Raw genomic sequence first — 229818 nt, forward strand, 5'->3', positions numbered from 1 at the left:
GGCGTTGTAATTTTTTACAAATTTTATTTTAGCGTCCGAGGTAATGTGTATTAAAATACTAGATAATGCCCGAAAAATTGATAGAAATAGTTAGAAAATACCCATGCTTACACAATGCCACATCTGAATCACTCGACATCTTAATACTTTTAAATTTTCACACTGCTATCGATAGGCACTATGTTTTTTTTTTTTATTGCTTAGATGGATGGACGAGCTCACAGCCCACCTGGTGTTAAGTGGTTACTGGAGCCCATAGACATCTACAACGTAAATGCGCCACCCACCTCGAGATATAAGTTCTAAGATCTCAATATAGTTACAACGGCTACTCCACCCTTCGAACCGAAACGCATTAGTGCTTCACGGCGGAAATAGGCGGGGTGGTGGTACCTACCCGTGCGGACTCCCAAGAGGTCCTACCACCAGTGATTTGGCGAATGCGTTGCGTCAAGGAGCGTTGGACTCATCTAGTCAATTTGTGTGACATGAAAAGAGCGCGACGTTAAGTACGCGGCGCTAAGTACGCGTTCTGTTTGACGAAGCCTTTATAGTAGCTCCACCGATATTCTCAAATACGCACGTCAAATACTTAATTTTGAGAATAATTTAATAAATTAACCCACTATTTGAAGTTTTAATTTTCATATGAACACATAAATTTATATGTGCAAACAACTTTGTTTCATTATAATAAAATTCTTACACTAGGTACTAATAATTAAAAATGTATGCAATGTAATATTTATATGTATGTGTAAGATAAATCTTTTTTAATGCTGAGATGGAGGATGAGTTCACGACCAACCTGATTTTAAGTGGTCACCGGAGCTCATAGACCTTAACAACGTAAATGCACCTTGAAACATGAGTTATAAGTATCAGTTTGACAACACAACGGCTGACCTGCGCTTCAATCTGAAACACATTATTGCTTCACGGCAGAAATACGCAGGGTGATGGTACCTACCGGTGCGTAGGTACTTACAAGACGTCCCTTTTTTTCTTTTCTTTTTTTTTCTTTTTCCTACTAATGCTGATAGCCTTGAGAGGCTATTTCAGCTTTGCCCTAACATGTAAATGGGGCTCAAACCGGAGTGTTGCCAACACTGACCCTAGCAAGAGCAGTGCTTCGCAAAATCTACCACCGGATCGGTAACGCCACCTACTGAGAAGATCCGACGAGAAACTCAGTGGGCTGTGTCTGTGGATTAATTCGCTCGTCGAGCCCTTCGTCGCAAGCAACGGGTTCGACGAGGGCGGTGACCGGTGCTTGAGGTACCTAAAAGCACCGTTAATGGATCGGGAGGATCCGTAATAACGTGTTTTGGGCGACGAAGACGTCCTACCACCAGTATTTACGCAAATTATGATTTTGCGGGTTTGATTTCTAATAAACAATGTTATTCCTTCAACGCTGAATTCAGTTGTGAACATTTATACCTAGTATTTTGAATTATCGCATTCCCGCAGTGGTTCTAAAAAAATGCGCTTCTGAATTAATACCTCTTCTAACGCGTTTGTATCAATTTTCGTACAGCACCAACAGAGGTAGTCTTCGTGGAAGTAAACGTGGATTTTTTAACGATAAGGCGATGAGTGAAATGTATGTAATTGTTTTATTTTGTTATTTTAGAACTTCTTCAAGTTCAAATGTGTAACGGCAGTGCGGGAAAATAATATAAACACGCTCGACGCAGCTTCGCGGGTTCGCCGAGAATATCTATTCCGTAAATTTCCATGATTTTAGGAAGAGGTCATCTCGTTTCATTAAGTCAATTTATTTTGTTTCTCACTAGCGGACTATCTTTTTGCACATCGCACTATTTATTTTATTTATTTACTAGCGACCCGCCCTCGCTTCGCTTCGGAAACATTAAAACACACATGAAAACAAAAAAAAAAATATTTTTTTTTTAAAAAGTAGCCTATGTTCATCAGCGACAATGTCGGCTTCTTATGTAAAAAAAAATTTTTCAAATCGGTCCAGTAGTTTCGGAGCCTATTCGAAACAAACAAACAAACAAATCTTACCTCTTTATAATATTAGTATAGATAAATAATAAATAAATAAATAAATAAATATTTACTAACAATCACGCCACGTTAACTGGTCCCGTGATAAGTTCGTAAAGAACTTGTGTTACAGGTACCATATAACGGATATAAATGTAAGATTTTTATTATACACATACATATATTTAATATACATCCATAACCCTGGAAAAGACATTTATATTTATCATACAAATATCTTCCCTTGGCGGGATTCAAACCCGCGACCCCCTTGTGTAGTGACCATGTCACTTACCACTACACCAGACGGCCGTTAGATATAGATATAGATGTAGATTTATTTATGTACACACAGAAAAGAAGACATAATACAGAGTAATAGGAAAATTATGTATAAAGGCTTCTTTAAGAAATCTCTTCCAGCAGACCTGCGAGAGGATAATGAGAATAATAATAAAAAGTGATGAGTGTGTGTAGAACAAATAACACATAACTAAAATAACAAATACAACATATTACAACATAATAACGAATTATAGTAATGTAACACATAGCAAATATTGTTAAACTTGAATACAAAATATTATAAGTAACACAGTAACACTCGTATATACGAAGAGTATAGAACCATGATCATTCGGTTGATGAGAGATAAAATAGTTTGACCTTGTATTTAAAAACAGAAACATACTTGCAAACTCGGATGTCAGCCGCACTACTTTTTTTGCACTATCTTTAATTATATAATTTCTTTGTAGTCGTTTTATCGAGAGATGAAAGGCTAATTGGTTCAAGCGAAATTTGGCTTATTACGACATTTATCTTTGTAATTAAAAGTCCGTTTTATTCGGTCATCAACATTTCCATGTTTTTTTTAATTGAACTTCAATTATTTTTATTCCATCCAAATAGCTTTTTTGTTATGATATATTTAAAATACAAATTTTAAATTTTAGATGGCGCTCCCGTAAACTTGCAAAAATGTCCCTTATACCAAACAGCCTCTCACCCCTCGATAATACTCGTATACGGTTTCTAATCTTAACCAATCTGAATAATGAAAAATCCTTAAAAAGCTGACTAAAGATTTTCGCGTGATTGACCATGTACTGTACTGACACAAGAATCAGAGCATTGCTGGCAGGTACATACACAAAATCTAAATATAATTCAGGTCGACTTCTTCAACAATCTTTAGTTGTTAACACCCAATGACAGTACGAATTTGTCGTGTCCATTATTTAATTACTCATCCAATCAATTGGATTTGAAAAACTTATAAATAAATAAAATTGTCCTGTGTGAAAGTACTGAATGAAAATATTTAAGAGGTCCATTTTGTAGATTTTAGTAAGATTGTTATCTTTGCTTCGAACGGGGAATAATGGAAAACCAAGGTTTTTTTATTGTTAGTAACTCTGAATGTTTCCAGTAAAATAATAAAATTAACGACGACACGACAGTTCAGTAATTGATGTGATTTTTCGCTCCTTTCAAGATTATATGGCCTGTTAACTGTGTGTATTCTGTTTTAGTATGAAAAAAGCTATGAAGCGAAATGAGATGAAGTTGAGTAATTTGTAATTATATCAATTGGGATGAAATGAAATGAAATGGGATGAAATAAAGTCTCATTAAGATGGTGCACAAATGTGGGAAAATGAATCAAAGCTACTAGATGTAGTTTCTCAGGATCTTTCAAAAAGTCCACTGAAAAAGACTCAATAAATAATCATCATTTTACTAATAATACATTTCATAATATATCATATCGTTTCATTTAATTTCATCCCAATTATTGTCTCAAATTAATCAACTTCATTTCATTTCACTCCAGATCTTTTCATAAAACAGAAAATACAAAAGATTTGGCTGTATGGTATGATACTTTCGCTTTCCCGTTGAAAAAATGCAATTACTTTGCTTGCTACAAAACGTCATTCTCGTGACATCAAGCGATAACTTTCCTGCTTTCAAAGGCGTATAGAATTGTTTATCTCATAAAACGATATTGTAAAACTATGATATATTCATGACGCAAACATTCTTGTGTATGAAATTGAGTAACCCGTTATTACACACTATACACGCGAGAAAATGGCGAACAACAGAATCCCTTCAGGACCTAACACTCCTGGCAGTCAGCAGACTCCCACACAGCAGGGAATCAAAATATTCATACAAAGAGACTATTCTGAAGGCACTGCAGTTAAATTCCAGACTAGATTCCCGCCTGAGCTTGAAGAAAGGGTGAGTGATGTATGATGTTGATCTACAAATCTAGAATAAAGATTGATCTGTGAATGTAAAGCTGATTGTTGACTTCTAAGGCAAATGAGATTACGGCCAAGCAGATCGTAACTGGAGACAGTCGATCGACCAAAAAATTAATATACATAAATACATAAACATAGACTCGGGCAAGCCACTATCCACTGAAAAGACCATTCAGCATATCAGATTATTCAAAGCCCAAAGACGCGAGGTCGAAGCTCCTTAACTTAAGTGTCATGTTTAATAACTTAATTAAAATGAAAAGTAGTTTATGATTACAATATAAAAAACTTAATCAAAGTTTCTACTATTCTACTACAGATAGACAGACAAACCTTTGAACATACAATAGAGAGACTGAATGAGCACTTTGAAATGGCAGAGACAGCAGACTGCAGTACATATTGTGAGGGATGCCTTGCCTGTCTGACTGCCTACTTCATTTATATCTGTACAGAGACACATTATGAAAAGGTAAATAAAGTTTATTAAGTCAGATTTTCTGCCAAAATTGTTAAATTCATAGTTTATAATTTAAGTGCCAGGTTTAATTTTAGTTAATCTTATTAAATCAAGTAGCACATGTTATTGAAGTTGGACTTCTCTAAATATTCAATTACTTGATTTTGTTTTCCTCTAAAACCCTATTTGATTTTTTTCTAATAAACCTATAAAGCATCAGATCAACTACAGAGCCATATCAAAGCTTAATTTTTTTACATAGAATATGTTAAAGTTTAAATCTAAACAGACATGATATATTTATCAGTCGGAAAAATAAAATTTTATCTACAAAACTTTTCCTTTTAAATTAAAATAAAAATAGCAGTATTACAATCTGTAGGTGAAATCGGAATATATTTATAAAAAATTAAATATAAATTTCATTATTAACCATAAAGATAATCAGCACTTCTGAAACTCTTAGGAACATCTAAATTAAATTTCATTTAGTATTTTCTTTAGTTTTTGCAAGTCGCACAGATTATTAAAACTACTTTCATATTTTAATTTTGTATTTTTATTGTCATTGTATTATTTTTGACGTTATGAATAGATAACAGATTTCACAGTAAAAGATGATGAAGGTGGTATACATCGACATATGAACATTGAGCTAACTTTCATCAATAGATGATAAATATCCACTTAAACATAATTTGTGGACTTTTAAATTTCATTTCACACAAAATGAGCTAAAAATATCTTAAGATTTGGTATGCAAGCTTTAATTCTCTCCATTCATTGTTCAACGTTGCTACCTCGGTATCTGTTGGCAGTCCAAACATAGTAATAACAGTGAGAGATGGCATCTAAAAATTTGAGTTATTTCACACCTAAAATCAGTAAAAAATCATGTTTTATTTATTTATTTATTTTTATTACTTAGATGTGTGGACGAGCTCACAGCCCACGTGGTGTTAAGTGGTTACTGGAGCCCATAGACATCTACAACGTAAATGCGCCACACACCTTGAGATATAGTTCTAAGGTCTCAGTATAGTCACAACGGCTGCCCCACCCTTCAAACCGAAACGCATTACTGCTTCACGTCGTCACCCGTGTGGACTCACAAGAAGACCTACCACCAGTAATTACGCCAATTATAATTTTGCGGGTTTGATTTTTATTGCATGTGTAAAGAATTAAAACCAAAACACCACTAATCAGTGAAATATATAATGTTTATTTATTTATTTCAGCATTTAAGGAAAGTCTCAAAATTCATAGCAACACAAAACGAAAGGGTATACAACCCCCGAGGTGTTCATATAACTGATCCCATTCTTCGCGGACTACGAGTCATTGAAATCACGATGATAGACGTACCCAACTGCCAGAGCCCGACAGGGAATAACACATCGATCCGACATACTTGACCACCACACGACAGCAGGGAGTTTTTCATGTAACGTTTCTGGTTTTAAAGGATTTTTGTGAAACTTGGTACTGGAAATCGGCAATGAAGCTAGTTTTATTTTTAAATTAATTATAAATACAATACATAATAACAACAATAGTTACAGAGTAATATTAAAGACGGCAATGTCAAATTCTAGATCGGGACAACAACGGCAACATCTTGTTTTTAGTATTTCTGTTATAACAAACTGTGTGAGCAATGCGGCATGCGTCCTTTGTGAGTAGTATAGACAGCAAGTCCGCCGGGATGCCTGTATGTGTGCTACTTCTTCAGTTTTCTGTTCTCATTAGTCAGAATTGAGACTTTTGATTATCTGCGCCACATTGGTCTGTATTCTCTGTGTGAGTCACCACACTATATGAGATAACAGAGATAAGATTTTTAATCCCACATTAAGTTAATTTTATACAAGTGGCAATGTGATTTATAAAAGTGACAACTTTTGGAAATATATTGAGAATCCATAAGGAGCCTTGGAGTGCTGAGCCCAAATACTTAATGTTTTTAAATGTACTTTTTATTAGAAGCAGCAAGCTTTTGAAATCTTGACAAAAATATTGCAATTGTTCGATGCATAATCTATATACTTAATCTTTTTTTGTTTTGTCACAAACATTTTGTGGAAAAATCAGTCAAGACTGAAGCTAAATTGCAATTTAATAACAAGAAGATGCCTGTTACAAAACCAATACTTAATTGAAAATATTCAGTGACCGGTTCGATCGTCCAGTGCCGCCTTGCACCTAATCGTATTTACCTTTTTTGCCTGTGCTAGGCTACTGGCACGAGGCTTTATACAAGCTTTACCGGACGGGTAGGTGATCTCACGGGCTCAATGCGAATATGCTAACGGTAGCCCTAGCAAGTGAAGTGCTTCACAAAATCTACTACCGGTTCGAAATCGTGTTCCACTGATAAGGTCCTTAGAGAAACTGAGTTGGCTGTGTCTGTGAGTTAAGTTACTCGCCGAACCCTTCGTCGCTTTCGACGAGACCAATGACAGGTGCTTGGAATGCCTAAAAATTCCGATATTGGATCTAGAGGATCCGTGGCGTGCTTCTGACGACGGTGACTGGTTACCGTTCGGTCCACACGTCTGGGTGCTACACGCTGACTATATATATTAACTGATGGACGTCTTTACCAGTACTAAATGCATCGGGACAAGCACGATTGTGACAACTGGTCCATCGTCTATATTTGAAACAGTAAGCTTGCTCCATCACTTTCAAACCAAAATAGGTACCAAGTTTCAAAAATTCTTTACTTTACACTAAACGGTTTTTAAATATAATTATATTATCAATTCGTAATTAGTTTTTATACAAATTAGTGATTTGAATGTCATGTAATCAATTTAGCTGTAAACATTTTTTCTTTAAGACAATTGAATATAAAGTGAACTAAACACTGTCGTAAGCAAAATTGGCATAAATTTACGTACATACTACCCAACATTTCGACCAAGTAATAACTAAGGCACTTGGGGGCTGCTCGTTGTGGGGGCTCCCAAGGAGCCGCCGGAAGGTAACCGCTGGTAGTAACCGTTGGGCCAGCGGTCGACAGAGTGATAAGATAATAATAACACTGACAGTTCGAAACTAAAAACGCTAGTCGACAGTTGGGTACACCGATAAATGATTACTGGTACTTGCCGAACTAGGTGCTCCGTGGAGTGGAGCTATATCCATTGTACACGTTCTGGTGTGGTATCCAAAAATAATATTAAATGTTTCAATTATTATTTTATTTTAATGTTTTTAAAGTGAATTTTTTATTTTATATAGTTTCGCAGTTAGAACTCCCTCGCCTTAACGTTCTTCCATTTATTTAAATGTTATAGAATAGATTTTGACTATGTAATTGTATTTTGAAATAATAAATAATCTCTTGCGAAAACATTGCGACCCGCGGTCTAGGGTCGGAGGACCGCGGCGGGCTCCCAGCCGCTGCTTCTATGATATCTTCGAAACTATTCGTACGTGATTATTTAATATTGCGAATATCATTAAGATATTTAGATAGATTTAAATTGAATATTCATGTCACTGAATGTATAGATGTAAGTTAAGTTGTATTGGGATAGTTGCATCAAATGCTCATTTTGACTTTAGAATGGGAGGGCAGACAGACCTCCCGGCTCGTGAGGCGGTCGTGAGGGAAGGGGGCTGTGTCGGAGTGCCCAAGCGGGACACGTAGATGATGAAGGGTTGGAATCTGTCTATAAGCACCAGTCCAGAACAGATTCCGCCGCCGCTGGTGCAGTATGTGGCGGACCGCGCGGGCCCCCACAACGCGCCTCCGGTGGATTATGTAACATAGTGTAATTAAAGGCAAATACAAAACTTGTAAATTTGCATACTTACTGCGAAGCATATCGACTGTGACCTACTATCAAGCTACCGATGATCTTATCTTTCATGTGCCGCTGCCCCCTGTCAGCTGACTTGTCACTAGATACTCGTGCTTTTATTCATAATATTCTATATTTGCCTTACATACCTTCAATACTGAAAACCGTCGAGATCTTAACTCTGCGACGACGTTTATATCCGTCACCTGTCAATATAAACGGGTTCAGTTCCCAGCGAAGGCGTATTATTTTATGTGATTTTCGCGCACCGTGATACGACTTTATTAAATTATTAAAATATTGTTTTCTAGCATTTATTTCCACCACGTACGTATTGTTGTTAGCCAACAAACCGGTCGTGGTGTTATTTAACGAACCGAAATTGGTGTACAGCGACTTTTTTCACCGGTCGGCTGGGCACCCCCCACTCGATCGCGTGTAGGGTCTGGTGGAATTATTCGCGCGCCATTACGTTGTTGATGCTGTGACTAAACCTTTATATGTGCCAAGAATAACTGATTAGTAAACCGCGTAAACTGTGCTAACAAACCTACACCATCGAACTCCTCATTTTGATCGGTGTACTTCGTGCGAGTTTTTTAACGTTCTCGATAGCGAAAAAGTTAACTCATATTTGCATGAAATGGGATCGTTTGCGTACGTTTGCCGCTAGGGGCGCTGTTCCAACTGCATACGAAATTGGGTTAACTTTTACGTGATCGGTAACGTTAAGAAACTCGCACTAAGCACACGGATCGTTTAGAATCCGAAATGAGATGATACATTTAAGAGTATTAGTTTGTTTGTTATTGCTGTCAAATTGCCGTGCGTCTTTATTGCTGCTCATCTCCAGACTGGTTTTGCTGCATTCTTTATTTCAGCTTGCCACATTGCATGTTGTTCTCCACAGCTTCTTTATCCGTCAGCTGGACTCCTTTGGACCGGGCCCTGACCTGGCACCTTTACTGGTGGTAGGACCTCTTGTGACTCCGCGCGGGTAGGTACCACCACCCTGCTTATTTCTACCGTGAAGCAGTGATGCGTTTCGGTTTGAAGGGTGGGGCAGAGCCGTTGTAACCACATTTACATTGTAGATGTCTATGAGCTCCAGTAACCACTTAACACCGGGTGGGCTGTGAGCTCGTCCACCCATCTAAGCAATACGCTCTGACCTACTCCGTGTTTGTTAGTTTTGACGTCGAATAGTATATCTCAACGTTTGTAAACCCCACAACATAGAATGAATGAACCAGCGGCCATTGCACCAACTGCGTCTGTCCCCTTCACGGCTTGTGGTACGATACGATAGTAAATGTTTTCCGATTAGTTTTAATTAATTATCATTTTATAATCACAAATTTATAAAACTTTTGTAATATAAAGATACATATTAATATTATAATTGTGAAAATGTGAGTGGATTAGTTGAATGTGGAAATTATATTATTAAATAAATAAAATATCGATATTATTATTATATTTTTGTTTTTAAACGGTTTTATTTAGCTCGACCTGTACGGAATTTGTTTTTTATTTATTTGGGTCAAAATTAGAAATTGAAATTTAAGCACCTTCCCGTTGTCAGATTGATCTGAAATTTGGTACACACATTTAATTTAGATGACAATACAATATAATAAAATCAATGACATTATAAATCTAAGATGGCCGCCGATACAAAATGGCGGATTACATATTTTTCCTTAAACCCCTCAATATGGGTATCAAATGAAAGGGCTACACTAGTAAAACACGATGATTATGTCAAAATTTAAAATTCAAGATGGACGCCGTTCCAATATGGCGGACTAGGTACATATTTTTCCACAACCACCACAATATGGGTATCAAATAATAGGACTACACTAGCAGAATACTGTCATTATGTCAAAATTTCGTATTAGGTGTTACAAGTTACAAAATGGCGTATTAGGTGGGGGCATGATTAGTCGTGTCGAGAACAGTTGCGTCCAAGATTGTGTGACGTAGTGTGTGTGTGTAGAGGGACAGATAAAAAAAAATTGGTAATTAGATACCTCGTTAGTAAGCGGTAGCTATACCACCTAAGTTAAGGTAATAGGTTAAAACGTGCCGAGGACTGTATGGCATTAGGGTGGGTAAAAATGTAATGTCGTCAGCGCTTCCCCCTCAAGATTGGGCGCATCTTGTATATTAAGCCTTGCCCCTTTGCTGGACTTCTGGCGGGGTTGACCGTCAAAATGCCCCTTAGTCGTGGGAACAACATGGTAACAATAAATAAAAAAGCAAACAAAAATAAAAACGAAACTGCTACACAACGAAAAAGAAGGCTCGAAAAGGCAAAAGAAAAGTATAGAACGAAACGTGCAAAGGAAAGTGAAAATGAAACCCACAGTTGACTACAGAAACGAAGAGAACGGTTAGCAACAGAAACACCTGAGCAACATGATACCAGGTTAATAGCACAACGTGAGAGACAAAGGCAGCTGGTAGAGTCAGAAACACCTGAGCGTCATGAGTGCAGGCTAGCATCACAACGTGACAGACGAAGAGAGCTAATAGCGTCAGAAACACCCGAGCGTCATGAGTCCAGGCTAGCATCACAACGTGACAGACAAAGAGAGTTGTTAGCATCAGAAACATCTGAGCGTCATGAGTCTAGGCTAGCATCACAACGTGACAGACGAAGAGAGCTAATAGCGTCAGAAACACTTGAGCGTCATGAGTCCAGGCTAAGATTACAACGTAACAGACAAATAGAGCTATTAGCGTCAGAAACACCTGAGCAACATGAGGCCAGGTTAACAGGACGGCGTGAGAGACGAAAGGAGTTAGAAGCTTCAGAAACACCTGAGCAACGCCACGACAGGTTAAATAACCAACGTGAGCGTGCACAGCAACGCAGAGCTGAAAATCATGTACAAGCGTTTGAAAATGCCATTAACACATCCTGTATACACGTTTGTGACATTTGCACGAAGCATTGATATCCTAACCAAATTCATACTGTACGTTACAACACAGCTGTATTAGGATATCTACCTGCAGAACTGTCTTCAAAAACAACATTACTTCTATGTTCGCGCTGCCAAACACATGTGACCAGTAATAAAACAATAGCACCATCAAAGGCGTACTGGAATAATCTGGATCCAGGTTCAATACCAGATGAGATTCAAGCGCTGACGCAAGCAGAGCAGCGATTGCTGTGTAGAATCATTCCGCTTGTTAAAATCGTAAAATTTACTGGGCTATACGGGCAGTACGGTTTCCGCGGACAAGATATCTTTGAGGTCAGTGAAAGATTACCTAATATGCTTCCAAGATCTTCCAGCCAGGTGGGTATCGTTGTAGTTACAGAATGTTTGGAGAATTTGAACATCACAAGAGAGTTCACAATATCTCGCGAAAAATTCTACAGCGCTTTAAGATGGTTAACTAGAAATAACCCACTTTATAGAGATGTACGCATTGACGAAAATGTCCAGATTAGTGAACAAGACTTAATACGACTTAGTGTGCCAGATATACCTGAAAACGGTGAACCTGAAAGAATTGAAATTCCAAATGTATTCATTAGTATTAATGACGTTGCTAGAATTATTCGGGCTTCATGGCATCAAGGTGACCACAGCGTTTTCACTTCGGGATTTGCCGGCGTACAATGTAACGGCATGCACGCTATTTACCCTAAAGCCATACAGTTTCCAGCAAAATTCAATTATGGTACGGCTGAAAGAAGGATGTTGCCCTTAGTTTTGTCATGGGCATCCACCGTCCATAAAATGCAGGGCAGCACCGTCGACCATGCAGTAGTATATTTGGGCTCAAAATTGTTTGAGGAAGGACAAGCATACGTGGCTCTAAGTCGAGTTAAGTCTCTGGAAGGGCTATCTATGTATTGAGGAATAAGATTGTACTAAATTATCAGGTAAGAAACCATGTAATAATGATGCACTGAATGAATTAAATAGAATGAGGAATATTCGGTAGACAATTTCACTAAATACTAAAAACAAGAAAATAAAAATCGGTAAAAAACTTTTAAGTTAAACGGTTTTATTTTATGTGCACTGAAAACTACAAAATAAATAAATAGTTACTTACCTATCAACCTACGTAGGTCATCTCGGTCATTAATATCTCTGATGGTAGTGGTTGTCATAACATGAACCATGTCAGTGGCCGAAAGGCAGTTCATGAAAGAACACTAACACCAGGGTTTGCTTGGTAGGTAAACTAAGCACACACTATAACAAGTAGGTATTTTGACCTTCTAGTTCAGATATATTTTAGTACTAGGCAGAATAGCTTTTAGGCATATTAGACTAAAATAAAAACGTGGGGCCCCTCTGAAATCATACCTATGGTAGAGCATGTCTTATACTTTGGTAGATCATGAGCTCGGCGTTCGCTGGTGAAGCCGCCACGGCTGGTTATTGATGGTCAAAACCTCCAGTTACGATTATAGTAAGTCGATTCAGCGGACCCTGGACTCCGGAGCTATGAGGTTTCGGATGCGACCGGGATAAGCCGCTAGGATGATGATGATGACGATTATAATAAGTCGATACAATCCACACTTAGTATAGTAGAAAGTAATACAGAAATAATAATGGGCCCCACGTTTTTATTTTAGTCTAATATGCCTAAAAGCTATTCTGCCTAGTACTAAAATATATCTGAACTAGAAGGTCAAAATACCTACTTGTTATAGTGTGTGCTTAGTTTACCTACCAAGCAAACCCTGGTGTTAGTGTTCTTTCATGAACTGCCTTTCGGCCACTGACATGGTTCATGTTATGACAACCACTACCATCAGAGATATTAATGACCGAGATGACCTACGTAGGTTGATAGGTAAGTAACTATTTATTTATTTTGTAGTTTTCAGTGCACATAAAATAAAACCGTTTAACTTAAAAGTTTTTTACCGATTTTTATTTATTTATTTTGAGTGATACCTTCTGAGACCTGAGGGCCCATGGGCATTGACCATGCCAGTGCCAAAACTATTTCATTGTTTATCTAATGACGTTAATGAGATCTTTAAAGCCGAATCAAGAGATATCGAGTGGTGAAAGGCTATTTGGCTTAAGCGACGTTTCGGTTAAAACGCAACATTGATCGTTGTAAATAAAGGTGCGTTTTATTGTTTTATTTGGTATTAGCATTAATAGCTCGATCTTTTTAATTGAACTTCAATTAAGTTTGCTCCATTCAAATAACTAGTTTTTGTTGATATTTTTTCCAAATTTTAAACTTTAATTGGGTCTTGTAAAGTTGCACTGTCGATCTCCACATGCACATAAACTGGGTTATCCGGTTTCTGCAGGACAGCCGTCGGGCTTTCCAGGATATAACAAGTAGAGGCAGTATAAAGTTTCCCAATTAAAAGCAAAGAAATTAGTGGGTCGTATCGAGAAGACAATGAGTGTGACGCGTTTACGATTCTCGTATTTGATATAAGGGCGTAATTCTCGAAAAGCTCGTAAACGTGAGCTTTTATAGCTTCTAATTACACGAGGCTATTGCAGGCAACGAGAGATACTGCTTCAACAAACACAAATAATTTCATTCTGTTGATTTAGCCAATCAATAATTGCTAGTATGATGAGTATAGGTACATACATCCGGCGCACCTGGTCATAAGCCATAATCAGAATCCAAAAACATGAAAACCCAAATTTGAAGTCTCAATTTGTATCAGTACAGGAGCTGTAATGTTTCGCGGCAGAAATAGGCAGGATCATGGTACCCTTCCGTGTGACTTTTTACCATACTACAAATACAAAAAATATCGAACCAAAGTTTAATTAACTTTTTTATAACAAATTTTGACGTGACAATATCTTATAATTCGATGGAGCAGGCTGCACGCACGAAAAAACATGACTCATGCGGCGTTACCTCGCTCTGAGGCGTTCCATTTAAGGCTTGACGTGCAAGCGAGAGCGCACAACGAGCGACAAAGAGGCACAATCGGCCTCCGCATTCGACATCTGTCTCTCTCCTACTTGAGTGAGCGATGCATCCGCGTGGACAGCTGCTATACAATAATACATTTACATGTTTTCGTCAAGTACGAAGTTCAGTGAAAAGTGAATTTGGTGTCAATTGTTTATAGCAACGATAATTGCGATAATTGAAAAATGAAATTGATATTTTCTTATGACGTCACGTTCAACTATCGTCAGTAAACCGACTTTACAGACAACTGATTTTTGACTTATTGCCCGACAAAAAAGCATCGTTATATAAGCTCACGAGTTTTCTAAAAGTGCTCAAAGCCCCATCGTCTACCTCACGACGCAAAATTAATAAAAAACTGTTACATAACGAACAAGACACATACACTCGAACCACCAAAATAACACGACCTGCCCAAAGATACACTTTCGTACTAAGTCTTATACAAAACTGAAACGTGATAGGTCAACTCATATTGAATACACTGTATACTGTTAGAAGGCATAAAGTTTGGGATTCCTTTAATAAGAAAAGTTTCGAATCTCGTTACGTCAGATGTTAGTTAAGGCATTCTCATTCATTTTAATTTATCTGTGTAAATATCTCGATATATGTACATATATGTAGATACACGCTGCAATAGGTCAGGGAGCTAGAAGAGATTTATTTATTTTATTATTTATTTATTATTTTTGCAACTAGCACTAAAAAGTGATCAACAATAAAAACATTGACAAATTTACAATAAGTACATGATTGATATCACATCAATTATTGGTACAATCGACAGTGCATCAGTTGACAATCTCAAATATTATTGACGATATCTTGAAATTAGAAAAGTAAGATCAATTGAATGAAAATACAATGAATAATTTTAAGAAATATGAAATCCAGAGTAATGCTTTTTCAAGACTTCCTGAGACTTAGGTTGTCAGCGGCTTGGCTCTGCCCCTGCAATTGCTGAAGTCCATGAGCGACGGTAACCACTCACCATCAGGTGGGCTGTCCCGCTATTTCTGCCACGAAACAATCATGTCTTAAGGGGGCGGTGAACTCACATTGTTTTATTTATGGGCCCTGGTCATTAAACGACAGGTGAGCCGCGAGCTCCACTACCCAGTCAGCTCAATAATATATATAGTACCACACGATTTCAATTCCCACCAAAACTTTAAACACGTTTAAATATCAGAACCTGGCTATTTCTACACAAGACTTATTATATTTATTGACATTTTTATTCAGTTTTATCGACAAGACTTTAGGAAACTAATTAGAGAAAGCGAGAGAATATATTTTATTGCACACCACCACACACCAAAACACAAATTTTTTTTTTTTTTAAACAGTCAACAAACAGATCAGAGCATTTGTACAATAGGCGGTCTTATCACTAAAAGCGATCTCTTCATCTCTACTCTAATTAATACTACGACATCGTCTAATAGCCCTCAAACAAATAGCGGATAATTTATGAGCAAAGGAAACATCCAAACAGAAGGATAAATTAGTTTGCTCCCAACGAATACGATCTAGTTACCAAACTACGGCCGGTATCGATTTTTTGGGAATGCCCGTGATAAATTGGCGATATACAGGTTATGTCATGATCTACCGATGGCGCTATAGATACTGGAGGCAGACAGACAGCTGCCACGGGGCATTTACCACCGGAACTTATAGACATCGCGGTATGGACGTCATTGCTCGCCGCGGAACATGACTGGACTTATACCACCTACGAACCGTAAGTTTACCAAGACAATTATTAGCTGCTTACAACATTTGAACCCTGGCATGGTCATACCTTTGATTCTAGTACACCGGGCGTCTTATTTATTAGACTACGGATGCAGTAAATCACATAGGTAGAAGTATTATCGTTCACACAAGCTATGTAGGCCTGTTGCCGTGTGCCAAAATACCTACTCCTAATATTAAATTCACTCATTCCTACTCCTAATATTAAATTCACTCATTCCTAAATAATAATTTGCGTAATTACTGGTAGTGCGTCTTGTGAGTCCGCATGGGTAGGTATCACCACCCTGCCTACTTCTGCCGTGAGGTAGTAGTGCGTTTCTGTTTGAAAAGTGCGGCAGCCGTTGTAGATACGGAAATAACTGAGATTTAGAATTTATGCCTCAAGATTAACCGCAGCATAAACGTGATTGATGTCTATGGGCTCCGGAAACCCCTTAACACCAGGTGGGCCGTGCGCTCGTGCACCTAACTAAGCAACACAAAAAAACATTCGGTTCGTAATATATCTAAGGTCATTTTTTGTTACACGCTGACACCCATTATTCCCATCATAAAATGACTACATCTAAAAGAACTGAAATTAAAAGTCACTCTGTGTTACAGGAAGGCCGGCTCCCTCGTCCTGGAAAAGTCTACGGAATTGCAAATACCTCATTATCTGCTCTTTGTAATTACGGTTATAATGGTCCTTTACATTTAGTTTATTATTAACATTAAATTAGCAAGAAATGGCAAAAAGGTATTTGTCTCTGTACAGTGAACGCGGCACTACTGTGTTAGTACATATACAACGCAGCTTCAAATTATATACGAGTACATAATATAACCGAGACTATAACCGAGACAAACATTTGCACCTACGTGTGCGTGTGTTTGGCCGGTGAATTTACCATCAATTTAAATTTGAATACTAATATAGCATTGGCATATTTCACACAAAATCTCTATATATAAAAATGAATTGCTGTTCGTTAGTCTCGTTAAAACCGTTTTATTTATCGATTGAGGCACTACGAAGTCTGCCGGGTCAGCTAGTTTCATTTCGATGTATAATGCAATCATTACTTGCTAGAACCACATCCTCGTACTTATATTTTCTTTTTACGTAATTATTTGCAGACTACCATACAGCCCATTCGAGGTGAATGGTTACCGTCGCTCAAGGACGTCAGCACTTGTGGGTAAGGTGTACAAGAAGATCGTCAGTAGAGCGACTGTAACAGAAACCGTACTGTCATTCACTGATCAGCTGGCCATTCTGAAGACACCCAAGGAGGTGGGTGTTTATTATTCGCTCCATCCAGGAAAGTAAATAAGTTATGGCGATAGACTTAGGTGTCGGCCGGTCACCAAAATTTGTTAAACATTCACAAATTTTGGCCATAAAAATTGTAAAAGGTTGTAATAAAATGAAGTAAACTCCCTTCAAGTGTTCACGTTATTTAATAAATATAAATTGAAACGACTGTAGTCTGCGGGACAAAATTACACTTTTTTTATTGCTTATTTATTGATGGGTGGACGAGCTCACAGCCCACCTGGTGTTAAGTGGTTACTGGAGCCCATAGACATCTACGACGTAAATGCGCCACCCACCTTAAGACAAAGCTAAAATATCATTACGTCAAAGCCACCGCATTATTTAATTTCGAGGATTATGCAAAAACTTCCTTACAACAGATAGAAACATAAAACAGTCAGTCTCCTTGTTTGAGTCGGTAACTAAATAAGGCTGAACTGAACAAACGCGAAGTTTCACAAAGCTTCGATATTCAGTTGTTTTAAACTTTCGTAATGGCTATTTGCGTTCGGGGAAGACTTGTTGTTTGAGCTTTAGGTTTTTAAACCTTGCCTATTTATTGTGAAGACAAAAGACTCTGTTGTTTTGTGCGCAGGTACGTTTTTTTTCTGTTTTGGGAACTTTCTATAAAAACGCAATCCTTGCGATTATGTTTTGTGACAACATCTAAAAAGTGGTTTGTACTTGTCCATAACTTAATGAAAATGTCACCCATCACCCGGGTATTCCGGGCTGGAGAGCAGGAACGAAGGAGCCCACAACCGATCCCCAATCCTATCAAAAATTCATTCGTTTCAATTCTCAAAATTTATGTTTACCACCATTTTTACCTTTTTTCTGAACTTACCTTCTGACCAGAGATTTCGTTGACATGTTCTAATCGTATTATTGTTAGTTCAATTACTTTTTTTTTTTTTTTTTTTTTTTATTGCTTAGATGGGTGGACGAGCTCACAGCCCACCTGGTGTTAAGTGGTTACTGGAGCCCATAGACATCTACAACGTAAATGCGCCACCCACCTCGAGATATAAGTTCTAAGATCTCAGTATAGTTACAACGGCTACCCCACCCTTCGAACCGAAACGCATTACTGCTTCACGGCGGAAATAGGCGGGGTGGTGGTACCTACCCGTGCGGACTCCCAAGAGGTCCTACCACCAGTGAAAAACTTGGTTCGTTTATCAAAATCAGTGTCTCCTGAAAACTCCAAATACCAAAATTAGGCCAGTGGCCATTCACAAGTTCACTACCGTAGTCGGTAGTATGGGACGCGCGGCGTCTAGCATCAAGCTATAAAAGCGCCATAAACCCTAATAAACAAACAGCTAAACGCTGGGCTTTGAGTGAGAAACTTCATTTTACTGCGTTTTCATTAGCTGGCTTTCTTATGTGTCTGTTCGTGTGGAAATTTGATTTACAACTAGCTTTGTAATGAGCCACAGGTTTGAAATACTGAACATGGCTCTGAATCGGATAACAATATGTAACCTCTATAAGAATGACATTAATTTTAAAAGAGGTTAATCTATATCTATACTAATATAATAAAGAGGAAAAATTTGTTTGTTTGTTTGTATTGAATAGGCTCCGAAACTACTGAACGGATTTGAAAAATTCTTTCACTGTTTGGAAGCTACACTATTTCCGAGTTACATAGGCTATAATCTTTTTTGAAAAAAATTAGGGATCCTTCTATATGTTATAAAGGTGACTTAAATGGTAATTTGAATATTGAAACATTAGAAGAAGGAATAATAAAAGTATTAAAACATACTTGAATATTGAAATATAAAAAAACGTAAAAAGTGGTGAAGCAATAGCTTTAAATGTTGTTTCTCTTTATACAGCAACTCAGTTTGTGCTATAGTTTTACTGGGCTAAACTTTACTTTGATGTGAATAAAATAACACATCTATACTAATATATAAATCTACAGTGGTTTTTACGGATGTTCCGTTATAACTACTGAACCATGCATCCGATTGACTTGAAACTTGGTATCCATGTAGAAAATACATACCTATACTTAATGGATAGGCTAATATTTATATGAGTGTTTGGACTCCCTAATAATAATGACAATAAATAATAATGTTAATTTTAAGTCCCCAGCGAAGCGGGCGAATACGGCTAGTCTATCTATAAAAACACAACAGGAATGACATATTTACATAATTTTCTATTGTTCTATTACTGTGATTTCATATGATGATACATGAATTATTTCTTAAATGGAATGTTGGAATAATTCTCATAAACCACAAGTACCTAATTATCCTTTTTTTTATTGCTTAGATGGGTGGATGAGCTCACAGCCCACCTAGTGTTAAGTGGTTACTGGAGCCCATAGACATCCACAACGTAAATGCGCCACCCACCTTGAGATATAAGTTCTAAGGTCTCAGTATAGTTACAACGGCTGCCCGACCCTTCAAACCGAAACGCATTACTGCTTTACGGCAGAAATAGGCAGGGTGGTGGTACCTACCCGCGCAGACTCTCAAGAGGTCCTACCACCAGTAAATTACCACCAGTATTATACTTTTAATTATTAAATTAATTTCTCCCGTTTGTGACATTGAACGACCCACCTGATATTAATGGGTCGCCGGTATCCATGAGCACTAAATTGCGAGAACAGCTATCCAAATTGAAATATTCAGTAAAAGTTGAGTTGATAGGCGAACATTACAGCTTCTATGGTTTTCTAGGACCATTTACTATTATTATGTACTAGCTGACCCGGCAGACTTCGTAGTGCTTCAATCGAGAAATAAAAGACCTAAACTTTTGTATAAAATAAACTTGAAACAAACAAAAGGAATCTGTTTGACGGGGGACGTATCAAAGGAAAAACAAAATTGTTATTTTTATTTAATTGCGAGCATTTTCATATTTATCTACCTTTTAAACCTTCTCTGGACTTCCACAAATAATTCAAGAACAAAATTAGCCAAATCGGTTCAGCCGTTCTCGAGTTTTAGCGAGACTAACGAACAGCAACTTTTGAAGTCGTCGTGGCCTAAAGGATAAGACGTCCGGTGCACTCGTGTTGAGCGATGCATGGGTGTTCAAATCCCGCAGGCGGGTACCAATTTTTCTAATGAAATACGTACTTAACAAATGTTCACGATTGACTTCCACGGTGAAGGAATAACATCGTGCAATAAAAATCAAACCCGCAAAATTATAATTTGCGTAATTACTGGTGGTAGGACCTCTTGTGAGTCCGCGCGGGTAGGTACCACCGCCCCGCCTATTTCTGCTGTGAAGCAGTAATGCGTTTCGGTTTGAAGGATGGGGCAGCCGTTGTGAGACCTCAGAACTATATCTCATGGTTTGTGGCGCATTTACGTTGTAGATATCTATGGGCTCCAGTAACCACTTAACACCAGGTGGGCTGTGAGCTCGTTCACACATCTAAGCAATAAAAAAAAAAACCGCAATTCATTTTTATATATATAGATAGATAGATATGATTAACACTTTCATTGGTTACCTACTCGTCCATTAAACTAAGTAATAAATATCATAAGTTGTTTAATTAATGAACTAATCACGAGTCAAATCCGACAAACTTTCAGTTATGTTCATTTTTACGTAACATCTTTTCAAAACGATGGAATGTTTCGAGCGAATTTTCATCAATTTCTGACGGTTGTATCGTCATCACATATGTATTTGCCGGAATATATGCGTATTTATGATGAAATAATAGTAACATAATATGGTAATAACGGATTCAATGATGTACCTGGAAAATAGGCATTACACTGTAGGGTTTCCCACTTCACACAAAAACTAGTACACACAAATAAGACTAGAAATACCTATACATTTTTTTTATTGCCCTTGTAGGCAGACGAGCATACCCACCTGGTGGTGAGTGGTTACCGTCGCCCATGGACTTCAGCAATGCCAGGGGCAGAGCCAAGCCGCTGCCTACGGCTAAAATATGTAGTACATAGTATGTTCTTCGGGTTTTCGCCAGTCGCAGACATAATTACAACTACTTGTACGATTTAATCCCGTTCGATTACTTTACAGTTGCCATGATCACAGACAATCGTCCGTAAAAATAATTTTAATTATATACCAGTAACACACACACGCGCACACAGTAACGGTAACTGCGCCGTATAACAAACTAGTTAAGACCAACACGTCGACACTTTATAGAGGCATAAAACCCTTCTCAAACGTAATCGCTTTCAGTAAAAGTTCAAAGTTCGGAAGCGGCTAAAGTTTCGTAAACTGAAGCACAGAGATATATCACAAAATAATATTTCAAGGGTTTAAGGTGTAGATGGTCAAGATGATCCGGAATATTGTGAGCGCGCACCACAAGGTGGTTTCTGGCTGAGCCTTTGCTCGCCCACCTGTCCTGGTGAAACTGGAAAGGCCTCCGGGCCACCAGTAGATCTTCAATCATAAAAAAAACCACAGGGTGGACACCATCATGCGTATTATTGCGTATGGCTGCCGAAAATCAGTCATGCGTTTTGCGTCGAGAACTTGTTCAGCTGCTATGAGGCATTGCAATTGATACCTGGACCACGAGCCTCAAGGCGACAGTATTCCTGTTGCGATGTCTGGGCCCCCGCCTAGACTCCTATAGCTATTTAGATCCGTATATTCACCGAAAAACACCAATATTTATTTATTTACCGAAAGACACTAATAGAAGATTTTTCACTTTCCGAAATTAAATTTTGACATTATATTTGTCGGTAAACAGACCTATTTTAAACTACGAGTAATTGCAAAGTAAGTATATTATAGAATAGTCAGTAACAACTTCGGCTACTCTTCTATTAAAGTACAAAGTCAAACATATATTTTTCCTTAAAAATTGTGGTTACATACAAACATTGTTAAAATTGATAATGATAGGAAAAATACGTAGTATAATATAAAACCACAAATTTTAATTGTTATCAAATAACGGAGACCGTGACCTAGTTGCGTCAGGTGCATGTAGTGTTGGTAGGGGCAGACTGCGTCTCACGATGTCCCGCCATCTCTCCCTGCTCGAGGCCATTCTACTGCACTCATTTAGGGGACCTCCCACTGCAGTTTTAATTTGGACGGTCCATCGCATTGGTGTCCCCCCGCGCGGTCTTGTACCATCAAACCTTCCCTGTACAACGAGGCGTTCTATGGACCGGCCATCTCGTCGCGAAACGTGTCCGAAGAAATCCACCATTCGAGACTGTACTATAGTAAATAGACGCTGCTTGATTCCGAGTTCCTGAAGTATCGAGACATTTGTACGAAAGTCGGTCCACGAAACTCCAAGCATTCATATCCAGCACCACATTTCCAGAGCGTCTATTTTCCTTCTTTCCGCGTCTCGCACGGTTCACGTCTCAGCAGCGTATAGAAATATAAAGAATATTAGTGTTCTAACGAGCCTGATCTTTGTGGTTTTGGTTATGTTTCTATTTCTCCATACTTTCCTCAGCCCGTCCATCACCGTCCTCGTGACAGCCATGCGCCTTTTGATTTCGTCCACGCATCCGCCATTATTTGAGATTAAAGCCCCAAGGTATATGTATGACTGAACCACGTCGCAACCCGCTATTTGAGTCACGTCCGGCGAGTTATTCTTAGCGCGATCGACAATCATCACTTTGGTCTTACTGCGGTTAATCCTCAATCCAAACTCAAGGCTCACATGTTCCATCCTCGACAGCAACTTTCCCAAGCATTGCGCATTAGTTGCAAACAAAGTGGTATCATCCGCATATCGCAAGTTTGTAATCCTATACCCCCAATTGCTACACCATCTGTCCAGTCCTCCAAAGTCTGCACATTACAGTGCTGCAATTTGTTTTGTTTTTTTGTTTGTGTGTATTTGATTATACTTTTCATGTATTTTTTAGTGTTTTAGTTACTTATACTGGTGTTCGCAACAATGATTGAGGTTCGACCACAATCACTGATACCTCAAAGTTTAGCTTCATTTCCCATTTTTTATTGTAAAAAATGACGCTTAGCTATTGAATAAAATAAATAAAACCACAGTAAAAAACAAAAAACAGTTTTTAACAGCAAGTCAAACTAAACCTTACGTTGTTTATAAATTAAAAAAGGTCCTCAAAAAACTTAATGTTTTCACCCTCTTATTGTCGTGAGAACAGAGTACGCTTCATCGACAGATGCTGCAGACGATGGACCCTGCAACAACGGTGCTGAACTTATCCTAATTACTAGGCAATTATAATGTCACAGTCCTCGCGCCCAATCATCCTCTCACATGCCCTTTGCAGAGTGTGCCTAGCGACCGTTTTCTATTGTACCCAACAACGCCAACAAAACAATCGCTATAACCATTACGTCGAGTCTTGACGGAAACTTAGAACCCTCATCAGTCAGATATAATCGCCTCATGTACAAAATCCACTTTATTACTAGTTCAAAGTTCGTAAGCGGTTATAAACTTACGTTAAAGGGAAGCAGAGAAATGTGCTTAATACTGGTAGGGGCGCTATATGGGGCGGGATTACTGTCGCGCGCATTGTTCCTGCGAAGCAACCAAGCCTGGAGGGTTAGGGTAGCAATTTTTGACTACAATTGAGACTAGGACAGCATCTGTCGAGATGAGCTTCGACTTCATCGTTTTTGTGTTAGGTATCTCATCAGTGTCTGTAGTATGCCGTGGCATTGACGTTATGTTATTTATTAAAGTAAGCTTATCTAATCATCTGTCTCAACAAAACAGACTCTGCTACAAGTGTACGTGGCAAGAGTAAGAGAAAGAGTCTGCCCATCTACGACAGTCAAAATCTTGACCATTTTCTACCAAAAGCCAGCAACAGCTTGATGGATGGGTCAGTTTATATTTGCATGGGTCCTTTACCTATGAAATACCCATTTTACAATACTGGTAATTCGAAACGTAATTTATGTATGGCCGGCGATAAAGTATAAAATCAAATAAAATTTATTTTAAAAAAATTGTAGGTACCTAATGCTGTTTTTAAATAAGGATATTTGTATATTGATTATTTTTTCTTTTTTTCACTACATTTGCATCTTCTTCATCAATGCGGGCACGTTACAATTACGAATATCACATGGGTACATATTTCGATTGATAGAAATCAAATATATTGATAAAAAAATGACTGATTTTCTGTATACTTGATTTAAGTGCTGTATTGGGCATTCTGACGTTATCAATATTAAGTTACGGTACAAGGCGACAGTTTATATTAAGTATGTAACTTGGGCACTTGAGGCTTGACGGATCATGCGCTAATGGAATTTATTGAACCGCACTGGAGAATGATTGTATTTATTCATTATTTTATATATTTGTTATTTATGCTGTAGACGAGTGAACAAGCTCGCAGCCCAATTGGTATTAAATGGTTACTGGAGTCCGCAGGCTTCGAGGTTGACGGTGTTCAGGGGTCCTAGATACTTTTTTTTTTTTTTTTTTTTCTCCGGGCCGAGGGCCGAACCTCCTACGAGATTTTTCTTTAGACCTTTTTGCTGGCACTGTTGACAGTTTTAGACGTGACCTCTGCGACCTTAGCCTTACTTGATAAGCTTATTTTTTATGTGTAATAATGTAGGTATGTAGTAGTGTATATAATAAATATCAAATATGATCTATGTTTTTATATAATTTTTTTTATTGCCCTTGTAGGCAGACGAGCATAGGGCCCACCTGATGGTGAGTGGTTACCGTCGCCCAAGGACTTCAGCAATGCAACAAACCGCTGCCTACCGCTTAATACTCTCCACAAGCCTCGTTTGAAGAAGGACATGTGTGCGCTCGGGAAACACCGTGGAGGGGAGCTCATTTCATTCATTTTCGGAACCAAAAAATGAACCGCTTGTTTCCTGGTGTTAATTGTTTACCAGAGCCCATAGACATCCGCAACCTGAATGGCGTCACCCATCTTGAAACGACCACGACTTCAGATTATGTCGAGCGGGGAGCCCTGTGGGAGGCCATTAGCTGATCTACCCAGCTACCTAAGCTGTTATATTATATTATATGATAACTGGTAATGATAGCAGAATATAGCTTCCAAAAGCTACAGCTCGTCGATCGTTTTGGCAGACCTCCAAGCGCAGCGTAGTGCATCGGCCGAGTAGTATCAGGCTCGCTGACTGACTCCAATTCCACAAGCGCTGGAATATGCTTGATCACTACATAGTATAAAACAAAGTTGCTTTCTCTATCCCTATATCTGTCCCTATGTATGCTTAAATCTTTAAAACTATGCAACGGATCTTGATGCGGTTTTTTTAATAAATTGAAGAGGAAGGTTTATATTTTTTTTATTTTTTTTTATTGCTTAGATGGGTGGACGAGCTCACAGCCCACTTGGTGATAAGTGGTTACTGGAGCCCATAGACATCTAGAACGTAAATGCGCCACCCACCTTGAGATATAAGTTCTAAGGTCTCAAGTATAGTTACAACGGCTGCTCCACCCTTCAAACCGAAACAAACGCATTACTGCTTCACGGCAGAAATAGGCAGGGTGGTGATACCTACCGGCGCGGACTCACAAGAGGTCCTATGTATTATTATACATCCATTAAATAGTGGAAAAATCAATAATAAATTACAGTTTCCGAAGCCAAACGAGGGCGGGTGGCTAGTTATTTCATAATTGCTACATTGGTTACTCTTAATACTTAAAGGATGACATGTCCTTCTTCAAACGAGGCTTGTGGAGAGTATTAAGCGGTAGGCAGCGGTTTGCCTCTGCTCCTGGCATTGCTGGTCCAATCCATGGGCGACGGTAACCACTCACCATCAGATAGGCCGTATGCTCGTCTGCCCACAAGGGCAATAAAAAAAAGGTGGTAATTCTCATTTGTTTGTTCGAGGTAACATACGTAAGTCCCTGATCGATTTAAAAATACTAATGTCGACCTTACAGAACGTAATTGTATTTCTCTGATAAAGAGTGAGATTTAAAAAGGATGGCGGAGTTCTTGGAGACGGTCTGACGTCCGCCCGGGGTTTAAATGCTCGTCCGTAAATTCATGTGCATTATTAACAATGAGACTTTTCCCAGCAAAATGAAACAAGCAATTTAATGATTGTAGCCATGACGTAACAAATGAACGAACATACCTCCATGCAACAACTTGCCTTGCGACACAAGGTAAAAATACGCAGCCTAAATATATGGACGTCATTTCGGAGCCTCCCGATCCACTAACGGTGCTTTTAGGTACTCCAAGCACCGGTCATCGCTCTCGTCGAACCCGTCGCTTGCGACGAAGGGCTCGGTGAGTAAATTAACCCACAGACACAGCCCACTGAGTTTGTCGCCGGATCTTCTCAGTGGGTCGCGTTTCCGATCCGGTGGTAGATTCTGCGAAGCACGGCTCTTGCTAGGGTTCGTGTTAGCAACAACTTCAGGTTTGAGCCCCGCGATCTCACCTACTAGTTCAATGAATCTAGAATAACCCCTCGAGGTCACTAGAATACGTAGAAAAAAATATCCAAATGAAACACTACCCTACAATAATTGTATAAAACCGCCGCGCCGTAGCCGCGTAGACTCGCCGCGACTACACAATATGTACAAACATACGTTGGGATGATACACAGAACTAAAGCGATGCGATAAAAGCCTTTGAAAACGCGAGCATAAAGCTAATTGTTTCATGAATGAAACATTCTTTCGGCTTTGCTCGAAAACAGTGGCTGCTGGTAGACGGACAAAGATTATGTTGTGTTACGTAGAAGGATTTATACTTCTTGTGCGACAAATGTCAAATCAAATGGACTATGCTTCGATTAAACAACTATTTGCTGTTATTATGTGATTTTTGGGCTGATTATAATTATTGAGATCATTTAAAAATCGTCTGGACGCGCATTGAAAGATCATATCCTAATGGTATTTTTTTACCGGGATCCGGTATTGTCTGAGACAGATGTGTATTATAATATGATCTATATTATACCAATATTTTTTGACTGCAAGGCAGATGTAAACAAGTGTACATTAAATATTAGTTGTTTAATCGGTTTTTCCTCACAGGACGGTTGAGGGGAATAAATTTTGTATTTAAATTTTGCTGACGAGTCCGGAGCAACCAATATTTCCCACGTTGGATATCGATAAGAAGAAAATTGTTTCGCATTTTAACTTAGATGTCTTTATTTATTGACTCCTAGACAATAAATCTGAAATGTAGAAGTTTCCAAGGTAAGACATCAGTTGGTTTTTTTCGTGTAATAAAAATCAAACGCGCAAAATTACAATTTGCGTAATTACTGGTGGTAGGACCTCTTGAGTGTCTGCACGGGTAGGTACTACCGCCCCGCCCATTTCTGCCGTGAAGTAGTAATGGGCTCCAGTAACCACTTAACACTAGGTGGGCTGTGGGCTCGTCCACTCATCTAAGCAATAAAAAAATATATGTGTCGATGCCTTAACTAAGTCGCCATAGAAAACATCTTAATTTGACAATAAATCGTATCTTATCTTTTATCTATCTTTAACTGTTCTATGTCGCATGTTCGACGTGCCTGGGCGGGCGGCGGGGCGAGGAGGGAGGTCGGCCCGGCTCACCTCAATCAAGCCTTCAGTTCGCGTCTGAATGTTCGGAGGAGTGTACGTCTTGTCGCCCGCGTGGGACCCTAAACCGCGAGTTGCTAAAATTATAATTATTAAATTAAAAGATAAGTGAATGTCGCTGTGTTTATTTATTACTGTGTAATTAAGTAACGTTGATAAACCACGGCTTCGAAGGATTTATCCAACGTGAGTACTCGTCAACGTTTATAACAAGAAATCGTTTTAGTCCAAATCCATTACCTACTTATGACCAGTGCTTATAAACGATCAAATGAAACTAAAATAAATATAATTCGAGCAAGAATTTTCGTTATATGACATTTTCCCCTCTACCATACTCTAGCGGAGATTTCTATAGCACCAATTTGTCCTGAAATCCTACATAATAATATGATTTAAACAAAACGCAAGCACGAATGCGAAAAGTTCTAACTCTACGAATACTGCGACATCACTACTATAATAAACAAGAGAAATTACGCTTTTTCGAGAATAATCTTGACCGTTTAGCGGAATATTTAATTATTCAATCAACGCAATAATTTTTTTACTCCAGTTTTTGTTCTTAATTATACTGTTACATAAACTTTAATATTCTCAGCATCGGCTGACTACACTTAAGTAGGTATGTACATTTTAGGAATCTAGACACCATTTTTTTTTTGAGAAAGATAGAGTAAGCCAGCATATCATTTTTTCAAAACATATAAAACGATTTTTCTAATAAAAGTTTGCTTTGTCCACGTACCTCAATTAAAATTTAAAACTGCGTGTACGAAAAATCTAATTGTAACTTGTAAGATACCCATTTCCACAGAACATACAACGATACACCTCAGGCCTAGAGCACCGGCGAAGCCGGCTTTGGCCTATCAAAACAAATTTTCCTAATACCCCTCTGTAACACTCTGTATCGAATGATAAAATATTCTTTCTTAGCTCTTTATGTATTGTTGATTCAATCGAATCCATGCTTAAATACACAATTAACGATAGTTATTACAACACAATAACCGGAAAACAGTAAACTGTTCGAAACTTGTAAAAATTGTATAATTAAGACATAAACACAAGATTAACGTTGGATTGTCTGTCTTGTGGCAACGAAAGAATAAAATTTTGAGATTTGAAGATTCGTCGGTGAAGTAGTGACGGAGGCCGTGGAGCTAAAAACGTGAATGCACCGCCCAACGTGAAACATGAGGTCAAAGTCTCAAATATACTGTATAACATCAAACTAGTGCGAGGTCATTCTACCCCAGGTATATTGTGAGGTCGTGCGGGTAGTTTAACATACCGCCTGCTTCTGTCTTGAAGCAGTCGTACTTCCAATCTTTTCCTATTCTAGTAACCTCGAGGGGTTATTCTAGATTCACCGAGCTAATAGGTGAGCTCACATGGCTCAAACCGGAAGTGTTGCTAACACTGGTCCTAGCAAGAGCAGTGCTTCGCAGAATCTACAACCGGATCGGAAACGCGACCCACTGAGAAGATCCGGCGAGAAACTCAGTGGGCTGTGTCTATGGGTTAATTTACTCGTCGAGCGACGGGTTCGACGAGGACGATGACCGGTGCTTGTGGTACCTAAAAGCACCGTTAATGAATCAGGAGGATCCGTAATGACGTGTTTAGGGCAACGACGACTGTTTTCTATTCGGTCCACAGGACCTGTCCTACTTCCAGTTCCACTTTAAAACCATATTACCATATAATTGTCGCTATGACCTCATATCTCAAGGTGCGTGGCGCCACTTACGTTGTCATGTCTGTGGACTCCAGTAACCACTTACATCACTCCCAACAGATTGCATAGTTGAAGTCCACGGACCGCGACGACCAGCTGTGCTTGCGACTGTTGATAATAAAAAGGCAAAGAAGGTGTCATTTACAGACTGAATCAAATTTAATTTGTGCCATTGTTGGTCGTAATCGTATGTAGGTACATTCATAACCACTCGTGTGATGACCAGATAGGTAATTGGATTTTAATAACAAGCGGCTTTTGACGGAAAAATTCAAGATAACCAACTTTATTGAAACTCATTATAAAGAGGCTATTAAGAAGAGGCATTAAAACAACTCATGTCTAAGTGAAAATAAATTGGTAATGTAATAATAGGGTTGTAATGACAACACATTATTACGTTTGACGAATCACGCTGGCCCGTCCTACTTCGCGTGGTCAATCTTGGTCGATGACATTGTCATTCGTAACGTCTCTGTCAACCGAGAATCTTGACCAGGATGAGTACACTGAAGTTCGTTTCGACTCTCCACCCTTATAAGAAATACACAACGCCAACAATATTAAAAATGATAAAACGTAATACATAAAATGAATAAGTCTCGGGAGTATCTCTTGGTGGAACTACTGAGTAACTAGACGAACTCTGCTTTTTTATTATTAATATTGTATTTAGATAGCTGTACGAGCTCGCCTGATGATAAGTGGTTACTGAGGTTCCTAGACATCAGAATCACTTCTAAGTTTGCCTTTACAAGCATCCGTGTCTGATCCGATAAAATCAACCTAAAAAGGACTAAGAATGGAAGAATTAAAACCAGAATGGCCCACGAATGACTTCTATAATTTCATTATACTAATCGTGTCATTGGTCTAATACCACCACGACCAGTCGAAACCGGGAAGACTGAACTAAAGCACAAATTACATGTCAAAAATGAATGAAACAGTAAATGAGCCGCGTTCAGTTGGCTATCATAATCTTGCCGATTCCGTTTTATCGAAACATTGATAAGGTTTGATTTGATTACAAATTGACAGAACTGCGTCTCTTTTATAGACAACGGCTGAGTTAAAGGCTCATCTGGCGCACGGCGGTCCCGATATCATTGTGAGGTCCACCATCGCCCGCTTCGCAGTCACGTAACAAATAGTTGCTATACGATACTTCATGTCTCAAGGTAGTCTTCTTTAACATCATGTGGACGGCGAACTCGTTGAGCCATCTAGAGCAACAGGTTAATTATGGGAAGATGGTCCCTATCAGCTGTTATCGTCCATAGAAGAATTTAGAATTGTACAATCTCCCAAAGATTCGGAACGGTCTGTGCCACGTTGATTATTATCGATATTTCAAACTTTATGACAGCTATAAAAATTGTAGCACACAAGATCGTCTGATAAACACTAGAACATTACCGAAAACATGAATTTAGGTAGCGTCGTAGTTATGTAAGTGTCCCAAGGTAGGTAGGTAGGTGCAAGGCCGGATCGATGCCTCGAACCGTGTTTGCGTGGAGGGGCGACTCTTAGCACTTGTACTAATTAACTCTATATTAAGAACCTGATCGTTGGCGAGACCGAACGATTGGCGGGCCACATTGGTGACACTATCCACCCCATTTCAGTCAGAAAAGCAACAGTCTGATTTGACTGTTACCTATGACCGATAATTGAACTTCATTTTAGAGCTCCGTCGCAAAGTCGCAAATGTGGAGACCATTATAATTTGGTACAATTCGTATGTTTGTACGCGTGTACCTACACCACATCCATTTAAGGACAGGTGTGTCCGAAACCGTGGCGCTGCGGCACGAGCGAGTGGGACAAACACGATTTTAGCCCGACTTTTACTGAATTCGTCATGGCCTAAGGGTTAAGACGCTCGGTACATTCGTATTGAGGGATATAATTGTGCCGGTGTTCGAATCTCGCATTTAGGCGCCGATTTCTCTAATTAAATACATAATTAAGTAATGTTTACGATTGTCTTCCAAGGAATATTATCTTCTATCCTCTTCTTCTATATATATAAAAATTAATTGCTGTTCGTTAGTCTCGCTAAAACTCGAGAACGGCTGGACCGATTTGGCTAATTTTGGTCTTGAACTAGTTGTGAAAGTCCAGAGAAGGTTTTAAAGGTAGATAAATATGAAAATGCTCGGAATTAAATAAAAATGACAATTTTGCTTTCCCTTTGATGTGTCCCCCGTCGGATGGATTCCTTTTGTTTGTTTTAAGTTTATTTTATACAAAAGTTTAGGTCTTTTATTTATTGATTGAGGCACTACGAAGTCTGCCGGGTCAGCTAGTCGTGTAATAAAAATCAATACCGAAAAAGTTTTAATTTTTGTAATTAATAGTGGTAGGACGTCTTATCAGTCCGCGCGGGTAGCTACCACAACCCTGCCTGTTTCCGCCGTGAAGCAGTAATACGTTTCAGTGTGAAGGGTGGGGCAGCCGTTATATTGTAAACACTGAGACTTTAGGACCGATATTTCAAGATGGCTAGCGGCATTAACGTTGTTGATGTCTATGGGCTACGATAACCACTTAACACCAAGTGGGCCGTGATCTCGTCCATCCATCTAAGCCATTTTTCCTTTAAAAAGCTTGATAAATGTATGTTTCATAATGACTGTCTAGATAAAAGTGGATGAAATATATTTTCTGATAGTTCACACATCACAACTAGAAATTTGGTTATCATTCTTGTGACATAAGATCGAAATTCTAATTAAACAACCGGCATCATTAATGCAGTGGAAATAGACAGGGTAGTGGTAACATGGTGTTAAATATGGAACACACCGCTCTTGCTACGCAATTAAAAAAAAAAGTTGGGAACTAATGTCATTATCACGTCCTGTTATTATTGCATCGTAGAATTAGTTCGTCAATAATTGTTAAGCTTATGTAAGTGCTTACTCGGGAGCTTCCGGAGGATTTGAACCCATTTGAACTTATAACTGCTATGCTTATAACGCGATACAGTCGGGTACAGCGGCGTTGCTTGGGTCAGGTCATTTCCTGTGGTAAAGGTACGTTTGTAGGTATTGCATATGTTACTCCAGGTAGTAAACTATTTTTAATACGCTTTTATTAGCTTCAGACGTATGTATGTTAGTATGTAACGGAATCTTTGAACATGATTTTGGCCCCCTTCAAAACGTCGGACTAACTCGAAATGACTATTTTCTTCGATCAACAATAGTTACAATTGTTGATCGAAGATAATTTTACACTAAAAAAATAATTGAAAAAAAAATTAAAAAAACTGAAAAAATATAAATTCAACTAAAAAATGAAAAATAAATAATAGTTTAAAAAAACGAACAAAATACGCTTTTATAGAAATACCAACTAAAAAATAGAAAATAAATTTTAATAAATTTGAATTAAAAATGGTGTAAGAAAAAATTATTTTATTGTAATAAAAGCTAAGTACAGATGATGATATTATTAAGTATGGGACGATTTTAAACGAATTTAATTATTCAGTGATGGAGGAAACAAAACCGCAAAATTTATCAATCAGTACCGAAAGATCGTAATTCCATTATTGATCAAATAAAAACGAGTTTTATGTGCACGGTTAATAAGTCGATTCTGGCTTGCATAGAAAGTATCTTCGTCTACCCTACAATTGTGTTGAATTGTTTTCCTCAATAGCTCGTTAGTCGTGGTCTCAGTCCCATTCACAATCATATAAAATTAACATACAATACACAGTTTGAAGCTTATTAAGAGACTGATGCGATTAATTAATGGAGTCGCAAGTAGATACTCTCTGCCGCAGAGAGCTGCGGTTATGACGTTCCTGTGAACTCGATCGATCGATGTTGGTTCGGAACCAATTTTATATTCCATTTCAAACTAACGTTCTCATGAGCCTCAAAGAAATTTTGGAAATGCAATTCTCATATTGTATTTGTTTTTTTGGCTGTTCTACACACACTCATCACTTTTTATTATTATTCTCATAATCCTCTCGCAGGTCTGCTGGAAGAGATTTCTTAAAGAAATAAGCAGTGCCTTTGTACATAATTTTCCTATTACTCTGTACTATGTCTTTTTTTTTTTGTGTGTACATAAATAAATAAATAAATTAAAAAAATGTAGTGTCTTTTTTATTATTTACTAGCGACACGCCCTCGTTTCGCTTAGCGAACGGTAATTTATTATTGATCTTATTGAATTTTCCCTTATACAAATCTGGTTCTGACAGTAACCAATACAATAAAAAAATAACGTAAAAAAACAAAAGATCTAATCTTTCCTCTTCTTACTTTCATGGTTCACTATTTTGGGGATAATTGCTTACACATAAAAGATATAAATACGCTGTGTGGGCTTTTTTGTAGACTATTTTACATAAACATTACCACTTTACATATAAAAACGTATAACTCCAAAGATTCTCGCGGCGTACGCTAGTATACTTCGCGGATGGCAGATTTTTTTCCTACTTACTTGATATTTATCGTTTTATTTTGGGTAATTCACTCGATATCTTTATAAATTATAGCATATACGATATTCTAATGCGTAAGCTGTATTGTTGTAAAGTTTCATCAAAATCCATTCAGTACTTTAGCGTGAAAGAGTTTTTTTTTTTTTGCTTAGATGTGTGGATGAGCTCACAGCCCACCTGGTGTTAAGTAGTTACTGGAGCCCATAGACATCTACAACGTAAATGCGCCACACACCTTGAGATATAGTTCTAAGGTCTCAGTATAGTCACAACGGCTGCCCCACCCTTCAAACCGAAACGCATTATTGCTTCACGGCAGAAATAGGCGGGACGGTGGTACCTACCCGTGCGGACTCACAAGAGGTCCTACCACCAGTAAATAAACATACATACATTCTTACAAACTTTCGCGTTTATAATATTAGTATAGGATTGATGATTATTGTTATCGCATTCGGAAAAAAAATAATCAAATGATTACTTTGCATACTTTGTTATTAAATTGTAATGAACTGTTCAAATTACTTCAAGTTTCAGTAGAATTGATACAACGATTCTCTTTCTATTCGGAACACCAAACTAAAGTCCGCTAGCAACATGACGCAGAATCAGTGTGGCAAATAAATAAATAAAACGGATGGATATTCATAATACGGCAACATTACGTTTACGACATATGACAATGTTTACGATAGTAACACAAGAAGTGCTCGTAACTTGTATATGCGCGGAATGCGGATTAACTTAATATATTTATGGTTTTTTTTGTGTCGCCTTATAAAACTTGGCATACGTGATGTGATCACATCGCTAATCCAAACATAGGGTTGTTTTAGATGCGTACATAAAATGACAGCTTCAGTATAACTTCCCAGACATTCTTTCTCACGTCGTTCGGTCGATGAATGAATATTTAAAAAAAAAAGACATGCCCGCTGAATTTCTTGCCAATTCTTCACAGGACGGAGGCTAGTTTTTGTGAACTGGCGGTAGTTCTTTTAACGTTCAACAAGTATGTACCTTCATTTATGTTGAATATTTTTTTTTGATTTTATTTGATGAGCACACAGCGGTCCCGTGGCTAAGCGACTGTTTGCACCAACAACCAGAACGCGCAGTGTACTACACACAAACTGAAGCATCTCATTGCGTCACAAATAGACAGAGGAATTTTATTAACCAGTGCGGACGACAATACGCAAAAGGTTCCCAGACTAACAGATCAACTTCAAAGGAAAACTCACGAGACTTTTCCTAGACAATTTCCCGCTAAATGTAACGAGATTAGCTTGGGCGTGACGTCATCACAACGCCACAGCCTAGGTGATTTTACGACATTTTACTGTCTTAGGTAAGGGTTTGTTTGTCTGTCTACCTTTTATAGAGTTAACTTTAGTTATGACGCCACATTAAGCTATTACTTCGGTTGTGTCGGATTTAATGTGCGAAATAATCTAAACAGCCCGACAAAGACTATGCAACTTATATATGCTGGTCTTGTAATGGCATATATCTATACTAATATTATAAAGCTGAAGATTTTGTTTGAACGCGCTAATCTCAGGAACTACTGCTCCGATTTGAAATCGAAAAAAAATCTTTCAGTGTTAGATAGCCCATTTATTGAGGAAGGCTATAGGCTATATAACATCACGGTAAGACCAATATAAATGGAGCACCAATAAATAATGTTTCAAAATAGGGGTTTTAAAATAATACTTGACAATAAGACTTGAATAATACAAAATAGCGGTCTTAAATAGCTCCTTAACATTCTATAATTCAAAAATATTTTCACTTTCTACATAAATGAAGTGAGGGGTAAAATTTAGCGTTATGCCAAAGTACCTATATTACCTATATTAATTATGAATTCCGGTTTGAATCTCCCCAAGAACTGTTTAGTGTAGTAGATGAGTAGATTAGCTAACGGTTGACCTAGTATTACTAATTGGTCATCGGGTCATACACATAAGAACCACCGACCTGTTTGAGATCTGAGATTGAAGCCTCAATGAAATTGTATAACTTCATGATATTGGGCAGAAATAGGCAAGTAACTGGCGGGACAATCGGGCAAATAAATTGGTTTCTGCCCACAAAACTGCAACATGGCTCCATCGCTCGATACGAATGTAGCGCCGCGGACGATTCTAAATGTCATCCCTAGCGTGTAGTCCGCGACTAGCGAGCCTGTCTTCGGAATGTCAGAATTTGTGGACAGAAGCACGCAATACAACTTTTCCGCCCTCCCCTTTCTTTACGTCACTCTCAAATTGTCAGATTAGTGGAATATACACTTTTTAGGACGTAAATAACTCACCCTACCTTAATCTGACGCGCTCGAGATTTTCTGATGATCGATTTTTTTTTACTAATCTGATCCTTTATCCCTGACGCGCGGCCTTATATATGGGGCTCATATTTGGTGGAGGTACTCAAACGGGTACAAGGTATCCTCCTGTATATTATGTATGTATGTATATATGTATGTATATGTATATGTGATTTTGTATATATGCTTTATACTTTATTTTATATACTTTTTTTTGTATGTATTCCTAACCTAATATAAATTTCATTGCACCTACCACTATTTACTCTGCACTACCTTTGGTTGACTGGTAGAGAATGCCTTAGGCATTAAGTCCGCCAATGTAAATTTTACATGAAGTGTAATAAATAAAAATAAATAAAAATTAATCTGCCGCGCTTTAGTAAATCCCGAAATCCCCGCTTGGTCTCCCCTACTACAACACACTATATCAAACGAGATACTCTGTTGGCACAAGATTACTCACGTTTACGACTTCTCATGACTGCATCGTAACACCACATTTTGCATCTTTTTCTCTCAGATCTTAGGACATCAAACAAGTACAGCTTGTTTAATCTTATCTTTGAGTATAAACCTTTGAAACACGAATAAACAAACTATTAATTAACACATTATTTGCATTTGACGTCAGAAACTCTGACGCCGAAATGTGACGCCTATGCAATAAAAACATGGGTAAAAAAATTCGAAATCTTTAAAGTCGAAAGGCCCACCTTTAGGCAAAAACCAGTCACAAAATGGAGGTCGAAATAAAAACAGATAGATTATCGAACGAAGGATAAATGTGACAAGTAGCGTCACACGTGATTAACGTCAGAATAGAAAGTTGCGTTGAGCGAAGTGAATATACCAATCACTGCGGCCCTCAACATTCCCAATGCGCCATCGTCAAAGGAGGATCCGAATAATGTTATTTTTTGAAGTTTTACTTTCGTTATCAAAGATAGAAACAGGATGGTTTTATCAACGTAAATTATCTTCGTGATTATAGAGGAGGAGGCCGCATTGATAACGAGATGTTCATACATAATACCTACTCATTGATTTCGCAATGCTACAGATAAATATCTACAGAACATTTAAATTACAGTATTGTTAACGTTTTTAAAGTACTAGTACATTGTGCCTTAGCCGTTAATTTTTTTTTTATTGCTCAGGTGGTTGGACGATCTCACAGCCCACCTGGTTTTAAGTGGTTACTGGAGCCCATAGACATCCACAACGTAAAAGCGCCACCTACCTTGAGATATAAGTTCTAAGGTGGTCAACCGGTGGTAGAGTTAAGATTGTTATTTACGCTATGACATTCAACAAGTGTGTTATACTGACATCTAAGTTGAAATAAATGATTTTGAATTTGAATTTGAATTCAAGTATAGTTACAACGGCGGCCCCACCCTTCAAACCGTAACGCATTATTGCTTCACGGCATATAAGCGGGGCGGTGGTACCTGCACGCGCGGACTCACAAGAGGTCCTACCACCAGTAATTACGCAAATTATAATTTTGCGGGTTTCATTTACATACTACATATATTTACATTTACATACTAGGAATTCGATCAATCCGTCAAATCACAGATGTGTTAGAAAATAAAAGTCTTACCGATCACAACGACGTAATTAGAACTTAAATAAGATAAGAAGCACAATTATGTAAATTACAAGGTGCGTTTCTGATAGTGATACGTCTGCGTTAATTGAATCGAAATTATCATTAATTCAATCTTCTGTATGTAGCATAATTCCAATTATTTTTAATAACAGGCTATTTCATTCATAATTTGATATAGATAATAATAACATGTTGCAAAATTAATTGTATATACGAAATTTATTATCTACTAATTATAAGGAGCAAAGTGTATTGTGAGTCCACGGAGGTTGCTGCTTCGTGTAACACCAATTTTATTTTTGCCGCGAAGTAAATCACACATTCCGGTTTGTAGGGTGTGTCAAAGACGAAATATACAATTGAGACTTGGAAGTCATGTCTCCAGGACTGAATTTAATGAGATGAATGGCTCATACCATCATCAGACAGTAGATTAGTAGACAATAGGAAACCGGTGTGATGGTGAGGCTTACCCACGTTAACAACGCGTCTGCTGACCGGTGAATAATATTATTTAACTTGTAGAAGCATTTTTTTTGTTGCTTAGATGGGTGGACGAGCTCACCGCCCACCTGGTGTTAAGTGGTTACTGGAGCCCATAGACATCTACAACGTAAATGCGCCACACACCTTGAGATATAAGTTCTAAGGTCTCAAGTATAGTTACAACGGCTGCCCCACCCTTCAAACCGAAACGCATTACTGCTTCACGGCAGAAATAGGCAGGGCGGTGGTACCCACCCGCGCGGACTCACAAGAGGTCCTACCACCAGTAATTACGCAAATTATAATTTTGCGGGTTTGATTTTTATTACACGATGTTATTCCTTCACCGCGGAAGTCAATTGTGTACATTTGTTGAGTACGTATTTCATAAGAAAAATTTGTACCCGCCTGAGATTCGAACACCGGTGCATCGTTTGACACGAATGCACCGGACGTCTTATCCTTTAGGCCACGACGACTTCAATGTATGTTAATAAAGCGATGTATCACGGAGTAACATTACGGAATTTCGTGAGCATGTGGTACATACAGCTTACGTACTTGTAAACTATTAATGAAAAGAATTACCTGCAAACTAATCTATATATGCTTAGTGCGAATTTTGTAAACGTTATCGATAGCGTAAAAGTTAACTCAAATTTGTATGCAGTTGGAACAGCGCCCCTAGCGGCAAACGTAGGGAAACGTTCCAACTCCATACAAATTTAACTTTTACGCTATCGACAACGTTAAAGAACACGCACTAAGCACACTGATCTCCCGCTGTGAGCGGATCGCTATACTTGTTGTAGTACCACGTTGCCCGACATGTGAGTATCAGTCACACGCTTATCATCACAAAATCTCAATGCTATCAAACTCTTGAGAGATAAAGTAAAGCATTCACACTTTGTCGGAGAAGAACAAAACTCGTTTGATCTTGAGACGAATCGCGATATGACGCCGACTTATTGGAGATGCTGGAGACAGATGGGCATACAATCGACCTGAATCTTCACTTTTTTTCCCCCTACCTATGCTGATATGCCTTGAGAGACTATTTCAGCTTCTCCTTGACGTGTAGGTGAGCTAACCGGGCATTTTGCTAATATTGGCCCTAGCAAGAGCAGTGCTTTGCAGAATCTACCACCGGATCGGAAACGCGACTCACTGAGAAGATCCGGCGAGAAACTCAGTGGGCTGTATCTATGGGCTAGTTCATTCGTCGAGCCCTTCGTCGCAAGCGACGGGTTCGACGAGGACGGTGAAGAATCTTCACCTGTCTTCGTTACCAATTACTACAAAGAAAATTTATGAAGTTATTGGACGGCGACAAAGTGAAGCGAACCCCCGCGCACCACCTGTCGGATGTTGATAGTACAATGTCTAAAACAGCCTGTGCATTGTTAACGGCGGCAATTTCATCTCACCGGCGTGCCTGAGATTATCAATCTCAGATCAGAATCTATATTTTTATTAATAAATCGATATTGTTAATTTTTTTTTTTATTTTTATGAGTACTTGATGGACCAAGACTCTACAGGTAGTTGAGTTGTTTCTTGATCTTGAGATGAGGCGGGAGATCGTGTGGCCAGTTACACTAAGAACAAGAATTGTCATTGATATAAGATGGATGTCCCAAAAAAGAGTGTAAAAATTAACTTAGTAATTATAGAACGAATGTGAAGCTGGCAAGCCGCGTTATAATGCTAAAAACATATTGAAGGCTTCAAGTGATCATGTACACACTTGGAGACTGATCGACTGATCGATACGCAGGCGGACGGGAATCTAATTTGTTTCAGATGCGTGCACAGATTGTATTGCTAAGCCATAATATGTGAAGAAGTATTTAATTACGAAATATGAAAAAAGTAGTTCCGCGCTGGGATGTCGGCTGAAGGCAAACTCAGGAAAACAATCATCGTTCTATGTTGACGAAGAATTTACTTGGAAAAAATTTCCTTTGACCCTCCCGCGACACTATTTGACTTCCGGCGGACCGACGAGGTCAAGATCAAGCTGGTCTTACACGGTCACGAGTCCATGGACACCAAACGTGATCGCTTCCATTCACTTGAAAATAATGTAATGTGCCTGTACTACCCCACGGACAATGATGATGAAACTGCTAGTTTAAAAGTTAAAAAGACCTGCTAAAATGAATGTGAACATATTATAGAAAGGTTGTTCACAACTACTCACAGGTTGCAGCCGTAGGTGAGGTTTAGTTAGAAGCTAGTGAGTCAGTCATCATCATCATCATCATCATCAGCCTTTATCTGCCCACTGCTGGACATAGGCCTTCCCCAATCCCTTCCACATAATGCGGTCCTCCGCCTTCCGCTTCCAACGACTTACCGCCGTGCGCACTAAGTCGTCAGTCCACCTGGTTGGAGGACGCCCCACGCTCCTGGTACCCATCCGTGGCCTCCATTCGAGGAATTTCCTCCCCCACCTGGCGTCGCTGGCTCGACAGATGTGACAGGCCCATTGCCACTTCAGCCTGTCAGTGAGCTTTGGCAATTAGTACGGGACTCTGCGTAAGCAATACAAATCATTGACAGTTTAAATTGAATATGATATTTAAATATATCTCATCTCCATAATTTCGGCCACCCCTCGGCACTCCTCCCCGAGCCCCCGCGGGTGAATGAACTATCTCGTGAATAAGCGTTCCTCTGCAGGTGCATAATTATATTTATTCAAATTCACTGGGTATTATCAAAACCCTTAACTAAGTTTTAATGTCACATATTATTTTATTCGGTCTATAATTTCCAACTCTTCGATTATTATACAGTTATCATGACAACGGATAACTTGCTTAGCCTTGAAGGGTAGACGGCTGGTTGGAAGGGTAGAGGTCGCGGACCACCTGATGTTGTATTTGATACTTCAGAGGGCATGCTGCCACTAGGACATTTGTTCAGTCGGCTTTCGCCCTTTAGACCGGAACATGTGCTTGCTTCGCTGCAGAACTTGGCAAGACGATTATACCTACTCGTGTGAGCCAATACGCCCTACCTGTGATACTCAAGACTAGTCAACATATAAAGATTCTATCTATATATAAGAATACAGGTATGATGAAATGGCGAGGAAATCAAAGAGGGCTAAGGTCTTTTGGATAAAATCTAGCCAGATTATCATCATAAAAATCTAAGAAAACTTTGCCATAACGACAGCAAGGTTATATTTTTTAAAGGTGTCGTGGCCTAAAGGTGCATTCGTATGTGGCGATGCACCGGTGATCGAATCCCGCAGACGGGTACCAATTTTTCCAATGAAATATGTACTTAAAAATGTTCGCGACTGATTTCCACTGAAAAGAATAACCACAACTTCCAAGGAATAACATCTTGTAATAACATCAAACCCGCAAAATTATAATTTGCATAATCACTGGTGGTAGGACGGCTTGTGAGTACGCATGGGTAGGTACCACCACCCTACCTATTTTTGCCGTGAAGCAGTAATGCGTTTCGGTTTAAAGGGCGGAGCATCCGTAGTTATAAATGAGACCTTAGAACTCATGTCTTAAGATGGTTGGCGGCATTTACGTTGTGGATGTCTATGGGCTACAGTAACCGCTTAACATCAGGTGGGCCGTGAGCTCGTCCACCCATATCAGCAATAAAAAAATTATTACGCACATAAGGAACATGGCAGTTCGATAGGCTTAAGAATAGTCTTTGTAGTGGTATGATCTCTGGGGATTGCAGAAACGCTAGATCGCCTTCTTTATTGTCATAGAAGGCTGATGAGATAAAAACAATTAGAATGTGATTTCAAAATTCACTCGCCTGACGTGAAACTACTGTTAGATCAATAGCTAAGAGTCCTCAACACCGTGATGATTAATCCTTAAACCTTTGTGCTAGGGCTTTGTCCTCACAAATGTACTTCAGTCAGCTCAAAATGTCACAATGGACATTGATTTTCTGGAAATTAACAAATTTCCTCGAGAAATCTCCGTTAAACCCGTCTTCCCTTATTTCGTACTGTAATTGTAAAAGCCTTTTGATGTTATGTTAAATAACTTAGACAAAGACATTCTGAAGATGAAACACAAGTACTTCCCAGACGAAATATAATTGCTTTTTGTCTTTTTTTATTTTTGTGACAGTAATACGGTCGCAAATTTATATTAGGTGTATTAAAATCGGATGTTATTATTAAGAAAAACTCGCGATACGTTTTACGGCCTGGCCACGGGGATCGGCGGTGCGAACAGCGAAGCGGTGGACGAGGCGACCATTCGCGCAGCACCGTTTGCAGGCCACGGGTACTCACGTTCGCCGCCGCGACTAGTAAGGAAGTCCGACAGCGAAATGTCTATATCGAAATTATCTCGATATTGCTTACAAATTAATAGTTTTTTGGTTCAGGACATTTGGAAATGATTGTGAAGTACATGATTTGAATAAGAATCGGAGTATACCTATAGATGGAAAATTCCACAAGAAGTACGAGAAATACTTTGGGTGGCTAGACTTCCAAATAGCTGGTCTAGCTAGTATTTCAGCTATTTTTTTATTTATTGCTTAGATGGGTGGACGAGCTCACAACCCACCTTGTGTTACTGGAGCCCATAGACATCCACAACGTAAATGCGCCACCCACCTTGAGATATAAGTTCTAAGGTCTCAAGTATAGTTATAATGGCTGCCTCACCCTTCAAACCGAAACGCATTACTACTTCACGGCAGAAATAGGCAGGGTGGTAGTACCCACCCGTGTGGACTCACAAGAGGTCCTACCACCAGTAATAACACAAATTATAATTTTGAGGATTTCATTTTTATTACACGATGTTATTCCTTCACCGTTGAAATCAATCGTGAACATTTATTTTGTTGAGTACGTATTTCATTACAAAAATTGGTACCCGCCTGATATTCGAACACCGGTGCATCGCTCAACACGATTGCACCGGACGTCCGTTAGGCCACGACGACTTTAAAAATATAAAATAAAAAATAAATAAAAAATATAAAAATTTCGGCGTAAATTTTTCGCGGCGAAAACAACTAAACTCATTTAATCACTGTACTATTCGCCGCGACTACCGCTCGACTCCGTGGCTCGCGCCGTCCGTATTCATGCATTTGTTTGGCTCGCCCGCCGCATCGCGCGATTCGCTCGGTACATTTCGCCGGTCGCTTCGCCGGTCGCCGGTGCGCGTGGCTTGTTAGGTACATTTCTATGCGCTTATTTTAGTCGCTAGACGCTTCGCCGTTCGCACCGCGCGAATATTCGTATCGGCGAATGTCCCGTGGCCAGGCCGTTAGAAGCGTCACAAGCTCATGACCCGTGTCGCGTTAAGCGGATGTTCAAGCTTACTAACAACCCGTCGTGAATACAGCCACCCACGAGACAAGAGCCTCGAGACAAGAGCTCGGAATCTCAGTTAGAATATACTGGTGACATTTGACACATGTGTTTGCGGCAATAAGATGTAGACCGCGGGCTCGCCCTCCCCCTTAATTAAGCAAACTGTTTAATGAATAAAAACTGCGAAACAAATATGAAACTAAATTTCCGTTTTCTAATTTTCAATTAATTAATATCACTGATCTGTTGCATTCCGTCTATTCAACCTGCGCTACCCCAACTTCAGGGCGAGGGAACAAGTCTATTGCGCGAACTTCGGCCCTTAATCGCGTTTTTATTATATTCATCTCTCATTTTCAACGTTACGAATGTAATAACATGCATTTAGGTCAGAGGGTCTTAATGATCATATCTTCGGCATCTCGGCGGCTCGACCGACCGCTCCTGCAACGCGAGACCAGTCCAAGCAGCCGCGGTGTCGGAGGCCCGCGCTCATGTGCCGATATTATTGTTACGCGCTGGGGTTCGGGATAAATAAAATTCTACCGAAGTACAAATAACAAAACTGTATTCAACACTTAGAACACTTAAAACATTTCACAAACACTTTAGAATTCTCAATTCGCTTCTTCCGCTTCGCTTCAGGTGATCCGTTTGCTGTTTCGCTTCTAGTAGTTTTGATTACTAACTGACTGCGTGCCATCTCTGCAACGCTTTTATAGCCACATCCCCAGAATTATCGAGAATATTCCACACATCTCTAGTATTGTGTTTCCGACTATCTGACAATAGATGGCGTTGTACTTCTCGAGCGTTCTAGGTGCTACTAGATCCTTCTATATTCGTTAGACTATTCGGCGATAGATGGCGTTACTCTTACCGGCGTAACATTATGTTTATTAAGACAATTCCCAAGAATGTAACTGTGCCAATTGATTTTTTTCACTTTAATATTGAGAGAACGAGCAGTTAATTAAAATCGAACAGTTGATTTAAAGCTTCTATTTCAAGGGACGGGGAACACAGATGTTGGAGCTCACGAGCCTTCCAAGTTATAGCCAGTTTTTTTTTAATTTTAGCCCGTCAAATGGGACCACCATGGTTGCCATGGTGACCACGTAACAAGCCACGGGCGGACACCACTTCTTTACTTCTACGAGAACTCTTCCAATACAAATAGAGTTCATAATGTTAAAGCCCTAGATCCTTGGCATTCAAATTATCATGGAGGCTTCGGGAGACACTTTACATCGTATGGTACGGAGCCCGTTTGTCTTACTAAAATACAATTTTATGGCAGTTAGTTTTTAAATTTGGATTTAAAATCACCATCTTACAAATATTTTTTTCTTAATTTATTACAATTTTTTTTTTATTGTTCCTCACATAACAACATTACAAAGTTTCACTTCAAGATCCATACTTACTCCATTATTGTGAATACGATTATAATAACATGAATGAAACAAAACTGCAAATCAAAAGGATCACGTTAGCCTGACCTCTATTTAGGTCAAGACTGGCAAGTATATCTCGAATATTATAAGACCTGTCAATATACGTAATCTCATTACAAATACAGACCCACACTAATTGGACGAAGCAACAAATTTGCAATGACCTGTGTATTTATAAATTCCTATAAAATAAACGGGTCTTTAATTTTGGGTTGCAAATCCAATTATAGATGACCCCTTGTTAATATTGATCCAAGCACTTGGAAAAGCTCTGCGATAATTGGAAATTGGCTAGTGTGACTTGATCTTGAATATAGAAGGACTTGATTCTGTAGGGAGCTCTATTATGATTGGCCAAGACAGGGTTGACTGAATGCTTGAAATAATAAATTTAGTTTTGTTTATTGGGTTCATGTTTGTTTAAGTCAGAACGGTTTAATATAGATGTTGTGTGAGATAATATTATCTTCAATTAATTGATATATTATTGCGATAACAATAACAACGCGGTGGCACTCTCGTCCTGAAGTCTATGGGCTACCGTCATCACTTTAAACTAGGTGGGCCGTAAGCTCTCATCCATCAAGGCGATTAAAAGGAGCTTTTCTCGAACTTACTATATTTTTTCCAAGCCGCGTCTAAAATATATCTAACTCTGTATGAGGCTCTGACATCACGACGGCCGTGGGGACACGCACTGGATAAATTGAATCCATACAAGCGTGCCGCAGGTACCGGGCCGTGTTGATATATTTGTCGAATGGTTTTCATTTGGTTCAGGCAAAGCCATTAGCCATAACCTATACACGCCTCGCCTATCGACTGACATTAGTCACCAGCCATATCTACTGACGCGTCTCGGGAACAAATAGCTAAGTGAGAATGATTGATCTGGCTTAACGGAGGGGATGTAACGTGAATAGTTTGTCCGGGTATCAATCAGAAGACTCGGACGTATATAGGAGCGCTATACACTGTACATATCCCTGTGTTCTTACCTAACCAGAGAGCATCCGAGACGGACTATGGGCCCACGCGGACCACCACCGCCTATTTTATATGTGTGTTTTTATTGCTTAGATGGGTGGTCGAGCTCACAGCCCACCTGGTTCAGTGGTTACTGGAGCCCATAGACATCTACAACGTAAACGCGCCACCCACCTTGAAATATAAGTTCTAAGGTCTAAGTATAACTTCAACAGCTGCCCCATCCTTTAGACCGAAACGCATTACTGCTTCACGGCAGAAATAGGCAGGGTGTGCGGACTCACAAGAGGTCCTACCACCAGTTCTCGTAGGTGAGCTCACGGGGCTCAAACCTGACGACGTTGCTAACACAAACCCTAGCAAGAGCCGTGCTTCACCACCGGATCGGAAACGCGATCCACTGAGAAGATCCGGCGAGAAACTCAGTGGGCTGTGTCTGAAGGTTAATTTACTCGTCGAGCCCTTCGTCGCAAGCGACGGGTTCGACGAGAACGATGACTGGTGCTTGAGGTACCTAAAAGCACCGTTAGTGGATCGGGAGGATCCGAAATGACGTGTTTGGGGCGACGTCGACTGCTTTCCATTCTGTCCGCAGGATCGGGAATTAACACCAGTAAAGAAAGCCATCCCGTTTGTTGCCGCGATTCACGCGCTCTATCCGGCTTCAAGAGCTGGATCACAGCTATCATATTGCAACTGAGCCATTTTAAGCTCTTTATAGTATTACCAATATCAATGGCAGATTAGTAGTAAATTTATGGTAAAAGATATTATTAGCCGTAAAAAAATCTAGCGTCTAAAACTTGTCCAGTATGCTCTCCCGCTGTTCCGTGGAAAATGAACATCGAATCTTCATAACACTGTAAATAAATATCTGTGTTTACTATAAAGATATTTAGAAGCAATAAATCATTAATAAAAAATGAAAACACAAGTAAATCGTATTGAAAAACGAAAGACGACCGCGCAGACGTACTGCGACGTATTGGGGGAGTCAGGCTGAAATAGTCTTCATTTAGTGACTGCGAGTGTGTGAGGTTTCTTATCAACGCTCTTCTGCTTTATCAATGCTTTTTATCCTCGAACTATTCACGAGTATTACCGGTCTTTTGCTTCGTGCACAGTTTAATTGTGTTAGAGAAATACCTTTGGAATATGTGTCTAATTCATGTTTTACGTAAAACTGTTACTGTTATTTGTTACTAGCAGCCCGCTCCGGCTCCGCTCGGGTCTTTAACAAAAATGTCGACAATATTTGACGCTGTTTTATTTTTTTTAATAAAAGAACACTTATTTCGGCATAAATATAATGGATTAGACCTATTATGCTGTCGCGACACTTTTTGTGAATAAGTTCTACAAGTTGTTCTACAAAGTATTTTATTCTATCATCAATAGTCTTCGCAGGACACGCGATGTAGAGAATATTTTAGGTAATTTTTTTACACTTTTTGATCCCTGATTTTTGCAAAAAAGATTTATAGCCTGTGTCACTCGGGAATAGTGTAGCTTCCAAACAGTGAAAGAATATCTCAAATCGGTTCAGTAGTTTCGGAGCCTATCCAATACAAACAAACAAACAAATCTTTCCTCTTTATAATATTATAAGTATATGTATAAAAGTATAGATATAGATTCCCCGTAACATCGCGACTGACACCCCAAACCTGAATACGAAGTTCTCATTTCTACACTCAGATTTTACTTCGGAGGTTTCATAATGCACCTGATCACTTCCGAGCGTGTTCTCCTACTTTTATTTTTTCCTTACGCTGTGTTATTCCGCGGAAGTCATTATAACGTGTTTCATTAGAAAAATTAGTACCTGTGTACGGATTTCAAACTTATGTAGGCCAAGTCGCATCGCTCCACACGAATGCAAATCAGTTTACCGAGAATCGCTGTCAGGAACACGAAGACAGGAATATGAAAAGTCCTTCAGGAAATCCTGCAGGCATGTAACAAATGACACCGAAGTTATTTTTATGACATCCCATACCGACTATCGTTGCGTTTCACTTACGGTGATACTCTCGGATTATAGAAAAGAGTCTGGTCTGCCAGTGACTCAATCGTTCTTTTAATTAGGTTAATCATCGTTCGATGACGCGCCAACCGCAATGAGGACGAGGAAATACGCGGTGTCAATGTTAGCGACCTTGCTTGTTTGCTTTCTTATAAAGCCAATTTAAGCATAAACATCAAACTGATCGTCGTTTAAAAATTAAAAAAAAACGAATCCTCATGTACTCGGCGGACATGGTGGTCGGACCTCTTGTGAGTCCGCGCGGGTAGGTACCACCGCCTTGTCTATTTCTGCCGTGAAGAAGTAATGCGTTTTGGTTTGAAGGGTGGGGCAGCCGTTGTAACTTTACTTGACACCTTAGAACTTATATTTCAAGGTGGGTGGCGCATTTACGTTGTAGATGTCTATGAGCTCCAGCAACCACTTAACATCAGGTGGGCTGTGAACTCGTCCACCCATCTAAGCAATAGAAAAAAAAACCTCGCTCTATAACTATATTTTAGCTAAACATTTTCGCCGTTATCTTCGATCATACTGATCAGTAATTTTTAATCAGAGCCCATGTTTTACAATAAATAACAATTAAAATTTTAGATTCAAAGACACGACAAGTAGTTTAGAGGCGTAATCAATCTACAATCATAAATGCTTGAGGTGTGCGGTAAGATAAAAAAGGTGACTGCGGAGGTTTCGCCCCCGACGCAGTCCTTCCGATAACATTATATGATTACGAGTATATGTTTGAATGAACAAATGTAATCCTGTTGTGGAAAACTCAGTGATGAATATAAATGATAGATGTAATACTGGTACTGGTACTGGACATCACCACATCGACACTGACTGCGTTAAATGTGAATTAGGTTTTATATTATTGATGATCGGCGACGACATACTTTTAACGTTGCGTTTTGACGATTAGGAAAAAATAAAAGAAATCGCTACCACTCACACCCCACCCTACACTTTAATATTTAACTTGCAAATTACATTTTGTAAACAATAATTATACAATGAATCCAATGATTTTCCGTCTTCACTTTTTTCTGTGAGTCAGTAAACTCGTACCGGTCATCGTTCTCGTCGAACCCGTCGCTTGCGACGAAGGGCTCGACGAGTAAATTAACCCTCAGACACAGCCCACTGAGTTTCTCGCCGGATCTTCTCAGTGGGTCGCGTTTCCGATCCGGTGGTAGATTCTGCGAAGCACGGCTCTTTTTAGGGTTCGTGTTAGCAACGTCGTCAGGTTTGAGCCCCGTGAGCTCACCTACTAGTTAAGGTTACGCTGGAATAGCCTTTCAAGGCTACCAGTTTAGGTAGGAAAAAAATTTGCATAAATGGGTGGGCGGGTTCACGGCCCACCTGGTGTTAAGTTACCGGAGCCCATGGACATCTACAACGTAAATGCCGCTACCCACCTTGAGATATAAAGGATAGATACAATACGGCTGCCCCACCCTTCAAACCGAAACGCATTACTGCTTCACGGCAGAAATAGTGGTGGTACCTACCCGCGTGGACTCACAAGAGGTCCTAACACAAGTAATTACGCAAATTATAAGTTTGCGGGTTTCATTTTTATTACACGATGTTATTCCTTCACCGTGGAAGTCAATCGTGAACATTTGTTATATGGACGTACGTGAACGTATTTCATAAGAAAAATGTATGCCTTGCCGACGCATCGCTCAACACGAGTGCACCGAAAGTCTTATCCTTTAGGCCACGACGACTGGATGGATTGGATGTAACCTATTGAAGGCAGATCTCAGTATCTGTCATATGGTCTTCTCTCAAGGCTAGTAACCTCGAAGAGTTGTGCTTGCTTCACCGAGCTAGTAGGCGAGCTCACGGGGCTCAGCCTGGCGAATTCGCTAACACTGGTCCTAACAAGGCCAGTATTTCGCTGAATCGACCGGTCATCGTTCTCATCGAACCCGCCGCTTGCGACGAAGGGCTGGACGAGTAAATTAACCCACAGACACAGCCCACTGAGTTTCTCGCCGGATCTTCTCAGTGGATCGCGTTTCCGATCCGGTGGTAGATTCTGCAAAGCATGGCTCTTGCTAGGGTTCGTGTTAGCAACGTCGTCAGGTTTGAACCCCGTGAGCTCACCTACTAGTTAAGGTTACGCTGATATAGCCTCTCAAGGCTATCAGCTTAGGTAGGAAAAAAAACGAAGGTGAATCGGAACAGAAGATCTGGCAGAGAAATTCCGTGTGTGGCACTCCTTAGCTTGAAACATGAGATCGTACTTTCCATGTGAATGATGGACACCCATCCCTAATTGGAACTCCTTGCTTCGCGGGAAACTACTTCTTGGATACTAATCCAGCGCATAGGACACGGAGTCGACAGCGAACATCATTAATAATAACAACAGCCGGGTAAACACATTCACCAGCCGCGAGGTAGGATGTTCTCGTGTTGTCTCTCATTACACTCACATACTGCCGAATACCAAATATCTTCTATCGAACTCTGACCCGGCGATGCACTAGTCAGTGACACTAACCACTCGACCAACGAAGCATTATCATTATCCTCTGCTTATCGATGAACTACTCATAAAGAGTTAGTGAAACTTTCACAGTCATATTATTCTATGAAAAACTGCAACATAATTTATTCAACGCAATTCAGTTTAATATTGCCCCAGCAAGGAATCCTGTAGAACGTTAATCAGAAACATCGCGGTCAACAGTCTAGGTCGGCCGCATGCTTCTACACACTGCGTTACTCGACAAATTGCTTTTATAATATTCTGTTTTATGAGAACCTTTAAGAGGCGGTATTCCGAACACGCAGGATGCAATACAGTTCATATTTACTGTGGTTGTGAATCATAGATATGATTAAAACCGATTTAAGTAAGGGTTTTAACGGTTCCACTCGCGTTCATGTTAAGATCATATAAATGTGCTTGAAATTGAACGATGTTTAATGCTTTGGTCGCACTTCCTTATAATAAATGCAGTTTTATTGTTAGACTAGCTGCCCGCTCCGGCTCCGCTCGGGTCTTTACCAAAAATTTCAACGATATTTGACGTTGTTTTATTTTTTTAAATAAAAGAACACTTATTGCGGCATAACTATAATATTTAGACATATGCTGTCGCGACACTTTTTGTAAATAATAATGTGTTCTACAAAAATCGTGGTACATATTTTATTCTATCATCAATGGTTTTCGCAGGGCACGCGATGTAAAGAATATTTTAGATGATTTTTTTACACCTCGGGTTACATTATTGGAGTTTTAGTAAGGATCCCTAATTTTTTGCAAAAAAGATTATAGCCTATGTCACTTGGGACTAGTGTAGCTTCCAAACAGTGAAAGAATTTTTCAAATTGGTTCAGTAGTTTCGGAGCCTGTTCAATACAAACAAACAAATAAATCTTTCCTCTTTATAATATTATTACTAGCGACCCGCCCTCGCTTCGCTTCGGAAACATTAAAACACACATGAAACCAAAAAAATAAAATAAAAAATAAATAAAAAAAGTAGCCTATGTTCATCAGGGACAATGTTGGCTTCTAATGGAAAAAGAATTTTTCAAATCGGTCCTATAGTTTCGGAGCCTATTCGAAACAAACAAACAAACAAATCTTTCCTCTTTATAATATTAGTATAGATTAGTATATTAGTATTAGTATAGAAGTATAGATATACCCGGTCACAGACAAACTTTCAAACATGAAAAATAAATTAAAATGAGTTGAATGGTTTCTGAATGATGTCCGCCCGTCACCGCGTGCAGTGTTGCATCTATTTCTATCCATTTCTAGTAAACTAGGTACTAAACTGTATGCGCGTTCAGCTATTTCAGACAAGTCTTTTCCAAATTGTTGCTCGGAACAAGTAAGTATAGAAGTAAAGACATTTTCTTTGAAATTATCATTAGTGCGATTCAGAATTTTTCCGGATTTTATAGAGTTTATAATTAATTTGAAGTCGTCGTGGCCTAAAGGGTAAGACGTTTGGTGCATTCGTATGTAGCGTTGCACCGGTGTTCGAATCCCGCAGGCGGGTACCAATTTTTCTAATGAAATACGTACTCAGCAAATGTTCACGATTGACTTCCACGGTGAAGGAATAACATCGTGTAATAAAAATCGAACCCGCAAAGTTGTCATTTGCGTAATCACTGGTGGTAGGACCTTATGTGAGTCCGCACGGGTAGGTACCACCACCCCGCCTATTTCCGCCGTGAAGCAGTAATGCGTTTCGGTTCGAAGGGTGGGGTAGCCGTTGTAACTATACTGAGACCTTAGAACTTATATCTCGAGGTGGGTGGCGCATTTACGTTGTAGATGTCTATGGGCTCCAGTAACCACTTAACACCAGGTGGGCTGTGAGCTCGTCCATCCATCTAAGCAATAAAAAAAATAAAAACAAAATAGGAAAATTTATCAACATGTGCGGGTCGGCTCGGTACATCCCTAAATAGGCTACCCCACCGAGCGAACTATTTGAATTGTCCTGTAATCATTTGGAAAAATACCTAAAACATGTTTTTTTATTAATTGAAAAAAAAATGTTAAAGCAATTCTCAAAAAAAAAATATTCTTACTAGCACTGATCAGTTGACGACAATGTATGATGTGTAAAAATATAAGAAAGTATTTGTTTGTTTAAAACACAACATATTTCGAATGCAGTGAAATAACAATTCCCTTTAACCTAACGATAAACGCGTTCGCAATCCTTTTAACTGGCTACTTTCGCAGTTCTGTATATGTAAAGGGCGAGCTGTGAACCGAAACCCTTTGAAGGACCGCTTGTTGTTACATTCCTACCTGTAAGGGTCGTTTGAATCCAAATAACACACCGATTAGATCGGTCCTGGAGGGTAAATAAGCCCTATCGCACTTGACTCCTACTATGGCCGGGGGGGGTAAGCGCTACGACTATAGTTTTTTTTACTCTATTCGCTGGTAGCTTGAGGGGGCTATTCCAAATACGTCTAGACGAGTAACTCTATACATTTTAACAATTTCAATGCCCATTCGAGTAAGTACCTCCTTGCATAGTTTTTATCTTTAATGCGAAAAGTTTCATTGCTCGCTGTTTCTTGGCGATGCCTGAACTCTTGATTGTGGTGTTATGCCATGATTCGTTTCTCTGATACCAGTTTTGAATGAATAAATACTTAACACCAGGTGGGCTGTGACCTCATCCACCCATCTAAGCAATAAAAAAAATGTCTCTTATCATCAGAGGAGCGGCACCTAATTTTCTTACACACACACACACACGCAAACGAATAAGGAAATTATTATCCACGATTTGTTTTTAATCTTTGGCAATCATGTAAAACCCGTCCACGTCACACACACGAGTTTCCAAATTGTAAGATGAACCGATTGTGCCGCGGCGCCGTATCATCGCTGATAATCTTGACACAACACTTAAGTACATGCTGAATGAACACACGAATACAGTACATAACGAATTACTGATACACTGCTCATAAAAAAAAAAGTGCGTGCGTACAAAGTACACATGTCAGAAGTGAAACTTTTTTGGCGAACTAATTTATAAGTCTTGCTTATGCCTCAAAGCAGCGCAGATTTATGAATTAAATGTTTAAATGTTTTAATTGCTAATTTTAATTTTAATTTTAATTTTACTAACATAGTTCTAAGTATTATTCAACTTACAACATATGGACTTAAGAGGGTCTGAATTAAATGAATTTTATTTTATTTTATTTTATTTTATATTTATACAAATCTAAAACTTTAGATTTCCGAGACTTAGAGGAAGGGAAAAAGGAAGATATGTTTCCGCCAAGTCTGTCAAATGTCAATCTCAAACCTCAGTGTTGACAGACACATTATGTTTAGATTTCTAAATTGTAAATGACTAATATTTTGCCAATTGAATTGACTAATTTAATTTCATTCTAATGTTCCAAATTCTTTTCATTTCATTTCAATTCCTATTAACATTTTTCACAAAAAAATTATAAAATATTAGACTGTATGGTATGATACATTTGCCTTTCCAGTTGGAAAAATACAACAACTACTACTACTACTGACATTTGACAAGTACTTAATTTCAATAGTAGTTTGATGTCACTTCCGTTGCATACCTGCGTGACGTTCTGTAAAAATTTTACCCTCATGCGCCTAAAGAAGTTTCACTTCAAAAAATTTATACCTCTCTATTCTAGTGACCTCGAGGGGTCATACTAGATTCACCGCGCGAGTAGGTGAGCTCATAGGGCTTTAACCTTGCGACCTTGCTAACACTAGCCCTAGCAAGAGCAGTGCTTGGCAAAATCTACCGCGACCCACTGAGAATATTCGGCGAGAAAATCAGTGGGCCGTGTCTGTGGCTTAATTTACTCGCCTGCAGGATCGGGTATGTAGTTACCGGCGGCAACGACAAGAGGGTTGTCGTGTGGTGCCGCTTTCTCGAAACCTCTGTTCATATGACGTCTGTATGATAGGTCAGTTTTATTGAATTTTAATGTTTTTAACTAATACAGATTTACCGCCAAATGCTAATGATTTCACGACTGACTTTTTTCCAAACGTTGCACACACTGCGGCAACGCGTGGCGCTAGTGTCGCGCTCAGTTGGTTGCGCGGGTAACTAGGCGGGAGTTTTTAAAATTCAAACCCCAGAATCGAACAACATCAACTAGTATTTTGGTATGTGTAATTAGATGAACAGCTTGAAGTCGTCGTGGCCTAAAGGATAAGACGTTAGGTGCATTCGTATGTAGCGATGCACCGGTGTTCGAATCCCGCAGGCGAGTACCAACTTTTTCAATGAAATACGTACTTAACTAATGTTCACTATTGACTTCCACGGTGAAGGAATAACATCGTGTAATAAAATACAAACCCGCAAAATTATAATTTGTGTAATTATTAGCGGTAGGACCTCTTGTGAGTCCGCACGGGTAGGTACCATCACCCTACCTATTTCTGCCGTGAAGCAGTAATGCGTTTCGGTTTGAAGGGTAGGGCAGCCGTTGTAACTATACTGAGACTTTAAAACTTATATCTCAAGGCTGAAACAATCGAAACAAACAACACTGAATGTTCGCTCACAGTAACTCTCCGTGTAAAATGTACTATTGCTTATTTTGGCAAGGAGGAAATTCTTCTAAGTTGCCCTGTAACCGTTGTCTGATGGTGAAGATGCCACGTGTACTCACTCGTATTCAGGGATGCCTTCATAAGATAGTGTCACACATATTTACAAACGACGTTCACGGTGAAGGAATAACATCGTTATAAAAATCAATTAATTTAAGGTGATTATTACGTTACTACTGTAATGTTATGATAAGGAACAGGGTAGCGCAGTAGTAAGCACCTGACTGTTGCGTGTAGGGGCGTGGGTTCGATTCCCACATGGGGCAAACATTGTTTGCTGTTTGTCTGGGTGTTTATTAGCTATTATTAGCTATATGTATATATTTAAACGTATATCATAGGGAATTCTAAATTTGTATCCATTTATTAGCTATAATAACTCATGGGAGGTCGTTTTATCAGACAACACGGTTAACTGCTAGCATCCTACAATTATTAATATTCAATTTAGATTACGACTTCAGGACTAAAATTGCTTCGAAATAGAAATGAGCAGGGCGGCGGCACCAACCCCTGCAGGCCTATATTACGCGAGGCTCGACGACCACAAAGACACTTAGCGAATGATAATATTCCTAAAAATAACGCGTTGTAAACAAAATACGTTTGCCTGCCCCAGAAAAGCTCAGTTTGCCAAGCGAAAAATATAATTTTCGGAATTGACAACCTGTTTTCGGAGGAAAGTCAACAAGCGTAGCACGAGGCAGCCCTGACCCGCAATACGTCGCCGCGTCCCCACAGCCCGACCCGTGGCGGGACTAGCCGCGCCGCTCCATCAATGGTCTACGTCACCACCAGCCCTGAACGGAACAACAAATATTGTCTCTTACACAAACTACATAATTGAAGCTTCTAAAACGGCCATTAGGACATTAATGTGGACGTGCCAAATGTAATCAGACACAAATAGATTGGGCAAATACAATAACGTTTTTACATTTTAGCTACAAACTAAAAGCAAACTGAGATACAGGATCGCTTCATTTATTTTGTGGTTTGCATTTCGAGTGTTTAGAGTTTAGATGGACTGGTGTCGCCTGCCCAGTAATAGAAATTTCACTACCATAACTGACGTCTCAAGATTTGAATTATTTGTTAAGCTATTGCGTAGCTTCTATCGCGGGCCTTGAGCGCGGCGACTGAATCAAGAAATTCTGTAACGAAAATAACCTGACACCCCCACTACGCCTACTATGTAGCTCGCGTTCAACACGTTCCGCTGGTGCAGTGTTTGTGAATAAGCGCGCGGCGTGACGTCGCACTGCAAGAGCATCATGAAAAGTCTGCTCATCTCTCTCTCACGCGGTCTAGCTTATGAGTGTGAAGGGGACAGTTAATGTTTTGCTTTTGTTAATGTTTATAAATATAGCGTGGTCTTATTTTTATTATTGTTTTAATATTAAATTAATTATTGTCTAATTTTAATTGCATAAGTTGATAAAAAATGCTTTGCAATAGCTTTACCGCGGCAGTTCCCGAGGGCCACACGTCCTTTCTTGTTTAATTATTCATTTTCTAATTTTGATTGTTATTTCAATGTCTAACAGTTGTTTTTATAACGACTTACCTGGTATTAAGGGAATGATGATCTTCCGACTTCTATACATTTTAAATCAATATAGCATTAAAGTTAAAAATGCTAACTCAAAACGTATAGGGAAGTGTTAATTTTTTTATTATGTTCATAATTGTATTTTCCTTTGTGTGTCTTAAGTCCCTTCTCTGGTTTTGAATAAATATTTTGGAATTGAATACGATATTAAATTTCAAAACATCTGAAACATATGAACTAATTATGCAAACACAAATTTACCCACATCAATTTCAATCCTGATATTAAAAGGAAATGCGCGCAACGTATTGTCCATACAAACCTTTCCTCCTTGGATACAGGCACTAGAGCGCACTTTTCTACTGCATGATTTACATATACCATTGCCCACTAATATTTTTTTATTATAAACTATCTGAACCGGCATACTTCGTAGTGCCTCAATCGATAAATAAAAAATCTAAACTTTTGTATAAAAGAAACTTAAAACAAACAAAAGGAATCCGTCCGACGGGGGACACATCAAAGGAAAAACAAAATTGTTAATTTTATTTAATTCCCAGCATTTTCATATTTACCTACCTTTTAAACCTTCTCTGGACTCCCACAAATAATTCAAGACTAAAATTAGCCAAATCAGTCCAGCCATTCTCGAGTTTTAGCGAGACTAACGAACAGCAATACATTTTTATATATGTATATAGATTATTCATTAAAAAACCGCCGCTTTAAGACATCCAAACTGAAGGTAAATCGAATCTTCGTCACACTGAGTTACCATTCAATTCGTTTTCTTTCTATAAAGCGGGTGATTCCTTGCAGAACAAGAAAGGGATTTTAGAAATTTAAATTTCATCTTTTCACATAACATTGTTTATTATATAAGTATTACACAATTCGGAAGTTATGAGGAGGAAGTAAGCGATAGATATAAACACTTTTCTTCATGCTACTCTAAACTAACTTCTGGTGTCGTCGGCACATCACGTTTTCTATTCCCTACATAGTTTTATTTTGATTTTGCACGCAATAAACCTTTCAGTCTCTATTCAGCCCAAACTCATGTTATCTTTAAATTAAATTTCAATGCCGAAAGTAGTTGATTTTGTTTAATCTATACTAATATATAATTCTAGAGTGGTTTTTACGGATGTTCCGTTATAACTACTGAACCATGCATCTGATTGACTTGAAACTTGGTATCCACGGAATAGATAAATAAGGTTGGAAAGGCCTTTGCTCTAATTTTGTATTAGAACCAATGTCGCCGCTTCATCCCCACTATTTTAATTTCTACACATACACACACTGTGATTACAAGTATTTCGCACACAACAAAAACACCCACACATAAATCTCAGGACAGATATTCGTTCGCAAACTAGCACAAAACACCCGTAGGCATACACACTCACACACGCAAAAGGCAATAAAAATGTTCATACACGCTAGTGCTTGATAAAATCGATATTCTTTATCGATAAATTATCTGATGAATGAATGGAGAAAATGAAACATGCAATAAATATTGAAAAAAAAAACTATTTTACTTTTATTAATTACAAATAGTCACTGTCGCTGAAATAAAACGTATTTGTTAAGCAGTTGGCGCTTGCTATTAATTGCGAATGAATGTGTATCCTGATTTTTTTTATGGTAAAATAATTTTCAGTAAAATGTTTAGAGCAAATAGTACTCGTCTTTGTCTCCAGTTTCCTCTACCTGTCACGTCAATCCATTGTTCCCTGGCGTTAGGTCCTTTAGGAAACCAAAATTTTTTAATTTACTGCTTTAAGTCAAATAGCATTTTACTTAGATTTTAATACGTCTTAGACAATATAGTAAATACCCGTAAATGAGAGGTCTACATGTCCCTTTATATTATACCTTCACTTTAATTCAATGATAATAATTCAATAATAATAATACATATTTATTTTGCTCAAAATACGTCTCACTAAGAATATACTAGGTATCATTAATTAAATATAAAATAATCCAAAAATTATCCATGTCAAATGTAAATATAGTCGAGAATTCTGTCGATGATTTTATTTTACCACATGGTCACCTCACTATCGACAAACTGCACCACGGCCAATCAGGGCAAAGGCCGAAATTTCAAAGATTGAAGTGTAGAGAACGCAATGCATGTAGTACATTGGAAGCGGACTTGGTCATTGCGTTCATTGGGCGAGTACACATCGCGCAATGTATGCTATTTATAACTTGCTGCAATAATATTGTTAATGTTTGGAATTTCATAATGCTCAGTATGCTTTTATGTTTTAGACAAATAATATTGTAATTAAATGGTAATTTCGACTTACCGATCGAAAGATATACCTCCTCGCTCTATACTTGAGGTCTGACTTTTTGTTTTACAAGTTATAATTGCACAACACGGCATTATAAAGCGGAGATCTGTTCGCCAAAGTAGTCCGAAGCGCACTAAACGCGGTGAATGAAAGAATCGGTCGAGTTATGTTTGTAAAATCATAACTGTGGCACGCTTGCCCCGCCTACATTACCATTCCAACCTTATTTATCTATTCCGTGTTGGTATCCATGTAGAAAATATATGTACTTAATGGATAGGCTAATATTTATACGAGTGTTGGACTCCCTACACCAGTTGCGGGGGCGTTAACGATGAGAGTCTTTGTGGGGGTGAGAAATAATAATGTTAATTTTAAATGGCCAGCGAAGCGGACGGGTACAGCTAGTCGTATTATATAAATGATTATATCGAACTAATAACCCTCCGTACATGTTACAACGTCACCTGGGTCGTTAAGGAAACATTTCTTGATTGTGGCGGCCTAATGTCTGTAGGTACTAATGTGGATGCGCATTAAACAAATGACAAGTAGTTGGTAGATCGGGTCGTGTGATATCAGGTACGTAATGAGTCCTGTCGCCAGTATCCATTGACATGTAACGACCGCCTCTGTTTTACTTTACTAATGTCTATGCGATCAATTCCAAACGGTTAAGGATTGCAAATATAACAATCTATATTCGATTATTTTTTATTGCTTAGATGAGTAGACGAGCTCACAGCTCACCTGGTGTTCAGTGGTTACCGGAGCTCATAGACATTAACAACGTAATTGCCGCCTTGAGATATCAGTTCTAAGGTCTCAGTTTTTACAGTACAACGGCTGCCCCACCCTTCAAACTGAAACGCATTACTGCTTCAAAAATATGGTGGTGGTACCTACCCGCACGGACTCACAAGACTTCCATTAGTAAATCTAGCACTGAATTGACAATTATTTTAAAAACCGCTGTATTGTATATTAATGTCGCTACAGAGGCGATGTGCATCCCAGCTGGATGGGAAAAAACAATATGAAGATACTGATTATTTTTTTAATGCAACACAGCACAAACAAACAACAGCCCAGCCGCTGCCTAACGCTGAAGCTTCTTCTCAAAATACCTTTAAATAGCCCAACCGGCAAACGAATCCAGAAATTACACATAGTAGTCAGGGTCCCTGATCATCAGACCAACGGGGCGATCATTTTATTAGATTCAACTTTGCTCTATGGTTGGCTACATTTACAAAGTCTACGAAATCCACTAGCCATTTAACGCTGGGTGGGTCGTGTGTTTGTCTGTCCCTCCACATAAATGAGAAAATAAACCAGGAGCAGTACGCAGTGGCCAAAGTCTCACTCTCCATCTTCCTTATTTCTTGATTAATACTCGACAGATTCATGTTGTACGATCCACTACAAAAATAGCTAATAAAATTCGTGATCCACCTATAAATTGTCCGCTCCTCGTGATTTATCTTAACCTCAATGGATTGAAAAGGTTCATAAAGACGTTTCCCGTGTCTTCCTCGCCACCTGCTCGTAAATCAGACAGAACCCAGTTCTGGTGGCGTTGCCAAGTAACCGAGACACATTTCCTGTCATTTATTGTCGTCTTAACGTACAGCCTTGTATTATTGGACGGTATTCTAACAAAGTAAAGATTTACGCCTACTTGCGAACTACCCTACAGAAAGCCAAATAAGGATTATGACGAGTAGACGACACATTATTATCAGAGCCTATAGATGACATAACGTGATTGTCACCTTGCACAATCTCTTAACGTCTTAAGCGGACTACCAAAGCACTGCCTGTGAACTGAACATCCTGTGTTTCAAAATATATATTTATCTAGATTAATACGTGAAGCAAAAACTTTGGACCCCTTTTTACAAAAATTGCGCGGACGGAGTATTAAATTTTCCACACTAATCTATACTTCTATACTAATATTATAAAGAGGAAAGATTTCTTTTTTTTTGTATTGAATAGGCTCCGAAACTATATTACTAAACCGATTTCAAAAATTCTTTCACTGTTTGGAAGCTACACTATTTCCAAGTGACATGGGCTTTTTTGAAAAAAATAGCGATCCTTACTAAAATTCCAATAATGTAACCCAAGGTGTAAAAAATTTTCTAAAATATTCTTCACATCGCGTGCTTTTATTAAAAAAATTAAATACCCGAGCGAAGCCGAAGCGGTCCGCTAGTAAAGAATATAGAGAAGGAGTGCAGATAGTAATTTTTTTTAATATTGCATAAAAAATAAATTCAATCAGTAAAAAAACATAACACACACTACCATGTATTTGACACAACACATACATATAAATATACTCTTTGTTTATTGTCAATTGTCAAACTTTTGTTATTGTTTAATGTCTGTGGTCACATTGAGAATAAATTAATATTAGGACTTTTTGGCGGGAACGCGAGGAGTGAAGTTGTGTGATTTGTTTTATTTTGTCTATTTAGTGTTTCTTCAGGTTTAAATGTGTAATAATGGTGGTTTATTAACTGTTTAATATCTGTGAAAGTGCACAAATGTGGGAAAATGAAATAAAGCCGCTGGACGTAACTTCTCGGGATCCTCCAAAAAGTCCACTGAAAAAATCTTAGTAAATGACTACCATTTTACTGAGATTATACTTCATCCCGTATCATCTCATTTAATTTCATCCCAGTTGATTAATATCTCAAATTAATCATCTTCATTTCATTTCACTCCATAATATCATTTTTCTTAAAAATAATAATATAAATTAAAATAAGATTTGACTTAAAGGTCTCAGTTACCAAGTCATAAAATCCCTTAAAAAAAAAGATTAATATTATTCATCTATAGTGTAGTTTTGGCGAAATCTGTGATTATATTATAGAAGTAGAACAGTGTTTGACAATAGAACTATATTATTGTTCAAACTTAGAATTTCAATTAAATATAGTCGAATTTCGACTAGTAGGGGACCACTAGCTATAATAAAAAATAAATACATAGTACACCTGACTTTAACAACTTTGTACAATCGAATAGTTTCTGTTTCTGTTCATAGAGCGTCAGGTGAATTAATATATTTTTATAACGTCATTCGTTTTCTGGCGTCAAATTTAAACGGGTATAATCGAAAATTTATTATTTTTCGTTTGCATGTGACCTTAAAAACATTAGGTAATGTTAGAAAATTACTGTCTAACGTTTAAACAATTAATTTATCAACTTCTTATCGATATAAAAAGCACAAAGTCTGTTAGTTTTCTCCAAATCATTGTTTTCATTTGATCGTGTGAGAAGTTGTATGACAGTACGTAGCGGTCACTGGTATCACTTTCCCTATTAGCTCCTGGTTGGATTACGCAACGACCCGCTCGCCACAATTGCTTTATTGCCCACTATAGTATTACGCACTGACACACTGCTATCTAAATATTATTAGCACGCTGGCCAACACAACTAGTCATTTACAAACTTCACCTAATTTTTAAACCATGACATTCCCGCAATTATTAGCTACGTATATTCTATTTCCCGATCGGGAAAAATGGATAAAGCATACAAACATACAAAATTTGGCTCACGAGACCGAGCTTCGACTAAAATACGTAAAACAGCATGATGCGGTATTTGAGAATCACACATGATTTCGAAAAAATTAGTCGCATCTGCATGTTCATTTATTCATTAAAATTCATAAACGGTATTATAACCAAGAAAGGTGAATACGTAATCCCCTTCGCGAAGCACTTCCTCTAAAAATACAAGATAAACTGCGTAAATACAATCTCCGAACAACCTGATGAAGGCCCGTTGATCTACAGAGCAATAACAGCCGCTCAGAGGAAGACACTCCCTCATTTCCTATACTTTGAATTTAGAATATAGCTAGACATGATTACATAACGATTTTACATAAATAATAATAATATTTAATGATAATCGTAAAATGTAAGGCCGTCTGATTGATTGTCCGAACTCCACAGCCGTGTGTAGCGTAAGCGGACAATACACGATCGATGGCAGACGTGAATATTTTAAGCTCAATCTGTTTGGCAGTGGCCCGCTCCTGCTCAAGGATTCATGGCGCGTCTCACTACTTTGTCGGGCAAATTGATCACTCCACTTACTACATATCGGGTTCTCCATATCGGCGAAGTTCCGCGAACTAGACTATGTAGCTTATTTAGTTAAACCGTATGCTTAATCGCTTCGTTGTCGCCACGGCTGAACCAACTGACACACGCATATTAATTAAATAAACTCGCGCGCCCTCTGTTATAAGTTTTACTGCTGGTAGAACCTGTTGTGAGTCCGCACGGGTAGGTACCACCACCCCGCCTATTTCAGCCGTGAAGCAGTAATGCGTTTCGGTTTGAAGGGCGGGCAGCCGTTGTAACTGTACTGAGACTTTAGAACTTATATCTTAAGGTGGATAGCGGCATTTACGTTGTCTATGAGCTCCAGTAACCACTTAACACCAAGTGAGCTGTGAGCTCGTCCACCCATCTAAGCAATAAATAAAAAAGTCGATCACTAATTATAAAGTTTCAACGTAACGAGAAAGACGGTGTAAAAAATAAGACGAACAAATGAAGTTCAGGCTCATCATTCTCTTCTCTTAATCACTCACTTAGTATTTAGTCGTGGCGTAAGACATTCAGTATACTCGTCTAGCACGGAGCGATCCCATAGGCGGCTACACACTGTTCTGATAAAATACTTACTTAACCCATGTTCACGACGGACTGAATTACTTCCACATTGAAGGAATAACATCATGTGATAAAAACCAAACTCGTAAAAAAATTAATTTGCGTAATTACTGATGGTAGGAGCTCGGAGGTCGTATGGGTCCGCGCGAGGAGGTCTCACACAACCTTGCTTGTTTCTACCGTGATGCAGTAGTGCATCTCGGTTCGAAGGTTGGGACACCAGGACACACAATTCCAATTGAGAGAACTCATGTTTAAAGGTGGATGTCCACTTAGCATCAAGTAGGCCGCGAAATCGTCCACTGAGCAAGCGGCACTTAAGATCTTAATAACATGAGCCCACCTGATATTAAGATCTTAAATGCCGCAGTCCTAGAGGAATAAGCTCGAAAACTCTGCTATGTCAGCATGATGACCATCCCGCCGTCCAGACTGGAGTGGAGGAGTGGTTCGCGACTGGTAGACAAGGCGACAGCATAGACCGGCACCTACGGCGGCGGCCGCGTCCAATGTAAGCTGCTCCTAACATTGGAATAAAAGTCGAAAATAATTCTCGGAACACTTAGACTGAACGATTTATATATAGTAGGACTAAATTTTAATTTATTCCAGAACCTTCCTTGGTTAATGAGAACTCCGCAACGTAACATTAAATTCGTCAAATTTACATGATTCCGACGAAACTGCAAATTGCTTTGCAAATTGTATCCATTTTCTTTGAACTATGTCGCATCAAAGTTACATTCCGAAGGAAATAACGGAATAATTTGTAGTCATGGAAGTGAGCGCTTTTCAGAGCCCCTACCATTGTACGCACGATGTCGCTTCCACGTCTCGTAGTTAACTGTCGCACGGTGACTTCGTGATCAGATACAGAGATTATCATAACAATTATAGTCTCCTTTAAGACTGTTAGTCGTGACATTAGCAGCGAAAGCACTTCGAGTGCTCAACAGAAAAATGTCCGTGTGTCTCGCGACAATTGCATATAATGGCGCGAATTACAAATAAATAATTGTAAATAGACATGCTTTAACAAAAACCGACTTCAAGTAGAGAAAAAAAAAGATATTCACAAACAAATTAATATACACTAAAAACAATAATCATTGAAATCGGTTGGCGTGACTTTGAATTATTCATCTATTTGTTGCGCACGTACTTAATGCAAATTTAAGACTTATATGGTTTTCTCATGGATACCATTATCAGAACTGGACTAAATTGAAATGAGACCACACGGGAAGCGTCAGCTTTCTAATAAAAAAGAATCATCAAAATCGATTCACCCAGTCAAAAGTTATGTGGTAACAAACATACATTCGAATTGAGAACCTCCGAATTGAGAAGCCTTCTTTTTTGAAGTTGGTTAAAAATGCTGCATTTTGGCAATGCGTCGATTCGTGCGTCACAGTCCTCATACTTTTTACAAATTGTTTTTCTGTCATCGATGTTGACAAGTGGACAAAGATGACTACTGCTTCAGTGGTAACATTATAAAATAATTTATTAGTAGCGTTGATGAGCAAATATGTCGGTCTGATGTCCAACGGACTACTAACTAACCCATAGGACCAACAAAGTGAGTTCTACCGCTTCGAGACTTCGAGATACTGTTTCGCTGGCTCCAATAACTGGTTATCGCTAGGCGCGCCGTGAATTCGCTCTACTCGTCTATAAAAATTAAATAAATGAATCAGCTAAAAAACCACAATTGCATTGAGCTGTGGAGGATCACTAAGCAAGTAAGGATCTCTTTCTCTATTGGTGTCTACCAATGGAGAAAGAGATCCTTACGCGGAAGTGGATTGGTCACATTTTGAGAAAGCCCGATACCCACCTATCAAAGAGAGCACTGACCTTGGAAACGTCTGGCAAAAGGAAGAGAGGCCGCCCCAGAACAACCTGGCGTCGCTCGGTGGAGCAGGAGCTGAGCGTCTTGGGACTGACGTAAGAGGAGCTAGAACAGACAGCCCAAGACCGATGTAAATGGAAGGATTTGATGCGATCCGTACACCCCAGCAGAGGGTAATAGGAAAGAATGATAATGATGACATTGTACGGCGTCTTCTTGATTCTTATGTGCCCCTAGTCTGAGAACTTGATAGCATATTACAGACACTATGAGATCTTTTTCATGAATAAATAGTCCTGAGAGTTCTGTAGTAATGGTCCTCCAGTACCGGCGACTCGTTTAGCATTCATTAAGGGCATTCACGCTCCCCGATCCACTGATGACACTTTAATATCACTAAATTAGAATGGACACCAGTTTTTTTTTTTTGTAATTACAGTGAATCATTATTACTATCCGCAAATTAACTAAACATTTACTTAACTTTGAACGTCGTGGCCTAACGGATAAGACGTCCGGTGCGTTCGTGTTGAAGCGATGCAACGGTGTTCGAATCCCTCAGGCGGGTACCAATTTTTCTAATGAAATACGTACTCAACAAATGTTCACGATTGACTTCTACGGTGAAGGAATAACATCGTGCAATAAAAATTAAATCCGCAAAATTATAATTTGCGTAATTACTGATAGTAGGACCTCTTGTGAGTCGGCGCGGGTGGATACCATCACCATGCCTATTTCTGCCGTGAAGCAGTAATGCGTTTCGGTTTGAAAGGTGGGGCAGCTGTTGTAACTATACTTGAGACCTTAGAACTTGTATCTCAAGGTGGGTGGCGCATTTACGTTGTGCATTAGTTGAATCTCTGATCAAGGTTTGATATTACACACGAAGGGCACCGTGGACCCTAGCCGCCTCCACGTCGTTCCATCTTCCTGGTGCTAGCCGCTAGATAGGCGGATATAGTGATCTTCACCGGGAGGAGGCTGCCTTTTAACAGTGGCTGGGAATGGACGAACGCCCGCCCCAACCCAAGCTAGGCAGCTGCAGCTCGGTGCCGAGAGCAAAAAGCTCTCCCATACCGGCACCTTCTTTTGCGAGATCGTGGACTCGCAGAATTCCAGCATTGCCTGTTAGAACTCTTCACTGCCGAGCATTGTAGCCGTGGCGGTAGGCAGTGACAAGTCCAGTCTTATCTGCGCGATCAGCAAACCGCAGAATCTAGCTCCATGTCTAGTTATCGAATAAATATCAAAGAGAAATAGTTTAATAATTGCCTAAATTTAAAAACAGACGTAGGAACTGTTTGCCAAAGCTCTGCCCTGGGACCTCCAAGTGAGACTTTGACCTCATCTTTCTAGTTTAGTCTGTGGCGTTAACGATATCGGGTCTCTGTGCTACCGCTCCTCATCAATCAACATCAGATGGCGCACGGGCTCGCCTCTTCATCTATGATAGAAACCAAAGAAACTCTTCTTCACAAAGAAGTACAGTATATTTTGATCATTTTACGGAGCCTACACATTCTTAAACCATGTACTTTATTATACAGGTCCGATATAACAAGGGTAAATTGATTGTACAGGCCGGTCGCTCGGTTGTGAAGATAACGGTTATTCAGTAAGCGATAGGCGACAGAGCACCCGAAAGAAACTGGGGCGTTTGTGTGTAGTGGCGCCAGTGTAACCATGATTATTGTTTGAAATAACAGAAATATACTTTTATTTATTTACTAGCTGACCCGGTAGACTTCGTAGTGCCTTATCGATAAATAAAAGACTTAAATTTTTGTATCAATTAAACTTAAAACAAACAAAAGGAATCTGTCCGTCGGGGGACGCATCAAAGGAAAAACAAAATTGTTATTTTTATTGAATTTAGAGCATTTTCATAATTATTTACCTTTTAAACCTTCTATGGACTTCCACAAATAATTCAAACCAAAATTAGCCAAATCGGTCCAGCCGTTCTCGAGTTTTAGCGAGACTAACGAACAGCAATTCATTTTTATATATATAGAAGATTTTATTTATTGGGTACCAACATGTTATACATCAGCACAGAACATTACAGCTAACATATACATTTATTTCACACTAAATGCTAACACAATTACCGGCACCGACTGCATGCATTGATTGATCACCATCTACAGTTTGACCACTATCGCCGGTTTATAGTGAAGAAGCTAAGAAGCACTAACAAAAATGATCAGTCAAATATCAAATCAAACTTAAGTTTCCAACTAATTTAACCGACTATTAAGTTAGTTTGATAAATATATACGATAAATATTGGTATTTTGTTACCACAAGACTGTCGCATATCTCTTATTCCCCAAAATAAATAAAATGAACACGACTTTGAACCACAAATCTCTTTAATTCATTTAATCGTATCTATGTTGTCTAACAAGACTGGTAAATAATTTGTTACACTAGTTGGATTAGCGACACTATGTACCTACATATGTATATATAAAATACACCCATTTTTTTGTAAAGACTCGCGCTTTATTTTATACTGTTGTTGGATTACTGAAGCTGCTATCTCAGAAGCTTTAACGCAAGTGAAAGATGAAATTTTCAAGGTATTAACTTAATCGGATGAACAATGCTGAACTGTATCAGATGAACTGTATAAAAAGAGAAAAACACACATAATTTTACTAATCGAAATTAAACCTCGTCACGCCTCGAAAGCGACAGATTGGTGGTAGGTGGTGGTAGTGCAGGTAGGGCTGATGATTTCTCACAAGAAGATCATAAAGTTGCTATCGATAAAGTATTTTCTCGGACGTCTGTTCTTTACAGTGTCTTTCACTTGTTCAAACATTTCATCCGCCACCTTTTTTACGTCTGTAGTACTTTTTATTTTTTATTTATTGCTTAGATGTGTGGACGAGCTCCTAGCCCATCTGGTGTTAAGTGGTTACTGGAGCCCATAGACATCTACAACGTAAATGCGCCACACACTTTTTCTTAGACAATCTATACTATCTATACTAATATTATAAAGAGGAAAGATTTGTTTGTTTGTTAGTTTTGAATAGGCTCCGAAACTACTGAACCGATTTGAAAATTTTTTTCACTGTTTGGAAACTACACTATTCCCAAGTGACATAGGCAATCATTTTATTTGAAAATTTAAGGATCCTTACTAAAACTCCAACTCCAATGTAACGAAAGTGTAAAAAATTACCTAAAATACTTCTTCTTTACATCGCGTGTCCTGCGAAAACTATTGATGATAGAATAAAATAATGTAAGTACTACGACTTTGTACAACACATTATTATTTACAAAAAGTTTCGCGACTGCATAATAATATGTCTAACTATTATAGTTATGCTGCAATAAGTGTAAGTTTATTTAAAAAAATAATATATAGCGTCCAATATCTTTGAAATTTTTGTTAAAGACCCGAGCTGAGCCGGAGCGGGCCGCTATTTATAATTATTTTTGCACACTAAATAATTTATCAAAATTATCCTGTGAACTCACATTGCATGATCACCCTATACCGGCAGTACCAAATAAACTGCGGCATAAGGCAACCTCCTGAATAACTTTTTGGCGGACTAGCGCCGGCCTCCGGACGGTTAGCTGATTTGGACCTTTATCTGTGGCGCTTTTTAAATGCTACAGATAATTTTTTCTTTCGTTAACATTTAATTTGTTACGTGTCAGCTTTCGTTTTGAACTATGCTCTTAATTTAATAGAATTACAGTACAATATGACATAATATATTAAAATATATATACACATTAAATAAATAATAATACATATTTACTAACAATCACGCCACGTTAACTGGTCTCGTGCTAAGTTCGTAAATAACTTGTGTTACAGGTACCAGATAACGGAAATAAATGTAAGATTTTTATTATACACATACATATATTTAATATACATCCATAACCCTGGAAACGACATTTATATTTACCATACAAATATCTTCCCTTGGCGGAATTCGAACCCGCGACCCCCTTGTGTAGTGACCATGTCACTTACCACTACACCAGACAGCCGTTCATTATGTAAACCAGACATTATGCCGACCAGACATTATGTAAAAATTATATGAATGTATGCATGTAATAAATGTATTATAATTATAATGAATCAATATAATATGTAGTGTATGTATTTATTATATGAACAAATTCTCTTAAGATCTTATTCTATAGAATTTTATCAAGTTGCATGTTCTAAAGAGTCACTTATGTAATTTTAGCACTATGCTAAGCTGTTGAGAGCAAAACGTTGACTTTTCTTATGCAGTATACAACAAGCAGTAGTACAATTCCACATGCAAACAAATCAAACTCGCTCCGGGCCTTAGGTGTAATATTTCACATTTGTTGACATTTGCGCTGAGCAAATACTACCTTTTAGATTTTTAACCATATCTGTACAATTTGTTCCAGCCGAACCTGAAGCAATGTGGAGTACTAAAGGACATCGGCCGTGAAGAGAAACCGTCCACCATGACTTCAGAGGAACCGATAGACGTTGTAAAAAAACCAGATGACAAAAAAACTGACGAATGCGCGAATATTGCGCAGGAAATAAACGAGGGCTCACAAACCGATAAAGAAACGGGGCAGAAAAGATCACTAGAGCTCATGAGGCTTGTCTACGAACTGCCCGAAGACATCAAAGAGATAATGCATACTGAAAACCCGACTATAGAAGTAACCGAACAAAAGAGTTGTGACGTACAGTGCGAGGAATATTATGGCTTAAGTCCCGAATCGGAAAGAAAACTATATGAAGCACAATCGGTGCATAAAAGTGAACAATCTAGTGATCAAAACAAGGAAGTGATAGATAGGATATCTCCCGAGTGCAGCGACGAGGACGTTCAGGAACTAAAAAAGTTTTTAGAGGGAAAACCTAAATTATTGGAGAGGTATTTAAAGGAATGCGCGAGTGCTGATGAGGTGAACAGGATACACAGTGTGACATCCAGCGCTCCTCTCTCTCCGAGGCCCCACCACGAGGCGAGGAGTACTTCGGTCACCTCAGACCTGTTCCAACTATGGCTGTCATCGTCTCCCGTTAAGGTGAGTGGTAAATGTTGCGTGAACGTGCTAAGAACAATAATGGGACGACGCTGTCGATGTTAATTTAGTGCGGTTCATTGTCAAGGCTACTTTTATATTTTTGCGAATCGTTTTGGAGTGTTGAATAATTCTAAATAGAATGACCAAAACTAGATGGAGCGCTATTAGTCACAGAGGCACTTATGTGTCTTTTTTAAAAACACAGTTAACCTAATAAGAGCCCTTAAATAAATCCGGTTTTCGAAAGTCCTTTATATAGGCCTTTTTTTTTTTTTTTTTTTTTTTTTTTAACGCTGGGGAATCCATTTACGGATACCCGGTCGAGGGGGGTAACGGACCGGGTTATGTCGGACTCCGGCGCCTCCTGAGAGGAAGAAGGGGAGAAGAGAAGAGCCGAGGTCCTTCACCTCCCCCAATTTCTCACAGGAGACTACGCCTTGAAAAAGGCGCGCGAAGCACTTGCCCCGCAGAACGACTACCGACTAAACCCCATCGAGCCCCACCACTCCGACTTCACGAAACCCACGGTACCGCACAGTGCGCGCCGAAGGCTCGCCGTCGCCGGTACCCATCCTGTTAATAGGACGGCACTCCATCCCCGGGAAAATCCCGCAGGACGTCGTCTCGGAGACACACCGTGAGCGGTGCACAGGAGCCACCTTGCGCCGCCTCACCACCGGACCAACAGCCGAGTACCGGGCACCCCCGCATCCGGCACCCGACAGCCCCTACGGGAGATGAACGGGAGCTTCGCGCCCGTGCCGCCCACTCCGCCTTCTTCGCTGTGAAGCCGAAGAGGGATCCCACTCCCTTTCGCGCTCCTCAGCCTCACGGAACGCCATGACCAGGTCGCAAAACCTGGTCATGGCCTCCCAAGAATTCTGGTCCTCTAGCATGCGGGCGATGACAGCCCGCAAGGAGAGGTCTCCCCCCAGCACCGCGATGAGGTCTCGCCGCGAGCGCTCCCAACGCGGGCACGCTTCGAGTGCGTGCTGAGCGTCATCGTCCGGATGCCCGCACTGGTGGCAACCCGGATGTGGCTCTCTCCTGCAGACCTTCCACAGGTACCTCCCGAAGCAGCCATGCCCCGAGAGGACCTGCGTTAAGTGGTAGGAGAGCACGCCGTGTCGTCTATCTGACCATGCCTCCAGCACGGGCACCAGGGCCTCGAGGGTGCGTCGGCGAGTGACTGACGTTTGGCCAAGCTCCTCCAGCAACCGCTCCCTCCACTTGGCGTACGCCAGATGACGCGCAGCACGCCTCCACCGACCGACAGCCGACGGGCCGGGCGTCCGTCCCCGACTCAGGGACTGTGTTCTGCGCCGGTATACCGCAGCTGCTACCTCAGCCTCGAGATCCCAAGGAAGGGAACCGGCGAGGGCGCAGGCGACCTCCCGGGAGATCGTACGGTACCCCCTGATGACTCTCACCGCGAGCACCCGCTGCGCTCGTAGCAGCAAAGCTGCATTGCGCGCAGAGAGTGCGGGCGACCACACGGGAGCGCCGTACAAAGCCATACTGCGCACGACCCCCAGGTACAGACGCCGGACGCCGGCGCTGCAACCACCGACGTTGGGGAGAAGACGGGCTAGTGCGCCCGCCATCCCCAGCAGCTTCGGGACTAACTCACCAAAGTGGTGGTCGAAGCGCCATCGACTGTCCAGCACAAGGCCCAAATATTTGAGCTTCGGCTGGACAGCGATCGATACTCCGCCGACTATGAGACTCGCTCCCGGAGGAGGTCCCCTCCGGACTGGGTGAAAGCACACCGCTTCGGACTTGCGGAGGGCCACCTCAAGACCTAATCTCCGAATGCGACTAACGACGGTGGAGACCGCCGCCGTCGCAAGGATCGCTGCGGCTCTGTAGTCGGCTCCGCGGGCCGTCACCAGCGTGTCGTCGGCATAGCACACTACGTCGACGCCACGCAGGCTAGCACCGCGCAGGACCCAGTCGAAACCGATGTCCCACAGGAGTGGTCCCAGTACCGACCCCTGCGGGACCCCGCACGACACCGCTTTCCGTCCCCACCCCCTCCTCTCGGGGAAGACTACATTTCGCCCTGAGAGGTAATCCTCTATCAGGGTCCGGAGACTAGGGGGGACGCGGTGAAACCGGAGCGATTCCACGATCGTGCTCCAAGGGATCGTGTTGAAGGCGTTGGCGATATCAATCGACACAGCCAACAACACGCCCCCCTCGGAGCACGCACGATCGGAGAGGTGGCGGACGCGCAAGACCGCGTCCATGGTGGAGCGACCTCTCCGGAAACCATATTGGTTAGGAGCCAGGTCAGGCCCAACGCTTTCGAGGTGCTGGACGAGGCGACTGGCGACGATGCGCTCGAGGAGCTTACCAGCCTCGTCCAGCACGACGATTGGACGGTACCCGCTTGGCTCGTCACGTGGCCGGCCTTCCTTAGGAATAAGGACAAGCCGACCAGTCTTCCATGGCTCTGGGAACCTGCCCTCACGGAGGGCCAAGCCGTCACCTGTCAAGGCGAGCGCCCACGCTTGGGACGAGATCCCATCGGGACCGGGTGCCGTGCGCTTAGCCCGCATCCTCTGCACAGCCAAATCGAACTCCACCTGGGAGACGTCCTCAAGCTCTTCGCTATCAGCAATCCGCGCCATTGTCATCACAGGGGGGACGAAGGCCGTCCCGGATAAATCGGGAAACAGACCCCCGACTACCCGCTGCAATGTTTCCGGCGGCAGGGTGCTGGTTGCGGGAGGAGCCCAACGGCGAAGCGCATTACGCGCCAGCCTGTAGGGCCGCCCCCACGGGTCACGGTCCAGCGAGGCCAGTAGGTCGTTCCAGGCGGCCTCCTTCGCCTCCCCGATAGCCAAGCGCAGGGTTCTTATCGCCATCCTGTACACTTCGTACAGGCGGTCCTCCTCGTTGGGGTCCCGGCGCGTTCTTCGTCGTCGATATCGCTGGTATGTGCGACGACTAATATCGCATAGCCGGCGCTGGCTGGCGATCTCCTCGGTCCACCAATGAACTTGGCGCTTAGGAGCGAGAGCTCTCACGCGAGGCATAGCAGCGTCACACACCCGTGACATTGCCTCGCGCAGACGCTCCACCCCCTCGCACACGTCTGCTGGCTCGCCAAGCGAGTCAAGACGCCACGCCTGCACTATGGCCGCCTCACGCAACCGCTCGATGTTGAGGCGCTTCTGGGCCCAACGAGGACCCCTAGCGCTGCCACTGATGGGCAAGGAAAAGCCCCGAACAGAACCCACCGGGGTCGCGGCGACACTGAATCGGATGTAACGGTGGTCGGAGAGGGTCTCCTCGCCAACCATCACCGCCCAACCGCGTACGCGATATGCGACGTCAGGCGTGGCGAATGTAACGTCCACCACGGACCCGCCCAAACGTCGCACGCATGTGAGTTCCGTACCGCGATTGAGGATGAGGAGACCGCTTCCGACCAGCCACTCCTCCACCGCTCTACCTCTGGGGCACGTCCTAGAGGAACCCCAAGACAATGACTTGGCATTTAGGTCACCCAGAACGAGAATCCGTCGGAAGTGCGACCTTCCAACGACGCGGCTGAGCTCGCTGAGGAAAACCTCAAACTCGGCGAGCGTCCTGTTTGGGGAAAAGTACACTCCCAACACGAATATCTCGGCCCAGAGGACGGCAACGAAGCCGCGACCTCTTTCAACAACGGCAAACGTAGGCGGAGCACCCACACAACAACGCCGGATGATTGCCACTCGGCCCTCCAAATCGGCCGCCCAATCGGGGCTCGAAGGGACCCGATACGGCTCGGCGACCACCGCAAGATGGGTCAACCCCTCCGCCATGCTCTGGAACAAAAGGTCCTGAGCTCTGGCGCAATGGTTGAGATTCCCCTGCAGGAATCGAAGGACACCTGTCATAGCAGGACGCCATTCGATGTCTCCATAGCCGTACCGGGCTGCCTCCGTGCATTTTCAAGTGCAGCGGAAGTTCCTCTTCTAAGTCTCGGTCTCGGGGACTTGGCACAAGCCTTGCTCCCGGAGACATGGTCCGCCGGTCTGCCGGCAGCGGTACATACAGCGCAGTGTGGTGCAAGGGAGCAGCCGGCCGCTACGTGGCCGGTCTGGCCGCACCGATAACAATCCCGGCTGCGGTCGACCGACGAAGGACATCGGGCGCTCACGTGCCCTAGCTCATGGCATCGGAAGCACTGTAGCTTCTTAGCCTCTAACAAACAAGCGCGGAGCACGCTCCAACCAACCCTCAGTTTTGGAACGGCGAGAACCTTCATCGTGGCAACGACGGGCAACCGGACCAATACTTGACCCATCCCGCCTGGGCCATACTTGATGTCTCCGATCTTCACCGCATCAGGAGCGCATTCGCCAATCCGGGCAAGCTCCGCGGTAAGTTCCTCTGGCATCAGGGAGTCGTCCAGTCCGCTGATGCGGATGGCTGCAGTCGTTACTGGCCTGGTCACTATTACCCCTTCTGCGGGCAGAACCTCACGAAGCTTTTGGGCCAGGAGATCGGCCTTGGCGCTCTGGTCTGCACCTTCCACTACCAGCACCTTAGACCCAGTCACTGCAGACCGGATGCGCTGGATGGGTATTCCAAGTGCCCCAGGATCTACCTTGGCCCTCGCTTCGGCGAGTACAGTGCGGTACGTGAGTCCTCTTTCCACGGCCTCTGGTTGCAGTTTGAGGACAACGGCCTGAGTGCGTGGAGGGCGCAGCTTCTTCTCTTTCCTCTTTACAGAAGACCGGTCTTTCCTTTCCGCTTCAGCGATAGCTGCCGCTGGAACCGTCCTCACTGCTTCCTCCCTCGGTCGAGCACCCCTACGGGTGACCGTTGACCAGCTCTCGATCATGGAAGCTGGAGCCGGGAGGACGGTGTGCGTTTCGGATGAAGCCGCTTGCGCGGTGACACGTCTCTTGGGGCCACGCATCCTCTTTTTCGCCAATGTCATCGGTGGCACTGATGACGGTGCCGCATCCGGTGCAGCGTCAACGACGACAGGGGGATTAGACGATTCTTCCCGGCTCCTCTGCTTGTCCGCCGCTAGCGGTGGTCGCATTCGGGGCTCCGGTAGAAGCCGTGCCTCCAGCCCTTCAAAGCGAGCGTCGAGCATAGTGCCGACAGCTCGCATAATGCGCTGTAGGCGCAACTCCTCCTCTTCCTCCTTGGGGTTCGGGGCCGGGGTCGCAGTCGATGTGGGCAACGCTAGCACCTGCGAAACCCTCGCCAACTCCCTTCTAACTTCATCGAGCTCCTTACGCAGTTGCAGGATCTCCTGCTCCTGCTTGACGTTGACCGCTCGCAGTCTCTTAGCCTCTTCGGCTGCGGTGTAGCCCACAAGGTCCTCCGTGGCCTCCTTGACAGTGACTGCCAACTCCTTCAGTGCACGCACGTACGTGCCCTTCGGGCTGCTGGATTTGGCGGCGACCATCAGGGCCACCTCTGCACTTTGATGGAGCCTACGCTCGGCATCGGGCTTAGGGACAGACCCTTCAGCCGCTCTCCTCTTGTGGCGTGTGGTGCGCGCACTCTCAGTGAGCTCCTTCTCCTCTTTTTGTGCCTTGAGGTACGCTTGCCTGGCAGCGGCCATGCCAACGTACTGCCCTGTGGTCGCAGGGCGTCCCCGTCCACGCTTTGACGGCGTGACTGCTCTGGGCTTCACACCTGTCGGATCCTGAGCCTCCGAGCCGGAGCTGCTACTCAGCCCGTCCGAGCTTATATTGAGCACCCTTTTCCGCCGTCGTCGTGTCGGCGACGAATGGGTCGACGACTGGGCCGAACCAACTGTGGCCATATCGTTGTCCGACACGACATCGGCTCTTAAGGAGCTTACTTCAGGGTCCTTCTCGGACATAATTTTCTTCTTTTGAACTCCGTCCTTCCCGGACCTGACGTCTAGGCAGTTTTTGCCCCCCCCAGAGTACGCGGGGCAGCGTGCGTCCGACGAGTCGGCCACACGGAGGGATTCTCCTCCCGCTGAGCGGGAGGTACCCTCCTGGGGTAATAACTTTTTTAAACTGGCCATTACATAAATTTTTATTTATTTTTTTAACCCGGGGTACGGTTCCCTGGGACACCCTAACGACTGGTTCCCCACCAGCCATTCATTCTCTCGCCGGGTGTCAGAGCTTAGAATTGGGTATGAGAGGGAAAGAAGATGAAAATAAAACCAAATAAAACAAAATAAAACCACAGGCGAAGAAGAATAGAAAAGCGTGTAAAATAAAACAATGAACGGAAACAAAAGAAGAGAAAGAGACAGGGTAAAACTTAAGATAAATAAAAATAACCAAGGGACAGTAAAAACAAAGAAAAAAAAAAAAAAAAAAAAAAAAAAAAAAAAAAAAAAAAAAAAAAAAAAAAAAAAAAAAAAAAAAAAGTGGAGGCCCACGCATCTCCAGAAGAACCACCCTTCAGCAGGTGAAGGGGGAGGAGAGCGTGTAGCCCTCGGTGCTGGTTTTGGTCCGCGTCGCTCAATCTCTCCCGCCGTAACACAACGGGAGAGAAGGAGCGATGCCCCTGTGACTATTGCCCAGAGGCCCGTGATCCGCCACCTACGGACGCGCCCGGTCGAAGTCCAGCAACTCCCCCGCAGACGAGACCCACAGCACGCAGAGTGCGCACCGCAAGCCCGTCCACGACCGGGCCTTTATATAGGCCTACAGTACCTGTGTAACAATAATAATATTTACTGGGCTATAAGGATGAATTCTGTTCAAGTGAAGGTGGCTACAACATAGAAACTAGATAAATAAATTGAGGCTTCTAATAACTTGTGTTGATTGTGTATGTGTGATCATAATCCATCCAAGATTTCCGTTTGGCCCCTTTAGAAGTGAGTCCCACGTGTGGCCCACGTGTGGCCCACGCTTTCTCGCACGAGCATTTCGTAGAAAAGATTCCTTACCCAAAAAGAAATAGGTCGCCATAGTCACAGAAAATCATTTCGCCAGTCGCTTTTCAGTAGCAAAAAAAAACGTAACTTACTCGTATTCTGTCTCAATACATAAACATTAAATTTCCGAAACACTAAATTGCCCACCGTATGTTTCTAAACACGTGCTTACGTCCTATCAGCACATCCAATAAGGGTTGTTTCCGTTCGTAACATAATACTATAATTGTTTCCCTCCCCGATAACACGGCCGACAATAAAATGATTGACATCACTCGACCCAGACCGGCGCGGCGGCGCGGCGTATACACTCGCACTTTGTAATTTTACAAAACGTTTGTGTTGCTCAGTAATTTGGTAAGACGCATATCATTCGCCATGCGTTCATTCGGAGGTTAATACTCTTCTGAAATATATATTAATTTACCCAATGAATGGTTTTATATCATAGTGAGACAAACAATCTTGCAGCTATCCTGGAGTTCCGTGCTTACAGGGGCTAATGGACATGACATCAAGGATACCATCCAGCCCCTTTCGTAACTTGAACACCAACAGCATCAGTGACTAACTGCCGGAATAAACAACGTGTTTTTTTTTAAATCCTGAAATAAATTAGAAAATATGGACTTTTATGCCGATGTTAACATATTTTGTGGAGAGGCTTTTATAATAATCTCGTTGAAGTGGACTTCGTTATCACTGTGATATCGCCTGTTACGGATACGGATAAAACTATTTATCATCCATGTACATGGACATCACTCGAGTGCTTGTTACTTGACGCCTCGCCCGTATCTTCACGGCGCCTTCATAGTCGCGCTATGGTGTGCAGAGGTATATCAATTGACAATCCGCTTTCATTCTGAAAACCCCTTGATTTTCCGCAGTCATAAAAAATGTATTAACTATTCCAAACGTCGATCTGGAGGTAACGACAAAGGGAAGACTTTCCACCGAGCGGGTGATATTGCTTGGTAGACCGACGCGACGGTCCAAGTGTTGTTGCTCGGAACTTTTATACATGGTAGCTTATCTTGAAATTGTCATTAGCAAGATTCAGGCATCTGTCAAATATCTTATGTTCTATGATGGCTATGGCCACATTACTCCCTTCCGAGACTGGAGATCGTGCCAGTTAGCGTTGTCCGTGCTAGCTTGCATGTGCCAGTGCTGCTCGAAGTTTGCGGTGAGCCGAGATTGAGCTTAAATGGTGAATGCGTCAATACTGTGAGCAGTCCGTGTAGTACACAGCGGCGTAATGAGGCAGTGAAGATGCGTGCCGAAGGGCCAGGAAGTGCGCAGAATCGGTTGCGATGGTCCTGTTGAGGCTGCGATGATGGCTTGCTGTGGTACGACATTTGATGGCTTATTTTTAACTGAGAGAGCTGCGAGAACTGTGGTAGTCGACGTTCTTGACGCACTGATGATGAAATGTGAAGGCTTCAATTGATCCGTCGCCCAGTTTGAGAATTACGACGAAGAGAAGATTTGCCAGCGAGCGCGTGAAATTCTTAGGTCCTAACGTTATTGTTCAGTACTTGTTTGTATGGTATGCAAGCTTATCATGAAAGTGTCGTAATCGAGATTCAGGCGTCTGTCAAATATCTTGAGTTCTGTGATAGCTATCACCATATCGACACTTATGATTTACTTGAACCGTTCCAAAGGACACGAGACAGACGTAGCTTGACGACGAAATGGTATCCGTGAGATTCGGCTACCGCATACCTTTAGGTGGGTCGTGAGCTCATTTACGATCTAACAAAATAGGAGATTAAGGCTGTTTGTTTGTTAGGCCCTAGAGCTAGCCCTTATTTGCGATACCATTGCTCGAGAAATAAATGGAAAAAGCATTTACTTTCAACTGTAACCCCTCGCTGCCTGTCTACATAATCAAACCTAACCACATATATACGTCGACACAGTGCCACGTCGCGTTGTATCCGGCGCAGCCCGGTCATAAATAGTTATTGATGTTTCGTTATCGGCTGTAACCCGTATTGACTATCGTCCGCTAGTTTCCTCAAATCCAGCTTCTTCAAATTACTCCAGTACTGGGTATATATTGGTAAGTTAACACACTATTCATTCGGGTGTTTCTGTACATCCGATGAAAAAAAGAAATGCGGAATTATTTTTGCGTGTAGTTTACATTCCTCTTAGATATTTTGCTCTTTCCGAAACTGTAGTGGACACAATTAAGATTTTTAAGCGCTGGTGCTTTTTTCGGATAGAGGGATTGCTGTCGGTGCAGAAGCCTTCGCAGCTTTACTCGGGGGGGGGTGGCCGACAACTTTTTTTATTTATTTTTTATTACTTAGCTGGGTGTACGAGCTCACAACTCACCTGGTGTTAAGTGGTTACTGGAGCCCATAGACATCTACGACGTAAATGCGCGACCCACTTTGAGATATAAGTTCTAAGGTCTCAGTATAGTTACAACGGCTGCCCCACCCTTCAAACCGAAACGCATTACTGCTTCACGGCAGTAATAGGCAGGGTGGTGGTACCTACCCGTGCGGACTCAAGAGGTCCTACCACCAATAAATATCGCAGTATTGGGATCGCGACAAGGTTCAGCAACTCAGCGGCTTTATCTACTGCGCAACGAACACCGTTCGAAATTAAGGTTAGGGGCCGTGAAGTGGACAGAGGAGTAGCTATATAGCTTACATTACTTTAGTTAAAAATTCAGCAGCGCATACTAAGTACGTACATACGCATAAGGTTATAAGTATATATAAGCAATGAAGTAAAGAAAATTTGTGAAAATTTGAGTATGTATTTTACTTTTTTTATTGCTTTCCGAGGCAAGCGAGCACATAAGTCCGATGAGTATTATTAAGTTTTAAAGTGTAAGTTAATGCACATATGTGCGTATTGTGTTCCTTTGGGGTTTTTGTTTCTGTGTAAACTTAAATATCTAAAATTCTTTTTTTTCTTTTGTTCACTTTCTACTTATATGTGATTTTGATGGTGGAAACTTGTTTGGTTATTGTTTTCGCTATTTTTTTAAATATTACATGTAATAATAAATAACTAAATATTACCATATGCATACCACTACAGCTTTAGCATATCTTTGGCTTTATACCGGCTTAATATTTAAAAATTAATCGTTTTTTTTTTTAAATAAAGACGACAATCTCATAAAACATAGTTGTGAAAAGCTCTTCACCTCTTCACGAAGAAAATTTATTTTAGGAGTTTTTTAAACAATTAACCGATTTGAAAGGTTCTCGAGTACTTAAAAACAAATTATAAATAATAATTCCCTTTGTGTAAAAATAAAAAGTTTTTCTGTAGATTTATTTCCAAAAATGTTTAGAATGTGCTTTTATTCAAAATTCAAAAAGCCGGTTCTAAATCTGTACAGCGACCACACGAGCGTTGCTATATCCAATATTAAATAAAATATATTAATAACAGAGCTAAAGATTGGAGACTCAACATTAATTTCATAATTCCCTTCTTCTTGAGAATCTTTCTTTAATTTTTCTATAGTTAGTATCGAGTAATATTTAATAACTAAACACCAAAAATTTATATGAATAACTTTGAAATAAAATTGTTTATGCGAGTGCGGGTTTGAGACTATGAGTACGATGGGCACTTATTTCGATGCTCTCCAGCGAACACTCGTTGATACAACAACACAAAGAAAGGCAACCACAATACACATTATCATGAGGAAATACTTTTCCTCAAAATTTGCGATTTATTGACATTTTGGCGATTTTGAAACGGGACATTATAATGAATTGGTAACAGAGTTGATTGGAAAAGGTGTAATGACCAGTGATAGATTATTCACGTCAAACTAGACGAGTGGGATGAGTATACGACTGTATAACCCTCAGTCTTGGAGTAAGGCAATGTTATGGAAAAGGAGACAAAAATAGATAACGATGTGCCAAAATGGCAAAATGTGTGCCAAAGAAATAATAATGTGAGGTAATTTGTAGACCGGGCGTGATGGGGACGCGGCGACCTATGTGTTAACAAATTGCAAAGTTATTGTTCCTATTATGAAATTGTTGACACAGCATAACACTTAGTACAGAAGTCATAAATTAAATGTAAAAATGTACCGTCGAATGTTACGCATTAGTTGGACGCAGAGGGTTGGGAACGAAACCGTGCTTCAGCGCGTTCATGTGTCCCGGAAAATGTTGCCTTCTATCAAAAAGCGCAAGATAGAATATCTCGGCCACGTGCTCAGGAAAGATCGATACATGCTGCACAGTTGATAATGATGGGCAAAGTGGACGGAAAGAGACGTGCTGGGCGAAGAAAAAAGTCATAGCTCCGGAATATCCGGGAGTGGACCGGTGTTGCCTCCGTCGAACAGCTGTTCCGGCTGGCTGCTGATAGAAATGAATACAGGAAGCTAACGGCCAACCTCCAGGATTGAAGAGGCACTGGAAGAAGAAGAAAACTGTAGTTCGTGCATCCATAGTTCATCCATACACACATAACACTTCAAGGACTCATTTTTGGCTCGTACTATCCGGCTCTGGATTGAAGCCCGATCATGATGCTCCCGACGGCTATGACGTCTCCTGTTGTGAACGAAGATTCAAAATGTTTTCGGGTAAAATTGACTAGGCTTAAGCGACAAGTCCCCTTACCACTCACCATCAGGTGGGCAATGCAGAAAGTATATGCGTATATATAAATGCTATGTACAAATTTTAAAATTCATATTTGTGGTTAATAGGCAAATCATAATAGAACATTTGATTCCTAAAGTTTAGACGAGACGAAATCTCTTGTACCACTTATTTGTATCCCAAGCTCCAAAAATACCCCGTCGAGATTTAACCGCTAAATGTTTTAATGACAAAAGTATTATTACAACAAAATAATACTTAAATTTTTGGAGAGGTTTTCGAGGCTGCGGTCGCATTACATTTTAATTCATCTGTAGCCGTCATACGCTGTGCCAGTGACGTATGCAGTGGGTGTTGTAGGTTGGGGGGTGGATACGTGCGACCGAGGTGTGGGAGACGAAAGGGTAGTGAATATAAAATTGATGGCTCTCGTCGCGTGTCCCGCATTGGATACAACGATCGCGTTACAACTCTCAAGTATTGTGACTCTACCAGATTAGCTTTGTTATCAATTTGATTACCATCTCGTGGCTTTGTGGTTAAGATGCGCGCTTTCTGGTCGCCAGCTCGAGACTGTCTGTCATTGATGTCAGTTGCTTGCGTGCTGCGCGACTGTAGATTATTGTCTGTAATACGGTGAACCGTAAAATACAGGTCGGGTCGTCGTCACTTTCAATTCGAACCCAAGATGTGTTTTGTAGTAACATATTGCACATTGAATATGAAATCAAATAATTTACACTACATTTATGCAAAGCAACAGAATCATATTTAACATATCATAGCTTCATTTTTTTTTCCTACCTATGCTGATAGACTTGAGGTTATTTCAGCTTCACCCTAGCGTGTGGGTGAGCTGTCGGGGCTCAAATCAGAGGTGTTGCTAACACTAACCCTAGCAAGAGCCGTGCTTCGCAGTATACTTCGCGTCACGAGCCGTCACCTCGTATCGCACTGAGATTTCCGCCAAACGATTTATTTATGTATAAATTATTGTAAATTTTTTGTAGGTTAACTTCTAGTATTGTTTTCTTACAGTAAATTTTGATTACGCAATAACCTAAGGTTGATGGAACCTGAATTTAGTTCATAGACTACACCGAAGTACGCATAAAAATCAACTTGCAAGAAATTCATCCGCAGCGCGTGCTTGTTCAATTTTGTACGTAATGGTAGATCACTGGTGGTAGGACCTCTTGGGAGGCCGCACGGGTAGGTACCACCACCCCGCCTCTTTCCGCCGTAAAGCAGTAATGCGTTTCGGTTCGAAGTGTGAGGCAGCCGTTGTAACTATACTGAGATCTTAGAACTTATATCCCGAGGTGGGTGGCGCATTTACGTTGTAGATGTCTATGGGCTCCAGTAACCACTTAACACCAGGTGGGCTGTTAGCTCGTCCATCCATCTAAGCAATAAAAAAAAGTAATGCTGTGAGGACAAAGTTCGCGCTAATTTTTTGCCCAAGCAAATTACGTCACTAAATTAGTTGAATAATTCCTTAAATGCTTTTCTTAATTTAACTTCCGTGCAACATCCCCTAACACGCTCCGCCCCCTTCTACTTGAATAGAAAGCTCACGTTCGTTTTTAATTTATAATTACAACATCCCAAGGTTCTGTGACAGACTGTCCAGGCTCCAGTTTCTACCTTTAGGACGTAAAGGGATTAAATAGATTCTACTTATTATTATGTTGTGGTTTGGTAACACTGTTTTGCATATTTCTGACGCGAAGCAATCGTCGTGTCGTTTTTAGGTGGCCGTCTACATTCATATTCATATGTCGCGATGTCCTTGATCTCCAGTAACCGCTTAGTAACAGGCGGACCGTAGGCTCGGTTCCCATCGGCGCTGATAATAAAATCGTATTTAATTTAAATGATGGAAATAATAATGTACATAAATCAGCGCCCCACAATGAGGGCTGCTCGATTATCCCACTCACGTACCGCTCGAGCGAAATTCCTCGGAAAAGGAATTCAATCTGGGCTGAAACTAATTTAGGCGTTACGGAGTCGAAGTATGAATATTTTTATGTTCATACATATGTATATGTGTACGCACGTGTGTATGTATGCATATGTTCATACGGTAAGCGGCGGAGCTTGCTTGATCTCACATTTTGCCGACGATACGCAGCGCTATTCTTTTCTCTTGGAGATTGGTAACAATCCTCTCTGATTTATGTATAAAGTCATTTTTGTTTAATGTATTCTGAAGCAAAAAATTTTTGAAGGCTCTAGTGAAATTCTTTAACTTTTATAAAGTTTTCATTGATAATTAGTTTGAAGTTACAGCGAAACTCTTAAGGGATTCTTTCGGAGGGAGATGATAATAAAAAACATTTTATATCGTAGCCAGAATGCCGCCAACTCGAGACACGACTTTAACTTTCACTGATGGCAGGACCTCTTGTGAGTCCGCGCGGGTAGATACCACCACGCGTTTCGGTTTGAATGGTTGGGTAACCGTTGTAACTATACTGAGATCTTAGAACTTATATCTCAAAGTGGGTGGCGCATTTACGTTGTATATGTCTATGGGCTCCAGTAACCACTTAACACCAGGTGGGCTGTGAGCTCGTCCACCCATCTAAGCAGTAAAAATTTAAAAAAAACTCGACTGAACTGGGAAACCAATGTGACGCTTAAATCGAAAAATGTTATTGCTAAAACTAGCGGCCTCACATCAGTACACAAGGAGTTAAGTTAAGGGTAGTTTAATAGGAAAATGAGTTGCAGGTCACGCAAAGAGCCATGGAACGGGCTATGTTAGGCGTTTCTCTACGGGATAAAATGCGCAACACCGAAATTCGCAGAAGAACTGGTTTGACTGACAATAGCCAAAGTGATTGCTCGGAAATAGTGGAAGTGGGCCGGCTACATATGCCGCCGCACTGACAATCGGTGGCGCACAAAATTACTGGAGTTGAGACCTCGTACTGGACGTCGTAACGTAGGCAGACAGCCAACGAAGTGGTCCGATGACCTGGTCAAAGTAGTTGGTAGAGACTGGATGCGAAAGGCAAGAGATCGAAGAGAATGGGGTGCATTCGAGGAGACCTACGCTCAACATTGGGTGGACACGGGTTGAAGAAGAGAGAGGAAAATAAGCTGAAGGTAACCCCTGGATGCGTGATCGGGAGGTCTGCAGCAGCAGGAGGGAGCCCGGGCGCAGAGCCACGTCTTCCAGCTATGACATAAATTAAATAGTTCTCTGATACGCTGTTTGTTACAACAGCATTGTTATTATTTAAAAACCAGCGGCTCGCTCCGGCTCCGCTCGGGTCTAACAAAAAATTAAATAATAATGTGTTCTACAAAGTCGTAGTACATTATTTTATTCTGTCATCAATAGTTTTCGCAGGACACGCGATGTAAAGAATATTTTAGGTAATTTTTTTACACCTTGGGTTACATTATTGGAGTTTTAGTAAGGACCCCAAATTTTTTTCAAAAAAGATTACAGCCTTTGTCACTTGGAAATAGTGTAGCTTCCAAACAGTGAAAAAAATTTTCAATTCGGTTCAGTAGTTTCGGAGCCTATTCTATCAATACAAACAAACAAACAAATCTTTCCTCTTTATAATATTAGTATAGAAGTATAGACAAACTATTATAATTGGATCGATTGATTAGTAACCAAAGCTTCCGGCTACATCCAGTTCATGCGTAGTTGTATTTAAAGTCAGAGACAAGAAAAAGAAAGAAAATTATAAATGATTTCACAAAAAGCCGTTAATTTTAATTAAAGTAATAAATACACTCTTCTCTTAAAGCCCCCTACTCCAATTAAGATTCGAAAGGCTAAATTGAATTGTAGCGACAAAAACTCGAGTCCTCATTTTTCGTCAGAAGGTCTCCGCCGCCGCGCCGTGTCCTGGGACGCTCTTTGTAAATTATATTTCTCCCTACTGAATATTGTAATAATAATGAAAAGCGTAGATGATGAATATACTAGTTTTCCGTAGATTTGTTTAGTACCAGTTAGTCCAGGTTGAAGGGTGGGGCAGCCGGTGTAACTAAACTTGAGACCTTAGAACTTATATCTCAAGGTATTTACGCGCAAGGCGCATTTACGTTGTAGATGTCAATGGGCTCCAGTAACCACTTAACACAGGGTGGGCTGTGAGCTCGTCCACTCATCAAATTTTTTTTTATTGCTTAGATGGGTGGACGAGCTCACAGCCCACCTGGTGTTAAGTGGTTACTGGAGCCCATAGACATCTAAGCAATAAAAAAATAAAAAGTATCTCTATTAAAGACGACTTTTGCATTTCGTAACTGTTCTTACCTGGTATTATATGTTCCCGGTGCTCATTACACAGTATTAAATCATGTGCTCCCACCACGACGCCTGTCTGGTAACGAAACCCCTACTAGAACAGGGATGCCACCTCCAGACACGTGGACCACGTCTCAATGGTACAGTACAACGGCGGACCCACCCGCCGAACGGGACACATTTTTTTTTATTGCTTAGATGGATGGATAGGCTCATAGCCCACCTGGTCTTAAGTGGTTACTGCAGTTCATAGACATCATCATACCATCATCTCATCATCATCTACAACCCAAATGCCGCCACCCACCTTGAGATGTGAGTTCTAAAGTCTCAGTATGGTTACAGTGGCTGCCCCACCCTTCAAACCGAAATGCATTACTGCTTCGCTACAGAAATATTCACGCAGTGCTTCCTACTCATTGTGTCTAAAACGCCCTTCCACCAGCAAATCGTTGAGCTAAAAAGTCGTTTACAAATTTAGCTACAAATATTGAATGCACAAACAGAATACGGATTTGTATAAAAGTTTACGACGCTCGAGTGATAATTACTTTGCGGGAAAACTTGCAACTAGGAAACTTCTCTGCTTCTACTTTTAATTAAACACTTAAATAAAATTGTTTTGACTCGGCGCGGCGGTGGTACTATAGGTGGTATTATCGGACGGTCGTACATTCGAAATGTGGTCTACCAATACTAATGTAACGCGCTGGGGCTCGGTATAAATAAACTTCTCACCGAAGAAAAAATTAAAACTCTAATAAACACTTAAAATACCGAAAACTACAAATCGTAATTCACTTCTTCCGCTTCGCTTCAGGAGATCCAATCGCTGTTTCGCTTCGAGTAGAACCGATTACTAACTGCCTTCATGTCATCTCTGCAACACTTTTATAGTCGACCCGACGAGTCTACAATTATCGAGAACATTCCCGGTAGGACCAGTCATTTCGATATGTGTTTACGCTATTTGATAATAGATGGCGTTACACATCTCGAGCGTTCTCGATATTACTAGTTCTTTTGATATTCGTCTTTGCTATTTGATGACAGAAGGCGTTATTCTTACCGGCGTAACACATGAGACGCTCGTGGTACCGACGTGGTCCACCACTAGGTGCCATTTTACCAAAATAATAATACATGTAATATATGCTTGAATTACTTCGACCATGAAGGGTACCACCGGTACGACCACACGGTCACACGGTGACATCCCATACTGTGTTAAGCGGTAACCAATTAGGCCCTCATTAGGGGACCTCAAAACATCGGCCATCCTATCTGCACCAACTCAAAACCGGCTCTGCCACCTTCGTCTAGTCTAGGAGTTGTGGGTAGTAATTGGGTAAAACAAAGTATGAATAGTAGTACCAGGCCCGTATGATATGAAAGTCTTTCTTCAAACGAGGCTTGTGGAGAGTGCTTAATGGTAAGCAGCGGCTTGGCTCTGCCGCTAACATTTCTAAAGTCCATGGGCGACGGTAACCACTCACCATCAGGTGGGCCGTAAGTTCGTCTGCCTACAAGGGCTATAAATAAATAAATAAAAATGCACTGCGGTTGAAGGAAGCCTTGGGCACATACTCGTATCTTTTATTTAATTCCTGGATCATCATGAAGCAGTCATGCGGCTCAGTTCATAGACTCTGAGAACCTCTTAGTACCGGGCTGGGGTCATGAGTCATCAAATACTTTGGAATATCGTTATGTGTTAATTTACGGTTTTATACTTAGAGGTCGCGGTCGCCGAGCAGCTCGGCGCAGAGGCAGCTGGATGAGGCGGATCTATTCATGGACCTCATCAAGGACGTCGCCAACGAACTGGATATAGATGTCTTGTGTCACAAGGTAAGACGTGTTATATAATCGCATGACAATAGTGGGCAGGACGGCGGTACCAACTGGTTTTTTATTTATTGCTTTTTGGGTGGACGAGCTCGTGAGCCCTGGTGTTAAGTGGTCACTGGAGCCCATAGACATTTACAACGTAAATGCGCCACCCACCTTGAGATACAAGTTCTAAGGTCTCAGTATAGTTACAACGGTTGCCCCACCCTTCAAACCGAAACGCATTACTGCTTCACGGCAGAAATAGGCAGGGTGGTGGTACCTACCCGTGCGTACTCACAAGAAGTCCTACTACCAGTAAACTCGTGCGGATTCCCAACGCGTCCTAAATCTCTTATTTTGTAATTGAGGAACAGACCGGTCGAATCACCCCAATCTTCAACCCTTAAAGCCCTGTTGTGTCAGCCAGTTTCCACAAATAAAGTTTGTTATCTTCTGACCACAACGGTAACTCAGTGGTCAATACTGTCAAATGGTACAAGTTCAATTCTCGTTCAATGTTGTCAAATTTTTTTTTTTTTAGAGATTTTATGACCTGGTAACTAAGACCCTTTAAGTCATGTCTTATTTTACTTTATATTCTTAATTTTATGAAAAATGATATTATGGAGTGAAATGAAATGAAGATGATTAATTTGAGACATTAATCAACTGGGATGAAATTTAATGAAATGAGATGATATGGAATGAAGTATAATCGCAGTAAAATGGTGGTCATTTACTGAGATTTTTTCAGTGGACTTTTTGGAGGAACCCGAGAAGTTACGTCCAGCAGCTTTGTTTCATTTTCCCACATTTGTGCACTTTCACAGATATTAAACAGTTAATAAACCACCGTTATTACACATTTAAACCCGAAGAAACGCTAAATAGACAAAATAAAACAAATCACACAACTTCACTCCTCGCGTTCCCGCCAAAAAGTCCAATGTTGTCAAAGGTATTTATAAATGGAGCTGCCTACATTTCGGATACCTTTTACAGATCAAACGTCACTCAAAATACCAGACTTTTCGAAACTTTCATGTTCATTTTGTTTCAAAATACTTACCCAATTAAAATGATTCGGTATTACTTTTAAGCTTTCGAAGCTCCTCGGGGCTTCCGAGGGCTTTTTGTTTGCGTAATACTTTGAATAACGTAGGATTATCAAGGAAACTCAACAAGTAGTAAATGCCTTTAAGCCCCCGAATCGTCCCTACGACCCACGCGCTCACAAGACTTCTGAAGTGTAGTCTTATAGTTGAGTTTCATTCTGTTTACTCGTTGGTTCTCCTCGAGTGAAATAATTATTCTCGACACAAATATCACTGACTTTACTAAAAAACTTCTGAGGCCTCGCTCACACAGACTGATTATATTTTTAATAGACTATTTTTTACCATTTTGTTATTTAAAAAATCTTCACTATGTTAGAGGCGATCTGTTCTTTGGAGTGTTGTTTATTCAATTAGGTTGAATCTTTGTGCAGTTGTTGTTGCTGTTGTTAGTGGAACTCCTGAGAAGTTTCTCGCATTTTCGTATCTATTGCATGCATGGCTGGACGAGCCCACGATCTGAACTTTAATTAGATCATTTTCTGATCCATTAACGGTGCTTTTAGGCACCACAAGCACCGGTCACCGTCCTCGTCGAACCCGTCGCTTGCGACGAAGGGCTCGACGAGTGAATTAACCCACAGACAGCGCCTACTGAGTTTCTCGCCGGATCTTCTCAGTGGGTCGCGTTTCCGATCCGGTGGTAGATTCTGCGAAGCACTGCTCTTGCTAGAGTCAATGTTAGCAACTCTCCGGTTGAGCCCCGTGAGCTCACCTACAAACGTTAGGGTGAAGCTGAAATAGCCTCTCAAGGCTATCAGCATAGATAGGAATTAAAAAGAACGTATTATTGTATTCTTTACAAAGTCTATTATATCAAAGTTTATTTATGAAATAAAACAAAGGCGACGCCCTGTCGATGAACTGAATGATTCGAGATCATCAGAGGAACCCCTCACAACCCCTACCCGCCACACACACACACGTGGAGCACACGTTATTAATCACATTAGTCACACTAATAATCACCATCTCAACCTACACATTCAAATGTGCTTTTCTTCTTTCAGATCCTGGTAAACGTGTGTTTGCTGACGTCAGCAGACCGAGGAAGTCTATTCCTAGCGAAGGGCGTGCCTCCAAACCGGTACCTACAGGCGAAACTCTTCGATGTCACACGAGATACAGGTAGAGAGACCAGCATCTTGAACATACAAGGAAAGGGAAATTTAGATTTACATTTAAAAAATGAAATGTGATTTCACGTCTGATTCAGTCGCGGCGTCAACTTAACTCAAGTAAATAACTTACAAATAAACCACAACAATACCGACGCCGCGGCGGTTCAATGTGACAACATAAAACTGCTTGGCTGGGCCCACGCCGCCTTATTCGGGTACCATGTGGGCACCACCGTCCTGCTTGTGGCTACCACGAAGCAACAACAATCAATATACGTTATCTATACTAATATTATAAAGCTGAAGAGTTTGTTTGTTTGAACGTGTTAATCTCAGGAACTACTGGTCCGATTTGAAAAATTCATTATTCACAACAATTCACACACAATTTCAGTGTTAGATAACCCATTTATCGAGGAAGGCTATATATAGGCTATATAACATCACACTAAGACTAATGCAAGCGGAGCGCCAATAAAGAATGTTTTAAATTCGGGGTTTTCTTCCCTTCAGTTTCCATTGCGGGCGCTGCGGAAATGGTTAAAGTTTCGCTAAAGTGATGTATGACAAAATTGTTCCCCTTTACAAGTTTAAAAAAAAGTTCGAGACAGCATATTTGGCTCACTTTAACGTTTTTTATGCTAACCAAATTTGTTCTAAAATAAAGCATTATTTGTGAAGATGTTTTTATAAAGATGATATTAATCCCTATGCAAATAAATACGTTATTCATTATAACATTGAAACACCCAAATCGCTTCAAGAGAGGCGTTGAAAATTATAGATTTTTCTGGATTTCTCCAGGATCCCATCATCTTGATGATTACAGGACCATTCGATCAGAATCGGTTCAAGCTTTCTCGAGAAATCGGTGAACTATCTATGTATAGATAATAAGTTGTGGTCGAATTGATAACTTCCTCTTTTTAAGTTCGTTAAAAAGCGTGATTTTGGTACCTTAAATAGCTCCCTAACATTCTATTATTCAAAAATATTTTCACTTTCTACATAAATAAAGAGGCGGGTAAAATTTTGCGTTATGCCAAATTATTCCACGCGGACGAAGTCGCGGGCAAAAGCTTTTTTTTATAAAAACGATATTTTAATCGTCAATGATATCGCAAAAATAATCTCAATACACGTCAACGTAGTCGTAAGGCTTTACGTACGTAGTATTAACTAAGAAAAGCGCTGTCCCTTTCGTTCTCCCGGCCTCAAACGAGATCCGGCGATCGAAAGAGATAGCCTAAAGAATCATTTTCAGCCCTTTTATATTAATAACAGGCACAATGTTTAATATTAGTTTACGAAGCACAATACCACCAATGATAGACACAAAAACAGCACGGCTAAAATCCTAGGCCAGCGGGTGGTCCACACAATAGGGTCACGTATATCTTCATGTAACGTGTACTTGAGAGCACATTGTCTTCATCCAATATTGACACTGAACAATATTTGCATATTTATTACTTAAAGTGCACGTACGAATAACATTATGGGTAACGCCGAGTGTACACATTGCGTAATCGTCGTAGTCAATGTTTTATTGTTTACTAGCTGACCCGGCAGACTTCCTAGTTCCTAGTGCCTCAATTGATTTTATATAAAATAAACTTAAAAAAAACAAAAGGAATCCGTCCGAAAGGGGACACATCAAAGAAAAAACAAAATTGTTTATTTTTATTTAATTCCGAGCATTTTCATATTCATCTACCTTTTAAACCTTCTCTGAACCTACACAAATAATTCAAGACCAGAATTGGTCAAATCGGTCCAGCCGTTCTCGAGTTTTAGCGAGACTAACGAACAGCAATTCATTTTTATATATATAGATATACTAGCTGACCCGGCAGATTTCGTAATGCCTAAATCGATAAATAAAAGATCTAAACTTTGGTATAAAATAAACTTAAAACAAACAAAATAAATCCGTCCGACGCGACACGGGGGGACACATCAGAGGAAAAACAAAATTGTTATTTTTATTTAATTCCGAGCATTTTCATATTTATCTACCTTTTAAACCTTCTCTGAACTTCCACAAATAAATCAAGACCAGAATTGGTCAAATCGGTCCAGCCGTTTTCGAGTTTTAGCGAGACTAACGAATAGCAATTCGTTTATATGTATATAGATAGACTAGCTTTTGCCCGCGACGCCGTTCACGTGGAATAGTTACTTTGGCATAACGCTAAATTTTGCCCCCACTTCATTTACGTAGAAAGTGAAAATATTTTTGAATTATATAATGTTAAAGAGCTATTTAAACCCCTATTTTGAAACATTCTTTATTGGTGCTCCACTTGTATGGGCCTTACCATGATGCTATATATGCCTTCCTCAATAAATTCTAACCCTGAAATAATTTTTCAAATCGAACCAGTAGTTCCTGAGATTAGCGCGTTCAAACAAACAAACTCTTCAGCTTTATAATATTAGTATAGATATAGATACATCTACATCCGAATCACTTTAGGTCGCTTCTGAACCCCATTACACGGATGAGATAGATCTGCTCCTTATTAAGATTCTGAAATAAATAACATCCTTAAACTACTCCACCATCAAATATCTGAAAAAATATAGCACGACAATAATTCCAAGCCCGTGAAATCACAATTCCTTCACGTACGCGATAAAATATGAGCATGTGTGAGCTAAAACTCGTAAATCAGTTTCACGCTAACAAACCCCGCCGACACGTGAGCACGGCCGCCGCACAACCTCGCATATATTCACGTTATTGACATAGTATTTTGACACTCGTCAATATATTAGCTCTCTGTTTAGTTTTGTGCAATGTGCCAACTTACATTACAAATATTTTCTATGATTAGTGCACCATTTTCACAAAGACATATTTTATACATAAATAGTTAGCATGTAGTAAAGACCGAGTTCTTATGGAATTCGACACTCAAACTAAAATTAAATGCAACAGCGTGCGAAGCTTTAATGTAATTAATATGCTTTTATTAGCTTCAGACGTACGTATGTTTGTAACGGAATCTTTGAACATGATTTTGACCCCCTTCAAAACGTCGGATTAACTCGAAATTTGGTATACTTATTAAGAATCGATGACAATTCAACATTTAAAAAAATATTGAAAAAATTGAAATTTAACTAAAAAATTAAAAGTATATATAAAAAAACTAACAAAATACGCTTTTATACAAAATCCAACTAAAAAATAGAAAATAAATTTTAATAAATTTGAATTAAAAATAGTGTAAGAAAAAATGATTTTATTGTAAAAAAATAGTGGGGTGCTTTTCAGGACATTATGAAAATAACCCTTCTACTCATCGCTCGAGAAACTCAGCGGGCTGCGTCTATGGGTCAGTTCGGTCGTCGAAATCGACGTGTTCGACGAGAAAGGTGACCGGTGATTGAGAGGCCTAAAAGCACCGACAGTGAATCCTCATGATCCGATATCACATGTTTTAGGAGACGGCTGCTTTGCTTTGCCCCGTCACCTGGGTCGGATATGTAGTTAACGGTGGCCATAATAAGAGGGTTATTGTGTCGCGCCGATTTTTCCAAGTACCGTTCTGACGCTTCCCTGCTTCCGTATCGATTCTAGATTTAGGTCCTCGTGTAGATCTACATTCCTCACATACCACGCAATCGTGCTGCGTTTCGTTTAACTATTAAACTAATGACCGTCTCCGACATATAAATATAATCATAAAGAGCCATCGGCTATACAAAGTCAGCGTACTTCTCTTTTCGCGTTCTTATATCTATTCTCTTCCCTTTCAGAACTGAACGATGCGCTTCGGACGGCCAGGACACAAGAGATCAAAATCCGGTTCGGTGTGGGAGTGGCGGGACTCGCAGCTCAGACCAAAAACCATATCAACATCAGGAATGCATACGCCGATCCCAGGCAAGATCCCACATAAGCTCACAGCGATCAAATATATCACGATACAGTGAACGCTTGAACAGCCAATGTGATGCGGTACGTCCGCGGGCGCCAAGTCGTAGCGCAACTCATTTATATACACATATACTCATTTATTTTAAGGTTGGCCAATGCAGCTTTCTTGTGTCCTCATTTTCGGATTACCTTTAAATTAATTTTATTTGTATGGACTCCAAACCACATAATTCTTGACATAAACGTAACGAATTGCAGATGAAAAATTAGTATCGATTCCAACTTTTTTCCCCCTACCTATTCGTTGGTAGCCTAAGCGGCTATTCTAGCTACGCGCGGACCGGTAGTTGAGCTCACGGGCTTAACTGGAGAGTGAGTCTAACATCACAACCTCTATGGACGTTGATTGTTGTTATTTTATGCTGAGAGACCAGCAAAACCAGATTATATATATATATATATATATATATATATATATATATATATATATATATAATAACATATAACATAGGGACAGACAGATATAGGGACAGAGAAAGCGACTTTGTTTTATACTATGTAGTGATGTCATATGTTAAGGTGAGCAAAGGGAAACGAGTTGTCGTAACTATTGGATCCGAACATCACATAATATTGATATCATCTGCTCGTGTCGGCTAAACTATCTAATGATTAAAAAAAACCGTTTAAATTGTTTATTATTTTACTTTATATTTTTCATGTAATAAAAAACTTGTAGATTCGTTCATAATGTCATCTAGGTGGAGGGTCCACATACGGTCCTGGCTATTTTGACCAAACGGGTGTTGTTTCATGTATTTAGCAACAGTCAGTAGAGTGTGTCCGTGTTTTACCAATCTATATATAAGCCAATGACCCATGGAACGAGACGAGCATTGTTCTGACGGGCATCGGTCGGTCGGTCCAGGTTCAACAGCGAGATCGACGCTCGGACTGGCTACAAGACGGAGCTCATCCTGTGCATGCCGATCTGCAACTACGAGGGCGACGTGGTCGGCGTCGCACAGATCATCAACAAGACTGATGGTGAGCACACGACCGAGAGCACGTTGGACCACAATTACGAACCACGACCGGTACATAAATATTAAAAAAATGGTACACGTGCAACTTGGTGCATGTGAAAGACGTGAAACTTCTTTTGCGGTGTGTAGTATTGTTGTTTTCACCATTTTTAATCCTTAAATCAAATTTCTCTTGTAAAAGGGAATGCTGTGTGTGGCGGGTAGTTATCATATAACGCAAGATATTTGACAGATGCCTGAATCTCGCTTACGACATTTTAGCTTTCCCAAACTATTCCCGAACTGTGTATAAGAGAAACGACCTCTTCACCATTTATATATATATATATTTTTTATAATTCTTCATTAAAAATAATATATAACATAGTTGATATGTTACTGCCATCTACAGGAGCAATGAGAAACTAATAACAAGCCATCTAGTGGCCGATACCAGTAAACAGAATGTGTATAAAAGAAACGACCCAGCTCGCTTTCTCTGTCTTTCCAAGGTTGAGTGGTTCGCGAATCGCTCCGTCTATTTTCTCACTCTCGCTCTTCCTAAATTGTATCTTTTCTCTCTAGCCGTAACGAATCTATCGTGAGTTAAATTTTACTCTCAACGCGCCCAAAGAAGTTTCACTTCAACAACAAATAATCAGGGACAAATCACACGCGGTCCCGTGGCCTCGCACTGGTATTCCTTGTACTACTTCGGGAACCAGAGACTGTACACATATTTACGAAGAAAGCTTTCTCATTCAGGCTCGAAAGAATTCTCGTCCAGAGACGTCGAAGTGTTCAGGCGATACCTCACATTCTGCGGTATAGGCATCCAGAACGCTCAGCTCTTTGAGTCCTCGGTACTCGAATACAAGAGGAACCAGATCCTCCTTGCTCTGGCGCGGAGCATCTTCGAAGAGCAGAGCAATTTGGAGTGCTTGGTTACCAAGATCATGACAGAAGCCAGGGATCTGCTCAAGTGCGAGCGATGTGCTGTCTTCATACTCGACACCGACCATTGTGAATCTGTAAGTTGATCTCTTGTGATACACTTGTGCTCTTCAGATACCTTTGAAGATTTATTTTTGTATTTTGATTACTTGAAGCTACGGGAAAAGGATAAAAGACATCCTCAAAATATAAAAACAACAAAAATTGCTGATTATTAAATACGTAAAATGTCACAGTTTCCGTTCCATGCTTGACAACCGCTTGCTGTTTATTACCTTTGTGCGCTGAAGTTGGAGCTCAACTGGACGTGAGCTCTCTTCCGAAGCCTTCCTATATGTGATGAGGAACTACGATTAGTTTTGTTATGATTAGCTTAGCTTGATTAGATTAGCTAGCCAGTAATACCATCTGTATTCCAACTCGTGCGCACTTATCCATTCTATTTAGTACTCAAATTAGGACTACAAAAGGGGGTGGGTGGGTACAGTGGGTAGAACATGGGCATGTGTTGCAGAGTCACCTGGAGCGCATCGTGCAGCGGCCGGGCGGCGCGGCGGGGGGCGGGGCGCGGCGCGGGGGGCTGGCGGCCCTGCCCCCGCCGGCGCCCACCCGCTTCCACACGGTGTTCGAGCTGGGCGCGCCGCGGCGCCCGCACGACGCGCTGCCCGCCATCGCACTCGCGGTCAGTGCCCCCACAAAATCATATTATACTGTCGTATTATAAAATAAAATCATTCACTTTTAAACAAAGTGAGACGAAAACTTTTTTTTTTCTAATTAAGCTGATAGTCTAGAGAGACCATATCAGCGTAACCTTAGCTAATAGGTGAGCTCACGGGGCTGAAACCTGACGATGTTGCTAACACGAACCCTAGCAAGAGCAGTTCTTCGCAGAATCTACCACCGGATCGGAAACGCGACCCACTGAGGAGATCCGGTGAGAAACTCAGTGGGCTGACGAAAACATAATACACAACACAAACACGCAAAACTACTTAATTTTGTTATACTTTTTGTTTGGTTTGAACTGGACTTTAAATTGCCCGCAACGTAACCTAAAACTCTTGGAGTCGTCGTCTAAGTCAGAGCACGTTGCGAACCACTACAACAGTCTTGTGTAAATTCTTGGACAGAACTGACCAATCCATTGGTATACTGACGCGATCAACGTGATGTGACAGCTTGGGCCATTTTGACTTTAACTGAGAATTTAAATACATGTGCCTGCCAGCTTTGTCCAAATTACCTCTTTTTATACCAGTCTCCACCACCTTTGTTTTTATTCCAGTCTCTTGCCAGTACTAAATTTGCATTATTTGAAAAAATATTCTATTTAAATTTCGTGCAAGATTCTATTATGGATCCGGTGTATGGAGTAGTTCATTTCTACAAGACATCACTATATAGTAGTGATCTACTGATTGAGAGAGCAATAAATAGACAAACTAATTTAATAATACATAGGTTTAAGAAAACTGTTAAAGAACATCTGTGCAGTAAAGCTTACTATAAAGTCAATGATTATCTAGAAGATTGCACAAAGTGGGAATGAGTTGCTCGCTCCGGGCATTTCAATATTGCAATAATTGTTGCGTTATATACTAATTGTAAAAATGAATATTTAAAAAAATATAAAATATAAAAAAAAAGGCATGTCTGCTGAGTTGCTTGCCAGTTCTTCTCAAGACGGAGGCTAGTTTTTGTGAATTGGCGGTAGTTCTTTTTGACGTTCAACAAGTATGTACTTTCATTTATGTAGAATAAAAAAATTTGATTTGATTTGATTTGAAATACAATTAAGTAACCTTAAGAAGATGTACATTTGTGTATTTTAATGAAAATAAATGATCCAAAAAACCTTTCCTACCGTCATCAAAACTGGTGTTAATTACCCCAACCTTGGTAACTGTTTCCAGGTGGCCCGCTCAAACAAATCACTAAACATATCAGACGTGGAGCAATGGTTGCGCGACAATAACATGTCCGCCGGGGAGAACTCGGCCGGCGTGCGGACCCTGCTGTGCATGCCCATCGTCAATGCCAATAAAGATGTCATCGGAGTGGCGCAACTCATCAACAAGGTAAGCATCGCCGGCCGCGAGCTCACGACACTGACACGCGGCAGAAATTGGCAACATCGTGGTGGTAGGACCTCTTGTGAGTCCGCGCTGGTGGGTACCACTACCCTGCCTATTTCTGCCGTGAAGCAGTAATGCGTTTCGGTTTGAAGGATGGGGCAGCCGTTGTAACTATACTTGAGACCTTAGAACTTATATCTCAAGGTGGGTGGCGCATTTACGTTGTAGATGTCTATGGGCTCCAGTAACCACTTAACACCAGGTGGGCTGTGAGCTCGTCTATATAAGCAATAAAACCTATCTATTCCGATACAAAATACCCGACCACCAAAAATTAAGTAAATTTATTTTTTATTACTAGACACTACATTCGCGGACCTTGGACGTGGTTTTTCCATACGTCTCACAGTGTGCGGTGACCCGGCCCGCCGCCCCCCGCCCCTCCACCCCTCTCGGGCCCGCCGTCAGCTGAAGGTCTCGACGACTCTATTCAGTTGATGTTCGTTATTTTCAGGAAAACGGTTCGCAGTTCACGGAGGGCGACGTGTCGATATTCGAAGCGTTCGCTATATTCTGTGGACTTGGCATACACAACACGCAGATGTATGAGAACGCCTGCAAGCTGATGGCCAAACAAAAGGTAAGTTGTGACAGAAACCCGCCGATGCAAGAACACGCTGAAGGCCGATTATATCGGGACGTAGAAATGTGCGCGTCTCAGGAGTCAACTACCATGCTCTTAGTGGGTAGACGAGCGCGCAGCTGCTGCGATGGAACGTCTCATACTTTCTGGGTGAGGATGAAATCGTTGGACCTCGCAATACCTGTTCATTTCTACCTCAAAGTCATTCGTTCCGGTTTGAATGTTAGTCGCCCTGCACTACAATTGGTACTTCGATCTCATGTCTTAAAGTAGGGCGGCTGCACACACTTCCTGATATGTGTTTGATCCCGTAACTCACCAGCAGATGGACTCACCCATTAAATAAATAAATAAAATGTCGAATTGGGACAAGGAATGTGTCCCTGGCTGCCTCCGCTGCCTCGCTCGCTAACCATCAGACGGTGGCGCTAATTTGTATTCCACCGGGACCCCTCGCTGGGACAGAACATTCGAGAATTAAAGCATGAAATCATCTGATACCCGGCTGGTCGTCGCAAGACGTGTTTAGAAGAGCATACGGAAGGAATTCCCGGTACTTAGGGGGACAGCATTCGGACCTTGTGTCGACCTTCAGCTCGATGGCGACGCATTGGTCGGAGGGAAATAAGCGCTTACTCGCACTCCCCACCGCTTTTGCAAAATAGTGCACCCATCTCCAGGACTTGTCGCGCACGGTAGCCACGACCATCGGCAGTTGTAAGTTTCTACCGATTGGTGCGAGAGGGTACGGAACCTATAAGGTTATAGGCTAGATGTAAATCGGTGCGTGAGTGCGGGTCGCGTTGTCGGCAGGTGGCGCTGGAGTGCCTGTCGTACCACGCGACGGCGTCGGCCGAGGACACCAGCAAGCTGTGCCAGGACGAGATCCCCTCCGCAGAGACCTACAACTTGTACAGCTTCCAGTTTCACGGTGAGTTTTCTGTGGCCTTCAAGTTTTGTAGGCAGACGAGCATACAGCTCACCTGATGGTGAGTTGTTACCGTTGCTCATGGACGTCAGCACAGTGCCAGGGGCAGAGCTAAGCCGCTGCCGACCATTTAATACTCTCTACAAATCCAGGATACGTGATTACCGTACCGGATTGTGTACGTTGTCATGCCGGCGTGTGATATACTCTACCACTGGTGGAACAGCTCGCATACCACTTGATCTAAAGTGTTCGTTGTGGCGAGATCGTGATTGATCTTGCCGTCGTTCGTTTCCAGACTTCGACCTGACCGACGAGGACACGTGCCGCGCGACGCTGCGCATGTTCCTGCAGTGCGAGCTGGTGGAGAAGTTCCACATCCCGTACGACGTGAGTATGCGCCGCCGCCCGCGAGCCCGCGCCTCCGATCGATGCGACACGCGATGACACACGTGCTATATGTATACGGCAGGTCCTCTGCCGCTGGATACTAAGCGTCAAGAAGAATTACAGACCTGTGAAGTACCACAACTGGCGACACGCCCTCAACGTCGCACAGACTATGTTCGCGATGCTCAAGACGGGCAAGATGGAGCGCTTCATGTCCGACCTGGAGATCCTGGGGCTGCTGGTCGCCTGTCTGTGCCACGACCTGGACCACAGGGGCACCAACAACGCCTTCCAGACCAAGACGGAGAGCCCCCTGGCCATCCTGTACTCCACCTCCACCATGGAGCACCACCACTTTGACCAATGCGTCATGATACTGAACAGCGAAAGTAATAACATATTTCAGGTGAGCTTTTAAGTTTTTGGGGTTGACTTTCGAAGAGTCGATTACATTTGAAATTCGGGCTCCCAGTTTTTGAAGATAAGCCATGTAAATGAGCGTAACGTTTGTCATTTAAATATAAATATATATTCGATATGGTAACGTTGAGCACTGAGCAATGAGTGTGTGTCGCGGGTGGAGCTTGACGAGGTGGCGTGCTGGTGCAGGCGCTGTCCCCGCGCGACTACAAGGACGTGATGCACGTGGTGGAGACGGCCATCCTGTCCACCGACCTGGCCATGTACTTCAAGAAGAAGTCCAAGTTCCTGGAGCTGGTCGACAACGGGGAGTTCGACTGGCAAGCGCAGGAGAAGAAGGAGTGTAAGCTCAAGTCCACAGGCTCACTCGGCCACTTCAGTCTCAATTACGACTTTACTTTAATTGCATAAAATGGACGTCTCCATTCGATGCTAAGTTCGTTACCGCCGCCTCCAAACACGGCGATGCCTGTCATTAAACGACATCCATTGAATTATGAAATTGCCTCTAATTTTGTCGAAGTGTTTATGCTGTGTCCGTACGGACAAACAAACAACGTCTCAAACCGAGAACATCCTACTTTTGTGATTCAAAGTTTTCCGTAAAGTCACTGAGACAGAGGGAGTCTAGTTCGACGCGTGACGTGACGTGACGCGTGACGTGACGTGGCGTAACGCGCGGTGTGACGTGTGCAGTGCTGTGCGGCATGATGATGACGGCGTGCGACGTGTCGGCCATCGCCAAGCCGTGGGAGGTGCAGCATCGCATCGCCAAGCTCGTCGCCGACGAGTTCTTCGACCAGGGAGACCTCGAGAAGCTGCAGCTCAACCAGCAACCCATCGCCATGATGGACAGGTTGTCTTAAACTTCCAACAACAAACTTTTAAATTATTTGTCCAAATCCTGATAACATTTATATTCCATCGGTCACAAATAGTTGGGCTAAGACGTAGGAAAATGTAAAAGTGAGGAGAAGCGCGCGAGGGATGCCAGCTGGTGGAGGGCGAGGGCCGCCGGAGCCCCCGCTGTGCGAGATAAACCTGCAGGTCTGAAGTGGGTGGCCTTGGCTGGTGGTACAGTGCCACCAGCGCAGGCTATTAATAATAGAAATTGTATTTTGTAAACACACAACAAACAGTCGGTTTAAAATAGTACATGAACAAGTAAGACGAGGTCTTTTTTTTTATTGCCCTTGTAAGCAGACGAGCATACAGCCCACCTGATGGTGAGTGCTTACCGTCACCCATGGACTTCAGCAATGCCAGGGGCAGAACCAAGCCGCTGCCTAAGTCCAGCCAGGGCCAGTCCCGGCCCGGCGGGTTGTGCCGTGCCCGAAGTTATCAACAACGTAAATGTCGCCGCCTAACATGAGACGAGAATTCTAAATCTCAGTTCTACAACAGAGCGGCTGTGCTCGCCTTCAAACCGGAATATGTGTGTAGAGCGTGGACTGTAATTTGTACTGGTCGCTTCAATAATTAGATATATTCAGAGAGAAGATTATTTTTACTTTAATATAGTTACAACACGTGCACGTACGACCTGAATTTTTGATTGACTTACAATGACTGTCTTGTCGAAATTATTATTCTGTATCAAAATTCAAAAAACAGTCATACATACTTCATGTATAGAATTGCTCTAAACAACATCCTCTCGGCAGAGAGAAGAAGGACGAGCTGCCGCAGATGCAGGTGGGCTTCATCGACACGATCTGCCTGCCGCTGTACAAGGTGCTCTCCGACACCTTCCCCTGGATGACGCCGCTGCGCACCGGCACGGCTGACAACCGCCGCCGCTGGCAGGACCTCGCCGAGAAGGTGGACATGGGGCTCACCTGGATCGACCACGACACCATCGACAAGCCCGTCGAGGAGTTCACCGGTACTGTCGCCGTCTCGCTCCCCCCCGCCCCCCGCAGCTAGCGCGTGCTCACTCCCACACCTGTGTCCGCAGCACTGAACGAGCCGCTCGCGGACGTGGAGCTGACGGTGACGACGCTGAACTGCGCGGCCGGCCCCCCCGCCAAGCCGCTCAAGACTCCCTTCCACTCGCTGCGGAGGGGGAGGGCGCCCCCCGCGCCCCGCCCCGCGCGCACCAAGCTCACCAGGTAGCCCCTCCCCCACCCACACACCCCACTTGTACTCCGCTCTTCACTCGTTCAATCGGAGAGGTATTTCAAGTATTAGCCAATTAGTCAAATTAATCTTAATTTAAACATATTATGGAATTATATTTTCAAATAAGGTCGTTAATTCTTTATTAGCTATATTCTATAACTTCGAAAATGTTATAATTTATGGTAATTGATACTTTTTAGATAGTTTTGTGTCATTTTTAATGTAAAAGATAAATTGTTGTGTTTATTCAATACTTTCATTTAACTTTTTTTTTAAATTTAAACAGTACTGCTGTAATAAATAGGCCAAAGAGAACTCTGACCGAGCCGGTAGCGCGGGCGGGAACTAACGCCTCAAACTTGAAAAGATTTTAGATCTTAATTTTTCCCTTTTTTTTAATGAAATTATTGTTTTCAAAACAAAATTAAGCTTCAGACAAGTAATAGTAACAGTAATACAAATAGACAAGCCACAGAGCTAATAGAGCCGTCGGCAGAGGCTAGCTGCTCGGATAAAGTTTAATTACGTTTGATTTGGTTTTATTATAAAATTTATTTTGTCAATTTTTATTTTTTATTTTCTCATAAACAATCACCGACGGAAGCTTGTTTCAGGTCGCTCTACTCCGCTCCAAGCTCCCATCGAGAAGACAGAGACAGAGAGAGGGAGAAGGAGAGGGAAGTAGAGAGAGAGGAGAAGGTGGTGCAGAAGGCGACGGTGGTGTGGGACGGGCGGAGCACGGCGCTGGCCCCGCCGGGACCGCACGCGCGGGCGCGGCCGCGGCGGCTGTGCCACGTGTTGTGACGACTGAGTCTTAACTGGTCAGTAGCCGCACAGCACCCGGCACCACCAGCCCTCGCTGATATTCTCCTAAAGCAAATTCAAGGGCATTCTGCTATTTACACTTTTGATTGGAAAATTCATTACGTAATTATTTTCTATATTTTGTATCGCATGTCTCTCGGCGCGAACTCCCCCGCGGCACCCCACGTGGCTCCGCACGGGGGAGGCACCCCTACTTACAATTATTGCTAATACACTACTTACAATTAGCGTAATTACCGATAGTAAAGCGTCTTGTGAGTCCGCGTGGGTAGGTACCACCACCCTGCCTATTTCTGCCGTGAAGCAGTAATGCGTTTCGGTTTGGAGGGTGCACCCCACTTATTGTACTGTAAAACTAAGACTCAAAACTCAGGTCCCAAAGTGGTAGCAGCACTTAACTCCAAATTGACTGTGAGTTGGTCCAACCATCTCAGCAGTACCACTTCACCCCACGGCAATATAGCTAGCCCCCTTGTTGGTGCAGGGGCAGCAGCGGCGGTGCGCGGCCCGCGGGCAGCGACGGGCTGAAGACTTCGAAGTCCATCGACTAGTGCGACCCCCGGCTTTGTCTGCTCCGGCGCGCTCTCCTCCACAAATATACTCACTTCTCTAATATAATCTTAATTTTAATCGGACATTTTTGCAGTAAAAAGACGAACGAAATTATGGATTTCCTGAAGAATTTGCATTATCGTTGCGTCCCCGGGGGTGGGTCTGTCCCCCCCCCCGCGGACGCAACGATAATTCCGCTAGAGTCCGCGGCGACTCTGTGTTAACTAATTGAAATAAAATAATTTAAGTAAAATACTGCAGTCCACAAAACGATACTGAGTATTTAAATCTTAACTTAAATATGTAGTAGATACACATTATACCTACTTTCTTCACTGGACTGAAACAGTGCGCCGGTAAACGGCTAATACTAAACTCCGGCTCTGGCCTGTAAATTTGTTTTAGAAAAACTTTAGGTAGACGACTAGTGCTCACGAACACAACCGACGCCCCCCTCCCCTCCCCCCGGCAGCGACGGAGCTAGTTCGTGAGCACTAACTATTAGATGAGGATATGTAATGAGTAGCGTAGCGGTGGTCTGCGTCTGTTTGACGTCACTTTCTGTGAGATAGCGTATGTATTACGTATAAATTATATACATAGACTGTGATCTAGTGTTACTTCGCGAAGGTTCTATTTTAAAACTATTCTATGTATATCTCTTCGGGACTCTATTCCCTGACGATAAGATATAATTTCGAGAAGCACTTGTTGTTGTTATTTTAATGTAACGAAATTTAAAACGTTTCACGTTTTAACTGTATGTGTGTACTCTGCATCTGTTTTTTACTGATTTTTTCTCAGATATGATACTTCTTTATTTTTTCAATACGTGTGTAGTTAATTTTAAAATAGAATTGTCGTTCTCGGCCTGTAAGAAACTAAATAAGTGTGATTAAAAACAATATTTCCGTTCCGCTCACACCTACTGTTTTAACTGTACGTGTGAGAGGGACAGCAGAACTTATAAGTATTATGATGCTAGTCGTTATAGGTGTACAAAAAATGAATATTTATTGACGTTACTATCACTTGTAGAACCGCGGCGTCCATTGTGCTCGCGGAGTAATGTTTACACGGAGCAGTGAGGGCCCGCGCGAAGTGAAACCTCTATGCGGTCTGACGTCACCACGACACGTGGGCTGGCGCTGACGTCATCACAATTAATCGTCACCACCACCTACTGAGGATTTTAGTCAGGCTCCACGGGGACAGCCCGTCAGTACTCATTATCCACATTCAGTCACATTTATCCCTACTTATTAGCTGGTAGCATATGGGGCTATTCCTGCTACGGCCGGACAGGTAGGTGAGCTCGCGGGCTTAACCTGAGAGAATTTGCTAACACTATCCCTAGTAAGAGCAGTGCTTCGCAGAATCTATCACCGGATCGGAATCGCGTCCCACTGAGTAGAACTGGCGAGGAACTCAACGGGCTGTGTCTGTGGGGTAGTACGACGAGGACGGTGACCGGTGTTTCAAGGGCCTAAGCGCCCCGAAAGTAGATCGGGGGATTCGACATGTTTAGGGCGACGGCGGTTCTGCGTTGCTCCCTCACCTGAGACGATAACATTACGTCGCACATGTCTTGACTCCCGACGAACCACCGTCGAACCAATAGAAGTTTCACTTCACTAGTTCGGGAACCTTAATTTTACAGAACAAATAAGATTTTAATTTAGCAACAAGAAGACGTTGCCTTTCAGCAAGTTTATTGTGATAAATACAATCGATTCTAATACTCTATAAATACGTTTCAAATTCCTATGAAACTTTTGAATAATTATAAATCTGTTTAAATTTTAGATGAAATTACTGACCGTCTTACTATAAAATAGTTGCAAGTGTTGTGATTAATAGTATAATTAAATATCGATATAATCTAGAATACTATATTATATTTTCAAACTAAGTGTTAAAACATTTTATTTCGTATATAAAACGCCTGGTTTTTCTGATGATGATTTGTAAGTTTGATTGACCTACATGGTCCGGTTTCTATCAAAACGTGAACGTCGTGAGACGAAACGTCATTACTCGCTATAGTGCGCTCTCTCTCTCTCTCCTAGGCTGGAGCAGCGACGCCGCGACGGAGTGACAGAGACAGCGAAAATAGCAAGACCTTATTCGTAGGCAACTGACATTAACATCTGGACTGAGTGAGCGCCGCCATTTTAAAAAAGTATCCACAAAATGGCGTTTAATTTTTAACTAAAATACTAGGCGTTTTAGAGATAACACGTGTGATCTTTATTCCCTTGTCAATAAACATTAATAATACCAAAAATTCAAGCAGTATATGTTTGATAATAAGTTGAATGTTGTTATTATGTTTAAACACGTCTTGGTTGTTGGTCCGTAGTGGTTCTCTCTCGTTTGCTGCTGGTTGTTGGGTTAGTAATACATAAAACTGTTACAATCATATTTTCTTGCGACAAAAATGTTAGTTTAAGAGATTCGTCTTCGGTTTTCCGACAATTTTGTCATTATTAAGTGATGTAATGTTAAAAACATACTTGTTTTTCTTTGTTATAACTTTTAAATGTTGAATTCAAGATTAATAAGTTATAACTACATTAGTAAATGCTTATACTACAATTATTACAGAAATATTTGAATTTAAATATTACGGTAGGCAGCGGCTTGGCTCTGCCTCTGACATTGCAGACGTCTATCTACGACGGTAACCACTCACCATCAGGGCCGTAAGCTCATCTGCCTACAAGGGCGAATAAAAATACTTACTACCCCGGTGGTCTCGGACACTTGCGTCGCTGCTTTGAAACCGGGTATGTACTACGGTTTCAGTTTATTTTTCTTTCAGGCTACAAGCGTTCGTCATGACGCTTCTATACCCTGACTCGTCCTCTATAGACATTTATTATTTTGTAAAGTTAGCTGCTGTGATTGTCAATTATTGTATTCGACGCATGTAGGTGCATGGAGTCTGTGGGCAGCAAACGCAAGAGCGAACGGGTCTCGCTCGGAACCTGTTGTGTTGTATTCAATAAAATATCAGACTTGTGAATTCATTGATTTCAATACAGTTTTATATCTCTCTTTGTATTTATTTATTTCTACCTAACATTGGATGAGTGCTAAATGAAATAGTACTTAGTGTATCTCAAGGCCGCATTGGTCACATACTTGTCAGCAGCAGAAGGAGCGTGTGGAGACCGCTTCCGGCAAAATAAAAAGCCACATCCACATAATTTTATTCTTTACAAATAAACGGAAACAAGCGGTACACATGTGCTTGTCCACCACTGGTTCGTGAGGAATATCGACACTACGACGTGAGTCCCGAATCGATCCGGAAACTCACGAATAAGCGTCGGAACGGTACTTCGATAAGTTAGGCGTCACGATAATCGCTTTATCTTTGCCGCTGCTAATTACACTCCGAATCCTGATCACGCAGGAGACAGTCACAGTCGACGTCCTTGACACATCTTTACGGGTCCATCAGATCCAATAACGTTTGCATTAGATGCCTTTGACTCTAACACTAGGAGTAGGCTTAGGACCTCGGTAACCATACACGAACTCGATAAAGTGTTCGATGTGCAACCTGACCCATGCATCAGCCCTCTGAGTTTTTTGCCGGTTCTTCTCAGCGGGTTGCGATTCCGATCCGGTAGTAGATTCATTCGCGAAGCAGCTGCTCTTGAGTTTTTAGGTCTGCTTCGGAAACGCTCGGGCAGCTGTTAGCAAATCCCACTCCTCCTGACTGAGCCCTTGCTCGCCCACCTGTCCTGGTGAAACTGGAAAGGCCTCCAGGCCACCAGTACTCCTTGCTTCATAAAAAAAAAATGCCATCTCGTGTCCCTCGCCGCCGCGCCCACTATATTGGGAGAGGAGAGAGGGAGGCAGCTGCGACTGAACAATGCACATGACTTCAGGACCAGAGTGTGACACTGCAGTCTCAAATTGATATATTCAAAATCATTGATTAAGGAATATGACTACGAATATTGTTTAATTCAATACGTTTCTGCTCCCTCATAATGAAACAATTTTCTTGAATATTATCTATTACCAAAGTAAAAAATGCAGTAAACGTTAACACATTATCGTTTTTTTTTTTAAAATAGGTGACTTTATCCCTTAAAATAGTCTTTGCCAGGCTACTGTATTGCGCTGCGTCCCCGACGTCCCTGCCATCCCCGCTCGTGTGCAGTCGGCATTATCAGAGCCGGGTGCAAGGCGAATACGAAGGTTTTAGTTTCAATTAAGTCACTTTTATATTTAGAAGCATAAATTTTATTTTCGGATCTCTATTTCAATAAATATAATATGTCAATGTGAAAATTTAACTCAGCACAGTAAAAATTGATAACCACGGATCAATCATTCTGCCTTAATTTTAGTTTAAAGTGGCCACCAGAAACGGCAAGTTCGCACTGTCCTCCCCCCGCGCGCCCCGCCCCCCGCGCGCCCCGCCCCCCGCGCGCCCCGCCCCCCGCGCGCCCCGCCCCCCGCGCGCCCCGCCCCCGCGTCACACGTACTGCAGGGCGAGGTGCGCGGCGTGCGCGCGGACGGCGTGCGCGGCGGCCCGCACGGCCAGCAGCCCCCCCGCGCGCCGCGCCCACCGCCCCGCCGCCGCCCCCGCCGCGCCCCGCACCCCGCGCACGCAGCGCACCGCGCGCTCGCACGACCCGTGCTCCAGCCAGAACCTGTGCGTCACGACACCTTGTAGTCTTCATCACTATAGTATAACTAACTTTCGTATTCGTAGTTTGGGAGGTTTTTTCGTTTATATAAGTAGACGAGCTCACGGCCCTCATAGTGTTAAGTGGTTACCGGAACCCATAGACATCAACAACGTAAATGCCTCCACCCACCTTGAGACATGAATTCTAAGTCAGTTTTATAGTACAATGGCTGCCCCATCCGCTAACGGAACCGCATCACTGCTTAACGGCACAAATATGCAGGATGGTGGAGCCTGCCCGGACGCCCTGCCATTAACTATTAGGACAGCAATTTAATAGAAATACTATTCTTATCATGATATTTAATATTCGTTAGCTCCCAATACTTCAATGTCGCAGGCGCGAAGAAGACAATGCTCTCTGTCCGTGTACGGGTGCTACCAGGAGACCTCGAGGAGTTGCGCCGCTGGCACCGGATGGTCCGAGATCAGGGTGGCTTATGGACAAATTAAACAAGAGCATCTAACCGCGCCCTCTGCAGTAAATCGAATGTGTCCAAATCTTCGGGCAGCACATCGGTGGAGCTCTCGTACTCCGCCTGCGGGATCCCGGATATCTAATCGAATAATACTAAACTTTAACACAAATGATTTATTCTTCATTGTTATAGACTCGGTTTACGTCCCAGTGTTGGATAGAATCATAACTATGAGAATCAATGCGAAACCCAATGTGCTCAATATTGTCAAATATACGTGCCAACTGAAAGAGCGCCAGACGAGGAGATAGCTGGTTTTTACGATGTGCTAACTTCCACGTTGAACAAGATCCCAAAGAGAGAAATAATTATCATACTCGGCGACTGAAATCCTAAAGTCGGAGATATGATCAATGATGACCGTATTCGCAACATTGTGGGAAGGTTTGGTGTGGGTTCTAAGAGCAATCGTGGCCAACGACTTGTGGAGTATCGCATCGAGAGGAATCTTTGCATAACAAACACGCAATTCCAACATCACCCAAGACGTTTATACACATGGACTTTCCCTGGAGCGCGGTATAGCAATCAGATCGATCACATACTCGTGAACACGCGTTGGAAGTCGTCCGTCGTAAATGTGAAGACATGCTTTTTTAATTTGCGCTCAGGCTAAGGGCTCCTAGAAAACCAACAAAACAAAAGCTCAGAATACCAGACAATCCTCCTGAAAGAGCTCATTTTCAGTCTGTCCTTGGGATGAAACTCACGGAATCCCCGAGCCCAATTAAAGATAATGCAATTTTTTCCTGGAATCGTCTGAAAACCCAAATAAATGCTACGATAGACACAATCAGGACGACCGGAAGGGACAATAATACGTCGAGTAAGACAAATCGTGGATAGCCGACGATAACTAATCCGTAACTGCAAGAAGCAAAGAATGAAAGGTCCACAATGTCCTGGCGTCAGGAAGAAATACTCCGAACTGTGGAAAGAAAATGATTTCTTGAAATTTCAGACTTCAGACTTATTCAAGAAGGTTCGCCTTTTATCCAGGCACTTGAAATAAAAAACATGGGTGATCAATGACGAGGATGGCAATGCAATTCACGACGTTGACGCAATAAGTGAGAGGTGACATGGATACTATGAAAGGCTTTATGACCATCAACTGGATGCTTCGTTGGTATGGTGTCCAAACTGCAACAGCCTAGAACCGGAACCTCAATGCTGAGTTCTGATATAGTAGCATTGAAATGCAAGAAAGCTCCAGGATCCTCTCTCACAGTAGCAAAATCCTTCTACATATCATTAATAACCACTTAAGATACTTCCTCGATTGGCAGATCCTCCAAGAGAAGAAGAAGGCGGAATGGTATGGCAAGGAGAGCTATGTCCCAAATGGACCGTGTATGGGCGGACAGAAACATTTCGAGGAATGCCAAGAAGCAGCTCATAGCCTCCCTCGTCTTCTCCATTTTTCTCTACAGCGCAGAGACTTGGACCCTCAAGAAAGCCGACCGCCAACGCAACGACGCTTTTGAGATGTGGTGCTGGAGGAAAATGCTCGGGGTTCATTGGACAGAACACAGAATCAATGAATCCATTCTTACCGAGCTCAAGATTCCGATGCGCCTCAGCAATATATGGGCGTGAAGGGGATTCGAGTTCTTTGGACATATTGCCAGAAAGAGAAGGGACAAGTTAGAGAAGCTACTGGTAACAGGCAAGGTATGCGGAAGAAGGCCCAGAGGCAGAAGTCATTCTCACAGGCACTCTCAACACTACAGTCCACGTTGCTATCCACACAGCCGAGGATAGGCAGGAATGAGGCAGGAGAAAGTTCTTAGAGGAGGCCACGAACCTCAGCATTGAGGATTATCGTAAGGAGGAGGTTGTAGACTAGATAATTTTTCAATTTACATGACTTTATTGAAGGGACTTCAACACGCCGTCGAAAGCCTTCCATAGCTATTGAGTATTAAGAAGTATAATAGCTACCCAATGTGTTGTATAAAAACACATCTCCGAAGTACTAGAAACTTTTTATACAGTTGTATTTTGGTTTTAACTAATCTCAATATTCACGGGCCATAAAGAAATTAAAATAAAAGATCGTTCGCATTTTAAACCTGAGAGCTATGTACCTTGACGAATAGTAACATGTACTGCAGCCACGACAGGAAGTACACGAACAGCGGGGCCCCGTCTTCTTCCACTAGCGCCACTTTTAAGGCCACCTTCTCCATCTGCAGCAGTTGCAACGAGCTCATGAGGAACTGTATCCCCCCACCCCGCCCCGCCGCGCCACCGTACTGGAGATGAGCCGCATACGGATCACTACGCCGTCAGACGAGCTCCTTCAGTCTATTCGTCGGTACTCGTCGAGATGACTGGGAGGGCTCACCACATCGCCTTCCTGGATCGATCGAGTCTAAGAGAACCCACTACATGTAGGGCGCGCGCGACGGTGCCGTTGTGCACCTCAGCGCCCCGGGCTCATAACTATGTAATTAATTAATTTTGGTTGAAGGGATACAATGTTTCCTCCACTACGTGTGTAGACGCCAACCATGTCTCTAGTCACTGAGTCTGGCCCAGATAAGGTCTGTCGAGGGACAGGAGGTCATCAACCAATCTGATCTTATCTGAAGCTCTATCACTATCAAGTTTGATTCGCCTCCTTCATAAAATGACACCCCAACGTCCTGCGCCATCAGCCGCTGCCCCACAGCTGGACCTGGACAAGGGTGCGTTGAACTCGCCTCATAATATTTCTTTCTGAGAACAGACTCCAGTTCTATCCCCTCGTCCCGCACGTAGTCCGGTATTGACTTCAGAACTGTGCGGACAAACTCGTCGTCTTCCCCTATCAAATTTATAAGAGAGAGTGAGTAGGATTAGTGCCAATATGAATATGACGAATTGATATTGGGAGCATGCTAAATGTAACACAGACACACACACACCTTTCTCCCTTATTGTCAGTTACCCAAATGCCACATTAACATGTAGTGAACTAACAGATAGTACAGGCTCGAACGAAAGCGCTATCTTGTGCTGTCTTTAACCTCGAGTGGCGCAATGTTGTGGTGTGTGGGCGCCCTGGGTACCGCCCGGGGGCAAGTGTTGTCGCTGTACGCAACACAAGTGGTGGAGGACATACGCACCGGCGGCGTCCTGCACGTCCCGCAGCAGCGCGGCGAGCGGCGCGGCGTGCGGCGCCCGCGTGGCGGCCAGCAGCGCGCCCCCCGCCGCCCACAGCGCGCGCGCCCGCCGCACGCACCGCTCCGCACGCAGCCGCTCTGCCACCGCGACAACACACACTTAGCGCCGCAGTTACAGTGCGCATCCTTGCGACGCTCTTTCTTCAATATAATATAATTTGAGGGTTGATTGCTTCCCGCTTCCGTAGGCTTCCCTACAAGATTCCCTACAAGTGACCCCTAGGTGGTGCTAAAAACGGGAGCTGAATACATAATCGGTGGTAGGACTTGTCCGACTGGCTGGCGACCACCCTCCAACTAGAGTCCGCCGCCAAATAGCCTAGCAGTGTTCCGGCGTATGGGTTGGAAAGCAATTTTTTTCCTTCCCTTTCCTCTTTCTTGTTCGGGGTGAATCTTGCTGGTACCTGGAACATACGGAGCAGACGTGCGTGCGAGCTCGCGGGACGTGATTGTTTGACGGGGGTATAGGGAGATCCAGTGAAACGGTGTTCGCCGCCGCCCGCCGGTCAGTAGGGGACCTGAACCCGGGTGTCACTACTAAACTCCGCCCCGGAAAGCTGTCCCGCCAACCGGTGTAAAGTCCTGTCATGCGCTCGTCGTGCCGGAGTCGGAGAATAGAGTGGATCCCGGCGATCGCACGCAGGGTGGACTGGGGGCCCTTCCATGCACTGGGTCAGTCTCTCACGCAACCTGTGGTCGAGCACGTACTGTGTTCCGCGCTTTATTCAGGTATTCTCATGATTTCGCCTCGAACATCCTACCCACTCAATCCCACTCTCCAAAAAAAAAAGAATGTTCTTAGTTCTTAGAGGCTTTGACGCTCACCACCAAGAGTGGTTGGGGTCGAGAACCACAGCCCACCCGTGTCCCAGATATTGAGGGGCACGAGCCTTCTCTGTTGGACCTTCTGCTGACCACCGATCCAGCCGGATAAAGTGTGGTGGTCGACGCTACGCTTGGATCGTCTGATCACTGCCTTTGCTAGAATTGGCGAGCGACTAAAGAGCTATCCCTCTGGGAGCCGTGCTTTTTGGTCGCTCGCCAAAACTGCAGAAGGAAATTTTTGCAGGTCTAGTCCCACACCACTACGCAAGTCCGATGACAGTCTGGCCCATAGTGCGAAAGAGAAGGCTGACCTTCTGATCAAACTCTTCGCCTCGAACTCGACTGTAGACGACGGGGGTGCCACACCACTGAACATCCCCCGGTGTGATAGTTCCCTGCCGGAGATCTGCTTCACACAGTGTGCAGTCAGGCGGGAACTCCGACTCCTGGACGTCCATAAGTCGAGTGGGCCAGACGGCATCGCTGCAGTGGTTCTGAAAACGTGCGCCCCTGAGCTGACGCCTGCGCTAACGCGTTTGTATCGCCTCTCTGATTGCGCTAACATGATTCCGTCTTCATGGAAGACTGCCCACGTCCACTCTATCCCCAAGAAGGGTGACCGGTCGGAGCCATCGAGCTGATAGGCCTTATACCGCGATAACTTCCTTACTTTCCAAGGTGATGGAGGGAATAATAAATATACAACTCCTGAAGTATCTTAGAGATCGCCAGCTGATCAGAAACTCTGTTTTTTTTTTTTGCTAAAATGGCTGGACGAGCTCACAGCCCACCTGATGTTAAGTGGTTACTGGAGCCCATAGACATCCACAACGTAAATGCGCCACCCACCTTGAGATATAAGTTCTAAGGTCTCAAGTTTAGTTACAACGGCTGCCCCACCCTTCAAACCGAAATGCATTTCTGCTTCACGGCAGAAATAGGTAGAGTGGTGGTGCCTATCCGCGCGCACTCACAAGTGGTCCTACCACCAGTAATTAAGCAAATTATAATTTTGCGGGTTTCATTTTTATTACACGATGTTATTCCGTCACCGTGGAAGTCAATCGTGAACATTTGTTTAGTACGTATTTCATTAGAAAAATTGGTACCACCGCCTGAGATTCGAACACCGGTGCATCGCGCTCAACACGAATGCACCGGACGTCTTATCCGTTAGGCCACGTCGGCTTCAAACTCAGCTGGCGATCTTCTTGTATACCTTACTCACGGGTGGGCTGAAGCCTTGGAGAGCAAGGGCGAGGCTCTTGCTGTGAGCCTTGGGTCTGGCATAGGGCACTTCTGTCGAAGCTACCATATTAAGGTATCCCCGAGGGTCTCTGCAAGTGGATCGCTAGCGTTTTGGATGGGCGGAGCATCACGGTCGTTATAGACGGTGACTGTTCTGATACCATGACCATTAACGCTGGCGTTCCACAAGGTTCGGTGCTCTCTCCCGCGCTTTTCATCCTGTATATCAATGACATTCTGTCTATTGATGGCATGCATTGCTATGCGGATGACAGCACGGGGCAGATGACAGCAGCAACATGCGCGATATATCGGCCCTCAGTCTCTCTCGGAGCGTGGTGCAAGAGAGACTATCAAAACTTGTGTCCGAAGTGGAGAACTCTCTGGGGGGAGTCTCCGGAAGGGGTGAATTGAACTTGATTCAATTCAACCCGTTAAAGACACACACAAGTTTGCGCGTTCACTGCGAAGAAGGACCCTGTTGTCATGGCGCCGCAATTCCAAGGAGTATCCCTGCAACCTTCCGAGAGTATCGGGATACTTGGGGTCGACATTTCGAGCGATGTCCAGCTTCGGAGTCATGTGGAAGGCAAAGCCAAGTTGGCGTCCAAAATGCTGGGAGTCCTCAACAGAGCGAAGCGGTACTTCACGCCTGGACAAAGACTTTTGCTTTATAAAGCACAAGTCCGGCCTCGCGTGGAGTACTGCTCCCGTCTCTGGGCCGGGGCTCCCAAATACCAGCTTCTTCCATTTGACTCCTGATAATCCCATTCTCACGAATCGTTTGAAACCTCTGAGTCTGCGGAGGGACTTCGGTTCCCTCTGTATTTTGTACCGCATGTTCCATGGAGAGTGCTCTGAGGAATTGTTCAAGATGATACCAACGTCTCGTTTTTACCATCGCACCGCCCGCCACCGGAGTAGAGTTCATCCATACTACCTGGAGCCACTGCGGTCATCCACAGTACGTTTCCAGAGATCTTTTTTGCCACGTGCCATCCGGCTATGGAATGAGTTCCCCTCCACGGTGTTTCCCGAGCGCTATGACATGTCCTTCTTCAAACGAGGCTTTTGGAGAGTATTAAGCGGTAGGCAGCGGTTTGGCTCTAAAAACTAAAATTACACTACGACCAAATCCTTGTGCTCGAGCTGCACAATTCATTACTTCATTACTGTTGGTAGGACCTCTTGTGAGTCCACGCGGGTAGGTACCACCACCCTGCCTATTTCTGCCGTGAAGCAGTAATGCGTTTCGGTTTGAAGGATGGAGCATACTAGAGATTTTAGAATTTATATTTCAAGGTGGGTGACGCATTTACGTTGTAGATGTCTATGGGCTCCAGTAACAGCTTAACACCAGGTGGGCTGTAAGTTCGTCCACCCGTCTAAATAATAAAAAAAAATCTATACCGTTGAGTTTCTCCTCGACCACGTTCAGTTTGCTCCTCATCTCCGCGAGCTGCGCCGCGAGCACCAGCTTCTCGGCCGCGACCTTCTCGGCAATCAACTTGTTCAATCTCGCCTTCGCCTGTAAGTGACAATACTGTAAAACGTATTCGCAATGTATTGCCAACGATACTGCATCTCTAAGCCTTTGGCCCTACGGTCCGGCTTTGTTAAAAATGTACAGCGAGCAGGTGGTTACCACACAGCAAACAGAATGGAATCCGAAGCGGAGCACGGGGTGGGGCAGACGGTTGTCAGCCACTGCTCCGACAATGTAGTCATGTCCATGTTACATCTCCCCGGGACAGAGCATCGCTTGTCCGCACACTGTGACGTCACGAGACAGTAAGCGCGCCGCGGACTATGTCTACGCACAATTGTATGCACACCCGCTTAACCGTTTCTGTGTCATTGAGTAACAAAGCAAGCAGACATACGAACCGCCAAATTTACAATATTAATACAGAAAAATGTTATACATTAACAAATAAACAAACAACTGAATTATCTCTTCAAACGACCGTGTTTTTTGGCTCAAATTTTTGAAATGATGATAAACTTTCAGCTAAAGCAGCTCTGAAGCAAACCTCGATCTCCTTCTGCAGCACGCGCTGTCGAAGCGTCTCCTCGTGCTCCGCGCGCTGCCTCTTCAAGCACTCCGATATCATGTGCTCGTTGGCAGCACGAAGCTCCTCTGACTAAAAACAATTATCCATTGCTAGTTCATTATCTGGCTAGTGTCACCAGAGCAGCCCCAGCCCGGGGTGGGGTCGCACGGTGACGCGTCCTTCTGACAACTAATAGCATATGCAATCTATACCCGTTTCCTATACTCCCTGTCCATCTCTGTCCGCCTCCTCCTGACGGCAGCCTGCACCAGCGCCTCCCTGCCACTCCGCTGCTGCTCGTCCTGGGGGAGCGCTGCGCAACAGACATCGTTACTCGACTCTGTACTGCGGCACCTTCGGCTGGCGGTACTACTTTGTAAACTATATATGTAAATAGTCTAGAATATTGTTACGTCGGTAAGAGTAACGTCATGTATTGCCGAATAGTCTACCGAATATCGAAGTGTCCAGAATGCTCGAGAATTACAACGCCATCTATTGTTAGATAGCGGGAACTACGACTAGAGATGTGTGGAATATTCTCGATGATTCTAGGGATGAGGTATCGGCTATAAAAGCGTTGTAGAGTTGGCACGCAGTTAGTAATCGGTACTACTCGAAGTGAAACAGCGAATGGATTACCTGAAGCGAAGCGGAACAAGTGAATTGAGAGTTTTAAGGTGCTTGTGAAGTGTTTAAGTGTTTTAAGTTGTACTTTAGTGAAATTTTATTTATTCCGAACCCCAGCGCGTAACAATATGTACAATAAAATTTACTTAGAAATAGTAAATATGAAATGTCAAATTTAGAAAAGAATGTCGTGTATATAGAGTATCTTGTATCAACAAGGTACCGCCTGCTGGCTGCGCTGTGAACTTGTCGACTGCACTAACAATACTGTCAACTCTGCGAACTCGTGCGTCTCCTACAGCCCCTCGGGGGACGGCCATCACGTTGAAGTGTGTACGCGCCCTGGGAACTGCTTCCCCGTGGGCTCAGATGGATCGCGAAAGTAAAGAGGTGTTGGAACAAGAGGGTGGCGGACTCACTGAGCAGGCCGCGCGCGACCCGGGCCGACATGGCGGCGCGCGCCTCCCGCACCTCGCCCTCCAGCTGCTGCATCTGTAGCACACCACGCCACTTTAGCAACAGCACTACGCACCGGCTGCCAGCTCTATCCGTTAATGTTGAGTCCGTACAGCTGCCAGGGCTTCAACATTATACACTACTAGCTTTTGTCCGCGACTCCGTCCGCGTGGGATAATTACTTTGGCATAACGCTAAATTTTACTCTCCACTTCATTTACGTAGAAAGTGAAAATATTTTTGAATTATAGAATGTTAAGGAGCTATTTAAACCCCTATTTTGAAACATTCTTTATTGATGCTCCACTTGTATTGGTTTTACCGTGATGTTATATAACTTATATATTAACTTATAGCCTTTCTCAATAAATGGACTATCCAACACTGAAAGAATTTTTTAAATCGGCCCAGTAGTTCCTGAGATTAGCGCGTTCAAACAAACAAACTCTATAATATTAGTATAGATTATTAATACGTTTTTTTAAATTAAAATATCAATTTTTTGATTAATTAAATAAACAAATCTTCGATGCTGCGAGCACGTACATATCTAGTGGCGTGTATGAGCAGCAGGTCGGTGTCGGTCTGTCCGCGGCGCGGCGCCGGGAACATCTGCTGAGTCTCCGCGCTGTACTTCTCCACGACCTCGCCGACCTGTGCAGAGACGAGGACATTCCAATTTAAGCAAAAGTATTTCAATTTACGAAAATTTGCAAGGGTCCATTTTATTTCTCTAGCGTTAGGCACGTTATCAAAACCCGTGAACGCCCTTCCGACCATCGACAAACATGAGGTCCAGTGAGTTGCACAATTGGCCGGGCCTTGGTGGCAATACTACCGCAAATATTTGAGCGCAGACTTTTTGGCGGGAACGCGAGGAGTGAAGTTGTGTGATTTGTTTTATTTTGTCTATTTAGTGTTTCTTCGGGCTTAAATGTGTAATAGTGGTGGTTTATTAACTACTTAATATCTGAAAGTGCACACACGTGGGAAATGAAACAAAGCCGCTGGACGTAACTTCTCGGGATCCTCCAAAAAGTCCACTGAAAAAAATCTCAGTAAATGACCACCATTTCACTAAGAATATATTTCATCCCATATCATCACATTTCATTTAATTTCATCCCAGAATGTCTCAAATTAATCATGTTCATTTCACTTCACTCCATATTTTCATTTTTCATAAAAAAAAGAATATTAATTAAAATAAGACATGACTTAAAGCTCTTAGTGACTAGGTCATAAAATCCCTTAAAAAAAACTAACCGCAATAAAGATCGCTCTTGCCGCAATCAGTCTTATTTTTCTGAAGACTACCTAAAGGTATCCAAAGGTATACAACATTCTGAACTAATAACTGGCCAGGTTATAGAGTGAGGGCCCCACAGATACATCAACTGAACACTATCAAGCCCGTAACGTGCTACAGCTCTAACTAACCATTTGCCACTGTTTGTCCATAGCGAGAGATCTGTCGTTCTCCCACTGATAGTTAGCGCTTGTCGTCTGGATCTTGTCCCGGTAGTCCTTCAGTAACGCCTTGGTGTTGTCCAGGGACTCCTTGGGTGCTTGAACTCCGCACTCGAAGTAGCGAGTTAGCTCATCTGGTTAAACATTTAGACACTAGTCATCAATTTTAAGTCGTCGTGGCCTAATGGATAAGCCGTCCTGTGCATTCGTGTTGAGCGATGCACCGGTGTTCGAATCCCGCAGGCGGGTACCAATTTTTCTAATGAAATACGTACTCAACAAATGTACACGATTGACCTCCACGATGAAGTAATAACATCGTGTAATAAAAATCAAACCCGCAAAATTATAATTTGCGTAATTACTGGTGGTAGGACCTCTTGTGAGTCCGCGCGGGTAGGTACTACCGCCCTGCCTATTTCTGCCGTGAAGCAGTAATGCGTTTCGATTTGAAGGGAGGGGCAGCCGTTGTAACTATACTGAGACCTTAGAACTTATATCTCAAGGTGGGTGGCGCATTTACGTTGTAGATGCCCATGGGCTCCATCTAAGCAATAAATATAAAATAAAGGGGTACTCTTCACTTGCAACAACATCGGACGTATCGTCAGATGTACATAAGTACCTACAAAGGAAGCAATGCAGTACCTAATCTAGAGACAGCGTAGTTCGCGTTATCAACGGACGTCTTGACGAGATCCTGCCGCTCCAGCATCGCGTGGCGCAGCTCTCCCAGGGAACTCATCGAGAAATCTAGCATTGTCTCTTCGACCAGCTGAAGACAGACTTAGCATTATTTGAATAAACATCTCCGGTCACGTTTATTTATATAAAATACTAGCCGTACTCCCCCGCTTCGCTGGGCATTTAAAATTAACATTATTATTTATTGTCATTATTATTAGGGTGTCCAACACTCATATAAATATTAGCCTATCCATTAAGTACATGTATTTTCTACATGGATACCAAGTTTCAAGTCAATCGGATGCATGGTTCAGTAGTTATAACGGAACATCCGTAAAAACCACTCTAGATTTATATATTAGTATAAACAGAGCGCATCTTTTTTAGTTCATTTATTTATATTTTGCGTTATTCTGAGAAATTCTCTTTGCATTATAATCAACACCAGGGAGCCCTTGACTTAGGTACTTTACAAGGAAGCAATAGGTGAATCCAAACCCTAATATTTTTTTAAGCTTTAAGTTCCTGTAGGGGTAAGTTCTAGTTAAGATCGTTAAAATCATCTTATCTAAAGGAGGTATCCCAACTAGTACACGGTGGCTTTGTGCTTGAACAAATATATTTCACAATCCGGGACAGTCGCAATTAATCGCTATGAGTCCCAGTGGCCGAAGGTCTTATAGTCCCATTGCCTCGTGATATTCCTTTGCTGGTGCAGCTCTGACTACCATATTCCGCATTAGTTCGCACGGGTAGGCCTATTTCTGCCGTGAAGCAGTAATGCGTTTCGGTTTGAAGGGCGGAGCAGTCGTTGTAACTATACTGAGTCCTTGGAACTCATATCTCAAAGTGGGTGGCGGCATTTACGTTGTGGATCTCTATGGGCTCCGGTAACCACTTGACACCAGGTAGGCTATGAGCTCGTCCACCCTTCTATGCAAAAAAAAAACACGACCTAATTAAGTATCAAACGTACTTCGATAATTTCCGATAGGTTTGAGAATAAAAATGCTTAGCTGGAGGGCCCATTCTGCTTGCGCCCCTAGTAAGGGACCAGCTCAGACTTCCGAAGGCTTCACTGATCGTGCTCCACTACTTTCCTACTCAACCCTTTGAAAATTGTTGCCAAGTCGCTAGCACAACACAAGGTTAGTGACCGGCTAGTGGAACATCATGTGTAGTCGCGTGTTGACGTGTACCTTGTTATAATAAGCGCAGGCGTCGCGGGCCGTCCCGTAATTGTTGAGAGCGGTATCGGCCAAGTCCGTGAGACACTTCTCTATCTCGCACACGTCCTTAGTGACCACGGGGGGAGGCAGCGTGTCGCATGGTGACTCGTTCTCTTCAATACACACAAATTATGCATTAAATGGGCGACGATAACCACTCACCATCAAGTCATATGCCCGTCCGCCTACAAGGGCAAAAAAAAGATCCAAATGCTGAGCCCCCGCCGCTGAGGACTCTACTCCTTCGCAGCTTGTGAACGCTCATCATTTTCCACATTTCAGTTGTCCGCATACTGCAGACAACTACGAATGCCGAATATGTAAAGGCTATATACCTAACTGTAGCATTTTGGTATAGATGTATGATTTCTTAAAAAAATTAGAGTTTAGAGAGCTTAAGAGTTTTTATTAACATTCAATCACTATTTTCTTAACTGTTCTTTAGTTCAAATTATAGAGAAAATATACATGTACTTAAACTAGACTTCCATAATTATTTGGTCTCACCCTTTTCGCGGAGTGCCTGATCTGCAGGCTGGTCTGGTAGCTCTATGGACAATAGAAAAAACTGACTCCAGAGAACTTGTAAATACTTTTGCGGTTACTTTGTAATTATCAACCACAAGCCTCATAATAGTTCTTTAAATTAATTTAATAAAGCTGACAATGGAAGATGCAGCCTTTGTTATTATTTAATTCTGTTAATGTTCCTAATGACGATAACAAAATGTACGTTTATGACTTAATAAGATCGAATTTACAAAAACCCACTGAATTAAGGTAATCATTACTCCCACTTCTTACTTCCTTCCTTCCTACCTTTCCTTGCGTCCTTTGTATTCCTAAAAACTTTCGTATTCGATTAGATAAAAATTTGTTGGAACATCTCCCGACCTACTTCCCAGTTTTTTCATTTCTTAAAATGAATACATGTACAGGGTGTTCCACAAAGTGTGTATCAAGCCGCCAACTGTAATTAGTGTTCTTTTGAGTAGTCGCTCTGTGTCGGCTTATCAAACAGCTTTGTAATAAAGATAAAATTTAATAACATTCGCTGTAAAAAGTTGAAATTTGCAAAAATCGATGAGCCGTAGTACCTAGTAAGAAGGTTGCGTTTTTTGTCGTATCATTGGTAGAAATAAGTTGACGGATTCGCTATTAATTCAAGGCTGTCATCGAACAGTTGAAGCAATTAATAAATTAGTTTTGGTATGAAATTACTAATCACGACAAATACATATTTTACATTTTTTAACGTGATGTACACTGTTGACACTTTGTGTTACACCCTGTATTGTTACCAAACTTACAGAAACCCAAATGAGAATTATTATGATTACACATACGTGAATGTGTTCACTTGTCCCCTTCATAAGCTTTTTATTTTGGTAAATAAATCGTCATTCAATAAGTCTTAATACGGCTCCTAGCAAGATTGAGTTAATGATTTTTCCACTGCATGATGTGCGTCATGCACACTACACAAAAAAATACACGCTAGATGTGCCTACCAGCTACTTACCTACATTGCGGATTCGTGAGATACATATGGACAGGCTAAAACAATTGTACTCCTTGCAGGATTGCAGTTTTTGAATTTTCATTGAAATGTTTCATGAAAAATTTCTAACCAACATTAGACAGCGCCGATCCCTCCTCAAACGAGCACTGCTTGGGCTTGTCGTCTCGGACGTAGCTATTCAAATACTTCTTGGCGTCTTCAGTGCATTGTAATATGAACTCTTTGTAGGTCATGTTCTCCTGGTACGCGACGGCGATTACGTCATCGAACCAGGGAGCGTTGATCGTCAGCCAATCTCTGACCTCCGGGGACGTTCTGTTCAAGAGCGCTTTACTCATTAATTTACAGCCTGGTAGCTACGGCTCTTCATATTATTTACAAGTGAATATCTTTATTTTTTGAGCGGACGGACCCCCCTGTTATTTAGTCAGCTCATGGACATCAGCGATGCGAGCGATGTCAAGTTACTGCTTAAATGATCTTAAATGTAGTATATTCATAATTTTAATTAGTATTTTTTCACTGACTCGGTGCAGTAGTTAGCGGCCCGTACTTTTGCGCAGAGGGTCGTGGGAACGATTCCCATAACGGGCAAACAATGGTGAGATGAACCAATATTTTTGCTCTTTGTCTGGATGGATATGATCTATATATTATTATGTATATATTTAAATTTAAAATAAGTACCGTATTGCTTATGGGTATAACGTAGATCTGACGGGGATTACCTCGATCACTAACGCAGATTAGGCTGGGTTCTAATCTAGGAATCTAGGTTTTTCTTCAAATAGGAGTAAGATAAGGCAGCAATTGAGGAGCACGATTTCAAAAGGAGCACGAAAAAATTCATATGACTTGCGAAGTGGTCATTATTTAAATCTAAATTGGAGGTCTTACTTGGCGTAAGCAGCGAAGCCTCCCGCCAGCACGAGGGCCGTCATCGCTCCCCAGAACAGTTTGTAGTCCCGAGGCGCGGGAGGGGGCGGCACGGGCGGCGGAGGACACGGAGGTCGTTCCCGGGGGTCAATGTACTTGTACAAGGAGGTACACTGATGTAGGTGCGACCCTTGTAGTTGCAGGGGTCTGTGACGGCGCTGCTGGCGGTCATTAGTGTCAGTCGGCACATCATACTTGAGTATAAAATCATCCCGGCGTGTCCCAGTTGCATATACCTAGCATGAATCGCCTTTAACCTCGTTGCCTAAGAGTAGACGAGCTATCCGAACTCCCACCTTCCTTGTAATGCGGTCTATTTCGTGTTGAAAGAAAAATAATGTCTTAATATCACCGGAATATAGTTTTATAGCCATCTTCGTAGCGGTACACATACACTTAGACTGAATCTCTTATCGCACGACATAGTGTCACGTGCATCTCGTGACGCCATGTAGTATTCTTCTCGGTAAATATATTGAATATATAAACACAGTTATAATAGTTTTATATATAAGTATAAATTAATATTACAATGCAGACTACACTTACTAGTATTGTTCTAATATTGACACCATGTTGTGCTATTCTGATCATTGTATTGATTTCAGATTATTTTTAATCATGCATTTATGTTTTTCTGTAGTGCTTCTGCCTTCAAAAATTTTTTTTCTTGTTTGACAGATATCTACCACATTAGCAATGACCTGTTTTTAACCTCTTTTGTGTTTCTACACTCGCATCTTACTATATTTATGTTCTGCCATGAACTCAACATTAGTTTTAATTTAAATTTATACACAAAAATGCTTTGTAAGAGCTAAGTATTATTACTATATACTATACTATAATGATATTTAATATTTTATTACGGGAGCCAGAGACTGATACATAGTTATATCCGGAGTGGTCCCTCTCCAACCCCACGATGAGATCTCGCCGCGAGTGCTCCCAACGCGGACACGCTTTGTGTGCGTGGTGAGCGCCATCGTCCGGATGCCCGCAACTGGTGACAACCCGGATATGGCTCTCTCCTGCAGAACATCCACAGGTACCTCCCGAAGCAGGCTGTACACACCCTAAGTGGTGCACCATTCACTTCCTCGATTCTGTACTTCAAGATCACAAGAAAACAGGATTCCTCGGTACTACTACCAGCAGGACCCCGAGTCACGGCGCGTGAATTCTTTTCAGAACCAGGCCTGATAGGTGGATGGAAAAATTTTTTTTATTGCTGAGATGGGTGGACGTACCCGCAGCCCACCCGGTGCTAAGTCTTCTTGAATTTTAATGGAACTTTTTAAATGAAATATAGATGAAAACGAAATGATATGAAATTAAAACAAAATGAAATGAAGTGAAAACGAAATGAGATGAGATGATATGGGATGAAATATAATCTCGGTAAAATGGTGATCATTTACCGAGACTTTTTTCAGCGGCCTTTTTTCATTTTCCCACATTTGTACACTTTCACAGATACTAAACAGTTAATAAAACCACCGTTATTACACATTTAAACCTGAAGAAACGCTAAATAGACAAAATAGAACAAATCACACAACTTCACTCCTCGCGTTCCCGCCAAAAAGTCCGCACCCGATTATTATTTTTAAGAGATTTTATGACCTGGTAACTAAGATCTTTAAGTCGTGTCTTCTTTTTGTTTATATTCTTATTTTTATGATAAATGATAATATGGAGTGAAATGAAATGAAATGAAGATTAATTTGAGACATTAATCAACTGGGATGAAATTAAATAAATTGCTTAGAAGGGTAGACGAGCTCACAGCCCACCTGGTGTTAAGTGGTTACCGGAGCCCATAGACATGTACAACGTGAATTTCGCCACCTTGAGATATGAGTTCTTTTTTTTTCTACCTATGTTCATAGCCTTGAGAGGCTATTTCAACTTACTCTAACGTGTAGGTGAGCACACGGGGCTCAAACCTGACGATTTTGCTAACACTAACCCTAGCAAGAGCAGTGCTTCGCAGAATCTGTTATCACTCAGAAACTCAGCGGGCTGTGTCTGTGGGGTATATAATAAACATCGCGTGCGCCCGCCAGCGCGCATAAAAATAAGAATATAAACAAAAATAAGACATGACTTAAACGTCTTAGTTACCAGGTCATAAAATCTCATAAATAACAATCGCGTGCGCGATAGTATGGCGCCGTCCGGCGGCGAGGAGCGGGCGAGGCAGACGTCGTTGACGGCTGTATCCGTAATAAGAATTTTCAAGGCACTAGCTCAGGTTCAGATATAAAAAAAAACTTAAAATCAATAATAAATTATAGATAACGGAACGAAGCGAGGGCGGGTCGCTAGTGTAAAATAAAACCAACGATGTTCAATTAAAAATCATTTAATTTATAATTTACTAGACGAGATATTTACAGTCGCGAGTTCCGACTCGGTCTCACTTCAACGGTCGTCCACTCCGACCGTTGTTACATTTTAAATGCGATCGTTTGCAAAACATTTTTGTTATTTTGCATTTTTTAAGGTTTCGAAGTTGCCCTTGGACATCATTTACAATTTTTTTAGGAAAACCAACGACGGAGATTAATTAAATAAGGAGAGTAAAAAAAATTATGTAAACAGTTTTCAAAATAAATGGTGTTATTTCATTGCCAGTCGCGGTGCGGTAGGGTCGGCGGCTACACGTGCGGCTACACGTGCGGCTACACGTGCAGCAGCGAGGACAGCTCGGCGTGCGCCATGAGCGCGTGCGCGGCCTGACGCACGGCCAGGTGCTCGCGCGCCGGCCCCGCCCACGCCGCGCCCGCCGCCCGCCCCGCGCCCCGCAGCGCGCCCACCAGCCGCGCCGCCCGCTCCACCGCGCCGCGCTCCAGCTGCCATCTGCGACAACCACACATCAGTCCCGCCGCACGAGAACGAGCACTGACAACAAGTTAAACCCTTACCTGGCCCGCTGCATGATCTCGAAGTTGTCCAGCTTGGTGTAGTCCACGGGCTTGTCCTCCATCTCCTCCTCGGGAAGCTCCGACAGCTGCCAACAGTCACAAGCCGCTTTATGACAAGTACAGACGAGCCCGCACTCCGCACGAGGCGCCGCACGTACCTTGTAGAACAGCAGCTTGGACTGCAGCCAGGACAGGAAGTACACCGGCAGGGAGGCTCCCTCGCGCCCCACCAGCGCCACCTTCAGTACTGTCTTTTCCATCTGCAAATATATAGGTGGATGTAAACCAGGTGGTCCGCGGGGGGCGGCCGGGGAGCGGGGCGGGGACGCACCCTGTCGAAGCTGTCCCGGAGCTCCTGCTCGGTGGCCACGCCGTGCTCCAGCGCGTCTCGCGAGATGCTCTGCAGGATGCTCTGCACCAATTTGTCGTCCTTACCTAATAGTTCAAAACATATAATTATTATAGTATTATAATGATCGTAAGATAAAGAGAAAATAACTAAAAAGTTCCGTCTTTTCACGAGCAATGACCGCTGGGCGCGCCCCCAGTCAGTCTTGTAACGTGACTCTTAGGATCAATTTGAAATTCCGTCTGATGCCGAACAGTCGCTCCCGACCTGAGGGTGTCTGTGCTCATGCGATCCTGTAATGTCGGTTACTGTCCCCTGCAGGGAGGGTGCAATAGAGGCTCGTACCGGCGCTGCGCACGGCGGCCACGTGGTCCCGCAGCGGCGCCCGGCGCGGCGCGGACAGCGCGGCCAGCACGCCGCCCGCCGCCGCCCACAGCGCCGCGCTGCGCCGCGCCTCCTCCTCCGCGCCCGCCCGCTCTGCGCGCACAACACACTCGCTCTATGACTGTTACTTCACTAGGGGAGGGGAGGGAGGGGGGGTTGGGGGGCGGTGCGTTACGTTTGAGCGCGTGCTGCACGGCGGCGAGGCGCGCGGCGGCGGCGCCCAGCTCGCGCTTGTGCTGCGCGCGCTCGTGCTCCAGGCGCTCGGACTGCGCGCGCGCCAGGCGGGACATCACCTGCAACGTCACGCCACACGTCACCGCCCGGTTCACTGGCTCCGCGTCGTACCAGAAGGTGCCTCACTGACCTCTTTCTCCTTGCTGGCGACCTTCTCCTGCAGGACCTCCTGCTGTATCTCGAACTGCTTCTTGAGCTGCTCCCGGAGGCTCCTGTGGGCCTCGGCCTGCAGCGCCAGGCTCTGCGACACGACAGGCTCCGTTAGTCGGGCGATCGGAGCCCCCGGCCACTCCCCGGAGCTCGACACTAGTTGCACTCACCCTCTTGAGGAATTCCTTCTCCCTCTCGACGCGTTCCGCTTTGATTAGGTCCTCCACTTTAGCTTCGATGAGCGCCTTCTCGTCGTGACCTGTGGAGCGGTCGCGCGTCAGGGGCGGCCCCGTCGCAGTGACGTCACTCGGCGGGTGACGTCACTGACGGCAACAACTTGTCACACAATTGTGCTATCGTGATAGTAATGGACATGTTAATTGAATCGTTCTTATATTTATATAAAGTATCTTGACATCAAACGCCCCCACTGACACGTCCGTTGTCGCTATCTCTACGGTCAACTGTAAAAATCACCGACAGGCAGAGACCCCGCGGGCGCCGGTGACCACAGGACCAGCAACGGTGACCACGGGACCGGCGACGGTGACCACGGGACCAGCGACGACGACCACGGGACCGGCGACGGTGACCACGGGACCGGCGACGGTGACCACGGGATGGGCGACGGTGAAACCGGGACCGGCAACGCAGCGGTACTGACACTCAATGGCGCGGTTGATCTTCTGCTCCCGCACGGTCTGCAGCTCCGCCAGCTGGTTTTGCAGGAACTGGATCTGTAACATCAATCGTTAATTTACAATAATTATTTGAGAGCACAAAGTGTAGTTATGGCGCGGGGCGGGCGCTACCTGTTTGAGCGTGTAGACGAGCAGCAGGTCGACGTGCGCGGAGGGCAGGGAGCGCGCGCTGAGGTCGGCGCCCGGGAACAGCGCCGCCAGCTCCGCCCGGAACGCAGACCGGGCCGCCTCCACCTGGCGACAGTACACAGGCCTTACGTTCCTGATCCCGAGGACGCTTCGCTAGTGCACGCGGGTCCCCGTACCTTGTCCCAGTAGCGGTCGGCCAGCAGCGCCTCGTCCCGGCACCGGCAGTACTCGGCCTCCGCGGCCGCCAGCTGCTCCCCGAAGGCGGCGGCGTGGCGCCGGGTGGCGGCGGCCGCGGGCGGCGGCACCGGCGCCCCGGCCTCCAGCGCGCTCTCCACCCGCTCTGCAAGCAGTGCATGCGGATATCAATCTAATGATGCAATAATATGTGAAAATGTTAGTATCACTAGAGGGCGGGGCGGAGTGTACTGACGGATGGCGCTCTTGGCGCGAGCGGCGGCCTCCGCGGCCTGCTCGTGCGCCGCGTCCCGCTCGCTCTGCGCGCCCTGCAGCGCCGAGAAGTGCCTCTTGTCCAGCTCCTCCACGGTGGACTCCACTATCTGCGAACGACGCCAGAGTACAGGGGCTGTGCGGGGGGTTGGGGGGCGGCGCGGCGGGGGCGCCCACCTTGTAGAGCGCGTCGTTGTAGCGCTTGCAGTGCTGGGAGGCGCGCTTGTAGCTGTCGAGGGCCAGCTTGGTGTTGTCCATCATGTCGCGCTCCAGCTGCACCAGCTCGGCGGGCACGGCGGCGGCCGGGGCGCGCGCGGGCTCGCAGCGCTCCGTCTGCACCACCGTAGCTGCGCAACACGTTCAACTTTTACTTACATATGTACGTTTTCAAATATTAAGAGATTAGATGGGATTTATTTGTTTTTTTATTGTTTTTTGTTAATTATGTTTAAATAGTTTATGTAGGATGCAATATTAATATTGAGACAATCAGGTAGCCTATCGACCTACCTGGTGTGTCTACATCCGGTGTTCCAAGCTTCTTCTCCTCCACGTAGAGGGGCTCAAGGGAGGGCGGAGGCACTGTTAGTCACACGGAATACAAGTTCATAACGTTTATTAAAAATGATTTGCTTCACAGATAGTTCAGTGGCTGGCTGAATTAAAGTACTTTTATTTACAGGTTTGGAATCAATAAGTCTTATCAAACAACTTAAGGAGTCGTGCTGGCTGAGCCACTTGACTGGACTGGATAGCAATGTGTTGAAAAACAAACAAAACAAATGAAATGAAATACAATGAAATAAAATACAAACAATGTTTCTCCTGAATGTCAAGCAAGGTACTTTTCTATTTTCTGTATGAGGTATTAAAGATTATTAGGATAGATTTAGTAATTATATGCACATATGATCATTATTTTATTAATAATAATTGTCATACTAATTGTAATTAATAAAAAAATATATGAGTACAGTACATACATTGGAAGTCTTTGCTGGTTGCCTTCTTTGCTGCATCTGCATCTATGTCCTGCTGTGACCTCGACTTTATCTCTAATGGCGTAACACCTTCCTGTAATTATTTATGATGTTTAATAATAATTTATGTCGATGTGACGTAAATTTTTATTAGCTAGGCTAGAGCTGCAGACTTGATCCGTCTTACTCCCAATCATAATCAATATCTTTTTAATTGGTTAATACTTAAATTAATTTGAAATTATTTTGTAAAACCATCCTCATTTTGACATAACTGTAACAAGTAGTGAAACCCGGTTACGCCCTGCTGTGAGCATCCCTATTGAATTTCACAGATTCCTTGAAAGTACTCAGCCGCCACTTGCCGACAGACTTTTATATTTACATATATAGGTAGTGTTAAGGTAACCTTTCCAAACACAAAGTGGCTGATTGACGTGGTGGCCTGGTTGAAACGGTCCACTGTAAACTTCCACGGTGAAGACTTCTCCTGGTAAACGAGAGCTACCAGGTCATTGGCCCAAGGGACATTTGACTCTAACCAGTTTCGGGCCTCTGGACTGTGTCTGCAATCAATTTTAACAATTTAAATATATACAAGTGTCGTAGCCTAAAGGATAAGACGTCCGGTGCATTCGTATCTAGCGATGCACCTGTGTTCGAATCCCCCAGGCGGGTACCAATTTTTCTAATGAAATACGTACTTAACAAATATTCACGATTGATCCATGGTGAAGGAATAATATCATGTAATAAAAATCAAATCCGCAAAATTAGTTTGCGTAATTACTGGTGGTAGAACCTCTTGTGAGTCCGCACGAGTAGGTACCACCACCCTGCCTGTTTCTGCCGTGAAGCAGTAATGCGTTTCGGTTTGAAGGGTGGGGCAGCCGTTGTAACCTTACTGATATTACGGACTATACGGATATTTTGCTTTGAGATTAGAGCCAGATTTGAGATACGAGGAATCACACACTACAGCAGCTGAAAAATGAAATAAAGTGTATGAAAAAGAAGAAATATCTTCTATAATTTTTCCTTATTATGTTAAATGGTTTGAGACCTTAGTTCCATCAAACCTAGTAAAAACTAACTTGGCATAAACAACAGCAGCTCCAGTAAGTACAGTCGCTCCGACAGTGCTCCAGAAGAGCTTGCGTGACTTGCGGGGTTGCTGTCGTGTACCATGATCCTGGGAGTATGAGTTTTGACGAAGTACTATCAGTGCTGCTGAGGACCCATCAATGTGTCTTCTTACCTAAATCATATATCTAATGTTAGTTGTTATACATATTACTTACCTTTTATATTTATTTTGGTCCATGAATATTACTTTAATAAAAAGGACATGTTTAATGTCATAAACAACTTTCCCTAGTATTTGTGTTTCAAAACCAAGACATACCATGTTAAGATTTATATTGTTGACGGGTCAACAAGCCCATGGCCCACCTATTGTTAAGTGCTCACTTAATCCTGTAGACAACACAATGTGAATCCTGTCCTGAACCAAAGCCAAATCAACTGTATTCCAAACCAGAGTGCATGACCACTTCGCAACAAAAATAGGCAGGATGATTGCACCTACTCATACAGTTTTATAATATACCCTACTATAATATATTATAGGTTATAGGTATACATATATATATATATATATATATATATATATATATATATATATACCCTATAAATGCCAGTTGGCAATTGCAGTATGCTGGTGTAATTCTGAGCTCAGAGAACAATGATAAAATAAGATGACAAAAGATAGGGTGGTACTAATCTAGGTCAAAGGCACACAACCGTTATGTTTCTCACAATAATAAACTTAGTTATGCTATGAATATATATTCAGTTAATAAAAGGACTATTATTTTCCCCTTTAGTTTCAGCCGTTTATTCCCTTTTTGACATAGGATACTGTCTGTTCACACTTTGCGCATGACCATATTCGATACATTTTTTGGAAAGGCTCAGGATCAATGAATCATCTGATATAATTTACCACACAATGCACTACAAACAAAGAACGATTTTTCAAAACATCTTCTCAATCAAATACTCACTTTCTATTGTATGGGACATCCGCAAATTAGCTTTCATTACTTTAGCGTTGTATTTCAACTTTGATGTTAATAATTTATATTTAACTTCAAAATAATTAACCTATTTTTTTTTTCAATTGTAATCTAATTTAAAACAATTTCTATTGCATTTTGTGAAATTTGTTTCTATGTAAACAATTTGTATAACTTTTTGTTGGACTCGCTTAATCTGCTATGATATCAGTGCGTGTGTGTTGTGCATACAGCCTTAGTCATATAGGTTACATTTAGGAAATATGACATCAAAAGTATTATGTAAGGCACAACAACTTCAAGGTCTGGTTTGTTATTCCAATGAGGGCTGGCCATACAATCGGTTTTACTATAACAGGGAGATAATAATGTTTATATCTTGCCGGAGAGATCGTAAAACATCAAAACACTGAGAAAAATCGTTGTTTGGAAACACAAATGTTCATAATGTACTAAGTATAGAAAAAAGTATTAAAATAAAACATTTAAAAATTGTCCAAAATTTTATGTACTCACCAAAACTAATTTAGCATTCGATAAATGATTCGTAAATTTGTACATTTTCGGAATCTCTCCACTTGGGCCGTCAAATTTTTAGAGACTAAAATAAATATCTATGGACTAAAATAAATACGGTAGATATTGTCTATGACTAAAATTATCAATTTTATTTCCACTGTACCTATCCATTGACCATAAAGTAAAAAAAAAAAAAAATAGGGGGCCATTTTACCATTGGGAAAATTTGGTTTGTATTTAATGAGTTTTGCTATTTCTTCAGGAGTATTTCGAGTATTTGATACTGCAAATAACTCTATTTAGGCACTGTAATGTAAACCAAAAATAAAAATATTTCTTAAGGATAACGGTAAGATGTTAACTTTTTTTATTCCACTTGCTATTAAGTTGTTACAAGAGTCCATAGACGTCGCAAAGTCATTGTCGTCACACACCTTGTAACATGAGATCGTGGTCTTAACAGTATTGTATATCGACTATCCTACCCTTTCAGCCGGAACATGTCACTGGTTTGCTACAGAAATAAACAGGATTGCGGTACAATACTATATTTATTCATTTACTGTTTCTTCAAGTTTAGCGTGTAATGTTCTAGGCTTATTAACCGTTTAGCACCTGTTAATATGCGTGAAGGAAAAGGAAATAAAACTGTTAGACGTGATTTCTCTGGCTCTTTCAAAAAGCCTATCGAACTTTCAATAAATTCCTACAATTTCAAGAAGATAAAATTAAGTTATTCAGCGGTTGATTCTTTTTTATACCTGTTTTATTTTAGTTTAGTCCATAATCAATTTCATATTAATTAATTTATATTTTTTCGTTGTTCATTTATTTTTCGTGTACATCTCTAGCAAAAACATTTTTTTTTCAAAGACTTGGCTGTATTGGCTATGTTTTATTTGCTTAATTTATCGGTATGGAAGAATGTAAGAACCTAACCACTTTATCACATTAATTTCTATTTTCTAAACCCAAAAGGTTGTGGTTAGTTTAATTTTGCATAAAATATGTTTGAACTATAACATTTTTGTAAAAATGCTGCGTTTTTTAAGTACTGGTAAGGAATAGTATATAAATAACTCTATTTCACTACCATAAAATTATTAACTTTGAATTTACTTAATTTCCTCCGTATTCTACTGTCTAAGTAGATTGTGTTCCTTTTTCATATGAATATTTTTTTTATTTTTCAGCTGTTCGCTATGCTCGATGTCTTCCGGCTTCGCCCTTACACAATGCAATTACGCTTACTACTAAAGATGTCAGACATTTCTCAGCCTTTAAGAATATAGAGATACAACCTAGATCCTTGTTACCTCAAAATTCACTTCTAGCCAACAAACAAATATTGGACATTTTAATGAAAATTGATTTTACCCCAACAAGATCGGTTATAAAGTTTAGTTTAAAAAAAGGCAAAAGGAAAACAGTAAAGGCTGTTATCAAGCGATTTTTTAGACTGCACTGGGGTGGCTGGATTCGGACTAAAATTGGAAGGCACAAGAAATTATGGAAGAAATCATCTGCAAATAAAAGGAGGCTAAGGCAACATGTGTTCTGTAACTCTACACAAAACACTTTACTTGATAAAATGGTGACGAAATACTGGAAGAGACCTAAGCATTATGTAGAAGACCCTTATGCTCCATATCACACCCGTGAAGAATTTCACTTCACAAGAAAACAACCTATACAGAAATAATGCTATTTAGTTATCAGTAGATCATAATTAAATTTAGCTTGGAACTTATTTAGTACTTTTACATTTCTCCTGTTGAAGGTTATTGAAATCAGATGGTCGAAATAGGCACAGAACATGTCATTGTGTTGAACCATGCAACAGGCCTATATCAAGCAGTGGATATCTAAAGTTTGATGATGATGAATGCTTTAGATGTATAAATTTAGTCTGTCTGTTTAGTCATTATTGTGGTCAAATTGTGCTTATTAGAGCTATAGCTATATACATATATCATCCAAAAGTGTGTGAACGTTCGGTTAGTTGTTGTCTATTTTATGTACATATGAGAACGGGCAATTTGTTCCTTGTCATCTGGTTTGTGTTTGTCTTTTAGGAAGTAAAAAAAGTACTGCCAGCTGTTAGTCACATACACCCTCGTTCCGATTCTCTCTTTATTTTTGAATTCTTATCAAATGACTGTCATTAGTTTGTGTTTAGTTGTTGTAGGTCTTATGTCCTGTCAAAGAGGTTGCACGCCACGACAGTTTGGAAACACAAAGGTAATTTAAATAAAAATGTCATTAAAACACAGTCATTATTTATTACATTTAAATCTGAATAAAATATGAATGAAGCTATCATTTAGTGAAATATAATTACCTAATGCAAATAAATAATAACATAAAAAAAAAACAACATTTTTGCTAGTCAAATGACTGACCCCTAATTTTTTTTTATTTGTTCACAAATTTTATTCAATCTTTTCTTCGATCAACAATTGTAACTGTTGATCGAAGATTCTTTTGACAATTTACCAAAATATTGGGGGTCCAGTAATTTCCATATACTTTGTAAATTCTTCCACAACTGTACTAAGTTTGACAGACAACAGTTCTTAACTTTTCTATCCAGCCCATCCCATACTAATTTCATGTGAGACAGATCTGGCGATTGTTTTTTTTCTTTGGCGTCGTTTATTACCGCACAATGGAAAACATGAAATATCAGTATATTTACGAGTACGAAGTCTACCGTGGCACCAGTGCTGCAGAAACAGCTCGAAGGATTAATTATGTGTACGGCGCTGGTATCGCAAAAGAAAGCACGGTACGTTTTTGGTTCCAACGTTTTCGTTCTAGAAATTTCGACTTCAGAACCAACCCTGTGGACGGCCAGAGACCAAAGTAGAAAATGAAGAATTAAAGGCTACGGTTCCATCACAAAGCACTTCAGAGATAGCTGCAGGCTTCGTGGTAAGTAATAAAACTATATTAATCCACTTAAAGCAAGTCGGGAAAGTAAAAAACTTGAACGATTTGTATCTCATGAATTGAGTGAATCGAACTTGCAAACACGCGTCGACTGCTGTGTTACTTTGCTCAACCGACACAATTATGAAAGGATTTTAAATCGAGTCATTACTTGTGATGAAAAGTGGATACTGTACGATAATCGGAAGCACTCCTCGCAATGGGTGAACCCTGGAGACCCAGCCAAATCCTCTCCTAAACGAAAATTGACTCAGAAAAAGTTACTTGTGAGTGTGTGGTGGATTAGCGCCGGTGTCGTTCACTACAGCTTTATAAAATCTGGCCAAACGAGTATGGCAGATATCTGTTGTCAGCAACTGAAAACCATAAAGGAAGAAGTATCTGTTAAGCAACCGAGTATGGTCAATCGCTCTAGGCCACTGCTGCTCACGACAACGCAAGACCACACACTGCACAACAAACAACCACTAAGTTAGATGAGCTACAATAGGAATGTCTGCGTCATCCACCGTACTCTCCGGACCTTGCTCCAATTTACCATTTCTTCCGGAATATAAACAACTTCTTACAACGAAAAAAATTCAACTCCGATGCGGCATGCAGTCCAAACCGAACAGCCTTAAAAAAATTTATTGATTCTCGCTCCTATGGTTTTTTTAGTAAAGGGATCAATGAACTACCTATGAGATGGCAAAAGTGCATAGATAACAACGGTGCATACTACATATTAGTTAAATACAATTTACAAAAAATAAATTACTTTATATTTATTTATTTATTTATTTATAACTTCATATACTAGAAAGTATAAAGGCGGACTTAATGCCATAGGCATTCTCTAACAGTCTACCTTAGGGGAGTGCAGAGATGAACCTTGGTAGGTGTAGTGTGAAGGTGATATTACTTAAACATATGTGTATATATAATATACATAATATTTATAGATACAAATACTCGTACTTAAATAAATACATATACATAAATATATAGATATACATAAATATATACATATACATAGGTATCATAAATATATACATATAAAAACATATATAAACAAATATTATCAATAAGATGACTCTGCTAACTCTCTGAGAAACAATTCTCGAACCTTCCTTTCTTCCTTCCTTATATTCCTCCCGTACAAAGCGCCAATTTCATATGTGCGGACCTATAATATAGGTACGTCGTATTGTTATATCCTAAGTGATCTATGATATATCTATGGTATTATCTGTGCTGTATTTAATGCTGCGGCACTTTTTATTCTTGTCGAACCATTCGTTTCGATATCGAGTAGAGGGAACTCGTTCTCGCCCCCGTCATCTGACGGCCGGAGTCCCGCAAGGCTCCGCGCCCTTCCCGTTATTATTTAGTTTGTATGTCAGTGATATACCCCGGTCTCCGGAGACCCATCTAGCGCTCTTCGCCGATAACACGGCTATCTACTACTCGTGTAGGAAGAAGTCGCTTTTGCATCGGCGACTCTAGATCGCAGTAACCACCATGGGACAGTGGTTCCGGAAGTGGCGCATTGACACCAACGCCACGAAAAGCACAGCGGTGCTCTTCAAAAGTGGTCGCCTTCCGAATACCACTTCGAGCATCCCACTCCTTAATAGGCGCGTTAACACCTCCGCCGTTAGCCCCATTACTCTTTGGCCAGCCCATACCATGGGCCTCGAAGGTCAAATACCTAGGCGTCACCCTCGACAGAGGGATGACACTCCGTCCCCATATCAAAACGGTTCGCGACCGTGCCGCCTTCATATTATGCTATGCTTTGCAAGCGAAGCAAACTTTACCTCCGTAATAAGGTAACTCTCTACAAAACTACAAATGTTCATGATTGACTTCCACAAACCACGGTGAAGGAAGAACATCGTGTAATAAAAATCAAACCCGCAAAATTATTATTTGCGTAATCACTGGTGGTAGGACCTTTTGTGAGTCCGCACGGGTAGGTACCACCACCCCGCCTATTTCTGGGGCTTGAAGGGTGGGGTAGCCGTTGTACCTATACGAGACCTTAGAACTTTTAAAGTAGATGTCTGTATGTATGTAGATGTCTATGGGCTCCAGTAACCACTAACACCAGGTGGGCTGTGAGCTCTTTCGCCCATCTAAGCAATAAAAAAAAAACGCATACACCCCGTCATGACGTATGCAAGCCTAGTGTTCGCTCACGCGGCCCGCACAAACTTGAAAACCCTTCAGGTTATTCAATCCCGATTTTGCAGGATAGCCGTCGGAGCACCATGGTTCCTCAGGAACGTGGATCTCCATAATGACCTGGAACTTGACTCGGTCAGTAAGTATCTACAGTCGGCATCATTGCGCCACTTTGAGAAGGTGGCACGACATGAGAACCCTCTTGTCGTGGCCGCTGGAAACTACATACGCGATCCTGTAGACCGAATGGTAATCAGTCGACGTCGCGCAAAACACGTCATTACTTACAACGTTTATTAATTGTTTAATGAAAGTGCACAAATGTGGGGAAATGAAACAAAGCCGCTGGACGTAACTTCTCGGGCTCCTCCAAAAAGTCCACTGAAAAAATCTCAGTAAATGACCACCATTTTACTGAGATTATATTTCATCTCATTTCATTTCACTCCATATTATCATTTTTCATAAAAATAAGAATATAAATTAAAATGAGACATGACTTAAAGGGCTTAGTCACCAGGTCATAAAATCTCATCAAAAAAATACGACACTGTTTTTACAATACTTACAAACTTTTTGGCGGGGACGCGAGGAGTGAAGTTTTGTGATTAGTTTTATTTTGTCTTTCTTCAGGTTTAAATGTGTAATAACGGTGGTTTATTAACTGTTTAATATCTGTGAATGTGCACAAATGTGGGAAAATGAAACAAAGACGCTGGACGTAACTTCTCGAGATTGTCCAAAAGTCCATTGAAAAAATCACATTTTACTGAGATTATATTTCATCACATATCATTTCATTTAATTTCATCCCAGGTGATTAATGCCTCAAATTAATCATCTTCATTTCATTTCACTCCATATTATCATTTTTCTTAATATTATGAATATAACTTAAAATAAGACATGACTTAAAGGTCTTAGTGACCAGGTCATAAAATCCTTAAAAATAAAAAATGCGGCACTGTTTTTAATGCTTACAAAGTTTTTGGCGGGGACGCGAAAAGTGAAGGTGTGTGATTATTTTTATTTTGTCTATTTTGTGTTTCTTCAGGTTTAAATGTGTAATAACGGTGGGTTATTAACAGTTTAATATCTGTGAAAGTGCACAAATGTGGGAAAATGAAACAAAGATGCTGGACGTAACTTCTCGGGATCCTCCAAAAAGTCCATTGAAAAAATATCATTTTACTGAGATTATATTTCATCCCATATCATTTCATTTAATTTCATCCCTGTTGATTAATGTCCCAAATTATTCATCTTCATTTCATTTCACTCCATATTATCATTTATCTTAAAAATAAGAATAAAAATTAAAATAAGACATGACCTAAAGGTCTTAGTTACCAGGTCATAAAATCCATTAAAAAAAAGTTTACATCATCATAATAACATTTTGAACAATAGAATTATAGAATTTATATTTACACAAGCGAATACTAGCTACTAGTTTTCGCATATGTTACAATCTCATGCATTGAAATAACCTATGGATAGGTAGCGACGTAAACAGGAAACTGATCAAAATAAAATCTATTCTTCACTTCACACACTACTTTCTGCTTTAAAAACTGGTCAAAACTAGCGTTCACTGCTTCGATCAAAATCGCGATAAACGAATTGGACGTTACATAAGTCTCAATGGTTTTGTTTACGTATTGCTGATTGCGCCTAAATCTTTACGAAGTACCTAAACCATGAGTAGAGTGATAGGTGGTTCCGCGTTATCTTTCATGAAAAGTCACATATTATCGAAAAGTGTCAATAAAATAGACATTTTTCTGAATACAATTAGATGTTTTTCTGTAACTAAAACTAGAAACATGAAGTTAGTTCAGTTTTCATACAAAGATAGTCCAAAAAATATACGTGTGGGCTACCTGGAAGGAGATGATATTGTAGATATTAATAAGGCGGACTCCAGTTTGCCGACCACTTTGCTCCAAATACTCAGGAATGGAGACTTAGAAAAAGTGAAGAAGTGAGTACATTTATAAGCTGAAATTTATTTTCACAAACACAATTATCTTTAAATTAATGTATTTTGAAAAAGTTTATTAACACAAAAAAGCTTATTTAACTGTTAATTGTTTTCTGTAAGCAGGGTAAAGTGTGAGTGCTCGTCAGTGTACGCTGTGGTCCTGCTTATTAATGTTGTGAAAAATGTGTTCGAGTTTGAAGAGTGGGGAACTTACAATTTTATAGTAATGTCTTAGAGTTGGTTATCATATTCATGTTGTTAAGTTAGGCTTTCAATGGTCACTTAAGACTTTAGTTTCATACACAACTAAATATATAATTTAAAAAAAAGTAAGTTATCAGATCTTTATTTTCCATCTTAATAGGTTGAAATCAACAAAACCAGCAACTATACCACTATCATCAGTCACTCTAACTGCACCCATACATGGTGTAGATAAAATCCTCTGTATCGGCTTGAACTACAAGGATCACTGCCAAGAGCAGAATCTCACCCCACCTCCTGTGCCGATGGTGTTCAGTAAATTTTCAAGCACCATCATTGGACCTGATCAGCCTGTTAGGATCAGAACTGATGTTACTAAGGTTAGAATTTAATACAAATAAATTTTTTTTTTTTTTGGTGTAAATACACCAATGAATTCCAAAGTTAGTTGCGGACATCTTGCTTGCCCTCACTGGTGGCTAGCATCACTCTGCCTATCCACTCTATCTTGTCTGGTGTTAATTATTCTCATACTCAAGAACTATTAGGGCCCAGGGGTCATCTACTCTATATGCAGTATACACAGAATGGTTTGGAACAATATATATTGAACATAATATCTGAAAAAGTAACAAAAACCCAGATCCATGCATTCCATCACTGCAATGAAAGGCCCTGATCACAGCAGCATAGTCAATGAAGTCTGATTGCCACCAGTGAACTGCTTTGCAGTAGACATGTTCACTAAAATTGTGTTTGTTTTATTTTTGTTCACAAGTGCAGGTGTTCAAGGTTCACCTGATGCTAAGCGCTTTCATGCCAACCCATAGATTAATGAAAATGTTAAAAATTCTTATTATGTGTACCAGAGCTGTTAGGGTCAACCATCAGCGTGAATCACAGGAGAGCGACGTGACGCCGACGTGCGCCAATTGGGGTCAATTAAATCTCTCCGCGCCGTGTAGGTGCACATGATCTCGCCGAACTCAACACTTTTAGTATCATTTTGTCTGCTTTCTTTATACGAAGGCGCCCACGATATTCTTATTAATTAATTCATTTAAAAATGGCATCTTCGCATTGCATCGCATCGCCTTATATAATTTCTGTTGTCAGTTTGAATAAATCAAGGAGCTCATGATCACCTTCAGAAATGAGGGCCTAATAAGTATAAATATAGACTCATCTGTTATACTGTTGAGGCCTGGTGTTGACGGTGGCTCCCCCTTGCCGTGCTAGTACTGACCTCTGTATGTCTATCAAGATGATCTTGAAGTCAGTGCCTGAAGGCGAATGGCCTCTGGATGGTGCGTGGCCATTGTCGCTTATGGATATTATTAGCAGTAACAGGAGGTGACCGCACACTTATTGATGACTTTGTATCTACAATCCCTCGACTTCTGTACTTATAATTTACATCACTACAGGGGTAATTAAATAATAAGACCTTTTTAAAAATAATGATGATATAATGATAGTATTCTGTTCTGTAGGTATTGAATGAAACATTGTATTCTGTGTTCATCTGTATATATCAACTACCCAATTTACCAAACCCAGCATGTATAAATTATATTTTGACTGTTGTTGGATAAACACTACTACACGAGTAGATGTGATATTCAAGTTGACTAATAAGAGTCATCATAATAAGGTCCTGGACTTCCACATATTGTAGACTTGCTTAGTGAGTGTCACGGACCACCGAGGACAACATTAACAAACACCTCGAGCGATACTGAACCAGACCGAGATGTGTGTAGACTCTTACCTTCTATTGCTATTACAAAAGTTCCCGGGAGCGGTATTGATCAAGGGCAAGTTTGTCGATGAAGCACAGCGGCTGTTTGCAGAAGGTGGACTGGGAGGTGGAGCTGTGCGTGGTGGTGGGGCGCGAGGCCAGCTGCGTGCGCGAGGAGGACGCGCTGCAGCACGTGGCCGGGTACACCGTCGCGCAGGACATCAGCGCCAGGGACTGGCAGAAAGAGAAGAACATGGGGCAGTTCCTGCTAGGGAAGGTACGTCTCTACTACTGCCTCCTCTACTACTTGATCATTTGAAAAATGTATTGAAGAAAATAGACATAATCTTCATAAACCATTTTTTTTTTTACCAAAGCTGCAGCCACGCAACCCGACGGTTTATAAAGGCTGTTTTCGCTTTTAATTTTGTATTTTAAACGCAGTCGGGTTTGCTGTTTAATAATGAGTTATTATAATTGTGGACCCACCTTGTTCCTTTCTGGGACTCATAACGCGGTGGATTAATTTCATGAAGATGAGTCGAGTCATTAGACGTGATAAATCGACTTACTTTACCATTTGTTATGTTACATTTTAAATTATTTACAAAATATGAAGTAATTTACAGAGAATACAGAAAGTTATTGTTAAAGAGACCCGCCGTTTAGCTCGATGTGTAAGCGGGTTCCGTGGTGTAGTGGTTATCACATCTGCTTTACACGCAGAAGGCCGCCAGTTCGATCCTGGCCGGAATCATTGTTTTTGTATTTTTCTAATTCTGTATTTGGCAGTTTCGTTTGCTACATACTTTTTTGAATTAAACAAAATAAAAATACATAAGTTTATAAAAAAATTAATCACAACATTCTCCTGCGTCCCTACTAACGGTGCTTACTACACAGCCCACTGAGTTTCTCGCCGGATCTTCTCAGTGGGTCGCGTTTCTGATCCGGTGGTAGATTCTGCGAAGCACGCCTCTTGCTAGGGTTCGTGTTAGTTTAGTAAATTCTCCGAGGTTGAGCCTGTATAGCCTCTTAGGCTACCAGCGTATAGATAGGGGGAATAAATATTTGTATTGTATGTATTTATTTTATATTATATATTATTATTAGGGTAGTACATATACAAATAATAAGTGTTGCCTTTGAATTCTAAATAACGTGTCGAAATTGTATTCGTCCTTTATGTCGTTAATTAACAAATTCACGGTTTGTACGTTTGTCGTAAGTTCTCTCCGTTCCCTGTACCCGACGCCTGCTCACAGCACGGCACTACAGTAAGTGATAGGCAGATTTGGTAGGCAGCGGCTTGGTTCTGACCCTGGCATTGCTGAAGTCCATGGGCGACGATAACCACTCACCATCAGGTGGGCCGTGTGCTCGTCTGCCTACAAGGGCAACAGAAAAAAAAGTGAATAGCGTCAGTCACGTGGGCGCGTGTGTGCAGTCCATGGACACGTTCTGTCCGCTGGGCCCGTGCGTGCTGACGAGCGACGAGGTGGGCGCGGCCGTGGAGCTGCGCGTGTCCTGCTCGCTCAACGGGGTCCTCAAGCAGAGCAGCAGCACGGCGCAGCTAGTGCACTCCATCCCGAGCCTGCTGCACAGGATCTCCTCGTGAGTCTCCCGCTCTCTACCTGTCGACTTGCCGCTTACAATACTCGACAGTTGTCAGAGTGAATATTAGTTACATAATCAAAATATGGAGTGCTGTTTTCAAATAAGGTCATTAATTGTTTATTGATTAGTGGTTTGTTTCCACTACATTTGCAACTTCTTCATCGACATGAGCACGTTAGAAATACGAATTCCATTGCGATAGTTGGCAGAAGCTTTCAACGTTAGCGTCCAAACAATATGATGCTAATGAACCAAATCAGCATCAAATTGCAAAGGTAACAAAGGTTAAACTCTGGTTCAACTCCTAGACACTCTCCCAAACGAAACCTTACCCCTAAAAGTCACGGTCGCTGTGTGGTGGTCTGGTGCCGGGTCAACACATAACGGCAGCAGCATTACTGCGCGTGCACACTGTGGGGAACTGAACACGATGCTGGAGAAGCTCTGGACTGTCTGACGTACTCGCCAGACTCCTACTATTCCCAAACTTAGATAAATAATTAGTACATACCAGACAGTACAAAATGCCTTTGAAGAGTTTGTTGGCTCCCGTACACCTGACTTCTTCAAGTAAGACATTAGAATGTTACCGTTGCGCTGGCAAAGCTGGCTTACAATAGGTTTATATAATTATTATAAAAATATGACTTTAACTGTCTGTATACTAAACGGCAATTTCACAGGTACAGACCTAGTATTATACAATATCATAATATTATATTAGAAAGGGGAACTGTGGAAGCTACTTCAAATTCTGTGCGTGTTTCATTTTAGTGCGCCTAGTGGCTCTACGAAGGCCCTAGGAAAGCCTGAAGGTTTAATCGAGTCTGAGCACTACAGTCTGTTCCCTAAGGAGTATTCGAAGTGCTTTATACACAACTAGCGACCCGCCCTCGCTTCGCTTCGGAAACATTAAAACACACATGAAACCAACAAAAAAATAAAAAATAAATAAAAAAAAGTAGCCTATGTTCATCAGGCACAATGTCGGCTTCTAATGGAAAAAGAATTTTTCAAATCGGTCCAGTAGTTTCGGAGCCTATTCGAAACAAACAAACAAACAAATCTTTCCTCTTTATAATATTAGTATAGATATGTTAAGTTACCGATACCATAAACTACGCCAGTATATATTCAATATTTATACAACATTGAGTGGAACAAGAAGCGAGCAACGAACGAGCCGACGGTACACCTAGGGTTAAATGATTATTGGAGTCCATAGACACCAAAACTTGATTGGGGTCCGGGCTGAGCGCGCCCGGCTTGTGCCGTCGTCTTACCATAAACGCACAGAACAGCCGTGCACTTTGGCTTAAAGGACAAGATAGCCTCACGTCTCAAGCTGCAGCCGACCTCACGCTGCAGCCTGCTCATACAGGCCGCTATTAACATGATGTTAGAGTAAGCGGTGCGCGTACTGTGTGCAGCGTGATGACCCTGGTCCCCGGCGACCTGATCCTGACGGGCACCCCGGGGGGCGTGGGCATGTACCGGCAGCCCCCGGAGTACCTGCAGCCCGGGGACGTGCTCACCAGCGAGATCGAGAAGATCGGCGCCTTCGACGTTCGCATCGAGAAGTTTTAGCGCGACCAACCCCCGCCCCGCACCGGCTGTCTCGACTCTATTTCAGCCAGCGACTACCCACATATTATTATATTGTAATACCATCGTTGTACTGAATGATAATTAACTAATTTGAATCACACGGCATTACCATAGTCTTTGGGCGATGACGATCGTGCTATTCGTGAAAGTCATTCGTAAACATTTGTTAAGTAAATATTTAATTAGAAAACATATACGTACCGGCGGGACCGCGCGCCGCCCGCGGGGGACTCGCACTGGACATCACTATCAGTACAGGGTACTTGTTGTTCAATGTATGCTGGTATTTGATTCTACTATTGGTGTTAATGTTAATGCTGACCTAAAACTGTTTTGTAACTGATCATTTATATTATATTAAATAAAGATATATTTAATACATATCCAAGTGATGTTTTGAGTCCTATGATTGCCTAACTACAACTGTTTTACCAGAATCTAATTATTTTATTTATGGTCGTTGTATGGTGCGTTTAATTGAAATACTACGAATATTTACTGGTGGTAGGACCTGCGTGAAAGTGAGTCCGCGCGGGTATGTACCACCGCCCCGCCTATTTCTGCCGTAAAGCAGTAATGCGTTTCGGTTTGAAGGGTGTGGCAGCTGTTGTAACTATACTGAGAACTTAGAACTTATATCTCAAGGTGGGTGGCGCATTTACGTTGTAGATGTCTATGGGCTCCAGTAACCACTTAACACCAGGTGGGCTGTGAGTTCGTCCACCCAACTATGCAATAAAAAAATAAAAATAAAATCGCTCTAGGCACTCAGTTCTTCGTAACAGCTTTATTTAAATGTTTGCATATGTACGTCAAGTTCATATGTGCTTGGAAATGTGAAGTGAGCTATTGAAGTATTAGCGTCGTACCCTCACCGGAGCTGGACAGTAACAGTAATGAGGTTAACTACATTAATTAACCTCGCCGGCACACGGGACCCTTCTCTGACATCATCCCACCGCGCGCAGCCACACGGAGCCTACACGTAATCTTAGCGACGTGCTAATTAATGTACTGAAGACTATATGCAGCTCTTTGTCTGCCCACCGTGCGTAAGCCGCCGCGCCGTCAGCGACCTGCCTGTCGTAGGGAAGGATCTTGTCGGGACGGGTCTGTTCCAGGCAACCCTTCACTTTTCCTGTGTTAGGGATGCGTACATTCCCAACGGAATTTATCCGCGTCTACAGAAAAAGATACAATATCGAGCACTACTTAGCTAAACTAACATGTTTTCTATACTAATATTATAAAGAGGAAAGATTTGTTTGTTTGTTTGTACTAAATAGGGTCTGAAACTACCGAACCGATTTAAAAAATTCTTTCACAGTTTGGAAGCTACACTATTCCCGAGTGACATAGGTTGTAATCTTTTTTGAAAAAAATTAGGGATCCTTACTAAAACTCCAATAATATAACCCAAGGTTTTTTTGTTAAAGACCCGAGCGGAGCCGGAGCGGGCCGCTAGTCATAGATAAGTTTGTGGAAATTGCCTCATGTTCTTGAGTAACGGAATGACAGGAGGGTCCCGCGGCTGCTGATTGGTGAATGGCTCCGTAATTGAGCCAATCGCCGTCTTCCGCTCGCTCGCAGGAAGAACTATTTGCGCGCGTCGCTCCTTCCATACAATGTTAAATTGAATGCTGCCCAAGGGGACTTTATTGAGTTAAGTGGTCGGTACGGGTAGCGTCCGGTCCGAGTTGACCCCTGGTTTGAGTCCGGCCTGTCTGGCTCGGAGCTCAATACAATTCGGTGTATTCTTTTGACGCCCGCAGAATCTAAGTCTCTCTATCCGACGGATATTCATCGTTATGAAGATAATTTCGAACAATTTAGTAGTTGAGTCGAGATCGGTGGTCGACTTTATTGATGCATGCAATTTTCTATTTGTTACGCAATTGGGACTCGTTAGAGGGTGTCAGGCTATTGTCGCGAGCGCCTCACGCGTGAGACAGTTCGGTGATCCCTCACCATTGGCCACCAATTTTGAATAGAGAGACGTCGAGACGTCGAGAGATCCGATCGTGTGAGATCTGTATCATCATGACTGGATTATCGCTGCTTTGGAAGCTGTTACTCATGATGAGATTGCCGATTGAAACAGCAATTTCCTCTTAGGTCAACTCATCTTCTGAATCTTGTCCTACAGTTAGAGACGAAATCAATCCATGCACATCTTCAAAATGTATCAACGTTCACTAATAAATTAACTTGATGTCGTCAATTACGGGCTAATTAGAGATCAACAGCTGTCGTATCAGTTGACAGTTCAGTTGAACTCAGTGGAATGTGACTATCAGCAAAGGTTCTAGGCACGGAACTTTGTGTCAGTATTTTAAATATAATTTCATTGTATCTCATTTGAAGTGAACTGTAAGTTCTTATGAGAAATAAAAACTCTTTAAACCTAAATTGCGTTACATTTGCAATAGAATAGCGACATTGAGAACTAAATAATCAATAAAAAGACATAAAAGCGTGACTCCAGATTTTGTCTCCATTAAAATTATAAATAACTAGCGACCCGCCCTCGCTTCGCTTCGGAAACATTAAAACACACATGAAACCAAAAAATAAAATAAAAAAAGTAGCCTATGTTCATCAGGGACAATGTCGGCTTCTTATGGAAAAAGAATTTTTCAAATCGGTCCAGTAGTTTCGGAGCCTATTCGAAACAAACAAACAAACAAATCTTTCCTCTTTATAATATTAGTATAGATTCGTTTATTGACAATTGACACCGACACAAAATATTAAAATGTTACTACTAGACGTTCTTTACTAAAACTGACCCAGTGTTAAGGCGAGAATGGCTGCTAATACAAAATGAAAGACAATCGAAGTAAGACTTTTAGTACCTACCCATACAATTTTCAATATATATTTTTTTTATTAGCCTCACGAAAACTTCCAATGAGAAATTCTTAGAATGTAAAAATGTTGAATAATATAGGACGCCGTATGCTTCGACGTTCGACAATAGCTACATGTGCCTCGAACATTGGTTCTGCACTTTACTCTAGGTCACTGTACCTGTGGCCACTGAACCAAAGTAGAGGGTCTGCTCCTTGTCCTGAGCTTTGAAGATACAAGTACTGGACTATTTAGAGGTCACCACTTCGAGCGACACGTTTCAATCTCGTCGATATCCTGCCGGTAGGTAGACGCACCAACCTACGGCTTAAAGATTCTAAAATCACTTTAGTTTTTATTTTATTTTTTATTGCTTAGATGGATGGACGAGCTCACAGTCCACCTAGTGTTATGTGGTTACTGGAGCCCATAGATATCTACAACGTAAATGCGCCACCTACCTTGAGATATAAGTTCTAAGATCTCAGTATAGTTACAACGGCTTCCCCACCCTTCAAACCGAAACGCATTACTGCTTCACGGCAGAAATAGGCAGGGTGGTGTACCTACCCGTGCGGACTCACAAGAAGAGGTCTACCACCAGTCTCCGTTAGATAAAATTAAGGTAACTCAATTCAACTTTAATATTTTTTGATTGTAAATTAAACTAACCTATCCGCAGACTGTTTATATTTTCAGTTATAAATAAATAATAAAATATTTTAACTCAAAAACTGGTAAAGGATAATAAGTAACATCAGGGATGGAACATCACATGTTTAGGTACTTAGTTTGTTCTGTCTAGTAAAGAATCATTAACTTTATATATCATATTTTACTGTGGATGGTAGCAGATCATATTACCTATAGTACCTAAATGGGTACACTCCTCGCAGCCAGCCGAGTGCGCGATGGCTTCCGGTGCCGGCAGACCTCACGTTAACCGCCTTTAAACCGGGCCGTAGGGCTGCCACGCGGCAAAAATAAGCCCCGATGGTGGAGGTCATGGTTCGCTCGTAGAACACACCCTGGACCCTGACTCCTGACCTACGTGGGTTTGAGTCTCAGTATATGTCTATTTTGCTTACCGACGAACTGACGAACTATGACCCACCACTATGTTGCGGTATCGGAACACTTAAGTACCTACCTACCTATAAAATTATCTACGCTGTAACTATCTTTTACTATTAGTTACACGTATAGTCTTCTACTTTTGAAATTGATTAGTGTATAATTTATCCAAATAAATTTTTCATACTCAAGAGCAAAGGTGTCCGGCGCACTGGTTTTTGTCTTTAATTACTTTTGTAACCTGTAGCAATGTTCACCGAACAGACGGAATGCGGACCGAACAGTCGCCATCCAAACCCAAGACCAAAACACGTCATTTCAGATCCCCCGATCGACTATTTTATACAACCTAAATACCGGTAACCGTCCTCGTCGAACCCGTCGAGTCTGACGAAGGGCTCTGCAACCCTTTAACTTAACTTGCAACCCTCAGACAGCCCACGGAGCCTGCCTCACGCTGCCCCGCGCTGGACGGTCGCCAGCGCGTCGCGGCACAGCTCTAACTAGCAGTTATTGCTGAGAGCGTCATAATCGGTCAATTGAACTACAAATGCCATAAACAATCACGATCATCAGTAATGTGTCTGGAGTCCGCCTAACATCTCACTACTACAGTTGTTGCGAATGTGGCTATCTAGATTGAAAGCGTTAAAAGAAGATATCCTAAAAAAATATTTATTTATTTTCAATGTATTTGGATTGATATGTCTAAATCACGAATGAAATTGACTTCAATTAAAACCTCTTATGTTTTTATATATAAATTATAAAAGTAATATTCTTAGTAAATGTTATGTTATGGTAGATGCGAGATTTCTTAATTAACCTCCACGATTCCGAGCTAAGATTGTCTCCAGTAGCTAGCACTAAGATGAGACAAACGCGAGACCACAAGTTACAGCCAGTTAAGCTTACTTAACATCTTCTACAAATATTCTAAAACTAAATCACACAGTTGCGGGGTCACACGCGGGCCAGGAGCTAGCCGGGACCGAGGTATGTTCGTGGGTTTTGGGGGTTAGACGGGGGCGCACGGTCGCGAGTCTCAGTGTCAAACAAGACAGTGATATGATCCTGCAGTGCACAGTTCGTTGACTTGTTACAGACGCTGGAAAGAAGCGCACACGGTCTAACCGAGGGACCCGCTCTAAGACTTTTGCGCCTATGAACTTAACAAGCAAGCCAAATAAACTGTACAGTATAATAATATACTCCATTTAAACTATAAAAACAAGGTCATTCTTTTACAGAATATATGATCACAGATATGAACATTTACAAAATGTAGGTACCTAAACTTGAACAATCGGCGCGCATGCACTGATCGCAATCCGAACCTCGGGGAATCCCAACTGTCTTTTGTGAGCCGACTATCAAAGAAGGAATCTATCTGAAACGCGAACAAAATAGAATGAGGTACACACATTCCCAAAAATAAAATATAATTAAAGAAATATTAGTGAAAAAGTTTTAAAATATCAAATAAGGAATAATTGCACAAGCAAGGTAGCTGACTGAATTTGTCGCGAATCTTTACTACTTTTAAAATCAAAAAGTTAAACCGAAGATTATGACAGCAACCTTAATTCTGTAAATTTCATTAAGCAGACAAAAGAAAAAAAGTTAAATTTTATTATTAATTGTCGATTATAGCCTCCGAGATCAATGATTATTAAAATTAACGCTGCACATCATTCAGTGTGGGAGGGTAGGAAGCCAACAATTACAAACACGAATGGAAGTTACCTCAGGCCTGGCTGCACACGAAGCATAGAATGTAATATTTCCTCGAAAATGTGGCCTACTCACGTTGGTGAAGCTACATGGTTCTGAAAATTTTAACATGATTAATGAAATGTTAGAAGCTCTAGCAGTCGGTCAAAACTTATTGATTCTTCTGCCGCATCAACCCGATGTAAACAACCCATTGTTTTGTTTTGGAGAAGACAGGGACAACCGTCGACAAACGAATTTATTAAATCCGTTAATCGCGTGGTTTAATTAAAATACCGATCGGAATCGAACTCGGACCCCTTCGCCCACCGACCGACGAGGCAATTAAATATTATTATGTTGAAGCGTTCGTAACCCAATGGGTCAGACGTCCAGTATCCTCAACCCAGTCCACCGGTATCGGCTTGAAGGTTAGGTTAGCCGGTATACAAGCACAGATTGAGCGAGTACTCAGATTTCTATCTTTAGTCATTAGTTGACAAGAATCAAACAACGCGAGATCATGGCCCAATAGGTAGGTAAGCAGTTCAGTCATCATTAAACATGGATATTAATAAAACGCACAACTTCTAGCAACACCTGTTCATAAAGTGAAGTCGTAAATAGCTTAGTGGTTACCAGAGCCCATAGACAGAAACAACCTGAATGCCGCCACCCACCTTGAGACCTGAGACCTCTAAGCGTCAGTTTTATAGTACAATAGCTGCCCCACCCTACAAATAGAAATAATGTTTCTGCTACTGCTCCACGGCAGACCAGGCGGCAGGTCACGACATGCCCTAGCACCAGTAAAGATGCCGTCGTTTCTAATCATAAACATAAACATAAACAAATAATATTGTTATATAGAAATTGAAATTGGTTTACCTAATCTTACATTTATCATGCACAAGACTAAATAATAGTTAAACCCAGACCTGAGCTCATTTCAAATCTGAATATACCTACTTGTATTTTTTTTATAATATTAAGATAAATTTAATGAAATTGAAAACATTCCTTTTTTTCAATGACCACAACTGGCGGCTGGACAATTCCAGAGACAGGGCGAAGCCGTTGCGTGTCGCCGGGGACTATGTATTTACAAAATTCGCTTACTTAGGTTATCGGTCGTCGCAGTGCTCGGAGAATATCTTAAAGTTTTGTGGAGTGGGGAACAAATTAAAATACGTCACTTAGCCTCAAGGGTATTGACCCCATTTGCGGAAGGAGGGTAATGATTTTCGAGCTTATGTGTGTGTTTTATGAGTCTCCCTATGTGCATTAGTGCATTAGATCCGTATATTATTCGTACCCACTTCTATGATTTTGCTGTGAACAGTGTAGTTTAATACGATGCCCGCGAAATGAATAATCATTTTGCTAAAAATATATTTTTAATTTTGAATTGAAATATTATATTGTTATATATTTTTTATGAATGACGCACAAGATAAAAAGAAATAAGAACAGTACAACAGATTAAAAATGGATTGTTTTGCTTACTATTACAGTTTTTTTTTAACTGAATTTACGCACAGCTAAGAAATTAGAATTTCAAATACAATTTTATTCTATTTTATTTTATTTATTGGGTACCAACATGTTATACAGCAGCACAGAACATTACAGGTAGCATATTATACATTGATCTCACACTAAACGCTAACACAATTATTACAAGTACCGACTGCATGCGTTGTTAAAAAAAAGTGGTTCATTGTATGGCACTAGAAAAATAAAAACATAATATTACAAGAAAATTTTACGTTATTACACATTACTATATTTACTACCAAATACACTGTTACATATCTGAAAAAGCTCATTGAGCAAGATTGTAGACGTCTCGTCTAAAGCTCTCAATAGTGTCAGCAAAAACGTAGATTCTTCTTCTTCGTCGCTTTCTTCATTACTGAAGGTCGTGTCCTTGAAACTTGACCGTGGCCTGTCTCGTGAGTTGTTTCCACCTCGAACGGTCCTCAGCTTCTCGTAGGGCGGTTGTGAGTGACAGTCCACAGAATATTCGTCGTAGTATTCGAATAATTTAGTCGTCGTAGCTTAAAGGATACGATGTCCGGTGCATACGTATGTAACGATGCACCAGTATTCGAATTCCGCAGGCGGGTATCAATTTTTTTAATGAAATACGTACTTAACAAAATATGTTTACGATTGACTTCCACGGTGAAGAAATAACATCGTGTAATAGAAATCAAACCTGCAAAATTATAATTTGCGTAATTACTGGTGGTAGGACTTCTTGTGAGTGACAGATACGACCACCCTGCCTATTTCTGCCGTGAGGCAGTAATGCGTTTTGGTTTGTAGGGTGGGGGGGCAGCCGTTGTAACTATACTGAGACCATAGAACTCATAATAATATATCAAGGTGGGTGGCGGCATTTACGTTGTGAATGTCTATGGGCTGCAGTAACCACTTAACACCAGGTGGGCTGTGAGCTCGTCCACATATCTAAGCAATAAAAAAATAAAAAATCTGCCAATCCTTGTTGGTATTAGCACTATGCGTATATTATAATATTTTATACGATGCTGCGGTAAACTTTTATCCCTACATGACCAAAATTAATAAGTTCCATCAAAAATCATTATAAAATAGGTATTTTTTTAAAGTATGAAACAAATTAAAAAAAAAAAATACAAAGATTAAAATTTTCTTTATGCCTTCACGAGGGCCTCATCGTGGCGACCCCAACAATGGCAGCAACCAGTACTGCTGCTGCGCAGACCGATCCGCCGCCTCTGTATGAGGTCCCGGGACGGTAGCGCGGCCTCGGCGCGGCGGCGGCGGTGGCGGTGGAGCGTCACCGTATAACTGTATTTATTGATATAAAGATATATCACCCCGCACACGACGCGTCACGTTTCCTTACAGTTAGTATTTCATGAGTCACAGTGTTTTAGTTCAGGCCGAGTTCCGTGCCGTTGTGAGCAGTCCTTAATTACTACAATATGCGCGGAGGGTTTTGTTGTATTTCTCGCCGCAGTAATTAACATGGCCGCCCTGAATGTATACCTGGGTTTACAGCAGTTTAACCAGTCTTCAAGCCAGTACAGGCTTCTATTCGTGGACATCATTAATAGGTATACAAATATAATAATGGTCTCAGTTGGACTTGACCTCCATTTGTGTGGAGATAGTCATATCGTGGAGTGTATGTTGAGTGACTCCAACTATATATATTACTAGCCGAACTCGCCCGCTTCGCTGGGCATTTAAAATTACCGTTATTATTTATTGTCATTATTATTAGGGAGTCCAACACTCATATAAATATTAGCCTATCCATTAAGTACATGTATTTTCTACATGGATGCCAAGTTTCAAGTCAATCGGATGCATGGTTCAATAGTTATAACGGAACATCTGTAAAAACCGCTGTAGATGTAAAAACTTGTATATCTATGCAATATTAATATAGATATATAAGTTTTAAGTACAGAATGGGCTAGTTCGATATTTATGGCGTTTATTATTTTTTTCATCTCAAGTGAACACATTGTGTGTTACTTGCCTTATGATGTTTGAGTTGCACAGAGTGTACACAGATGGATTAGGTTCCTCAACAGTGTGCCAGGACTTCACGTATATATGAACAAAATTTACTCTAATTAGGAGCTAAGGTATACACACACACGCGCATACACGCACACATACCGATAGTGACGTGGTTACAATTGAGATGTCCAGATCGATCCACGTAAAGACTCCACGGCTGACGTCACTAAACCCTCATTGATAAGCACTTAGGCAGCAGGAGATACTACAAAACGCTCCTGCGGCACTAGTACTTAGGAACAAGGTTTAGTTTCCTTCTTGTTTCACTCTTCCTTCTTCTTGAGTCTTCTTCTTGTTGCTTCAAACTTAGGGAAAATATTTTACAGGACACATTGCAGACTTCATATATATTGCAGATTCAACACGACGGGGGTAATATATCTGACATATTTTATGGATAATGAAGAAATAATAAAATATGAAGAAAAAGAAATCTGGACCTAAAAGGTAGCCAGAAATCGTCACTAATAAGACTATTCATCCTATTGGCACTTATCTAGGTCATGGTTATATTTAGTACGTGCCTTTATTACATTGGACTTCTTTGTACCACGTTCATAATACCATTCATCGCCTTTTCTTTCCCACAATAAAAGATAAAAAAATTAGTTTAATATTTTTTATTCGTTACCAAAACGTGTACGTAAATAAATAGATACTGTGTCCATTACGTCACAGTGGTCCAGTAGAGGAAACAGCAGTGTACGAACTTTAGATGATAACAGTATACAATAATCAAGTTATTGTAATAAAATTTCTATATTTATTTTTAGATATGTCAGAGATTTGATTTTTAATACTCGTTAATAATATTGTTGAGAAATAAAGAAATGTGTGACGGCTCACATCTCTACAGTCACCGTGACGAGTGATGATGACGCCAAACTCACTCACTGCTGGTGAGCTTGTACACAAATACAGGGAAACCCGAGACTATTACCTAGCTAATTTGATCAAATGTTCTAATCTGTCCAGTTTTGAAGTTAGTTCCGGACATTTCGTGCAGTTATTGTCAGTTTACGCTGTGTACCTAAATAGGTACACAATCAGAACTTTATTATTATTGAGGTCCTTGTTCTACACATTTTAATTTCGCGTGTTTCTATTAGTAAACTTTGTAAGCTGTGAATCTTAGTCTCTTGGGCTGCTTCGGTAGAGGATTTGCTCACTGAGTGAGGTCGGCACATGTCGACGAGCCGAACAAAATATAACCACGTATATCTCAAATATCTGCGGGGATGTATAATAAATAATAAAGGAGTATTCATTTAAAAAACATTAATTAAAATTGGAATGCGTACTGTTGTTGCATTCACGCACTTTTAATTTCGCACGTCAGTGTGCGTGTGTGCATGTACAGAAGTGTGCGTGCGAGGTCGCGACACAGACAGTCGGGTCGCCGCTATCTCCGTCACACTGAGCCACATACAACAAAACGTTCACATGTTTAACGTAATTATATATTAATTCAACGACAGCTCCTTCATTGTTTGAATGCTAATATTATTTGAGGATCTCCATCCATTTTATAAAAATAATTCAATTAAATTCTAGGTTCCAATGTATTTAATACTAACATCCAAAATTTCAGCGACAGCTAAAACCATGAGTCACCGATATTTCCTCGTGGGAAATATTATTTGAGAATTACTAGAAGGACCAAAAAGTAGTGAGAATGAGATAGAATATAATGACTATTGATAACTTAATAATTTATTTTTCTACATAGTCTCCGAGTCTCTCTACAAACCGAGTCCAGTGCTTTTCCAGGGCTTCAATCCCTTTCAAAAAAAAAGTGTTGTCTTGTGCTGCAAAAAGCTTTCCACGGTATCCATCACTCGTTATCGCCTTCGTATCTGTTTCCCCTTAAGAATTCTTTCAATTTGGGGAACAGATAAAAATCGCTAGGCGTCAGATCTGGTGAATAAGGGGGGTGGTCAACCAATTCGAAGCCAGCTTGCTGAATGGCAGCCATTGCAACTGCCGACCTGTGCGCGGGTGCATTGTCGCGATGAAACAGCACGCCCCTTCGAAGTTTCCCTCTCCTTTTCTCTTTGATGGCATTCCTCAACTTGGAAATTAAAGCTGCATAATATTGGCCTGTAATAGTGGTCCCACGCTCCAGGTAATCAATCAACAATATCCCTTCCGAGTCCCAAAATATTGAGGTCTTAACCTTGCCAGCCGATGCCACGACACGAAACTTCTTCGCGGTCGGTAATGGTGGCCGTTTCCATTGCGAAGATTGTTGTTTTGTCTCGGGATCAAAATGATGGATCCATGTTTCGTTCTTTGTTACGAAACGATACAGAAAGTTTTCAGAATCTTCTTGAAACTTGTCTAACAATATCTTCAAAATGTCAAGTCGATTTTGTTTCTGACTGTCGGTTAACATTCTCGGCACCCACCTTGCGGAGACTTTTCTTATATTCAAAGATTGTTTTTTTTTTTTTTTTTTTATTGCTTAGATGTGTGGACGAGCTCACAGCCCACCTGTTGTTAAGTGGTTACTGGAGCCCATAGATATCTACAACGTAAATGCGCCACCCACCTTGAGATATAAGTTGTAAGGTCTCAGTATAGTTACAACGGCCTGCCCCACCCTTCAAACCGAAACGCATTACTGCTTCACGGCAGAAATTGGCAGGGTGGTGGTACCTACCCGTGCGGACTCACAAGAGGTCCTACCACCAGTACGTACGTTTCAATATGGATTGAACAGTTCCATATGAAATGCCCGTTTCTTGTATTAAGTATCGGTAACTCTGCGATCGCTCAATACAATTTTCTCGACAATCGCAACATTTTCTTGGGTGAATGACGTCGGTGGACGGCCGCAACGATGTTCGTCTTCCGTGCTCGTTCTCCCTACTTGAAATTGAGGAGCTCACCTTGCGACAGTGGAATATGGCGGAGCAGACTCTCCTAATGTTGCCTCCAAATCACAATGAATCTCTTGCGTCGTTAACTTTTTTAAACAGAGGTACCTATTTAATAACGGCTCACACTTCGTTTTTCTCCACTTTCGAGAACACGTTCCGACACGAAGCATACAAATGAACACATTCAGAAAAAAACAAAAGAGAATCCAAGATTTTTTACTTTATTAATATTACAAATATGTATCCGAGCTATGCCTGCCAGTATTTTTTTTCTTACCATGGGGTAGGTCGTTCTCACTACTTTTTGATCCCTCCTCGTACTTAGGTACTTATTTATATAGCAACAAAAACCACTAGGTCTTAACTCTGTGATGTTGTTGAATTTGTCCATATTGTAATTTTAACATCAAAAAGCTTAACAAATTTGCGACCCAGCTCCATTGACTGTGAATAAAAGTTATTATATTATTTCGCTATTATAAGGGAAGCATTTATTGTATCTTAGCCTTATTTACCTTATATATCTTATATACCTATATATATATATTATATATAATATCTTACATATTGTACCTTCAATGACAATAAATAAATGAATGAATGTATTTAGGAAAAAGAAAGAAGTCGGATGGAGCCATATTTGGTGAATAAGGTGGTTGCTCGATGCTATTTCTTGAGTTTTTTGGCAAGAATTCGTTCAAATGATGGTATTGTGTGAAGGCGTATTATCGTGGTGAAAAATCCAAGAGATTTCTTTTCACAGATGGCCTTATTCGTCGAATTTGTTCTCTTAATCGCCGCATAACCCTTAATTAATATTCTTTATTTATCGTTTGATCTTCCGGCAACAATTTCGAGTGCACAACTCCGCGACAGTCGAAGAAAACGGTCAACATGACTTTGACTTTTGATCGATCTTGGTGTGGTTTTTTCGGTTTCGGTTCAGTTTGGAAGGCGCCACTCCGAAGCTTGTTGTCCTTAGTAGCTAGCGTGTCAATCTCGTACACACACGCCTCGTCACCACCCAACAGTAACGTTGCGCTTCATGAATGTTGGATCGGAATTGACACGTTCTAGCGTTTCTGCAGCGACTCTTATGTGATTTATGAGTTTTTAGCGACAAATTTAGGCTTTTTGGGACTAACCGGCGGCACTAAGCAACAACATGGTTCATAGCCAAGTGATTATTTAAAATGGTACGGATCGACTGGTGAGACACAGACAATTCGGCGGCTGTCTTTCAAACTTGAATCAGGATATTCAATCACTGTTTCTTTCACTTTTGCGATGTTTTAACTTCAGTTGCAGACGTTGATGGCCTGCCAGAGTGAGGCAATTCTTCCATTACATATGGACCGCTTTTGAACGCTTTGTACCACTCATATGTACGTGTTTTTTATAAAATCTCTGTAACATTTCTGTAACTCCAAATATAACATTCCAGGGGTGATGCAAAATTATAGACTTAGATTAGATGATATAGATAGATCTAGATATAATATATATGGATATAATTATATGGAATACTCCAGAATGAATTAACAATAAAATACTTAATTGCGTTTCTCTAATATAATAAGAAAACAATATTTAAAGCCCTTCTTAATCTCTTTTTAAATGAATTTTTTCAACAATATTATTATATTATGCAAAACTGTACTTATCTCTTCACTGAATGACAGACAGGTGAGTGAATCCGTCTAAGAAAAATCCTTTCTTAAAACTAAAGAGTTTTTAGGGTTTTCTTTACATATAATTAAAAATCATACTGTTTTTAATTAAAATAACAGACGCAATTCAAACCCCGCGCCACAATGGAAAACAGTTGTGACAATCTTTTGCAGCAAAACTTAGATACATTAGTTAAATGGTGTATGTAATTCTAATCATATATTTTTAAATAATAGCAATTTTTTTGATATTTTATTTATAAATAAACGATAATCAATGATAATTATTTTATTAATTATAGTGTCTTAAACAGGTCCGTTGTTGCTAAAGATTTCGGTATTATCTTTGATGACAAACTTTTATTCCGTTCACATTATCAATACATTAACTATTAAAGCTAATCAACTTTTAGGTTTCGTTCTCAGATCAAGCAAAGCCTTCAAAAATCCTCATTCGGTATTATACTTATTTTTTTCACTAGTGAGAAGTCTCTTGGAATACGCAACACCAATATGGTCTCCGTATTATAAAGTTCATATAGATGACAATAAAAGAGTGCAGAAAAAATTTCTCAGGATATTAGCTTACCGTTTGAAACTAGGTCGAAATAATCTTAATTATGAACATAGACTAGCCCAATTCAAAACGGAATCTTTATCTATTCGTCGTAAATACTTTGATTTACTTTATTTGTACAAAATTATACATTTTTTAATAAACTCAAGTGACTTAATTTCGCAAATATCTTTTAATACCAGTTAAACTGCGTGTAGATCGCATTGCACTAATCTTCTTGCACTTGAAGTTCACAAAAACAACATCTCATACTTTAATCCCATTGTTAGAATGGCACGACATTATAATGAGTTGGCAAGTAACAACACTAATCTTGATATATCTGAAAATACTTTGTATAAATATTGTAAATTAGTTAAATTTATTCTCAAATAATTAATATTGTCCAGCTAATGATACATTAGATTTACTTTAATTAGATAGTAACTTACATATGTGTATGAGTGTGTGCGCGCGTGCGGTTGTGTGTATGCGAGCGTATGTGTATATGCATATACATGTACCTATATACACACAAGGTATTTAGGCATATTTTCAGTTTTTATAATTTTTCTGTATGCACCTGTTTTGAATTGCACTGCAGATTGCTATATTAAATATTTAAATTTATAATTTCTTCGGTTGTAATTTGTTTTGTGCATTAATAAGGAAAAAATATCTAAAAACAACAAAAAAAACATAAAAAATCATCTATTCCCGACGCTTTTTTGACTGAGACTGTATATTCAGTTATTCAGCTTTGATAGTGTTTACATTTTTAACAGATAACTAAAGTATAACTGAACGATCTCCAGCGCGACCGCCGCGTCTAGGTTTGCCTCGTGTGGCTGAACAGAAACAGCAACGAAGGGATTCCGAACCGCTTTGTCACTTGCGATTAACAAATTAATTTATTTTTATAATCGCAAACGGTCGTCATCTTGGTTAAACCCTGGCTTAGCACTTAGGTAATGTCCCAAATGTAACCTGACCTCTAAAAGTCTTGGTGGTATGGTGCCGGTATAATACATCAGAGCTCCTTGCCAAATGGCCGTCATGATAATCGCCTTATCGTTGCCGCCGCTGACTACTCCCCGAATCCTGATCACGCAGGAGCCAGTCATCGTCGACGCCCTAGACACGTCCTTACGGATCCATCAGATCCAATAACCTTTGCATTATACGCTTTCAGCTCTAACGCTAGGTGGCCTAAAGGATAAGACGTCCGGTGCATTCGTGTATAGCGATGCAACGGTGTTCGAATCCCAGGCGGGTACCAATTTTTCTAATGAAATACGTACTCAACAAATGTTCACGATTGACTTCCATGGTGAAGGAATAACATCGTGTTATAAAAATGAAACCCGCAAAATTATAATTTGCTTAATTACTGGTGGTAGGACCTCTTGTGAGTCCGCGCGGGTGGGTACCACCATCCTGTCTATTTCTGCCGTGAAGCAGTAATGCGTTTCGGTTTGAAGGGTGGGGCAGCTGTTGTAACTATACTTGAGACCTTAGAACTTGTATCTCAAGGTGGGTGGCGCATTTACGTTGTGGATGTCTAAGGGCTCCAGTAACCACTTAACACCAGGTGGGCTGTGAGCTCGTCCACCCTTCTAAGCAATAAATAAAAAAAGGTTATCAACAATAACACTTCTCTCGAATTAGGAAACTTATAGATCGTGACTGTCCGATCTGTCAGTACTAAAAAAATTAGGTAACAAATTATTTCATGTGTACATAACGTGTAAATTGTGTTAGTCTGGATATTATTAGATTATAAATATAATTTAGACAGAGCTAATAAAAATATTGATTCCGGCCAGGATCGAACTGGCGGCCTTCTGCGTGTAAAGCAGATGTGATAACCACTACACCACGGAACCCGCTTAACAGCAAGATTAAATACAACTCCACGTTTGAAAAAAGAATGTTGTAGCGATAAAGTAGTGCCTTTCTATAATGACATTAATACGGTAGCAGTGCAGTCGCAACATCGACCTGTGCTCACGCCTGCCCAATGTAGATCTGGTTTAATTAAATTGTTTTTTTTATCACTGTTTAAGGAGATTATTCACCTAGTGAATAGGTCACTCCATTGTGCAACCAAAGAGAGTAACAAAATAATTATATAAAAAAAAGGAAACTGTTATCGTCTCTGAAGGCCCACCAACACTATTTTATAAAGTGATAAATTGTTTCTTAAACGCAGAACAGAATACAAGGTTTTTTATTGCACCTGTAGGAGGTGAGCCGACGGCCCGCATGTTGAGTGTCTACGGTTGCACATGGACGTCAGCGATGCCAGGGGCGCATCCACACCGCTGCCTGCCGCCGAGTACTCTCCGCAATTTTCGTTTGAAGAAAGACGTCATTGCGCTCGACAAGCAGCGAGGAAGGAAGTTCATTACTAAGCCGAACGGAAGAGGGACAGAACCTTAACCACAAAAATCTAACACTTTTCCCATCAGTGTACGAAATGTTCAATAAAATCGTAATATGCTTCGTTATTAATCTGTTAGCATAATATCTTCATAAGGTCGGATATCAATGGTTTCAATCTTTCATATTCATAATTTTAAATTACTATTTATATGTATAATGTTAGTTTATAGTTTATACATATTATTTGTAAATGTTTTAGATAAGATATCGGTACGCAAGAAATGCAGTGTAGGAGAAATGTCGGCGTAGCGGTAGACAAACTGCCTTGTGTCATCACTACCACATCGATGCTAATCGACTTATTAATAAATATAGGTCCCCCAGGCCTTTGGCCGGTCACCGTTCTCGTCGAACCCGTCGCTTGTGACGAAGGGTTCGGCGAAGAAATTAACCCTCAGACACAACCCACTGAGTTTCTCGCCGGATCTTCTCAATGGGTCGCGATTTCGATCCGGTGGTAGATTCTGCGAAGCACGGCTCCTGCTATGGCCAGTGTTAGCAAATTCTTTTAGGTTGAGCCGGTGAGCTCACCTACCCCTCCGGGTGTAGTTGCAATGGCCCTTTACGCTATTAGCGAATAAACAAGGAAAAGAAATAGATACTTCCACTACGCAGAATATTCACACTTAGAACTTAGATCAAAATAAAAAACAATCGGGTTATATTTAAAAGAGGATCATCAGAACATAAGATGAGCAGGGCACTGGTTCTGAGAAAACGATTGTAATGACCAGCGGATCTATCCTTGCGTCTCCTTGCACGAGTCCTTAGTTTCGCGTCACTCGTCGGGGCAACTGCTTAGGGCCGACTCCGTGACCTAGGATTCTAAGGAAACGGGGCGTTTTATGTATTTTTTCTAGAAAATACACCGATAATCTTATCCGAATTCAGCTTTTTCACTGTTCTGAATAGTGAAGCATATTTTTTTGAAAAATGCGAATATGTTCCCCCGCATTTTGACGTCGGCAATACCGGCCAGTGCGCCAGGTATGTGCGTGTGGCGGTCGAACGGATAATTGTTCAATTGTCAGCATCCGCGCTCGGCATCACGCACACGCACACGCACACTCTAACTCACACTCTAACTCACACGTTTATTTCTATTACGTCAGTGTCTTTTCAATTGTTATGTCTGTTGAGCACCGAACTACGATCGGATCCGTATGGCAATTTATAAGTTTGATCTGAACTCGGCGACGAACGCCTCGTGTGTGTAGTACAGTCACGTCGTGAGTCAACGAGATGTAATCCCAGTCGCTCGATAATTAGCCAGTTCCTGATTTAATCGATCAATTCACACACTCGTGTTGATGTAATCGCTGCCCTGACTTCATCTCGGCGAGTTTTGTTACTTGTGTTTTGTAATGCAATCAATGCATACATACTACACGTCACTAATAAAATAAATTGTAAGGTTCTTGAATATTTAACTCAACCGACACCAATACTTTCATATTGTTAAGATGAAACAGAAAGTGACCTATTTAATACAGAAGGCAATTGTAATCCGTGGACAGATGTTACGCCAGTTTACAATATGTGGGGGAGGGTTGATCCCGGGCGGCGCACGTGGCGGGCGGGGCACATGTGGCCGGCGGAGGAATGACCGCTCATCTCCTGCCGCCGCGCCCGCGCCTCTCTGCACTGAGAGTCTGAGAGGCTCCAAGTCGATCTTAGAGCCTCTTTTATACCTATTTAACACTTTTTCTTGTCGTTATCCTTTTAATACAAAAAATTGTTGTTGCATACAACTACAAATCGCTATGATCTATTATTGTGATTAGCTCTCGTCAAAGGAGTCAACTCGTTAACTCTAATAACTAATAGAATGAGTTATATAAAAGCGTACTGTTCATAGCACAGCGACAAAGCGGTAACAGCTTCTTAACTTACTTAGAGTGGTCTAAAAATAGAAGCAGTTATTCAACAGTCTGACATTAATAATTTATAATCGAATATTTAACTGTATTTTTCCACGACATTCATTATTACGTAGTTATGTCGGTACAATTATTTCATTCGTTTTGATACCAGTGGGGCAAATAAGAATCATCAATTAAATCAATTACGGCTGATGAACATGTGCCGCGTGCGCATGAGGAGGCGGCCCGGTGGTGGTGGTGGTGGTCCGCGGCGTGTCCGCGAGGCCGCAGCGAGCAGCGCGCGAGGCAGCCGGTCTGTTATCGGTCGCTCTTTATAATACTCATCTTTAACTTTTGAACTTCGATATCGTGCGTCGAGTTGCCACCCCGCTTTATCTGCGACGCCCTCCGTACATACACTAGCGTACATTTTATTTGTTCATTGACAGTTTCACAATGACTCTTCTTTACATTTAGATCAGACAATGACTCCTTGTCGTTTGGTATAACATTCAATTGATTGTCTGCAATTATATCACTCACTATAGGAGTGCCGACTGCGGAATTTTCGTACCCACAATCGTCAATAATATAGTTCATTATTTAGCTCGATTTGAGTGGGCTATTAGAACGAGAACTAAGTAGACGAACTACACAAAGTAAGAAGATATACGGAGCCGTCGTCGTTTATCGTTTACTGAATACAAAACATTAAAACCTGTACATTGTCAGAGAATGCCTATGACATTAAGTCCGCCTTTATACTGTCAAGTATATAAAGTTATAAATAAATAAATAAAACCGACAAAGTAAATGATATTAAACAACGAGCAATAATTAAGCAATGAATCGCTCCATATTGTCTTGTCTGGATGTCGTGGAGAGGGCGTCACCAGTGCTGGTGATTCATGATGGAAATAAAAACGTGACGTCACAGTTGTCAGAGTCGGGAGAATGCGGCTTCATTGAGAGCGGCCACCGCGCCGGACCACGTTCAAACTGAGATGCGGGCAGAGCAAACGATGGGCTCTGTGACGGGAATCGAACGAGTGCGGCCGGGCTCCTCGGCTCCTCGTGCGAGTGTCGGTTGTGTACACGTCAGTATATACAGTCAGTTTGTTCTGTATGTGCGGAGACATTTCGCGGAGTCGCGCGTCATGCACGTCATGTGGACTGCGTGAAGAGTTTAATGAACTAAATTAGTGCTTTTTCCTCCTCATTATGAACACTGGTTGATAATTTTGCATATCACAATACAATTAACAATTATTATCACTTGAGAAGTGGTGCCAAACATGTTAGGTATTAGGTGCGTAAACTGTTCAAATCTTAGTTTAATTTTAAATTCTGTCTATCTATTTAGAAAATTAAAAAGAAATCTGTAAAAATGAAAATAGGTCTCAAGTTTGTCGAAGTTATAGACAAAGTGCTCGACCAAAAATACGGGAAATGAATACAAATACATTTCAATTGGTTTTAAATCAATTGCAAAGAAAAAAGTTCGTTAATGTTGTTATAATTATCGGGTCTGCTACTTGTGCTGTGTAGGCGGGTATCGAAATTACTTTTACGGTTTAATTTCGCGATTTTTATTTTTATGTCACAATTTCTGATGTTTGAATATTTTACGTTTTTTATGATAACGGGCGATTGTGATATGTGTACTGGAAAATGTATGCATAATCAATATTAATTCGTCGTCTCACAGTATTCTCGTGTGAATATATGTAATATTATTAACAATGTAGGCTTACCGCGTCCAAAACAAACAACAACATCCAACTAACTGAGGTCACTTCCCACCCGCAACTGACTTGAACTGACACTGCCGCAGTGCGCGGGCGGCGGCGGCGGCGGCGGCGGCGCGGGGCGGCACACGGGCGGCGCGGCGGCGCACGCTACCACACTACTGCTTAACGAACCCTGATTACCTTTAAATAGTGACGGGAACATTATCTCGTTGTGAGCGTCAGCGGCGGGGGCTCGAGGGGACTCTGTGCAGTGCTCTCATTTCTTTTAATCGACTGCATTGTCTCTTTTATATCTAAGAGATCTCACTGCAATGATTTTGACATATAGAGTAGAAAGAGATTTGATGCAAAATTTCAGGAATTAGTTGATACAATCAGGTGTGTGCACCAGCCACCTGGCTATTTGCACCGCGAACTTTAAGGGTGACACAACCGTTACACAGTTGGGTCTTCGACCTCATGTCTAAGGGTGGGTTCCGGCAATAGCGTTGTCATGTCTAAGGGTTCCAGCATGCACTTGAAATCAGGTGGGATGTGAGAGCTTACCCTTTTGCAGTAAAAACATATTGACTTAGAAATGGGAACACCTGAATAGTTCAAATTCATGTAGAGACAGATACTGTTGTTAATAATAGTTTTATACAAATAGGATATGAAGAAGTCGTCCTTGATGCCGAGACGGGAATACAAAGGAGAAAAAATGGAAATTTAATTCAAGTTTGTGTCGTTGTAATGAGCCTGTAATATACAGCTAACAGGTACCCTGCGCTACCCACATTTTATCCCGTTTGGTTGAGGCAGTATCTTCTGCGCGACATTTTAGATTCTTAGCAAACCAAAAACCATTGATAAAATACGTTATTTCCGGACGTGAGTTTTATTGCCACATAGTTAGGAGAGAAAGAACGGCAGTTTCCACCAGCTTTCTTCTTTTACAAGCTCGGATTTTGTATGCATTAAAATACGAATCAACACAAAAAATTAACATTTTTATTTAATAAGGATAGGCAGATGAAGTTAACATAATATGTAGTTTGCTCCTGGCAGGCGATGCTTGAATTTTGCGAGTCCACCATCCCGCAGAAAGAGGCGCCGGAACGGGAGAGGGAGAGCTCTACGTCCCTCTCGGCGCCGAGCCGTGGTTCGAAGGAGGGCGTTCGTCCAGCTCCGGCCCTTGTGAGGAGACAGTCTCCTTTCGGTGATAGTCACGGAGCGACCTGGGAGGGTTGAGGCTGCGCGGCACACTACCGTCACTCTAGCGCGCTGACACCGGGAGGACGGGACGGCGCGTCGGTCGGCGGCTGCGGCCTGCGATGCGGTCCGCATTCTCGTCGTCGCTGTCGTCGCCGAACATACTGTGGAAGAGCAACCTGGTCGGCGATTTATCGCGTTCCGACCTGGCATGCTGGTTCTGGCTCTGTGGGGTATCCCGGAACACCAGCGGCATCATCCGGGCGGCCTGGTGGGTGCGCCGTACCGCGGAAACCGACGTCGTTGGCCGTCAACTATCGCCTAGACAACCCGTCGGTCGGGCGTCCTCGGGGTGGCGCCGCGTGTCTGGTTGTAGTGTTGACCGCGGGAACCCCCCTACTCTGAACGGGTCTGACCCCGGACGGAGATCGGACGTCGGGTGTAAGAGTGCAGGGGATGTCGTTTAGTGTGGTAGGGCCCTAAAACATCTTTGGACCCGGTATCTGCTTCCAAAATCTGCAGTTCGTCAAGTCCCATATACCCCGCGCGCCCCCTAAGCGCCTAGGGGACTGCGAAGGAGTTTCGGGACCGGCTCGAAAAAAAAATGTAGTTTATAGTTTGTAGAGCCCATAGAGACTGAGCTACAATGTGAACACCAACTTTAGGCAGCATAGCAATAGGCAGCACAGTGCTCAGGGATGGAGATGAGGTCTGCGGGAGGCCCACAGAACTGACAACACGTCGACAGGACCAACATCACGACGAACGAGATTTTATAAACGTTATTCTTGCCTAATCGTATAATTGAATTATAATTTCAAATAGGACACCGCGCCCTGAGGGTTCCTGATGCTTACATCTTTGTACAGAAGGGCAGGCAGCCCCTTACGTACCCAACTTAAGCATGTCGTTTATGTTTTGCAGGCGCGTAGCTCGGGTCGCCCAGTAAAATTCGATTCCCTCTGTATTTTGTACCGCATGTTCCATGGGGAGTGCTCTGAGGAATTGTTCGAGATGATACCAACGTCTCGTTTTTACCATCGCACCGCCCGCCACCGGAGTAGAGTTCATCCATACTACCTGGAGCCACTGCGATCATCCACAGTGCGTTTCCAGAGGTCTTTTTTGCCACGTACCATCCGGCTATGGAATGAGCTCCCTTCCATGGTGTTTCCCGAGCGCTATGACATGTCAACGAGGCTTCAAACGAGGCTTGTGGAGAGTATTAAGCAGTAGGCAGCGGTTTGGCTCTGCCCCTGGCATTGCTGAAGTCCATGGGCGACGGTAACCACTTACAATCAGGTGGGCCGTACGCTCGTCTGCCAACAAAGGCAATAAAAAAAAAAAAATTAGAACTAACTACACGAATTTTTTGGAAGAGACGTTGTGAAGTTGTGTCTATAATCTTGTTCCATTATCCCACACGAGTGGACGCTCACAAAAACTCAGCGGTTAAAAAGCTCCATTATTACAAGTCTTCAAACAATGTGTGAAGATAGTTTTACTGGTGGTATGGCATCTTTATTGGTGGTAGGACGTCTTGTGAATTCGCACGGGTAGGTAGCACCACCCTACCTGTTTCTGCCGTGAAGCAGTAATGCGTTTCGGCTTGAAGGGTGAGGTAGCCGTTTTACTGTAAAAACTGAGACCTTAGAACTCATATCTCAAGATAGGTGGCGGCATTTACGTTGTAGATGTCTATGGACCCCGGTAAACACTTAGAACCAGATGGGAATAAAAAAAATTGTTCCTAGCACTAAGCAACGGCTTGGCTCTTAACCTAGCGTTATCTATGAATGACAGTGGTTATAATTTATCATTAGATGTGCCGATGTTCATTTGTATACAATGACAATAAAAATTACAAATAATTGATTTTTATACATTTGACGAAATTCAGGCGATGGGTTACGCCGATGCATTAAAAATATAATATTTGTAATAATTTAAAGTACCTAGTCTTTGGCTGTATTTGTGGACTGGGCACCAACACACGCCGCGTCATCTCATTGTAATTGCCAGTTTATGGCATTCGAATCGGTCATCGATGGCCGAGGGACTGGGCTGACCAAATATTGATTCCATTTGAACTGATGACGTAGGTAACGCACAAAACGAGCAGCAGAAATCCATGAGGTTCCTAGGGCTCTAAAGCCCGTTGAACGTTTCCTCCATGTGCTAACAATCTTGAAAAAATGGTTCCCGTGTGTCGTGGCTGTTGGAGTCCAAGAAAAAATTACTCAGATCAAGTCAATTTGTGCAATCATCCATTTGTGCGAAAGCAAAGGATATCGGTGACAAAAGGCGGATTGAGCGAGCAGTGTACTGTGGCCGGGAGCAGGCCCCCCGCCCCCCCGCCGCGCCGCGCGCTAACTCATCACTTCCTCATTGCCGCTGCGGATTGTGCGACTGCGTCTCGGGACCCGCGCCCCCGCCGCACAATGGGAACCCATTTGTACCCAATTGAAGAATCAAGCTGCTCACAATAGGACGCCGGAGAGGATGCGACCGATTGCGGATTGCATGCTCTTCATTGATACGACCTCAGCGCATGCTAAATATAAATGAACGATAGGTGATATAGCGCGTGTTACATCTCTCTGTAGGGGTCCTTATTCACAATTCTATCTGAGTGTAGTGTTCGTACTGCAGTTGTCGGAACTCCGAGGGGTGATCCTAAATAGATTTACAAAGAAAATCGAAGACTATCAGTATTCATGTATTTTTTTATAATAGTATTTTCGATTACAAATTTTTGCTTTTAGTCACGAAGTAACTAGCCACACATTGTCGGCCGCGAGGTGAGCTCGCAAGGAAACATTGCGATGTCTAACGGTTGGTCCTCTGAGATGGTAACCTTCTAATTCAAGGTGGGTGGCTGTCGTTCACGTTATGATGTCCATGGACTCCGTTGGATCTAGAGTTCGTTTGCCTGTCGAAAGAAAATAAAACGTGTATGCCGACGCCCTGCATGAGACAAGAGGTGTACATTGTAATTGTATTGATTAGCGGCTATCCGAAACCTTCGATCCTAATCGTCCGCCTGGCACGCCGTAGAAATGGGCACAATTGTGGTATACACTATCCTAGGCTTAATATCCGCCCCGGTTTATTGGTGGTGCAGTTAATATACCTTACCTCTCAGAGCAGCTGGTGACGTGTCGTCTGCAGCCGACCTCTTGCAGTCGACGGCGTCAGGCATGGCGTCACGCTCGGCTCTGCCCCGCCACCAATACTAGGCCGATCTAGAGCCTACATCATAGTATAAACCAAACGCTCCGAATCATAAGTTGGGTTAAGACTAACCCAACAAAACTTACATAGGATGAGGGCTAGCATCGCGAAGCTGTCTCTGTCTGCTCTCTTTGATTTCTTGGAATATATTGAGGTACACACATTAGCAAATCATACATTTGACAGAGGTTTCAATGACACTTTGCATTATCCCTTTAGTAAAAAATATATTTACATACTTAAACAGGAAATGTTCACGATTTATTTCCACGGTGAAGGAATAACATCGTGTAATAAATGAAACCCGCAAACTTATAATTTTCGTCATTACTTGTGGTAGGACCTGTTGTGAGTCCGCGCGGGTGGGTACCACCACCCTGCCTATTTCTGCCGTGAAGCAGTAATGCGTTTCGGTTTCAAGGGTGGGGCAGCCGTTGTAACTATACTTGAGACCTTAGAACTTATATCTCAAGGTGGGTCGCATTTACGTTGTGGATGTCTATGGGCTCCAGTAACCACTTAACACCTGGTGGGCTATGAGCTCGTCCAGCCAACTAAGCAATAAAAAAAAGAAATTATGTGTTTTGTCTCATAACGTGAAAAGAAAAGGAAGAGTCAATAGATACTGCAATATCACGGTGACTGGGAGTGGGTGGACGCGACTGATCAACGATGCCAAATAACAAAAACACACGCCTAAGCAGCTTTTTGTTGTTGTTGTTGTTCATAAAATTTTCTACAACTTTTTTTATTAATAATAAAATTGATTGTCTTCTATGAACAGAACCTACCTAATAATTGTTTTTGTTTATTAGACGCCGATAAAATAACTAGTGCAGTTTCGTCATTTTAATCCTAACCCCGGGAACTATTATGGAAGTCAGGAAGTTTCGGTAGGCAGCGGCTTGGATCTGCCCTTGGCATTGCTGACGTCCATGAGCGACAGTAACCACTTACCATGCTCGCTCGCATGTACGCTCGTCTGCCTATAAGGCAATAAAAAAAGTCAAAATATAGGGTCGAAGTTCAAAACACTATTATTGAACTAGTTCTTACCACAATTATCACTTAGAATCGGATATTTCGGCGGTTTTGCAAGCGCCATCACACCGGTACACAGACATTGATAGCCGCGCAAGTTTGAAATAATTAGTATCGAAATTGTTTGAAGGTTTCAGAAGAAATGCTGGTAATCTCGCAGTCATCAAAAGTAGGATTCACGCGACTTGAATATAGAACAAAGTCGAATAAAACCTACTTATGATCACAACAAAATTAAAAAAGCGTGAATCACGATAACAGGATTTTCAGGATTTTCACGTTGGTGTATTGTTATGTCGCCAGTCTAAGTAGGCTTAATGCGGCTTGAATTGAAAACATAGCCGAATAAGAACCTACTTATGCTTACGATAAATTGTACTACATAACAATTTGCACACACATAATAATTTGCATAAACACGATTCCAAAAGTGAGTAAAAGCATAGTATGTTACAAAAAGGTTTGTTAAGAATTTTTAAGATACCTATGTAAAAAGTGTAGTTGTACCAGGCGCGGGAAGAAACTCGTTGAATAGTTTATCATCAGCAAAAGTAGGGTTTATACGGTTTGAATGAAACACAAACTGAATAAAACCTACTTATGTTAATCATAAACACTCTGGACCGTCGCCGCGTCTGGCCTGTTGCGAGCTGGAGCAGCTGTCTTGCAGCTCCAGCATGCGACTCTCTCTCTTGTGTGGGACTGCGCAGTCTGATGACCTGTATAACTTGCCCCGGCGCCGCGCACTGCATCTCGTCACGGTTGTAAGCAGATTATGTTCGACTTGATGAACAACAAGCCGGACAATGTCTACTTATAAACACGACAAGATCTATCCATCTTCTGATCACAAGAACATACAACAAAACTGCCTCGAGATAAGTCACCGAAGCTTTATACCAGGAAGCTACTTACCCTCAACAGTTGAAGGGAGTATTTCAATGCACTTTTACACTTGATCCACGGGGATCGAAATAAGCTTTCCTTGACTTCTAAGGGAACACTTGGCAGCCTTCAACACGAACTCAACTGTTCAACTGATTGTATTCGGGGAGAGCATCCCTATAAGTACTACTACTAATAGTACTAGTACTAATAGATTGTTTTGAAAGTGATTAGTTAAGTAATGTCTCATTACCTGCTCACGATTATAGAATCAATATTGTTTACAGCCCTAATGTGTTTGTGCTGTGATTGTTACTAATCGAAGATAAGGGATGGCAGTTAGTTAATAGGGATATTTTTATGTTTTGGTCTTAATTACTCTTTTTAATTGATAAAAACAACCCGTTTAATTTCATTTTTACAACTTTGAGAATGTAAAATTAAGAAGAAAACTGCGTATAGTTCAGGTAATTTGTAAAATTAACGTAAGTCTTGTACTTTTCTGAACTACTAAATTGAAACAATATAAATTTTCTTTTATCATCATTTTTATTTTACTAGAGGTCCCGCAGTAGTCGAAATTCGACTATAATTAATTGGAATTGTAAGTTTGTACCCTATTATGATTGTATTTTATACTTCTATAATCACAAATTTCGCCAAGACTACACTATAAAAATATTAATAAAGACAAACAATATTTAATCTATTCTCAATTTGACAACAGACGTCAAGAACAATAGTTTGACAATAAATAGTATGCATGCGTGTGTGCGTCAAATACATGGTGTGTAGTGTGTGTAATGTTTTCTTTATTGATTTAATGTATCTTTTATGCATTATTTAAAAAAAATATTAGCATTGTGCACTTCTTCTCTATATTCTCTATAAGTGTGGAAAATTTCATACTCCTCCGTCCGCGCAATTTTCGTAAAAAGGGATACAAAGTTTTTGCTTCACGTATTAATATACAGATGTTGAATACAAAGTAGATAGATTTTCTTTTATTTGCGTAGATAAATAAAGGTGCCCGTTACTTTCCTCTTTTTTTCGGGCGGGGGCCGACTTGACGGTCTGCAGACGCTGGGCCTAAGGATATTTTTACTCCTCTTGCACGCACACACCCGACGTCCAATCTCCGCCCAGGTTAGGCAACAGAACGCGGTCGTCGAGGCGATAGTCGACAACCGACGATGCCGGTCTCCGCGGTACGGCGGCCCGTCGCGGCTCACCTGCTGCAAGGTTGTAACCAAAGCTCTTTGAAGTGTATGGCGCTGCCTTGAGACGTGAGGTCGAAGTCTCAATTGTTTTGCTGTGCCGCTGTCCCGCCCTTCGGACCGGAGCTTATGATTAATTCGCGACGGAGCATGCGCGCGCGGCCTCACAGCCATACGCTGGTATAATACTTAGAAAATGCTGCTATCCCTTCTCCGGTATATACTTTAGGATTTTAATACAAATATTTATGTTTTTTTCCTATCTATTCGCTGGTAGCCTAAGAGGGTGTTCCAGCTACGCCCGGACGGGTGGTGAGCTCATGGGCTCAACCTGAGAGAATTTTCTGACAAGAGCAGTCCTTCGCTGATCTACCGCAGGATCGGATACGTGACCCACTGAGAAGATTCGGCGAGAAAGTCAGTGGGTTGTATCTATAGTTTCGTTCGCTCGTCGAACTCTTCGTCATTTCGATGAGGTCGACGAGGACGCCGGCCGGGGCTTGTGCGGCCTACAAGCTTTATGTCTGTTTATTGAATATGTTTGCGCGAGCTCACGAGTCCTTCTGTGTTCAAATGGACTACGTTATATATACGGTGCTTATAAATTGGAATTGCGGAAAATGATGAGAGTGTACTCTGAGTTGTCAACAGTTTCCTTCGTAGAACGTAGCTTTAGCTCCTACGAAGGCCACCTCCTCCACCAGTCGACCATTCTCGTAGACGGACTTCATTGCGAAGAATCATATTGATTGCCGATTATGTAGCTCGCTTTAGAGCACGTTAATAGAGACTGAAACTGCTGAGTACTTGCTTATTTAGACTATTGCGAATAATTTTATTTATTATGATGTTTTTACGCTTTTGCAATTTTACCACTTTTAGCAGCACTTTTATACAGTCGTAGATTTTCTATGTAGGGGTCTAAATAAAAATTAAATGTATGTGCCCGTTTTGCATGATTGGTAGGTCTTTTCGAATAAAGTCTAGGGGTTCTAATAACACAAGCTTATATTTAATTTTGTAATTTTTTATTTGATAAGGTGTTTTTTGCTTTCTTTGGTTTTGAAAGTAAAATGGGCTTATTATTATTATTATAAAAATACTTACCATTTAAAACGTTCGGATTTAATTATAAATTCAAATTAATTTTATTTTAAAACTATGAAATGTTCTTTTCAAATAAGGTAATTAGTTTATTGATTAGTGTTCTGTTTCCACTACATTTGTATCTTTTTCATCGACATGGACACGATAAAAATACGAGTAAGTACAGAATACACATGGGCTCCATCGCTGCAGCCGCGCCGCGCCAACCGCTCTCAGCGTTGATGCCGTGCGCTCTACAGACGAACGCACGACTCGTTATTGGCTTGAACGCTTCCGACCTGGAAATGTTGATCTAAAAATGAACCCCGTGACCGAAAACTACAGTGAATAACGACAGAATTGAAGGCGAGAATGGAAGCTGACGATGCTCAGTATGCCGCTGAGTTGGGAGAAGCTTTCGACGTTAGCGTCCCAGCAGTATCTGTCCATCAGCGTCAAGTTGGCAACACAACTGCACTATGCCGGCGCGCCCTGCGGGAGGGCGGGCCTCGTGTGGCGCCGGACACACACGGACGGGTTCCGAACCGCTTTGTCACTTCCGATGAAAAAGAGGTTGTTTTTAATAATAGTAAACGATCATCATTTGTTTAATATCAAATCATTCAATCCCGTCTTTGCGGGATAGCCGTCGGAGCGCCATGGTTCGTCAGGAACATCAACCTTCACGACGACCTGGACTTAGAGTCCATTAGTAGGTAAGTATATGCAGTCGAAATTAATGCGCCACTTCGATAAAGCGGCACGACACGAGAACTCTCATCGTGGCCGCCGGTAACTACATTACCGATCCTGCGGACAGAATGGAAAGCAGTCGACGTTGCCCCAAACACGTCATTTCGGATCCTCCGGATCCACTAACGGTGCTTTTAGGTATCCCAAGCACCGGTCATCGTTCTCGTCGTAAAAAATAAAATTAAATTAAAAAAATATGATTTTAACTTTCTGTGTATTAAATTGCTACTTCATAGTTAAAGACGTAATAAAAACCGCTTACATCAGAGTTCCAGTGACCTAATAAATAACTCAACAAATAACTGAATGCCTTGTTCACATCGTTGTTGGCACTTCATATTTGTAATCACTGGTGGTAGGACCTCTTGTGAGTCCGCACGGGTAGGTACCACCGCCCTGCCTATTTATGGTACTAGGGTACCTATTAGTGGTACTAAACGAAACCCGCAGAATGTAGAGATTTGCGTAACAACTGAGCATTGTGTGTGTGCGTCGCCAACTCGCCACCACATCAGACGTGTGAACTTGTCTCCACGTCGAGTCCATTACAAGCTCTTAAGTGACTGTTAGTAGGTAGGAGCGCTATTCTAAGAGGTAACAAATCAAAATGTTTGTTATTCAAGAAGTTTTTTGCGGAATGCAATTTTACCAGGAAGAAGAGCCGAAGATATTTTGTTCTTTACTCTTATATGTCATATCATAGTACACGGCCAGCCTTACCCTCTGTACTGAAAAAGCTGCGCCACGGCTTTAGCGATCGTAGAATAAATAATATATATACTGAACGGCTCTGGTAACAGCAGCTATCAACGATCCGACTATAGTTGCAGCTTTTTTTAAAGATGCATGGATCCCGTTGGCCTTTTCGGCTTAACCAGGACAGAGAGGTGAGCTCGGTCTCAGCCGGGAGGGGTGGAATTTTATACCATCTGCCCGAAAACTTCCAAAGGACACCTAAAACCTCGGAGGCTACTGCTTCGCGAATACCGGATCCGAATCGCGACCCGCTGAGAAAATTTGGCGAGAAACTCAGCGGCCGGATGTACCAGGATCGCTGCACCTGCTCCCGGTAGAGCTGCTTCCCTATTCATTAATCGTATTATTGACTACATAACTTCGAACACCAGGCAGCACTCAAAAATAAAAGTTGAATCTTTAGTTGACGATAACATTTGGCAACAAAGTCTGTATTCTCCTCCAAATTATATGAACTTCCATTTAGAGTCGAAGAGATGTCATCGTGGCCTAAAGGATAAGACGTCCGTTTCATTCGTATCATGCAATGCACCGGTGTTCGAATCCCGCAGGCGGATATCAATTTTTCTAATGAATTACGTACTCAACAAATGTTCACGATTGACTTCCACGGTGAAGGAATAACATCGTGTAATAAAAATGAAACCCGCAAAATTATAATTTGCGTAATTACAGGTGGTAGGACCTCTTGTGAGTCCGCGCTGGTAGGTACCACCGCGCTGCCTATTTCTGCCGTGAAGCAGTAATGCGTTTCGGTTTGAAGGGTGGGGTAACCGTTGTAACTATACTGAGACCTTAGAACTTATATCTCAAGGTGGGTGGCGCATTTACCTTGTAGTCATCTATGGGCTCCGGTGACCACTTAACATGAGGTGGGCTCTAAGCTCATCTACGCAATAAAAAATACATAAATAAAAGTTCCGAAGATCTTCGCAAAATAACAGAAAAATAACTTTAAAATAGTCGCTTGTTTATCTTCTATTGCTTTGGTTTAGTTGTTCTCTTTCTATTTTTATTGCTTATCTTCAATATACAGACACATAGGAGGTTTTATTATATGCATTGATTTAAAAATATATATATGTTATCACATTTGGATGTTTTGTCGCGTCAGTCGCGTGTGGAACAGCTCGCGACGTGCGCCCGTCACGTGTCTGTATGTAGTACCACGTACAGACACGCGGGCTTGTGTTTGGGTTCAACATGAACGCTTATTAATTAGCTTATTGTACAGAGAACTGAGAAGGCTCAGTAGCAGAGCGGGTAGGGCGGCGGGGCACGCGGCGGCTTGTGGGCTGTGCAAACGTCATATGTATTACATTTTATGAAGTTACTCCACCACAGGACCCATAGAGATTCTAGGGTAACGGTTAGCCGCTGCGTGGAAACTTTTTTTTTTTTTTTTTTTTTTCCTACCTAAGCTGATAGCCTTGAGAGGCTATGTCAGCGTAACCCTAACTTTAGTAGGTGAGCTCACGGGGCTCAAACCTGACGATGTTGCTAACACGAACCCTAGCAAGAGTCGTGCTTCGCAGAATCTACCACCGGATCGGAAACGCGACCCACTGAGAAGATCCGGCGAGAAACTCAGTGGGCTGTGTCTGAGAGTTAATTTACTCGTCGAGCCCTTCGTCGCAAGCGACGGGTTCGACGAGAACGGTGACCGGTGCTTGAGGTACCTAAAAGCACCGTTAGTGGATCGGGAGGATCCGAAATGACGTGTTTGGGGCGACGTCGACTACTTTCCATTCTGTCCGCAGGATCGGGAATGTAGTTACCGGCGGCCACGATGAGAGGGTTCTCGTGTCGTGCCGCTTTATCGAAGTGGCGCATGGACGCCGACTGCAGATACTTACTGATGGACTCTAAGTCCAGGTCGTCATGGAGGTCGACATTCCTGACGAACCACGGGGCTCCGACGGCTATCCTGCAAAAACGGGATTGAATGATTTGAAAGGATTTTAAGTGTATGCGGGCCGCGTGAGCGAACACTACACTTGCATAGGTCATGACGGGGCGTATGCAAGTTTTGTAGAGTGTCACCTTATTTCTAAGGGACATTTTACTTCGCCTACATATCATCGGGTAGCGTGGAAACTAGAAATATCCGAAATGTACCAGGACTACGTGGCCTAAAGGATAAGACGTTCGGTGCATTCGTATCTAACGATGCACCGATGTTCGAATCCCGCAGGCGGGTACCAATTTTTGTAATGATATACGTATTCAACAAATGTTCACGATTGACTTCCACGGTGAAGGAATAACATCGTGTAATAAAAATCAAACCCGCAAAATTATAATTTGCGTAAGTACTGGTGGTAGGACCTCTTGTGAGTCCGCACGGGTAGGTACCACCACCCTGCCTGTTTCTGCCGTGAAGCAGTAATGCGTTTCGGTTTGAAGGGTGGGGCAGCCGTTGTCACTATACTTGAGAACTTAGAACTCATATCTCAAGGTGGGTGGCGCATTTACGTTGTAGATGTCTTTGGGCTCCAGTAATCACCTAACAGCAGGTGGGCTGTGAGCTCGTTCACCTACCTAAACAATAAAAAATAAAAACTGTTAGTGAGTGTGGTGTTCCGTTACCTGCTTACGAAAACAATAATGTTGCTTACTCTATTCATAAGTTTATTTTGTAATTACATAATAGGCGTACAAATAAAGGGACTAATGGTTGTGTTTGTTTCTTCATTAATAAATGATTGTTTTAATAACATACTTTTGTTTTCTTATGCGCCTAAAATGGCTTCTAAGTGATGATGAGCGCAATGATGATTTCACAACTCCAGAACTCAATGAAAACTAAACTTAGAATTTCTAACTCCTTTATGATGTACTAAGAAGATAAGTTCTATTAAATATAATACACGAAACAAGCGGTAGGAGCGCGCCGAGAGGGCGGGCCCTCCTGTCCTCTGAGCACTGACCATAAACGATGTATTAGCTATTGCAATCATACATTAATGATGAACCACATTTGAGTAATATTATTTTGTTAAAATATATTATTATTATTTGTAAGATATTAATAAATATAACGCCCGTCATTCTCACAATGTAACTCTAGTACTTCACACCAAACTCAAAGTACATATACTATTTATTTATTTTATTTTATTAATTATTATTTAACACAAGTTAACAACATTATGTGTGTATATGTTACGGTAAATGTACACTCTTGGGAAATGTACACTTTTACTAAAAAGTTAGGTATATGTGAACCGAATATAATGTATATGTACATTCCCGGAAAATGTGTACGCTTGCCTTCATGTTTTTCTTAACTTCATGTTTTAAGAAAAGTTGGAATACAAATAAATTAATAATGTTGTTGCAGTAAAAAAAATATTATTGAAATAAATATAATACAAAAGGCTTTAGTAACGAAAATTATTTTAATTAAAAAATGTTAATGACAAACAAAACATACTTTTCTTTGCATATTATATAGCATGTCGTAGATTAGGTTAGGTTAGGTTGTAGTTCCCGGCAGGCTGGTTCTGGCCCAGCGGGGTATCCCGGAACACCAGCGGCACCGCCCGGGCGGACTGGTAGGGGCGCCGTACCGCGGAGACCGACGTCGTTGGTCGTCGACTATCGCCTCGACGCCCCGTCGGTTGGGCGTCCTCGGGGTGGCGCCGCGAGTCTGGTTGTACTGTTAGCCGCGGGAACCCCCCTACTCTGACCAGGTTCTGACCCCGGACAGAGATCTGACGTCGGGTGTAAGAGTGCAGGGGAGTCGTTTAGTGGGTGGGCCCTAAAATCCTTGGGCCCGCGATCTGCTCTCAACACCTGCAGATCGTTGAGTCTCACATACCCCGCGCGCCCCTTATGCGCGGGGACCTCGTAGGAGGTTCGGCCCCCGGCCCGGAAAAAAAAAAGGTTAGGTTGTAGTTGTGCGTATGCGCATGCGCACCACATTACTTGCACTTGCGATTTCGTATTTTGTATCTCATGCTCACATTTACCAAAGCGACATGGTCATTGTGAATTTAATGTATATTTCCCTTCTTTAAAATTGTAAATGTTAGTTGAATGCACATTACCCAAACGAGGAGGCAAATGTGCACATTTACCGGAAAATGTGTACATTTGCCGCAATATCTACTTTTACCGTAACTTATATGTCTATTACATTGTGTTATAGCTTAAACGACTGTTGCACGCTTGACAATGAGTTCTTCGAGCTGTGCCGATCCGACGGTACTCGACCAGTAGCGTCCATTTCTTCCAGTCGCCAGTCGCGCTCGCACCTTCCACCTTCTCTATGTCATGGTCCGCGGCTCACGAGCGGGGGAGCGGGCGCGGCGGGAGGCGGGGGGCGGGGAGACAGATCGTAGATTATAGTCAAGCGAGTTCATTTTGCGATCGCCAAAACGAGCAACCGTATTAACACTGCCCGTTAGTGACGGTCACAAACCAACTTCGCCTAACAACAGCCGCCAGCCACCAGCCGGGCCTCTGCAGGGACCAGCTCACGTCGCACTTACTGCTCGACAGCCGCGACACCCTGGAAACGATAAAACGTAAATAAATACTGCGCCATCTCGAAGAACGACTCTAAGCGTCCGTATAATAGCAAAGCAGCTGCCCATACTCCTCGTACTGTTCGCATTAGAACACTCCAGGAGGAAAGTGACGCCGAGTGCTTGTATTTCGTCATTTGTGGCTTCAGCTCTATGAGACCCGGTATTCTACTGAACATATATAACAACTAGGGACACCAGTTCACAGTATGTTGTTCGAATCCGATGTAGTCTTCGTTTGAAGTCCACTAATTTGAATTAAAACTAGATTCATTAAATGATTTCTGGAGGATAAGGCGGTGCACTTGCATCGAGCGCCGCGACTGCGCCGGTACCAATTGTTCGAATAAAATACGTCGCACTTGACAGTGTTCAAGAATTACTTCCACGGGAAGGAATAACATCGTGTAACAAAACAAATTCGCAAAAAAACCGCGTAACTACAGCTGGTAGAAGGTCTTGTGAGTCCGCGCGGGTAGGTACCACCGCCCTGCTTATTTCTGCCGTGAAGCAGTAATGTGTTTCGGTTTGAAGGGTGGGGCAGCCGTTGTACTGTAAAAATTGAGACCTTAGAAGTCATGTCTCAAGAAGGGTGGCGGCAATGACCCGGGTGATGTCTATGGGCTCTGGTAACCACTTAACATCAGGTGGGCCATAAGTTCGGCCACTTATGTTAGCAATTAAAACCCAGACCTACTAAAGAGCTATAAAGTTTGTAATTTTCGTTGCGTTGACGTAATCAATTGGCGGATCCACAGACCCAGCCCATTGACTTTCTCGCCGGATCTTCTCAGTGGGTCGCGCTTCCGATCCGGTGATAGATTCTGAAAAAGCACGGCTCTTGCTAGGGTTCGTGTTAGCAACGTTGTCAGGTTTGAGCCCCGTGAGCTCACCTATTTGTTAGGGATACGCTGACATAGCCTCTCAAGGCTATCAGCTTAGATAGACAAAAAATAAAGAAGTAGCGGGTTGTTTTACCCTTCCACCCGAAGGCGCGCGCCGTGTGTGTGAACACGCGTCGTCTCTACGGTCATATCGTTCAACATATTATTATGTACGAGGTGACGATTCCGGATCCCCACCCGCACGGCAGGTGGGGTATGTGGGAGTCGAACCTCATTAAAAACTCCTGCCGCTCACAGCCGGCGCCCTACTCTGGACCGGGCGGGAACCCAGTCGGAGCTATTGAGACGGCGGGACAGGGCTTACGCAGAGCACAAATAACATAGGGTGTCTATAAAAAAAAACTAAAAAAAAAAAAGAAACGTCTCGAACATGTCTTTACTGGTATCCAACTTATACTATAGCATACTAGCAACCCGTCCTGACTTCGCACGGGTAGGAGATTTTTCTGCGTAAACGGCGAGCCGAATGACACTAGTAATAATTCAAGTGTATCAGAAAAGTTTTGCATAAAAACGGCTTAATTTAATTAATTTGCAGAAAACAACTCTCTCATTTGTTTTAACAAAGATACGTCAATAATTACCCCAAAAAATTTGTTAGTATTAGAAAAAGATATGCTTAAAGACATTTTCTACAAATATATTCTGGTTACTGTGTGTGTACTCCCACATTGCAGCCAACTTATACGGAACCATAATTGAAGAAACATATGTATATCCTTCCTCATGAGACTTATATAATACGTTTAGGAGGTTTTATAATACGTTTTGAATATTCAATATAATCATTTTTCGCTTTTTACTCAATATATTTAAAGTACTTTTCTATACAGCGCTTTTCTATTCAAAGCACTTATCTGTTATATTTTATTTATTTTCCTTTCCGAGGCGGGAGAGTTTGCTCAGCAGGCTACTTTGTGCCGGGGGTGAGGCGGGGGCGCCTAGGAAGGACCTAGACTAATGTCCCACTTCCATCCCTGACGACTCCTACCTATAAGAAGCCCACTGAGTTGCTTCATTCAATTTTTTTCTCTTTTGGGTTCCCTTTTTTTTCAAATCGCCAAAAATTCATACAACATTATAATTTGAGTAATAATCGAACCAATCATTAGTGGTCTCTTTGTCCTCACAAACACCATTACTTAATAACCTCTCATTATATTCAATTAATGCATTTTAGCAAACATTTATTTACGGTCTTATCTATTCCTCAGAAATTTTAAGTAAACAAGATCAAGTAAATAATATTTAGTAATAGACCATAATAACGTACACATTATATTTATTTTTGTATTATATTATGTACGGGAGCACGACGCGACGCACTAAACACAAATATGTTAATTCATAGTCTACAGGTACCTACCTACCTATCCACCTACCTACTAGTACCTACTATACGAACTTTTGATTTATTATTTGCGATATGCGATTGTCGTGGCTCGACCCTGCGGGTACCGATGGAAATTTCCGTACTTAATCACTAGTAGCATTGAGAGGCTATTCCAGGTTCTCACGGGCTCAACCTGAGAGAACTTGCTAACACTAGTCCTAGCAAGAGCAGTGCTTCGCTAAATCTATCACCGACCCACTGAGAAGATCCGGCGAGAAACTTAGTGGGTCAGGATGGATGTCGAACTCTTAGCACCGAGAGTGAATCGAGAGGATCCGACACGACATGTTACGGGTAACGATGTACTAATATCGTTGCCGAAAGCAGTTGGCGCTCGGCGCACTTGATAGTGAGTGACCACCGTCGCGCTGGTACACGCCACGTGCTCGCGAATCAGATCTATGATGTAGGTAACTAACATAAAACAGATTTATTTGTGTGTCGGTACAAAAGCCCTCCCGGGTGGGTATCACCGCTCTGCCTACTTGTGCCGCAAGACCGTGTAGGTACTGCTGTTAGCACTCTTAGTTTGTGTCTGATGCCAGACGACGACGCCGTGCTGTTGTCAGAGCCGGCCCGGCGCGGCGCGCTCTACACAGGCTGCTTTTTACGGAGAGATCTCGTGTTTACAGCCCTATCATTATATTATTATGGAAAGCTTTTATTTACGTCTTGTGAATAGGGATCCTCTTTTGAGAAAGTTTCAGTTTCTACTGCAATACTACAGGCTAATATACATATGTATGATAATTATAAGGGCAGATCGAGTGTGGAGTCAGATACCTGCTGAGCTGGGCCCCGCACCGGCCGCGCCCTGTCTACTGTCTACTGTGTACATTCATGGCAGAAATAACTTTTTTTTTCAAATATTGTAAAGTTATTGTTACCGTTAAGTTATGGATTGATAGATAGTTGCGGGAACAGAAGTAGGTATCCACATTCCGGCGCGCACGTGGCATGCGGTGCGTGGGCCACATCCATGTACGTGTCGACACGTAGTACCTATAGAGCACGTACCCACATGTCCGGGAGCCGACGGCCGCGTCCGCCGCGACCGCGTGCTGTCTCCGTGTAGGTACCTACCGGCGGCAGACGAGGCTACCGACACAATGCCGCCACCACCTGAACAAACAACGTTCACACACTTGACTCATTTGCTTTTCAACTACTTTAATTTCACTGTTTCAATACGCCGCAGTTAGGTAACAGCGAATGACGTCACGGAGCTTCATATTACAATCTGTCGTGTTCTGACTTTATCAGAGCGAACATACCATGATATCTTTCATGACGTGTGAGCTCTATTAACCAAAGCACATGATAAACTCCCTCCGAGACGGCTGCGACGCACGTCGAACGCTGAAAGGGTAAAATTTGGTGAAGCTTAACTGTTAATTATGAAGATGACTGTGTCGATATGGGTAAAATGAATTTTTTCCTTGCGTGGAGAATGCTTTAAGGAATTATTTGGAATGTTGATTTAAAAAATTTGACTAGTATTATAGCGTACGGAACAAACTCGCCTTCTCGATTTTTCCGTACCTTGAGAGACAGCGACTATAGTTTATTCTGTGCCTTTGGTTCTGCCGATGTCCACAAGTAGCGCCCGCACCGGCAGCACGAGTCGGTGATGAGAGAGTGCGCCGCGTGGTGAGTTGGCAACAGCTGGCAGGCTTCGCTAACAGCTGATCACTTCACGCCCTGTAGAAAAAACTAGTCGCCACGGAAAATGATACTAAATAAGATTGATTTTGAATTCTTAATCAAATCCACAGAATAAGGATGAAAAACATAACATTTTGTTTGGGGAATAGTATCAAAACGCATTTTTCAAGTTACCGAGATGCTAAGAGTTTATGGGTTTCAGTATTACTCGTAGTTTATTAAGATGCGTGTTGTCCTGGTAGTCGGAGTGGAGTTAGGGCCAGTGTGTTCCTCACCTGGTCGTTTCGCGTAGTCCGTCCACACTGCAGCTGCACTTAGATGTTATCGTGAGCCGATAGAGCTGCGCGTGGGAGGGTGCTCGGAGCCTGACTGAGAGGAGACCCGCCTGTACTTCCACAATGTAGGTCTCGGTACCGATACTTTGCAGCCTTCGAGACACAGGGCTGCACTCGCCACGTGGACGCGACGCGACGACACACGCAGCGGCCACACTGCGCCTACATCTGAATCTGTAATGATTTTGTTTTCCAGATATTTGACGCTATCTCTGACAGCACTTTAGCTCCTTGTAGAATCTACAGCTGTAATCCTATAAAAAACTATGAACTGTGGAGTTCAGGTAACCAGAGCTAATTTGTGACTTCTCAAGACTATCTTGATCCGAATCATTGTAGTAATTTGATTCATTTATTTTAACTAGTTTTTAATAAATAAAAACACTTTAAGTTAGGGCTTTTGTTATTGTGTTAATTGGCAACCCATCTAAAAGCACTGCTGGTGTGTTAGTACAACAACTTTACAAATCTTAATAATAAATCCGAAGTGTTCAGAAGTGTTGAGACGGCATGTTGTTATTATAATCCGCGGAGTGCGCGGGCGAGTGCGTCCCTGCGCTCGTGTGGTTTCGTGTGTGTTCAAGTGTCTGGTGTGTTTGTTCTAATTCCTGCGTAAGAGTAACTCGCGCAATATCGCTTCATTTTCCACGGACACGCGCGATACTTTTCCGACATCTACAGTTTCCTGCAGGCCGACACTGCCTAGCTCGCCTCAACCGCTGCAATCCATACATTTTTACTGCAACAAAGAACTTTTGAACTATTATAAAACTTTATTATATTTTTAGGGGAGACTGAGAATCTAAATTCATGACAACTACCAGATAACACAATACTGTTATCCAGTGGATCTGCTCTGGAGTCAGTGCACGTGCAGCACGCGTGCTACGGAACCTTCGAGACCTTATTAATTACACAGTCTGTGTAATTTCTATCTGATTTGTGTCAGTCCGCGTTTGGTATAAAGTTATCGATTATTCTTTCAGACAAACAACAGAAGCATACAATTGTATAAATATTTAGCTGTTTGTTCGAGACGTCCTCATTTCTATAGTCCCAAGGTTCGTCTTTGTGCGGTCACTACATATTGGACGCACAGTTTTTGTATGTTTTCTCTTGAAATCTAAACGGCACTGAGAGTTACCTACGCGTCGTACCCGCCATGCTGTGCCGTTTAGATTTACATAATTACAAGTAATAGTGACAAGTAATAGAGTTGGAGTAACTCGTCCCTAAACACTGACCCAACAATTTTAGATTCATTTATATGTATTAGATACATTTAATTTTTATTATTTTTAATTTTTTTGTAATGATAAAAAAAAATTCCAATTTATACCATTAAAAATACTAAAGCTCAATCGTCAAGAGCTACTGAACAATACAACAAGAGATACGGTCGGTTCGTGAATAGAACGTGTGAACAGAGAACTATGGACGTTGAAGTTTTGTCTATTTAGAACAAAAAAAAAACTGTCTAAAAACTGACAATAAAATTTATTTACAGCCCTAAAGCCTGTCAATGTCTACTAAACTTAAAAAGAAAATCCGTTGACAAACGAACGACCACACAATCCATCCCTTGTGCATTAACTCCTAGTACTACCAATACTACTACTACTAGTAATACTGGTAGCGGTGGCTCCGCCCGGCTGAGCAGTAGGACGTACTCAGGAGAGTCACTTGGTAATGTGCATGTAATGTCGCGAGACCCTGCGGACTGTGGTCCGACACCGGCTGGGGTTGACACCCGACCTGAGCTGTCTACCTTAGCTAGTAAAAAAAGCAATGGCTTCCACATAGGGAAGATAATATCTACTGCTGGTAGCTTGTTCTTCAAGTAGTAAAGAGCCTGCTAGCAGTCTAGCAGTGCGGTAGAGCACAAGTTGCACACAGTCGCCAGTGCCAGGGTTGTGACTTCTAAAATGTTGAGAGGCGGAGAGCGGACCCGTTCTTACTCCGCACTTGGACTTATGCTTTATAACGCAACTTTTTTCCATTATCGGTACTTACTGAATATTAATGCATTTACGATGAGAAAGAATAGCTCCTGTCCGTATACCACTAGAGGCGGCGTCGTCCATGAATCAGTTCATAGTTCTAGCATTACGCGGTTACACTACCACAATCGACAAACATTCATACAATATTACAAAACATATACCTTACCTCACATATGTTATATTCTCTTAAATGCACTTTATAACCGTTAACATCTTTCGTTATTCAATTTTATGATTCATGTCAATTCTGTAAAATGTTCTATTCAAAATACATTTAGCTATGGGGACGTTTAGTTATTGTCGCTCATGGATATCAAATATCAGCAATGCCAGAGATATAGCCCATTGCTGCTGTCTACCACTCAGGACTGCTCTCCAGCCTTGTTTGAAGAAGAAGATAACTCATGAAACGCTCTATGAATTAACGTAGTTTTTCGAGGTAGTATGCATGAACGTTGCTCCGATGACGTACAGTGCGGTACTGACGAGATAAAGGAATGATCCTAAACAATTCCTCAGAGCCCCTGTCAGGAAGCAGTCTCCTCCCGGTGATGGTCACGGGGCGACCTGAGGGGGTCGAGGCTGCTCACCACGCTACCGTCACTCTAGCGCACTGGCACCACGAGGAGGGGATGACGCGTCGTAGGCAGCTGGTTGCTGTCGTCACCGAACATACTGTGGCAGAGCAACCCGGTCGGCGATGTATCGCGCTCCGACTCGGCAGGCTGGTTCTGACCTAGCGTGGTATCCCGGAAAACCCGCGGAATCGCCTGGGTGGCCTGGTAGGGGCGCCGTACCACGGAGACCGATGTCGTTGTTCGTCGACTATCGCCTCGACGACCCGCCGGTCGGGCGTCCTCGGGGTGGCGCCGCGAGTCTGGTTGTAGTGTTAACCGCGGTAACCCCCCTACCCTGACCGGGTTTTGACCATGGACAGAGATCTGACGTCGGGTGTAAGAGTGCAGTGGAGTCGTTTAGTGTGGTAGGGCCCTAAAAAGTTATTGGGCCCGCGGTGCGCCATCACAGAGCATTCCCAAATACCACGCGCGCCCCCAGGGCATGGGGACCTCGTAGGAGGTTCGGCCCCCGGCCCGAAAACAAAAAACCGTTGTACTATAGAGCTTATGTTTCAAGGTAGGTGGCGGCATCCCACCGAGTTACTCGCTAGATCTCCTGAGTAGGTCCCGATTCCGTTTCTGTAGATGCAGCGAAACACTCATTTGGCTGGGGCTAGTGTTATCATGTCAATTAGATAGTGTTATACATTTAGACTGAATCTCCCGAGCTCGCTCATCAGTCATGGTGAAGCCAGAACAGTCCCTCGAGACTACAGGCAGATTGGAAGGCTATAAAAAAAACAAAAATTATTACCCTTATGCTATTGCACTTCTGATTGCCAATGACTTTCCCCATAGATACAACAAACTAAGTTTCTCGTCGGATCTTTTCAGTGGGTAGCGACTTCGATCCGGTGGTAGATTCAACGAAGCAGTGTTCTTGCTAGGGTTAGTGTTAGCAAGGTCTCTCAGGTTGAGCCCCGTGAGCTCACCTACCCGCCCGCGTGTTTTGGAATGGCCCCTTAGGCTAACAACGATTAGGTAAGCAAAATAAATAAATGTCCTTCACAAATAAAGAACGTAATATAATCTGACTAGCTTTTGCCCGCGACTTCGTCCGCGTGGAATAATTACTTTGGCAAAACGCTAAATTTGACCCGTCTCTTCATTTACGTACGAAGTGAAAATATTTTTGAATAATTGAATGTTAAGGAACTATTTAAGGTACCAAAATCACGCATTTTAACCGTCTTCAAAAGAGGAAGCTATCAATTCGACCATATAATTGTCAAAGCCTATATTGAAGTGATTTTGTTTTTTTTTCCTACCTAACCTGAGTCTTGAGAGGCTATAGGTATCAGCGTAACCTTAACTAGTGGGAGGATCCGAAATGACGTGTTTGGGACAACGTCAACTGCTTTCCATTCTATCCGCAGGATCGGGAATGATGTAATGCGGGTGTTTCAATGTTGTAACATTTAACGTATTTATTTGGATAAGGATTAATATTTTATATTGATTAATATTTTTTGATATTAATATTTATAAAAACACTTTCACAAAAAATGCCTTATTTTAGAACAACAAACAGAACAGAACAAGAAATTTGTTTAACATATAAAACGTTATAGTGAGCCAACCTTGAAATATAGACATATGCTGTGGCGGACTTTTTTTCAAAACTTTTAAAGGGCAACAATTTTGTGATGCATTATTTTAGTCAAACTTTAACCGTTTCCGCAGAGCACGTAGCGAAAGCTCTCGAAAGAGAAAAATACTCCGATTTTGAAACATTCTTATTGGTGCTCCGCTTGTATTGGTCTTAGCGTGATGTTGAATAGCCTATAGCTTTCCTCAATTATAGAGCTATCTGACGTTGAAATAATTTTTTAGCGCGTTCAAACAAACAAACAAACAAAAAACAAACTCTTCAGCTTTATAATAATAGGGGTTAAAGTATGAAATTGCCGTTCTATTACTAATAGGTACTTCGAATTGACATAGAACCTTCATGGTTTGAGAATTTTGAATGTCGTCGTGGCCTAAGGGATAAGACGTCCGGTGCATTCGTGTTGAGCGATGCACCGGTGTTCGAATCCCGCAGGCGGGAACCAATTTTTCTAATGAATTACGTACTCAAGAAATGTTCACGATTGACTTCCACGGTGAAGGAATAACATCTTGTAAAAAAAATGAAACCCGCAAAATTTTTATTTGCGTAATTACTGGTGGTAGGTACCACCGCCTTGCCTATTTCTGCCGTGAAGCAGTAATGCGTTTCGGTTTGAAGGGTGGGGCAGCCGTTGTAACTATACTGAGATCTTAGAACTTATATCTCGAGGTGGGTGGCGCATTTACGTAGTAGATGTCTATGGGCTCCAGTAAACACTTAACACTAGGTGAGCTGTGAGCTCGTCCATTCATCTAAGCAATAAAAAAAAATTTTTGAGTGAAACTTTTCTCAAAGGGTACAGAGGTTCTTCTTTTAAAAAATGCGCAACATTCGATTACCTATCGACTTCAGTTGTTTTTTTTTTTATTTCAGCTTCGACAAGAAAGATGAATATTTCGAAAATTCGAGTGATTTTTGAATACGATTTCCGACGCGGAACTAACGCTGCAGAAACAGCTCGCGATATCAATATTACGTTTGGAGAGGGACTGCTAATGAACACACCGTCCGATTTTGGTTTAAACACTTTCATGATGGAAATTTTGATTTGAAGAATGTACCACGTGGAAGACGTGTGAATCACACATGTGAATAACAATGAATTGCAAGAGATGGTGGAAGCCGATCCGAGCCAAACTACCCAGGAATTAGCGGCATGGTTTAACATTACCTTAACAACAATATTGACTCATTTGCGTCGAATCAATAAAATCAAAAAATATGAAGAATGGGTGCCTCATGATTTGACTGATCTGCAGAAAGAAACGCGTGTTGAAACTTGTGTTGCCTTGTTGAATCGATACAGAAATGAAGGAATATTGGATCGAATTGTGACTTTGCTCCAACGGACTACCATTTTTTTCGTTTTTCGTGATTTGGACAATTTTCTACGTGATAAAAAGTTTTCTTCCCAGGAGGCAGTACAAAATGCTTTCACACAGTTTATGGAATCTAGATCACCAGAGTTCTATCGCAAAGGTATAAATGACCTTCCTATTAGATGATAGCAATGTATAGATAATAATGGTAGATATTTTGATAAAATAAGTATGTTAAATGAAAAAAAAACGACTTTAATTTTTCAGTACAAATCGGCAATTTTATACTTTAACCCCTAATTATAGATCACCGTATTGAGTAAAGCAAATTGAGTAAAGTCATTCAAACATATTGATTCACTTATGATACTGTAAACATAATTAGTCAGGTCGCAACTAGGAGACTGCTCCTCTGCTTCGAGCCCTTAATTAGATAGTGAATAAAATTACTGATGTGAGCTAAATTCACAAAATTATTAAAGTCTTGCAATTATTTATTAACATCAGCTTACATCGAACACGTCTGTTTTGATACTCCACTTTAAAAAAAAATGTTGCGCGCAATAATTCGCTTTACCGTTCCGTATCAATCATGTGATGATATTTGCTTGATGTCCTACCTGAGGACGTACTTCGTCGATATGAACGATCGATCTAAATTGAATCTTTACATTTTTTTATTTTAACCTTAATAAAATAAGTTTTCTTTATTAAGACATGTATATTTGGAAAATACAACTGAATTTAGGGAATTCAAGAGGTCTGGCAACCGGTTATGTTTGACACTCATTCCAGTAGTGACGCGACGACTCGATTTTTGGTAACCTTTAACTTTCATTAAAAAAATCAAGTTAGAATCACTTACTCCAAATTAGTCCCAGTTCTGTACAAAACGAAAATTTACTACTGTTGAACGACGAAACAGTCATGGTTACTGTTTGGTGGCCTAGTGCCTTCTTTATTCACCATAGCCTCTTACCAAATGATACTAGCCTTACAGTTGATGTGTACTTTGAGAAAGTGAATCCAATTATTGAGAAGTTCACGAATCTCCGGTCAGCATGGCTCATCCTCGTTACTAGCACTCGAGCTGATAGGTCACAATAGCTGGTACGTAAATGCGCCACCCACCTTGAGATACAAGTTCTAAGGTGTCAGTATAGTTACAACGGCTGCCCCACCCTTCAAACCGAAACGCATTACTGCTTCACGACAGAAATAGGCAGGGTGGTGGTACCTACCCGTGCGGACTCAAAAGAGGTCCTGCCACCAGTAAAACCACCATTATTTAATTTCAATCCAACTGTAAACAATTGGATCAAATAATTCGACTTCATCTGATTCTAATCCATATATTAATATACCTAGTCTTGCCATAAATACTGAGACAAAGGAAAAAAAAATCTGTATATTGAAGATAAGCAATGTAAATAGAAAGAGAACAACTAAACCAAAGTAATAGAAGATAAACCAGCGACTACTTAGTCTGGCCATAAATACTGTTACAATAAAAAAATAAAAAAATCTATTGCAAATAACATTTATTACTTTTACAGTGTGTTAGTTTAATACATAGATATAAAATAATTTAAAGTATAAAAAGCTTATTCGAAGTGGTCTCCATTGGCTGCAATACAGTCCTTTGAATGTTGAGGCCAGTTATCAATAGAAGCACGCACTCTTTCCATGGGAAAAAATTTCACTGCCAATCGGACGGATTGTTTTAGGGACTCCAAATTATCATGGCGTTTAGAGCAAGCCGTACTCTCTAAAACTGACCATAAATCATAATCCAGCGGGTTAAGATCGGGACTAGACGACGGCCAGTCTTCAGCTCTGATGAAGATGATGAAAGAAGAAGAAGATGAAAAAAAAAAAAAAAAACATGCCCGCTGAGTTTCTTGCCAATTCTTCTCAGGACGGAGGCTAATTCTTGTGAATTGGCGGTAATTCTTTTGACGTTCAACAAGTATGTACTTTCATTTATGTTGAATAAAATTTTTTGATTTGATTTGATTTGATTATAACATTATGCCGAAAGTGATTAAAAGTGCTAGCAGGGATATTGTTTAGCAGGTTAAACGTGCTTGCGAAGAAGAACGAGACAAAAACGGGCCTATATTACCATTTCAACGTAATTTTTGGGCCTACCAAATCTTTAAAAGTTCCGCATTTTTCTCGATTTATTTGTTAATTATTCAATTGTAGTTCTCTTCTTAAAAGCAAGAAACGGGAAGAACAAGATTTCTGAATTAGATGATTTTGATAAGTCTGCTATAAGACATAAAATATTATATTTGTTTGATATCGAGAAGAATGAAATCCCTACAATAAACAAACTTTGGTTGGAATTAAAAACTGATATTAATTTTAAATACAGTAGAACATCTATAAGAAGCATCCTATAGGTTACAGTTACAAGAAGTGTAAAGTCTAGTATGGCTTCTGATGAAAATGTCCGAATCGAAGGCATTGACTGCAGGACCATTTCTATGCCAAATTTAAATATACTGCATGATATTAAATAAACAACTTACAAGGTTTTTATTGCGTTTTAATCTCCTTATTATATCCTAATTGAAATAGCCTAGTGCAACAACTGTATTCTGTATATCTCAATTACTTTTAGTATGTAAAATGAGATATCACTTCATTAAACGAAGGAATAAATATTAGTCAAGCTGGCAACATAATGCAGTACGCACGCAACCAGTAGCGTGCAGACTTATCTTGCGCGCACTCTATTTGTGTTTTATGTTTATTCCTAGCATCAACACAACTAACACAATTTATCTGCTTATAGTCCTTGAGTAGTTATTACACGACACTGGCAAAAATAGCTCTGTGTATAGGTAGATTGGTAATAAACAAAGAAATAAAAGAGTTAGGGTGCATTTTATAGGTTGCTTTTGGTTTGTCTTTTAATTGTCTATAATAAATACTTTTATAGTCAATGTACTCAATCTTTACAATCCATGTGAATAGCGCTATAACCCAATACAAATCTTCTGATCGCACCGCTCAGAGAAAAGGAGCAGAAATTCCTCGACATTGTCTTACAAATTTTTTAACGTAAACGAAACCAAGAAGACACGGTCTAAGTATTCAATTCGAGTCGAGTTCTGGATTCCAGGTAACTGTTATCTTCTGAGATTAATATTATGTTATGAGATAACTGTTAAATGACTATGAAAGGATTCAGGCTCACCTGAATCAGTTGAAATTAATGTACTCTTTGCCTAATTTGAAAGTTCGGCCATCACTACATGACAGTGAAATTCAGTTAAAACGTCATAGATCTTAAACAGTCCAGAGACAATAGTACACAATTACTGTCAATTACACATAGTATAAATAAACAGTCGTAGGAAACGCTACCTGCTGAATGAAACACAATTAAATCAATGTGATGTTTTGGACTGAAACTAAAGTCCTTAATAATTAGTGAAAATGTACATTTACGAATTACCACCCGAGATTAACAAAGAACTATGTCGACTTTTGGACAACTTCGATTACTGGGAGGAGCTGGCCGGCAATTACATGATGTACACAGCGATGGACGTCATCGTAAGTATATTTATTACTAAGAATCACTTGGGATTTCCCAAATGCAGACCTTAGGGAACTTTAATGAAAAATCCGATTGAAGAACAAAAATTTCGCTGTTCCTGACACAACACAGTATAGCACAATATAAAAACAGTAAAAGTATACAAGTCAAATCAAATCAGTCTTATATTTAAGTAGGCCGTTACTGATGTCATTTTTTATCACCGATTTGGAATACTGTTTTGCTCCTGAATCAGCAAGGATCTCTGAACTTGTTCTTTCCATCGCAACACAAAAAAATTACTACATTTTAAGATCAAATTAAATATTTCATTGAATTGAAATTACTATGACTTGAACAGGTCAACACTACTGAACCAATTAAACATAAGTTTAGTATTCTTGCTGTGAGGAGCACAATTTCAAACCTATGTATGTAGTTCCTTCATTCACATAGCAATTGACATATGTCATTAATTGACTAATAAATTTAGTACGTAATTGTTTTCCTTAAACTAATAATTGTTTACTAGAATTTGCTTGGAGTATGATCTCCAAGCACTGATGGATCCAGAACTGGATGAAATCTGACCTATAATACAACTAGTGTTACAAAATATTTGCATAAAACATTTTGTGAAAGTTCATTAATATTCAACTTTCACTGTTATGAAATCATATATGTTTTACATGTGAATGCTAAAAAAATTTATATTTCCCAATTGACAAATTATGAATGGTATAAAATATTATTATATTATATTATATTGAGGTTAGAGATGAGAGATGTTGGAGTTAGAGATGAAAATATGGAAATCATAATATTTGCACTATGTAGGCCAAAACATCTACATATTTAATTATAAGTATGAAAAAAGAAAACAGCACCATATATTGATCCTCAAAGGGCAGGTAGTTCTCTACTCCTTGATGTGTACATTTTTGATGGGTACACATCAAGTATGATGATACACATGATACAAATCATATACTTGATGGGTACATTTTTTTATGTGAAGGACTTAAGAAGCTCCATACCTTTTTGCTTTGTTTATCACTCTTTTTATGAATTTCTTGTGTAGTAGTTGTGTTCTAATGATAGATGATAAAGATAAAGTTCTAATGATAAAGATGAATGAATTAATTTGTAATGTATGTTTATCTATTTAGGAAATAAAAGAGAAGGCTCGTCATCAGGGCATATCCCCAACGGAATACCTCCTGGAGTGCTGGGGGCAGAAGAACCATCGAATTGAGGAACTGTTTGTGTTGCTGTACCGCATGAAGCACATTCCTGCCATGAGGCGGCTAACCGGCGTCGTGCACGAGAGGTTCCATAGACTCCTACACAAGCTGGAGGCGGGGAACGGACAGGATGGAAACAGTCAGTATACTAGTTCAATAAAATTACAGAATAATATTTAAAGTTTGTAGATTGACCCCAGTCGAGTTGATTGGATATAGCATGAGAAGTCGGAGATTTAAGTATCCGAATGTTAAAATGTACATACAAAACAGTACATAGGTATTTTAAATTCAAATTTCATTGGAATATTAAAATAAAATATATATTCTTTTCCTACTTTTTAGTTTGACTTAGTAAAAAAATTCTTTACTTATTTTACTACAGATAATTATATTTTATAAAAGTTTCAACAGTAAGAACTTTTCATTACAATTGATAAGAATAACACACCTCGCGATGTGCTGTCCTGTGGATTGTGTACGACTAAACGTTAATATTAAAATGCTCATTTATTTATATATGGGTGAGTGCGGTCAGGACGTTAGCCAATGTTATAAAATTATTGTACTGTCGGCGGTTCTTGCCACGTGTGCAACTTGCTGTGTGTAGTATAGTAGTATGGCGTCTTAAAGTTTGTGATAGCTAATTATTCTATTGCATAGATATAAGAATGTGGGTTTTTATTAGCGGTGCCTACCCGTGCGGGCTCATTGTAATTAAAAATAAATTTAACAACTAAACTATATTGGAATAAGAAACTAAGGCAAACATAAATGTGAATAGTGTTGTGCGTCGGCCCGGGTACCTGCCACGGTTCGGCCTATATCTGCCGCCGTGCAACTGTCACTAAGAGCGTTAAAACGTTGAGTTCGCAAGGCTAGGGCACCCGGTACGCTTGTTACAGACGCGCGCACCGGCGGCGCGCAGAGGGCCACCACCAGCAGCGACTCCGTCCCGCTCCCGGTCATACTCTTTGATCAGGTAACTAACCTTTCCATGACTTTAGTTTATCAATAAGGGGGATGATGCGTCAAAGTTGGTTTTAGGAAAACAACATCAATCGCAAATTAACATTAAACATTCTCATTAGCATACATTGAATTTATTTTGAAGTAGGTGTCATAATTCAGTATAAAATTAAATACCGCAAATCTTTATGTAGATAAAGGGGAATGCCAGGTCGCCATAGTAATTTAGGCCCACAGTGCACATTTATACAGTCATGATAATAATAGCAGACAACGGCAATAATTAATTAGTAAAAAAAGGAATGTAGAAAAAAGGTGGCATTTTAAAGTTATTCAATAATTTTATCTCTCGTCAATACATGTTATATAAAATGTCCTGTATGTAAAATCCTGTATTAGTTTATCTATTGTTTTATTTTATTTAGAACTAAAATCTATTAGAAATGAAATAAAACACATTACATGGCAGATTTACTCATCAATTTCATTATCATACTACCAAAACATCATCTAAAAATTGAGCTGGAGGGAAAATATTACACACAGTACACAGGGCACAGCATCCTACCGTAAGTAACCGTATGTATAGGTAAAAGCTGTCGATTTAAACCAATAAACATGTACACAAACAGTCACAAGGCAGTTGCAAAACAAGCAATGATTTTGACATTTAAGATTTCCGTCTTCTATCAAGGCAGTAATGGTGTTGCCATAAAAAACAAAAAAAAAACGATAATAGTTACTTTAACTTAATCAATGCTATCATTATATATATATTTTTCACAAAATGAATAGTGAAATAATGTATGATAGAAAAAATTAAATTATTTTTCCAGTTAATTTTCTGTCAACATATTTTTTGTCGGGGAAACATTTGTACGGTAATGTATGGTACCCTTCCAAGCGTAGTCGTTAAATGTTTAATATTTTTGGAAAATTTTTACCAACTTGCACAGAATAATGAATACAAGGAAGAACTAGGATAAATATTAATATATTTTTTTAGTGTAACCAGATTACTGTGCAGCTCTGGGCCTAGATCTGGCCTGCCCCTTTTTTGCAACATCCAAGGCTCAACCTGAGAGAAATTGCTAACACTGCCCCTAACAAAAGCAAAGCTGCGCTGGATAGATCCATGGATCGGAATTGCTACCCGCTGAGAAGATCCGCCGAGAAATTCAGTGGGTTATGTCTATGGGTCAGTTCGCTCGCAGGACGGTGACCGGTGCTAGCGGCGGCCACGATATCGTGTCGAGCCGCTTTGTCGAAATAGCGTTCTGACGCTACCTTAAGATGTTATGGGTCGGTTCTAAATTTAAATGACTCACACGACGGAATTTATAAGAGAATATAGCCGTTATTGCGCGTCAGTCTGTCCGTGCTGCGCGATGTTATCATCTCGAGTGGTGCGCAAGTAGTTCCAATAAGCGTCTTATTTGATTTGATTTTGGAATTACAGGGGATCAGGCAGGCTCCCTCGAGCAGCGGACTCAACGGGCGCTCTCCCTCCGCGGACACGAGCTCGGCCACCAGCACCAGCACCGTGAGTGCCTCTCTGTCGAACGAACCTCGCGCAAACATATACGGATTGTGTTACTGATAGCGGACACTGCCACGGTCGCGTCGTGCAGGCTCGCCCTGGGGCATCACGAAAAATGCCTACACAAAGTGAATATGTTCAGGACATAATTTTATATAATGTTTTACATAAACAGGATGTTCCACAAGGGGTACATCAAGTCCCATTCAAGTACATCATTCACTGGTGGTACCTGTGTGGTACTGGTGGACCTCTTGTGAGTCCGCACGGTTAGGTACCACCACCCCGCCTATTTCTGCCGTGAAGCAGTAATGCGTTTCGGTTTGAAGGGTGGGGTAGCCGTTGTAACTATACTGAGACCTTAGAACTTATATCTCAAGGTGGGTGGCGCATTTACGTTGTAGATGTCTATGGGCTCCAGTAACCACTTATCACAAGGTGGGCTGTGAGCTCGCCCACCCATATCAGCAATAAAAAAAAAAACATCAAAAGATGCCTATTCGTATCGGAAATCAACTTGTGAATACTGGTTGTAATTGAGTGCCCATACTTAATGGCGAATGACGACCACTCACCATCAGGTGGGCCGTATGTCGAGTTCGCACGAGTTGTTTTTATTAAACTACTAGCTGACCCGGCAGACTTCGTAGTGCGTCAATCGATAAATAGAAGACCTAAACTTTGGTATAAAATAAACTTAAAACAAACAAAAGGAATCCGTCCGACGGGTCAGAGGAAAAACAAAATTGTTATTTTTATTTAATGCGAGCATTTTCATATTTATTTACCTTTTAAACCTTCTCTGGACTTCCACAAATAATTCCAGACCAAAATTAGCCAAGTCGGTCCAGCCGTTCTCGAGTTTTAGCGAGACTAACGAACAACATTTCATTTTTATATATATAGACTAGCTGTACCCGTCCGCTTCGCTGGGCATTTAAAATTAACATTATTATTTCTCACCTCCCACAAAGATTCTCATTATTAACGCCTCCGCAACTGGTGTAGAAAGTCCAACACTCATATAAATATTAGCCTATTCATTAAGTACATGTATTTTCTACATGGATACCAAGTTTCAAGTCAATCGGATGCACGGTTCAGTAGTTATAACGGAACATCCGTAAAACCACTGTAGATCTATATATTAGTATAGATATACATTAATAATTACACCTTACATTTTTTTACTTATATGATTTGCATCAGTGATACTAACCGTGCTTCGATTGTACTCCCCTTGTGAGATACTCTGTATAAGATTATAGTCCCAAAAACTCCAATCTACCACCCAGTACTGAAGATATACAAAGGAGACTGAAACAATTACATACATTTTTGGGCCCGAATGTAACGTGATGAAACTAATATGAATTAATAGATTCAGATTTATCAGTACCTTGCTGAAAATTCTAAAAGTTTTCTCAATCTGAGAGCCGAGTTAATAAAGATTTAGTAAAAGTTAGGTTATGTTACAATCTCTATAAAAGAGCTGAATAATAACTTATTTAAGCATAAGTAAATGTTTATTATATCCATTAGATAATCTTTTGAATGTCATATTATGAATGAATATTAATTATCTATATCAGGTATAGATTTACCTAAAAGGCCTCGAAAAAAATAAAACACAACGTATTGTATACCTAGTGTATTGTACCTTCAATTATTATTAAAATGCCGTTCAGGAAGAGTGAGTGCAGGGGGAACAATATTATCTTGTTATGTACCTAAACCAGCTAAGGTACCATATAATACTGTCCAAGGGTCCAACCATATAATATAATCCAACCGTATAATACTGTAACACTGTCCAAGGGTCGACGGCCTATGGAATTGTTATGATTAATTGCTATCCCACAATTCACACAGTGATCCATAATTTCAACAGTATCCAATTCAACAATTTCAAGTCAAACGTGTGAGCGATCTTCGGTGTCCAGTGTAGAAGCAACTGTCGTACAAGGCAGGCAGGGTTGGAATCCGTAATAATAAAGCAGTGATCGTTGAAAATAAATAAAAACAGCTATATAGATACACACTCAAAACGCTTCGAAAATACAAAACGAGTAGAGCAGAAAAAACCAACAAGCGCCAAAACCCAAATATTAAGTGTATAATCTATGAACAAGCGTCATGTCAAAGCTGTCAGACTTTTTGGCGGGAACGCGAGGAGTGAAGTTGTGTGATTTGTTTTCTTTTGTCTATTTAGTGTTTCTTCGGGTTTAAATGTGTAATAATGGTGGTTTATTAACTGTTTAATATCTGTGAAAGTGCACAAATGTGGGTAAATGAAACAAAGCCGCTGGCTGTCACTTCTCGGGATCCTCCAAAAAGTCTCAGTAGATGACCACCATTTTACTGAGATTATATTTCATCCCATATGATCTCATCTCATTTAATTTGATTTCATCCCAGTTCATTAATGTCTCAAATTAATCATCTTCATTTCATTTCATCATTTTTCATAAAAATAAGAAAATAAATGAAAATAAGACATGACTTAAAGGTCTTAGTTACCAGAACATAAAATCCCTTAAAAAAAAATCAAAGCTGTCATTAAAAATACAATTGATTTTAATCGATTTGAAATCGATAATCATATTACTTTGTTAAGTAATAATAGACTTTTTCTTTATTTATGTATATAATCGCAATTAAATTCGCCGTATACCGCACTTGTATACAACAAGTATAAATCGCTCATTTAATTAATTTGCATTCATTACTTAATGTAATGTTTTTCTTTTTATAATCCTGTAATCGATTAATTAAATAGATCACACCGCTAAACCGAGAAAAACCAATTTTCTCATTTTTCTCCGGTCCCAGTAAAAGGATTGAGGTGATTTTTTATATTCTTACTAGCTGACCCGGCAAACATTGTTTTGCCATACTATATAAGATTTCTAGGGAATTTCTAGTGTAGAAAAAAAAACTAACTTATTGTAAGTGTATAAGGATGTGGTAAATGAGTGAAAGAGGTATGTAGTGCTGTGAACGATGAGGGAATATATAATAAAAATAACAAAACCTCATTCAACCACATAATACCTCATTATAACAAAAAAAAAATTGTCCAAATAAAAAAAAATATGTTAGGGGTGGACAACCCTAATCACTTAGGGGTATGAAAAATAGATAGTAGCCGATTCTCAGGCTTACTGAATATGCATAAAGAATTTCATGAGAATCGGTCAAGCGGTTTCGGAGGAGTATGGGAACGAACATTGTGACACGAGAATTTTATATATTAGATACAAAAAAATATGACAATTTTTTTAGACTACATTTCAAGTTATTACATTTTTGGCCCACGATTTTCCGTCTCCAAATTTATTGTATTCTTATTGCACTTGAAACACACACATCTCGTCTTTGTATATAGTGCGCGCGGAAGCGCTAGTCACCTCCTGAGGTATGTGGCGGGGTAAGACGGGGGAGGGCGTGATTGACAAGACGCACACGATATTATATTTAAGTGCAGATAAATCTCAGAATAACATGTTAGAATTAATGTAATGGGTACCTAATTGTAATATTGTATTTTTCTATTTCTTGGTTAAACAAAAAATTCATATTCAAAAGTGTTTATTAAATTTTATAATTTACGATACAAAACAATTTTATAAGCAAATTAACATTTGTTAATAAGAAAATAATAAAAAAAAACGCTATCACTGTTATAGTACATTATAAAAAAAATTAATTATTTATCTGTTTTTATTTTTTATCAACAATCTTTTTTATTTCATTAGGATTTCGTGGAGAAGTAAATTTTGGTTTTTCCGATTCGAAATTCCTTCAGCTACAATTCTCATTACGGTCTGAGAAAAAAAACTGCACATTGTAAATTACATTTTACCCATCTTAGGATATTTTATCTCGTGTATGTTTGGAGCAAACTGAACAACTGAATTGTGTAACCGGCGCGGTGGTCGAGTCGACGGGCGGCAGACTGAGTTAGCTTGACGTTTGTCTACCTCCCCCGCCCTGCCGCTCACATACCTCAGGCGGGGCTAGCGCTTCCACGCACACTATAATATAATGACTCTCACTCACACGAACACACACACACACGCGCACACACATATGCACACACATCCATACACACACCGGGCATTTAGATTTAGTACAATCGTGAGTCACATGTCGTCAGTGACGCAAGGAATAATGGTCTCGTTGTGTGACGCCAGGACACCTCGTCCGCGCAGTACGACAAGTACGATGAGATCCTGCGCAAGGTGTCCGCCATCCCGAAGATGAGCTACGAGGAGCTGCGGCTCGCCACGGACGACTGGAGCGAGCGCAACCTGCTCGGCCGCGGCGGCTTCGGACAGGTCTACAAGGGTACGTGCCGCGCCCCCCGCCCCCGCCGCCGCCCCCCCACCCCTGACGCTCATGACCCTCGGCGTGCCCGCAGGGGAGTGGAAGCTGCTGGGCGTGGCGGTGAAGAGGCTGCGCGACAATGAGGGCCGCGACCAAGAGCTCGTGCGGGAGATGTGCCTCAACCAGTACCGCCACGACAACATCCTGCCCCTCTACGGATACAGCCTGGGAGGTAGGTGAGCGCGCGCCGCCGCGCGGGGCCGCCAACGAGCTGACGAGTGTGCCGTGCGCAGGGCCCGAGGCGTGCCTGGTGTACCAGCTGATGGCGGGCGGCTCGCTGGAGCAGCGGCTGCGGCCCAAGGACGGCGCCGCGCCGCTCTCCTGGGCGCAGCGCTGCAGGATCATGTGCGGGGTGGCCAGGTATGAGCGGACATATCATCTGATCGAGAGATGGGAGCGCCTTCTGAGTGACAGACTGTTCGCAGAGGGCTGCAGTTCCTGCACACGATGACCGGCAGCGCGCTCATCCACGGGGACATCAAGCCGGCTAACATCTTGCTGGACCAGTGCCTCGAGCCCAAGATCGGAGACTTCGGCCTCGCGCGGAAGGGGCCCTACGGAGACGAACGGACGCATCTGAAGGTCTCACGGTCAGTGCTTGCAGCCTCACTCCGCGTTCATGACTTGTTTAATCTTAACTGTCACTAACTTAGCACTCGGGGGCGTGACGCATGCGCATCGTGATTAGAGATTAACCGATATCCGGTAAAGAAGGAATTGGTATTTGTTTTTCTTGATCGCGAAAATCACTACTATTATCCTTTGCCACTTCATTGAAACAGTCCCAGAAAGTGTCATGAGCTTCACGTGTGAAGTTAGATCCAGTTTCATCTTCTTTCATTCAAAACCACAACGACACGCATGAACAAAAACAAACTGACACGCGCGAACACTTGAACGCCCCCGAGTCGTCGCGATCTCCGCTCACGTGCGACAACACCCGAACTCGCACGAATATTTCCGAAAGGGCCGAATATCCGGCACTGCGGCCTCGCAGCTTGCCGAATATTCGGTATTCGGTATCCGGCCAAACCACTATCCGTTTCATCTCTTATCGTGATCGCTTGCACTGCGACGCGCGTTGCGCCGCCCCCGCCCCCGCGCCCGCGCGTCCCCCGCGGCTGCGCACACGGGGGATGGGGGGGGGGTATACCTACTTGACGGTCATTGTTGATGCTCAATGTATTCTTTCTTTCTAATTTTTAAAAAATCTCAGTCGCTTATTAATATGCCGTCCAGATACAATGCAGTACACGCAAAGATATCTTACTGCAACTTTTTATTAATAAAATTCAAAAAAATATTTAGCCTTCTGCATAATGACGATCGCCCCATCATTGTGACATGCCGTTGTTGACCCGATGTAACCGCATCGTGTAGAGTGTACGGGACGAGGCCCTACTTGCCGGACGAGTACCTGCAGTCGTGCGTGCTGTCGCCGGCCGTCGACGTGTACAGCTTCGGCGTGGTGGTGGCCGAGACCAGCACGGGGCTGCCGGCCTGGGACCGCTCCCGCGCGCGGCCCCTGCTGGCGCACCAGCTGCACTCGTGGCACGCCGCGCGGCACGACCTGGGCGCGCTGCACGACCCGCGCCTGCCGCCGCACCCCGCGCTGTGCCGCGCGCTGCTGGAGCTGGCGCTGCACTGCACGCAGCCGCCGCGCGAGGCGCGCCCGCCCATGCTGCTCGTGTACCGCCGCCTGCACGCGCTCGCCGCCTGCTAGCCGCACCGGCTGCACGAGCCGCGCCCGCGCCGCACCCCGCGCTGTGCCGCGCGCTGCTGGAGCTGGCGCTGCACTGCACGCAGCCGCCGCGCGAGGCGCGCCCGCCCATGCTGCTCGTGTACTTTACTGTTTCATCTTTACACCATTCATATTAACAAATAAACAACGAATTATCTATATATTTTAATATTTTAATGTAAATAAGTAACATAAGTTTAATGGGTGACTGATTATTTGTACGAATTATTGTGCTATGTTTATATATACCATATTTTTTGATTATACAAATTGTTTCATTTTCGGAACGAAACTAATCATTATTCTTCCATTGAAGCTGGAGTGTGGCGCTGACCGACGACTAGATAATGATAATATATTAATTAGCTCGATCGTGTCCTGCGAGAGGTCACGTGGCTCTGGGCACTCGACTGGACTCCACAATGTGAGACGTCGATAGATATAATTCATATAATATAACACGAGATTAAGCCGTAGAAGTAGTTTTCATCACGGAATAGATAAATAAGGTTGGAATGGTAATGTAGGCGGGGCAAGCGTGCCACAGCTATGATTCTACAATCATAACTCGACCGATTCTTTCATTCACCGCGTTTAGTGCGCTTCGGACTACTTGGACGAACAGATCTCCGCTTTATAATGCCGTGTTGTGCAATTATAACTTGTAAAACAAAAAGTCAGACCTCAAGTATAGAGCGAGGAGGTATATCTTTCGATCCGTAAGTCGAAATTACCATTTAATTACAATATTATTTGTCTAAAACATAAAAATATACTGAGCATTATGAAATTCCAAACATTAACAACATTATTGCAACAAGTTATAAATAACATACATTGCGCGATGTGTACTCGCCCAATGAACGCAATGACCAAGTCCGCTTCCAATGTACTACATGCATTGCGTTCTCTACACTTCAATATTTGAAATTTCGGCCTTTGCCTGATTGGCCGTGGTGCACGGCGCTAGTTGGTCGATAGTGAGGTGACCATGTGGTGAAATAAAATCATCGGCAGAATTCTCGACTATATTTACATTTGACATAGATATTTTTGTATTATTTTATATTTAATTAATGATACCTAGTATATTCTTAGTGAGACGTATTTTGAGTAAAATAAATTTGTATTATTATTACTGAATTATTATCATTGAATTTATGTGAAGGTCTAATATAAAGGGACATGTAGACCTCTCATTTACGGGTATTTACTATATTGTCTAGACGTTTTAAAATCTAAGTAAAATGCTATTTGACTTATGCAATAAATTATAAATTTTAGGTTTCCTAAAGAACCTAACGCCAGGGAACAATGGATTGACGTGACAGGTAGAGGAAACTGGAGACAAAGACGAGTACTATTTGCTCTAAACATTTTACTGAAAATGATTTTAACATAAAAAAAATCAGGCTACACTTTGTTTTGAAAAATTCCATCGCAATTAATAGCTAGCGCCAACTGCTTAACAATTACGTTTTATTCCAGGGACAGTGATTATTTGTAATTAATAAAAGTAAAATAGTTTTTTTTTTCAATATTTATTTCATGTTTCATTTTTCCCCATTCATTCATCAAATAATTTATCGATAAAGAATATCGGTTTTATCAAGCACTAGCGTGTATGAACATTTAGTTGCCTTTTTGCGTGTGTGAGTGTGTATGCCTACGGGAGTTTTGTGCTAGTTGCGAATGAATATCTGCCATGAGATTTATGTGTGGGTCTTTTGTTGTGTGCGAAATATTTGTAATCATAGTCTGTGTATGTGTAGAAATTAAAATAGTGGGGATGAAGCGGCGATACTGGTTCTAATACAAAATTAGAGCAAAGGCCTTTCCAACCTTATTTATCTATTCCGTGGTTTTCATTATAACATTAGTGAGTAAATGGAACGAGCGTTTTGGATTAGAAGAGTTTATATTTATGGATGTGAAGTTAGTGGAAATGAGATGAAGCTTGCGATTTTAAATTCATTAATTACGCAAATGCAAAAATGTTATTAAATCGAGCTATGAAATTTAAACGAGAAAATTTTACTATATAAAACGTAATTACTGGCAGTAACAGTACTGTAGTGCGCGCGGAGTCACCTGAGGTATGTGGCGGGGTAGACGAAGGAGGGCGTGATTGACAAGACGCACACGATATTGGAAAGGAAGGAAAGGCCTATGTCCAGCTGTGGGCAGATAAAGGCTGATGATGATGACGACACGATATTATATTATTATTTAAGTGCAGATAAATCTCAGAATAACATGTTAGAATTAATGTAATGGGTACCTAATTGTAATATTGTATTTTTCTATTTCTTGATTAAACAAAAAATTCATATTCAAAAACCATATCACTGTTATAGTACATTATTAAAAAATATATTTATTTATCTGTTTTTATTTTTTATCAACAATCTTTTTTATTTCTTTAGGTTTTCGTGGAGAAGTAAATCTTGGTTTTTCCGATTCGAAATTCCTTCAGCTACAATTCTCATTACGGTCTGAGAAAAAAAACTGTGCACGTTGTAATTTACATTTTACACTGGTCGTGTAATTGGTGGACCCATCTTAGGATATTTTATCTCGTGAATGTTTGGAACAAACTGGCAAGAACAACTATATCTGGCGGCAGACTGAGTTAGATTGACGTTTTTCTACCTCGCCCGCCCTGCCGCTCACATACCTCAGGCGGTGACTAGCGCTTCCGCGCACACTATAGACAGTTAGCAGCCCTTATAAGTATAAGGCCGCGCGATAGGTACCATCAGAGTATCTGTTTCTCCCGCTCAGCAGTTGATCGATACGATTATCAAGGTGATTAGTGACATTCACATTACCATCCGGTCATCGTTCTCGTCGAACCCGTCGCTTGCGACGATGGGCTCGGAGAGTAAATTAACCCACAGACGTAGCCCACTGAGTTCCTCGCTGAATCTTCTCAGGGGGTCCTGTTTCCGATCCGGTGGTAGATTCTGCGAAGCACGGTTCTTGCTACGATTCGTGTTAGCAACATCGTCAGGTTTGAGCCTCGTGAGCTCACCTACGAGTTAAAGTTACGCTGTTATGGTCTTTCTAGACTATACGCTTTGGTAGGAAAAAAAAAAGACTACCATATCTATAGCTTCTGGGAACCACTCAACACTCGGGTGGTTCGTAAGTTCTTGCACCCTTCTACGCAGACAAATAATAATTTATCATGTCGGTAAAGTTAAAAGAAAAAGTACTGATTGTTAAACATAAAATCTACTGATCTGTCGACCTTTTGGTGGGAACGCGAGGAGTGAATTTGTGTGATTTGTTTCATTTTGTCTATTTAGTGTTTCTTCAAGTTTAAATGTATAATAACGGTGGTTTATTAACTATTTAATATCTGTGAAAGTGCACAAATGTGGGAAATTGAAACAAAGTCGCTGGACGTAACTACTTGGGATCCTCCAAAAAGCCCACTGAAAAAATTTCAGTAAATGACCACCATTTTACTGCGATTATATTTCATCGCATACCTATCATCTCTTATCATCTTCATTTCATTTCACTCCATATTATCCGCTCGCTTGCCCGCCCGCCGCTCGACCTGTACGCTACTTTGCCCCGTTTACCGACCGCCGTGAATCTATTTTGCCCATTCGTTTTTGCTACTTAGCGCGGTGCCGTGTGGCGTGGCTCGAGTTCGACGAAACCATTAATTGTGACTCAACTTGTTACTAGAACCCTGTCAAGTGTTATGTTTTTTATGTTTAGAATGAACAAAGCTATTTATTTAAGTGCTTTGTTTATCAATATTTGACTACAGTGTAAAGTTATCATAGATTGAACACAGAGCTAGTGCGTTTTTGAGCACGATTTGTGTTTAAACGATCATACCTCAAAAATTAAAGCGATAACATAGGGTTTTTTATTTTTCATTACAATATATATACTATAAACATGAGGATATTAAATAAAAACATACACCTGTTCCTACAAAAATATTTATTTACAGCTCTTTTATTTTGCATAAAAATTTGGCGGCGCAAGCCGTAATTCTAGACAAACTTTTATCATCACAGATGCGCAAATATCACATTTAGGCCTACAATTTAAGTAGTATAATATGGGCTATCTTACATTCTTACAAAATATACAAAAATCCAATCGATAGCATTAGCCATTACTGAAATATGTTAAAATTAGTGCTACAGGTCTCATTCGCACAGTGAAATCTTTGTAGTTTTACATATTTTTTGTTCTAAAAAATAGACAATGTAAAAACAAGAATAATCATACCAAATAGAACATTTCAAGCCCTTTCTAAAAATATATCACACTTGTGTATTGTACTGTATTACAAAAACATATTCAAGAGTAAACAACAAAATCAGCGGGCTACACCAATATTTAAGGTTCGGTACACACCGAGTGTGATCCGGAACATTATTTTTTCTTGATCCGGAGTTTTGTCGGTCGGTTTTGTTTGTTGTTGACTATCTGTGACACCCATCCCAAAATGCCTAAAGTTAATTATTACTTCCGTAGGTTTAGCAACTTCTCTGTGGAAAGTTTGCAGGGTATGATGATGACCAGAACAACAGATACTGGAACTGAGGAACGGAACAAGTTATTGAAGTCGTTTTTCATCTAAATACTTCCAGAGATGTAGCAACTTCTCTGTAAAAAGTTTCCAGGGTCTGATGATGACCAGAACAACAGATACTGGAACTTATATATTTTGATACTTTATGTATTTCGAATTTCGGCACTTTGACTTTATTTATTTCGACCTTATGTATATTGATTTTATATATTTTGATACGTACTCTGACGTAGACTAGGTAGTCGGATCCGGAGTAAACAAAAAAACAAAAAACAACTTGCACTAAACGGCGGGCGTTTGCGCTAGATTGATATGGTATACGGTGTAGCATCCTACGATACACAGATTGACATTGCAGGTGGTACACCGCCACACCGTCGAGCGCTGCACTTTGGCAGAGTAGCAGAGCTTGCAGCGCTGTTTTTTTGTATTTTTTCCTGGCAAGTGCATGTCCCGTATGCATGCCGCTGGTTCTGGTCGTGCTGCCGGTGCTAAAGACCGGGAAGGTGCTGCTGATCTGCTGCTTTGCAGCAGTTGCTTTGCCAACTGCAGGCGGAATTCACGGTGACGAAGGGCGTGAGTGCGGTTGTGGTTGAACATCACGAGAGCATTATGCATCGATACATTTAAAAGTCGGCGAAATAATTTTTTGTACCAGATTATGTTACGTGATCTCTCAATGGGATAGGCAGACAGCATTTGATCTTTGTGGTCGATGCCGCCCATTGAGAAATTATAATCAAGAACAACTTGCGGTTTGTACCGGTAATAACCGTATTTTTCAATGCCGCCGACTTCTATGTGATGGAAAGAAGAAATCATTGCCACAATATTTTTGTCCATCCACACAACCACACTGAGGTCTTTGGTTGTGCTGAATGCCACCTCGCCCTCCTTCATGTTTTTTTTTGTTTTTTTTTTAAGAGCTTCGGGGACAAACTCTCTGTTAAGTCGTAGAGTACCCATCGAATCAGTCTTGTGCTGAACTTTTAGGATCCGAGACAAAAGTGGCGCATTATAAAAATTGTCCATTATTAATGTATGGCCTTTATCAAAAAGTGGTCTCGTTAAGTTCAGCACAATCTGGGCCGTGGCACTCTCCGGCTCGTCAGACTCTTGCCCGCGCTCTTCCGGCTCCCCGTCTTGTACCACATGTGCGTGCCCTTTGCCCGTGTAGACCTCCATCTGCCATAAATATCCAGTCCTGGATTCACATAACTCGTAAGACTTTATACCTACTCGAGCTCTTTTTGTAGCAATTTTTTGCGCAAATGAGAGGCGCCCCTTCCAAAGAAGGAGTGACTCGTCAATTGCTATATTTTGTTCTAGTACGTATAAAGACTTAAATTTTTTGTTTAGGTGCTCTATGATGGGGATGATTTTATCGAGTTTGGTAGGCGGCACGGGCAAAGTGGCATTGTCTATAAAATGGAGACAACGTTTGATGACGATGAAACGGTTATAAGTCATTATTTCTTTAAAATTGCCTATTTGGAGTTCTTCAATCACGGCATACCAATATTCGCGCTCCACATAATCTATAACTAGTGACTGTAACATTAAAACTGCTAAAAACCGTAGGATTTCGTCACTGGTGACGTCTTTCCAACGGCTTAATCTAGAATTTGGCTTGGATGGAATGGTCGACCTTATTAGCTGAGCACCGTAGCGGTTGGTTTCGCGCACGATGTAAGCAATAATATCTGCATCCCAAATCTTGAAAAAAACATCTAAGGGAATTAAATCGGCGTTATCAAACGTTGGTCCAGTAGATGGCACAGTAAATGCTTCCCTGACAGACTCAAAATTTTCCGGCTCGCCTCGCCAGTCAAAATGAAGCAGATCGGTTTCCGGTCCTACCACGTTCCGAAGGACTTCGTCGGCAGCATTGTCCAGCTCCTGTATCACCTCAACTACCTCATGTTCAGCAATACTGTCTAAGTCCATCGGAAAATCATCGATTCGTCTTGGTTTCAAAGAATTATCGATCATACCGACCATATTCGCCGAATCACCTTCATCTACTTCGCTGCCTTCGCCAGGCTCTATGAAGTCACGCTCCATATCTATATCGATATCTGTTGTAAGTAAGAAAATAAATTTTAGGATTTGGTCCACCCTATCATCTTATGGAGGCGACACATGAAATTCAAATAATACTTTAACTTACCCATACTGTAATTACTTCTTCCAGAGTCAAGCGCTGTTCGAGTACCGGTAGAAGCTGAAACAGTTATAAATTTTTAGTAAAATAAGTTGAAAGTAAAAGAAATTATTTTTTAAAATATGATATCAACTAACAAGGTGTAAACCCCAGGAGTTCTATCTCTGCTGGCACGATATTTTGAGGCAATGCAGTAGCCTGGATGATCCCCATCGAGGGCGAAAATTGGATCTTGCGTTTCCTGTCAATAAAAAATTGTAGAAACTGTAAATTTTGTTTATATTTTTTTAGAATCGGCCACATTCATTTATTACAGAAACAGAATAACCTACTTCGCTTGAGGTGGGGTCCCTGCAGAAGGAACGGCCTCCTCATCCTCGAGGAGGGGAGGACGCATCTCCTCATCCTCGGTGATATCTGGAAGAAAATAGCTTTCGATGTCATCATCCTCACCCTCCTGCTCCGCGGTGATATCTGGAATTTAACAACGAGGATATTTACTAGAGAGAATTAACACAACATAATATGTCTAACTTTAAACATGATTGAGTTTAACTCTGTTGCGAATTCTAGGTTTTGACTCAAGTGTGATTTTGACAGATGAATGAAGTACCTACGGAAATATTATTAATAAAGTATTATACATGTACCAATCGGGCGTTGCTGTTGCAATTCCCACGACTGACGTACACGTGGAGGAGGGACAGTTGGTACCCCAGGTAAAAGTGGGCATGGCCTCCACATCCGCGAGTCTTCACTGCCCCTTCCTTTGCCCTTCCCCTTTCCCTTTCCTCTTCCTCTTCTGTAAATAAATAAAAAAAATGCTGACCTGATACCATGCACATGTTCGACACTAACAAACTCACGTATGAGCAGTTAAAACATTGAATTTATTTCTAAATTTACTTACTGTGGTTCTGGAGCATCTGGCATTTTAAAATTGCCCACTTGCTTGCCATCGCGCAGCCTGGCCAGCTCCTTTTTTTGGTCCGCAGACAGCAAATTCTCATGCTTTTTATCCAAAAGCCTCGCCACCTTGGCGACTTTCAATTGCTCTGTCAATGAAGGCCTAAAATCCAAAATTGAATGAATGAATGTTACTGGAACAATTAGATACAATAAAGTTAATTTATGTAGATTTTACCGTTGTGGAATTCCAGATGGGCCTGGAGAAGTTTCCACTTCCACGTTTTCATCTCCAAGACTAAACATAAAAAAATATTTTAATGAATGTCGGAAGTTTTACTTACAATTAAAATATGATTTAGGTTTAATTTAATATTGCTTACTGTGAAAAAGGCAAAGATCGGGCACAGCGTGGCCTACGGCCACCCCTACCGCCCCTGACGCCCCTCTGACCACCACCTCGAGCAGCTCCACGTCCTCTCGCCGCTCCCAAGCCCCGACGTGGTCTCATGGCACCCTGACCACTTTGGCTTACAATTTCTGCGTCACATGCAATAAGCAGTCAAAAACAAATAGAAGAGAAAAAATAAAAACCAGCAGCAAGCATTTCACATTCACAAGCAGTAAAATTTAATAAAATAATTAATTTCGGACAAGCGTACAGAAAAAAATCCAGTCCGGAACGCGCGATTACTCCGTCTGCACCTAACCTTAACTGCATCATGAACCAAGATAAATAAAAAAACATTCAGAAGCATTTTCATAAGCCAAAGTAACACAAGTAACACAATCGCTTAGAAAAATATATCTACCGGATTCCGGATCACACGATCTCTCGGTGTGCTCCTAGCCTTAACTGCACCATGAACACTTGTCAGTCGGATTTTAAAGTTTCTGACTCAAATTGCTTCTAATTTTATCGTCCCGGCTAGAATTTACATGATCATAACGTAAATAATCATTTTGATAGTATTTAGAATTATAAAACAGCCCAAATATATCGAAATTGAAGATAAAACTATTACGTTAGCCGGGAAGCGCGCGCCCAAAATATTCCGTCAACTTTATCGGGTTCAGAAAAGGACAAATTTTGTGTTTCACGCTGAAAACTTTATTTCTACAGTTTAGTAGTTTACTTACCTTGATAATAATAAAAAATCAAGTAAAAATACTCACCGTAAGTATTAAAATTCTTCACAATTCGGCACAACACTTATATCACAGCACACGCGAACCACACATTTGCAAATGACAACTTCAACTTTGTTTTTTTATAATTTTTTCCAGGACTGGAATACGGTCTATTGGCTTTATTTGGTTGGAAATTTAACAAAGAAGCAGGAAAGATATATATAAACACACTAATGAACGAGCAAGACGGATAATATTCATAAAACTAGAGGAATGTCAAGTCAAGAGGGCTTGTAGACCACTAGTCCACACGGGCAATTTAATGGTCCTAAATCTAGTAGACTTGTGGTCTACGGGGCATAATAAGGTGCAGAATTTTGTAGACTGGTAGTCTACGGGGCAATTAAGCGGTTATCTTTTTCATAAAAATTAGAATATAAATTAATATGGCCGTTTTCCAATTACAGCACAAGAGCGCATTATGCGGCATAATGCTCAACTAAGCTTCAGCATAATTCGGCATTGTGCGTCACTGAGTCGCATTATGCTCTGTAATTGGAAAACTACCATTAAGTAATGGTTAATTATGCCGCATAATTAACCATTATGCGCATTATGCCGCATAATGCGCTCTTGTGCTGTAATTGGAAAACAGCCTATAAGACATGACTTAAGGGTCTCAGTTACCAAGTCATAAAATCCCTCAACAAAAAAAAATGTGATTTTGTCAAGACTGTCAAGTTGTGACTAGGTCTATTTAATGAGTTGATTGTTTAGGGTTTAAATATAATCCTAAATCTTTACTCACGCACGCAAAAATGTCGTTCATTGTGAAGCAACTAAGTCGAAGTGTTAGTAAACTAATTTATCACAAATCAGATGCAGACAGCCTACTACATAATTACAAACATTAATGTATAATTTTCAGGTACTGTCGCCGGCTTTCAAAGTAGCAAAAAGGATTAATTTTTCTACGAGTAAGTTTCTTTATGTTTAAGTCTAATAATTTTTATTTATACCTACTTAGCATAGGCCTTTCAAAGTATTACATAACCTACAAATTTTAAGTTGTAGTTATTTTTTTTTTTTTTTTTTTTTTTTATTGCCCTTGTAGGCAGACGAGCATACGGCCCACCTGATGGTGAGTGGTTACCGTCGCCCATGGACTTCAGCAATGCCAGGGGCAGAGCCAAGCCGCTGCCTACCAACTGTTAACCAGTTAACTGTCTTTTTATCCTTTATTTTACTACATATACGCGTATTTTTAAGTAGACTGTGAATTTGACACAATTTTCAAATATTTATCGGAAACGACAAAGAGAAGATTTTCTACCAAGCAAATGTCTTTGTTAGATCAAACTTCAGACTTTTGTTCGAAACTTTTAAGATTAAGTAACTTAATTTTGAAAACGCCATTTGCCGAATTTTTCCTATACTATGATAGCCACCGCTGCAAGTTTATTAGTTAACTAAAGGTGTACTAATTCAGTCTACATTTTTATTCTGTCCAAAGGTGTAGTGTACTCTACTCAATTTATCTCTGACACTCATGAAACAGTTTTGTGCCAGTTTGTATGGTATGTCTAGATGGACATAATTAAACTATTAACACAATTTATTCATTACAGCCAGCACTACAAGAGCTCCTAAAGTTCAGAAGCCTGCTCCAGACTTCAGTGCGACAGCAGTTGTCAATGGAGAGTTCAATCAACTTAAACTTTCAGATTTCACGGGAAAATACGTAGTTCTGTTCTTCTATCCATTGGATTTGTATGTTTCATTCTAAGTTCTTTTTTCTTTATATAGCAGTTTTTGCCATTTTCTGCATATGCTCACCAGAGGGTGAATAGTTCAAATGTATATCTTTAACTATCACTAGTTATTCATTTAATAATTAATTGTAATTGGCATCACTTTTCAAGGTGATGAAATAAGCAGTAGCATAAAGTAGAGCTGTTGCTTAAAAATATATTAACCTGTGACATTTATTGTCATGGTAGGTATATTATATACATACTCCTTTCATCAATACCACCCATTAAGTTAATAAATAATTAATGAAGCTTATGTTTAATAAATTTGTATGTTACAGCACATTTGTATGTCCGACAGAGCTCATAGCGTTCAGTGATAAAGCTAAAGACTTTGCTGGAATCGATTGTCAGGTGATTGGAGTGTCCACAGACTCTGAGTTCAGTCATCTCGCATGGATCAACACTCCTAGGAAGGTTTGTACAAGAGCTAAGTATTCATCTTTGTAAACCAGGCACATGCTGTGATTTGTCATTAAAAAAACAATTTTTTTGCAGGACGGTGGATTGGGAAAAATGGAAATTCCTCTGCTTGCTGATTACAAAAAACAGATTTCAAAAGATTATGATGTATTACTTGATGATGGGTTTGCATTAAGAGGTGTGCACTATGTCACTTATGTTATGAAGCTATTAACACAAAGCCTTTCAACATTTAGTTGAACCGAACAGTATCCTTGTGTTGTGATGACATTAACTTTTATTATTGTCCATTTTCAATGTCAGGTTTGTTCATAATCGACCGTAATGGCACCCTGCGTCACATGTCGGTGAACGATCTGCCCGTGGGCCGCTCCGTGGACGAGACGCTCCGCCTGGTCAAGGCCTTCCAGTTCGCCGACAAGCACGGAGAGGGTATGCTGTCCTGCTCTAACGCTTTCGGCCTCACCCGCCATCTCCGAATCTAGAATTTATCTACGCTACTCTCTAATTATAAACATTTGTGGGACAATTTTAGGATAAGTTATTCTGCTATTAAAATGGTCTAAAAACGAAAATCGAAACAAATAATGAATATTACGAAGTATTCCTATGCAGGAGGGTTAAAGTCACGCAGGCTGTCAAACAGGCACCAATTTTTCTGTTATTATAAGTACTTGACCCCTGTTTATGAATTACTTCTACGAGGATTCTACAGATCCTACAATGTAAATTCTTTTTTTCTTTTTCGAAGTTGACATTCTCTCCGACTGAAATGTTGGAACCGTCTCATGTCTCACAGCGGGTGCTGGAATGGTCGGACGAGCTCACTGCCGACCCAGCGTTAAGTGGTAGCCGCAGCCCAAATTGCCCAAATCATCATCAAATCGGTTTTTACAGCACAAAGGCTGCCTCGCCCATGAAACCTACACCTTACAAAACCTGCATAAGGCCCGTCATGACTTATCCGAGTGTGCTGTTCACGCACACACATAGACACCCTCCAATCCCTACAGTCCCGCTCTTGTGGGCTAGCCTCGGAGCTCCGTGGTTCGTGAGGGACGTTGACCTATACGACGACTGGGCCTCGACTCAATCCGGAAATAAATGGAGTCAGCGTCGGAACGGTACTTCGATAAGGCTATGCGTCATGATAATCGGCTTATTGTTGCCACCGCTGACTACTCCCCGAATCCTGATCACGCAGGAGCCAGTCACAGATTTAACAAATAAGCTATTTATACATATGTATTTTTGATGCGCAGTGTGCCCGGCCGGCTGGAACCCGGACACCAACGCCGACACCATCAAGCCGAACCCCAAGGACAGTAAAGAATACTTTCAAAAAGCTAATTAACTAGAACATTGAGGTCGCACTTACCGGCTGCCGTATAGTGTAAGGATACGTTCTGTTGTTATATCCACAAGAGTACAGTGTGTGAAAATATATGATCGTGTTATAGAAACTACACTTGTTTCATTGTACCTTAACGCTTTGTCCTGTGAGTAACCTGCAACGAGTATCATTCGTGATGAAGAGAATTTGTGCCATAAGCGAAAATCATAAATATAAATGTTGGAGTATTTCCATTTTGGAGTAGCAACATGATAAGCGGATGGTCTTAGTAAATCAATAATCCAGAAACGTTAACTCGGAGCGTTCCGTCTGATACGGCGACTCACTCGTTTCTTTTTTCGGTCCGGGTGCCGAACCTCCTACGAGGTCCCCGCGCCTAGGGCGCGCGCGGTGTATGTGGGACTGCGAGACCGCGGGCCCAAGGATGTTTTCAGGGGCCTACCCACTAAACGACTCCCCTGCACTCTTCGCCCAAGCATCCACGTCCGCGAGCCTCTTCGGTTTTGGCTCCCACGCAGGACTTTTTTTTTGAAGTGAAACTTCTTTAGAATAGTTGTGATTTCAAACTCGAGGAAACGAAATGAAACGAAACGAAAAAATAAGTGCCGCGATTGGCTTGCCGAAGCGGCTCCGAGCGGCGCCGACAAATCACGAAGCGCTCCACACGGTCTCGCGTCCCCGACTAGTTCAGTGTGTTTTTGACGTCCATGCACGCTGTCGTGGCTCTCGGAGCGCCCTGAGATACTGTTACTTCTATTTAGTTTGTTATCAACAGATGTCGCCGCACGTGACTTTAACAATTCTTGAATCGCGGTGACGAGATGTTACACAGTTGATAGACGTTCTCGTATTTCTCTTGTTTTTTCATATCGTTCCGATATCGAGTAGAGGGAACGCGTTCTCGTCCCCATCCCGCTACAGCCGGAGTCCCGCAAGGCTTCGCCCTCTCACCGTTACGGCCTGGCCACGGGGATCGGCGGTGCGAACAGCGAAGCGGTGGACGAGGCGACCATTCGCGCAGCACATTTTGCAGGCCACGGGTACTCACGTTCGCCGCCGCGACTAGTAAGGAAGTCCGACAGCGAAATGTCTATATCGAAATTATCTCGATATTGCTTACAAATTAATAGTTTTTTTGTTCAGGACCTATTATTTGGAAAAGATTGTGAAGTACATGATTTGAATAAGAATCGGAGTATACCTATAGATGGAGAATTCCACAAGAAGTACGAGAAATACTTTGGGTGGCTAGACTTCCAAATAGCTGGTCTAGCTAGTATTTCAGCAAAATTTTTTTTTATTGTTTAGATGGGTGGACGAGCTCACAGCCCGCCTTGTGTTAAGTGGTTACTGGAGCCCATAGACATCCACAACGTAAATGCGCCACCCACCTTGAGATATAAGTTCTAAGGTCTCAAGTATAGTTATAATGGCTGCCTCACCCTTCAAACCGAAACGCATTACTACTTCACGGCAGAAATAGGCAGGGTGGTAGTACCCACCCGTGTGGACTCAGAAGAGGTCCTACCACCAGTAATTACGCAAATTATAATTTTGAGGATTTCATTTTTATTACACGATGCTATTCCTTCACCGTGGAAATCAATCGTGAACATTTGTTGAGTACGTATTTCATTACAAAAATTGGTACCCGCCTGATATTCGAACACCGGTGCATCGCTCAACACGATTGCACCGGACGTCCGTTAGGCCACGACGACTTTAAAAATATAAAATAAAAAATTAATAAAAAATATAAAAATTTCGGCGTTAATTTTTCGCGGCGAAAACAACTAAACTCATTTAATCACTGTACTATTCGCCGCGACTACCGCTCGACTCCGTGGCTCGCACCGTCCGTATTCATGCATTTGTTTTGCTCGCCCGCCGCATCGCGCGATTCGCTCGGTACATTTCGCCGGTCGCCGGTGCGCGTGGCTTGTTCGGTACATTTCTATGCGCTTATTTTAGTCGCTAGACGCTTCGCCGTTCGCACCGCGCGAATATTCGTATCGGCGAATGTCCCGTGGCCAGGCTGTTACTGTTCAGTTGGTACTGTGTATATCAACAATATACCCGGTCTCCAGAAACCCATCTGGCGCTCTTGGCCGATGACACGGCTATCTACTAGACTTGCGCAAAACATCATTTCCCAATGTAATGTGATATGACATCACTTTTACAGACAGGTGATATTACTCGAAAACATTACACATCACTCTTAACATTACTCGGTGTGTTCAATAGATACTGTGACGAATACATTGTATCTATACACCCGAATCATCACTTAAGTGATGTGTTCGTACTTTGTATTGTAATACACTGTTATATAAGTTATATTACTTGACAGAGATTGACTTACTTAATAATATAATAATTTTATTTTTTACTTAATATAATTTATTGTGGGATGAACGGATTTCATATGGCGACTTAGACTGCAAATTGAGCTCGACGATAATGTTAATATACGAGAGCAGTAGACGCCATTCTTTCTTTCATTTATTAAACACGCATTAAAACAAATAATACAACTATCTTCAAACAAGTGCTTAAGTAATTCAAACACAAAAATTAATATGAAATATTACTAAACAATTACGAGCGACTAGCGATTTTACAAAAGTTGCGAATAAAAAATTAAGTAACTACTTGTGGGGAACTACGGGCTGGCCGCATGAAAAATATAAACACAAATACTTGTTAAATATTAAAATTCAGACGTACCATAGGTATAAAAATGTACCTAGCGGCCAGGGCATACGATTCAAAATCACTAGGAATAATTCCGTGTCGCTTGCTCATTTATTTTGCGTAGATCGGTCTGTCTCACTCGCTCGGTTCCGTTCGTGTATTAAGCAACATTACACGACAAAGAAAGAAACATGTTGGGTGATAGTGTGATGTTTGTTTCCTTCGCGTAATGTGTGATGTTGCATTACATCGTAGAGTAATATTACCGGAGTAATATCACTCGCATTGCTTACACATGTCTACTATCTACTACTTAGTGTATAATCTATGATCTACTACTCGTGTTTTTTTTTATTTTTTTTATTGCCCTTGTAGGCAGATGAGCATACGGCCCACCTGATGGTGAGTGGTTATCGTCCCCATGGACTTCAGCAATGCCAGGGGCAGAGCCAAGCCACTGCCTACCGCTTAATACTCTCCACAAGCCTCTTTTAAAGAAGGACATGTCATAGCGCTCGGGAAACACCGTGGAGGGGAGCTCATTCCATAGCCGGATGGTACGTGGCAAAAAAGATCTCTGGAAACGCACTGTGGATGACCGCAGTGGCTCCAGGTAGTATGGATGAACTCTACTCCGGTGGCGGGCGGTGCGATGGTAAAAACGAGATGCCGGTATCATCTCGAACAATTCCTCAGAGCACTCCCCATGGAACATTCGGTACAAAATACAGAGGGAACCGAAGTCCCTCCGCAGACCCAAAGGTTCAAAACGATCCGCGAGAATGGGATTATCGACGATTCGAACGGCCCTCCTCTGTATGGAAGAAGCTGGTATTTGGGAGCCCCGGCCCAGAGATGGGAGCAGTACTCCACGCGAGGCCTGACTTGTGCTTTATAAAGTCTTCGTGTACGAAGAAGTCGTTAAATCGGCTACTCCAGACCACAGCTACCACCCTCAACCACCAAACTCGGATGTCAGCCGGCAACGAATTCCAGTCTGACCGCGGGCACAGTAAAGGAGTGAGAATAGAAATTGGTTTTGTGGGAAATTTTGGGTTAGGTTTGGTTAGGTTTGGGTTAGGTTTGGGTTAGGTTTGGTTTGGGTTAGGTTTGGGTTAGGTTTGGGTTAGGTTCGGGTTAGGTTCGGGTTAGGTTCGGGTTAGGTTCGGGTTAGGTTTGGGTTAGGTTTGGGTTAGGTTAGGCTTAGGTTAGGTTTAGGTTTAGGTTTGGTTTAGGTTTAGGTTTAGGTTTAGGTTAAGGTTAGGTTAGGTTAGGTTAGGTTAGGTTAGGTTAGGTTAGGTTAGGTTAGGTTAGGTTAGGTTAGGTTAGGTTAGGTTAGGTTAGGTTAGGTTAGGTTAGGTTAGGTTAGGTTAGGTTAGGTTAGGTTAGGTTAGGTTAGGTTAGGTTAGGTTAGGTTAGGTTAGGTTAGGTTAGGTTAGGTTAGGTTAGGTTAGGTTAGGTTAGGTTAGGTTAGGTTAGGTTAGGTTAGGTTAGGTTAGGTTAGGTTAGGTTAGGTTAGGTTAGGTTAGGTTAGGTTAGGTTAGGTTAGGTTAGGTTAGGTTAGGTTAGGTTAGGTTAGGTTAGGTTAGGTTAGGTTAGGTTAGGTTAGGTTAGGTTAGGTTAGGTTAGGTTAGGTTAGGTTAGGTTAGGTTAGGTTAGGTTAGGTTAGGTTAGGTTAGGTTAGGTTAGGTTAGGTTAGGTTAGGTTAGGTTAGGTTAGGTTAGGTTAGGTTAGGTTAGGTTAGGTTAGGTTAGGTTAGGTTAGGTTAGGTTAGGTTAGGTTAGGTTAGGTTAGGTTAGGTTAGGTTAGGTTAGGTTAGGTTAGGTTAGGTTAGGTTAGGTTAGGTTAGGTTAGGTTAGGTTAGGTTAGGTTAGGTTAGGTTAGGTTAGGTTAGGTTAGGTTAGGTTAGGTTAGGTTAGGTTAGGTTAGGTTAGGTTAGGTTAGGTTAGGTTAGGTTAGGTTAGGTTAGGTTAGGTTAGGTTAGGTTAGGTTAGGTTAGGTTAGGTTAGGTTAGGTTAGGTTAGGTTAGGTTAGGTTAGGTTAGGTTAGGTTAGGTTAGGTTAGGTTAGGTTAGGTTAGGTTAGGTTAGGTTAGGTTAGGTTAGGTTAGGTTAGGTTAGGTTAGGTTAGGTTAGGTTAGGTTAGGTTAGGTTAGGTTAGGTTAGGTTAGGTTAGGTTAGGTTAGGTTAGGTTAGGTTAGGTTAGGTTAGGTTAGGTTAGGTTAGGTTAGGTTAGGTTAGGTTAGGTTAGGTTAGGTTAGGTTAGGTTAGGTTAGGTTAGGTTAGGTTAGGTTAGGTTAGGTTAGGTTAGGTTAGGTTAGGTTAGGTTAGGTTAGGTTAGGTTAGGTTAGGTTAGGTTAGGTTAGGTTAGGTTAGGTTAGGTTAGGTTAGGTTAGGTTAGGTTAGGTTAGGTTAGGTTAGGTTAGGTTAGGTTAGGTTAGGTTAGGTTAGGTTAGGTTAGGTTAGGTTAGGTTAGGTTAGGTTAGGTTAGGTTAGGTTAGGTTAGGTTAGGTTAGGTTAGGTTAGGTTAGGTTAGGTTAGGTTAGGTTAGGTTAGGTTAGGTTAGGTTAGGTTAGGTTAGGTTAGGTTAGGTTAGGTTAGGTTAGGTTAGGTTAGGTTAGGTTAGGTTAGGTTAGGTTAGGTTAGGTTAGGTTAGGTTAGGTTAGGTTAGGTTAGGTTAGGTTAGGTTAGGTTAGGTTAGGTTAGGTTAGGTTAGGTTAGGTTAGGTTAGGTTAGGTTAGGTTAGGTTAGGTTAGGTTAGGTTAGGTTAGGTTAGGTTAGGTTAGGTTAGGTTAGGTTAGGTTAGGTTAGGTTAGGTTAGGTTAGGTTAGGTTAGGTTAGGTTAGGTTAGGTTAGGTTAGGTTAGGTTAGGTTAGGTTAGGTTAGGTTAGGTTAGGTTAGGTTAGGTTAGGTTAGGTTAGGTTAGGTTAGGTTAGGTTAGGTTAGGTTAGGTTAGGTTAGGTTAGGTTAGGTTAGGTTAGGTTAGGTTAGGTTAGGTTAGGTTAGGTTAGGTTAGGTTAGGTTAGGTTAGGTTAGGTTAGGTTAGGTTAGGTTAGGTTAGGTTAGGTTAGGTTAGGTTAGGTTAGGTTAGGTTAGGTTAGGTTAGGTTAGGTTAGGTTAGGTTAGGTTAGGTTAGGTTAGGTTAGGTTAGGTTAGGTTAGGTTAGGTTAGGTTAGGTTAGGTTAGGTTAGGTTAGGTTAGGTTAGGTTAGGTTAGGTTAGGTTAGGTTAGGTTAGGTTAGGTTAGGTTAGGTTAGGTTAGGTTAGGTTAGGTTAGGTTAGGTTAGGTTAGGTTAGGTTAGGTTAGGTTAGGTTAGGTTAGGTTAGGTTAGGTTAGGTTAGGTTAGGTTAGGTTAGGTTAGGTTAGGTTAGGTTAGGTTAGGTTAGGTTAGGTTAGGTTAGGTTAGGTTAGGTTAGGTTAGGTTAGGTTAGGTTAGGTTAGGTTAGGTTAGGTTAGGTTAGGTTAGGTTAGGTTAGGTTAGGTTAGGTTAGGTTAGGTTAGGTTAGGTTAGGTTAGGTTAGGTTAGGTTAGGTTAGGTTAGGTTAGGTTAGGTTAGGTTAGGTTAGGTTAGGTTAGGTTAGGTTAGGTTAGGTTAGGTTAGGTTAGGTTAGGTTAGGTTAGGTTAGGTTAGGTTAGGTTAGGTTAGGTTAGGTTAGGTTAGGTTAGGTTAGGTTAGGTTAGGTTAGGTTAGGTTAGGTTAGGTTAGGTTAGGTTAGGTTAGGTTAGGTTAGGTTAGGTTAGGTTAGGTTAGGTTAGGTTAGGTTAGGTTAGGTTAGGTTAGGTTAGGTTAGGTTAGGTTAGGTTAGGTTAGGTTAGGTTAGGTTAGGTTAGGTTAGGTTAGGTTAGGTTAGGTTAGGTTAGGTTAGGTTAGGTTAGGTTAGGTTAGGTTAGGTTAGGTTAGGTTAGGTTAGGTTAGGTTAGGTTAGGTTAGGTTAGGTTAGGTTAGGTTAGGTTAGGTTAGGTTAGGTTAGGTTAGGTTAGGTTAGGTTAGGTTAGGTTAGGTTAGGTTAGGTTAGGTTAGGTTAGGTTAGGTTAGGTTAGGTTAGGTTAGGTTAGGTTAGGTTAGGTTAGGTTAGGTTAGGTTAGGTTAGGTTAGGTTAGGTTAGGTTAGGTTAGGTTAGGTTAGGTTAGGTTAGGTTAGGTTAGGTTAGGTTAGGTTAGGTTAGGTTAGGTTAGGTTAGGTTAGGTTAGGTTAGGTTAGGTTAGGTTAGGTTAGGTTAGGTTAGGTTAGGTTAGGTTAGGTTAGGTTAGGTTAGGTTAGGTTAGGTTAGGTTAGGTTAGGTTAGGTTAGGTTAGGTTAGGTTAGGTTAGGTTAGGTTAGGTTAGGTTAGGTTAGGTTAGGTTAGGTTAGGTTAGGTTAGGTTAGGTTAGGTTAGGTTAGGTTAGGTTAGGTTAGGTTAGGTTAGGTTAGGTTAGGTTAGGTTAGGTTAGGTTAGGTTAGGTTAGGTTAGGTTAGGTTAGGTTAGGTTAGGTTAGGTTAGGTTAGGTTAGGTTAGGTTAGGTTAGGTTAGGTTAGGTTAGGTTAGGTTAGGTTAGGTTAGGTTAGGTTAGGTTAGGTTAGGTTAGGTTAGGTTAGGTTAGGTTAGGTTAGGTTAGGTTAGGTTAGGTTAGGTTAGGTTAGGTTAGGTTAGGTTAGGTTAGGTTAGGTTAGGTTAGGTTAGGTTAGGTTAGGTTAGGTTAGGTTAGGTTAGGTTAGGTTAGGTTAGGTTAGGTTAGGTTAGGTTAGGTTAGGTTAGGTTAGGTTAGGTTAGGTTAGGTTAGGTTAGGTTAGGTTAGGTTAGGTTAGGTTAGGTTAGGTTAGGTTAGGTTAGGTTAGGTTAGGTTAGGTTAGGTTAGGTTAGGTTAGGTTAGGTTAGGTTAGGTTAGGTTAGGTTAGGTTAGGTTAGGTTAGGTTAGGTTAGGTTAGGTTAGGTTAGGTTAGGTTAGGTTAGGTTAGGTTAGGTTAGGTTAGGTTAGGTTAGGTTAGGTTAGGTTAGGTTAGGTTAGGTTAGGTTAGGTTAGGTTAGGTTAGGTTAGGTTAGGTTAGGTTAGGTTAGGTTAGGTTAGGTTAGGTTAGGTTAGGTTAGGTTAGGTTAGGTTAGGTTAGGTTAGGTTAGGTTAGGTTAGGTTAGGTTAGGTTAGGTTAGGTTAGGTTAGGTTAGGTTAGGTTAGGTTAGGTTAGGTTAGGTTAGGTTAGGTTAGGTTAGGTTAGGTTAGGTTAGGTTAGGTTAGGTTAGGTTAGGTTAGGTTAGGTTAGGTTAGGTTAGGTTAGGTTAGGTTAGGTTAGGTTAGGTTAGGTTAGGTTAGGTTAGGTTAGGTTAGGTTAGGTTAGGTTAGGTTAGGTTAGGTTAGGTTAGGTTAGGTTAGGTTAGGTTAGGTTAGGTTAGGTTAGGTTAGGTTAGGTTAGGTTAGGTTAGGTTAGGTTAGGTTAGGTTAGGTTAGGTTAGGTTAGGTTAGGTTAGGTTAGGTTAGGTTAGGTTAGGTTAGGTTAGGTTAGGTTAGGTTAGGTTAGGTTAGGTTAGGTTAGGTTAGGTTAGGTTAGGTTAGGTTAGGTTAGGTTAGGTTAGGTTAGGTTAGGTTAGGTTAGGTTAGGTTAGGTTAGGTTAGGTTAGGTTAGGTTAGGTTAGGTTAGGTTAGGTTAGGTTAGGTTAGGTTAGGTTAGGTTAGGTTAGGTTAGGTTAGGTTAGGTTAGGTTAGGTTAGGTTAGGTTAGGTTAGGTTAGGTTAGGTTAGGTTAGGTTAGGTTAGGTTAGGTTAGGTTAGGTTAGGTTAGGTTAGGTTAGGTTAGGTTAGGTTAGGTTAGGTTAGGTTAGGTTAGGTTAGGTTAGGTTAGGTTAGGTTAGGTTAGGTTAGGTTAGGTTAGGTTAGGTTAGGTTAGGTTAGGTTAGGTTAGGTTAGGTTAGGTTAGGTTAGGTTAGGTTAGGTTAGGTTAGGTTAGGTTAGGTTAGGTTAGGTTAGGTTAGGTTAGGTTAGGTTAGGTTAGGTTAGGTTAGGTTAGGTTAGGTTAGGTTAGGTTAGGTTAGGTTAGGTTAGGTTAGGTTAGGTTAGGTTAGGTTAGGTTAGGTTAGGTTAGGTTAGGTTAGGTTAGGTTAGGTTAGGTTAGGTTAGGTTAGGTTAGGTTAGGTTAGGTTAGGTTAGGTTAGGTTAGGTTAGGTTAGGTTAGGTTAGGTTAGGTTAGGTTAGGTTAGGTTAGGTTAGGTTAGGTTAGGTTAGGTTAGGTTAGGTTAGGTTAGGTTAGGTTGGTTAGGTTAGGTTAGGTTAGGTTAGGTTAGGTTAGGTTAGGTTAGGTTAGGTTAGGTTAGGTTAGGTTAGGTTAGGTTAGGTTAGGTTAGGTTAGGTTAGGTTAGGTTAGGTTAGGTTAGGTTAGGTTAGGTTAGGTTAGGTTAGGTTAGGTTAGGTTAGGTTAGGTTAGGTTAGGTTAGGTTAGGTTAGGTTAGGTTAGGTTAGGTTAGGTTAGGTTAGGTTAGGTTAGGTTAGGTTAGGTTAGGTTAGGTTAGGTTAGGTTAGGTTAGGTTAGGTTAGGTTAGGTTAGGTTAGGTTAGGTTAGGTTAGGTTAGGTTAGGTTAGGTTAGGTTAGGTTAGGTTAGGTTAGGTTAGGTTAGGTTAGGTTAGGTTAGGTTAGGTTAGGTTAGGTTAGGTTAGGTTAGGTTAGGTTAGGTTAGGTTAGGTTAGGTTAGGTTAGGTTAGGTTAGGTTAGGTTAGGTTAGGTTAGGTTAGGTTAGGTTAGGTTAGGTTAGGTTAGGTTAGGTTAGGTTAGGTTAGGTTAGGTTAGGTTAGGTTAGGTTAGGTTAGGTTAGGTTAGGTTAGGTTAGGTTAGGTTAGGTTAGGTTAGGTTAGGTTAGGTTAGGTTAGGTTAGGTTAGGTTAGGTTAGGTTAGGTTAGGTTAGGTTAGGTTAGGTTAGGTTAGGTTAGGTTAGGTTAGGTTAGGTTAGGTTAGGTTAGGTTAGGTTAGGTTAGGTTAGGTTAGGTTAGGTTAGGTTAGGTTAGGTTAGGTTAGGTTAGGTTAGGTTAGGTTAGGTTAGGTTAGGTTAGGTTAGGTTAGGTTAGGTTAGGTTAGGTTAGGTTAGGTTAGGTTAGGTTAGGTTAGGTTAGGTTAGGTTAGGTTAGGTTAGGTTAGGTTAGGTTAGGTTAGGTTAGGTTAGGTTAGGTTAGGTTAGGTTAGGTTAGGTTAGGTTAGGTTAGGTTAGGTTAGGTTAGGTTAGGTTAGGTTAGGTTAGGTTAGGTTAGGTTAGGTTAGGTTAGGTTAGGTTAGGTTAGGTTAGGTTAGGTTAGGTTAGGTTAGGTTAGGTTAGGTTAGGTTAGGTTAGGTTAGGTTAGGTTAGGTTAGGTTAGGTTAGGTTAGGTTAGGTTAGGTTAGGTTAGGTTAGGTTAGGTTAGGTTAGGTTAGGTTAGGTTAGGTTAGGTTAGGTTAGGTTAGGTTAGGTTAGGTTAGGTTAGGTTAGGTTAGGTTAGGTTAGGTTAGGTTAGGTTAGGTTAGGTTAGGTTAGGTTAGGTTAGGTTAGGTTAGGTTAGGTTAGGTTAGGTTAGGTTAGGTTAGGTTAGGTTAGGTTAGGTTAGGTTAGGTTAGGTTAGGTTAGGTTAGGTTAGGTTAGGTTAGGTTAGGTTAGGTTAGGTTAGGTTAGGTTAGGTTAGGTTAGGTTAGGTTAGGTTAGGTTAGGTTAGGTTAGGTTAGGTTAGGTTAGGTTAGGTTAGGTTAGGTTAGGTTAGGTTAGGTTAGGTTAGGTTAGGTTAGGTTAGGTTAGGTTAGGTTAGGTTAGGTTAGGTTAGGTTAGGTTAGGTTAGGTTAGGTTAGGTTAGGTTAGGTTAGGTTAGGTTAGGTTAGGTTAGGTTAGGTTAGGTTAGGTTAGGTTAGGTTAGGTTAGGTTAGGTTAGGTTAGGTTAGGTTAGGTTAGGTTAGGTTAGGTTAGGTTAGGTTAGGTTAGGTTAGGTTAGGTTAGGTTAGGTTAGGTTAGGTTAGGTTAGGTTAGGTTAGGTTAGGTTAGGTTAGGTTAGGTTAGGTTAGGTTAGGTTAGGTTAGGTTAGGTTAGGTTAGGTTAGGTTAGGTTAGGTTAGGTTAGGTTAGGTTAGGTTAGGTTAGGTTAGGTTAGGTTAGGTTAGGTTAGGTTAGGTTAGGTTAGGTTAGGTTAGGTTAGGTTAGGTTAGGTTAGGTTAGGTTAGGTTAGGTTAGGTTAGGTTAGGTTAGGTTAGGTTAGGTTAGGTTAGGTTAGGTTAGGTTAGGTTAGGTTAGGTTAGGTTAGGTTAGGTTAGGTTAGGTTAGGTTAGGTTAGGTTAGGTTAGGTTAGGTTAGGTTAGGTTAGGTTAGGTTAGGTTAGGTTAGGTTAGGTTAGGTTAGGTTAGGTTAGGTTAGGTTAGGTTAGGTTAGGTTAGGTTAGGTTAGGTTAGGTTAGGTTAGGTTAGGTTAGGTTAGGTTAGGTTAGGTTAGGTTAGGTTAGGTTAGGTTAGGTTAGGTTAGGTTAGGTTAGGTTAGGTTAGGTTAGGTTAGGTTAGGTTAGGTTAGGTTAGGTTAGGTTAGGTTAGGTTAGGTTAGGTTAGGTTAGGTTAGGTTAGGTTAGGTTAGGTTAGGTTAGGTTAGGTTAGGTTAGGTTAGGTTAGGTTAGGTTAGGTTAGGTTAGGTTAGGTTAGGTTAGGTTAGGTTAGGTTAGGTTAGGTTAGGTTAGGTTAGGTTAGGTTAGGTTAGGTTAGGTTAGGTTAGGTTAGGTTAGGTTAGGTTAGGTTAGGTTAGGTTAGGTTAGGTTAGGTTAGGTTAGGTTAGGTTAGGTTAGGTTAGGTTAGGTTAGGTTAGGTTAGGTTAGGTTAGGTTAGGTTAGGTTAGGTTAGGTTAGGTTAGGTTAGGTTAGGTTAGGTTAGGTTAGGTTAGGTTAGGTTAGGTTAGGTTAGGTTAGGTTAGGTTAGGTTAGGTTAGGTTAGGTTAGGTTAGGTTAGGTTAGGTTAGGTTAGGTTAGGTTAGGTTAGGTTAGGTTAGGTTAGGTTAGGTTAGGTTAGGTTAGGTTAGGTTAGGTTAGGTTAGGTTAGGTTAGGTTAGGTTAGGTTAGGTTAGGTTAGGTTAGGTTAGGTTAGGTTAGGTTAGGTTAGGTTAGGTTAGGTTAGGTTAGGTTAGGTTAGGTTAGGTTAGGTTAGGTTAGGTTAGGTTAGGTTAGGTTAGGTTAGGTTAGGTTAGGTTAGGTTAGGTTAGGTTAGGTTAGGTTAGGTTAGGTTAGGTTAGGTTAGGTTAGGTTAGGTTAGGTTAGGTTAGGTTAGGTTAGGTTAGGTTAGGTTAGGTTAGGTTAGGTTAGGTTAGGTTAGGTTAGGTTAGGTTAGGTTAGGTTAGGTTAGGTTAGGTTAGGTTAGGTTAGGTTAGGTTAGGTTAGGTTAGGTTAGGTTAGGTTAGGTTAGGTTAGGTTAGGTTAGGTTAGGTTAGGTTAGGTTAGGTTAGGTTAGGTTAGGTTAGGTTAGGTTAGGTTAGGTTAGGTTAGGTTAGGTTAGGTTAGGTTAGGTTAGGTTAGGTTAGGTTAGGTTAGGTTAGGTTAGGTTAGGTTAGGTTAGGTTAGGTTAGGTTAGGTTAGGTTAGGTTAGGTTAGGTTAGGTTAGGTTAGGTTAGGTTAGGTTAGGTTAGGTTAGGTTAGGTTAGGTTAGGTTAGGTTAGGTTAGGTTAGGTTAGGTTAGGTTAGGTTAGGTTAGGTTAGGTTAGGTTAGGTTAGGTTAGGTTAGGTTAGGTTAGGTTAGGTTAGGTTAGGTTAGGTTAGGTTAGGTTAGGTTAGGTTAGGTTAGGTTAGGTTAGGTTAGGTTAGGTTAGGTTAGGTTAGGTTAGGTTAGGTTAGGTTAGGTTAGGTTAGGTTAGGTTAGGTTAGGTTAGGTTAGGTTAGGTTAGGTTAGGTTAGGTTAGGTTAGGTTAGGTTAGGTTAGGTTAGGTTAGGTTAGGTTAGGTTAGGTTAGGTTAGGTTAGGTTAGGTTAGGTTAGGTTAGGTTAGGTTAGGTTAGGTTAGGTTAGGTTAGGTTAGGTTAGGTTAGGTTAGGTTAGGTTAGGTTAGGTTAGGTTAGGTTAGGTTAGGTTAGGTTAGGTTAGGTTAGGTTAGGTTAGGTTAGGTTAGGTTAGGTTAGGTTAGGTTAGGTTAGGTTAGGTTAGGTTAGGTTAGGTTAGGTTAGGTTAGGTTAGGTTAGGTTAGGTTAGGTTAGGTTAGGTTAGGTTAGGTTAGGTTAGGTTAGGTTAGGTTAGGTTAGGTTAGGTTAGGTTAGGTTAGGTTAGGTTAGGTTAGGTTAGGTTAGGTTAGGTTAGGTTAGGTTAGGTTAGGTTAGGTTAGGTTAGGTTAGGTTAGGTTAGGTTAGGTTAGGTTAGGTTAGGTTAGGTTAGGTTAGGTTAGGTTAGGTTAGGTTAGGTTAGGTTAGGTTAGGTTAGGTTAGGTTAGGTTAGGTTAGGTTAGGTTAGGTTAGGTTAGGTTAGGTTAGGTTAGGTTAGGTTAGGTTAGGTTAGGTTAGGTTAGGTTAGGTTAGGTTAGGTTAGGTTAGGTTAGGTTAGGTTAGGTTAGGTTAGGTTAGGTTAGGTTAGGTTAGGTTAGGTTAGGTTAGGTTAGGTTAGGTTAGGTTAGGTTAGGTTAGGTTAGGTTAGGTTAGGTTAGGTTAGGTTAGGTTAGGTTAGGTTAGGTTAGGTTAGGTTAGGTTAGGTTAGGTTAGGTTAGGTTAGGTTAGGTTAGGTTAGGTTAGGTTAGGTTAGGTTAGGTTAGGTTAGGTTAGGTTAGGTTAGGTTAGGTTAGGTTAGGTTAGGTTAGGTTAGGTTAGGTTAGGTTAGGTTAGGTTAGGTTAGGTTAGGTTAGGTTAGGTTAGGTTAGGTTAGGTTAGGTTAGGTTAGGTTAGGTTAGGTTAGGTTAGGTTAGGTTAGGTTAGGTTAGGTTAGGTTAGGTTAGGTTAGGTTAGGTTAGGTTAGGTTAGGTTAGGTTA

The 229818-nt window shown here is 41.5% G+C and overlaps 9 protein-coding genes, 3 long non-coding RNA genes and 8 other non-coding genes across 29 annotated transcripts; 7 read left to right on the top strand and 13 right to left on the bottom strand.

Annotated features, from left to right (window-relative positions):
- The first annotated feature begins 3945 nt into the window (after nucleotides 1-3945).
- LOC101742638 (golgin subfamily A member 7) lies at nucleotides 3946-10046 on the top strand. The gene is made up of 3 exons (XM_004926068.4): nucleotides 3946-4266; nucleotides 4612-4764; nucleotides 5994-10046. Exons 1-3 carry the CDS (start codon nucleotides 4114-4116, stop codon nucleotides 6168-6170), a joined length of 483 nt encoding a protein of 160 aa, XP_004926125.1. The 5' UTR covers nucleotides 3946-4113; the 3' UTR covers nucleotides 6171-10046.
- Nucleotides 10047-28144: 18098 nt separating this feature from the next.
- On the top strand, nucleotides 28145-107976 carry LOC101745078 (cGMP-specific 3',5'-cyclic phosphodiesterase). Of its 2 annotated transcripts, none has more exons than XM_038020655.2 (19): nucleotides 28145-28333; nucleotides 70604-71242; nucleotides 88761-88874; nucleotides 90982-91099; nucleotides 94861-94987; nucleotides 95910-96028; nucleotides 96772-97037; nucleotides 97475-97642; nucleotides 98877-99041; nucleotides 99553-99678; nucleotides 100495-100612; nucleotides 100908-100999; nucleotides 101082-101405; nucleotides 101609-101762; nucleotides 102116-102275; nucleotides 103084-103304; nucleotides 103377-103530; nucleotides 104145-104361; nucleotides 104850-107976. In XM_038020655.2, the coding sequence occupies exons 2-18, from the start codon at nucleotides 70664-70666 to the stop codon at nucleotides 104356-104358; spliced, it is 3219 nt and encodes a 1072-aa protein (XP_037876583.1). In that variant the 5' UTR covers nucleotides 28145-28333; nucleotides 70604-70663; the 3' UTR covers nucleotides 104359-104361; nucleotides 104850-107976. The 2 variants fall into 2 exon arrangements, with proteins under 2 accessions (XP_037876583.1, XP_037876584.1); XM_038020656.2 differs by having other exon boundaries at nucleotides 104155-104361.
- Nucleotides 107977-109415: 1439 nt separating this feature from the next.
- On the bottom strand, nucleotides 109416-125046 carry LOC105841628 (MICOS complex subunit Mic60). Its single transcript, XM_038020658.2, has 17 exons — nucleotides 124887-125046; nucleotides 124299-124495; nucleotides 123511-123716; nucleotides 122387-122428; nucleotides 121850-121992; nucleotides 120612-120738; nucleotides 119934-120097; nucleotides 119040-119147; nucleotides 118457-118529; nucleotides 117620-117720; nucleotides 117387-117497; nucleotides 116764-116881; nucleotides 113224-113358; nucleotides 112819-112922; nucleotides 112201-112302; nucleotides 110100-110188; nucleotides 109416-109593 (listed from the first exon to the last, which is right to left on the bottom strand). Exons 1-17 carry the CDS (start codon nucleotides 124929-124931, stop codon nucleotides 109416-109418), a joined length of 2043 nt encoding a protein of 680 aa, XP_037876586.1. The 5' UTR covers nucleotides 124932-125046.
- Nucleotides 125047-126689: 1643 nt separating this feature from the next.
- LOC101745378 (MICOS complex subunit Mic60) lies at nucleotides 126690-133393 on the bottom strand. 2 transcript variants are annotated; one of them, XM_038020663.2, is made up of 18 exons: nucleotides 133236-133393; nucleotides 131736-131899; nucleotides 131051-131207; nucleotides 130645-130735; nucleotides 130172-130243; nucleotides 129839-130008; nucleotides 129645-129771; nucleotides 129391-129554; nucleotides 129197-129319; nucleotides 129049-129121; nucleotides 128555-128643; nucleotides 128365-128475; nucleotides 128176-128293; nucleotides 127962-128093; nucleotides 127599-127702; nucleotides 127426-127527; nucleotides 127268-127353; nucleotides 126690-127202 (listed from the first exon to the last, which is right to left on the bottom strand). In XM_038020663.2, the coding sequence occupies exons 1-18, from the start codon at nucleotides 133278-133280 to the stop codon at nucleotides 127025-127027; spliced, it is 2106 nt and encodes a 701-aa protein (XP_037876591.1). In that variant the 5' UTR covers nucleotides 133281-133393; the 3' UTR covers nucleotides 126690-127024. The 2 variants fall into 2 exon arrangements, with proteins under 2 accessions (XP_037876591.1, XP_037876592.1); XM_038020664.2 differs by lacking the exon at nucleotides 130172-130243.
- A 740-nt stretch (nucleotides 133394-134133) lies between these two features.
- Nucleotides 134134-134988, top strand: LOC101742782 (large ribosomal subunit protein bL35m). The gene is made up of 2 exons (XM_004926069.5): nucleotides 134134-134295; nucleotides 134432-134988. The coding sequence occupies exons 1-2, from the start codon at nucleotides 134274-134276 to the stop codon at nucleotides 134938-134940; spliced, it is 531 nt and encodes a 176-aa protein (XP_004926126.1). The 5' UTR covers nucleotides 134134-134273; the 3' UTR covers nucleotides 134941-134988.
- A 4843-nt stretch (nucleotides 134989-139831) lies between these two features.
- Nucleotides 139832-145869, top strand: Faah (fumarylacetoacetate hydrolase). The gene is given in 5 exon segments (NM_001110293.1): nucleotides 139832-140343; nucleotides 140708-140927; nucleotides 142401-142565; nucleotides 143736-143902; nucleotides 145336-145869. Coding segments are annotated over 5 exon segments (993 nt in total). The 5' UTR covers nucleotides 139832-140059; the 3' UTR covers nucleotides 145493-145869.
- TRNAV-UAC (transfer RNA valine (anticodon UAC)) lies at nucleotides 142973-143045 on the top strand. The gene has a single exon. It is a non-coding gene; the product is annotated as a tRNA-Val (tRNA).
- Nucleotides 145870-154899: 9030 nt separating the features above from the next.
- On the bottom strand, nucleotides 154900-154984 carry Mir252 (microRNA mir-252). The gene has a single exon (NR_107278.1). It is a non-coding gene; the product is annotated as a microRNA mir-252 (primary transcript).
- A 2830-nt stretch (nucleotides 154985-157814) lies between these two features.
- Nucleotides 157815-166047, bottom strand: LOC134201495 (uncharacterized). The gene is made up of 2 exons (XR_009976830.1): nucleotides 158130-166047; nucleotides 157815-158058 (listed from the first exon to the last, which is right to left on the bottom strand). It is a non-coding gene; the product is annotated as an uncharacterized LOC134201495 (long non-coding RNA).
- On the bottom strand, nucleotides 161654-161726 carry TRNAV-UAC (transfer RNA valine (anticodon UAC)). The gene has a single exon. It is a non-coding gene; the product is annotated as a tRNA-Val (tRNA).
- An 822-nt stretch (nucleotides 166048-166869) lies between the features above and the next one.
- LOC119630637 (uncharacterized) lies at nucleotides 166870-171729 on the bottom strand. The gene is made up of 4 exons (XR_005246353.2): nucleotides 171380-171729; nucleotides 170228-170341; nucleotides 169045-170021; nucleotides 166870-168086 (listed from the first exon to the last, which is right to left on the bottom strand). It is a non-coding gene; the product is annotated as an uncharacterized LOC119630637 (long non-coding RNA).
- Nucleotides 171519-171595, bottom strand: Mir2797a (microRNA mir-2797a). The gene has a single exon (NR_107380.1). It is a non-coding gene; the product is annotated as a microRNA mir-2797a (primary transcript).
- Mir2797b (microRNA mir-2797b) lies at nucleotides 171659-171735 on the bottom strand. The gene has a single exon (NR_107381.1). It is a non-coding gene; the product is annotated as a microRNA mir-2797b (primary transcript).
- Nucleotides 171736-171900: 165 nt separating this feature from the next.
- Mir2797c (microRNA mir-2797c) lies at nucleotides 171901-171976 on the bottom strand. Its single transcript, NR_107382.1, has one exon. It is a non-coding gene; the product is annotated as a microRNA mir-2797c (primary transcript).
- Nucleotides 171977-172101: 125 nt separating this feature from the next.
- Nucleotides 172102-172192, bottom strand: Mir2797d (microRNA mir-2797d). Its single transcript, NR_107383.1, has one exon. It is a non-coding gene; the product is annotated as a microRNA mir-2797d (primary transcript).
- Nucleotides 172193-178671: 6479 nt separating this feature from the next.
- LOC110385179 (uncharacterized) lies at nucleotides 178672-184984 on the bottom strand. 6 transcript variants are annotated; one of them, XR_009976832.1, is made up of 5 exons: nucleotides 184832-184976; nucleotides 184434-184604; nucleotides 184166-184250; nucleotides 183909-184013; nucleotides 178672-180577 (listed from the first exon to the last, which is right to left on the bottom strand). It is a non-coding gene; the product is annotated as an uncharacterized LOC110385179 (long non-coding RNA). The 6 variants fall into 6 exon arrangements; XR_009976833.1 differs by having other exon boundaries at nucleotides 183909-184250; nucleotides 184832-184984; XR_009976834.1 differs by having other exon boundaries at nucleotides 178672-184013; nucleotides 184832-184977.
- On the bottom strand, nucleotides 180414-180508 carry Mir274 (microRNA mir-274). Its single transcript, NR_107281.1, has one exon. It is a non-coding gene; the product is annotated as a microRNA mir-274 (primary transcript).
- Nucleotides 184985-193757: 8773 nt separating the features above from the next.
- LOC101745667 (serine/threonine-protein kinase pelle) lies at nucleotides 193758-204148 on the top strand. The gene is made up of 9 exons (XM_038020633.2): nucleotides 193758-194012; nucleotides 195165-195378; nucleotides 196145-196221; nucleotides 197668-197751; nucleotides 201945-202098; nucleotides 202172-202309; nucleotides 202371-202497; nucleotides 202563-202727; nucleotides 203518-204148. The coding sequence occupies exons 1-9, from the start codon at nucleotides 193893-193895 to the stop codon at nucleotides 203858-203860; spliced, it is 1422 nt and encodes a 473-aa protein (XP_037876561.1). The 5' UTR covers nucleotides 193758-193892; the 3' UTR covers nucleotides 203861-204148.
- A 3681-nt stretch (nucleotides 204149-207829) lies between these two features.
- LOC119628368 (piggyBac transposable element-derived protein 4) lies at nucleotides 207830-213071 on the bottom strand. Of its 3 annotated transcripts, XM_038020629.2 has the most exons (10): nucleotides 212692-213071; nucleotides 212328-212443; nucleotides 211899-212055; nucleotides 211754-211813; nucleotides 211520-211678; nucleotides 211260-211411; nucleotides 210942-211083; nucleotides 210747-210850; nucleotides 210616-210669; nucleotides 207830-210523 (listed from the first exon to the last, which is right to left on the bottom strand). In XM_038020629.2, exons 3-10 carry the CDS (start codon nucleotides 212024-212026, stop codon nucleotides 208728-208730), a joined length of 2595 nt encoding a protein of 864 aa, XP_037876557.1. In that variant the 5' UTR covers nucleotides 212027-212055; nucleotides 212328-212443; nucleotides 212692-213071; the 3' UTR covers nucleotides 207830-208727. The 3 variants fall into 3 exon arrangements, with proteins under 3 accessions (XP_037876557.1, XP_037876558.1, XP_037876560.1); XM_038020630.2 differs by lacking the exon at nucleotides 212328-212443; XM_038020632.2 differs by lacking the exons at nucleotides 211899-212055; nucleotides 212328-212443.
- A 310-nt stretch (nucleotides 213072-213381) lies between these two features.
- On the top strand, nucleotides 213382-216451 carry LOC733003 (thioredoxin peroxidase). The gene is given in 7 exon segments (NM_001046999.1): nucleotides 213382-213497; nucleotides 213575-213623; nucleotides 214275-214416; nucleotides 214739-214874; nucleotides 214956-215058; nucleotides 215184-215312; nucleotides 216143-216451. Coding segments are annotated over 7 exon segments (684 nt in total). The 5' UTR covers nucleotides 213382-213464; the 3' UTR covers nucleotides 216235-216451.
- The last annotated feature ends 13367 nt before the right edge of the window (nucleotides 216452-229818 follow it).

Source organism: Bombyx mori, chromosome 26 (genome assembly GCF_030269925.1).
Source record: "Bombyx mori chromosome 26, ASM3026992v2".
Classification (NCBI taxonomy): Eukaryota; Metazoa; Arthropoda; class Insecta; order Lepidoptera; family Bombycidae; genus Bombyx; species Bombyx mori.

Bases quoted from the DNA above. Each gene is read 5' to 3' on its own strand.
- LOC119628368 (XM_038020630.2), bottom strand. From the start codon at position 212,026: ATGAGACCACGTCGGGGCTTGGGAGCGGCGAGAGGACGTGGAGCTGCT. The intron at 210,851-210,941 runs GTAGGTTATTCT...TTTTATTGACAG, and splicing joins GGGACCCCACCTCAAGCGAA to GAAACGCAAGATCCAATTTT. The intron at 210,524-210,615 runs GTAAGTTAAAGT...TACTTACAACAG, and splicing joins AAGAAGTAATTACAGTATGG to ATATCGATATAGATATGGAG.
- LOC101745078 (XM_038020655.2), top strand. From the start codon at position 70,664: ATGACTTCAGAGGAACCGATAGACGTTGTAAAAAAACCAGATGACAAA. The intron at 96,029-96,771 runs GTGAGCACACGA...TTTCTCATTCAG, and splicing joins GATCATCAACAAGACTGATG to GCTCGAAAGAATTCTCGTCC. The intron at 102,276-103,083 runs GTTGTCTTAAAC...TCCTCTCGGCAG, and splicing joins CCCATCGCCATGATGGACAG to AGAGAAGAAGGACGAGCTGC.
- LOC101742638 (XM_004926068.4), top strand. From the start codon at position 4,114: ATGGCGAACAACAGAATCCCTTCAGGACCTAACACTCCTGGCAGTCAG. The intron at 4,267-4,611 runs GTGAGTGATGTA...ATTCTACTACAG, and splicing joins CGCCTGAGCTTGAAGAAAGG to ATAGACAGACAAACCTTTGA. The intron at 4,765-5,993 runs GTAAATAAAGTT...TATTTATTTCAG, and splicing joins CAGAGACACATTATGAAAAG to CATTTAAGGAAAGTCTCAAA.
- LOC105841628 (XM_038020658.2), bottom strand. From the start codon at position 124,931: ATGATCAGAATAGCACAACATGGTGTCAATATTAGAACAATACTA. The intron at 123,717-124,298 runs GTAAGACCTCCA...GCTCTTGAACAG, and splicing joins GGCTTCGCTGCTTACGCCAA to AACGTCCCCGGAGGTCAGAG. The intron at 120,739-121,849 runs GTACACGTCAAC...GTCTGTCTTCAG, and splicing joins CCTGCGCTTATTATAACAAG to CTGGTCGAAGAGACAATGCT.
- LOC101742782 (XM_004926069.5), top strand. From the start codon at position 134,274: ATGCTGCGTTTTTTAAGTACTG. The intron at 134,296-134,431 runs GTAAGGAATAGT...TTTATTTTTCAG, and splicing joins GCTGCGTTTTTTAAGTACTG to CTGTTCGCTATGCTCGATGT.
- LOC101745378 (XM_038020663.2), bottom strand. From the start codon at position 133,280: ATGTACAAATTTACGAATCATTTATCGAATGCTAAATTAGTTTTG. The intron at 130,244-130,644 runs GTATGTACTGTA...TGTGACTAACAG, and splicing joins AACCAGCAAAGACTTCCAAT to TGCCTCCGCCCTCCCTTGAG. The intron at 129,555-129,644 runs GTCAGTACACTC...CACTGCTTGCAG, and splicing joins TCGCGCCAAGAGCGCCATCC to AGCGGGTGGAGAGCGCGCTG.
- LOC101745667 (XM_038020633.2), top strand. From the start codon at position 193,893: ATGTACATTTACGAATTACCACCCGAGATTAACAAAGAACTATGTCGA. The intron at 195,379-196,144 runs GTCAGTATACTA...CGCTTGTTACAG, and splicing joins GAACGGACAGGATGGAAACA to ACGCGCGCACCGGCGGCGCG. The intron at 202,099-202,171 runs GTACGTGCCGCG...GCGTGCCCGCAG, and splicing joins CTTCGGACAGGTCTACAAGG to GGGAGTGGAAGCTGCTGGGC.